This window comes from Myotis myotis, unplaced genomic scaffold (genome assembly GCF_014108235.1).
Source record: "Myotis myotis isolate mMyoMyo1 unplaced genomic scaffold, mMyoMyo1.p scaffold_m19_p_3, whole genome shotgun sequence".
NCBI lineage: Eukaryota > Metazoa > Chordata > Mammalia > Chiroptera > Vespertilionidae > Myotis > Myotis myotis.
Window position 1 is genome coordinate 5,666,767 of NW_023416335.1, and position 259,772 is coordinate 5,926,538.

Sequence of the window (259,772 nt, forward strand, 5' to 3'; positions counted from 1 at the left end):
CTTGGCGTCACTCCCAGCCACGCGGGCTGACACATTGAATCAAGAATTGAATGTCCGTTTCAATTTACATTACATAACACAGGCTACTTTATATTTATACAAATAAACTCAGTCCAATCCAATGTTTTATTCCTGCCGCTGTGATTCCTTTATTGGGAATGTCCTCCAGGTTTCTGTTGATATAAATCGGTTCTTGGGCGTGTACGGCTCCCTCACAGGCCATATTTTGTACCTGTTGGGGCCTGTTGGAAATGTTTTTAAAATTTATTTTTCAATTACAGTTGACATCCAATATTATATTAGTTTCAAATGTGCAGCGTAGTGATTAGACATTATATACCTTATGAAGTGATCACCCCAAAACACCTAGTGCCCATTTAGTACCATGCACAATTATTGTAACATCACTGACTGTACTTGGCATCCCCAGAACTATGTTTACAAATGCCAATTTGAACTTTTCATTCCCTTTCACCTTTTCCACCCATTCCCCCCAACCCCTCTCCCACCTGATGAAAATCAATTTGTTCCCTGCATCTATGAGTTTGTTTCTTTGTTTTTTAGACTCCACATGTAAGTGAAGTCACATGGTGTTTGTCTTTCTCTGTCTGACTTATTTCACTTAGCATAGTCTCCTCTAGGTCCATCCGTGTTGTTACAAATGGCAAGATTCCGTTCTTTTTTCTTGCTGAGTAACATTCCGTCGTATATATGTACCACCGCTTTACTTTTTAACCCTCACCCAAAGAGTGAGGATATTTTTCCATTGATTTTAGAGAGAGTGGAATGGGGGGGGGGACGGGGAGAGAAACATCCATGTGAGAGAGACACATCAATTGGTTGCTTTCCACATGTGCCCCAACTACAGATAGGGGTCAGACCTGTAACCCAGGTAGGTGCCCTTGTCTGGAAATCGAACCAGGGACCCTCTGGTGTGCAGGCTGATGCTCTAACCACTGGTCCATGCTGGCCAGGGCTACACCACAGCTTTTTTATGCATTCATCTATTGGTGGGCGTTTAGGTTGCTTTTATATCTTGGCTATTGTATATAATGCTACAATCAACATAGGAGTGCATCTATCTTTTCAACAGTGTTTTGGATTTTTTCAGATAAATACCCAGACGTGGAATTGCTGGGTCATATGGCAGTTCTATTTTTAGTTAATTTTGGAGGGAACCCCGTACCCCGTACTGTTTTCCACAGTGGCTGCTGGGATTTGAATGGGTTTACCCGTGGAGGCCTTAGAAGAGACCATCCCTGACGCTGGGAAACTGAACAATGAGATGCAGCTGAAAAGGGCTGTGGTGACTGTTAAAGGATGGGTGACTGTCGATGCTGTGATCGCACGAGCTTGTGCCCAGTGGCAGCCAGGAGGAAGGAAAGTGAGGTGTGACATGGGTTCCGTGGGGCAGACTGTGACCATGAGAGCAGACCAGGCTGTCTGTCCCTCACTGCCTCCCGCCAGAGGGCTCCGCCGCGTAGCTGCGCACTCGCACTCGCCTGGCCCCGAACCCAGAGCAGCCGGAGGAGGAGGTTGGCGGGACCTGGAGGGGCAGGCGCCTGGCTGCTGCCCCACGCCAGGGGCACGTGGGCAGATCAGCTGCCACGCGTGGCCACACGCTGCTCAGAGCCCTGTGCTGACCCTCAGGGCGGAAAGACAGGCAAGAAGTCCCTTGTGACTTCCAAGTATCGCGCCCATTTCTCTCGTGGTCAACCCCGACTCGGAAACATGCGGGGAGAGATGCTGGGGACGCGTCCCAGCTCAGCTAAAACATCACGGCGCAGTCACCAGAGAAAGAGAGAATCAAGATTGCCTGTCGCCCTGGCGTTGACATTGTAGTGAGGAAATGGATTAAGGATATATGCATATACATGTCTCAATATGTTGTGTATGTGTGTATTATTGCAGCCTTCTGAGATAAGTACTGATATTGTCTCCATTGCACAGATGAGCCACTGTAGAGCCAGCTTGAGCATTTTGCCCTCGTCCCACAGCCAATGAGGCCCAGATCCCAGCCCTGGATCAAGGCGGTGAGCAACGGAAGCCCATGGCACTGCCTGCTGCTCTCCGGCTTGTTCTGCATAAAGCCTTCCCCAAGCTCTCTCCTTGCAGGTGCAAGCTCCAGCTGTAGCAGCTCGCTGCCTTCACACGGCTCTGTCCTTTAACTGTGCTGTACCTACCGACGATGATCTCTAACTGCATAGAAAATGGGTAGATAACACGCATGTGTCATGCACACGTTCGATGCACACTCACTTCAGGTGCTGACGGTGCCCATGGAGCTGGCCCCGGTGACTTCCTGTTCTGTTGGCTTCATGCCTTGGACAGTCAGAGCAACTGTGTGTATTCCTGGCCTGAATCTTTTCTCAACTGCTTTTGTCACTTCGTTGAAATGCACTGCAGGAAAGGGAGAGCAGCCAGGGCTCCTTGGAGGGTCCCCCGTGTGCCAACTGGTGATCACCCCATAACCCTGACGGGTCAGGGCCAGGATCAGCCGGGGAGAGGGAGGGTCAGTGCGAAGGGGTCAGATGGCGCCGGGCACAGACCTGCTGTGAAGGAGGGTCTCCCCGGAGGGTTATTACGTGAATTCCTGCAGTTCGTTCAGCCACAGGGAGGTCTGAGAGACTTGGAACTTCAGGCCTCAGTCCCATGTTTTCGTGTGCCCCCCGAATGAAAGGGACCTTTGTTGACTTTAAGATTGCTTTAACATTCAGCCGCTGGTTCCTGACGTGGAGGGGAAAGAGGCCCCGCCCACCTGCCATCATCTTGGCATTCGCTGTGTCGGTTCCTGTGGAAACACTGGTCGGGACCTTGTTTTGTGGTTGGTTGGGTTTCCCTTGCATGGCCATTAGGTCTGCAGTATTTCCTCAAATATGTGAGAGGAAGGGAGTGGTGATTTCCTAAAGGAAAGGATTCATATTTTTAGACTGAAATCTGCTTTTACAAAGCTTTTCTTTGAGGACAAAAAAAAAGCATGAAGAGAAAAAGAAAGCTCTGAACAACAGAAAGTACCTCTTAAACCGTAGTTAAGTCAGCAGAGTTTATGCAACATAGTGCAATGTAATGAGAAAGAGATGAGAATTGTGTTTTAAAAGATGACCACACAGTATTTCTGGATTGTAGAACACCCGCCCGAACCCCCGTGTCCTGAACTCTCTTGCTTTAGGCTCGTGAGCGAGCAGAGTCCGGCAGAGCCAGTCCGTGGGGCGAATGACAGCGTCGGCTCGCGCTGTGAGTCGTGGACGGACGGAGGGGGTGTGGGGAAGAAGGCGGAGAAGCTGGGAGAGATGCTGTCCTACGGCGACACCACCCAGCTGTTTGTCATCACTCATGACAGGTTACAGCTCCGGGGAGTCCTGAAGGCCGTCCGGTCCAGTGTTGCTCGTATTGCTGACCTGGAGGTGGGCCCAGGAGCCGCATGCTTAACATGCAGCCCAACGAGTTAGCCCGAGGCCCAGGTGGGACAACGGCCTGTCACAAAGAGCAGTCGGGGATCTGAGAGGTAACGGGACGCACACCGGCTTCTGATTTAAAGCAGAACCTGAGACAGGCGCTGAGAGCTGTGGTTCTCAACCTTCCTAATGCCGCGACCCTTTAATACCGTTCCTCATGTTGTGGTGACCCCCAATTTCATTGTTATAAATTGAACATAATTAAAGCACAGTGATTAATCACAAAAACAATATGTAATTATATATGTGTTTTCCGATGGTCTTAGGCGACCCCTGTGAAAGGGTCGTTCTACCCCCAAAGGGGTCGCGACCCACAGGTTGAGAACCGCTGGCTTAGAGTAACACTGTGCTGTGCACACCTGGTGTCGACAGGTGGACACGGCCTCTATGACGTGTTTTATGGGCTCCGGGAAGACATCCCCATCTCCATCCCTCTCTGCCTTCAGGATGGAATTAAAGAGGACACAAAGCCATCATGTCTCGGTTGTAGATAAGAAGTTAGTATTGAGATCCCAAATGCTAGAGGGATGTGATGATGGGGAATTACCCATTTCCGAGCAGATGTTGATACTGGAGGAAGAGGGGGTGTGACGTTGCACAGGCCGGAAAGGGTGCCCTGGATGGAGGGGGTCACAGGTCATGCGGCGAGACTAGCTGGAGGAGAGGAATTTTCTGATTGTTTTGTTTGTTAATACTCGCCGGGATATTTTTTCCATTGAGTTTTAGAGAGAGTGGAAGGGAGGGAGAGGATGAAACAGAAGGGGGAGGGAGGGAGAGAAACATCGATGTGAGAGAGACACACTGGTTGGTTGCCTCCTGCACATGTCCTGACCAGGGCTAGGGGAGCAAACCCAAGACCCAGGTACGTGCCCTTGACCAGGAATCTAACCTGAGACCCTTCGGTGTGAGGGGCCAAAGCTCTAACCACTGAGCAAGCCAGCCAGGGCTATTTTCTAAATTTTTATCACAAAAGTCTCAAACATTTAGGAAGATTAAAATAGTAGTATATTTACCCTCAGATATCATCTATGTAAAAGAATTTTAACCACACCCCCATTTTTGCATTGTGTGTGTGTGTGTGTGTGTGTGTGTGTGTTGTCGGGGGTGCAGCTCCTCTTGGATTTCAGGGTGTAAGATGGAGAATGCCAAGACGCAGAGAGGTGAGAAGTCACTCCTGCTCATGGGTGGGGAAGGGGGACCAGCCCCAAGGCCCCTGGATCTCAGACTCTGCTTCCCCCTTGGACGTAGCCTGCGATTAGCTGCTGTGACGCACGCCCAGCACTTTGATCACGCTTTTGACATCCGGTGGTTTCACGTAATGCATATGACTTCCATGTCGTCCTCCCTGGGGTCAAGGAAACAGGAAAATAACAGGGCGAGGAGACCACGAGGGCGTGGATCTCCTCAAAGCAGCGTGCGGCCCTGGAGCCAAAGCTCAGAAGATGCGGCTCTGCTCCTCTCCTGTGACCTTAGGCTTCGTTTGAAGTTCTGAACAGGAAAAGCTGGAAAAATTAACTGAGGCTGTCGACTCGCAGGGAGCGCCAGGCACTGCCGGCCACCGTCCTGTCCACACAGGACCCTGCGGAACCCAAGCCTGCCTGTGCCTCTCTGCCCTGGGCTCTGGGACACCTCCTCCCATCTTTACCCCAGGCTGGGTGCCCCTCACCCCCAGCCTCTGCACCCCCACCCCACCAGCCTCTGCACCCCCATACCACCCAGCCTCTGCACCCCCACCCCACCCAGCCTCTGCACCCCCACCCCACCAGCCTCTGCACCCCCATACCACCCAGCCTCTGCACCCCCACCCCACCCAGCCTCTGCACCCCCACCCCACCAGCCTCTGCACTCCCATACCACCCAGCCTCTGCACCCCCACCCCACCCAGCCTCTGCACCCCCATACCACCCAGCCTCTGCACCCCCACCCCACCAGCCTCTGCACCCCCATACCACCCAGCCTCTGCACCCCCACCCCACCAGCCTCTGCACCCCCACCCCCCCAGCCTCTGCACCCCCATACCACCCAGCCTCTGCACCCCCATCCCACCAGCCTCTGCACCCCCACCCCCCAGCCTCTGCACCCCCATACCACCCAGCCTCTGCACCCCCACCCCACCAGCCTCTGCACCCCCATACCACCCAGCCTCTGCACCCCCACCCCACCAGCCTCTGCACCCCCACCCCCCCAGCCTCTGCACCCCCATACCACCCAGCCTCTGCACCCCCATACCATTCAGCCTCTGCACCCCCATACCACCCAGCCTCTGCACCCCCACCCCCCCAGCCTCTGCACCCCCACCCCCCCAGCCTCTGCACCCCCATACCACCCAGCCTCTGCACCCCCATACCACCCAGCCTCTGCACCCCCACCCCCCCAGCCTCTGCAAACCCCCCCCCCCCCCCCCCCCCCCGCACCCAGGACTCCTCCTTGGTGGCACTTTCACTCGGGCTGTCAGTTCCTGTTGATCTTTCTCCCGGGAGCCACGGTCACAGCGAGGAAACCGTTTTCATCGCCTGAGGAGGCAGCACGAGCTCAGCCCGCCACCTGCAGACGCGCAGTCCTGTGTGTGGAACGAGCTCCAGGAGCCAGAAGCTCGCACAGGCCTGGGGTAGCCGGGCTTCATGCACGCGGAACAGTGGGGCGGGTGCGTGGATTTTACTTGGCGGTTTGTTGTTCAGGAGTGAGAGGCGATGGAGGGAGGTCGGCAGGGAGATGGGGGCCAGGGGACACCAGCTTCCGTGCGTGCCGTTAAGACGAGGCCTACGCAGGTTGGAAGGCGCCGAGGGGCTAGCGAAGGAGCTCATGGTGGCTTTTTCCCCAACGACGACTGAATGGAGCTCTGAGTGGAGCTCGGGGCTGTGGTGGCAGGGAAGCAGGGGACAGATGGCGATGGAGAGAGCACAGGGCCAGGGGGGACACGGGCAGGGCCGGGCCAGGGACTAACCAAGGGCAAAGGTGATGAGTTCAAAACAAGCTCAAATTCCATGTTCAGCCTGCGCAGGCCTTTTCCAGTCTCTAAGGAAGAGGTTAAAAAAAACCAAAACAACCCAAAAACCTTTAATGTATTTTTTAACTTAAACATAACATAAAATTTACTATTTTCTTATTTTATTTTTATTGTTGACACTATTACAGATGTCTCCATTCCCCGTCCCTTTGCTCACCTCCACCCAACCCCCAACCCCTAAAATTTATAGTTTAACCATTTGAAAACTGTTTTTAAAATCGCAGTAAATACACGCCACATAAATGTACCATTTTGAGCCTCTTATAAGCGTACAGTTCCGTGGCGTTAAATACATTCACATTGTTGTGCTACCACCACCGCCATCGCCTCCGGAACTTGGCTCATGTTTAAATTGGGTTGTTGTTGCTGCTTAATTGTAGGAGTTCTTTATATTCTGGAGATTAGATTTCCAAGAGTTTTAGCCAGTGTCCTCTTAGGCTTGGCCAAGGGTTGATCTAATTAAGATATACTCATTTCTCCTTTTCGCCCCAGGAACAAGTCCAGGCTCATCCGTGGGACAAACCAAGCCCTCTGCACACACTCCAGGCACACCAGCTACTCACACGTTCCTCAACATGCCTGCACCTTCCTTCTCTAGGGCTCCGGGACAGCCTCTGCTTGGGCCTTCTTCCCCCAGCCATCTCCACCCTGCAGTGTTTGATTACTTTCCTTTTATTTAATATTTACTTTAAAATTTTAATTATTATTTTTTAAAATATATTTGTTATTGATTGCAGAGAGGAAAGGAGAGGGAGAGAGAGATACAAACATCGATGATGAGGGAGAATAATTGATCAACTGCCTCCTGCACGCTGTGGGTTGAGCCCACAACCTGGGCATGTGCCCTTGACTGGAATTGAACCTGGGACCCTTCAGGCCGCAGGCCAACGCTCTATCCACTGAGCCAAATGGGCTAGGCTTGATTAACTTTTCAAAATCCATCTCAAATGCAAGTCTTTCCACTTCCATTCAGAATAATTTCTTTTCATTTCTGGAGTAGTTGGTCTTCAAACTTTTTGGTCCAACAAACCCTCACAAGATTTTGTCTAGGCCCTTGCAGATGATCAAGTTGACACTCCCAATTTTTAAATCATGTTTAAATAGTTGCACAAGATTTCATTGCCAGATTATTATACAACAGGCAGTTTAAAATACAGATTGTATCTCTCTTAAATGGAATCTAAGCGGCATTGCAATTTGATCTTTGCCTTTAGCCATTTAAAAAAAATGCAAGAACAAGCTTTCCTTTAATAGGAACAGAATGAAAGCGATAGAAAGCAGCAAGTGTAGATGTAGGCAGGTTCCAGAAAGAGAGCCGGCCTCTGCTTCTCTGATCGTGGCTTGAGGCAGCAGCAAGGCCACAGACCGTGTGTCAGAGGGCAGAGAGAATGTGTCCCCTGCCCTCCTCGTGCCCCAGGGGGGCCCAGATCCCGGAGAAGAGATGGCTGTGGGATGGGCTGCTAGATAGTGGCAAAACGTTTTCTACCCTCAGCATGTCACAGAACCAGCAGGATGATTCTCGCGTGCCCACGAGGAGCCCAGGATTCAGGGAGAGGACCCCCCAACTGGAAGGAGCGCGTAGATTAAAAGGAAACTTTTTCTGTAATGACCCGTGTAGACCAAAGGACAGGGGCCAGGCAGGCAACGCCTGCCTAAGCAGATGCCTGTGTGGACAGATGACTCCGAGGCCTGGTGACTCTCCTCCCCTCTGGACGCCTTGGAATCACGCATGACCCCTGGTACTCCCACCCAAACCTAGACACAACCTCAGCAAAGGGCTGAATGAGATCAAGCTTCTAATGTAATGGTGATGGTGCAATGGTGGCTTGAAAGATAAAGTACTATGGGTTAAAGAAGAAGAAAGCTAAATTTCTTACACATCTGAGTGTACAAGAATAAAACACACTGAGAGACAGACTCACCACAGATGTATAGAGCATTTTATTCTTGCTCCTCTAATTAGACCTGATTCTTGCTCCTAGAATGGGGGTCGTAACTGCGTTAAATGAAAAATGAAGTGTTTACGCGCTATTGTTTGTGGAATAAGTGTGTGTGTGTGTGTGTGTGTGTGTGAGAGAGAGAGAGAGAGAGAGAGAGAGAGAGAGAGAGAGATGTAAAGAACCATTTTGGTTCTGGACAACTCAACCAATATTTCTACTGTTTGAGCTGATCAATTTATGCCCTTTGTGGTCTTCTTTTGCAATCACATTTAAAATGGCCTCATGAGTGTTGGGAAGAAAGTATGCTCACTGAGGGAGAAAACAACTTAGAAAGCAAAATACGAGGAAAAAATGGAAACTGGAGAAGATACAAAAGTAGTAATGATTATGAAGGGATTCATGAGGGGAATTTCTAGCAGGTGGGAACCAGAAGGCAGTAACAGGTCAGCTCAAGTTCACTGGGCCATCGGGGGCTGCCAGAGAGCAGCCGGACGGGCCTGGAGCCAGCACAGGCCGGGAGCCTCAGGTTCCCAGACTTCAATGCATCTCATAAGTGGGCTTTCAAATCCCTTTAAGTGGGGCCGGCGTTCTACTAGCTTCACGTTAAGCTTCCAGGTGAAATCTGAGGCCTGAAAGTTGACTTATTCCCATGCTCTTGATGAAAGCATTCGATAAAGCGAAAGCAGCAATAAAGCAATTTTCTGTCTCTAGAATTCCTGAGCAGGTGAGCTCGGTGGGCCCGAGGTGGCACTGTTTACATGCAGTACAGCCACCTCCACTGTTTGTTCTCTCGAGTTTTGAGTTTTGAAAGAGCACTGTGCAAAACTGCCGTGTCATGGACTTCAATCAGGTCTTGGGTAAGCTGCCTTGTGTTGGAGAGGTGCCCGGACCATGTAGACATAAGAGGAATGCACACTCACAGGCTCGATGTGAAAATCCCACAGGGGAAGAGATGTCAGTAAGAGTTTTCTGCACCAAGAGGGGTGAGGTGCCACCAAGAACCTTAGTTGTAGAAATCTGTGCTTCTTCAGACGGACTCACAGGGATGAACACGGTTCTGCACGTGGATCGAGGGGGAAGCCTGTCACCAAGAGGTTCCCTAGGTGCCCATCTTCTCTGTAAACGATATAAAGGTTAGGTGATAAGGTGGAAAACATGAAGCGATACAAGTTCTGTGTAATTTGTCAGTATCATAATAGTCACATGAAGGGAAGGTGAATTGATGTACATCTCCCTTATGGTCCATCATGCCACCAACATGATCAGAAAACTGTAGAGCGTGTCTGTAATCAATGAGGAATTTTCCAAGTTAAAGTCATCATTCTTTCCTGTGAGGGGAGACGCATGCCAGGTGGATGTTTTGGTAACTCGCTGAACATGGGCAGCAACTCGTTGCTGATGAGGAAAAGATTGGCTTTGGGGCTGTACCACACGGACGGGAAAGGGTCTGACCATTTGGTTTTGGTGGCTGTGGCCACTGTCTAGCGTGGACTTCTTGCCCTTTCCGTTTGTATGCAATCCAGAGGAGGTCTTCCCAGAACCAGTGCTTTTTATAATGACACGTGCCCGCGACTCTCTCTGTTCCTGGTCCGCCTTGTGACTGACGCTGTGGACTGACTTTCCCCGAGGAGCATGGGAAACATCTGTCCCCAGTTGACAAGACATTTATTTATTAATTTCCTCCAAATCACATCCAAATGTCCTCTTCCTGGCTTCTGTGTTTCTGGTCTTGAGTTACATTTTGGAAAACATTAGCTAAGACCTGCTAATTGCCAGGTGCTGTGGGTGGGTGGGTGGATAGAGATTATAAAAGCGCAGTACAGGTGCGCCGTTCTCCAGCACGTGAGAGTCAGGCTCATGTTCCCACCGATCCATGACAAACATGTTCCTACTTGATCATGTTTCCTTCCCGTGGAGTATTTTGTCCTGTCTACACCACTACCCAGACCCCTCAGGAACTAGCAAATGTTTCTCTTTGTCACGAAACTTTCTCCGGCCACTTTAGTCCTCCCTGATCTTTTGTTCTGAAATTTCCAAGCAACCAGACCCTCCTCCACACAATGAAGCAAGGTCACATCATCATCTTTAACGTTCGCTTTTCTTTCTGGTATGTTGGTCTCATATCTCCAATGTAGATTGTAAAACCCTTTTCCCCACAGTCCTGGACTTCACTAGGCATTTGTTTGGTGAGCGATAACGGAAGACTCCTCTTTAAAATGATCAAACAACAGCACCCCTGCTCCCCTGTCTAATACAACAGCATTTATTCCTCTTCTTTACTGTAGTTCCAGTGGGATTTGGGGAAGGTGTGTTCAGTCAACCACCTTTATCCCTAAGTGCTGGGGTCCAACCCCAGCGGGTCCAGGGGTCCCCAAAGGTGTGGATGGAGTCGGTGAAGAAGGAATGACACAGAGACAGTGTTCAGTTGATCAGCAGCCTAGCCAGGATCTCCAGCCAGGATCTCCAGCCAGGTTCTGGTCTGGATCTCCAGAGAGGTTCTGCTTAGGATCTCCAGCCAGGTTCTGTGTCTACGTTCTCTTGCTAGGTTCTCCAGGTTCTCCAGCCAGGTTCTGTAGCCAAGTTCCCTCACTAGGTTCTCCAGCCAGGTTCTGTCCAGGTTCTCCAGCCAGGTTCAGTCACCAGGTTCTAGTCAGGTTCTCTTGCCAATTTCTGTAGTCAGGTTCAGTCCAGGATCTTTTGCCATGTTCTCTCCAGCGAAGTTCTTCTGTCTGTAGGTTCTGTGTAGGTTCTGTCTTCTTAGTTCTGTGTTCTAAGCTCTGTCTTCTAAGTTCTGAGTCTTGCTGTCTTGTTACATCTGTATTTATACCAGTTGATTCAATCCTATCAATCTCTATTACAAAGGTTAGGGCGTTTCTTATCTCCATTCCAGGGAGTAAAGATTATGTAGCTTAAGCATGATTGTTCATAGTTAAAGTGATTAATTACCCGCCTGGCACTTAGTTAAGAGGTTTTATTCCCTCCCTAACTTCAGGGGAAAATCCCTACCTGGGGAAACAACCTTTCTCAGAGACCTTAGTTAAAACACATAGTGCCAAGAAGGTGAGCAAACATATTAAGAACAGTATGCCATATATGCCAGGTCCTTTGAAACAGCAAGCATGGACCGGCTCCTGGCAAATTCCCCCTTTTTTATTTTTTAAAAGCCAGGCATTAAAAAGAAAAACCTGAAATGCTCTCTTGTATCCATTTTAAGAGTAGGATTGGCGCTTTCTGCTATTACCTGAGTCCTGATCTATCACCCCAGGGAGAGCTTGCCAATCCTGCACTTTCCCGGGGTAGAAAGGCTGCAGTGGGGTTAAGGATAAGGCTCCTTGGGCCTACCTTCTCCCATGCCATTACATTTACCTTTCCTTCCTCAGAAAAGCATGGACATATTTCTTGTATAAAACGTTCTGTCTGACTGGGAGTAACCTTAATTCCTCTGCTAGCAAGCATATGTGTTAAAATATCAATACAGAGTCTTTTTTCTTTAGACTCAGTATGGCACATCTTCTTAATCTAAAGATCAATACAGTCTTCTTTCTTTGGACTCAGTATGGCACACCTTCTCAATCTAAGTTCTGTACTATTCACCTTCTTACCCTACTTATCTTCTATAGGGGGGTCTGTAGCACCCTGGTGGAGTCCTATCCGTCCCGAGTGTGGGGTTCTCAATGGAGGGGGCTTACCTAGGGGAATCCTGTTCCAGGGGTTCCCAAAGGTGTGGACGGAGTCGGCGAAGACTATCCACCCTCTTCCTACGGTGGAGTCCGATCCATCCCGAGTGCGGGGCGCTTACCTAGGGGTCCCTGTTCGGGCGCCAGATGCTGGGGTCCAACCCCAGCAGGTCCAGGGGTCCCCAAAGGTGTGGACGGAGTCGGCGAAGAAGGAATGACACGGAGACAGTGTTCAGTTGATCAGCAGCCTAGCCAGGATCTCTAGCCAGGATCTCCAGCCAAGTTCTGGTCTGGATCTCCAGAGAGGTTCTGGTCTGGATCTCCAGCGAAGTTCTGGTTCGGATCTCCAGCCAGGTTCTGTGTCCATGTTCTCTTGCTAGGTTCTCCAGGTTCTCCAGCCAGGTTCTGTAGCCATGTTCCCTCGCTAGGTTCTCCAGCCAGGTTCTGTCCAGGTTCTCCAGCCAGGTTCAGTCACCAGGTTCTAGTCAGGTTCTCTTGCCAATTTCTGTAGTCAGGTTCAGTCCAGGATCTTTTGCCATGTTCTCTCCAGCGAAGTTCTTCTGTCTGTAGGTTCTGTGTAGGTTCTGTCTTCTAAGTTCTGTGTCCTAAGTTCTGTGTCTTGCTGTCTTGTTACATCTGTATTTATACCAGTTGATTCAATCCTATCAATCTCTATTACAAAGGTTAGGGCGTTTCTTATCTCCATTCCAGGGAGTAAAGATTATGTAGCTTAAGCATGATTGTTCGTAGTTAAAGTGATTAATTACCCGCCTGGCACTTAGTTAAGAGGTTTTATTCCCTCCCTAACTTCAGGGGAAAATCCCTACCTGGGGAAACAACCTTTCTCAGAGACCTTGGTTAAAACACATAGTGCCAAGAAGGTGAGCAAACATATTAAAAACAGTATGCCATATATGCCAGGTCCCTTGAAACAGCAAGCATGGACCGGCTCCCGGCACCTAAGTCTAGGTCACTTCTCCCACATCACCAGCTCTGGGGTGCTGGAGCCAGGAACCAACCTGATATTCTGACTCTAAGTCCAGGGTTATTTCCAACACAGCGCACCCGTTTAGTAACAGGATAGAAATCCAGGTTTTCATAGTCTCTGATAGTCAGGAAGGACATAGATGGAATTCTAGAATGGATGGCCTTACTTCTGCCGCAGTGTAGGAGTTTTCCAGCTGTCCAAGTTCTGTTCTCAAAAGTCCGAAGACATTTGAATATCTACCGCGGAAGCTGTGTGGCTGGATAAGGGAGGAACGTGACCGATGGCTTGCGGGCAGATGTCTGGAGATGGGGAGTAGAGCTGTGAGCTACCTAGAGCAGCCTTTTTTTGCCAGGCATTGTCTAATCCCGGAGCCAACATCTGGCTTCTCCAGAACCATGGGAGGCAGTGCAGTTAGCAGCTCAGACTGTGGAGTCTGACCACCGTGACGCGGATCGAAGGGCCTCCCTCTCCCAGCTGTGTGACCTTGTGGATGGAGCCTCACCTTTCCGGGCCCAGTGTGCCCCTCCGCAGGAAATCTGGCAGCTGCTCTGGAAAAGAAGTGAGTTGCTCTTTGTCAAGTGTGTAGAGGAACGCTTGGCTCCTAATAGATACGAAGTAGGTCTTTGTTTAAAAATAAAATAAAGCAAAAAACATAGTGTTGTTTGTGGGTTTTGTTTTTCATACATGGCACAGTATTCAGTATGGAATTTTCTTTTTTTCCCATTCAACATGGTTTTGAGATGTGTTCACTATGGTACACATGGGTCTAGCTTTTTCCTTTTAACTGCCTATAGTATTCCATTGTCTGAATATATTTTACTCGGCCATTTGATTACTAATGGTTGTACCTAAATAGGTGTTTCTAATTTTTTGTTAGAGAGTATTTAATAATACTCTCATATATTAAGTGAACGTTGTATTGAACATATGCATCCCTAGGTTTTTTTTTTTTAAAAGCATAGCGATATAACATCAGAGTTAATATTATATTTAATCATAACTAAGTGCTTTGAATTATGAATGAGAAAGAACATTAACTTGGGAAAACGTTGCCATGTCACTTTCAAAATAAGCATCTATTTTGAACAGAAATGGTTTTTGGGAGAATCTCTAATTTAGCTACACCTGAGTGTTGATGCTTCCCTAAATCTTTAGCAAATGCATCATTTTTGAAATAATGTTTTTAGAGTAAATAGTATAATACTACATAATTTAATTTCTTGCTCCTCAACAAATTAAAGTTTTCTTTTGGCTCACAAATCTATCCTTGGTGATGAATTAATTCCATTTTAGGGACTTAAAATGTATTTTTTGTCAATGTAAAAAGCACATACACTCACATGCAAATCTTTATGTCCTATAGAACGAACCTACTATAGCTTTTTGCGAACTTCTTCCCCTAAGTGACAAGAAACAGGTAAATGTCCTACATGTATTCTATTATGAATAATATTATTTACTTACTTTTAGCTTAGTTTTGTTTTTGTTTTTTTGTTTTTTTTTGGAGTGTGTGTGTATTTAATTACCAAAGTAATACCTACTCATTTAAAAATATAAAACCCAATAAAGAACAGAAAGTGGCAAACTATCATTCCGACTCAATCCCACTCACCCATGGTAACTCCTATTAATGGCTGGCATCTTGGCAGAAAACGGGGGCGATGAAGAACGCTTTATGAAGGGACTGTTTACAAGGAGCGTGCAGAGTTCAGAGTCTCTCACGGGGATAGGGACCCGTCCTGGGGCTGTGGTGGCAGGGACTTCCTTACATCTGTCCTAGACCTCCAGGAGCAAGGTCACAGGGAGGCCGCCCACCCAGCGAGACTGGCCATCGGGAAGAAGGGCCTGGAGAGGAAACATGGCCTTGGGTAGAGGAACACAACACTGCCCATCCCGGGACTTGACCAGGAAGGGCTGAGGGGTAAGTGCCCATTCTCTCTCCTCCTGGCCTCCATGTCTTGCCAATGTCAGCCATTGACCAGATCCAACTGGGAGAGGGCAGGAGAGCCCGTTGGCCAGTAGATGGTGGTGGCTCCTGGGTAGACAGCAGGGTGAGGAGGATGGAGGAGGATGGAGGAAGGTGGAGCAGAAAAGGATGAAGTCCACTCCGTGCATCTGCAGATTCCCTCCTAGTGCAGAGGCAGCCTCTGTGGAGGGCGACCCCTGGAAGGGGAGGGCGGCAGGGCGGGTAAGGCCTGGGGATCTGAGCCTCCCAGAGTCGCTGCCCGCAGAGGGCAGATCTGAGCAGCGGATGTTGCCTGCGGCGATGCTTTAACATTTAGAGTCTGACTCATCAAATCCAGGAGGCAATCTCGGGGCACCAAGCAAAGATTTATGAAGAAGCACCTAGCTCTTAATTAAGGCGTGAGGAACAGGGCAGCACTCCCCTTTCGGGGTTCACAGTGCTGGGGCCGGCCTGGCCATGTTCAGAGCCACGGCACTGCCTTGTTTAGCTGCAACACCTTCCCCAGCTTCTCCGTGTTGTAACCATAGTAGATACTAGACAGTTCTGTGTAGCTGCTGGGTTCTACCCACATTTTGATCAAGTAAGCTTGTTTTACTCCCAATCTATTGTTATTTTTTTTTAGTTTTACCCATGGACTTGATTAGGATAGACTTATAGACTTACAGGGGTTGGTGATTTATAAAAGGGCCCATGGATCTCTATGGCTGAGCTCCAGGGGCCAGGGGGCAGCAGTGCACCCTCAGAGAAGCCGTACCTTCACAGAACGCACCCTCCCAGCTGTGGTTTGTCTGTGGTCTTCAAGAGAAAGGTGAGTCAAGCCTGGGCTGGGGAGGGATCCAGGTGAGTGGAGCATTGGGAGGAAGCAGGAAGGAAATTATTGTCCGTGCTCTCAGCTTGGGGCCTGCACGCAGCTGTGCAGTGACTTCCACACCCCTGAGTAACGGATACTTCAGCCCTTAGCAGCTGTACTCGCAGCACATGCGGCCTCGTCTTCGAGATTGGAACTTTTCTAAACCCGTGCGTTGCCCCCACTGTCTTGGCATGGTCCTCACACCCGCCCCAACCTCTCCCTGCTGGTTCCTGTGGGAGGTCCCACTGTGACCATGACAGACAGGCTGCCCCAGCGCAGACGGAGACCTGCACACCACACGGTTAGTGTTCCACAGCTTTAAATCAGGCCAACAAACTATTAAAACATGTTCTCAGGACACACTTTATCTCATTATTTTTATTTTGTTTTATCGTTGCTTTTGACTGCATTATTGAGATATACTAGTAGTTCACATAGCATGACCTTTGCCTTTTACATATATAATTCAAAGAATTTCAGTATGTTGGCAGAGCTGTACCATCCACACCACAACCGGATTTAAGACATTTTCATGACCCTAAGAGGAAGCCACTTGACCATTAGAGGTCAACTCCCCATTTCCACCCCAGCCCTCGGCAACCTCCCGCCCACTGTTTGTCTCTATAAATTTGCTTTTTCTGGATATTTTATATAAATAAGAAGGAATAATATGCAGGGAAACGTGGCTGCGTCACGGAGCCCCCTCTGAAGGTTTATTGCTCTTTTCCCTTATTGCTTCAGCAACTATGTGATGTCTTTGCACAAACGTTATTTATATTTTATCTAGCTTTTCTAGTAGTTCCTGGCAGCATCGCTGGTCTGACAAACACGGCTCCATCCTACCTAGAAGCACAAGGTCAGGGCTACAGGTGGCCATTTTTACTTATATCTTTTTAAGTGCTTGTACTGAGAGATTTTTAGGATATCCAGCGTGCTCTATTGCTAGAAATGGCAGGCCCAAGTGCACTTTTTCTTGATAATAAATATGTTTTCTATTAAAACATGTCCTCTTTACAGTATGTATATATTTAGTCATGGTATGAAATACAATATTTAGATGAGTGCTTATCTCATTACTTTTTCAAATTAGGTTTACACCTTCAAAAGTATTTAAATAAGATCAATAGGATACATGAAAAATGGTGAGCTGAAAAGATACCAAGGTTTGTAGTAACTGTCACAGAAAGCAAAGACGTCTTGTTGATGTGCCACTATCTTGCGCTTCTAAATCAGCAGCACAGCCCCCCTGACAGTACAACGGAAAGGTGAGCCCTGGGCAAATGAAGCTACCTAACTTTTTCAAAAAAGAGGACATCTATAGTTTTCATCTGAAACAAATAGATGTTTAGAAGTTAATTCATCTTGAATTACCAAGAATAACCAACTGCATGTAACATTTTTCTAAACTCTTTGGTCAGTCTCATTTCTAAAGCAATTATGTGTAAAGCAGCATAAGCATCTAATTCTGTGTATAACTGAGTGCCCAATACAGATGCTTTTGAGAGTCCACGTTTTACAAACACAACATGAATCAGATCGCTAAGCTTTCTCTTGTGAATGGCTGTTTCTGCCTTTCAAAGTTGTTTGGGTATCTGCATGATTCAGATAGCAGCAATCTGATTATCCAGAGCATTTTCCTAAAACCGTCTATTTTTAGCTGGCCTTTCCCTTGCCTTTGGAGGCCTGCTATCTGAGTGATTGTGTGTGTGCGGGGGGTGGGAGTGGGGTGGGGGGGGTGGGGAAGTGGGGGGGTGGGGGGTGTGTGTGTACTTGAGAATACTTGCTTTGGGCAAGGTGGCAGGGTCCAGTTATAATTTCCACTTGGGGACCATGGACACTGAGCATCCACTGCCTCCTGTGGAGGAGACATAATCTAGAGGAGAACTTGGCAATTAGATGAAAACCAACAACAGATAATGAGCTGATTCCATTCCAGTGAGTAGGAGAAAATAGATATACATTGTGTTGCTCATGCTGCTTTGTTATTCACGGCAGCTCTTGTTATTTCATGTGAACTGGCAGCAGGTGTCATATATGTTTATGAAATTAATGACAGTGTGGTATGCATTGCAGCAGCGGTTTGCTTAGCTCAGGCTCCCTTCTGAAGGGGATACAATACACAGCATCGGATTTCTGTGACGTTAACAGGGCGATCCTGGCAGTCTGGGCAAGCTGGGCTCCTTCCCACTCTTTGCTGCTCTGGGAGGCCTCCCTCAGGCTCCCAGCTCCTGGGGGTCCTCCCCCCTTCTCTCTGTCACCGCACCTGCTCGACACCTTCGAAGCATTAGCCTCCTGCTGCAGTGATGCTAGGACTGTTTCCTGGGTTAGTGCTTCCCCTGCATCTATTTATTTTTCTCTGACTGGCTTTTTGTCTTCATAACAGCATTTGAAGGAATTCACTTCTGTGCCAGCTCCCTGCTGTGGCAGCAGCTTCGGATCCTGGGCTGCAAGGGGAGAGAGACTGGGAATAGGGGAGGGGAAGAGAGGCAAACATCGAGGAAGAAAAGATAGCTCTGTGTTCATGGGCGAAGTCTGACGGCCTGACGCGGAGCAGAGACGATTGAGCCTGTGGATGGAGGGTGCTGTGGGGCCGCTGCGAACCGAGGGCTGATGAAAATGAAAATAGGTTGGGTTGCACGTCTCAAAAAGTGTACTGCCATTTTATCTATCTTCTGGAAAAAATTAGAGAAATAGCACCTCCTATAAAACACTCTTCACACACTGCCTGGCCTTTAGTGAGTAGTCATTAAAGGGTGATGACATGTTAATGAGGTTGATATGCAGATGATAGAGGCAGGACTCCCTAAAGTAACTCCTTAATTCCATTGAGTTCTCATTGTACAGGCCCTAGGATGGCCCTTCAATACTTTTTCTCGTTTGTGTGTGTGTGTGTGTGTGTGTGTGTGTGTGAAGAACTTGCTATCTGTATGTGAGAGCATTTGTATTAAAAGTTGCTCTTTTAATTTTATACTTTATTGCAAACATCTTAATGGAACATTTGCATGGTTCCTTATAAATACTAAGGTATGTACATTTTAAAAATAGACATAATGCTAAGCATTGAATATGCTACAGTGTAGTGTAATATCGCTTTTATATGCACAGGGAAACCAAACAACTCGTGTGCCTTTATTGCGGTGGTCGGGGACCTGCCCCACAATGTCTCCCGGGTATGCCTGTATAGTCCTTCTCCATGAAAAACAAGCAAAACAGAACTTTGTACAGAAACAAGCTTAATGAAGTCTTCTTTTTTTAAAGCACAATCGTACCTTTCCTGGTGAATTTCCGCACCCCCTGTGAACTGGGGGTTGTGCGGAGGGCACTGGCGATTACTGGGTTTCCTCCAAGAAGCCCGCAGGAGGTGGCAGATGGGCGAGGAGAGGAAGCACCACCGAGCGTGGGATTAGGAACTGCTGGCAACTTTGCCTGTTTGAGTAAGTTTTTAAAAAAGCCACTTCCAAGGGCACATCAACCAGCAAGTGAATCCACTTGTTCCAGCAGGAGGTGGGAGGTGGGAGGTGGAAGGTGGGGGCGGGGGTGGGGCGTGGGGAGGAGCGACTACTGCAGCTCCGGGAACCCTCGTCTGCCCAGGGTCGCGGGGTGCCCCTGGGGCCTCCCGGTCTCCCCTGAGCGCCGCCACCTAAGCGCCCCCCTCCCCCGGCCATCCGTGCCGCCCCGACCACCTCCCACGTCGGACCGTGCGGATTCCTCGGGCGAGTCCAGCCAAGAGGGATCCCGGACTCGGCGCCAGCTGCCCGCCTCCTCCCGCGTCTCCGCCCCCAGCCGGGCCGCCGGGCGCCGAGGGAGCCGCCGCAGGAACGCGAGCGGCGCCCGGAGGGTGGCCCGGAGCCGCGGGGACCGCGCCAGACCCCGGCGGGAGCGGGCCGCGCGGGGCGACCTGGCGGGCGAGGCCGGCCGGCCCGGGGCGCGGACGCTCCCGGCTGGGCGCGCAGCGGCGTCCCCTCGGCGGCCCCCGCTCCCCGGTCCCCGGTGGCCGCGCTGAGCGGGGTCCCGCGGCGGCGCCGATGCCCCTGAAGATGGAGAAGTTTCTGCAGATCGCGCCGCACTCGCTGGCCATCGTCCTGGGCCCGGCCGAGGGTCCGCCGGGGGAGAGGTCCTGGGCCGCCCCGCCCGCGCCCCCGGCCCAGCCGCGGCAGCTCGCCCGGCACCACATCGGCTACGAGATCTTCGCCGACTTCAAAGCCGAGAACATGCAGCACTTCTGGAACAAGAAGGTCACGGCCGCCGTGGCGGAGACCTTCTTCCTGGGCTGGATCGACGAGCAGGTCCTGCTGGTGCAGGGCAAGGAGGAGCACCTGGAGGCGCTGCGCGAGGGCTGGGCGCGCCGGGCGCTGCGGCCGCCCTCCGGCTTCCACATCCGCTGCCTCGGTGAGTCCGGCCGCGGGGCCCCTGCCCCCGCCGTCGGAGCCCGCAGCGCGCACCCGGGAAGCCCCGCCGCTCCCGGGCCCGGCGCCCCCCCGCGCACGGTCTGGGGAGGGGCCGGCGGCCTCTGCGCGCGCGGGGTTGGGGAGCGCCTGGCACCTGAACCGGGATGTGTGCTTTCCCGCCCCCTCCCGGCGGCCCGAGGAGCCTCCGCGGCGGCGGGGCGGTGCCGGGGCCCGGTGGGGGCTGGCCCGGCGGGGGCTGGCCCGGTGGGGACGGCCAGGTAGGCGGCGGCGGCGGCGCGGGAGGCTCGGCGGGTCCGCGGCCGCTCCGGGGCCGGCGAGCCGCACCTCTGATCGGGCCGGGGAGTGAGTGCGAGCGGAGCGAAGTCGGGAGAGGACGCAGGTAGCATCGGGTGCGCGCGCTCCAGGGCGGGCGGCGGCGGGCGGCTCAGGTGCGCGGCCGCCCCGGCGCGTCCTTTCCGGGGATGCCCGGCCGCGCTGGCGCTGGTGGCCTCTCCTCGCCGCTTTTCTGCGCGAGGCCGAGTTGTAGATCTCGTGCTCCGTGTCCCGCCTCCACTGCGTCTTCTCCAGGTCGTTTGTGTGTTGCCGGAAGGAAGGGACACGAGGGGGACCGGAGAGTCCGATCTTCCGCAGAAGAGGACACAGCGTCTCTCGGAAGAGCGCCCGGTGGGTGACACTCGCCGCCACGTGGTCTGTGAGGAGCTGGTGTTCACTGCCCCGCCTTATATATTCCTCCCCACCCCGTTTGCATCTCCTTTAGAACCCCCTTTTTAGTGTTAACCGTGGGCACGGCGGCTGCACGCGTATGTAGTCAAGAGTCGTGTTTCTGAACCTTCTAGTCCCAAGGTTGAGAAATTCTTTCATGACATTTTGGGAGGAGGTCAAAAGTTCAGAAGCTACTTTGGTCCACTGGCTGCGCTGCCTTCCAACGAAGGACCCGCTTTTACTCGCCACTGTCTCCCTCCAGGCATCTGGCGAAGTTACAGCATTTAGCATGTAGTTGTTGTTGTTGTTGTGCTTGGTCTGTGTTCACGTAGCAATCGAATAGACAAAAACATGGTAAGGCTTGCATCTTGTTTGTTTTGTAACCTGTGCCGGATTTCAAAAGGTGCCTTAATTTCCTCCTTTATTGACTTTAGCGAAAACCTCCGTGGCGTCCCTGTAATTAAGCTGCTTTAGGAAAGGGGCCGAGATGAAAGCCTCTGAGGCCCGATCTGCTCTTGTGCTGTAGGGCGGCGACACCGAGGAAGTAAGAACACATGTGGTCATTGCCATTTTAACAGTTTTCTTTTAAACTTGATGTTACGTGTAATCTTTGACTTTTTGTTTTTGGCAAATTTCAAACACATACAAAAATAGTATAATCCAACAATATCAGTCCTTAGCTCGGGTCGGAAGCAAAGGCACTACCTGGGAAGATGGAGGCATCCGGAGGCATCCGGGAACCAGCAGGGATGGTGGCAGCTGGGATCCAAGTGGTAACTTCCTTTTGAACTTGTGGGGGCTCAGCATCTCTCCCGGAATTCTGCTCTAGATGTGAGGGTAAAAGGCTGAATTGTTTGAGGGAGTCTATCCACTGTAAAAATTCTCTAAGGAAACCGCAGTGTCTGCTGCAAAGGTTTCCTAATTTTTTATTGAAATATATATACATATATATATTTAATTGAGCTTTGAAATTCCAAAGTCTGGGAGTCACTGGTGACTGGCTCACAGCCTTTTATTTTGAGCCACAGTAGCCGTGTTGACAAGTTCATAGGCTCAAAAACAAACAAACAAACAAAAACTACAACTCTTCCCTCATCCCCAAAACCAAAGAACAAAAAGCCACCCCAGAATATCCTCAGAGGGAGCCTGGCTATGGCTGTACTCTGAAGAGTGAGTGACATTATATGGGAAGACCCTTGAATCTGACCAGTTTCTACTCACAAGCAGGAATCGCTAGCTTTGATATTTTGTCAGTAACACGTTTCTTGCAGCATAACTTTCAACTGACCCCCAGACTGTGCCAGCTACACTGCTCTCAGGGACACTGGTGTGGTTTTGTGAACTTGGCTAATTATTCCGTCAGCGTGGAACAGCCAGAAAACCAGAACGCAGATGAGCACTACTGAAGGCATAGTCCCACTCCTCCCACTGGCATAAATTAATTAGTCTCCAGTCGTCCTCTTAAATAACTGGTCGGCAAATGCCTGTTTAAATTTATTGTTCGTGTGGCAAATTATTATTGACACAATCTGATTGTTTCCACGTGGCCTCTTAGAGAATGGTAATAAAATTGCTCCGTTAGAGTTTCTCAGTGAGGAAGGAGAGGAATGGCTTGGAGCTCCCCCCCAGCTCCCCCCGACCCTGGGGTGTGCACACCAGCACCCTCGAGTGGAGAAGAGGGAGAAGAGCGAGTGGAGAGAGGTGTGTGAGGCGCCCTTCTGGGCCCAGCTGCAGGGCCGTGAGGAGAGCCCACCGCCCACCCCACCGCAGGACGGAGGGCGAGCTAGCATTTTGTTGGGTACCTGGAAACATTTGCACTGAAGTGGCAAGCATTTCTGCGCCTGTAATCCCAGAAGTAGGAGGTTCCAAGCAACTGTACACTTCCAGGTGGGGTCGGACTAGGAGGAGATGATTGCGGGGTTCAGTAGGAAGCAGGGAGTGAAGCATTGGGAATATCCAATTCACGACTTAGCAGTGACCCCCTCAGCACGTGCGGAAAAGTTCAGACTTGATTTCCAGGACCGACAAGGGATGTGTGTGCGCAGGGAACGAGTAACGTTTTAAAGTTGTGCTGGACATTTTCAGTGAATTACATTCAGTTAAACCCCACGCGTGTTTATGGAGTGCCTACGAGTGCCATCCTGAGATTCCAGAGGCCGGTGAGGGGGCGGGTGAGGCAGGCGGGCTGCTTTGGGACACTGGCAAGAGCTAAGCGTGTGGTGAGTGCTTAGAGGACAGTGAGCAAGGAGCAGTCACTCCTGCCCCCTGAGCTGGTGGAGAGCTTGCCCAGCGGGGAGGCCCTGAGCTGGGCCTGGTGCGGATGCGGGGTGCGTGCGAGGGGTTCACTCAGAGCAGGAGAGCTCTCCTCCCCGGCAAGAGCATGAGCCGAGTCTCGGGTTTGGGGGCTGGTCATGACATGTTTGGGAACTGGCTGGTTTTGGGGGGCTGGTGTGAGAGAACGGTGGGATAAGACAATGGAAAGGGTGGCTAGGGCTTGGGGTGAGGATTTAGAAGCCGCTGGTGGCTTTTAATCAGGGAGAGAGTGACATGATCTGATCTTTTGTATAATGAGAGTCTGGGGCCAGTGAGGGTGATGGATGGGGCGGGAGAGGATTGGACACAGGCGCGCGCACCAGCTAACATCTGTGGAAACAGCTTGGGGAGGGATGACGAGCGCTGTATGGGAGGATGTGCTCTCTGACTGTGGGACCATTCCCATTGCCGAGGGAGATGCCACTGTCGCCGGGGTGAACCCCTAGGCCTTTGTGTGAGTCCGGGTGCTCCCCCCTCCTGCGGCTCATGAAACTTTGGGTCCCTCCACGGTTCTTTACGCTTTCCCAGTTTATCCTTTCATAGTTAAATAGTTAGGACCCAATACACTTTTTCAACTTTAAATGAGAACTTATGTCTTACATTATCAAATTGCCTAGATCAGTGGTCGGCAAACCGCGGTTCGGCAAACCGTGGCTCGCGAGCCACATGCTGCTCTTTGGCCCCTTGAGTGTGGCTCTTCCACAAAATACCAACTTCTGCACATGGGCCACGAAGTTTCAATCTCACTGTACGTGCGCGCCCGCACGTGGTATTTTGTGGAAGAGCCACACTCAAGGGGCCAAAGAGCCACATGTGGCTCGCGAGCCGCGGTTTGCCGACCACAGGCCCCTAGATCATACGAGCATCAAGGTTTTATTTCAATATTCCATTCCAATGTCTGTTGGTTTTCTCAGAAAGAGTTGCTCTCTTAAAGTGGTTTCTCCAAGTACTAAAATTTTGAGACCGAATTATTAATATTTTTAAGAATGTATACTCCAAAATATTTTGCATGCATGCCCCCAAAAGTTGGTTTTAGTGACATCAACTTCAAATTGAGTGGCTTTCCTGGATGACGGCTGGGATTGCTTATCGAGTGTTACAGAGCTTTTTGAATTAGAGATAGTGATTCACTCAACAACTGGGGCATTTGTTCTGGGAACCAACATGGAGAACAAGTCCTTGTACATTTGGAGGTTTGTTCTATGGGGCAGCAGACATTTCAAAAATTAAACCAAGAAATAAGAATTGCAGATAGTTATGTTGCTGTAAAAATTAAGCAGATGACAGAATAGAGTGGTGGGGAGAAACGAGGTCAGAGTCCACCTTTGTTGACCATTCACTGTTTTCTAAGTGCTTTGTTTTTATCAACTCATCTTTAAGCACCTACACTGTTTAGTATCATTATTTTACCCAAAGGAAAAAATTGGGGAACAGAAAGACAAGTACTTCTTCAAGGACACCCAGTTGGTAAGCGACAGGGCCAGGGGTGGACCCAGGAAGCGAGATGGGAGAGGCAGGGCTTTGTGCCTGCTCTGCAATGCTGCATCTCACGGAGCACTCGGTGTATGAAGGAGGGGCAGGTGGAAATCAGCTGGACTCCTTGGGGCAGCGGTTCTCAACCTGTGGGTCGCGACCCCTTTGGGGGTCGAACGACCCTTTCACAGGGGTCGCTTAAGACCATCGGAAAACACATATATAATTACATATTGTTTTTGTGATTAATCACTATGCTTCAATTATGTTCAATGTGTAACAATGAAATTGGGGGTCACCACAACATGAGGAACTGTACTAAAGGGTCGTGGTGTCAGGAAGGTTGAGCACCACTGCCTTGGGGGAACAGGAAAGAAAGCCAGGGGCCTGGGGCTGGAGAGCCACAATGGAATGGAAGGGGTGACAGGAGCTGAGCTGAGAGGGGCTGGCCGACTCCAGGTCATGTGGGGCCTCATTGATTCATTCTGTGGCGGCAAGGCAGCGAGCATCCAGTGCACATAGCCCGTGGGGTTGGGTCTGTAGAACGTCCAGAACAGTTTCAGACGTGGACCCCACTCTTAAGGAAGCCTCCCTCCCATGTTAAAATCTCAGGGCAGCCCCAGCCGGCTTGGCTCAGTGGATAGAGCGTTGGCCTGGGGATCTGGTCCGGGCTCGTGCAAGAAGCAACCAATGGGTGTGTTTCTCTCACATTGATGTTTCTCTCTGTCTCTCCCTCTCTCTTCCACTCTCTCTAAAATTCAATGGAAACCTATGCTCGGGTGAGATTAACAAAACAAAACAAGCAAACAAGCAAACAAATAAACAGTTAAAAAGATACATTTATCAAAATCTCAGCGGTAAGTCTAAACAGTGAACAATGATGCATTTCAAGTTTTATTAATCTCCAGGTAGCCATAAAAATATTTTTATGAATGACCTCACCCCGGCTCAAAGCTCTTTCCGGGAGAGGCGTGTCGGTTTCATCGCAGTGAAGCATTTAGAATGAACTTCTGGGCCTGAGGCCTCCTGGGGTAGCTCCGAGGCTTTGCAGGGATTTGTCCCTGTCGCCTCTGACGCCTCAATCCCGATGCTGCGCACATGCTTGTCTCCCTCCCGCATCCATCCGGAGGTGAAATTGCCGGGTGTCACCAGGTTCTTCTTAAGGGGGCGCCACACCGGAAGGGCGTCTGCCTGCGTGAAAACACTCGGGTGCTTTCGTCCCGAGGTTGAGCCCATGTTTCGGGGTAGAAAACTCAGAGGGGTTTGTTATGTACACACTACTTGCTACAGATAATCTGAAACATTTCATTCTGCATAAAATATCTCCCACCGGGATGGGTGGCCGCTTTTAGAAATAGGATTGTCAGCGTATGTCGGGGCGTGGGCGTCGTCACTCCGAGTTTGGAGATTGTGCTTGTGTTATTGTTCTACTCGCCTGATGCGTTGGTAAAACAAGCGTTCAGCCCTTCCGTTCTGTAAATAGCTGAACACATAACGTAACCGCAGACGCTTCCTAATTTGGGGAACTAATTATCTGGCTTATAGTTTATCTCAGTGAGGAGGTTAAGTAGATGTACTGGTCAAGTACATGCTGTAAATACAGTCTGTTCATATATAACATGTGTACAATATAGTATAATGTAAGTTTATCTTTCAGAGGGTCATGCGCCAAGAGCTTTTTCAGAAACTGAAACCAGGGACATCAGAGGATGCTTAAAGCCACTCCTGATATTTGGGTAGCGATCCATCTCTCTTATGGAGGACAGTGAGTTTGGACACCGCCAGGGCCAGGGCCAGCACCAGAGGCCTCTCTTTGAAGAACTGGAGAAATGACCGAGATAAAGAGGCGAAAGGATTCACCAGAGTGTTGGGGTGTGGAGATGAGGGCAGACCCTCCTGGGGGGGCAGACCCAGCGAAGGAGAAAGTTCACCGGGTGGTGTGGATGCCATGCGGGGCAGACGCCAGGTCCTCCCAGTCTGAGCGCTCACCTCTGTGCCCTCGGTTTTACTCTAAATGACAGCCCATCTGTCAATGTCGAATGACTTGTCTCCAAAACCAGGATGTCACTTCTCCCTCCCAAATGCTGAGCACGTGCGGAGTGTAGCCAGTCCCTCGGTCTGTGAGGATGCCGGCTGATTAGTGGCACGTCCAAAACACCCCCCTTCTCATAAATCCAGGGCACCTTAAAGGCTCTCCAGTGTCTTCAGCGGGTGGAACCCAGTCTGGTGGTTCCGTCTTCCTACCCCGGACACTGCAGCCTCTGTCTTCACAGTGAATCGGGTGCTGGGGGATGCTGGGAGGCTGCTGGAGGCTGCTGGGAGGATGCTGGAGGCTGCTGGGAGGCTGCTGGGAGGCTGCTGGGAGGCTGTTGGAGGATGCTGGAGGCTGCTGGAGGCTGCTGGGAGGCTGCTGGAGGCTGCTGGGAAGGATGCTGGAGGCTGCTGGGAGGATGCTGGAGGCTGCTGGGAGGCTGCTGGGAGGCTGCTGGAGGATGCTGGAGGCTGCTGGAGGATGCTGGGAGGCTGCTGGGAGGATGCTGGAGGCTGCTGAGAGGCTGCTGGGAGGATGCTGGAGGCTGCTGGAGGCTGCTGAGAGGCTGCTGGGAGGATGCTGGAGGCTGCTGGAGGCTGCTGAGAGGCTGCTGGGAGGCTGCTGGAGGCTGCTGAGAGGCTGCTGGAGGCTGCTGGGGGCTGCTGGGAGGCTGCTGGAGGCTGCTGGAGGCTGCTGGGAGGATGCTGGAGGCTGCTGGAGGCTGCTGGGAGGATGCTGGGAGGATGCTGGAGGCTGCTGGGAGGCTGCTGGAGGCTGCTGGAGGCTGCTGGGAGGATGCTGGAGGCTGCTGGAGGCTGCTGGGAGGCTGCTGGGAGGCTGCTGGAGGCTGCTGGGAGGATGCTGGAGGCTGCTGGGAGGATGCTGGAGGCTGCTGAGAGGCTGCTGGGAGGATGCTGGAGGCTGCTGGGAGGCTGCTGGGAGGATGCTGGAGGCTGCTGGGAGGCTGCTGGGAGGATGCTGGAGACTGCTGAGAGGCTGCTGGGAGGCTGCTGAGAGGATGCTGAGAGGATGCTGGGAGGCTGCTGGAGGCTGCTGGGAGGCTGCTGGGAGGATGCTGGAGACTGCTGAGAGGCTGCTGAGAGGATGCTGAGAGGATGCTGGGAGGCTGCTGGAGGCTGCTGGGAGGATGCTGGGAGGATGCTGGAGACTGCTGAGAGGCTGCTGGGAGGCTGCTGAGAGGATGCTGAGAGGATGCTGGGAGGCTGCTGGAGGCTGCTGGGAGGATGCTGGCTCCCAGGAGGCTGGGATGCAGGGGTCCTCCACTTCCTTCCTGAGGAAGTTGCTGCATCTTCGCACCTTCCTCCCTCCCTCCCTCCCTCCCTCCCTCCCTCCCTCCCTCCCTCCCTCCCTCCCTCCCCCCCTTTCCCTCCAGGATTTGGGCAATTTTTCCTTTAAACCTTTGCAACAAAAGATTAGGGTTACATCTCTGACTTTCTGCTTCTAAGCTACCTTCCCCCCGCCCCCCCCTCCAAATTTTCTGGAAACTAGAGGTCTCCTCATGTGTCAGGACCATAGAGCTCACTCAGCACCTGCGCTTCGAGGGAAGGTTATCTTCAGAGATTCCAGGATGCTCCCCCCAACATCACCCTTCCACCCTTGGAAGTGACCTTCACCCTTGGGAGAGTCCAGGATAGTTTCCTCACATCTTCAGTACGAAGACGACGAAGACGAGGGCAGAACCTTCTTCTTATCTAATTCCCAGAGGGGACACCACCCAGAAATGGTGTTGACAACAGAATGGCATTTACAGATGTCCCTGCACCTTTGGCTGCTGCCCATTCAGGCCGCTTTCTTCTCTGGGGCCATCCTGCAGTTGGAAGCCACCTGTTGGCCCCGCTGCCCACAGGCCTGCCCCCGAGAGCCGGCAGCGTCTGCAGCTGCGGGGCATGGTCCCCTGTCCTGCCCTCTGCATTCCTCTTCACGCGACACCTCAAGGTGGCACCTGTGCTTTACACAGTCACGGCCCCACCAACCTTCCAGCTCAGTTTCTTTTCTTTCTGTTAATATATTTTATTGATTTTAGAGAGGAAAGGAGCGGGGGGAAGAGAGACATCAGTGATGAGAGAGAATCACTGATCGGCTGCCTCCTGCACGCCCCCCACTGGGGATCAGGCCCGCAACCCAGGCCTGTGCCCTTGGCCGGAATTGAACTTGGGATCCCTCAGTCCGCAGGCCGACGCTCTATCCATTGAGCCAAACCAGCCAGGGCAGCTCAGTTTCTTTCTTTTCTTTTTTTTCTTTAAATATATTTTTTATTGATTAAGATATTACATATGTGTCCTTATCCCCACGTTACCCCCCCCCCCCTCATCCCTCCCTACCCCCCCCCCCCCCCCCCCCCCGTTGTCCGTGTCCATTGGTTAGGCCTATATGCTTGCATATAAGCCCTTTGGTTGATCTTTCCCCCTTACCCCCACCCTCCCCTACCTTCCCTCCAAGGCCCGACAGTCCAATCAATGCCTCTCCGTCTCTGGATCAGTCCTTGTTCATCAGCTTATGTTGTTCATTATATTCCACAAATGAGTGAGATCATGTGGTATTTATCCGCTCTCCAGTTCCATCCATGCTGTGGCAAATGGTAAGAGTTCCTTTTTCTTCTTCCTCTTCTTAAAGAATACCTTTCAGCATTTCATATAATGCTGGTTTGGTGGTAATGAACTCCTTTAGCTTTTTCTTATCTGTGAAGCTCTTTATCTGACCTTCTATTCTGAATGATAGCTTTGCTGGATAAAGTAATCTTGGTTGTAGGTTCTTGCTATTCATCACTTTGAATATTTCTTGCCACTCTCTTCTGGCCTGCATGGTTTCTGTTGAGAAATCAGGCAGCTCAGTTTCTTAATCCTTCCTGCTCATTGTAAAGCCCTGGTGGGTGGGCGGGGCTGGGAGAGGCCGAGCTGGGCAGTGGGATGGGCCAGGTGTGAAACAGACCTTGAGTGAGGGGAGAAGATGGGAGGTGGGGGAGGACGCTACTGACACAGGATAACTGGCAAGGGGGCAGGAGACGAGAAGTCATGGGTGCGGGGATCACACGGAAGCATTGGAAACTGAAGTACACGAGGTGGGGGTGACTTCAGGTTGGAAGGTCTTTCTGGGAATCTGGGCCTCTCCTTGGACATCTTATCTACCTGTCTGACGGTTGGGGTGGGGGTGCGGGGGTCGGGGCTGAGCTCTGAGTTCTCTCTGCCAATTTCGCCAGGGCTGGGAGGGGGGCTACAGCTCTAATTTGTGGTCCTGCAGTACGGTCCCCCCTCCACCCTCCCCTGATTCCCCCCCCCCCGCCCCCACCCATGGGAAAGGAGCTGTCCAGTCTGGACCATTCGCCTTGTCTTCCTTTCTCTCTGCTTCTGGACACTTTGGGACTCCCGCTGAGGAAGCCAGAGGATGCTGTGGCTCAGGGACACCACCATCCCTCCGGAAGGAAATTCCAGTTCTTCATCTCATCGATGACAGTCACGGTGATCCCTGGCCTCAATGTCACAATGACACAACTGTCTCACAAAGAAATATGGCCAGCGTTCACCCAGTTCCTCACCCCCCCGCCCCCAAGTGCCCGCTTGCCGGCTGGAGGTTCACCCTCCCCCTAGGTTTGTTCTGTTTGGGCCTTGATAAGGTTGGGAGGACTTGGAGAGCTTGCTGACTTCGGAGTTAATATAGAATCCAGGAGACAGGAATGATCCTTTTTTTCGTTTATGGGGGACTCTGTGGCCGGCTTAATCTGTCCAGGTTGGTCCCTTCCCTTTGATCAGAGTCTGGTTGTTGATTTATTAGAAAGGGCTGAGGGAGTGGACTGTGAAGCTCTGAGGTAGGAAGCTGAGAGCAGTATTCACACCCCACGTCTCCGAATGCTCCCAGCGGAGGGGCCGCCCCAGCATCTTCCCTCCACGCCTTCCGATCAGAACAGAACACTTCCTGTTTCCCGAGGAAGGAGCATCCCGGAGGCGGGCTGTGTGCCCCGCGCACCTTCCCTGTGTTCAGTGTTTCCCGGCTCCACTTCAGCTTGGAGAAGCGGGGAGTGGAGAAGGAGCAGAAGCGTTCATGAATGTTGCTATAGGTCAGGCATGTTCTGAGCGCGTGAACGTGTCGCCTCATGGAATCCTTACGGAGGGGAAGCTAATGGACAGCAGGCCCTCAGGTGCCTCGCGCCATAGGGTGGAACTTGTTTCCATCAGTTGCCTGCGGTAACATTGGCTTCGTTATGCACTGTTTCACTTACAGTCACAGGACCTAGTGACGACCTTGTGAGGACGTACTGTTTTCTGTTTGATAGAAGAGGAATGGGGGGTGGGGCTGGTCAGGGAGGACCCTGGTCTGAGCAAGAAGAGATCCCCGATTTCGCCCCGCTCTCTCTGACCCAGAGGCCGAGCTGCCGCCTTTGTGTTTTGAGATTCTGTGAGGAAGCCGACCATCAACTCTGTTCCACCCCGTCTAAGGAGGGCATCGCGCCTCCTTGTCAGGGGTTTTACTAGTATTTTCCTAGTCGGGTATTTTCGTTTTCTGCATAAACAGTTACACGAAGAGTCTGAGGTCTGAAGGAATGACTTCTCTTGGATGGTCCTCACGTGACATTCACCTCGGTGTGGTGAAGTGTGCTTTAATTACTCGGGTTATGGTGCAGGGAAGTTTTTCTTGTTTTGAACATTAACAACGTGAGATACAGCTTCTGTGAATGGATATGTGGGTAGTAGGGTGCATACAGCACATGTGTGACCGTTCATGAATAGAGTGTTGAAGTGTGAAGTTGGCGGGCTGTGTGGCCCCACCTGCGAGAGAATGCCAGCCTAGCCTACCCGGCGAGACGGCACCTGAGGCACCTGGTGACCTCGGACAGGACACATAGCCCCTCCGAGCTCAGCACTGACCTTTTCCAGCCCTGTCTTTGAGCCCAGACACACGCGCACAGGGGTTATAGTGCTTCCTGCTGCGACTTCAAATTCAGTTTCCTTTCACCCTCCCTCCCTCCCCCTAGAGCAGCGGTTCTCAACCTGTGGGTTGTGACTCCTTTGGGGGTCGAACGACCCTTTCACAGGGATCGCCTAAGACCATCGGAAAACACATATATAATTACATATTGTTTACAGTAGCAAAATTACAGTTATGACGTAGCAACGAAAATAATTTTATGGTTGGGGGTCACCACAACATGAGGAACTGTATTAAAGGGTCGCGGCATTAGGAAGGTTGAGAACCACTGCCCTAGAGGCTCTTAGATGTTGGCAGCCTATGAATCAGGGGGCAGGGGGATGGGGGAGGCTTATTGAAAACACAGGTATCCTGCCTGTCTGGTGTGGCTCAGTGGTTGAGCGTCCACCTATGAACCAGGAGGTCATGGTTCGATTCCCGTCAGAGCACATATAGGGGTTGCTGGCTCGGTCCCCAGTGGGGGGCGTGCAGGAGGCAGCTGATCGATGATTCTTTGTCACCATTGATGGTTCCATCACTCTCTCCCTCTCTCTCTCTCTCTGAAATCAATAAAACAAATTTAAAACAACAGCAGCGCAGATATCCTGCCACCAGCCCAGGAGATTTCCATGGAGGCATCTGGGCTTTTAGCCACCAAGCCAGGCGCTTCTGAAGCAGGAGGCATGGGACCTGCCTCGGGACCGGCGGCCTTGCTGAGGGAAGCCTCCTTGCAGACGGGCATTGGGGCTTGTCCTGGGGTGACTCCAGTCGGAGAGCCCTGGCTGGGAATATGGGTGGGAAGGGGCATTGCAATATATATTTTCCTTTAAATGATAAGGGTCTGTGCCTAAGAGTGCAGGGTAGTGAGCACAGAAACTTTTGAGAACATCCATTCAAACATTGGGGCCGCACTGTGGCCAGCCCTGTGGCTGGGCCCTGAGAGGGGGTGACAGTGGGTGCTGCCAGCTGGGCACGGCCCCAGAGGCACAGACAGCTGCGTCCTGAGGGACTTGTCATGGAGCTGGGAGCGAGGAGAATGCAGAGACTGAAAGGAGCTGGTTGGTCGTTAGTGCTTCAGAGGAGCAGGGGCAGGTGCAGGGATGGGGGTGCAGGTAAGTGCTGTCCCCAGTCTGCAGTGAGTGAGCGCCCTCAGCCTGGGCTCTGCGGCTGCTCGGCCCCGGAAGGCCCCGAAAGCAGAGTCTTCTGCCTGCTGCCGTGGGGACTGTCCCTCAGGCTCTCCATCCCTGGAGGCTTTGTGTTTGCACCTGCCCCCACCCGTGTCCTCCAGGACCTGCAGGCATGGGAGCCCCGTCAGTCTGACGGGACCATGGCTTCTCGGGCTCATCCAGGAGCTACTTGGCTTCAGTTGTCAATGTCTGCGCCTGCCTTTTACACTTAATAGCAAAGCGATCGTTAACTATGTTCTGCCGCCTTAAAGAGGATGGCTCTTCTGCATGTCCACTTGCTCACAGGAGCAGGTGGCTGTGTGGTTTGGGACTGCCCCCCCCCCCCCCAATAGACAGTGCTGTGGAATGGGACTGGGGTTCTTTCTCATGGGAAAGAGAGGGTGAGGATGACGCTTTAGAAACATTACAATCGATGTGCAAAGCACGAAATGCCCCAGACTGTGGAGAAACGCAAGAAAGGCTGGTTTTCTAATCTGGAGCTCAGGGTTTCACAAAAGACGTCCGGTAGGCAGCGGTGACATTGGGAGGCCGGGCGCCCATGGCTCTGAATCGTTTTTTTCGTGGTGGTGGTGAGCGTGCCAATTCGCCACCGCAACCCCCTGTAAACAACAGGACACACTCGGATTCTGTGGACTTTGGCTACTCAGTGCACCTTAGGGCTGATTTTTATTTATTTGAAGCAAACCGGTTCTGGAGACATTTGTGGAAGAGACTGATTTATGTTGGAAACTGCTCATGCCAAACCAAGACGTAAAGACAGAAAAGGAGAATAGAAACTTGTCGAAACAGAGGCAAACCTGCAGTGGGAAGAAGTCCATGGAGGCGACGTCGGATGGAAACGGCGGGTGGTGTTAATGCAGCAGTGTCTGGTCAATTAATTATCAAAGGTTTTCTGGGGGAGGAAACTTTAATTTGATGAATTTTGGCTTCTCTTCTTTTAAAAATGAACGCCTTCTCTATCTTTTTGACCCAATGGAAGAAACAAGCTCAGAACCCTCCCCCTCGCCCCCAGTTTCTTTGTTCTCTGAAAATAATATCAGTTTCTTTTGATCTCAATTCAACAAGATGCCACCCCTTACAAAGTGGCCGGAAGTAAGAAAGCCCAGCCGTATATGGTGATGTTTGTAGAAAAATGTAAAGGCAAATTTAGCCAGCAAATGGACGTGCAATTTGGATAAACTGTATTTTATATGGATATGTACTCAAAGTGATGATTAGTTGATAAAATCACATTGTGCATGATACCTTTTAATTTGCCTCAACTATTTAAATGACTTGAGATCTGTAGAAACATGCTGTGCTGAAATAAGTATTCCTTTTTTAAAAAGTTTTCTTTCTCTCTTCCTCTCATTAAAAGTTCTGGAAATTAGCAGACGAGAGAGGGCTCAGTCACACGCTAGCAGAATGTAAATTGAGCAGTTTGACTTGCATTTGTGGGTCACCATACTTTCAATGACTATTTGTAAGACTGACTCCTCTTTAGTAGGTAAATCTGAACTGGCCAATGTGAAGGTCAAGAGTGTAAGCTGTTTGCCTGGCCGGTGTGGCTCAGTGGTTGAGCGTGGACCCATGAACCAGGAGGTCACTGGTTCGATTCCCGGTCAGGGCACATGCCCGGGTTGCAGGCTCGATCCTCAGTAGGTGGTGTACAGGACGCAGCCTATCGATGATTCTCTCTCATTGATGTTTCTCTCTCTCTATGCCTTTCCCTTCCTCTCTCTGTAAAATCAATAAAAACATGTTAAAAAAAATAAATAAAAGGTCTCACCTATAAAAAAACGAGTATGAGCTGTTCAAAAACCACTTTTACTTTCAAGGAGAGGGAGTTAGAGCTTGTGCAGGTGTGGCGAGAGGGAGAAGGTGATCTGTTTTCCCTAAGCCCCGGCCCTCTGGACTCAAACGTTCTGACCATGAAGCGTGTGGACTCAGAGTGAGTGAATGTGGTCCTTTGTGAATGGCTGACATATTTAATTTTCCAAGCAGGGAGGTCGTCACGCTGCCTTTGTCCTCCTGCCAATAAGTTGGCCGGGCATTTCAGTTAAAGATACTGCCTCCTCAAGTCCCAGGAGACTGACGACCAGGCTGAGGGTGCTAAGTGCCGGAGTTGGAACGACATCCAGCAGAGGCACAAACTTGGCAAAAAAATTACAAACTGTATCAGCCTAGTGATGACGGCAGCTAATAGCACAGATTACGTTTCTCGGAGTTACAACACTGCCTTAGAAAACAAGGCTTGGACTAAAGAAAAACAAGTGAGCTGGTACGTTAATTACATCTCAGTGGGAAATGAAATAAATGAATTGGGCGATGAAGAAAGACCACAGAGAAACTGGTCCGTTGTGCCTCCTGACGGGCGCGAGGGAAGACCGATCACAGACTACTTTCGTTGTCAGGGGAGGGAAAGAGTCCTCTTTCTCATACTTGAGGGGAAAGGGTGTGAAGTGAGACCATAATTCCAGGAAATAATGGGCTTCACTGTTCATGCTCCACCACGTGACACCCGTGGAGGGAGGGGAACACAGGGCCTTTTAACCAGGTCTCTGCAGCCGTGCGAGCGGCCATGCTGGGCCACCCCGAGGCAGGAAGAGCAATGTGGTGCCTTAGATAAAGTGAAAGCAATGCTGAAAAGTTTCTGTTTTTTTCTTTTTTTTTTTTAGGAGGGCAGATGCCAAAATTACACTAGTTAACCTGGCTGGTGTGGCTCAGTGGTTGAGCATTGACCTATGAACCAGGAGGCCACGGTTTGATTGCTGGTCAGGGCAGGTGCCTGGGTTGTGGGCTCAATCCCCAGTAGGGGGCATGCAGGAGGCAGCCGATCAATGATCTTCTCTCATCATTGATGTTTCTATCTCTCCCTCCCTCTGAAATTAATAAAAATATATTTTTAAAAGATGTAGACAAGTTATTTGTGCAGATCCTGAGAAGAAAATGTTAAAAAAATGTACACTTTGTTTTTGTGTAAGTTGGGATAGATGAAATGATCAAAAAGTCTGCTTCCATGACTGGGTGCTGGAGTGGCCCCAGCCTCCAAGGCCAGCGGCAGCATCTTCTTCAGGCCTGGCCAGCAAGCTCCAGAGTTCCCGGACCAGTGCGGGAGGATAAGTGATTTTATGATGCACGCGTCATGTATGAATTCACAAATGTATGTTGTAAAGAGTAAGATACATATTGAGTGCATTATAAAGAGCTGAGTAATGACATCATTTAGCAAGGACTCATGCAAACCTTACTTAAAAAAATGGTGAAGTTTCAATTTTTTCTCTGAACAATGTTACTTTTCTTCTGCACATGAGATCGGATGGAACTGGAACACATTACCAGAAATCCACAAAAGCTGTGAACGTTTTATATTAATGTGTTAACTGAGACGAAAAAAGTCCTGACTAGGGGTATTCTCATAAAACCAGCATTATTTAAAAAATATTTTTATTGATTTATTGAGAGGGAGAGAGAGATAGAAACATCAGTGATGAGAGAGAATCATTGATCAGCTGCCTCCTGCACACCTCCCACTAGGGATCGAGTGCACAACCCAGGCATGTGCGCTGACCAGCAATCGAACCATGACCTCCTAGTTCCTAGGTCGACACTCAACCTCTGAGCGTCACCAGCAAAACCAGCATTTTTACATCTGTCAAAACGTCTTTGGAGAGGAAGTGGAGAAGAAATTCCAGTCGCTGACTTTGTCCAACTCTAAGGCAAGTGCTGAATTCCTGAGTTGACTGAGTTAAAGCTGTTGAGTTTCCCGTGCAGCCATAGAGCAGACATAGCGTTGGCTGTTGGCTGTGATGATGAACTTGTGTTCACCTGGTCTGGTTGCGGTCTATACCTGAAGTCCTGGTAGAAGGAAAACGGATGCACTGTTTTCTCACGGGAGACCGCTAAAGCTTTGAAATGTTGGCATTCTTACAAGCTAGTGGATGAATCAAACAAAGGGAAAAGAAACCCTCTAACTATTTTGGGGCTGAATTAGAAAACACTGGTTTCCAAATCTGCTCAGTAATCTAGGAGAAGACCTCGATCCTTAAATGAGATGGCCTGTGGCTTCCAAAGGGTGTGCCCAGCACCTGGGGATGCTCCTTGCTCTGTCAGCCACTGAGTGCGGGTTACAGGGCTCATCCCTGTGTGGGCCATCGGAGGTGACTGAGCGCGCAGATCTGCGAGTAAAGGGACAGAGCAGCCCGGTTTGGGGAGCGCCAGGGAAAAGACCACCTTCTTTGCACTTAGGAACAGTGTTTAGTTGGAGCATGGCATATTTGCTAGTAAAATCTGAAACCCTGAATACACTGAAATGGATGCGTCAAGGGATTAAAAACCACCAGCATAGTCCATACATTGATAGCCAATTTAAAACATGTTAAAATTTATTGTTTGACTTGATGGCCCTCTCAAGGCGCCCTGTAAGTGATTTTTTCGGAAGTTCCGTCACATCAGCCTGTCGGATGAAGTCAGGCATCTACGCTGGGCGCTGGTGGAGAGTCGCACCTGTGAGCTTCTGAGGAGAGACCCTTCTCACCCATGTTCGAGGAAAGAGAACTCCAGGAGGAGTTGGGAGAAGGGACTTGATTCAGGTGCCAGGCGTCCTGTACAGGTCACTGTGGTGATCTTATTGGCATTGTAACAGACAGACATGCTCTTCCAGGTATTCTCTTATTTCTTCCCGTGACTTACAGTAGCCAGCCGGTTTCCCCTTCACTTTACCTATGAGAACAAGCAGCGGAGCCCTAGCCGGTTTGGCTCCGTGGTTAGAGCATCGGCCTGCCGACCAAAGGGTCCCGGGTTCGATTCCGGTCAAGGGCACGTACCTCGGTTGCAGGCTCCTCCCCAGCCCAGGCCCTGGTCAGGGCTCGTGCAGGAGGCAACCCATTGATGTGTTTCTCTCACACTGATGTTTCTCTCTGTCTTTCCCTCTCTCTTCCACTCTTCTTAAAAACCAGTGGAAAAATACCCTCGGGCGAGGATGAAAAACACACACCAAAAACCAAAAAACCGAACAGAGAATCCTCGATTTCACAGGGTCTCTCACTGTACTTGTGGTGAGCGAGCATTCTCAGCCTTCTTCAAATACGTTGTGTGAGGAAGAAAAAATATGTATGTTTCAAGGTTCCTAGAAATAAAGATTTTTGAAAATATCATTGTGTTGATAGAGACTTCCGTGTTTACCGGAAGGAAGCGTGAGTTGGGAAGGCTTGAAAAATACTGCCAGCGTAAATCGCAAGTAGGAAAATGAAGTTCCTCCATTCGACTTGCCCACTGCAGGCCTGTGGCTTCATTTCTTCCCAGTGGAACTGCCCCCGGAAGAGAAGGTGGCAGGGTGATGCCCTGAAACAGGGTCATCGAATGTTCTAGAAAATGGTGTTGCCATACAGTTGAGATCTGAAGCGCTCAGAATGGGAAGAGAGAATGGATGAGAATGGAAGTAAAGCCCACCAATACCGATCAGTGGGTAGGCACGGGTTTGCATAGTCTCCTCGTTTCTGTGTTTCGAGGCGTGTTCCAGGTGCACAGTTAATAAAACCTGAAAACTCCAGGTTATTTTGCTCTCATGACTAAGACGATGTTCTCTGCCTGTGGGGCTGATAATCCGTCTCGCTTTGTGTTTTGCTGCTCATCCCTCCTGTACGGGTCTTACCTGGTGCGGAGGTCGGTCCCCGTCCCTGGCTCAGCGGCCTTTTCTGTGCTCTGAGGCAGGGCTTGGGCACCAGGGCAGTCGCTGGGCTCCCTGGCCGGCAGGTTCACGCCTGTCAGATGATGAGCCGGGGCCCTGTCAGAGCCCCCGGCGGATTCGGTGCCCACCTGTGCTTGGATTTCCAGCTGTGGGCCTGACACGTGGCTTGTTCTGTTGGGGGAGTAAGTGAAGTGAAAAATACAAATGTACCCATTTATCCCTTACCTTTGGGTTTGCTTATTCACCCTGCTGGTACATGACAGTATATTATTAGCTTAGTATGTATCTTGCAAAGGACTGAATTTTCCCTACTTGCCTTGGAGGTCTGCTGGCTGAGTAACAGGCTGTGGGTAGAGTAAAAGTTGGCTCAGTCCAGGGGTGGTTTTTGAGATTCTCCAAGGAACCCTGAAACTGGAAGATAAAAGACATTACGCTGCAGCATTGTTTTCTGCTCCGGCCCCCTTGGCGTCCCGGCCCCCCATCCTGAGGCTAATCTGATACAGTGTAAGGACTTTATTTTGCCCTAGAATGGTGCCCAGGGGCTGGGCGAGGGCCCCGGCTGGCTGGGAGCCCGTGAGTAACCCTATGGGACTGGAATGCAGATAATGGCTTCATTTTCCGTAGGGTTAGTAGGTGGAGACCTGTAGCGGCAGGCAGGATGAAGTGCGCCCGGAAGCCTTCCCCGGAGCACCCAGCTGGAGCAGAGCGGCTGCCCCGCTGCAGAGCGCTGCCATTCTCTCCCTCCCACCTTCTGGAGAGTTCCACCCCTGACCCTGAACTGAATCGAAGGTGATGCTCCCTAGCTTTAAAGGTCAGGGGTCACAGCTTCACGCATTTTGGTGTCCTTTGCTTTGATGTTACAGGTGATGGGCCTGGGGCCCCTTAGGGAGGCTGGGAGGCTCGAAGGCTAGATGGTGAGGTTTGGCAGTGCCTACCCCCAGCGGCAAGGGGCCAGTTCCCCAGCCCCCACGCCTTCTCAGGCCCCACTCAGCCCTGTCCCTGTCAGGCTGACCCCACAGGCCTCGGGGGTCTGTGAGCGAGTCAGTGGCGGGGTGGGGTGGGTGGGGTTCTAGATCATAGAGTGGGAACCAAGGCTATTCCGTCCAGACAGGACCTTGGGCTCAGAGTCTTACCCCTTCCTGCCCCCACCCTTCACCCACAGGACCTGAGGTGTGGATTTGAGGGGTCCCACAGCCTGCGGGTCCTGGAACCCAGGCTAGGGGCAGGGCAGCGGGGACTCGCGGCTCTGCCCTCCAGGGTGCCATGGTCCTCAAACCCCCTTCCCTGCCTGTCTGGTGGCCGTGCAGGCTCTGCACTGGGGTGACTGTCACCTCATGCTAGGGGTGAAATGGCTTTTTCAGCAAAGGCCCGGGCGGGCCAGCCCCACACTTCGAGTCACCAGGGACCCAGTGCCCTTCCGGAGGCGGCAGGCCCAGACCGCTTAAGGACGAGCTTGGGAAAAGCCACTATTAACCGGACACTCGCCTTGCGTTAGATTCAGAAGTAGCCCATTTGTAGACATGATTGTAGTTAATCTTCACAGAAACTCTGTGAGTTCTTCTTTCCATGTTACAAGAAATTCAGAGCTTGAGTGTCTTGCCCGCCGTCAGGTTGAGTGTCTTGCCCGACGTCAGGTAAAGCGTGGGGTGCTGACATCAGGCCCGTGGCCCATCGCCATGGCCCAGCTCTCCCGCACGCCCCGCCCCCCGCCTACCGGCCTGTTTCCTCACCCTCCTCCCTGCTCTGTCCACTGCCCTCTGGTTCTGCTGGGACCTCCCGGTGCTCCTCCAGGTTTATCTCACCCATTTCTTCCTTCAATAGAAACTTCGCTGCAGCCATCTAATCAAGGCCCTCGCTCCTTTTACACCTGAGGCCAGGGCTGTGCAGAAGGCCATTGTCCAAGGCAAGCCGTGCATTCAGGCCTTCCTTCCGCCAGCCCCTGCTCTTCCGTAGTCTCCGGGGCCCGGGACAGGGGCGGATGTGGGATGTGCTGCCCCGGCCTTTCCTTCCCAATCACGTCGCCAGCCACTTGTCCACGAGAGGCGACAACAGAGCCTGCACTCAGTTCTCCAGCCAGAGCCAGCAGCGCCTGGGCAGGAGTGGCCTGTCCCCAAGGCCATCCAGCGGACAGCTTCAGCTGCTGGGAGCCCGCCCACAGGCCGGCCTTTCAGTCCCAGCGACTGCCCCCATGTTCCCGGGTTCCCTTGGCCCCCGCCAGCCGTGCCTCTGGACTGGAAATGCTCGGAGCAAAGATTTTGTTCCCGGGCGCGCCCTAACTGTTGTAAGGGGTGCGCACACCGCACATTACAAAGGGGATGCCAACAGCATGGCCTTGTCCTTCCACGCAGCCTCGGTCTCGCTCTCCCGCCCAGACCCGCAGACGCCCAGGCCACGCGCCTTGTAAAGTCGCCCCGCGGCCACGAGGAGCGGTTGGAACAGATACATCTTTCTGTGTCCTCCCAAACCCGAGGCGGCAGCGCTGAGGGAGGTGGCAATTTGACAGGTTTATGTTACGGTTTTGTTGAGCTTCATCCCATAAACTGACACCTATTTAGACATTATTTGGGATTAAAATAATCACACAATAAAGTCAAACTGGCTTGAATAGGAAACGTAAGCAGGGATACTCTCGTATAAAACTTTCCTTTTTTTTTTTTCTGGGTCATAAAGCAAACAAAATAAGCTTACCACCTCCTATTGTTCCCCATATCTATACTAATAAAAAGATAATATGCTAATTAGACTGGACATCCTTCCAGACAAAGCCACGGTGAGGGGGCGGGGCGAGACAGAGGTGAGTCGGGGCGATCAGGCCGGCAGAGGAGGGCAGTTAGGGGCAACCAGGCAGGCAGGCAGAGTGGTTAGGGGCGATGAGGCAGGCAGGTGAGCGGTTAGGAGCCAGTGGTCCCAGATTGCGAGGGGTCCTGGATTGGAGAGGGTGCAGGCTGGGCTGAGGGACCCCTACCCCCCACCCCTCCGTGCATGAATTTTGTGCACCGGGCCTCTAGTTTTAATATAAAATCTTTCTCACCTTGTAATTTCATTTAAGCCTATTTTATTTTCCTGGGCCTTGGGCCTTGGGTAATTTCCTTAGGTAAATTTCAGTTACATGTGGTAGGAAAGCATTCTATAGAGAGTTAAATGAACAGCCTAACGTCTTGATTAACTTCCACAGCTTCGCCAATGCACAACCACAAAAATCAGATCGTGCGATTGTAAAAATAATTTCCTACTTCTTGACAAACTGGTTAACAGAAACTCCACTTCTCTGCCTTGTGAGATAAACTTCAGAGGGAAGCAAAGAGAGAAAAATGTGCCTTCTATGGAAACAATGATTTTAGCCACGTGAGCGCTGATTCCGCGCGCACACGCAGTGGGAGAAGCTCGGCCCCGTGCCAGGAACACGGGTGTCATGTGTTTGGACCCAGCTCCCGGGGGCTCGTGGCTTCCCCAGGGGCCGTGGAACGACCGGCTGGGTGCAGAGCCGGAGCCATGTGCTGGGCGAGCCCTGTGGGTCCTGGGAGGGGACAGATCGGTACAGCGTGACCAGGGTTCTTAGCCTGGCTGCTCAATGCAGGGTCCCCAGTGGGCTTTCTTCCCGGCCTGCACACCCAGACGCCCGCCGCGTCCTTTATCCTCACACGGCTGTGGCCTTAGGACCGGGGAGACATGTGGCAGACAAGCCTTGGTCCTTAGAGACCACGGAGGCTGCACAGGAAAGGGACTTCCTAAAGAGAGGTGGGGGTTGGACTGAGGGTCCAGGATCATCTCTCTACAGTAGTGGTTCTCAACCTTCCTGATGCCGCGACCCTTTAATACAGTTCCTCCTGTGTGGCAACCCCCAACCATAAAATTATTTTCGTTGCTACTTCATAACTGTAATGTTGCTCCTGTTATGAATCGTCATGTAAATATCTGATATGCAGGATGTATTTAGGCGACCCCTGTGAAAGGGTCGTTCGACCCCCAAAGGGGTCGCGACCCACAGGTTGAGAACGCTGCTCTGTGGGGTCAGGGGTCAGGGGTCAGGGGGTGGGAAACCCCCCTCCCTTCATCGCTGGGACATTCTTTGCCACCTGATTATGCGTTGACGATCTTGAGCTGATTATTCGTGGAGGAGGCGCTGTGGGTGAGGAAGCGGGGCATTCATTCTCGGGAGGGCAGCGGCTTGCAGAAGCCAGGCTGGCCCAGGGATGGCAGAGGTCACTCTGGCACCTGCTGGCATCCCGTCTCCTGACCTAGGCTTGCACCAGGCGCCGAGAAGGCAGACGGGAGAGGAGGCCTCGCCCCTGGGCTGTGTGCCACCCGAGGGGGTTATGGGGCCAGGGAGCCACCTTCATTTTGCAGGTGTGGGTATTCGAACGAAGGCTCTGCCTGCTAACGTGGTTGGAGGATGCCACCCCTTCCTCCTGCCCCCTCCATGCCCAGACCTCCTGAAGCCCCGGATGCCTGCCTCCAGTGCTTGTCTCTGAGGAGGGCTTGAGCCTAAACCCAGCTGCACCCTGAGGGCTGGGAAACTGGGGGGATGTGGGGCCTTGCTTCATGGAGAGGAAAGGGCAGGGGAGCGGGGTTTGACGCCATGGCACTGAGCAGAGGTGGGGGAGAGCAGTCTGCCAACAACAGGGTGACAGATGGTGGCCAGAGGGCAGGAGGAGTGGCTCATCAATTGGGTGTGAGCTCGATTAAGTTACTGAACCTCTGGGTACATTTGACGTCTCCTCTCTTCCCTGTTTATCTGACCTGGAAGGTCTAAGTCAGTGGCCGGCAAACTGCAGCTCGCGAGCCACATGCGGCTCTTTGGCCCCTTGAGTGTGGCTCTTCCACAAAATACCACGTGTGGGCGCGCACATACAGTGCGATTGAAACTTCGTGACCCATGCGCAGAAGTCGGTATTTTGTGGAAGATCCACACTCAACAGGCCAAAGAGCCGCATGTGGCTCGCGAGCCGCAGTCTGCCGGCCACTGGTCTAAGTTTTCGGCAACGTCCACCCACAGGGATTGCAGTGAGAACATATTCCTGGGTGCTGTTCGGGGGACTCTGATTCAGCCGGCGGGGTAGGGCCTAGGGGTGGGCTAGGGAAAGGGCTGGGGTGGGGCCAGGGATCTGCATTTTTCATTTGCAGGTAATTTAGAAAACTGACCAGTTCCTGGCTGCAGGTTTGATCAGTTCTTGTTCTTTTTGTCTCTAATCACTGCCACCAGTTGTCCTGATCTCAGCTGTGCCCCTCATGATCCCGTGCCCCCGAGAATGGCTTGCTCCTTCACCCCAGGGCACAGCACGGGCGTCCATCCCGTTCCTCTGGCCCGGATGCCTCCCTGCCCCTGTTGCTGGTCTTGGAGGTGCAGCCCTGTTGCCCTTTGTGAAAAGCAATGGTTCTCAACCTTCTGGCCCTTTAATACAGCTCCTCATGTTGTGACCCAACCATAACATTATTTTCGTGGCTACTTCATAACTGTAATGTTGCTCCTGTTATGAATCGTCATGTAAATATCTGATATGCAGGATGGTCTTAGGCGACCCCTGTGAAAGGGTTGTTCGACCGCCAAAGGGGTCGCGACCCACAGGTTGAGAACCGCTGGTGAAAAGCCTTCGGCCTCCCCAGCTGTCCTCCCTTCCATTCTGTGGCTTCCGTTCCCTACAGGACTTCCTTATGATGCAGCATTGGCTCAGGCAGCCCCTTACCCTGGGCAGGTCACCCCACCCCCCCAAGTCCATCCTACAGGGCTGCTGAGGCGGGAGTGAGAGAATACACGGGAGGGGACTTCGTGCCTGGGACATAGGATGTGTTTAGGTAAATGTACTTTCTCGTTTTCCTCTGTGTCCTAAATCCCCAGCTGGACCAAAAGGCCCTCGAAAGAGAAAGACTGTGCTTTCTGTTCCTCTCTGTTCTCAGCGTGGAGCTTACAGCTCAGTAAGCAATAATAACACAGAGCATTGGCGGTAGGAGTGGAAGGGGCAGTACAGAAATAGCCAATTTATAAAGCACGCGCCTGGGCCAGCCCTGCCCGGGGCATCGCTCATTTCACCATCTGCACCGAGCTTGGAGGGAGCGGGGCTGTGACTAGCTCAGAGGGGGACCTGAGGCTCAGGTGGCTGAGTCACCCGCCCAGGGTCACCCAGCGGCCGGCCTGCGGCAGAGCCAGGGTGTGAACTCGGAAAGCCTGGCTGCCACCTTTGAACTCCGTTAGCCCTGAAATAAGACAAAAGCCCGTGTTTGAACAGTGCGGCCCGTGCACTGAGACAGAGAGAATGATGTCAAGAGCTCCTGTTTGGGCAGCTTCGCTGACGACCAGCACATGGTCTGGCCCGTTTCATCTGCGCCACCTCCCGTGCCTTCACCTCCACTTTGGGCGATTTCGAAGCAAGTCCCAGGCATCATGTACTTTCAGTGTGAATTGTTATCTTCTGTCTGTACCCCTAAGTGATGGCTTTTAAAAAATATATGATCGCAACGCCCTTATCCCATTTAAAAATACTGTCGGTTGTTTCTTGACACCGACTCTCCAGGTTGTGTTTAAATTTCTCTGATGGCTGCACAGACATTTCTTACCGTTCCTTTGTGCAGAGCAGGACCCAGACAAAAGATAGCCTGTATTTAATAGTGACTTTTAAAGCAAAGGACCTGAACACGTGCGCTTACTGAACTTCCCTCAGTAAACATTTGTCACACCCCTGCGTTTTGCAAGGCGCAGCGTGGGGGCGATGAAAGGTATTTCCAAGGAGATGCCAGCCGGCCGTGGGGACTGGCCGGGTTTAGACAACAGTCGAGGGTAGTGGCCCATTTTGCCTCCAAGGCTGGAACCTGGTCTGAGTGGCACAGGGGTAGAGCTCTTGACGGAGACAGGGAAGGTGGAAGGAAGAAACAGCCCAGAAGAAGAGACGGGCACGGCTTGGGCGTGTTCTGCATTCCATTCTTCATCTCTCCCTTTCCACTTGATTCTTCATCAATGGCAAGTGGAACGTCCTGATGTCAGCTCCCCCCACCCCTGCCCTTAAAAATGGATAGGAATTTGGATGTTCTTAGTGATGAGTCTTTGAGTAAAGAAAATAAGCGTGTGGGGGTAAATGCGTGCATGTTAGCGGCATAATCCCCGTGCTGACAGATGGGAGTTGTAGGATACAAGCTTTTCTTGTTCAGCCTTGGCTCTCATGTCCTGGAAAATGTCTTCTCAAGCGAGTCAGCGTTCAGGGGCCTGGGCACGTGCACGTCTGTGAAATAGCTCTGTTGGCTTTGAAGGTATTCACCCCTTTGTTTGGGGGACCTTGCTCACTTCAAAGGAAAGTGTCTTGACTTGCCTTGTGTTTGATGGACTTTTTTTTTCTGTATTTAACCAAGATGGCCCTTTAAGACAAGACGGGTAATCGTGTGGACACTAAAAATCACTGCTGAGACCTGCTGCCTCAGACAGGAGTCCCATCAGGTCGGCCGGCGTTGGGACAGGTACCAGGAAGCAAGCATTGGGCCTGGGTGCCAGCCGGGAGGTTAGAGCAGCAATTTGCTCATTTCGGCTGTTTTATGAGCAGCCTTTATAAGGCTGACTAATGTCTTCCGCAGACATTTTGCCAACTCACATTAAGAAAGAGATCTTAGAAATAAACATTAAATAGGTTTCCCTATTCCAAGGGGGTAGTTTTCAAGGTGTTAAAAATCTGTCATCTTTGTCTTGGTCTGTAGAATGATGTTTGATTTATGTCTGAATCGTTTTTTTATACTCGTGAAAAGGTATTTTCAAAACTGAATTGTGGAACGACGAGGTTTTCTTCGGTGAGACATTTAATTAATCTGCTGTGCTTTGAGTTTAACTGTAGCACACACGTTCTTGTTTGAAATATTAAAAATATTAATCTCTGTATTCCATGTTCTTTAAGACTGCCTTGGCCTTAAAGACCGCAGATGGCTCCTAGACTTACTGGTGTGATCACTACATAAACGTCGAATTGCTATGCTGTACACCTGAAACTCATGCATGTCAATTATAATTAAAAATAAATTAATAAAGATAGACTGCTGCGGGATTGTGAGTTACAGCAGCAGCAGAGAGAAAAGAGGAAACATGGCAAAAGCCTGTTTGCATTGCATTTCTGTTCAGACTTTTAGTCCATTGTCCTGCTGGGTCTTTCCAACCCCTAGAACTGGATCTAACGAGAAACTTATATAGAACTTGACAGTTTTTGTAAAGAAGAAGATTATTGCTTCTCATTTCCTTGTGCTTTTGTATTAAACTGTAAATCACTAGGGTGAGTAGCAGCACACATTTTAAGATGCATGTGGAAATGAGTCTCTGGTCACATGGTCTGAGCCGCTGGCCACGCCTATCCTGACTCCAGCCCACCTCTAAGTGGCTGGAACAGCCCGCTTGACACGGGGTTTCGGTTACTTGCCATCAAAAGCACCTAACTAGTCCTAGCAACAACGAACTGTGTTAACCCATCTCCTTGTGTTTCTTACTGGAACGGAGCAATTCTCCTCTCTGGGCCAAGGGCTTCATACTCCCGAAGAGACAGGAAGAAAAGTGCACAATTGCTAAGCACCTACTGTGTGCCAAGCACGATGCCTGTGCAGTTGATGTGCATTTGTTCCCGCGCTAATGAGTGCTGGGTGGGGTTGCAGCTTTCCCCAATGCTTCTGGGTTAAGCTGCCTGTGGCTATTTCTGGGCTGTCGCTGGATTTTTAGTGGGCTCTGGGCACAAGGCCTTGTGGGGGAGGGGACAGGGCTGTGTCCAGTGTCTGTGTGAGAACCAGTCTCACTTCTGTCCCTAATAGAGTAGGGAGGACCACCTGGTACATTCTTATTTGCTTTTATGCCAACTCCCCCCCCCCCCCGCCCCCGCACATGGTAGAAAATTGGGCCAAATATAACAATGTTCTGACTAAAAGGAAAACAGTTTCCTCCCATTGGCCAAATGCAAGCAGATGTGGTTTATTAAATTCTCAATCGGCCGGGGTACATTCTAGGTGCACTGAGAGGTTTCCACTTCGGTGGCGATGCTGTTTCTGAATCCCACAGGCAGGTAAATGTAGCTCCCGGTGCGTCCTCCTTCCCTGGGAGAAGGGAGGGAGTCAAGCGGAGGCCAGGGGTGGGGGACACGGTGACGATGGTGCCTGCACTCTGACCTTGGAGCTGGCTTTGCCTTGGACCCTGTGCAGGGCTCGTCTGGCCTGGCCGCTGGTCATTCCTCATGCGGAGGTGAGATGCGGGCATTTGGGGAGACGCGGGGTTCATCTGTTGGAAATTAGCCAGCAGCTCATTGAAAAGAAATGAGTCACGTGCTTCACTCACGACTGAGGAGCAATACTTGAGGGTCCTCTTGCAAGAATAGGAGATTCGTTATGGTTTTGGTGTCATCTGATCCCCCGTCAGCACGCCTGGGAAAGTCACGATAATAGGGGTATTGGCCGACGCTTTGCAAAACGTTTTTAATAGGTTGTCGTAACAGGTGGGGCTGCGCTTTTAGGAAATAATTTATTGTTGTTGTTAGCTGCATGGAATGAATTTGTCTTTGCTCTGAAGTTGTGCCCTCTGGTGGTTAAGCCATTCCTAGGCCGGCCTGAGGAGCCTCAGGGGCCCTGGGCCAGGCCCTCTCCTGGATGTCCAAGGACTTTGGCTGACCTTCAGGCCTGAGCAGCCGGGGGGGGGGGGGGGGGGGTGGTGGTGGGGGGGTGGTGGTGGCTTTCTTTCTGGTGGGGGTGGGGTGTGGGTGGGTAGTGGGACGGCGGATTTCAGTGGGAGCTGTTAGCTGCTGGAGGTCCACAGGGCAGGAGCATGTGAGAGGCAGGATGCAGGGGGTTAAAAGGTTGTCCTGTTCAGACCACGCCCACAGAACTCCAGGGAAAAGTTTGGCAGGAAAGACGCTGGGCTCTCTGGCCCTGGTTCTGCCTTGAACTCGGAATCTTTCTGTACGGTCCTTGCCATTTGTCCCCCTTCTCAGGAAACAGGTGGCTGGACAGTTCCTGAAAACGCAGATAACCGTGTGGCTTGTGAAAATTAGGTTTTAATGACCCTGATGGAAAATTTAGACATGTTTAGTAATGCTTTATAAAAATCAGATTTAAATTATGGGCAAAAGGATGGTCTGGAAATGTTTTGTTAGGTGTTGGAGTTTTGTGGCGCAGTGAGCAATTAGTCTGCCATCACATGGGTTGTACTGAAAAAGATGTTGTTAATCCCGTTCTTTGGCACTTTCTCTCTCTGTGGAACGTGTTTCTAGAATGACGAAGCAGGTTCACTAAAGCTTTGAAGGAGCTGCCCTTTCTGCCTCTCAGAGAATCATTTCTGGAACATGCTTCCTTGAGCACCTACTGTGCGCCAGGTGCTCTGCTGTGTCCTGGAGACGTGGGGATTAGTTAAAGCTCATCCCGGGCTGTTAGGACTCATAGAAAAAATGTGGAGGCAAACATACAGACAAGTAGGAATGCCGCTGAGTGGTGGTGTGTGTGTGCGTTAGCGGCAGGAGGAATGCCCCTGAGAACAGGGAGGAAGGAGTCCCCCAGGGAGCTCACTTCATTTTTATTGTGATAAAATATACATAACATCGTATTTATCATTTTAATACTTTGACAGTATTATTTAACCATCACTGCTCTGTACACCTACAACTTTTCATAATCCCCTGCTGAAATTCGTACTTGTTATTAAACACTAACTCATCACTGCCCCTCCCTCAGCCCCTGGGAAGCCCTATTCTACTTTTTGTCTATGAATTCACCTCTTCCGGGTACCTCACATGAGGGGATCATACGATATTTATCCTTCTGTGTTTGCATTATTTCACTGAGCAGTGTGTTTAAGCAAGTGTTGTATTGTAGCAAGTGTTAGAACGCCTTTCTTTTTATTGACTGAATAGTATTCCATTTTATGTCTACACTGGATTTTTTCCATTCATCCGTTGAGGGATACTGGTTGTTCCTACTTTTTGGCTGTTGTGACTAATGCTGCTGTGAATATGGGTGTGCAAATATCTGTTTGAGTGGCATTCACTTTTTTAAAAAAATTGTTTTTAAAATTTTTTAAAAAGATGTTCTACATCTCGCACTCTAAGTAGGTCAGGTCCTTATGCCGTACACCTTCAGCGGGTACAGTGTGGCCTGTTGACTACATCTCCATGAAACTGAAAATAAGTAAATAAACAAATAAACCCTGTCTACCACGCCGGGCCCTCTCCAGTCTCCTATTGGCCAAGCAGCTTCACGTTGGAAAGAGGTTGTTTTGGAAGTTGCCTCGCTCACTAGTTTAGGACATTTGGAGCAACTTTGTTTATTTGTTTGTTTATTTACTTATTTGCAGTTTCATGGAGATGTAGTCGACAGGCCACACTGGACACGTTTATTTGAGCAGGAAGCGACCTTCCCTTCCAGGCCAGCACAGTGGCACTCTCGCTCAAAACTGTGCCAACAGCTGCAGAAGCTGGGCCTCTATTGCGTGCTGCCCCCACTTGGGACCGCCTGTGGTTGACAGGTGGAGACTGGCAGGGAAGGGAGGGGACAGGCTTCACGTGAGTCACCCCCATCATCCCCGTCTCGTGGCGGAAGCTTCCGTTTGGAGACTGAGGGACGTGAGTTTTTCTGGGAAGCACTTGGGAGTCACTGGTTGTATTAGTCAGGGTTCTCCAGAGTCAGAACCAATAGGATGTGTGGGTATGTATATGTATGTATAGGTGCATGCATACACACATGCACACACAGGTATACATATGTACGCATGTGCACATGTATGTATACATGTATGAAAAATATACTTAATGTTAGAAATTGGCTCGCACTGCTGCGGGGGCCGCAGGTTGGAATTTGCAGGGCAAGCCAGCGGGCTGGAAACCCAGGGAAGAGTTGAGTTGCAGCCTTGAGTCCGAAGGCAGTAAGTGTGGAGGCAGAATTCTTTCTTCTTGTGGGACCTCAATCATTTTCTCCGAAGACCTTCAACTGATAGGATCAGGCCACCCACATTATGGAGGGTAATGTACTTTACTCAAAGTCACTGACTAAACGTTAATCTAAAAAATACTTTCTCAGCGACACATAGGCCGGTATTTGACCAAGTATCTGGGTACCGTGGCTTAGCCAAGAAGACACAGAACATAAACCATCGCACTGACAGGAAAAGTTTGGGTGCCACTGAGTTTAACATTCTCCTACATGCAGGCAAAAATAAAATTCAAGTTACTTAGTTTTCCCGGGAGCCACGAGAGGGCACTGTGAACAAGGAAGATGGAAGACGCGGCTCCTCTGCTGTTCTGGCTGGGAACCACCAGCATCAGCACCACAGGGGCCCCTGGGTTCCCCCTGCCAGTCCTGAGGTTTGCAGCTGAGAGTTACCATCACGCTGAGCAGGTCTGCAGGCAAGGTGACAGCCCAGAGTCCTGGCGGAGGCTAGAGGCAGGACTGTGGCTTTTTGACTGTGCATGGCACCTTCTTTCCATTTTAGGGCATTCTAGTAATTTTTGTTAATTATATAATAATAATATTTTAATTAATACTCATGACAGCTATATTACTTACATAGTAATGAATATAAATTAAATATTAAGGATTTGAAATATATATGGATTACTTTGGTTCTTATAAAATGTATATGCTAATGTGGCATCTATACGTTATTCTGATTGCATGAGTACAGAATACGTACCTTTGACGTATGAATATGAAATGGTAAACTTTCAGAATGCCCGCCTTGTGTTTGTGGTGGCTCCACACTAGTCTTGACGGACACCGTAAGGGCACTGCGTTTTGTTTTGTGAACTGTGGCCTTCGAGGGACACACAGGAGGTTGAGGGCGTGGAGACAGCAGGCAGAGATTCCTTCCTTCCGTGGGGGGCGGGTGTTCGGGTGGTTGAGGAAAGGGGCACGCCAAAAAACAATTGTCCCTCTTGGAATCAAGTCTTTTGTACCTAGATTGGGATGTTGTAATAATACCTCATTAGAAGCAGGCAAAGTATACGTCAGGCTGAATGTTTTGAGGATGGATAGGTGACTTAAAATAATGATTCATAACCTATTCGGAAAATCCTCTGTTTTATTTTAAACATCGTTGTCTTTGTGTGGCTTACAGCCAACTCCTGTCATCTGAAGAATGACTGCTATCGGCTGCTTCTGTCCCCCTCTGGCTGGTTGGCTCAGGGTCAGTCTCCCCACCAGGGGGCACGCGAAGGGCTGCAGCATCCCCGTGACGCGAGGCGTGACGTCCCTGCCAGCGCAATGCAGTGAGGCTTTCCCCGCACATCTGCAACCGGAGGCTCCATGTGTGAGTGTGAGTGGCAGAGGACAGCAGGGGGTGCTATTTGCTGCATTTTGATTGTGTAAAACTCAGCCTCTTAGAATTTCTTTAAAAAAGGTGATAACACAGATAGCGGTTTTGATGGAAATCCTATTACCATGGGCTTGTCTCATGTGCATATTTCAGACTTGCCAGAGCCCCTCTTCCGCGCCCTGAGATTTGGTCTCAATCTGTTTATCTGGCCACCAAGATGCACAGGAGTGTGATGACAGCATGTTCCCAGACACACTGCATCCCGGCGACCTGTGGAGAATTTCCAGCACAATCCTGTGACATCATCAGAGCCTGTCTACCACGCTGGGCCCTCTTCGGTCTCTTATTGGCCAAGCAGCTTCACGCTGGAAAGCGAGGGTTTTTTGGAAGTTGCCTCGCTCACTAGTTTAGGACATTTGGAGCAACTTCGTTTTCTTGTTTGTTTGTTTACATATTTTTAGTTTCATGGAGATGTCGTCGACAGGCCACACTGGACACGTTTAAGGTGTGCGGCATAAGGACCTGACCTACTTAGAGTGCGATGTGTAGAATGTCTTTTTAGAACAGGTAAGGAGTTTAGACAGTAGGGGCAGGAAAAAATAAACAATGAATTTAAGCAAGGCGTTCCAAAATATCCACCAGATGATTGCAGAGTACGACCCTATTTTCAGAATTGATTACCGGGTGACTGATGAAAATAAACAGAGTTGACTTTGCATTAATCAAGATGTTGAACAATCACGGATAAGAGACATACTAGTACTTTTATTGGGACTTTTATTTTCCCGCGGAGTCCTACAGCTTCGGAGTCATTCACACGGAAAAAAATGGACGGTGGAATTGTGAATACTGGCATTGCTCTCATTCTCACCCATGGGTGTGCGGCTTAGGCAATCAGTTTTCAGATCTACTCCCTGTACAGAAATTAGGTGGATAACGAAGCCACTTGGTCTTTCATGCTCATTGCCACGTATATCCATTAAGATACAGCACCCAGGTCACTCCCTAGCTCCTTAGTCGCTCTCACAGCCTTTACTGACGCACGGATTTAAGAAGCCAGCCTTGCTCTTGCCTGCCCCCGGCACCCTGCAGACCCTGTCTCCTTACGAATCTATGAAAGCCGCCTTTTTAGGTGGAACCTGGCCCATATCAGTTTACCAGTTCCACACCACACGACTAAACTAATTTTTCAGATGCTTTGAATGGAGTTTAGAAGACGATGGCTTTCCTTAAAAAAGCAAACACGAGCATTCCCAGCCTTCCAGTCGGCTCCTATCAATTTCCCTTTAATTACCTCCCGAAGTACCTGTTAATGACTTATTACTTATAAAAATAAATTATAGGTACCCGGCAACCCTGTTTGTAGTTCCCTTCGAGTTTTTGATTGGGCTACCAATGGCTGTGTGGCCGTAATACGGGCATGTGAATCAAATTGCTTTGTAATTTTATATATTTAGTACAGTGTCCTGCAGGGCTGTGTGCAGATGGGGGAAGCAGCGTGTTTCGTACGGGAATCACTCTCCTTAGACCAGGCCGGCCTCCGCGCTGCTGCACGCCTGCTCAGCGGGCAGGGCTGCCGGTGTTCAGTCCTGGTGTGTAGGTTTCAGGTACACTTAGCGGTTCTTTCCTTTCACGGCCTTGGACCCGGGCTGGAGTTTGCAGTCGTCTCGCATAGATGGCACAGGGCGCCATGAGTTTCAAACTCCTCTCACTTTTTTGTTTTTAAACAAACAAACAAAAAAACAACGCTTTTTCAAATAATTTTACACACAGTATCCCAACAGGTTAGGATGAAAGCCAAACTGTTTTTGAGAGGAGGGGTGAGACTCTCAGAGCCTGGCCCGGATGTCTCCCAAAGGGACGTCACCTGGCCGGTGGGACTCCTCAGGATGCAGTGTGAAAACACTGAAGTGGAAGATGAAGTTGCTTTTATATTTAAGTGCTGTCTGGTTTTTTTTTCTGTGTGTGTGTGTGTGTGTGTGTGTGTGTGTGTGAGAATCCTCACCCAAGGATATTTCTCCATTGATTTTACTTTTTAGGGGGAGGGGAAGGGAGGGGGAGACACAGAGAGAAACACATCGAAGTGAGAGACACGTCGATTGGTTACCTCCCGCACACACCTCGACCAGGGCCTGCGGTTGAGCCTGTAACCGAGGTACGTGGAATCGAACCCAGGGCCCTTCGGTCTGCAAGCTGACGCTCTGTCCACTGAGCCGGGTGGCGCGGGCTGAGTGTTGTATGTTTTCCACCCACTTTCATGCTTGTCCAGCCGCACACATGTACAGCAGCACCGTGAGCCTCCACGGGGACTGAGCTTTAGACCGGATTGGCCGACTTTCTCTACGAAAGGGCAAGAGAGCAAATATTTTCTGCTTTATGGGTCCGAGGGTCTCTGTCTTAGCTGCTCAGCTCTGCCTAGACGCGTGCAGATGCAGGAGCGTGGCTGGGTTCCCAAAAAATGTATTGATGGGCACCAAAACTTGACTGTCACATAATTTTCACATGGGATGTAATATTATTGTTTTGATTTTTTTTCAACTGTTTAAAAATGGACAAACAGTTCATAGCTCGTGGGCCACAATGAGGTGGATTTGGACTGGGCCAGGCCTTGCTGATTCCTGCTTTATGTTTATGTTGTACAGCTATTATGTTTTCCGAAAAAAAGAAAGAAAGAAAGAAAGAAAAAAGATGAGCGTGGAGCTGAAGTTCCGATTGGGCGTTTGTCGTTTATTTCCACTTCTCTGCAACCTCCTCTCCTCAGGGACTGTGCCTGTCTGCTTTGTGTCAGAGGCTGCTAATTCTGTAACAGTTTTCTCTTGCGCGCGCTGTGCTAAGAGACAGTTAAATATAGACGGGGCGACAGACCTGGGTTCCCGGCTGGCTGAGCCGCTATGTGCAGAGTTAAAAAGCCACCCCTTTAGGGGAAATACTTGATTTCTCCCCAGCGCCTCACGGTTCCTTCCGAGTGGGCTTTTTCTCAGGAATAGATGGCAAAACCCAGATGAGAGAACCGTGGGTGTTAGTCTGGTAGGTTTCTCTCCCGGGCCGCGCCCACTCCTGTCAAGACCAGAGTAAGAGATGAAGTGTGAGAAAGAAGGAGATATACAGGGTGTCTCCCCCCGCCCCCCCCAAATGTATCCACACTTTGAACAATTATAAAGACAGAGTTTATTAGAATCTATTTCATTTTCATTTAACAGCTGTCAGCGGTGAAAGTGTATGTACATTTTTGGGGGACACCCTGCAGTTAACAGCGAAGTGCCTGAGAAGGAAATACAGCAATAAGTCGGGCAGCGTGTCAGTGTGTCCCCCGAGGGAGCTGTGTCAGGCCTCCCCCGCCTGTCCCTCCCGCCCCCACCATCCTGGAGCCCTGCCCTGGCTGAGGCTGTGAGGCAGGCGGCCCAGGCCTCAGAGCAGACGAGCTGATCCATGGATGATCAAGCTCCTGAATCTCCCTCCCCCCCACCCCGTTCAAGGTCTTCCTCTGGGAAGAGCCGTGTGGAGAGCACGCAGTGTAGACAGAGGAGGACTCGGGGACCCCAGTGGCCTCCAGATGAGACACAGGTTGTTGCCAGCAGAGCCTGGACAGATGGACAGTGTCAGGCTAAGGCAGCGGTTCTCAACCTGTATGTTGCGGCCCCTTTGGGGGTCGAACGACCCTTTCACAGGGGTCGCCTAAGACCATCAGAAAACACATATATAATTACATCTTGTTTTTGTGATTAATCACTGTGCTTTAATTATGTTCAATTTGTAACAATGAAATTGGGGGTCACCACAACATGAGGAACTGTATTAAAGGGTCGCGGCATTAGGAAGGTTGAGAACCACTGGGCTAAAGGGACAAGGATGGGGGTCGGCAGCCTTGGACTTGGACATGGGAGTGATGGACACATGGGATCCCTGGCAGCTTTTGAGCATGGCAGTGACCTGAGGGAGTAGATCATTCAGGAAGCGGATTCTATTGCTCTTAGAAGATGGGTTTCACACCCAGGAGGCTGGGAAGTGAGGCGGCGGGTCCGTCACCCAGGCCTGCATTAGGAAGGGGCAGTGGGTAGGGGGAGGGAGTGACTGGGTGAGAGGACTTGGAGAGAGACGGGAGGATCGGGCGACAGGTGACTGTGAAGAGGGAGGAAGAGGAGCTGGTCTGCAGGTGCATGGCCGCCTCTTCTCCAGGTGAAGGCAGCTTGGCCTTGGGAGGGAACGTTGCCCTGGAAGCCGGAGGTTCTGAGGTCACATGCTGCCCTGCCACTGACCAGCTCTGACTGTGAAGTGGATGCAGAGCAGGGACCCACCCGCTGAGCTTCGTGAGGTTTGCAATGACGCCAGCCTGGGCTGGACATTTCACCCTGCCCTCCCCCGGGCAGAGGGGGGCTCCGTCTCCTATCCTGACGCTGGCAGGACTCTGACCTCTCCCCTGAACCCAGCTCCCCCGGCCCCCTCCCCCCGCCCCGTTTCTCCCACTGTCCAGTGGAGAAAATCATGCTACTTCGTAGAAGAGCTGTGAGGGCCAAATGGGATGGCCTTTGCCATGCCCTTGGTAAGTGCTCACCGATTGGTGGATGGAGGGCAGGAAAAGCACACATGTGTCGTGGGCTGCTGGCAAATGCCACACTCCTCCCCTCTGAGTCTTCCCTGTTAATGACGGCCACTGCGACGCCTGAAAAAAAATCATTCTTGTCACTATTTTCTGCGTCATCTCTGTGTTGGTCTGCGCAGGCTGCCATGTAGCACAGTGCTGTAGACTTGTTGGCTTCCACAACAGACGTTCTCACAGTTCTGGAGGCTAGAAGCCCAAGGCCAAATGCTGGCCCTTCCATTCCTAGCGAGGCCTCTCTGCCTGCTTGCGACCTCCAGCATCTCGCTGTGGCCTCACCTGGCCCAAAGGAGTGAGCCTGGTCTTTCCTCCTCTTCCTAGGAGGGCACTAATCCCATCATGGGGCCCCACCCTTGTGGCCACATCTGAACCTAATTACTTTCCAAAGTCTCTATCACTAAATACCATCATACGAAGGGGTAGGGCTTCCACATATGCATTTTTTGGGGTGTGTGTATGAAACAGACATTCAGTCCACAACACTCCCTGACCTCCGTACTGCTGTTTTCATAAGAAGAGTGAAATTGAAATGAATGCTCCCAGAGGGCCAGTGAGTTCCTGTAATCGCTCTCGCCAACACGCCACATCATGTCACCACATGTCAGATCCCAGGCATCCGTGCTCTGAGCTGAGCAGTGGGTTTATAGGCTGAAAGAGGGTTGAGAAGGAGACACAGCACAGAGAGAGCTCAGCTGCTGATGTGCGGGATGAAATTTACTCGGGCCAGTGGGTGCCCAGCAGAATTCTGCATCTTATGACCTGCCTTGTACTCCACCTACCCGACCACGCAGACACAATGCTGTATAATGGTAATGACTTTGGCAGTTATAGAGCGTGTGTGTGTGCACGCGTGTGTGTGTGTGTGTGTGTGTGAGAGAGAGAGAGAGAGAGAGAGAGAGAGAGAGAGAGAGAGAGAGAGAGAGAGAATGAGAATTGCTATGTTACCTGCTATTCACAGCAACCCTGTCAAGTCACTTAGCCAGGTCCTGTAGAGGTCAGGACCAGAAGTTGGGGGTTGGGCAGACTTGCCGGAGATCCCATCACAAGTTCATGGCAGGCAGAGATTGGACTGAGGCCTGTGTGACCGTCACACCCAGCTCCTTCCTACTCCCTTCCAGGCAGCTGGAAGCACTGGCCTGAACCTTATCTCTGAGGCTGGACAACAGTTTCCTGTTTCAGCTCCCGCGTCCTGCCAGCTGCGTCATATTTGATCTTCTTGCTATTTTGTGGCTCAGTTTGAGTGTTGGGGAAGTTTGGGGGAGTAAATCCTTTTTCCTCTTCCCAGGGAAGTGTCACCATCCTGTCGCAGTCATTTAACGCTAGGTTGTCCAGGGCGTTAGGGACAAGCTCATATTGGGTAGGACGTGAAGAGGATTCTTTGGTACCCTGGACCGCCGTGTTTAAAATGAACGAGTTTCACATGTAAATTTTGCTTTCTTGAAATGCGGCATGAGACGGAAACTTGTGTAGGAGAGTAACACACCAAGATGGCTGGTAGAAAAACAATCTGAAAAAGCAGGGAGTGAGCAAGTCATTTTCTAAGGATAGTAAGCAGTCAGGACAAGCATGCAGTGCTCTTTGACGGCTCGTGTCTCAAGAGCACAGCCATGTTTGTGAAGCAGGATCACTTTACTAGGCGTGGCTTCTTACAGGGTCTGGGGTTTGGGAATTGCACCTGAGAGCTACTTCCGAGGGGCTGAGTGTGTTTAGCTCATCAAAGCTTGGGATTCAGGTGTGGGAACCCTGGTGGCCGGCCGGCTCCTGCAGCGGGGGTCGCTGCGGAGTAAGACAGGGGCGGATGTGGGGTCCTGGGTCTCCATCAGCTGGGAAGCTGTCTGGTTGTCCGTTCTTCTAGGGGTGTAGGTCCATCAAAAGGGTTGACATGGGTCCCCAAGAGTTGCTTTACCTTCCTGAAGGAGGGACTCCTGGGGCAGCTGCAGGCCTGGCCCTCTCCTGGGTTTCATCTCAGTCCTGTCACTCACAGCCCCTGAGCCTCTGTAATCTTAAGTTTCCTTGTGAGTGAAACAAGGATTGTTGGAAACAAGGATGTTGGAAGCTGACAAAAGTCTGAGGATTGAGGAGAACAGTTTACACATTTCTAACCCGTCACCACGGGCAGCGACTGGCACACAGCAGCTGTTCAATGAAAGGCAGCTCACTTTCTCCTTCCTTCTCACCACCTCCTTCCATGCGGTACCAGGATGAGTGACCTTTGGGGACGAAGGAGGCCCAAAGGCTCAGAACTGACCATTGAGCCAGGAGTGTGGGGTCAAGGGACCAGGGCAGCCGAGTCCTACGTCTCTGTCCTGCCTTCTGAGGAGCTGCTGGATTTGTGCTGGACCCGGACGGAGTCACCCCCTGGGCAGGACACCTGCCACAGAAGGACATGTCCCCTGTGTGTGAGTCGGCATTTCCAGCTGTTTGCCTTTGGATGGTCAGACCAGCCCTGGGAAATACTTTGAGGAAAAGGAAGGTGAGTGACGTCGGTGGCCCACTGGGGTGAAGGGGAGGGCTATACCAGGTGGTGCCATTCCTTAGGCCACCTGGAGACCTTAGGACTCCACACACATGTGTCAGGACTGTTTGAAATGGGAGTTCAAGGAACAAGTGCAGAGACGGAGAAGAAAGACAGGGAGATGCATTTCTATTGATATAATCTAATGACCCTGTGATGGTGTGAATACTGCGGGTCATCTTAATTTTAATTATAAACTAGAGGCCTGGTGCACGAATTCATGCATGGGTGGAGTCCCTTGGCCTGGCCAGCGATCCAGGCCTATTGGGGGGCTGGCTGGCCAGGGGAAGGAAACTGGGAGGTTGGCCAGCTAGCCCCCCACCCCCTTCAGTCAGGGCCTTTGGGGGGTGGGGGGGGCTGGCTGGCCGGGGGGAGGGGCTGCAGGAGGTTGGTGGGCCGCGGGAGGTTGGCTGTTGGAGTGCACTGACCACCAGGGGGCAGCTCCTGTGTTGAGCACCTGCGCCCTGGTGGTCAGTGTGCGTCATAGTGACTGGTTGACCGGTCGTTCCGGTCATTCAGTCATAATGGTTGCTTAGGCTTTTATATATATAGATAGATAGGAAGGCTGTTAAAAGGCTCAAATGGCCTGTCCGGCATGGCTTAGTGGTTGAACGTTGACCTATGAACCAGGTGGTCACAGTTCGATTACCAGTCAGGGCACATGCCTGGGTTGTGGGCTCGGTCCCAGTGTGGGACACGCAGGAAGCAGCCGATCAATGATTCTCTCTCATCATTGATGTTTCTATCTCTCTCTCCCATGCCCTTCTTCTCTGAAATCGATAAAATATATACTTAAAAAATGTACTGAGACTATTTCTACCCGCCATAGAGAGCTATGTTCACCTCTTGGAGAGGCACCTGTGCCCACGGGTGACAGGTGGTCATTGGGTGTAGTTAAATGACAAGTTACTGGACGGATCCTACCACCTACAAGAGTTGTCCTGTGTACTGACCGCTGGCCAGCCACGCAAACTAGTCCACACGATCAATGATGCTCCTTTTGGCTCTTTATAGAAGGCCTCAGTGTTTAAGAGGTTCAACTTTAGAAAGGAATCATGAGAAATAATTTCTTTGTTGTTGACAGCAAAATTGATAACATTTCTATTTGCAGTTCTTTAGTAAATCTTTATGTGATTCAATTCCACAAATTCAACAAACGTGACAAACATTGAGTGCCAACTGTATGCTAAGCTCTATCCTGTGAGGTGGGGATGCAGCAGGGAGCGGGATTGCAAAAGTTCTTGCCCTCGTGGAACATAGATTATTGTGTAATCCTCCCAGTGTTGTTCCACAGTCTTAAAATGCATAATCCACTCGTTTGGCTGAAGTCTGAGTGAATTTTTAAAAATTTGAATTGGGGGAATGTAAAGATTTTTTTTAAAAAAGGGTAGATATAAAGTGAATTCCAGCTCAACATATTAATACCCACAGCTGCACACTATTTAGTGGCATCATAGAACTTTCTCTGTCTTAATATTCCAGGAGAGTTCTTTCAGAATTATTAACAGATTTTTAAACAATCCCATTCCATGTGGAAAATAAATAGAATTTGACAGCGAACAGTCAAAGCCAAGTATTTAAGTGAAAAAAGTATATAAATATCAATGATGAGAAGTATATCATTCATAGACTAGGAAGGACTTGGATGGCTTTCAGATTTAAAAAATAGTATCTGTGAGTATTATTTTAGCCATTTTTTTAATGTTTAGCTATTCAAGTAAGGATGTATCTGAAACCACTAAACGTAAGTGACACAGAAATATTGCAGAACGTTAATGTGGTCCAGTGACTAAATATACATACTTTTCTGACTTCTAGAGGGTAGTGAGGGAGCACATAGAAAATGAGAGGAAAGCTGTTTAGTGAGCGTTGCGTCAGGATTGCTGACCTGGAACTCAAGTAAACGTGTGAAAATAATCAGCACACATGTTTCTCTCTTATTTATAAAAAGGAAAGGCTGCTTAGAGCGGGTTATTTAAAAAGAACAAATTTGTAACCATTTCCTTAAAAAGGAAAGCGTCAGTATTAGAGGGAAAAGGAAAGATTAATTACCCAGTGTTTTTTTTGGAGTTTTACTTCAAACCCAAGAATTCTTGGTTGTTTCCAAACTTGGGGCTAAGGAATTTTTCTGTTCCAAATTAAAAAATACAGAACATGATCTGTCAATTCTTTTCATGTCTTAAATGGAAATTGTAGAAACAATGTACAGAAGAAGAGTGCAAAAAAAGGTCAGAACTGTTAGTAATGTTAGCAGAGTAAAAGTAATTTTCTTGCAAATATTATTTGTATTCAAAAGTGAGGACAGAAGGCACTACATTGAGTGCTTAAAGTTTTTTTGTTTTCTTCTGGTTTTAACAAAACAAAAACCCCTAGATTTTCTTATCTCCTTTGAGTTTTTATTACTATAATGATAATAATATGAGAGAAAAATGTCAAAAAGGAAAAATACTCACCCATAATTCCATAATCCATGGATTCCACATTCTTTCTTCATATGCCATGCATTTGAGGTAATTGTAATTATAGTTGACCCATAGTTCTGTACTTTTGTTTTTGCTCAATTAATGCCTTTGTATATAATCAACTTTAAATAGCATAGGTATAACATTTTGAGAATTGTTTAGTGCTTTCATCTCATCTATACTCAGTTCCAATTTCTAATCTAAAAATTCTACATGATTCCATTTGGTAAACTTGTATTTGTTGATATCCTGAAATACAAATCTCTGAAAAAGAAACACACACACCATCACAAGTAGGTGTTAGGATGACACTCATTTTTTTTGCTCAGGCTCTCAGCCCTGTCATGGAGAGTTCCCACGGTTTAGTTGAATATTTTCATGCTGAGAAATGTCCTCAGGAAAGCAAGAACTGATTTCCAGAAGAACAAATCTGTGAGCTCACTTCCCTCTTTAGGTTGCCTGACATTTGTAGGTGAGTGAAACCAAGGTGAGCAATTGCTTCATTCTATTATTAAATCAGCAGTTTTCTTCAAACAATTTTTTTGTATTGAAAAATATATATTTTTAAAAAACTGGGAGAACCAAGATGGCGGCATAGGTTAACGCCGGAGTTTGCTGCTTTGAACAACTACTTCAAAAGTGAAACTAAAAGACGGAACGGACATCACCCAGAACCACAGGAACGCTGGCTGAGTGGAAGTCCTACAACTAGGAGGAAAGAGAAACGCATACGGACACTCAGAGGAGGCACAGTGCTGAAGTCAAATTCTGAGGTGCGGAGTGCGCGGAGCGGGCTGGCGGCGGAGGGCGCGGTTGGCGTTTTCAATCGGGAGGGAGTCGCAGACTCTGAGCTCCAGATACGGGCGAGTCTTTAGCGACCCAGACTCAAACGGGAGAAGCGGGACTGTCTGGCTTCGGTCAGAGCGAGTGCAGCTTTCTCTCTGAGCTTTGCAGCGGGTGCTGGGACTCAGAGAGGCAGAGCCCCTGGGGACAGGACTGAGAGCCGCCATAACTGCTCTCTCCGGCCCACCCTGTTGATCCTGTGCGACCCGCCCCGCCCAAGCCCTGCACACAGGCATTTGCCGGATAGCCTCAGGCAAAGGCTAGATTAGCACCTCCCTAGAGGACAGAAGTTCTCTCACTGCTGACACAGCTGATTCTCATAGCCACCTGGCCTGGAGGTCAAACCCTCCCTGGTATTAGCTACAACAATCAAGGTTTAACTATAAGACTGCGCACAAAGACCACTAGGGGGTGCACCAAGGAAGCATAACAAAATGCGGAGACAAAGAAACAGGAAAAAATTGTCAATGGAAGATATAGAGTTCAGAACCACACTTTTAAGGTCTCTCAAGAACTGTTTAGAAGCCGCCGATAAACTTAATGAGATCTACAAGAAAACTAATGAGACCCTCGATGTTATATTGGGGAACCAACTAGAAATTAAGCATACACGGACTGAAATAACGAATATTATACAGACTCCCGACAGCAGACCAGAGGAGCGCAAGAATCAAGTCAATGATTTGAAATGCGAGGAAGCAAAAAACACCCAACTGGAAAAGCAAAATGAAAAAAGAATCCAAAAATGCGAGGATAGTGTAAGGAGCCTCTGGGACAGCTTCAAGCGTACCAACATCAGAATTATAGGGGTGCCAGAGGATGAGAGAGAGCAAGATATTGAAAACCTATTTGAAGAAATAATGACAGAAAACTTCCCCCACCTGGTGAAAGAAATGGACTTACAGGTCCAAGAAGCACGGAGAACCCCAAACAAAAGGAATCCAAAGAGGACCACACCAAGACACATCATAATTAAAATGCCAAGAGCAAAAGACAAAGAGAGAATCTTAAAAGCAGCAAGAGAAAGAAACTCAGTTACCTACAAGGGAATACCCATACGACTGTCAGCTGATTTCTCAACAGAAACTTTGCAGGCCAGAAGGGAGTGGCAAGAAATATTCAAAGTGATGAATGCCAAGAACCTACAACCAAGATTACTTTATCCAGCAAAGCTATCATTCAGAATTGAAGGTCAGATAAAGAGCTTCACAGATAAGGAAAAGCTAAAGGAGTTCATCACCACCAAACCAGGATTATATGAAATGCTGAAAGGTATCCTTTAAGAAGAGGAAGAGGAAGAAAAAGGTAAAGATACAAATTATCAACAACAAATATGCATCTATCAACAAGTGAATCTAAGAATCAAGTGAATAAATAATCTGATGAACAGAATGAACTGTTGATTATAATAGAATCAGGGACATAGAAAGGGAATGGACTGACTATTCTTGGGGGGGAAAGGGGTGTGGGAGATTCGGGAAGAGACTGGACAAAAATCGTGCACCTATGGATGAGGACAGTGGGTGGGGAGTGAGGGCGGAGGGTGGGGCGGGAACTGCGAGGAGGGGAGTTATGGGGGGGAAAAAGAGGAACAAATGTAATAATCTGAACAATAAAGATTTAATTAAAAAAAAACACAAAAACTGGATATACTTTCGCTCTCCACGACACAATCCATTTTCCTTGTCTCATTTCTGTTAGACAGTTTGATTATGGAATTGTGAAAAAATAGCCCCAAGTTCAGAGAATTTTTACATTGAGGGACACCAAAAAAGATGCAAGTAGTAAAATAAGCCATTGCTTGTGTTAAAACTATCAGTGAGTCATTTAATTGCATCCATTAAAAAAATTCTTGTATTGCCTACTCTGGTAGAAATTGTGGATAAGATGCTATGATCCTTAATAAAAAATGCTTGTAAATTGTTTTAAATTATTCAACTTCATCTCACCACAGAGTTAGCATGTCAATTCCATTTCACAAAAATTTATTGGGCTCCCCACCTACTATGTGTTGAGAGTTTTGTGAGACACATAAATGTGACTAAAAAACGGACTCTAACCCCAGGCTAACGTGTTACTTCACAGTGCATAGCATCTTACAGATTACAAATAACACCATTCAGTTATCACCAGAATTTCATGAAGCAGATAGAAATGTCCACCCCAGCTAAATACAAAATGGAAAGTGATACACACAATCAGAGCAGTACAGCTAAAGTGGTCCAGGAGTCCAGAGAGGGAGCGAGGGCCCCTGGGAGGGGGATGGATAAAGGATGGTCCTGCAATGGGCTGGAGGGATTTCACGTGCACAGAACTGAGAAGGTCCTTCCCGCCGGACCTGGGAGAGCTTCAGTAAAGCCCCATCAGGTGGGAAGTGGGCGTGGGAAATTGGAGATAGGAATCATTAATCACTTATCTTGAGTGTGGAACATTCCACACGGAATTGTTAGAGATGAGCCCCAAAAGATGGAAAAGGGGCACGTTACCTTGTCTTTGACGCCAGACCAAGAAGCCTGAATATTATTTGCTAGGAAATCAAGAACCATCTGAGGTTCCTAAGCAGAGGTGTGATCAATTTGGCAGCAGTTTTTAACACAGGGGTTGAAAAGCCAAATGCCTGCAAAGACCAAGCAGGTAAGAGTGAAGTGGGGAGCACGTGGCAAAGAGAGAGGGTGTCTTCTCTAGGGGATGATTGCCATTCAGTGCTGTGGGAATGCGACCTCTCGCCCTACTGCACACGTGCTTTATTGTCACAAATTATACATCTTTCTACCATGGGTGCCCATCGACACAGAGTTATAATTATTGTTCTATGTAGTTGTCTTTTAAATTCTATAGAAAAAGAAATAACTATGCATTAATACGGACTTTTATATTCACTGTGTAGTTACCTTTGCCAGTGTGTTTACTTCTTCGTGTGGATCAAGTTATTGCTAGTGCCCTTTATTTTAGCATGAAGGACTCCTTGTAGCGTTTCTCCTAGGGCAGGTTACAAGCCACAGACATTCCCAGTGTTTGTTTGTCTGTGAGTTTCTCTTTCATTTTTGAAAGATAATTTTTGCTGAATGTAAAGGTCTTACTTGGTTTTTTTTCTTTTAGCACTTAGAATGAAACCCACTGCCTTCTGGCCTCCCTGGTTTCTGATGAGAAGTCGGCTGTTAATCTTATGGTTAAGCTGACAGTATGTGACAAGTCTCTTCTCTCTCGCTGGTTTCATGACTCTCCCTTTGTTTCTCAATACTCTGATTACTGTGACCCAGCGTGGACCTCTTTGAGTTTATCATACTTGAATTTTATTGAGCTTCTTGGATATGTAGGTCAGTGTTGCAGCTCTTATTTCTTCACAGGTTCTTTCTGCCCCTTTCTCACTTCTCTCTCTGGGACACCTGTTAAGCATATGTGGGTATGCTCAGTGGTGTCCCATAGTTGTCTTAGGTTCTGCTCATTTTTCTTCATTCTTTTTTCTTTCTTCTGCTAAGATTGCAGTGTTTCAATTGACCTATCTTTAAGTTCACTGATTCTTTCTTCTGTCTGCTTAAACCTGCTGTGGAATTGCTCAGTTCAGTTATTATACTCCAGAGGTGTGTTTTCTGGGGGTGGTTCTTTCTATAGTTTTTGTTTATTGATATTATTTATTTGGTGAGGTATTATTTTGATGGTTTTCTTTAGTTCTTTGTACATGGTTTCCTCCAGGTTTTGAGCATATTTCAAGTAGTTGGCTTAAAGTCTTTGCCTAGTAAGTACAGTACCTTGGCTTTCTCAGAGACAGTTTCTATTAGCTTTTTATTCCAGTGTTTGGGCCATATTTTCTTGTATCTTCGCATGTCTTAAAAATTTTTGTTGGAAACTGAATGTGTTGAGTACTGCAATGTGGCTACTCTGAAAGTCAGATTTTCCCTCTTTTCCAGGGCTTGTTGTTCCTGCTTTTTGTGGCTGCTCTTGCTAGTCTGTTTAATGAGTTTTCTGATTTAATTTTGTGAAGTCGGCATTCCTTGTCATATATCGCCACTGAAGTCTTTGTTTTGGTTAGCTTAGTGATTGGCAGATATTTCTTTAAACATCTTGAGAAAAAGGAGGAGGAGGAGGAGGGGGGGGAGGAGATGATGGGGAAGATGAAGGAAAAAATAAAAATAAAACCAGAGACCCAGTTGGCTGTGTGGAGCATGCCTTCCACAATTAGCTGTGCAGTTTACAATTCTGCCTTACTCTTTACTTCCCGCTTGTGCAGAGCCTGCAAGTCAGCTGGGAGGGAGAGATTAGGGCCTTCTCAGGTCTTTTCTGTGCATATGTCCTGCTCTGGGCATGCGTATGAGCTTCTAGATTCCCAGGAATATGAGGGAACTGTTCAAAGTCCTTATTTCCCAGAGGATCCCACTGCTAACCTTTCCCCCCAGGCTTTTTGGTGTGTCTGTTGTTTGCCCCAAACAGTATCCCTTGCCCTAAGTGACAGCAGATAATCCATTAGCCTTTAAACGTTTTTGACAAATGCCTCTTGAGTACTCACCTCTTCACCCAGGGAGAGATCTGAATTAGGTGATAGGAAGACAAGCCCTTTGCTCCTGGCCTTCAGGGAGCCACCAGGAAGGTCAAAACAAACAGCCACACTTATTTGAAATGAAGGTCTGCTCTGTTTCTTGCAGTACCAGGAACCCGCACAGGGAAGCCGGTTGCCATCGTCACCACCACTGCTGAGCTGGGCAGAGGGGGTGGGGACGTGGGGCCAGAGAAAGAGAAAATGCTGCAAGTCCTCCTGTTGATATTTAATAGCCTTTTTCAGGATTATGTGTTCACCTGGTTGCTGTAAACCTTTAACAAGTTGCCAGATTTCAGATAGAGTTGATTCTGACAGTTTTTTGCAGTTTATTGGTTGTTTGGTGGAGGAACTGGCCCATGGAATTCCCTCTTCCACTATTTTTACGGAGACCACTCTGTGCACACGTGCTTTAAAGAAATTGTATATGTAAAAGAAAACATGTGTGAGCTCCATGCAACGTGCTACCTTACTACCTTCAGCATAAGGCAGTCAGACAAGAGAGAGACTGACTATGAAGGTGGTAGGAAATGGAGGGATAGCGATCTACGCAACTTGAGGCACCAAAACACAGCACAGCCTTCCTCGAAAGTAATGTTGTTCATGGGTCTTTCCCCTCAGGGGAACAGGGCTTGGTTGCCTGTAACATAAAACGACTAACACTAGGAATTTATTTGACTCAACGAGAAACCCGCGACGGACTGGCAAGGGCGAGGGAAGTGGCCCAATGAGGATGTCAGGAGCTCAGGCCCTGTCTGTCTTTTCCTTTCACTGTCTTTACAGTCGTGGCTCCCACATCCTCTGTTGTTGCCTTTGGATCTCAAGGTGGCTGCTGCAGCTCCAGGCATTGCCTGTGCATTCCAGGCAAAGAATTGGCGCAAGGCATTTTCATACTGTTGTTTAAGTTGGGACAGAAAACGCTGTCAGAAGACTTCTTACATTATAGAGCCATGAAGAGGTCACATGCCCATTTATATCAGTCACTGACCAAGAGAAAATGAGATGACTGTGACACGTTGTGATTCCTGTCTTTGGGCCTGTCCTTCAAGAGGTCAAAGGATCAGGGTTCTGTAAGCCAAGAAAATAGGAGGAGGATAGCTCTTAGGTAGGCAATGGGCAGTGGCGGCCATAGGCAGAAACCAGGAGAGATGGCAGGTAAAGGTGGAGGTGGCTGCTGGGAAGGGTGGCAGCCTGCGGCTGTGGCCCAAACCACATCCAAATTGGAGCGAGCTGTCAATGTTATTGGAGAAGAGGGGGTTAAAAATGAGGGTTAGGCCCTTGCTGGTTTGCTCAGTGGATAGAGCATCGTCCTGCGACTGAAGGGTCTTGGGTTCGATTCAGGTAAAGGGCACATGCCCAGGTTTCGAGCCCGATCCTCAGTAGGGGGCGTGCAGGAGGCAGCCGATCAATGATTCTCTCATCATTGATGTTTCTATCTCTCTCTCCCTCTCTGAAAGCAATGAAAATATAATTTTTAAAAATGAGGATCAGAAATACAGACTGTCTATTCCTATAACAGGGGGGAACCCAGAAGTGTCATCTCAGAGCTACAGTCGGCCGAAGCCTGTAGTGTGTCCACAGCTGGCCCAGGAGCCCAGCGCCCATGCCAGGGCCTGAAGGGAGCAGGTAGAATTCTGCTGAGGGCTCGGTTTCCGGCCCTGTGCTTGCCTGAGGGGAGTTCTCGCTGCTGGTTTCTGAGAGGTGTGGCCGCCTCCAGTCCCTGACACCCAGTTAGCGGTGGGTCTGACCCAGTGTGTGTGTGTGTGTGTGGTGGGGGGGCGGGGAGCTAGCAGGTTGTAAGCATTTTTCAGGCCAAGCTGGGAAGCTGGCAAGCATCGCAGGCCTAGGAGGAGCCTGATTTCCTGGGCTGTTACAAGGCAGGTGCTTGGGAACCAGGCACAGAGGTGAAGCCCTGTTATTTGAGGTGGTGGTGGTGGGAGGGGTGGCGGGCAGGGATCAGGGAACTGGGAGCTCTTGGATGGAAATCGGGACTTTAGAGAAGGGCCGGCCGTCAGCGCTGCCTGAGGTCAGACCCCAGCGTGGAGCTGGCTTGGGTTAAATGAAAGGTCTCCCTCTCGGGGTGGGATGGGCCAGGGGAACTGAGGCTGAGGCTGAGCCCACTACCATGGGATTGGGTGGTCCTGGCTGGGGAGGGAGAGGAAGGGATGCAGCCTCCGAGGGCATGGACACAAGCACTGTTTTGGAGAGAGCAAGACAGGACTCGGCAAGAGGAAAACGAGGCTGGGTTGGAGCCGAGGTGGCTGCCTTATCAAACACATGGAGGCCCAAACAGCCCTCCTGTGCGAGCTAAAATCCCTAGAGTCTGAGCGGTCCCCTGGACGTGTAGATGTTAGTGACTGGCGATGCGACTGGGCTTGGGGGAGAGAGCGCAGCTCGAAATCCAGGCTGGGCATGGGCATCGGGCAAGGACGGGCTGAGGCTGGGTGCGGGGAGGCCTGGGGAGGGAGCGCAGCACGGGGTTCTCTGCCAGGAGCGGAGCCCTTCCCACAGCGGGTGTGTCTGTTTCCTATTCGCTTCATCCCCCAGGAACCCTTTCTCAGGTCCCTCACCTCCTGGTTGATTCTTCTCCCCCAAGGCCTTCCCTTATACCCACTGCCCCCCAATCCTGCATTTTCTTATGCCTGAGAGGTCTATTTAGATCAGCGGTTCTCAACCTGTGGGTCGCGACCCCTTTGGCGGTCGAACGACCCTTTCACAGGGGTCGCCTAAGACCATCCTGCATATCAGATATTTATATGACGATTCATAACAGCAGCAACATTACAGTTATGAACTAGCAACGAAATAATGTTATGGTTGGGTCACAACATGAGGAACTGTCTTTAAAGGGCCAGAAGGTTGAGAACCACTGATTTAGATTATTCAAGGACAAAGCCAAGCAAAAACCAAACAAAATGAAGAGCTCCATCTCGCCCAAGCCCCAGCTGTGGCTTCCTATTTCTTGTTCTATATGATTTCCATCGACAGTGATTGCTGTTTATGGATAATCCACAATAATTTTTTAGTGAGGTTTTTTTTTTTAATGCCGAAAGAAGATGTTGCAATTTTCTCCTTTGTAATCCGGCAGCAAACGAGATAAGGCCTATGCTGCCTTATCACACCCACCTCGAAATCGTTCTGGGTTGAACCATCTGACCACACCCTTAGCCTTCAAAGGAGCTCCCTTTACACCAGGAAGGATTCTTTTTTCTGTATGAAATTAGAGATGGGTTTCAAAAAAATTTATACTAAGGAAAAAGAAAACTCATTAAAATCTCTCTCTTGCCTAGCCCAGGGGTGGGCAAACTTTTTGACTCGAGGGCCACAATGGGCTCTTAAACTGGACCGGAGGGCCGGAACAAAAGCATGGATGGAGTGTTTGTGTGAACTAATATAAATTCAAAGTAAACATCATTACATAAAACGGTACGGTCTTTTTTTTCAATAGTTTTATTCATTTCAAATGGGCCGGATCCGGCCCGCGGGCCATAGTTTGCCCACGGCTGCCCTAGCCGGTTTGGCTCAGCGGATAGAGCGTCGGCCTGCAGAAGAAGGGTCCCCGATTCGATTCTGGTCAAGGGCATGTCCCTCGGTTGCAGGCTCCTCCCCGACCCAGGCCCTGGTCAGGGGCTCATGCAGGAGGCAACCAATCGATGTGTTTCTCTCACATGAATGTTTCTCTCTTTCCCTCTCACTTCAATGGAAAAACATCCTCGGGTGAGGATTGAACAAACCAACAAAACCCTCTCTCATAAAATTTATAATTTCATGAGTCGGTGTAAGAGTAAGTAGCACTTAGGTGTTCAGTTCTTAACAGAATGGGGAAATGGTTATTGGAACCCGTGATTTGGGCGGTAGAAGTGCCACCTAGTGTTTGGAACACACATGGCGCATGTAAAGAAGTTTCCAGAACTGAGGTCAGATCTGTCGATAAAGCAGCCAAGTATTGGAGAAACCAGGACCCTTCTGAGAGTAGAAGGCTGGGTTGGGAATAATTACACGCTGGGCTGATGTTGCCCGCATGCTGGGTCCCGGTAGGGCTCTCGGTTCCCACCGTCCAGGGGAGAGGCAACGAGAGGAAGGCAATTCCGCAGGGCGCTGGCCCCTCGGCTGCCATGCTGCTTTGTTCTAGAAAATACGAGTGGTTCCAAGGACCAGTGAGCTGGTCCTCGGCACTAGGCTCTTCTGGTGGCTTTTCAAGTTCAAGCGAAGGTGTTGGGAGACGGGGCTGAATGGAGTCGGGGCGGCCCTGCAGGTACTTAATGACTTCAGTGTGGGTTTTAATGTCTCCCCAGTGTTATCTCACCTGCCCAGACAAGCCCTTCCCATTCCCGGGGAGCGTGGGAAAGTGAGCAGGGCTGAGCGGCGGGGGCGGGAGGAAGGAGCACCTGCAGCAGGAAGAGCTGCGGGAGTGCTTCTTTCAAGGCAGTCAGGACTCGTCCGACTGTCCCAGCGCCCGCCATGGCGGGAAACCAGAAACAGAAGGTGGGATCGCACACCCCACGTGGCTGCCTTTAATGCTGGGTGAGTTCTCAGGAACCCTGCGGTGCCAAATGCAGTAAGACCCCGAGGGCAGTTTCGCTCACGGGGCGGCCACGGTGGGAGGGAGCCGCATGTCTTTGGCTCCGAGGGGACGAGGGGACGCGGGAGAGAGGTGGCCCTTTGCGTGGTGAGCCACGGACTGTCCGGGCGGCGCACTTTGCAGGCCTCTTGCAGAACCAGGAAGCCGGGCCCGGGCTGGAGAGTAAGTCACTGAACTCTGGGGTGTGCTGTTAGACAGAAGAAACTGGTCTGAAGTTTTCAATGCGATACTTCATGAAACCTGACAGCTTTTTTTTTTCTTTTTCCTGGCGACTGAAAAAATAGTTCATTTGTCTAAAATCTGGAACGTCCGGAGGAGGTGTTTGTGTGCCTCGTGTGGGAAATACCTTCCCCATAAACCTTCCCTAGTCCAGGCTTTCCTGCTTTCTTGAGATCTCCGTAAATGTAGAATTATTTGGAAATTGCTCTCCAATTCCCGAGTGTTCTTAGCCTGTTTCTGTGTTCTCTCAGGAAACTTGTGGAAGGGCCATCCTAGCACACGTGTAGGTGTTTTGAATAATGAATTGGTTCTTCGCTGTCATCGATGACTTAGTTTCTCTCTAGTGTCTAAAACAAGGTACTTTCCGATGAGCCCACATGAAATGTCTTTGTGTTTTTGGTTTTTTTTTAAGTTTTAGGTTGTATGTGCACACATGTGTGTACTTGAATCAGGACATATATTTGTTCGGGGATCTTGCACCTGAAATGATTAATTCTGGCCCTTGAAAACCCTAAATTGCCTGGGGACCTAGAGAGTGGGTGGAAAGGGGGTAGATGACAGGTTTTTAAAGGTAAAAAGCGAATGCATGCTTTGAAATAGCATAAGTCAGTGATGACGAACCTTTTGAGCTCGGCGTGTCAGCATTTTGAAAAACCCTAACTTAACTCTGGTGCCGTGTCACATATAGAAATTTTTTGATATTTGCAACCATAGTAAAACAAAGATTTATATTTTTGATATTTATTTTATATATTTAAATGCCATTTAGCAAAGAAAAATCAACCAAAAAAATGAGTTTGTGTGTCACCTCTGACACGCGTGTCATAGGTTCGCCATCACTGGCATAAGTGAAGGAGAGGCCCATGTAGCTAAAATGTTTACCTAGAAAGTAAATGGGACGATGAGGGACAGTATTTGAATTCTCATTGAGAAATAAAAGCTTTCTCATAAGTGGGTCTGGTCTGGGCACAGACAAGAAAACGAATGGGATGATTTTAACTTGAAATTAGCAATTGATGGCGGCCAGTGAACTGTCACTTACTGCTTTTCTACCCAGCGCTGACGGGAGATGGTTGATAAGCAGGAGTATTGGCTAAATGTGCATATGCACACAGTACCAACCTTGGCAAATCTTGGCTAGTTGGGCAACATTAAAATCCTAGATCTTTGACTCTTAGACCGGTCTCCTGGACATGGAATGTTTCATGGGTAGATTTGTTCTTTCCTTGCAAGCCCTACAATCTTAGTGTTTAACAAGAAACTCTTTGCCCCATTTTTCTTTTTTTTGTGTGTGTGTGTGTGTAACCTAAAATTCCAATATGGAGCATTTGTCCGTTTTAAAATGAGGGTGAGTGGAAACAACCGGATGAATTCCCATACCTGTAGAGCATCAGGTTAGCAAGGAAGTTGAATCACACACATTAGTTTAAGGGTTTAATTCTGGAAACCACGCACCCAACTGTTCCCTTTGTAATTAGACCTGAACTGGGTCTCTCCTACGGCAGGGGGCGCTCTCTCACACTCATAGCCCCTTCACTCCTCTCAACGCTGCTGCGGAGTCTGGGTTCTCAGACCAGCCTTAGGGGAGTGACTTACATAGGCGAAGGGGCCATGAGGCTTTCTGGACACTGGAGTCCTATTGGATAGGTTATTCCTTCAGAATGTTAAATGGGCCCCAGTGCCCTAAAAATGTTCCTATAATCGCCACATGTTCCCTTCTTTCTTGCTGGAAGTGTGACTTATGGCAGGAGTAGCTGGAAATCGGAGCTCATTACTGAAGGAAAACGAATGGTCACATGGTTCGCTTACGTTTGGAAAAAATCTCCGCGTGGGAAAATCCTTGGTAAAGTTTACTATGAATGTGTTTCTAATACACTTTTTAAAAATGTTTACACAAGTATCTTAAAGCGTAAGAAAAAAGGGCTCAGTGGAAGTTGATTCTCCTATTGCAAGGTCCCCGTGAGCCAGCGACCGGCCTTATTCCGCAGAAGGCCTGGGGGAATGGCGTGCTGAGGAAGTGTGCGCGGAGGGGGAGGCGGGCCCTTCGCCGCCCTCCCGCCTGCTCTTCGAAGAGACACCTGGCATTGTAGCTGCCTGGGGGTGCCCACTCGCTAGGGGTCTCGAGTCCACCACCCAGCCTGGGGATTCCCGGATCGCAGCTGCCAGTGTGGGTCGGGTGCCCGGCATCTTCGCCCAGGTCTGCAGCTGCCTGGGCAGGTCTGTTCTGAGTCAGCTTCCCATCTAGGGTTTCGTTCCGGCTGGGGGCTCCCTGAGAATTTGGGGGTAGTCCTGCTGCAGGGAGGTGCTGCCCACAGAAACGCCCTGAGTGTGCACCCCAGGATCCCGGCCAGGCCAATCACAGGCCTGTCTCCATCCAAACCGAAGGGCAGCCCGGGGACCTGCCTGCACAGGCCTTGACTCACAGCTGATGGCGGGCGGGGTGTGGGGGGGGTCCCCACAACCGTGACCTTGCAATGTGCTGGCATGGACCCTGGGGGGGTGAGACCCCCTTGCCAAGTAGAATGGGGTGTTTTGCTGCTGGGGAAAGAGAGGAGGAAGAGGTCGAGGTGCTACTTTACAAATAGTCTTGGCCGCAGTTTCTGTTTAAAGTTACTGCATATGCACTCGTGTCCGCAGCTGCCTTCTCTGTGGCACGTATCCCGTGGGGATAGACAACTGGCAGCTCGTGTGGAGAATGTACTAGGGAAGGTCCCGAAGGCTCGGTCGGTGGCATCTAATGAGGGGAGAAGACGAAGCAGCAGGGAATGAGTGAGCGTGTAATTGGAGCGGAAAGGGGAGTGTGGGCTGGGCGTGCTGCAGGGTCAGGGGACAGGGAGGTCCCACAGGCCTCCCTCTGCCTTCGCACGGGAGATCCTCCAATCCCACGCTGCCCCCTCCCAGCCTTCCCCTCCCAGCCTGCCACCTCTGAGCATGTGAGCCTGCCCCTCCCAGCCTGCCCCCTCCAGCCTGCCCCCTCCAGCCTGCCCCCTCCAAGCCTGCCCCCTCCCAGCCTTCCCCTCCCAGCCTGCCACCTCTGAGCATGTGAGCCTGCCCCCTCCCAGCCTGCCCCCTCCCAGCCTGCCCCCTCCCAGCCTGCCACCTCTGAGCATGTGAGCCTGCCCCTCCCAGCCTGCCCCTCCCAGCCTGCCCCCTCCCAGCCTGCCCCTCCAGCCTGCCCCCTCCCAGCCTGCCCCCTCCCAGCCTGCCCCCTCCCAGCCTGCCCCCTCCAGCCTGCCCCTCCCAGCTTGCCCCCTCCAGCCTGCCCCCTCCCAGCCTGCCCCTCCCAGCCTGCCCCCTCCCAGCCTGCCCCCTCCAGCCTGCCCCCTCCCAGCCTGCCCCCTCCCAGCCTGCCCCCTCCCAGCCTGCCCCCTCCCAGCCTGCCACCTCTGAGCATGTGAGCCTGCCCCTCCCAGCCTGCCCCCTCCCGGCCTGCCCCCTCCAGCCTGCCCGCTGCCTCTCTGATTCCGAAGTCGTGCCTGGCTCAGCCCCTCCGGAGCTATGATTTCGCCGTCTGCTTTCATTCATGTTTGCCGCCTGCAGTTGTGCTCCCTGAGTCACGGTGTCCTTGTCATGAGGACCTTTTCCAGCCCCGCCTCGTCCTGCTCCTGGCCTCGCTCCTTGGTTTCTGGGAAGTTGCACGGCCCTGCTTCGCATCGCTTCCTGCCTGGACTGCTCCCTCCGGCCTCTGAGTGCCCCGTGTCAGTCACCCCCCTCCCCCTTACTGTCCCTCTTCCCCTGTCAGCCGGCCCTCAGGGGACTCAGCCACCCCCTTCCAGGTGGTCACTGAGCACCTACCACGCACCAGGCACCCATCCAGGTGTGGAGGGCAGGTGACAACAGGCAGGTGGGCCCCTGCCTCCCTGGGACTGTGGTGAGCGGGTCACCTCTGCACAGGCTGAAAGCCACCCCACAGGGGGGAACACGGCTCTGTGGGAACCCCTGGAGGGCACCCGGTCAGGGTGACTCCTAAACCCACACCACCCCCGCCTTCCCCTCTCTGAACTTGGGTCTCTCTTCAATGACCCTTCAGCACCTCGGACCGACCATGGCTAAGGGGAAATGACCTTTTCCTCCAAGCCCGCTGCCCTCCGAACGGCCCTCTCTGTCGGAGATGAAATCTGGGAATGGCCCGGATTTCTGATTTCCCGGACATTCCTCGCCCCGGCAGCCACCCGCTCTGACAGCTCTGGCTCCTTAATTGCTCCCAGCGCCGCCTCCTGCTCTCTATTCCCATTGCCACTGCCCGCGGCCAAATCCTCACCACCTCGGCTGTGCTCGTTAATATTTATAAAGGGGCTATTTACTTATTCAGGGGAGATGTTTAAAAATTACCCAAGTGGTTCATGTGCGTGGTAGAAAAAAATTAGAAAATACAGTTAAAGAGAAAGAAGGAAAAAAAAATCACATATTTCAACTCTAGGATAGCATCCCTGTTCATGCGCTGATATTTATCCTCCTAAACTTTCCTCTACATGGCTACATATCTACATAGCTAAACAGTCTCATACAGAAGAATAGCTTACAAATTGTGATTTCATTCTCTCCATTGTTTTGTAGCCACTTTTTTGGTACCTAACCTATCTGATTACTTTTCCACATCTATAAATATAATTATTTGCAATAGTAATTGGGTAACTGCACTCTTCAGACCATTTCAGGGTATTTATATGCTACTGCTAAGTAGTCTTCTGGGGGGGGGGAGGGAGGAAATACATAATTCTGCGGTGAAATATCTGTGTCCCTTTCAAGTCACATCCCTTTTGCTAGCGTCTATACCTTTTTTTGTGTTTAGTTCACTCTGAATGTTTAAATCAAAGAACATAACTGGCTCCTGTCTTGTGTGTGTGTGTGTGTGAAGGAGAAAAGAAATTATCCAAGCTGCACAAAATTTGCCTAAAGTGACACAGCTGATCAGCAGCTCCGCCAAAACCAAATCCAGGACTTCTGGCCGCCAGTCCCGTGACCTCTGTGCCCTCCTTGCCTCTGTCCTAGTTAACAAAGAAAAGAGGCATAACCCATGGACACGGACAATAGCATGGTGAAGGCCGGGGCGGGGGCGGGGGCAGGCTAGAAGGGGCCAATGGGGGGGAAAAGGGGACAGATGCAATAGTTTCAACAATAAAGCTTTAAAAAAAAAAGAGAAAAAAAAAATTGGAGCATCCAGCCGACACGTTGCTTTAATTCTCCTGTCTCCTCGTAGAGTGCGGAAATCCTGATGTACTTTAAGAGAAACATTTAAAAATGTATTCGGACGGACGTGCAGAGAAGATGGGGCGTCTGTGATATGCTAATTAGAGAGGCTCCCATTATGCGAGAGGCAGGAAGGTTGGCAGAGGAAGATGGTTAGCGGAACTTAAGGAAACTTCTAAGAGGGGCTAAGGAAGGGTTCTCTTTGTTTATTTGATAATGTGTGGCTGCCATCAGATTTCTGATAGAGTCTGACACCTTGGTAATGAGCCCCGTGGAAACCGGGGGAGCCTCAGACACATGGGAAGAAAAGCAAACGATGCCATCTCCACGCGAGGCTCCTCTGGGCGTCGGGCCTCTCCGGCAGTCCTCCTGCCAAACTTCGTCCTGCTGGTGCCACCGTTAGTGGTTGGCAAGGGGATTGGTGTTGGCAGCCACGCTGATCGCTGCGAGGCGACCTGCTATTTGCAGAAACAGACCCCTTTCCGTTGTCGCACACGAATCCAGCGATGCGCGCCGCTATTCGGGGGAAGGGAATCAAAGCCTGTTTCCTCGCCACCCCGGCTTCTTCCCCCCGACCTCTCCTAACCAGAAGTGCTATTTCTGCCAAAGTCCCACGTGACGGGGGGAGATACCAGAACGTGGGCAGATTTCACGTGCAGGAGCAGACAGGAGGCACCAGATCAGAGAAGAAGCCACCCATTGGTGAGAGCGGCCACCCCATGACCTTGGCCGGTCCCCGGCTGCTGCTCAGGGGCAGTCGGCATCCTTTCTGCCTGCTGACTGCCTTTGTACCTGCCTAGACCCGTGGTCGGCAAACCGCGGCCCGCGAGCCACACGCGGCTCTTTGGTCCCTGGAGTGTGGCTCTTCCACAAAATACCACGTGCGAGCGCGCACGTACAGTGCGATTGAAACTTCGTGGCCATGCGCAGAAGTCGGTATTTTGTGGCAGAGCCACACTCAAGGGGCCAAAGAGCCGCATGTGGCTCGCGGGCCGCGGTTTGCCGAGCCGCAGTTTGCCAACCACTGGCCTAGACCATTTCTGCTGTGTTTGATGCAAAGGTGAAGCTTGTCCATCTGTGGTGTCCGTAGGTACCTGGGAAGGTCTGAGTGAGGGGAGGCGTCAGCCACTCTTGGTCTGTGACAGCCTGAGGCAGAACAGGTCCTGGGGAGAGATCAGGACAGGCCTGAGTTTAGACGTTACTATTAAGGACTGTTTACACGTGTGCATTTTAGAATTACATTAGCCTGGTTGGGATCCCAGCGTTTTGCTTACTAGCTGTGTGACCACACGAGTTACTTGTTCTCTGTGCACCTCAGTTTCTTCGTCTGTAAAATGGGCTGTGCTGGTTGGTTACATACAGGGCAGTTTTGAGGATTCCATGCAATGGCATTGATGCAGTGCCCAGCAGAGGGTAAGGGACCTCAGAAATGGGAACAGTGATCGTCATTCCTGTGTTCATGATTATATAAACACTAGCGGCCCAGTGCATGGATTCGTTCAACGGTGGGGTCCCTCGGCCTGGCCTATGCCTTCTTGCAATCCGGGACCCTTGGGGGATGTCGGACTGCCCATTTTGGCCCGATCCCCGCAGGCCAGGCCGAAGGACCCCACTGGTGCACGAATCCATGCACTGGGCCTCTAGTATGCATATAAGATCTTTGGTTAATCTCTTCCTGCCCTCCCCACTCCCCCCTTCCCTCTGAGATTCATTAGTCTGTTCCATGTTTCTATGCCTGTGCGTTGAGCGTCTGCCCCCTGGTGGTCAGTGTGCATCATAGCTACCGGTCAAACGGTCAAACAAACAGTCCTTAAGCTTTTATATATATAGACTAGCCCAACAAAAACCATGTTAGGTTGACTTGAGACCCCCAAGAGAGCTGAAATACAGATTCACAGCTTGATAAATTATCACTACGTGAACACAGCCTGTGACCAGGTGGAGACGAGAACGTTAGCAGCACCATGGAGGCCTCCTCACCAACCCCCAGCCGTATGCCTCCCCTCCCTCCTTCCCCAACCTCCCTGCTCGGCAGACACTCAGTGAGGGCAGGGGCCCTGGGCTCCGGGCTCTAGAGCAGAGGGCAGAGGGCAGCCAGGTTCCAACCTAGAGGCAGGAGCCGGACAACAAAATATGCATGATATGCAAAATATGCAAAATATGAGTTAATTAACAAGGTGACTGGAGATAACGCTCAGTGTTCCGAAGAGAGGAAGGTAGGTCCATGGGCTGGGCGTGGCCATCAGAGGTCCTTCTTTCTAAAGGGTGTCGGGGAAGGTCCCCTGCAGAGGAGACGCCGGGAAGACCTGGGAGGAGCAGCCGTGCAGAGGGAGAAGCGGGAGGCCTCGCGGTGGCATGAATGGGGATGTGGATGAAGAACAGGCAAAAGGCTGGACGGCATGCGCACGTGGCCCTTGGGTAGGCAGGCCCGCTCCGCGAGGGCCTAGTAAACGACGGGGAAGCGGGCTTTGTTCCCGGTGGAAAGGGCTCTAAGACCAGCGGGGTCCGTGCACCCGGGAAAGCAAGTCCTGCGGAAATGAGGGGGGCAGAGGCCGCGCCTCTTCTTTCTAACAGCGCCTGCCCGTGGAACCCCGCGGGGTGCCACTCCCGGGATGCAGCCCGCTCCCGCGGGTGGTCCCCTGGGTCCCCGCGACCTGTGGGGCCCACGGGGAAGGTGTGATGACTTCTTGTTCGGGGTGAGGCGACTGAAGCTGCGAGGGCTTCGGGCTTCGGGCTTCGGGCTTCGGGCTTCGGGCTTGTTGCAGAACCTTTCCCCACCCCCCAGAGCCCGTTCTCACACTTGGATTATTCACGTCCTGATGGCCCAGCATCTCCTGCCTTAAAACGAATTCACTCCTGCAGGAGTGAATTCACCTCTGTGCTTCCAGAGGGTTCTTTCTGGGACGTCAGTCACGGCCATTCCTCCTGCCAGAGGGTCCCGGCGAGCAGATGTGGAATGGTGCCCAGATGCCCACGGTGAGCTGGGGTACAGGCTCTGGGAGCTCTGCAGAACAGAGTGTGTGACCCTGTCACACCCCACGTCTGGCCGAGAGCCCCCTTCCTGGGCGCCACCCTTTGACACCCCAAGGCGTGCAGATTCTGGACATGCCGCCCAGAGAGCTGCTGTGTCATTTATTAAACGGCCTCTTGGAGGAATTAAATGATCACTGAGCCTGACACCCCCCTCTGTGGAAGGTTTAACGTCCCCATATGCACAGCACTTCCGTGTGCTTCGCACGAAGCGCCTGGGTAAGCGGGGATCCGAGTGCGGAAAACCAGAAAGCCACGCCTGCTCTGAACACGAATGTTAATGACTTTGCCCTTCGATCGTAGCATTCCCATCGCTTCCTGCCACAACTGGCTTATGCCTCTGGGTCCCAGATGCTGAGGCAGGAACCCTCTTACCTGGTTTAAAAGATAAAGTCACTAAAGCACGCAAGGCTTTGATTCTAGATTATCGTCCACAAGGAGATGTAGTTACATAGAAAGGAGTCCATTTATAGATCCTCGCTATCTTCTCTACTTGTGTCCATAAGGCTACTCCTCCCGTCCCCCATCTCCCCTTCCCTCCCTCTCCCCCTCCTTCCCCTCCTCCCCCACATCCCCTTCCCTCCTCCTCCTTCTCTCTCTCCTCCCTCCCTCCTCCTCCTCTTTTTCTCTCCCTCCTCCCTCCCTCCCATTCCCCCTCCTCCTCCTCTTCCTCTGGCAGCGGTTCTCAACCTGTGGGTCGCGACCCCTTTGGCAGTCGAACGACCCTTTCACAGGGGTCGCCTAAGACCACCCTGCATATCAGATATTTACATTATGATTCATAACAGTAGCAACATTACAGTTATGAAGTAGCAACGAAAATAATTTTATGGTTGGGTCACAGCATGAGGAACTGTATTTAAAGGGCCGGAAGGTTGAGAACCACTGTCTTAGGGATTCACCCAACTGTATCTGAACTTTCAGGACTTGTTTCTGATAGTTCACAGACACCCCCCTTGAACTCTGGCAAAGTCTGTGGGAATGTGCCCGATTCCCTTCTAGCCTCAGTTGTGTAATTCCCCACAGATGGTCACATCTCCCTAACAGCTTCGCTTCCCTCCATTTCCCAGCTCCCGCTCCATCCCTGTTGGCTTCTCCGTTTGTTAACTCAGTGCTCTACACTTTCAAACATGTACCTGCATTGCTTGGAGTTTAACATTTCTTACATTAGGTTCTGAAAGTCTTTGCAGTCTGAGGAACCCCAGAGGTAAAACGGGGCCCTTTACTGCAGGACTTCTCAGGGCCTTTATTACCCTAATACGCATTGTCAGTCTCCAGGAGGGAGGAAGAAGAGAGGATTTCCCACACTTACCTACCTACCGAGCGAGCCTGTACCTCCGCCCCTTGAGTAGCCATGTGTGGGAATGTCGTCCTGTGAGCCCCACTTTGGAGAACGCTGCTGTGGATCTGGCCCAAACCTCTCAGCCTGCATTTCCGTAACCACCCTCCAGCGTTATGCCCGTCGCCGCTTTGGTTATCTGTCCTCACAAAACACATTGCTTTATAATCGCCGGCACACTGGCATTTCCCACGTTTGGTCTCTTCCTGAGCTATTCCCGCTGCCTCTGCGTGGACCCCGTGGTGTTTCCTAGCAAACTGGGAGGTGTTGTGTTCCTTCCCCCCACCTGTGCGCGGACTCCCACGTCTGCAGATCCCAGATCCCGTGGGAAGACTCCCGACCAGCACAGCCCACCGAAGTGTGCTCTCTCCCCCCCTCTCTCTCTCCCTCTCTCTCCCTCTCTCAGCGGTGGCCACATGTTCCACGCCTGTGGTTAGTACTGGATTCTGAGTGTTTGCTGCCTGGTCCTCCATCACGTGTCTGCTCTTTGGGTTCCCGAAGGCTAAACCTCTGCGTGGGGCCTATGTGCGTTCAGTCTCTTGTTGAGCTCTACGCACAGCGGCAACTCCATGGAAAGGAAAGGCCAGTTTATATGTCACTAGAGGCCCGATGCACGAAAATTCGTGCAAGAGTAGGCCTTCCTTCCCCTGGCTGCTGGCGCTGGTTTCCCTCCAGCACCCGGGACCCGGGACCCGGGCTTCCCTCTTCCGGCCTGCCTGCAGGCACCTGGGACCCCGGCTTCGACAGAAAGGATGTCTGGATTGATGTCCGGAAGACATTCGGTCTAATTAGCATATTACCCTTTTATTATTATCGATTTTGAAGGCTGATGACTCATGCTCCCTCCCTGGGTCCTCAGAGCGGGGTGGGGTTGCTGGTTTCCTACCTCTTGGTCCACGAGGTGGACAGAGGCCATAGAAAAGGAAGGAACGTTTGCTCTGGAAATTGCAGCAAACGAGCATGTGACGTGCGGAGAGGGTGCGGGCTTTGTGAGGAAAGAGCGCTGTTATTTTCCCTAAGCGAGCGGGCACCCTGCTGGGGGCGATGGACAGTGTAATACCGACGCTAGTCGTACTGAGCTCGTCATAGGAATACAGAACGGAGGGTGGTCATGCGGGTGAGGGGGGCCGAGCAAGGCAGGTACGAGGGATGTAAGGGAGGTAGAGGAAAAGGTTTGCCAGAGAGGAGGTAGTGACTGAGGCGGACACGCTCAGAGGAACTGGACGTGTGGGAGGCAGAGAGGCGGGAAGGGGACCCCAAGCACGGGAGAAACAGCATCGACGAAGACGAGAAGGCGAGTGAGCCTTGCGGCGGGCTGCGTGGGGAAGGAAGCACCGTGGAGGCAAAGGGGGCGTTTCTGGGGGTCAGACGGGAGGTTTTTAACCACCTTGGCAGTGGGGTGGCCGCTAAAGCAAATTTTAAGCCCGTGAGGGATGTGACCCAGGGCACACTGCAGCAATAATACAAGAGGGAGCTAGCCACGGCGAGACACAGGAGGCTCCGCCTGAGATGGCCTGGGCCCGTTGTCTTCCTGCCCCCGGGACCTGAGTGTGAGGACAGAGAACGCCTCCGGCCGGCTTGGGGGAGAGAGGATGCGCTGGCATCCTTTCCGCGGGGGTTTCGGTCCTTCTGAGTGGTCGGTAATGCAGGTGCCTGCGGCTCTGCTGTCCACTGTCAGGGGCCGCACCTTCGCGCGCTCTCTGGCACCATGTGCTCAGCACGGCGGAGACACACCGCCCCGAGCATGCTGTCCCTCGCATGAAGACGTGACTGCTGTTTCCCTCGTGGTCCCTCTCCAGGTCCTAACCACGGGCGGGGAGGGAATGTTCGCGATGGAGAACCTGTCCTGACACTCCTGGTGTGTGAGGAGGACGGTTCAGGCTTCAGGCTTCAGGGCACGAGTCAAGAGCCATCTGTTTGCATCAGCATTTGGTGTGATTTATGGAGAAGAGGGGGCCGAGGAGGAGGGAGGAGGGAGCTGAATATATTATATTCTCCTCATTAGATCAGGACTCTTGTGTAAGTGCCAGGGGCCCAGGCAGAGATGTGTTTGCATTATTTGATGTCGTTGTTGTTTTTCTGTTCATTGCTCTTTAGCTGAAAGTTTCAAAGCCCCTCGTTAGTGTTTCTAAAACAGCAACTATCTGTGTTTTGGGAACTCTCAGACTTTTTTGTTTTGCATGAAATTACTGAGTTTTCCTTGCAGTATTTATTTTATGCAAGTAGCACCTCCCTACGTGATAAAAACATAGTTAACTCTTTTATAGCACCGGACCACGGTCAAGGACACACCCAAACTCACCTAATTCTCCTAGTAACCCACTGATGTAGATGCCTGTGTTATCATCACCATCGTCAGGTCCATGGTCAGGGGCCTGGGAGCGAGGGAGGTCCAGGTCATAGGAGCGGAGCCGCTGGGATCTGGACGCAGGTGCCTGGTCCATGGTCTGGGCTCCACAGGCCGTGCACACGAACTCTGCATCATGTTCCCTTTCGTTGGGTAAGTGTCATACTTGCTGCCGTGTAGAAAGATGCCGCTAACGCTGTTTTTCTAAAAGAAATCCATGTATGTTCACTGCTGTTCCAGATGGGAGCGATGCCTTTCCCACTAAGCTGATCCGTTTCCTTCTCAGAAAGTCACCAGGTGGGCTGCTGTGTAGGATGTGATAGCGTCAGAGGGAAGCCTTGAAAGTCAGAAGATGCGAGTGTCCGTTTTAGCATCGACCTGGATTGGCCGTGGGACCGTGTGCAGGTTACTCAGGTGTTCAGAGCCTGTCCCCTGTGCCAACAGGATTTCAGTGCTAAGGCTCCGGGAAGGCAGGGCAGGGCGCAGGGAGAAAGGCGTGGCGGCCTTTGAGAAAGATGCCGAATCAGGGCTACTTCCTTTCAGGACGACCGGACCGCGCAGACCATGGTTGGAAGGCGTGGAACGAGGCAGAGCAGGACAGGTGTGTGTGTGTGTGTGGGGGGGGGGCGGAGGGGTGTCCCAGAGAAACGTAACCCTTCACTAAGATTCATGGTGCACGAATGTATGATACTGTTCTGGCATGCTGTTTGTCATTTTCAGAGAATTATGTTGTTTTTTAAGATTATGAATCACTGCTGTCTAGAATTTTGTCACTCTTTCCTGTTAGCACAGGCACAGTGATCACTAGCAGAAGGAACAAAGGTTAAAGGAGTTCACATTTCCCCCCGCTGTCGGCTTTGTTTATGAATCAGATTAAACTGGAGCCCCCCCATCTTGTCAACACGTCAGGTTTGACTGGTGACCATTGTGGTCATGGCCACAGTATCAGACTTTTGAGGCACATTGTTGGTGGTTCGCACTCTTAAATTTAATGTCTGATCGGTAAGATTTCTTTCTGGTTTCTCACAGTATTGTTGATGGAAACATGTTCCCATACAAAAACACGAGAATTTGATCTATATCTGCACTAAAAAAGACACATTTCGTTGTATGGCACTTCACACCTTCTTTGGGACCCCTTCTTATTGCTCTAAGTTTAACTTTTCTCTTGTAATATTTCTTGAAAAATCTAGGAATAGAGTAAAATTTAGGCACAGGTAAGCAGGCTAGTGATGCCCGGCCGGCGGGCTCCGTGGTTGAACATTAACTTATGAACCAGGAGGTCCCAGTTCCATTCCTGGTCAGGGCACATGCCCGGGTTGCGGGCTGGATCCCCAGTAGGGGGTGTGCAGGAGGCAGCCGATCAATGATCCGCTCTCATCATTGATGTTTCTATGTCTTTCTGCCTCTCTCTTCCTCTTTGAAATCAGTAAAAATATATTCTTAAAAATGCCATTGTCACTCAGGGCAGTGGCCCAACCAAACCATGACCCTGCTTCTGAGTGGGACCAGCGGCTCTCTCTCCTTTGTCACCCTGAGAAGGGGTTTGCTTTGTTGACTCAGAGAGCGTGTCCCATCCAGGCTCCTGTCCCATGCAGTTCATTCTCGGCCTGTGCAATTACTCGGTGGATGTCCAGTGAGCCGTGGGCCGGTCCAGGCTCTGTGCTGGGCTCAAGAGGTGCGGCAGCCTCCCCTAGTCGCCGTTGGCTGCCCATGGAGGGAGGCAGATGGCAGCGTGGTCCCAGGGCCAAGCTGGAGTGAACCCCGCGGAGCCCGGGGGCGCAGAGGGAGGAGGTACCCTTGGTTGAGTCGGAACTCCCTCAGCTTTTTACTCTCGGAGTTTGGAATCTGTGTGACGCTGAGTTGAATTACTGCGTTGTGTTAGCTGACGTCTTTGGTTCTTTGGAGCGGTCCGAGGTCTGGGATCTGAGCCCTTGTTCCGAGAGTCTGTGTCTCCTCAGTGTTATCACCAGGACCGCAGCCTCTCTGTGGCATCTGAGGTGAAATGTTAGGAAAACATCTGGACGTCAGGCCAATAATCACAGGAACGCTGTTGCTAATAAGGCATCATATTTTTAAAGACGACACTAGAATCCCAGAGAGCCATGGGCGATCGTTTCTTTAAGTCCTTCCTACACCTGCAGGCTGGCTAAGGGAAGGCCTATCTGAGTCTCACGAGGTCGGCTGGGGAGGTGGCAGGACCTCCGAGGTCAGGGTCCTCGCTGAGGGGCAGGCCACCCAGGGGTCCATGAGAAGCTTCGGATGACGCAGGAACTGTCATGAATGAGGGGGGTGGCACAGCAGTGCCCAGATCCCACCTGCCGGCCCAGCTCTTCTCCTGAACGCAACAATCCAATACCCATGGGCTGTAGCAAAACCTAAAGCGAGCCGGGAAAAGGTGCTAGGATTAGCTGAATTTTCTGGTTTATTAAAACCAAAGAACTTATATACCTATAGGCATAGCCCATGGGTGTGGGCAATAGGGTGGTGAAGACCTGGGGGTGGGTGGGTAGGGGCTGGGAGAAGGGGGAGGAGCGGGGGGTGGGGGGGATGGGAGATACCTATAATACTATCAACAATAAAAATATATTTAAAAACGAAAAGAAAAAAAAAAAAGCTTGAGAATCACGAATCTAAGGGCAAAAGAGCAGCATAATAATGATTACGGCCTAGGTACAAAGTAAGCCTGTGCCTTCCATTTTTATGACCTGTTAATTAAACCAGTTTAACCTGTAAAATAAATAAATAAAAGTAAACCCCTTTATTTTAAGAAAGATAAATCCTTATATTAAAAATGAACCTTTCCCCCCGTCTCTGCTCTTGTCCATGAAAATACGTCTTCGTTACAGTGCAGTGAGCGCCCTAATTCTTGTTGGGTGTGTTGGGTGGTGTGCGGATTTCTCCCGGTTCCTCTGACTTTGGTGCCGTGGTCGTGGTCAGACATGAGAATGCGGGTCTTGTCAATCGAGAGTGTCCCCTGCAACTTGGATCGACGAAAGGAACCCCGGCGGTGTGTTCCTGTGCTCCCCGGGGGCTCTGGTTGGTGACATCGGCGTTCACCGGGCCAGCCAGAGGCGGGCTGTTCTCAGGGCACAGGGCAAACCTGAGGCGAGCTCTGTCCTGTGACACCACAGAGTGGCCGCCAGAGGAAAGAAAACAGACAGTGAAGAAAATGGAAACCGCCGCCGAGGCGTCCAAACCGGCCTCCCTTGAAGCTGCGGGGAGGCCAGGCCGGCTGTCAGCGGGCCGTGTGGATGGCTGGCTGGAAACAGATGTTCTCCAGGCTTCTCTGGGCTCCCTTCTGGCCAGAGGAGTTCCATAGAGAGGTTGGAGCCGCTCATGTATCAGCTGGCTTGGTTATATTTTCATCGTTGGAGGTGATGTGTGCTCATCTGTCTATCGGCCACGTGATGACACAGTTTGCAAAGAGGACCTGTGTTCCTTCCCTAGTAAAGGTGGGTTGGGCATCGCTGTCAGATGTTGGGAATAGGCTTCTCTCACACTATTAACATATTGACACAGGGTGTACCTTCTATTCACTTTGGTCTCCCTCATTGTAAATGCGGTGATTATTTGGACGAAAGTCGGACGCGGCTTCCCGTGGCGGGCTGTGCGAACGGCTTGTGGGGTGATGTAACCGTGTGAACAGAAACAATCCGTGACGGTCGGGAGCTGCCGCAGAGCCCTTCTCTGGAAGGTCACCTGCATCGAAACCACTGACACGCTGTTTAAAAGTCATCCCGGCCGGCCCGCCCGAGGCGACCCTGCGAGGGTTTGCGTTTCCCTGCCGCCTTCTGGTGACGTCTTTGTTCCGGGCTCTGTTATGAACAGGCCATTCACCAGGTGGCGCACGGATGTTTCCCGGGATTTGTTCAGGAGTTGCTTTAGATCCGCTCAGAACTGGTATTTCCAAAGGAAAAGAGTCATTTAAAGCCGTGAATGTGTTTTTAGACGACCTGTCGATGCCTGTTTCATTCCGTACGCAGCTGTGATGTTACAGTGCTGATATCTCTGAGCTGGAATCCCGAGACTGCCCGGTGGGACTAGAACCACAGTGTGAATCCAATGGCTTTGAGTAGCGATTCCATCTACAGTAGGGATTGCGTTGGCCTTTTGTACTCTGGACTGTGATGTGAATTACCACTTATAATAATAATAATAATAGAGGCCTGGTGCATGAAATTTGTGCACTGGAGGGGGGGGCATTCCCTGCAGCCTGGCATGCGCCCTCTCACAGTCCAGGAGCCCTCGGGGGATGTCGGACATCCTTAGTGCTACTGTGGAGGTGGGAGAGACTTCCACCACTGCCACTGCACTTGCCAGCCATGAGCCTGGCTCAGGGCTTCTGGCTGAGCTGTGCTCCTTCTGTGGGAGCGCACTGACCACCAGGGGACAGCTCTTGCATTGAGCATCTGCCCCCTGGTGGTCAGGGCACATCAATGCGACCGGTTGTTCCGCCTTTCGGTTGATTTTCATATTAGCCTTTTATTGTATAGGATTGTCTCTTGGGACAATGCGTTCTACAGTGGGTTGTGGTTTATACATTGTTCAAGTCAAGGAGCACCTGTGTGCATGTCCGAATGCTGAGAATGAGAGCACACTCGGTTTAATGATCAGAAGCCCTAGACCAGCGGTTCTCAACCTGTGGGTTGCGAACAATGAAAATACATCCTGCATATCAGATATTTACATGACGATTCATAACAGTAGCAACATTACAGTGATGAAGTAGCAACGCAAATAATTTTATGGTTGGGGGTCACCACAACATGAGGAACTGTATTAAAGGGTCGCGGCATCAGGAAGGTTGAGAACCAGACGAACAGCTCAGTGGTTCCCATGGCGTTTCTACCGCGAGAAGGCCTTGCTCGCCATCATTATACATCTCAGTCTTACACTGAGCAGGGTGCTGAGATGTCCACTGATGACCGTGTTGAAGGGGAAGGTGCTGGTTACTAGAGTCTTGTCTGTGGACAGCACTTCATCCTTAATTTCACAGCTTCTGTGAATTCCAGCTGCCCTTCCCCTAGCAAGCCCACATTCCTGGGGTTTACTAAATGGAAAGGTGTCCTTGCTGGAAATCTTACGTGATTTTGTCCTGAGAAACTTAAGAAGCCTGGGAATCATGCAGATCCTGGTTATGCGTGGCTCACAGATGGTTGCCTCACTGTGTATGAGCTTTTTTGTTCTGCGCTTTCTGTATCTGCTTTAACTACCGTGGGACCGCCTTAGTCCTCCTCTCGGCGAGCGGGCACCATGCCCGGCTGGGTGCAAGAGGGGGCGTTCTTGTGCGGAAAACGCAGCCGTTAAACCTTGGAGTCGGGTCTGCCGCGCCAGCGGTGCCCACGGTTTTGGGGGGCTTGGTTTTTATTTTTCAGCTGTCTTTCTTCCTCTGATGACTGTGCACCCTCCTCGGGGAACGGCAAGACTTTGCTCTCGTCTTGGCTGCCCTTCACAGGGCATGTCTTATTTTAGTGCCTCTGATCTGCGCTTCCTGTTCTGTTTTCAAATCTCACTGTAAACTCGAAGAAGTTTTTGAACCTCCAGAAATATGTGCCCTGATCTGTTTCAGTACTAATGCCAGTGAGTAAAATTACACGGACTGCTTTTAATCTCCGAGTCACTTTAGTTTTGATATGAGAACACTGTGATGCCTGGGAGCAGGCGTTCGTGCCAGAAAAATAATATAAAGCCATCGCTCGGAAAAATAGTGCCATTAGGAACCATCAGCAGCACATAATAATGGCAATTAATGACAATCAGGGGCCAGCGGACCACCTGCCGTCTCTGACGTTTCTTTAAAGGAGCAAAATATACAAAGTTTATTTTATTCTTCTTCTTCTTTTTTTTTTCACCGCGTGCAAGTATTTTTACATCTGCTTGTGATTATCCTGCCTTGTAACTACCACCTCAGGCCCGGCTCTTTTTAGGGGGAAAAAAATGAATTCCTTATGTAATAAGTTATCGTTTGGAAAATTTCTCTGACAGACCGTGAGCTCTTCTTATGAAACATTCAATAGGGGAGAAAGTGCAGCTGTAATTCGCTGCAGAAATATGGGTTTCTAATAGGAAGATAGTGGGTCTTATGGATCCCAGTGAGTTACTTCGGTAAGGATGAAAATTTGTACCTCATATATTAGTGTAATAGTGTATTATGAAGTGTTGCAGGGTAAAAAAACACACACACACACACACACCCACCATCATATGGATAAACTCTAACTTGTACCGAGACCTCATGGCATGAGGGGGTGGGCATTTGGATCTTGTTCAAGGTGACGTATTTATTAGAAATATCTTCAGTTCAGGCTCACACTGAAGCACACTGTGAATGAAGGAAGAGCTAGATAAACATTATAGGTACTTTAAACAAACACAGGTGGGTTCAAAATTTAAATATAAGGGAGAATACAGAGGCTCTGTGTGAGAGACTGGAGACAGCACGCTGCCCGATCACAGCAGGAGGGGGTTCTTGCGGACTGGGCGGCGGTGGCTTTTACAGTGAGAAGCCGGGTCTATTGTAGCCTGAGAATCAGATGGCAGGCAGGCGAGGCACTGCTTCTGCCACGAGCTCCGCAAACCAGCAGGGCAAACCCGCATAGAGAGATGGATGGATGGCTCGGTCCCCAGCACGCATTGGACCCTGTGCCTGCTCCCCCGGCCGGGTCTGTGTGGCTGACACTGGGATTCAGAGCTGCGCCCGAGAGGGGAGTCAGTGCCCCACGGGGCTCTGCTGCCTGCTTCTCAGCGAAGGGCTGAAGGGCCACAGAAACCCCGGCATCGACCACGAGACGTGAAAATGTCCGAAAGTCTCCTTCCGAGACGTGGGGATGCTCCTTCCCAGGTTTTTAAAGTGTTAACTTTTTTTTTTCCAGAAGCTGTCTTTTTGTGTTTAACAGAGAGGGCGGCGTGCGTCTTTTCCCTACATGTTCCGTCCTGTTGGCGCCTTCAGATCTGTCGGGGCATTTTGTGTGCGCGCCCATAGAGGAACTTGGAGGGCTGGTTTATTTCTGGGGGTGCTGTGCTCTGGGTTTCCGGGAGGGCGTCAAAGATGCTTGACAGCCACTGAGCGGCGGGCAGCCTTCCTTCCGAGACGCGTGGTGTGAGGTGGTCTCCACAGAGGCTGCGGGCGCGGGAGCCCCCTTTACCATCCCACAGGCGCCCAAGGCGGGGCGAGACGGTGCGTGCGGACGGGCGTGGGGTTCCTCGGAGGAGAGCTATTTCAGTCAGGCATAGAATTAGCTCCATCACCATTATTATTTGTGCTTCCCCTAAAAGTTGGCCTGGGATGCTCCCCCGAAATCCAGCGACCGCCCTGCCCGGCGTGGACACGGCTGCATTCCCCGCGTTGTCACGCCGGCGGGGTTGGCAACGACATCTGCTCACACTGGAGCGTGCGGGTGAACTCCGCTCTCCAGCCCGCAGTCCCCTGCCACCAAAGCTCCGGCTCTTGCCTTTGGCTGCACAGGTGCCCGCCTGCCTCCCCCGGGGCCGGGCATCTGAGACAGTTTGCTCGTGGCTCCTATTAAGTCAATGGTGAGGGGACGCCCCGTCCATCTTTCTTAGGGAAGCGTGTTCTGATCAGACGCGGTTGTACCAATACCCTCGCCGACGGCTGCAGAGACTTGCAGGGAAAACGAGAGAGGCCTGGCGCGTCCGGCCCATAGGGGCAGCCACAACTCCAGGGGGGTTTCCTCGTAGTGACAATGTGGGGGCGTCTTCATCCCCCGGGCAAGGGGACCTCGGTCAGTTCCCCGAGTGTTCTCCTCTTCTCTCTCTCCCGCCCCGGCATCCCTGCGGTGGGAACCGAATGAGAAAGTCTTTTTGTGTCGACTGTCCTTCGAGCAGGGGAGCCATGCGGCCCTGGCCTCGGTTTCCAGAATTCTCTGTCAGCAGCTGCCATCTCGGGCTGACGCCGGGAAAGCTCTGTTTTAGGAGGACGGGAGATTATTCATCTCCAGAGCCTTTACCACTTGGTGGAGTGTTTCAAAGTGTCCTATTTTAAGCGATTGTACGGCGCTCTTTCGAATGGCATTTTTCTTGATGGGCAGAACCGCGCACACCGGATGCAGCGCCCACACCTCCGTCTGGCAGCCGCACAGCGTCAGGGAACCGGCGTGCTGCGGGCCGTGCTGGGTCCGTGCAGACCCGGGAGCAGGGTCACGGGCACGCCCAGAGCCTCGGCAGCCCCAGCGGCTCTCCGCACCTCGCTGTGCAGCGCCCTGCCCAGCGCCGTCAGCGGAGCCTGCCTGGGGGCTCGAGGTGACCGGGGTTACGGAGAAACTGAGCCCCAAATCTGCTTGTAGTTCCTCCTCTCTTTAAAAACACCAAGTTCCACCCTAGTTGGTTTGGCTCAGTGGATAGAGTGTCGGCCCGCAGATGGAAGGGTCCCGGGTTTGATTCCAGTCAAGGGCATGTACCTTGGTTGTGGGCTTTATCCCCGGCCCTGGTCGGGGCGCATGCGGGAGGCAACCAATCGATGTGTCTCTCTCACATCGATGTTTCTCTCTCTCTGTCTCTCCCTTCCCTTCCACTCTCTCTAAAAATCAATGGAAAAATATCCTCGGGTGAGGATTCACCACAACAAAAAATTATAATAAAATAAAAATATCAAGTTCTTCCTGCCTCTCTCTCTTTTCCCTCCAGTCTCCACGGGTGTGGATCGGAGGTGGAGGGGAGTCCCGAGGTCAGGGTTAGAAGCTGGGGCAGAGGGAGCGGCGTGGTGCTTCTGTTTTCCCCTATGGATGGCACTTCGAGGCTGGGCGGCTTTCTGAGGGAGGCCCTGCGCTTGCCCTGGGCTGGCCTCCTTTGGGGGGGGTGGGGGCAGGGGGAAAGAGCGGGGTCTGTGGGCCATTGGGCTGTGTGGGGAGCTCCCTGCATGTCGCAGCAGCGGTTGGTGCTGCTTTGCAAAGGCCTCTGGGAGCCTCGCCTGGCAGGTGAATTTTGTCTAAAGAGGAATGCTGAGGAGGGTCACCATCAAACCCGGCCCTTGGGACGGAGGGGGTCTTGCTTATTTGCTGGTTGCATCAATCCCCTGGGTTCCACCAGAGACCCCGGGGCGGGTGGCGAGACTGTCGCAGGCACATTGGGCAGGTGCTCACCTTGAGCTCCGAGCCCTGCCCTGGAGGCGGAGACCTCCGGTTGACTGCAGTCTGCTTCTCGGGGACGCCAGAGCCCTGTCCCCGACACACACGTGTCTGACAGAGCCCTTGTCTGTATCTGAACACGGAGGGCAACTCCAGGCAGCCCGAGTCATTACCCCTGACTTGTCTGGGCCCCAAGCTCTTGGCTGCCTCCCAAGCGAGCCTGCAGGGCTGCACAAGGGGCCCTCCCCCCCCCTTCCCCCGTCCCCTCCCCCAAGGCGTGGCGGCTGGAAGTGTGAGCTTCGCTTCCTTTGGCTCAGCAGCCGGCCTGGTGGCTCTGACCAGCGAGGAGGTGACATGCAGGCTTCTTGGTAGCCCTTGTTTATGGTATTAAGAGCCAGAAATGGGGATCCACCGGAGAGGAGGTTTTTACAAATGAAGGTAGTTAGTCACGTTAAGCCTGGACCAGGGGGAGAGGTTGCCAACTTGGTGATTTGAGAGGTGCCAACAGGCCCTCGGGCGGCTGCCCAGCTGTTAGTAATTGTCAGCATCTCGCAGGCACAGGCACCCGGGACCTCCCCTTCTCTCCGCAGCCAGCTGGGGCCTGAGCCAAGTTGCTTAATTGCTGTGCCCCCCACTTTCTTGTCTTCAGAGTGAGGCGGCGGATCGGGGGTTGCCAGGTGGGTAATGTAAACAAGTGCAGTGGCCAAATGGACATTCTCGTTTATCTCGAAACCTGTGCCCCTCTGAGTTCCGTGGGGACTGGGGGATTGAGAACTAGATCTCTAGCATGGGAGACGCTCACCACAGGGCCTGCACCTCGATACGCAGGCCGTCGCCTTGGCCTTTGTGTTGGGGAGGACCACGGAGCTGTGAGGTCCGGGAGAGCACGTGGTCCATCCACAGTCACACTCAGCCCCCGCGTCCCCTGCTATTTAGGATCAGAGGCCCCGTGCCACAGTGTCTTCAGGTTTTCTTTTCTCGATGCTGTAAATCTGTAAACATTTCCCAATTTCTAAAAACACTGTGAGGATCACAAGCTAAAAACAACACAACTCTGTGTGAGCTGAATTTGACCGCCTTTGTGATAAAAAACAATCTCCATCTGGCCGGTGTGGCTCAGTGATTGAGTGACGACCGATGAACCAAGAGGTCCCCGGTTCTATTTCTGGTCGGGGCACATCCCCTGGTAGCCAGCTTGATTCCCAGTAGGGGGCGTGCAGGAGGCAGCCAATAGAAGTTTCTATCTCTCTGTCCTTCTCCCTTCCTCTCTCTCTCAAGTCAATAAAAACATATATACATATATCCCCCACAATTTCTAAGTTTTCTCTTTTAGCTCCAAGCTCTAAGGGTCTTTGACTTTTGTTGCCCCTAAGCTAGAACCCTGCTACTCAAAGTTCGGTCTGTGGACAAGCACATCAGCCCCGCCTGGGAGCTCGAGAGAAATGGAGACTCTCCGACCGCACCCAGACCTGCGGGCTCTGCATTTTCACAGGACCCAAGCAGTAGTTTGAGAAGCGCTAGACTGCATCCCTTCAGCAGACGTGCTGATCAAGCGTTGGGAAGTACGGAAATGGGAACACTCACTACTGTGTTTGCACGACTCGGTTTCTAGACTAATTCACTGACCCGAAGAAGGACGAGGGCAGAGCGTGTGAAGATTAGCATTGATGAAAGGAGAAAATGAGGCCTATGGTTGTTGTGATTTTAAGAAATGCATATTTGTATTGATTTCAGAGAGGAAGGGAGAGGGAGAGAGAGATGGAAACATCAATGATGAGAGAGAATCATTGACTGGCTGCCTCCTGCACACCCCTACTAGGGACTGAGCCTGCAGCCTGGGCCTGGGCCCTGACCAGGAATTGAACCATGACCTCCTGGTTCAGAGGTTGATGCTCAACCACAGAGCCACACCAGCCAGGCGTCCTGGTTGCAATTTAGTTCTGCCTTCTCTAGTGCCTTAGTCGGCTACATGGAAGCTTGGAGTTTCTGGTGGAAGATAAAGGTGTTTTTTTCAAGCTTTAAAAAATTCTAAGCACCTGGTGTCGCACTGTGGTTAATCCTTTTACACAACTGATCTTATGGAATCCCGACAACAGTATTTTCAGGTAAGAATGATCACTTGAATGTTTGAGATGAGAAAACAGCTGCAGAAGCGTAGGAACCAAGCAAGGCCGCGTGTGGTAGGAGAAAGTGCTGAGATTTGCACCCAGGAGAGCTGGGCCCCCAGGGACTGGTCCAGGTCAAGCTGCTTTTGTGTGACTTTGCTTTGGCCTGGCCTTGCCCGAGACATCTTCGGGTTCAGCGACCTGCCACGCATAGGTAGCACTTCCAGGAATGAGAAGGACCAAGATGCATTGCCGTCTAGTGCTGCTTCAGCTGTATTCATTTTGTTGTAATTTGGGGTTGTTTGGGGGAAAGACTGTTTCTTAGATCTGCATGGGCGTGTTTGCCCAATAAAAAATAAAAAAAAATGAGAGCAGCTCCAAAATGAGAAGTATGTGTCACTTCATAAGGACCAATTATTCCGCTTCCGCAGTTGTGTCCTGCGCCCAATCCAGGAAGTTGGCTCCTGATTTTGATTTGGAATGAGAATTGCAGACAATGGCAAATTGGGAACATACATGCAGCCGTGGTGTTGGGAGAAAACTGACCGCGTGTGAACTTAAAAAGCACGCTCATTGTGCCCCTTCTATGAAAAATCCCCCCCATAACGACCTCTTCAGTTTGTAGTTAACATTTCAAAGGGTTGTGAGGGACTCTGCCTTCTCCAGAGTTGCCAAAGGTTTCAGCGATTGTCATCATTAGACTTCAAAGCCCAGACGGCAGGCTGTTTTCATGCCAGCGCTTCTAATCCGAACCTTTGTGCTGAGATTAAGAGCAGAAAGGATAGCTCATCAGGGGTAAGCCGAAGTTTTCTTTTTTGCTTTGTTTTTCTTTTCACCGAAGAATTACAAAGAAAGCTCCATTCTCTGGAATGGTTCTGTACTCATTGATGGATTTTTTTTTCTTTCTCTAAACTAAGATGAACCCTGCACAGTGGTGTTCATTGTGAAAATAATAGCTGGAGCCATCAGAGGGCACGCACCGACCGCCTGTGGTCGCAGGCCTGTGTGTGCACGATGAGGGGCCAGAAAGCCTTCTCAAATCACCGTACACGGGGCATTAGTCCATCCCATTGGTCCCAAATCCATGACCATCCCATCGGTCCCCACTTCCTGACCATCCCATTGGTCCCCAGTCTCTGTCTATCCCATTGGTCCCCAATCTCTGTCTATCCCATTGGTCCCCACTTCCTGACCATCCCATTGGTCCCCACTTCCTGACCATCCCATTGGTCCCCACTTCGTGACCATCCCATTGGTCCCCACTTCGTGACCATCCCATTGGTCCCCACTTCGTGACCATCCCATTGGTCCCCAATCTCTGTCTATCCCATTGGTCCCCACTTCGTGACCATCCCATTGGTTCCCACTTCCTGACCATCCCATTGGTCCCCACTTCGTGACCATCCCATTGGTCCCCACTTCCTGACCATCCCATTGGTCCCCACTCCCTGACCATCTCATCTGTCCCCTCCATGGATCCTGCACACACCACTCACACACTTTTCTACTCAGTCAAGACATCAAACGCGATGTCCCCACAGAATAAAAACGCCCCGAAATGTACTGTGGCGGAAATCACAGACCTCCCTCAGAGCTTGGGTGGATTCACAGGCTCCTGTACAAACTTCGGTGAGTTCGGAATAAGGCGGGACAGCGGATACACTTAGTCGTTTTCTAACGTCACGAATGTCAGCAGGGGTTGTGTAGGCACGAGTCACGGTGTGCGACGTGGCCTCTGCCCCCTTGACCCCTCGTATCCGTGAGGCACTTCCCGCCGTTTCCCACGGACAGCTGCATAGATGGTCTTCTTGGAGAAATCGGCAGTTTTAGGAGTGGCAGGCGGCACTGCTGGTTCGCTGCTGCCGCGCGGATGGAGAGGTCAGCGGGCACCAGTTTAGGTGTATGGCCGGCTTCGCAGGAGGCGCAGGGGATGGGGCAGGCGACAGAGAGCACAGGGACCAGGGGTACGAGAGAAGCATGCGGGGCCACGGGAATGAGGGCTGTGGAAAGTGACAGCACGATAGGGCACAGATGGCACTGACCCAGAAGTCAGACACCTGGCGTCTAGTCCACGGTGTGCTGCCAACCAGCTAGGTGGCCTGGTAAAGTCATGCCGTGCCTGTTTCTTCAGCCGTATAGCGCAGAAGCAGGCAGCTGCACTAGTCTCCCCGTTCAGCCACCAGACTATTAGCTCTAAAGTAATGGATCCAGGCATAATCCAGTCAGCCAGCCAACCAACCAGCCAAGCAGCCAAAAGTCTTAAAGTGGAGGGTAAACACTGTGTTCATTTTGCAAAGGAATTGAAAGATAAATGTGAGCATTTTAAATACGGTTTTTAAGTTGATTTTTTAGAGAGAAGGAGAGAAACATTGGTTGCCTCCTGCACGGCCCCTCCTGGGGATTGAGCCTGTAACCCAGGCAGGTACCCTGACCCGGAATCAAGCCGGCGGGCGACCTCTTGGTGCAGGGGAGGACACTCAACCAGCTGAGCCACACCAGCCAGGGTGGTACTGTGAGAATTTTAAAATGAGAATGTCGTTGCCAGATCAGGAACAAAGATAATTTTGTCACCTACATTAAGTATGACCAGGAAATGTGTGTTTGGAGAACAGGAACATGGGAAAGACGAGACTAAAGTGTGAGGTTAGAATGAACGTGGGGCCCATGCCCGTTCAAGGTGAGAGATGAGGAGAAAAGGATGGGCCCAGGGAAGGTGGCGAGAGAGGCAACAGAAAGAGCTGGCAGTATCTCTGCTCCTTATTTTCCACTCAGTTAAACATTGGAACTGCCAGGGTGTGAACTTTGAGCATCTTGCCTCCAACCAGTGGGGTAAAAATTTTGACTGGTAACATTTTTCTAAATAGGATTTAGTGATTTTTCCCCCCTCCTCTTCCCCCAGTTGTGTACAGACTGTTAGGAAGGAATTTCTCCAAGGAATACATGTTGGATATTCGAAATGTGGACCACTCTATGTCTGAGTTAGCTTTGCCTCATTGGCTGGGTTATTCATGCCTCAGATACCAAGTGAAAGAACGAGGGCGAACACACTCTCCAAACATAACGAACAACACCGTGGAGGGTGCCGGCCCCTTTAAGGGCCTCTCTGCCTTCAGTGGGACGAAAGTAAATTGTCTTCTCTGCGGGCCACGGGCAGCTGAAGTTACCTCTGGGCTCCGAGATGGTCCAGGAAAGAAGTGCAACCTCGGGCATCAAGGGGGAGAGACAATCTTAGGCCCCCGCGTGGAGAACAAGAAAAGATTTGCCCGTGAATGGAAAGACATCACTGTGGCACTGTTTAGGCTAAGTGTTCATTAAAGAACTAAAGAAAGTGGTTGTTGTTTGGAAAACTAGAATTCAACGTGAATTCTACACCCAGGGTGTACAGAAAAACCTCATTAAAATATTGAAATCTCCATGCAAGATGATTTTTAGGCAGAAATGCATAGAAAGAATAATTTTTTATGTTTAACTATATGCTATTCTCATCCCTTCTCAAGCCTACTTCATACAGCAATTTAAAGTTTCCATCCGGCCCTCGCTGGTTGGCTCAGTGGATAGAGTGTTGTCCCACGGACTGAAGGGTCCCGGGTTGGGTTCCAGTCAAGGGCACATACCTCAGTTGCAGGCTCGGTCCCCAGCCCTGCTTGAGGCACGTTCGGGAGACTACCAATGGATGCTACCAATGGATGCTACCAATGGATGCGTCTCTCTCACATCGATGTTTCTCTCTGTCTCTCCTTCTTCCTTCCCCTCTCTCCAAAAGTCAATGGGAATGTATCCTCAGGTGATGAAAATAAAAATAAATAAAGTTTCCACCTGATTTCATTCTCTCTATGGCGTGTGAGCCAATCAGCATGTAGCTTCGTAACACTGACACATACTGACCAGGCTTATAGGTTGAGACAAGTTTGGAATCCTTTATTCTGGAGATGGAACTTCATGTGAACAAAAACTTTCATAAAATAACGAATTTTAACGGGGTTGAACTTGAACTGACCTAGAGCTTAATTAATTACATGTAACGAGGGCTGCAGCTCACGTACCATGCGGTAATATGCTTTATGACCAACAGCGCTACGTGAGACGTCTGGGTAAGTGACAGGTATTAGGACCTCAAGTCTCATGTACATAAACACCCCACTCGCTGTTCTGAGAAACTGCAGTGGGAATGTTGGTTCTAAAACAAACCCCGGCCTGATCTCTCTTTACGAGGACTCCGAAATGGAATTTGGGGAACTGAATCCCGGCGATGAAATGCCATTCTCGCCATCCCCTTCGACCTGTCTTTGTTTTTCTGTGCATAGAGTTTTCTGTTCATTGACCCTTTACGCTGCACACACACTGATCTTTATGGGTTCCTGAGTGTTGGGTTCCCATTTTTTAAAGCAATTATAAAAGAGAAAACAGGGCATTTCCCAGACATGAAACTCTCATTTCCCAGAGGGTCAGTTAATCCCAGGATATAGCGAGTTCTGTGAAACCGATTTCAATTAAATTCTATCCCTTCACTATCCCAGTCTAGAGTCTGCCCCTGGCTGCATAAAGAGGAACAAAGCCAAGACTTTGGTTGATGTCAGAAAAACATCTTTCTCCCGACATTTAGGTCGCATGCTTAGTTTTGGTGGTTGAACAAATGGATGGCAGAGTTTTAGCAGCTGTCGGGGTTCACTGTGCCGGGGGTGCACTTGAAACTGCTCGTCTGACATGTTTGCTGCTAATTGTTAGGTAGGCTTCATATTTCATAGACTCTTACAGCTGGAAGAGACCTTGGGGAACTGCCAGTCAGACCCATTGGTTTTAGAAATGAGGCAACGAGGCCCACGGAGGTCAAGAGACTTGCTTACGGTCACAAAGCCAGCCAGTGACCAAGCCGGGACCTGAACCCTGCTTTCCTACTGACTGCTCCGGTGTTGTTGGTTACTTATTGCTGAATAGCATTTAGTGATATTTTCCATCCCTGTCCAGAGTCAGGAGGAAAATTTCCCAAGGCATGCACATATTGTTGGAGATTTAAAATTCAGTCTATTTTAGCATTAGACTTATGGGGTGGGGGAGATCACTTTGTAAGTTATATAAATGTCTAACCACTATACTGTACACCTGAAAGTAATAAAATATTGAATGTCAACTGTAATTGAAAACTTAAAAAAACACTTAGACAATTTTACATAGCCGTTCCTTTTTTATTTTTTTATGCACAATTTCTAACGTGTACAAAAGGGGAGAGAATAGAAGCATAAAGCCAATAGCCAGCTTCAGCGATGATGAATTTATGGTCCATCTTGTTTCATCTGCCTCCCTACTTCCTCTCCAAGCCCAGATTATTTTGAAGCAAACCCAGGCACCATATTATTTCACCCATAAATATTTCAGTACGTCTCTCCAAAAGATTAAGACACTTTTTAAAAACGTAAGTATGATACTGTTAACCTAAGTAAATTAGCATTAATTCCACAATCTTGCCAAATGTCCTATAGTCTTTTCAAAAATCTATTATAATAAACTAGAGGCCCAGTGCACGAAATTCGTGCACGGGTAGGGTCTCTAGGCCTGGCCGGCAATTAGGACCCATCAGCCCCTCACCCCTCCTCCTTCTCTCACTCCCTCAGTGCGCCTCCCCCACCCCTCCCCGCTGGTCACCTGCCATGTTTTGCGCTTCCCCCTGGTGGTCAGTGCACATCATAGCGAGTGATCGAACTCCCGGTCTCCCGTTCCATCTCCTGAGGGGACACTTTGCCTATTAGCCTTTTATACTGTATATATAGATATTATATGACCATTTTATTTTCAAATATTTTTCCCCCCCAGGGAGAAACAAACTCTGTTAAGAGTGGTGGGTGTTGTGGGTCAATGAAAAGAGAGGGCTGTGAAGGACTGGGAATCGCTGACAAGACGTGCCCGACGTACAGCCGCTGAGGCATTGACTAGATACTCACTCGTTTTGGAGTGTTTTCGTTCTCCTTTCTACCTAAACGAGTGCATTTTTGCACGATGTTTTCCAAAGACGTTGCAGCTGTTCTATTTTGTGTCCCCTTAAGCATCAGTGTCACCACAGAGAAGGAGAGAGTCGTGGTTATTTTTGGTGGCGGGTCTGGAACTGATTTTTCCTTCGTGTCAGCAGATGTGAATACCCTGAGCTCCCAGTGCTCTAGTTTCCAGCACGGGATATGAGGTATTTTATGGTTGGAGACATGTTCTGTTCACCATCGGTCATATTCCAGGAAAAGCATTTTAGGGGAGATGGGTTGATCCTTTTGGGGGACAGGGTTGATAATGCATATATTTCTTTAGCTTCTCATTTTCAATTTCTTTTTTTTTTAAAGGAAAAGAGAGGGAGGGAGAGAGAGAAACATCAATGATGAGAGAGAATCATTGATGGGCTGTTTCTGGCACTGGGGATGAGCCCGCAACCCGGGCATGTGCCTGGGAATTGAACCGGTGACCTCCTGGTTCATAGGTCGATACTCAACCACTGAGCAATGCCTCTGGACTCATCTTCAATTTATTTAATGATAGAAGCCACTAAAGCAGGTTTTCAATGACTATTACATCTCAATACGTCAGATTAGCATGGAACTTCATGTCGCAGGACACAGAGGACAAAACAAAAATTCCCTCCTTGCTTGTCTGCTGTGATGAGATGCTGTGAATTTTGTCAAGCTGGCTAAACCCAGAAGTGTTCCCTGGAGACATACTCTTCCTTAGAGAAAAGTTAGGGAGAGTTGGGTCCTGTGAGTAAGAAGCAGGAAGCAGGATTTTCCTGGAAGCAGCAGTCATTGGAGTAAACCCCCGAGGGCATAAGCCAGCGGTTAGAAAAGGAATATCCCGCCTTGTGCGTGGGTACCGAGTCCTGGTCGTCACATCTGGAACCTGCAGTGGAGAGAAGTGTGGTCTGGAACTAGCTTAAGGCTTGCTCTAGCTGGATCAGACTGGCTTCCGGGACATCACAGAGCCAGTGTCAGGTGGCCTCGGCGACAGGCATGCCTTGGGATTTGCTTAAGATTTTTTCTCCCACTCCCCCATCCAAGGTATTGGTCATCTCCCCACAACCTGTCCGAACTGGGAAAAAGTCCTTCTTCCTCACCTTTCAATTCGTTGTTGTATGTTGGTTTTTGTTGTATGTTGGTTGTACTTGTTATATGTTGGCTGTTGTTGTATGTAGTTTGATATATATAGGTTGTTGTATGTTGGTTGTTACTGCATGTTGTTGGGGGTTATATGTTGGTTATAGCTGTTATATGTTGGTTGTTGTATGCTGATTGCTGTTGTGTGTTGGGTGTTGTAGTTGTATCTTGGTTGTTGTGGTTATTGTTGTATGTTGGTTGTTGTGTGTTGTTTGTTGTTGTGTGTTGGTTGTTGTGTTGGTTGTATGCTGATTGCTGTTGTGTGTTGGGTGTTGTAGTTATATCTTGGTTGTTGTAGATATTGTTGTGTGTTGGTTGTTGTGCCTTGGTTGTTGTTGGTTATTGTATGTTGATTGCTGTTATTGTTGTGTTTGTTTTACCTTTACTCTCTGCTGTTGGTCTTGGCTGGTTTAAGACGCACACGTGTTTCAAAAAGAAAGAGAAGAGGGAGGAATGATGAAGCTGCTGAATCCGACGGTCAGAACAGCTGTGCTGTGACGAGGGTTGGCCCTGGGCTCCCCAAAGGCCAGCTTCTGTGACCGTGGCCTCCTGTCTGTGGCCTCCTTGCCGAGCGTGAGTTATGGCGCCCCTAGTTCCCCTGTGAGGGGACACATGAGGCTTCCCCGCTGTGGGACCTCCTCTGCTGCCAGTGGTGCTGGGGAGGAAGAGGAAACACCTCCGCTCTGGAAGCTGAACAATGCGGACACCGCTGATGGATGGGGAGAGCCTGTGGTCCTCTCTGACCGGCCGCTAGCCACGGTCCTGCCCTTTAAGCCTGCTGGTGGCTAACTCCCTGCCATGGGATTTGTAGGAAGCCCTCCTTTAAAGTAGTATCTTTCTTGAAAGTGCATTTATTACAATTGGCCAACACCCAACGGCCAGACCAATTGAGTTCCCAGCAAAGGGGATCCACAGCCCCTTCATCACAGTGCTCACCTGGAGATGTCCTTTACGATTCCAGTGTCCGTGTCTCAGGCCGAGACTGCTGGCCAGGGGCGCGAACTTCCTGGCCCCAAAGACGGGGGCCCAGATGACAGAGTGGACCTAGAAGATTCTGGAAGGGAATAGGGTAACCCTATGTCCCCATTTGCCCAGGAGAGTACTGCTTAAAGCATTATGTGCTACTATAATATATTTTATTGATTTTTTACAGAGAGGAAGGGAGAGGGATAGAGAGTTAGAAACATCGGTGAGAGAGAAACATCGATCAGCTGCCTCCTGCACACTCCCTCCTGGGGATGTGCCCACATCCAAGGTACATGCCCTTGACTGGAATCGAACCCGGTACCCTTCAGTCCGCAGGCCGATGCTCTATCCACTGAGCCAAACCGGTTAGGGCTTAAAGCATTATGTGCTACTATAATCAACAGCATCTTTTTAAACTTTAAAATGTGTCCTACTTGAATAATAAATAATACAGTAACCCTAATAAAAGCTACTGGAATGACGGATAGGTTATAGCTAATCTCTCTGTGTTTGAAATAAAAATTCACAGCACCTTTACTATACCAAACTAATAGGAAGATTGAAGATTATTACCTATTAGCCTAATTACTCCTAAATGTTGAAAGTTTAAAAAAAACCTCTCAGGTGGACTTAGCAGAAATTATTAAATAATTACATCTGCGTGTTTTGCATTCTACTTTAGAGCTAAAAATGCTGTTAGTGATTATTAAATGACATCACAGAGATGTCCTCTCACTCACGGGGACTCAAAGTAGTTATTTTTAAATAGTCTGGAATTTAAATATTATAAAGTGATGGAATAGGAAACTAGCAAAAAACTTGCTTCTTTTTTAACACACGATTTTAATTGTTCATGTATGGCATCTCCTTACATGGCAGGAAGCCACGTGTTGAGAGAAAGACCCACCGTCGCATATCTGTCTGTGTCACAGGGTGGTTTTCACTACCAGGGAAGCCCTTCGAGGGTGACCTGCAGGCAGAACTGAGACAGGAAACCTTCATGTTGATGAGTCTGAAGGGCTTAACTCCAGTCTCAGGTGCCGTCCGTAGAAACCCACTGAGGGAGTCAGCTGAGTCATGGGGAGAAATGTGTCTTCTATTTTACACAAACCTATTCAGGGGTGGGGAACGTCTGGCCAGGGGGCCGTATAAGGTGTGTGAAATCGTTTGGTCTGGCCCTGCCAAGGCATTAAGGGTGAGTTCATTAAATGTTTGACCAATAATAGCAGGCTGATTTTTAAGTTGATAATTTTGTATGGCCTGCAAATGATGTGATAAATGTCCAAATGGCCCTTGGCAGAAAAAAGCCCCCCTCCCCCCATGCCTAAAAAACCCTCATAAGATAACTTAGAAATTTGGGGGGTGAATCTAGCAATATAAAGATTTAGATAAATATTCACTCTACTCAAAAGCACTGAACAAATAACCCTAAATCTGCTGACATCAGTCATTACAGAGGCAGAGAGGTGGGGCAGAAAAACACCCTGGACTGTGACCCTGGGCAAATCACTTACAGCCTTTGAGCCTTCATTTGTTTCATCTTTTTTAAAATTTTAATCCTCACCCAAGGATATTTTTTCCATTGATTTTTTTTTAGAGAGCATGGAAAGGAGGTAGGTAGGAGGGAGGGAGGGAAGGAGAGAGAGAGATCAAGAAATATCAATGTGAAAGAGACACAGCAACTGGTTGCCTCCCGTATGTGTCCTGACCGGGCTGGGAAATTAACCTGAAACCCAGATATGTTCCCTTGGCTGGAATCGAATCCACGACCCTTCGGTCCACAGGCTGGTGCTCTAACCACTGAGCAACGCTGACCAGGGCCATTTTTTCCATCTTTAATTAGGATAACCCTTACCTTGCTGGCCTCGGACCTTATGAGACTCAATAAATAATCATGCCCTAGGCAAACGTAAGGCATTATTTATTATTTCTTAGCTGCAAGCAGATCAGAGGGAAAAGGAAGTAGGTATAATATTAGTTCCTTTACGATCCCAAACCCACTTTATAAATTCAGGGTCATTTGTTGCGTTTCTGCAGGAAACACAGCAGGGAGGGGCCTAACATGAGCGTGCACACAGGGTGCTGAGAACCTCTCTTTGGAAAGGCTCGGGCATCAGGTGATTAATAAGGTGAAGTCTTCCCTGGCCGCCCCATTGATTGATTTACTATTTTATTTTATTTTTCAATTACAGTTGACATTCAATCTATTTTTATTAGTTTCAGGTGCACAGCGTAGTGTGTAGGCATTTATATCATTTAATACTCGACCCTCCTGAGGCCTCTAGTACCCCCCGGGCAAACTGGCCCAGCCACTATGGAACACAACAGGGATGTTCCTCGAAACAATAAAAACAGAACTACCTTCCAACCCAGCAACTCCACATCTGGGTGTATAGCCGAAGAAATCCAAAGCACGGATTTGAAGAGATCTACGCATTCCTGTGTTTATTGCAGCGCTATTTACAATAGCCAAGATATGAAAGCAATCCAGGTGCCCATCACCAGGTTTGGATAAAGAAAACCTGGAACATACACACAACGGAATATCGCCTGGCCACCCCATTTTAAATCGCAAACCTCCAGCCGCGGTCTTCCTCCCCGGAGTTCTTTTCTCCCATCATGCTTATCCTTAGCTCCTCTTCTGCACAATGTCCTGATTTATGTGGGTTGCTGTTTTCTCCCGTTCATTGGCCTGTACACGCTCCGTGACAGCAGGCTCTGTTCTTATTGCTGTGATTTGGTTTTGGTTTTAAACGTTTGTATCCCTGAACCCGTAGCCGTGACTAGCTCATAGCAAGTGCTCGGTGGACATTTGGTCTCAAGGAGCACAGACCGGGGAAGCGTTGGCTGACTCTGCACAGTTATAATGTGCTCCAGTGTGTGAGCCCTGCAGGCGAGAGGCACCTCTTGTTACACAGACAGAGCGAGGGTTTTGGACGCTGCACGAGGATGGGAGCAGAGGCTGGGGGAGAAGGTGGGAAGCTGGTTGGGGACTGACGGCCATTTGCACTTGAAGGATGAGTGAGAGTTTCCCAGGAGGATGGGAGATGACAGGCATCGGGCGAACCGGGCAGCTTCCCGGAGCCCTGGAGATGGACATGACGTGGTTGAGAAGCGGACGGAGTCCGGTGTGTTGCGCATATTGCAGCGAGAGCCCCAGGTGACTCCCTGGGCCGCCGGGAGAAACCGTGGGGACTTACAGACACGCACTGTGGGTGTGGCCGGGCCCCGTGTCACCTGGGGAGAGCTGCGAGCCCACCGGGTGGAGGCCGCTTCTGGGTGGCCCTGTGCGGTGTGTGACTTAGGGTGTGACTCCCTATTGCGTGTATCTGTGCTCAGTAGGTGGATTTTCAGCTCACGTGACCTTCATGGTTTTGTCATGTGATGAGTAACCATGAAAACACTTTTTACCGCATAAACGTCCACTGGTTATCTTGCAGCAAAATGCTTTCGGGATTGCTCGATGTTAAGTTCAGGTATGCGTTTTTCTTTATAGAGCGATGAAAGTTACAATTTTGCTGACCTTTTTGGAATACAATGAGGTTGATAGGCTGCCCCGCCGTCGGAGGGACCCACTGGGATTTCAGCTGGGCCTTTGTGGTTAGTCAGTTCTGAGTGGAACAAAGGAGTTCCCTGGACATGGCGTTAAGTTGTGGCTAAAGTCTTGGGTGGTCCAGCAGAGCTACTCAGAGGAGCTCGCAGTCCAAGCGAGAGTTACTCACTGTTGTGTACGCAGGCTAAGCCTGAGATGCACCCAATAAACTGGAAGAATGACTCAATGAACTGCTAACACTGTCACCTCATGTAAACCAGGCCATTACATCTCTGTCTTTTCTCCCTCAGCTTGTGAAGGACAGCGACTCGAAGCAACTATAGTTAATCTGAACCTTAATGGATTTCATGTGAGAAAACCTATTATTCATTTATTTGGGTTTCAGAGAAATATTAGGTCTTTATAAAGGATGCCTGTTCTCTGTGAGAGCGTGCCTGGTGGCTCCTGGCTGTGCAAATGACCAGATTTAAATATATCTATATATATTGATTGATTTTAGAAAGAGGAAGAGGGAGGGAGAGAGAGAGAGAGAGAGAGAGAGAGAGAGAGAGAGATTGATTTGTTGTTCCACTTATGTATGCATTCACTGGCTGCTGCTTGTATGTGCCCTGACCAGGGATCGAACCTGCAACCTTAGCATATTGGGATGATGCTCCAACCAACTGAGCCCCCAGCCAGGGCCCAAACGGAGTGTTTGTTCATATCAATTTTCAAGAGCAAAAACTTCAGAGTCTATAAACAAAAACAAATATTTTTTTTCCCCTCTAGATCTTTACAAATTCAAATACATTCTTGTAAGATCCATTTCCCAGTAATAATTGGGTGGGGCCTGACCCTTTCAGTTTACTTTGGAGCTTGTTTTGTGTTTACCTGATGGAGTCTTTGTTTTCGGAGAGAATGAAGGGAGGACGCGTGCCCCCAGCGTGAGCAGGTAGGACCAGTTCACAGGCGTCGGTCCTCCACGCTACACACACAAGGCCACCTCTCGACTGGGACTTTGTTCCTTGCTCTCTATTCTTCCAAATTTTCTAAATTTTGATTATATATTTATAGCATTTTCCATTTTTATTATTTCTGAGTGCACAGTTCAGTGGCATTAAGTACATTCCCATTGTTGAACAGCCATCACCACCGGCATCTCCAGAACTTTTTCATCTTCCCAAACTGAGACTCTGTGCCCACTGACCACTAACTCCTCCTTCCCCTCCCCTGTAGGCCCCGACAACCTTGGTTCTCCTTCTGATTCTATGCATTTTACTATGCTAGTACCTCACGTAGGTGGGGTCTTCCGTGTCTGTCCTTCTGTGTGTCTGGCTTTTATCACTTGGCTTCATGTCTTCAAGGTTCATCCATGTGATAGCACTTTCAGAATGCTCTTCCTTTTAAAGGCTGACTAATATCCCGCCATATGTACAGACCACATTTTGTGTATCCATTTGTTGATGGACACGTAGATTGTTTCCATCCTCTCGGGTTCTGTTCTTGCTTGCGGTGACCTCTCCACCTGGGCCCAGGTGTGCTGGGCACTGCTGAGTGCCATAGCCTCCGTGTACACGCTCGCTGGGCTGGGTGTCGCTGCCTTTCTGCCGTCTAAGCCCAGTTTGTGTACTTTACCCAATTCAACAGCCCCTACGGTGTCGCTGTTACCGCCTGTAGCAGTGATGGCGAAACTTCTGAGCTCGGCGTGTCGGCATTTTGAAAAACCCTAACTTAACTCTGGTGCCGTGTCACATACAGAAATTTTTTGATATTTGCAACCATAGTAAAACAAAGATTTATATTTTTGATATTTATTTTATATATTTAAATGCCATTTAACAAAGAAAATCAACCAAAAAAATGAGTTCCCGTGTCACCTCTGACACGTGTGTCATAGGTTCGCCATCTCTGGCCTATAGCATCCTGGGCCCCATTCAGCCTGTCTTGTTATTTGATGCAAATCAGAGTTCATAGAACAAAAGGATTCAGCACGGATTCCGGTTTTTGAAATAGTTTCCCTCCATAGTGATCAATAGTAATACTAGGATTGGCTATTTTTTTATTGGTGCTTCTACTTGCCAGCAGTGAACTGGGACACTTATATTTATCTCAGATGTACACTGCAGCTCTTTAAGAGAGAGATTATTACCATCACAATTGAAAAAAAAAAGGCGCTCAAAAACTTTTCCCAGGCCCCCAACAAAGTAATGAAATGGCAGTCTCCTTGGCATCACCCGCCTCTGTGCCCTCTGCTGCTCTGACTGCGATCAGTCTGGCCTGGAGATGGCCTGGGACTGTGCCCACTTACCCCATCAACAGGCCTCCAAGGGACCCAGGCCCCTCTTGAGTTACTTCTCCTTGTTAAGCCCCTCCATCCCCAAACATTGCTTTCTTTGGGAGTAGAATGCACTGACGGCCACTACTCAGTCCAGCCCTGTCAGGAGTGGACTATAGGTGACCACATACCTAAATGAAGAGACTAAGAAGAATCCAATTCAGATTTTGTACGCATGCACCAGCTCTGCATTCCCCGCATTCTTAGCGGTTCTCTCAAACCTGTGTTACCCTTAGGATGGCTCCCTTCCCGGGGTGTTTCCAACACCACCTGTCTCGCTCTGTCTCCCAAAATGTGCTCCAGCAACAACTGGTCCTATGATTAGTGCTTCCTGAGAACTTTCTGGTGATTGACAAGGGGCATTGGCACATTCAAGGCTCTAAGGGGCCCAGCGGGCCTGTTTTAACGATAACACATTTTCTGAACTCACTTCACAGTGGAACCCTCTTCTCCGGTCACGTTTGTTCAGATAGCCTCATCAGGAGTTGCAGATCCAAATGCTGGCCATGTGACCACCGCCAAGGCACACACAGTGGGGCTGCACAAGGACGGAGCATCTTCTCAGGAAGATCCTCAGTGCTGGCGCTTTTGGATAAAATTGTAACTGACAGTTTGGAGTGTGAGTGAAGGAAGACAAAATGTATTTCCCAAAGTGCCCTAGGGACAAAGCGTTGATCAGCTGACTACCTCAGCTGCTTTTGGAGGCTGAAATATCCTAGGCCACTTGGGTGTGCATGTATGTATATGTATATGTATATGTATATGTATATGTATATGTATTGTATACATATACATATCTATACTAATAAAAGGGTAATATGCTAATTAGACCAGATGTCTTCCGGATGTCCTTCCAGACAAAGCCACGGTGGCAGGGGCTGAGGCAGAGGCGGTTAGGGGTGATCAGGCCGGGAGGGGAGAGGAGTTAGGAGCAATCAAGCAGGCAGGCAGGCAAGTGGTTAGACGCCAGCGGTCCCAGATTGCGAGAGGGATGTCTGGCAGTCGGATATCCCCCAAGGGGTCCTGGATTGGAGAGGGTACAGGCTGGGCTGAGGGACCCCCCCCCCCATGCACAAATTTCGTGCACCAGGCTATATATATATATATATATATATATATATATATATATATATATATATATGAACATAGGGATATAGATATGTGACACATAGGAACCTGCCCCAATTCTCCACCTTACAGGCCTCTGAAAGCCCTCCTCCTCCGGGAAGCAGTCTCTTCCAGATTCCATGGCGCTCTATAACTGGGGCCACACAGCCCCCCAATTTCAAGGTGTGCAGATATGTGTGTATTTTTCATTTGACTAAACAACACATTTAGTAGAAGTAAACTATTAATATATTTTGCAAATCCTATTTCAGGAAGAAGCAGAAAGATACATTCCTGTCAGACTTAGAATTCCGATTTTTATTTAGAAATATTTTAATCACAAAGTTTGCTGTATATATCCACCCATCCATCCATCCAGAGACACCTGTTTCTTTTCTGTGTATTTAGGTCTTTGGCTGCACCAAAGTCGCACTTTGGCAGACAAAAGGAGGCTGTGGGCACTGTGGCCGTGGTTCAGTAGACTGCTCCTGAGTTTGAAGAGTCTGGTATAGGACTGGAGTAGCCAGTATCATATCAGTGGGTGTCCCTGTACCCCAGAGCACTGTGGGCCTAGGAGGCCCTGGATTGAAATTCCTCTTCTCTAGGCTACAAGGTCAAGACTCAGGCCCGTTACCTCTTACAGTTACTTTCCACTCGTATCAGTCTTCCCTCTTCTCACTTCAGTGGTTCAGTTTCTCTGGACTACTTTATAGCCTTCAGTCCATACAGTCGGTATGGGCTTCTCAATGTCCCAGGGGGGCTTTCTGGGCACAGCAAAGACCAGTTACAGATATGGAGGCCTTTAATTAAGGTTCAGTGTTCTAAGGGTAAAAATTTAAAAAATCAAAATTTCCTTTACTAGAGATAACCATCCAAAGTCAAATTGTCCATAAGTCTTGAATTCGATTCGTTCTCTTTGTAGATTTGGAAATGTTTAATCAACTACGCACTGTAGCTTGCAGGGGAAGCCTTCAAAAACACCTGTCAACTCAAACTGAAGACTCATTTAGAAATACAATGAAGTGCATTTCCTTAAAAACCTACCTTGCATTTATAAACTTACGATATTTAAAATTTAAAAAGCACTTAGTATGTGTGGTTGGGCAGGTTCCGAACCAAGTGTCCCAGAGCACTCAGTCAGGTTCATTAGTTAGCAAATACACGGCGGCATCGCTGGCCACCGGAGACACAGCTCCGAACAAAGGAGAACAACGAATGACAATGCGGAAAACTCCTGACCTCACGGAGTTTGCCTTCTTACAGCTCTTTAATCCATTCAGCTCTTGCAAATCTAATAACCTGAAGTTTTAAATGAGGAGAATTTCAAAGTCAAAGTTCTCATACTTTTCAACCCAAAACGACTAGTCTAAAATCAATTATACATTCGAACTAGAATCACAACGCAAATGTGTCTGATTAGTGTCTCTTGTTATCTGATATGGCAATACCAAATGTACAAATTATTCTTAAGCCTGAATTTTAAAAATCCTAATACTATAAAATTGACTTGCTTTGTCATCTCTCTATTTAATTCTAAACTTTCCTAGTAGGTCCTGGGCCTATGCACTTGAGCTTACTTGACAGACAGATCATAACCCACATTGTCTCTGGTAGGTCCACCGCTTTGAACCCAGGACTAGGGACATAGGGCTTGCATGGGACCAGGGAGTCTCCCCATGGGACAGGTGCACACATGGAGTCTGATTTGCACAGTGGCTACAACAACTGGAACTTCACACCCACTGTCTTCAGATAGGATTGGTCTCACAGTAGGCTGTTTGCTAGATTCAAGCCTTACCTTCATGACCTCGGTTGATGTTGTGCCGTAATCTGAATGGATACATTGCTTATCGGCCCATCCTCTCCTACTTTGCTCTCAGCTCGGATTCAGCCACCTCAGCCTGTTTACTGCCTGCATCCTCTGTGCCCAGCTTTGTGGCGTTGGCTGCAAGGGCATCTGCTGATAGTATGGACACTCGATGATGTCACTCCCCTGCTAGGCCCGCATTTAGAGGTGCCTGAGTGGAGGTGTAGATCTCTTTCCATAATCTCTCTCACGCTACCCCTCCCCGTTCTTCCATAGGAACAATGAATATTTCTGGTTTAAGTTAACTGCAATTCAAACTTACTTTCCAGAAAATTCTGGGCTGACCCCTCCCTTCAAACAGATTGTCTCCTCAAGCCCTTCTTCATAGAAATCCTAAAACATTGCTTTTTTTCTTTTCTTTTCCGTACAGCCCTTCAGTGGCTCACACTGCACTTGGAATAGAATACAAAACCCCTCACATGGTCTGCAAGTCACTGTATGATCTGGCTCTCGCCTTCCTCCATGACCTCATTACACACCTTTCTCTCATGCTCCAACTCCAGTCACACTGGCCTTCTTTCTCTTCTCCCAACAGAAGCCAAGATTCCTTCCCACCCCAGGGCCTTTGTATGTGCTGTGCCCACTTTCTGTAACATCATTTCCCCACTCTTTGCTGGGATGACTCCTCACCCTGTAGGTTTCCGGTGAACTGTCATTTTCCCAGAGAGGTTGTTCTTCTTTGTAGAATGCACTCAATCTGTGCACTTATTTGCTTACTCCTTAGACCGGAAGCTGCATGGGACCATGTGGTACTCTGTTTGCCCAACACCCACCCCAGTGCAGGCCTGTACTAGACAGTCCATAATTATGTGCGGAATGAATAAATAGCACCGTTGCCACAGCAATCACCATTAGCCTTCAGTCATTACTACTGTAATCAGTCATATAACCGCTTTCGGCTCATGGGAGGTCCTGAGTAATTGTTTTTGAATTGAATAAGATACGTAAATGCTGATATCTTCTGCATTCATCAATGCAATATTGTTTATTACCTTTCTGTTTCTTTACACATTTAGTCTTCTGTAGCTTCTATAGCTGTAGTCTTTCTGTTCTGAGTAGTCCTCTTACAATAAAGAAGACATTTTTGGCAAAATGTGTCTTTGGTGGGGGGAGGGACTATCCTTTTCTAACTTTTAAAAAATGTCACTGAACATTAGTTAATTGGTTTACAGTTAGTCATAAGCTTAGATTAGTGTAAATATAAGTTCCATGAAACTTAATGATTTTTATTTGTTTGTTTTATACCGTGGGTATCCCAAGAGAGAGAGATTAGTTACATTAGCCTCAGGTTACAGAGGGCAGCCTTGAGATATTGAATGGGGGCTCTAGTTCTGGATTCTGTAATGCTTGTGGCTGAAACCCCGTCCTGCTCTGCACGGTTCTCCAAAACCTTGCTGCCTCCCTCCCCCCCCCCCCCCAAAAGAATTCAAGCTTTGGAATAGCACTGAATTATGCTAGAACTGAATCTTAACCATTTAGAGCCCGCTGGCTTTTTTTTTTTTTTTTTTTTCCCCCGGTATCAGCTTAAGATCATAGCCCCATACGTTTTAGAACCCCGTCTCTCCACCAAGGCACCTGTGGTTATGAAACCGCAACATAAGGAAAATGATCTTGAACGGGGCATCGTCACAAATGGGAAACCCGCTCAAAGAGGCGACATAAAACACGATGTGGAAAAAGAAAACGGAGGCTTGTTTTTGTTGTGCATAACACCGGAGCGCCGTTGGAAACCCAAGCAGGGAGCCGAGTGCTGGCGGAGCGCCGGTAGCAGCAGCGTCGCGGGGACTCACGGCCATGCGGCGGCTCGCCCGGACCTCCGCTGGCCCCGCGGCCCCGCGCCTCCGGCCGGCGCCTGGGCTGGGGCGCCGCGCCCCCGCCTCCCGCCGCGCCTCCCCGCGCCCGCTGTCCTCTAGCGATTGGTGGTTGGAGCGGCCACAGCTGAGCCGGGCGGGCTGGGAGCCGGCGCCGGGGAGCTGCAGGCGGTTAGCGGCTGGCTGTGGCTCCCGCCGGGGCTCCGGGAGAGAGGGAGAGCCGAGCCCCGCCACTGCGTCCTCCCGGCGGCGGGGACCGGGCGCCCGGCGTCTGCGGCTGTTGGAGGAGCTCGCGGGGGGCCCCTCCCCGGCTCCGGCTGACGTAGGGGCTGGCGCAGGTGGGCTGAGCTGGGCCCCGCAGACCCCGGTCCCCGCCGCGCGGTCTCTCTCCCTGCCTGCGAGGGGGAGGGCCCCTCCGCAAAATCTGTAAATACCCCAGCTCGGCCTGCAACCCGGGCGCCAGCCCAGGCCCCAGCGCCTCCGCGGGGCGTTTCACCGGGAAACCAGAAGCCTGGCCGGATCCGCGCGCGGACTGGAGGCAGCTGGGCGATCAGCGTGAGACCGGGCGTCCGCCCCGCTTCCTGCCCTTCGGGAGCCGCTTTGCGCGCTCGAACCCGAGCCGCGGTGCCACCGTGCGGGTGTCGGGCGGCGCGCTCCGCATCCTCGGCAGCCATGGCTCCGTCGCCGCCCTGGCCAGTGAGTCGGAGCATGCATGTGTAGGGGGCACATGCGTGTCGGGGCCCACGCGTGCGCGCGCGCACACACACGCGCACAGGCACGCACACCACCCCGAGCCCGGGAAGGAGCCAGGTTGACGAGACGCTGCAGCCGCGAGGACGCCTCCTGCTCTTCCTGGATCCGGCGGAGCCCCCGGCCGCAGCTGCCGCCCGCAGAGCTCGCCCGGAGCCCGATGCACACGCGCCGCGCGCCCCAGCCTCTGGGATGAAGACGGCCCCCCGAGGACTGCAGGGGAGGCAGCGCCCGCCCGCACCCGGGACTGCGGGCCGCGCGGCGGGTAGGCCCAGGGGGACCGGGCTGGGACACTGTCATCCCCACGCCTCGCGCTGAGCCGCCCCTCTGGCTGCCCGGGAGCCCGATCCCGGGGCGGCCCCGGAGGCTGGGGCTTCCTTGTTTGTTTGGGTCTTTTGTGCCGGGCTCCCGGTTGGCTCAGCACTCCTGCGCTGAATCGGGCCATTGTCTGCGCTCCCATCGCTTCCACGCTGCAAGTCTCGGCGCCCCCACCCCGCCCGCCCCCTCCCCGCCTCCTCCCGGCCGGGGAGCCTCCTAACGTGCCTTTCCCCCTGGAATCTGGAAGCTATAAGCCGGGCGGATTGCAAATGAAGTGTAATGCATTGTGGGACGTGTGTAAAATCGGAGCCTTCGCCGTGCGGGGGTGTGGGGGCGTGGGGAGGGCCGGACCCGCTGCTGGCGGTGTAGACACCGACGAGGAGGGGCTGGGAAAATGCGCGCCGTGTGCGCCCGGGTCGTGCCCGCCGTAGACGGATGAAGCCGCACGCTGCGCCCCGGCACTGAGGCCCCAGGATCGGGGCAGCAGGTCGCCCTCCGCACCATGAAGAAGACCCGCAGCACAACCTTGCGGCGAGCCTGGCCTAGCGCGGATTTCTCCGACCGGGCCTCGGACCGAATGAGGTCCCGCAGCGAGAAGGACTACCGCCTGCACAAGCGCTTCCCCGCGGCCTTCGCGCCCCAGGCTTCGCGGGGCTACATGACATCAGGTTGGTAACCGCGTGGCTGCCCCCGGACCTGGGCCGCGGGGCGGGCTCCCCACGCCGCTCCCGGGGTGCTGGCAGGGGAGGCCGGGCGCTGATGGATGCGATAAGTTATGGGGAAAGCAGGAAAAAAATTAGCTCACATCCACCATTTTGTACCTCCGCAAGATCCACAGCAGGCCCTCTCAATATGGGGTTGGAGAGCCATTAGTTAGGTAAAATAGGGAGGGGGCCGCGCCGGGCATTGGGGCTGCGGGGGATGAATGCCCGCCAGCTGCGAGCAGCAGCCTCCGGGAGCTCGGTGGGGGAGCCTGCGCCCAGGGTCGCCCGCAGCCCGGGGCTGGCTGGCGCCTGCATGGTGGCCAGTTATCCCCGTGGGCATTTAAACAGCCCCCCTTCCGGGAAAGGGAGCAGGTTCCATGCACAGGTCTGAATGGTTTGAGTCAGGGAAGAGCCCGCATACATTCCCGACTCGGCCGTGTGCACGCAGCCAACTCTGTTGGAGCTCATTGAATGCGTTCTGTGGGGTATTGGCGTGTATGCGGATTGAGCGCTCACATGATTCTGTGTGCATTTAACATATGTTGCTTTGGGTTCGGTTGTGTGGAAAGAAGGGAGGCTGTATTGTGTCTTTGCATGTCAGACGGGAAGGGCAAACAAAACGGTGAATGGAACCGAAGGCTTCGAAAAGGGCTGCATCTTAAAAGGCAGAGCCGGCCTAGGCGTTTCCGAAGGAGGCAGGTTCCCTGGGAAACACCACGGAAGGGCTTTGGTGTGTGACTCGGGAACCCAGGGATAAAAACCCCGAGGAAAGGCTGAAGGGAGGAAATGCTGGCGCTCTTTCCTGGTTTTCTCCTGACTTAACGGTTGACCATGTGTATGCAGTCATGTGCAAGACATCAGTTTTTGTTTGTTTTTCATCCCAGAAGAGTTAATTTTCTTCTAAACACCGCGTAATGAAAGTACATCTAACCCCAGTCATTGCCAGTCCGGTCTTCACTGGGAAGATTGCTTTAAGCTTGTGGTTGGTACTTAAGAGTCTAACCCACTGTCTTCCTCCGAAAACAGCAAGTTTTAAAACACTGGGGCAGTATCTCATGCTGTAAAAATGTCTTGTGACCGCATTTCCCTGAATATAAGACCTAAATAAAATAACCATCGTTTTTTATTGCCAAACCTAGCGACATAAGGATGTTGGCACTAAGGCTCCCTGGGCTTTCTTTCACGAACAGCCAAATCTGCAAAGGAAGTGACAACTGCAGTTTGTACTTCAGTAATTTAAGTCCATTGCAGCTGTGGTTGCTGTAGGAGTCAATTTTGAAGCACACCTAAATCCAACCTCAAAACACATGTGTACGTAAACCCGTATCTGCACGGAGTGTTCAGGTGATCCAGGTTTTGTGTGCGTAAGGGTTCGAATGGCTTCATTCCACATTGAACAGGCCAGTGCTCAGACCAAGTGTGAAGCTACAGGAGGCAGGTGGCCATAATTCCTTCAGCAGACCTGCAGGGCTCTTGTTGAATGATCTCGGGCACGTTTGTTCGGAGCCTGTTTTTGTTTGTCTTGGCCTAGCTTCATTAGGATCACATTTTCATTCTTCCCCAAAGAACTTCTCCGCTGTGGCCAGTTCTGCCAGGCATTTTCACTTGATTCTCTTTCCTCGTTTCATTTCTTGACCTGCAAAGGGTAAGCAGGCGTAGGGTGATGTCGAAGGATACGCTGCCTCAGGCCGGTTGGTGGTTCTCTGTGCAGCTTCAATGTTAGGTTGCCTCTGAGAAAAGGAACCCAAAAGGCGGGGTAAGAAGAGCCCTGCCATTCATTCAGCGTTTTCTGGAAGTGCCCCCCCCCCCCCCCCCCCCCCCCCAGAGCCTTGCTAGATTCTTCTGGGGCTCCCAGATGGCTTATCACCTGGCTTTGTCCAGGGAGGAAAGGCTGCCATTTATTCTTTATCTTAAATGTTAGCTGATGCGCATAAGAAAAGGTGTTATCGCCAGTGGCGGGGAATTGTGAATGTTCAGACACCTACAGTGAACCCTGGGAGGGTAGATGAAGCCGTGCGCATATGCATCTTTATTTTTAGTTGGGGGCGGGGAGGATCTTATCAATTTCCTTTTCAAATATGGCTCCTTTCCAAATAGGAGCGTTGGCAGGAATAGATGGGGCATGGGAACACTTTGAGATCATGTACCGGTAGGTCTCTTTCTCTTAGGAAATGCAGAGGAAGTCCACTTGGGTCAGGTTAGCGGCTCTAGATACAAACAGAACCTTTGTCACAGGAAATGGAGAACGGGGCAGCTTGGGAACACAGGAGGCTTTCCCTACTTCTTTCTGTTGGTCCAGTCACTTAGCATGATGACTGCTGGTATCATCAGACTTCACTGTGAGTATAAAGAACTTTCTCTTGTTGGGTTCAGAGGATAAGGCAAGCCTCTTCAGAGATATACTAAATTAAATCACTTCACTGAGGCTTTTTAGAAATCCCCCCCAACAAATATTCCTAAAAAAACTCTGGGGAAACATGTATTGCTGTTGTTTTTTTTAACTTTAGATAAAGAGAGAGATCCTTGGAAATTTTATTAATAGTTGTTCTTGTGGTCTGGTGTCCCTATCACAGAGTAGGTACTTCAAGTTTTACTCCGTTTATTAAGGCAAAATTGCAGGCATTCCATAATAGCTTTCCAATGAGACAGCACCCTTTCAAGCAGTCTTTTCTCCACTAATAAGTAATTACCAGTTTGAAATGTGATTTACAGCAATACCCTTGACATTTAGCCTGTTTTTTGTTGTTGTGGTTGTACACCTTCAGGATAAACTACACTTAAGCTCTAGAGGTTGGAGTAGACGCCTTTAAAACTTAAAAATATCCTGCGAAGGGCAGTTAGAGGATTCCGAAACTTTAAATCTTGCTGGCCATGCCTTATATGACGGTGAAAGCCCCCGATTGGTGCTGCCAAATCAAAAATAATCCTAAGCATTCACAGGCCTCCTGGCAACCAGCAAGTTCACAAGCCACGCGATGAGTTCATTGTTCATCTTGAAGATTAATTTCCCAGTGTGAGTTTCTGGGTAGAAGGGGGTGGGGGTGGGGGGGCGGGTGGGAAGTCTTGCCTTTTGTTCAGATCAAGATGAATAATCGAAGAAGAGAAGGGGGTAGAGCAGATGGGTGTGGGATCATTCTTCCTCATTTGCTAAAACGAGAGGTGAAAGTACAACTCCCCACGCAGAGGGCGCTCTCTGTGGTCCGCAGTGCTGTACAGAGGAAAGCATGCTCATGTGCCTCCCTGGGATGGTGTTCATGGCCCCGAGCCTTTTGCTGATCCTGTTAGAACTGTGTGAACTTTGACCCCTTGGCACAAATGATGCTGTTAACTTTGCACTGTACTCTCGGTCCCCTTCCCTAGCCCTGAGGCTGGGTGCCCCTTTACATCCCACATGTAATGTCACCGGGTTTGGGCATTCTATTGGTCAAGATTGGAAAGCGGTTTTCCACTATAAAGTTCTATGGAGCCTGTTCATAAAAAGTGTTGCTTATGAAGGAGACCCCCCCCCCCCCCCATCATGGCACTTTTAGTTTGATGTTTGCCACTTTCAAGAGCAATGAAGCACTTTTCACACTATCGTTTTAAAGGATTTGAAAAGATGAAACAAAGGCCCCCAAACTGACATATTAAGACAGGGTAAATCCGGTTTTTTTGGTCCCCCCCCCCCCCCCCCCCCGTTGATCTATTATAAACAGAGGGAGGACTGGGCAGCACACCACCTTCATTCGTTTATTAGTTTTCATTTTATAGAAATGAGTTCTGGGGCACCGTTGGTAGTGTCCCAGTTCCTCGTGTCCTGTTATTTTAAGAGATGGGGGTGGGGGGGATTTTCTGAGAGCGGAGAATGGACAGCGAGGTTCTGATCTGGGCCTGCCACAAACCAGCTGTGCTCCTGGCGAGTCACATAACCCCCTCCTGTCTGGACAGGTCCCCCAGGTCCACGCTCCCGTTACAGAACCGCCTGGGCAGGGGGTCTGTAATGAGCCGGCGCAGGGTTTCCGAGCGCTTACACAGAAAACGTTAGGCATGACCTCTGCCCTTTCTGCTTATTGGAGTCACGTGCCTCCGTATGTGGGGGCATGTGGGGGAAGTGCTCATTTTGCAAAGGAATCCTATTTCCTGTCCCCCCCAAGCGTTGCAGTAACTGTCTGCACCTTAGGGCCTGTCCTGGTGGCCAGGGGACTGGTGTGGGGACGTGATGGATAAACACCTGGCAAGTTGCAATCATATACACGTTTCCATAAACAGCATCCTGTTGCCTTCGCTTCCCTCTTTGCTCTCAGAGATCCGTTTTCAGCCTCGCTGCCCTGGCCGGGTTTTAATTTGAAACTACCCGTGTTGACTGCTTTCACCAGGCAAGTGGACGTGAGGGATATTGCACGCGGTGGTGAATGGCTTTATTCTTTATTTCCCAGGGGAACACTGTGCTTACCAAAGGTCACCTCCCTGGGTGTTTCAATGCCTTTTACACTCTGGTGAGCTTTTTTATTCGAAAAAAGGAATATGAGCATATTGTATGAAACCCTGAGCATTTTTACACCTCCGGAGCAATTCTGGCTTCAACTCCCTATATATATTATACCCTGAGAGTCAGGACAGTTCAGACAATGCTATGTTCTTTGGTACAGGATCGCGTATGCTCAGTGCAGGTATAACCCAGAAGCAACATCTGGTGAGATCTTCGCGGCTGGGACGATTTGCTGACGCGGGAATTTGGGACAGGTTTTCGTAGATCCGTCCTGGACACCTGTGTGTGCCTAATCTATACGGTATAAAGTAGAGGTTCTTGTAGTTTGTAAGGATATAGACTTTAGTCAACTCTTGATTAACCTTAGTCACGGCCACGCAAGAAGGAGATGACATGGGTAATTTTGTAAGTTGATAATGAACTCTCCCTTAAGTAGTTCATCCCTAGGCTATTTTTATTTGACAGTGGAATGCATAACCCGTTGGTCAGAAACGCCTAATGATGTCTACCTCCTAGATGTTTCTACAATCTGCCCCCCCCCCCCCCCATCTCTGTTGTTTAAACCTTCGCTTCCGTTATAATATCTTCCAGACTGGCCTTGCTTCCAGTCCAGTTCCTCCTCCACGTGTGCCCAGAGGCGGTTTTATTTTTTTAAACCTCTCCTGAAGCAAAGCTGGTCATGTTCCATCTCCTTTTACTGCCTCTCCGGCCTGGGGATGAGGATCTGGACCAAGGCTCTTCATGGCATGACCAGGCCACCTTTCCAAGCACTTCTTCTCTCCCCCCCCCCCCCCACCCTGTGCTCCAGACTCCAGAAATTCTCCCCCTTCCAGAGCCACCCACTCTCCCCTTCCCTCTAAGTCTTCCTCCAATCCTTTCCAGAGGAACCCCTCCTGGCATTTGTTAGGTACTAGTGCTATGGCGACTTGGTCACATCGCGTGGCATTGGGAGTTTACGTGTGTGTCTCCTGCGCTAGCTGGCAAGTCCCTCAGTGGCCATACGTGTTTTATTCACGTCTCTGTTTTGCCAGCAACCACAGAGCTTGGCACACAGCAGGCACTCAGTCAATGTTTATTGGATGAATGAATAAAACATGGCTTCTCTTAAAAAGTTGGATGAAGAGATGGTTTGAACTCCTAATGTGAGTCATCCTCTCATAACTATGGAATAAATATATATTCACGTACATAAATGTCTGCAAAGATATAAGATTCTACTCTCCAAGGACCTCTTATTGTAGTGGTAGACCAGGGGCCTCCTCCTGCAGTGGTAGACAGGACCACAGCTCTCAACGAGCCGACCATTAGAAAACAGTAACTAATAGCATATAATCAAGAGCCCAGCGGGGCGGTGGGTACGGCTGGCATAAGTGGAATAGCAGGTCAGAGAGTAGAAGAATGTCAATTCGAAAAGGCTGCCTGGAGGGAGGACTTGCTTGTGTCGTGAAGGACTGGGTAGGATTCCAAGAGACAGAGAAGGAGAAAGATGAGGGGGAGGTTGTGGAGGCAGCAGGAACCCCGGCATGAAGCTGGGAGTGAAAATGTCTACGTGAGGTTGGTCATGCTGTCACTTCGGGGAGTAACTGGAGATAATGTGGAGCGAGCCGGTGGGATCTGAAACGTAGGTGGAGTTCAGAGTGTATGGGGTGAGCTGGGGAGAGAAGCGATGAGAGGAGTGGTTTTGGAAGAGGGGACCAGCTGTGGTTTGCAGGGCACGTGAAGAGTCTAGAGGCCAGGAGGCCGGCAGGTGGTGGAGGGGCGATGGGGTCAAGTAGTAGGTGATGGGGGACCCCCACACAGCAGTGGTTTCCAGCGCTTAGGCATCAGCACTCCCCCCTCAAGGTTCTCCTACCCATGTCTGTATACCACCTGTTATTTATGTCATATTTCCCATTAACTTGACCCACTTCTTTATTTAAATGAATTGAAAAGAGGTTATATTTTATGTGAAAGTAAAAGTTTCATTTGATAATTACAGTTTCTAATCCCCATTAGAATTAATGCGTTACTCTTTCAGTGAAAAATACTCAACTGAAGGGACCTCCCGTCACCTGCCAAGTGGTCCTCATGCCTCGTGGTGGAAAGCCTGCAGCAGCCACGGAAGGAGGGATGGGCAGTGGAGAGGGAAGGGAGAATCGGGAGAACAAGGAACTGACTCTTCACCGTAACTGACTCGATTTAAGAGGTGGGAGAAAATCAAAGGTGAATCAGAGATTTTGGCTGGAAGAAAGCAATGGCTGACCAGGAAGCTGGGGGAGTAGAGCAGGCGATGAGCTCCATTTGGGGCCTATGTGTTGATCGTCCAAGCAGAGAGGTCCTTTAGGCACACAGGTGAACAGTTAGGGTTCGGGGTGTATCTGGAGGTCACCCACTTAGCCACGTTAGTTGGGAACATGAGAATAGCTTAGCTTTTTATTTTTAAACTAGAGGCCCGATGCATGAAATTCGTGCAAGAGTAGGCATTCCTTCTCCCGGCTGCTGGCACCAGCTTCCCTCTGGCACCCGGGACCTGGGCTTCCCTCCCAGCCCCGGCTTCGTCTGGAAGGACGTCTGGTCTAATTAGCATATTACACTTTTATTATTATAGATACAGTTTTATTGATTTTAGAGAGGAAGGGAGAGGGAGAGAGAAATAGAAACATCAATGATGAGAGAGAGTCATTGGTTGGCTGCCTCCTGCACACTCCCTGCTGGGGATCGAGCCCGCAACCTGGGCATGTGCCCTGACCAGGATTTAAACCATGACCTCCTGGTTTATAGGTTGACGCTCAACCACTGAGCCACACCAGCCAGGCTAGCTTAGCTTTTTGTACTTCATGCTCCGTATCTTAAAGGGGACCGATGACTGATTTACTTTCCAGCAGGTGGAGGATTGGTTGGATTCCCGTAACTTTGAGTCCTACTTGGGTTTCTGAAAGCCTGGGCCGTTGAGGTTAGGATTTCTTGGAGACCGACTGCTCTCCTGTCTGTAAAAACAAAGTGCCTTTTAATTCTAGGACTTGTTTTATTAGTGTTTGCATTCATTCAGAAGCTATTGGATTGTTGATGAAAGGGATATGCTTTTGATATTTATAGTCAGGGTTTGGAAAAAGTTAGAGCAATACAAGTAGCAGCACAAAAGACCAGACCAGCTCTGTAAATAACGTATATTTTAAACATCTGTCTTATACCTATTCAGTTGAAAAATTATGGCTTAGGTAACTCATATTCACAGTTAAAATCTCCATTTATCTTTCTGCTTACATCCATGATGGCCCCTCCAGGCCAAGTCTTCTCTTTCTGAAGATAAAAGAGAGCTGTCTGGCAGATGCCTGCCAGGCTTGCAGGGAGAAGGCCTGTCTTTCTGATGGGTGCGGTTCGAGAGGGAGGCCCCACCCAGCTCCCAGTTCACCCCCAGTGCAACCCGACTCCAATTCCTAGCTAGCTGGTTCCCTTAAGACTGCTCTTAGACCTTTTCTTGCTTTGGGCATATCCAGCTTTTGCTTTGAAATCATTTCATTGTGAGATGAAATGAAGGCCCCCATAGCGATTGAGGTACCTTGGATACCTGTCATTTTTTTGGCTGCCCGTCATCTGAACCCCCTTCCTCTGTCATTTCCTACGGTTATGAGCTGAGTCTATCCTCCCAAAGGATATGTTCAAGTCTAACTTCGGGTACCTGTGGCTATGACCGTACTTGGAAATAGGGTCTTTGCAGGGGAAATTAAGATGCAGTCATACCAGAGTGGGATGGGCCCTGAATCCAGTATGACTGGTGTCCTTATAGGAAGAAAAGAGACACAGCTGCAGGGGGAAGGCCAGGTGAGGAAGGAGGCAGAGACAGCGACGTGTCCACCGGCCTAGGTGGGCCAGCGATTGCTGGTCACCAGCAGAAGCCAGGAGAGGGGCCTGGGGCGGATTCTCCCTCAGGACCTCGGAGGGAAACGCGCCTGCTTCTGTCCTCAGCCTCCAGATGTGAGAGGATGCATTTGGCTTGTTTCCAGCCACCCAGCCGTGGTGTTTTGTTTCAGCAGAGCAGCGACCTCATGCACCACCTGTGGCCCGTGGTGGGAGGCAGGACCTCGTTCCTCTCTGCAGATGCTGACCTTGCCCTGGGATTGCTTTCTTGGACTGCCTGAGATCGAGGGCATGGGCATGACCTTGGCCTCACCAATGACACTCTGCCCTCCGTGGTGTTGCAGGAAGATGGCACTCCATGGCAGTGGGGCAGCCGCAGGGGGCGTCCCGTGTGCTGCCGGCCACAGTGTCTGTGCTTGGTCACGGCTGCCCGAGAGTCCTCACCGATCCACGCCTCCCTGTGGCCCTCTGCGTGACCCAGCGCATTTCTGTAAACAAAAGGCCAGGATTCAGAGCAGAAATACGACCCCGCCTCTCCGTTTCTGACTGGATGGCCTCGGACAGGGACCTATTTCCTCAGGGCCTCCGTTTCCTTGCCTGCGAAGTGGGAATAGTAACGGTGCATACCATTAGGTTTTGGTGGATTCATGTAGGTAAAGCACTTAGAAATAAGCTTGGCGCATAGGAAACATCCTATCTGTGTTATTGGTCATTAGTATTGTTAAAAGAGGCAGCATTGGTTCCCTCACAGATAACTAAGAACCCAGAGGACACGGAGAACCTTGGTAGTTGTCCCTTCCAAGCCTGACACGGAGCAGAAACTGCGTGTAGGCGATGGATGTCAGGAAGTATGGTCGGGTTTTACTTTGCAACCACGACCCCTTCATTCTGTAACAAGCTCCCAGGGCCCTTCGTCCCAGGCCCTCCCCACGAATGCCAGTTCCCCTGCCCTTGGCATCCGGCCACCTCGTGTTTCAAACTCAGCTCACCTGTTCCCGCTGGAGGCAGCGCCGCGGGCTGGGGTGACGAGCCACGCCTGCGTACCTCTGAGCTATTTGCAAGGCAGTTGTCATTTTCTTGTCGGGCCCTCCCTCTAGACATAAACTCTGAGGACATGGCTCATGTCTTGCTTGGTTGTGTTGTAGCAGGCGCCAGGTATGGAGCCGGTAGGTCGCAGGGGACCCATGGCCCTGCTAGCATTCCCGGCGGTGGCAGTGACGTCGGGACCTCTGTGTTGCACTTCTTTCTTTCACCGCAGCCTGAGTCGGTGCCCGGAGGTTGATGCTAAGAGCGAGGCCTCCAGGGTAACTGGGGGCTGATCGGTAGTCTTGGTCCATTCACGTGGGCCGGAGGAGTGAGCTGGCAGGTTAGCTATCCACCCGGTGGTACGTATACAGGCGTCTGTCCTGGGATTTTAAAAATGCCACATGAGTCTTTGGTGGAATTATGAAACAATATAGCTTTCGTGAATGCACTAAACTTCTAAGATAAAACCTCACTTTAGATTAGGTGCTGAAGCTTACGTTATAATGGGACAAGAAACCTAGGAAACGCATTTGAAGTTTCGTCTGCGTGGTTTTAAATTGAAAAGAGTATTTAGACTTTTTTTTCCCTCCACACTGGCCCACTGGTTATTTATAACAAACAATGAGTAGCTGTTGATACACTTTTTTATATATATTATTGATTTTTTACAGAAGGGAAGGGAGAGGAATAGAGAGTTAGAAACATTGATGAGAGAGAAACATCCATCAGCTGCCTCCTGCACACTCCCTACTGGGGATGTGCCCGCAACCAAGGTACATGCCCTTGACCGGAATCGAACCTGGGACCCTTCAGTCCACAGGCCGACGCTCTACCCACTGAGCCAAACTGGTTACGACTGTTGGTACACTTTTTAAAAATGCTTTTAAGAGGTGCGCTTAGCCAGGGAGAGAGCAAGCCCAGAAGAGTCGAACGATGAGTGCGGGCGTGGGGCCAGGGGGCTTGCTGCCTTTGCGATGCTGGCTGCCGCCGGAGGTCCGTGAATGACTTCAGATAGCAGAGCGTGTGACTTAGGTTTGCAGCCAGAGGCTCTGGGGCCCGGCCCCCACTCGCTGCCTGTGCAGTCTCGGCATCTCAGATGACCAGCTTATCCTGCTTCTTGTCTGTAAAATGAGGATAAAATTATTCCTGATTTATGGTTGTTGTATGGATTATAAGTGAGCAAATATATGCAAAATAATTAGCATGGTGCCCAACACAGGAAGAACCTAGTACAGTTTTGCTACTATATCATTCTTTCTTTAGGGACATAACTCTGCAGGATCGACTCGTTTCTAAATGTTTTACACCCGAGGGTGCAGAAGAAGGGCACGAGCCCAGACGAGCCCAGCTGGCATGGCTCAGTGGTTGAGTGTCAACCTGTGAACTGGGAGGTCACGGTTAGGCTCCCCGTCAGAGCACATGCCCAGGTTGTGGGCTTGATCCCCAGTGTGGGGCGTGCATGAGGTAGCTGATTGATGATTCTCTCTCATCATTGATGTTTCTATCTCGTCCTCCCTCTTCCTTCCTCTCTGAAATCAATAAAAATATTGTGGTTTTTTTTTTAAAAGGAAGATGGATGACAGGCAACTTGTCCAGGGTCAGGAGAGCTGAAAACTAAAGTAGAGGTCAATCCGATTCTTCGGTTTGGTGCTCATTTCATCGGAAACCAACTGTTCCCTTCCTTCCTGATTTGAGTATGGGGTCTCCTAAGAAATCTCCAGAATTATTCGTTTACCTAAGTGGGCTTGCTTGTCCTTGGATTTCCTTCTTAGGAAAAATGGTAGAGAATCGTCGTGTATTTAATATTCCTATGCGATATGAATCCCAGCGAACTTGGCTTCACCTAAAATAGGAGAAAGATGCTCCGCGTGTGTGATCGGACACGGTTAATTCAAGGCTTTCCTGTTGACGTTTCAGTGAAGGTAAAGGAGAAATAGCCCGGGGGAGCCGAGGGCGGAGCCGTGTGTGCGTGGGCCTGTGTGGGCAATAAGACGATGTCCCCGGGACTCAGTGTGCGGAACACGGGCTGGGAGAGTAGGTCCCCGTTTCAAGGCCCGTTTGGAAAGTGGAGCTCAGTGGTCTCTCCCCAAACCGAGGGCGTTGTCCTCCTTTGCAGTGCCGGCCCCGCCCCTCCGGCCAAGGTGCCCCCTTACAGACAGCTAGGGATCGAGGGGTCCGGTTTCCAGTAGGACTGCATGAGCAGCTGGTGAGAAGGGCCTGGGGGTCTGGGGACAGAGCTCCACCATCTCCCTCTCCACCGCCCCTCGCTTTCCAGGCGGTCGTGGGCCCGATCCCGATCGGGGAACTGGGAGCTTCCCCGCTTCCCACTCCCCCTGTACCCACTCCTGAGGCTCCTCTTCCCCTGTTCATTTTCACCTCTCCGCTCTCCCCACCCCTGCCCCAGTGTCGCTTCCTCAAAGCCCGAGGGGAAGCACCTAGAGGAGAAGGAAAGGGTGCTGAGCAGCTGCTTCATTCGCATGGCTCTCGCCAACTCCTGGAACTTCACAGGCCTCCTCTCATTAGGATTCCAAAGTGCAGTCCAGGCTCTGGCTTTGGCTGGCTGAAGCCTAGATTCGGAGGCTCCAGACCTTGTGTTCCTGCGTGTTGTGCCCTGCGCGGCGCGGGTGATTGACACGTGTGGAGCATGTCAGGGGACATGCGTTTGGGAGGCAGAAGGCCTCGTAGGTGGTGGTATCATCCCATCGTCCTGATCTTCAGGGCCAGAAGGGGAGGTTTCCGTCGTCAAGTGCAGACGGAGGTGAGAAAGCACGTTCTCTCTCTCCAGTGCAGCCAGGCAGCGTCTGAAGCCAAGACTGAGGCTGGGGCTCCCAGGAGGCGTGGGTCACGGCTACTCAGCGTCTGTCTGTCTGTCGTGGACTCAGGTCCTGCCAGGCTTCTGCTCAGTGTGGTGGTGGGAAGCCAGAGGTTGGAGGGCCTGGGGCTGAGGCACAGGCTTCCTAACACAGCAGCAGAGCTCCCAAGGGCTCCTGAAATGTCGATATCCAGAGGGAGCCTTTGACCCCCCTCGCCTTCCCCCATGGAAGGGAACCCGTTTACTGAGCATGTACTTGGTACCGGCCCGCGCACGTGTAAGAATGACCTCATTTAGTCAGAACAGTCCCAGAGGCAGCCGCTAATTCGTATTTGAAGCAGCACAGATGACAAAACGGAGATCTTATTCACACACACACACACACACACACACACACACTTTCAATCATGTATGTATCCAACGCCTATATGTTAGCTGTTAGTAAAATTAACTCCTGATTTTTAAGCAATTATGAAATATTTTCTCTCACTCCCCCCGGGGTTCACCTGGCGCTTTCCCTCTGTTGTGCGGAGAGGAAAGATGTTCGAGTTCCTGCTTATTCAAAGGCTCGGACCTCCAGTATTTGTGTAGGTACGTTCCATGAAAACAGTCCCTACTCTGCCAGCTGGAATTCTGAGGCTTCCCGGGCCTTGCCCCCTCCCAAAGCTGGCAGAGGGTGGGGATGGGGGTCAGGTGACGGCTGAATCTTTCCCGGCCGCTGGTTCTTACCTTCTCTTCGGAGTGGGTTTCTCCTTCCATCGTGAGCCCCTCTGCTGTCTCCACTGGCTGTCAGTCATGCCGTGGGCAGCCCTGCTCCTGGCCGGGTTGACATCGTTAGGGTTTGCCCAATTCCTAGGAACCAACTTGTTTGGCACAAAGATAGCTGACAACAAATTCGAAGCTTCAGATGGAAAGAAGCCCCTCCCTCTCCCCCAAATATAATTTCATTCACTTGTAAACCGTTTTCTCCTGCTGACTCATGTTCTCTTGTACTCTTCTTAACTTGCGAAAAATTGCTGAAGAAACCCTGGATTCAGTGCAGTCTATCTTTTACCATCTGTTGTTGTAAGAGTTTAGACGGAACATTATTCCAAGTATAACAATAGGCCAGCATCCAAATAACTGACTGTAACAGTACCCAGCCCCGTGATTTAAAATAACGGTACCACGGGGCAAAGAGGGAGGAGTTTTACGGGTCTGAGTGATGTAAAATAGGATTCAGTCCAAGGGAATCAAGAAATTAATAAGCTAGGCATTTTGATGAATATGATGAAAATGTAGATGGTTAGAAGTGGGTAAATGGATTGTATCTTTGCTAAGAATCAGTATGGTTCAGAGTACGTCAGAGGGATATGATAAAGTCTTCAGTTTGGCGGAGAAAGAAAAGAGTGTCCTTGCAATTCCCCGTAGGAGGGTCACGGAGACGATTCTTAGCAGTTTCTCCCAGTTTTTCGGCGGTCAAGGAGGATGAGTTCTGTAACCCATGGCAACGTGGTGAGTGTGACTCACAGGAAAGCGTGGTCTCCATGTACTGCTCCTGCCAGTGGGAGGGGAGGCTGACGCCATGCGTTTGTGGTGGCATTTCCTTTTAAATTTAATTTGATGGGGTGATTTCATAACTGATTCACTTGAGTCTGAAATGCAGAGGTAGGAAAACCAGACATTCGCATTTTTCTAGGATTGGCAGTTAGCCAAGCAGGATCAGAGCAGACCCCCCCCCCCCCCCCCCCCCCCCCGTGTCACCTGGGGGTGGAGCCAGCGCTGGTCACCTCCCCGGGGGCTGTGGTCTTGCAGAAGCGCTGGTGCCGGTGTATGAGGTGATCGTGGATTCCGCCAGATCTTCTGGCTGGTTCCCTGGTGATGGTGTTCCGGATACCGAAACGGCGAATCTAAATGGGAAAGAAATGCCATAGGCGAAAATCTGAATCTTTTTCTCAGCGTTATCCAAAACTCGCTGTTGAAGTTGTCTGAAGAGTGATTGCCATCTGAGGACAGTTCGTAAGACTTTTTCCCTGAAGGACCACCCGTGTTCTCCTCTGGCTCCAGTCAAGAAAAATTGGTCCTCTAACAAGGCCGCTGTCAGGGGGACTTGCTACGGGTATAACGTTCCCCTCCCGTGGCCGGCACACTGCGGCTCGCGAGCCACGTGCGGCTCTTTGGCCCCGTGAGTGTGGCTCTTCCTAAGCCTTAGGAGTGCCCTCATTAAGTGAATAACAATGTACCTACCTCTGTAGTTTAAGTTTAAAAAATTTGGCTCTCAAAAGAAACTTCAGTCGTTGTACTGTTGATATTTGGCTCTGTTGACTAATGAGTTTGCCGACCGCTGCCCTAGACAATGTAATAACTCTAACCAGGTCTGGAATTACACTAATTTGGGATAATTAGGAGGAAGATTTCTCTAAATAAGGGAAAGATTTAAATTTTATAGAAGGCTTAATGAAATGGAGTCATTACTTTCATGTCCTTGGGCAATCTGAGGATGGATAAATTATTTATCATTAGCACATCAATTGTTGCCATATCAGAGACCGCTCCGTTAGTATTTGAAAATAGGTTATTTTTTCCTTCTTCAGTTATTGGCGTGGTCCCCGGAAACCTTGTTTATGCCACTTCTGCGTGCTCACAAAAGATGACCTAGTCCTCTCGTGTAATCCCCAAACTCCAAGTTGGTAGATTTCAAATTAAAATGCAATTGTGTTAGATGGGAGGAGGAGCTCATTCTAGTTCCTTAAAGACCTCTCGAGTCTTCTGCTTTCTTTCTAAAAAGAAAGGAATAATGCTGTCATTATGAGAGCAGATGTGTCTTTAAAACTCACAAACAATACATTAAGAAATCATAATGCACAAATACATAAACAGATATTGAAAATAAATTATTCAAGATAGACTTAAAAGGTAAAGTGGAAAAGGATGATGTTCAAGATAAAAATAAATAAATGATAAAAATTAAAAATAAGTGTACCATTCAAGATGAACATTCAAAATGATAAATATCCCAGAAGAGATACATGATAAACACAATGTTTTTCCCAAAGAATATTGTAGAATTTGTGATAATAATGTACATCACTTAATTGAGGGCCTCTAAGATGCCAGTTATAGTCTCTCACTTAATTCAACCACCCATCCTACGAGGGTGGCACTATGAATGTATCAGTTTGCTGATGAGGAATCTGATCTCGGACTTTATCCGGAGTTAAGATTCAAATCCAGGTCTGAGTTTTCTTAGTAAAAACCTGTAGTACTTCACCCTCCACTTTAGAATTACAGTAAAGCAAATGGTGTTTTTAACCAGACCCATAAAAGAATTAGGAGATGGAAACTGGGCAGCAAGCGAAAGATCAACAGACTATGAAACAGCAAGAAAAAAGTGGTGTTAGTACAAAAACGGCAGCATACTCTGAGGATCAGAACAGCCTGTCTTGATGAGTGGCAGTCATGGACCTTGATCTTTTTCCAAGCCAGTTATCAATTCTTTGCACACACAGATGTTTCCAGTGGTTTTCAGCTGAAGAAAAAGTCAATGCCAACTAGTGACTCCAGGCCCAGGGTTGGGAGAGGCAGCCGTGTAGCCTGGCCTCTCTGTGTCCTGGGCGTACATGGGACTAATAATCTCACCTCCTCGTGGGGTTGTTCTGAGGATTACTTAGCAAATGTCAAACCTTGAGAATAGTGCCCGGCGCATAATTTGTGCTCAGTAACAGTTATTAGTTATTATTATCCTAATATCTATAAAGAGCTAGGTGGCGTCACGACCGAACGGGCGATGGTCACCATGAAGTGCATGGAGCACCTCTCAGGCTCCCCCCACGCCCCGGCCCTCGAGCTGCTCACCAGCTCACCATGGAGGGGAGGGGCGGGATGGCCGCAGTGCAGGACTGGGGACTGTTGAGTGGTGGTGGCGGGGTGCTTTGCGGGGTGGCTGTGAGCTTAGGGGAGCAGACACCCAGGTGGCAGCGAGTTTCGCGAAGCAGTCGTGGGGCTGGGGAGTCTCGTGGAGCAGTCGCGGGGGGGTGGGGTGGGGTGGGGAGCCTTGTGGAGCAGTCGAGGGGCCCCAAGCATTGCGGAGCATCCTGGGGCGGGGAGCTTCACGTAGCGTCGCAGGGCGGCAGAGGCCGTGCGACGGAGGCCAGGCTAGGCCTAGGAACCCTAACCGTGCACGATTTTGTGTGCACTGGGCCTCTAGTTATTAATAATAAGCGTGTGGTCTGAGTATGGAAATAAGCAGCTTTGGGTCTCCAAAAAGGGGTCATGCATTTCTTATTATCCCCTCCTTTTTTTAAAAAAAATATATTTTATTGATTTTTTACAGAGAGGAAGGGAGAGGGATAGAGAGTTAGAAACATCAATGAGAGAGAAACATCCATCAGCTGCCTCCTGCACACCCCCTACTGGGGATGTGCCCGCAACCAAGGTACATACCCTTGACCGGAATCAAACCTGGGACCCTTGAGTCCGCAGGCCAAACCGGTTAGGGCTCCCCTCCTTTTTTTTTACAGGTAGGAAAGGCTTAGCTGCCAGTAATTACAACCCCCCTGACCTACAGGGAGCAGTTTCAATAGCATGTGTAGAATAGGTTGGTTTTGCGGAATAGACGTGGTACTTCTTCAGTCCGCGTGCTGCTGATCTGGAAGTAGCAGTTAGGAAGTAACAGTCATCACGTTGCCAGCTGATGTTTCTGATAGGAGGTAGGCGTGTGCGTGTGTGCTGGGGTGACATCCTAATTATGGCCGCATTTGGACGTTTTGGGGGCTTCACCCAGCGCTCCACATCCCGGGGGCTCTGCCCTCAGCCTGCTGGTCCCCTCCCTGAGGAAATACCTCCCTTCTGTCTGCAGGTCAGGGAGCAGACCCTCAGCGGGGCACAGGCTCCCACCTGCGCCCCAGACACGCACTCGGCCCTGCGTCTCTCCCGCTGTTGGCGGCTCGTCTTGCAGAGGATGTGATAGGACCCGCGCGGGGGTCATGGTGCTCCACAGAGTGGACAGGACTGCGCGCTGTTCCCCGCGGGACAGAGGGCCTGGTTCCGTTTGGCATTGCTGGCTTCCCTGGGCAGTGGCAGCCACTTCCTAACACAGCGGTTCTCAACCTGTGGGTCGCGACCCCTTTGGCGGTCGAACGACCCTTTCACAGGGGTCGCCTAAGACCATCCTGCATATCAGATACTTACATGACAATTCATAACAGTAGCAACGTTACAGTGATGAAGTAGCAATGAAAATAATTTTATGGTTGGGTCGCAACATGAGGAACTGTATTTAAAGGGCCAGAAAGTTGAGAACCACGGTAACAGATAGGCCTTCAGCCCAGGCAACTGTCCTCAGTGCCCTTGTGCTGTGGCCTGGGTTAGGAGGGGAGCAGTTTGAACCATGAGATGGTCTTCAATCTGGCATCGCCCTCCTGTTCATCACTGCGTCTTCCCAGTCCATGGGATGCCCACAGCCCCAGTCGCTGTCTTTCTTTGCAAAAGGACAACTCTTGGGATTAACAACAACAAAACGCATGCGCGTAAGGCTGCCTGCCTCAGTGCCTGGAGGAGCTTGGGTTTGGCCCTCTCAAGACTCTGGAGAAGTGTATGTTCCCCTGGAGACAGCGCTGGAGAGAGGGGAGCCCTGGCCTGCAGAGCTCCATGAGAGGTTTCAGTTACCAATGGGTGGTCAGGAAGTGGGTCCAGAACAAACTTGTAATTTTGCGGAGGCACGAATTTTAATCGTGTGTCCTGCCATCGTGGGTGGGGGCCCTCACCCGGTGTGTGGGCCGAGCCTGGCACCAGCGTGCAGGCTGGTGGGGCCCTGTGGGTCTGTCCTCACAGCTCCTGGGACAGGAGGGGGTTACCGACGTGATGCCCTGTAGGAAATGGTCCTACGTTGGGTGCTGGGAATGTAGAGGAAATGGAGATGCCTGACAAAGCCATCTTTCCTCCAGAGAAAAAGAAGTTTGGATAGCGTGTGAAATACAAAATGGGGTGATGTTTGGGCCTGCGATTATAACTCAAGCCCCGAAAAAGTAGCTCCTGGAACCATACTGAGAATGTACTCTGAATACATTTTAGTTGCTCTCTTGGGTTTCATACATACAATCTGTAAAGAGGCAACTTAACATTTTTAGTTATTGGGAAAATTACATGGAATATCATCATATTGGAAAATGCAGAGATTTGTTGAATGGACTTATCCATTACTAATGACTGGTTTCTTTTGTACAGCGTATAGGGCAAGACCAAAAGAATGTAGGGCTGTGTGCCCTGTATACCCAGTGAGCAGCTATAATTAAGTCAAGGGCTTTGTGCTATATTTTGATTCTGTGGTGACATTGGCCTTCCCTGGGATAACACTGTACATAACTTAGATACAAATGTTGCAGGAATTCAAGGAAAAGAGTGGTAGGTGTAGGAGAAGTATGCCTTTTTCCCTTGTACCACATTAAGTGGAAGTACGTTGGGTCATTGCCTCCCCGAGTGCAATATTGAGATACAATCTATGTCAATAATCCATTGCCGGCTGGTATTTCCAGTATTCAGAATGAGACTGAGAAGGTGATGGACTCTCTGGCCATAGATCGCACCAGGTTCTTCTGAGCCTTTTGTAAACATTAGAACTAAATGCACAGAGAGACTCTTGCTAAGGGTTCGTAACTCTCAGTTCCCACTCCACCCCCACACGTGCCCTCAAAGAGACCGTTGAGCAGCACTGAGTGGTGGAGGCCAGGATACTGCTGAGTTGTAGTTAAATGCATGTCTGAGGTGCAGCAGCCAGCCAGGCATATGTTCACTGCCCCCGATCACCTTTGCACATCTATGGACAGCTAGTTATCCCAGCCACATAGCTGTTTTTAAAAAATATATTTTGATTGATTTTTATTGATTTCAGAAAGGAAGGGAGGTGGAGAGAGAGATGGAAACATTGATGATGAGAGAGAATCATTGATCGGCTGCCTCCTGCACACCCCACACTGGGGATAGAGTCTGCAACCTGGGCATGTGCCCTGACAGGGAATGGAACTGTGACCTCCTGGTTCATAGGTTGTCGCTCAACCATTGAGCCACGCTAGCCAGCCATAGCTTTTGTTTTTTTAACAAGGAAATTGGATTTCATAAAGTTTTAAAGCTTAATATAAGATTAGAAAGCTATATTTCTTTCCTATTTTTTTTTTTCTTTGAGGAAGAGCCACCTTTCCTTTTTTGCCATCCCTCGGTAATTTTGAAAACCTGGTTCCATACTGATTCAGATCTCCAAGTGTTCTCTTTTTTTCTTGCATAGTATTCCGGGCGCTGTCTGTAGCTGCTGGAGGTGTCTCAGGTCAGAGAGACCGAGCCTAAACCACAGTAGGTGATTCTATTGGGGATAACGAAAGTGTCTTGATTAGTATCAAAATCGCCCTTAAAAATATTCATCTGGAAACTAGGACTTGTTGAAATGATTGTATTAAATCCAAATTCTAGCTTGCAAGAGTAACTTTTTTTTTTTTTTAAATTGCTCAAAAGATCTTCACTTATCATCTGCCAAATACATTGGTTATGGAGCTGCCATACTCCTGGTGGTCTCTCCTGCTGGCTTCTTCTGTGAGACCGAGTTTCTAGATGCAAGCAAGGTGTTAGTGCCGGAGTCTAGGGACAGAAAAAGCACGGCTCCTGTTCTCATGGAGTTGCAGGCTGTTGGGGAAAGTTAGGAACTGAGAGCAACGCACGACGCCTGGACGGCAGTGTGCAAGGGAAGGAGAAGCCCAACTGAGTTGAGAGTAAGGGGGACCGGGAGGGCCTTTGCAAGCAGGTGACCATGCAGTTTACCACCCAAGCTGGACCACGTGGGCCAGTGAAAGGGGCATGTTGGTAACTACAGCAGAATGGCGGTCATAAACCCCAGCTATGCCAGACGGACTGAGACTCATGGTTACCCTGCTTCCAGGGGTAAGGAACGTGCATGTCATTCAAGAGGCGATACACAAGGAGCCGGGGAAAGTGTTTAATCTAGCAAGCGATGCGATAAAACTCGGCCCTGTGGAAAGCAATAGGGGAGGCACGGAGACCATGTAAGTGCTGCTCCAGGGCCCGGGCCTGAGGAGGACCTGGCCAGGAGGTGTGGCGGTGGACAGGCAGAGTGGGGGCCCCCTGAGCTGTGTGTGGAGACCCACCTGATCCCTCAGATACAGTGGACGAGCAGGAAGGCTTGGGTGGCGTCACTTACTGAGGTGGAAACGCCTGGGGAGGAGAAGGTTGGGAGCGGGGGCAGGAGGCGTTGGTGACTTTTGTTTTGGATATGTTGCGTTGGAGGCATTTATGCAGCTATACACGTAGAGATATTTGAGGGACAGTTTTCCCCTTCGGTGTTAACCTGAAAACCAGCCTGCGTTATATGGTCCTGGCATTGTGACTTACGGCTTCAACTCCCATACGATCTTAAGAGCAGAGATTTGCTTTGTTTCACTCAAGGATCGCGTGGGTCTTGAATAATCTGGTTACTGTTTTGAGCCTTGAGAAAAGTGCTCTTATGGCTGCCCCTCTCGAAGCAACTTGAGCGTGGCTGTGAAATGGGGTCCCCACCTGCCCCTCAGAGCTGTGGGAGGTGCGGCTGTTTCTGCAGCTGTAGGATGAAGGCCTGTCCGGCAGGAGAGCTCCTATTTGAACAGTGTTTTCAGCCGCTTGCAGACTACGGCTCGAGAGACACCTGGTATTTATAAAGTTCTTATTCTCAAGAGCTCGCCTATATCGCCCCATATATTCCCAGGACGTACATATGAAGGTGGCAAGAGGCGAGCCACATTCTAAATGGCCCTGAAAATAATAATAATAATTAATATGACAGTGCTTTCTGAATGCTGTACTGGCTCCTGTTTACATTGCTTTGCTATTTACATTTTTAAGGTGCACCAGTTTAGGTTTCTCCTTAAGCTCCTGGGTGATTTCAGAAGCAGATTATCTGGATTACGTCCAGAAACATTTATTTGAATTTGTGGACAGATACAAGTATCGTAGCTTTCCCCAGTGTGTTTTAAACGACAGTAGTTAATTTTAAATTTGATAGTGTAGGTTTTGCCAAAGACGTAATTGGGAACGGCTTTTCTGAAGTATTGAATCATATTGAGATTAAAGTGATTACATAAAAATCTATACAAAAAACAAGGGAGTTCTGGGTCATAATACAGGGCGCCCAATGTGGGCATTATAATGATTTCCATTTGGGGGAATACTGTGCTTAAAATGGCAGTATCTTATGTTTGGAAAATCATTTCTCATTTATGTATACTGCACCTCATCCTCTCTCCCTCCCAAAGGATTTGAGATATCTTAGGTAGATATTTACATATAATATGCTTTTAAAATTAAATAAATGGAAAAGTGGACAAAGGGAGAATAAAAGAAAGTAAATGGACGGTAGAATTTTTTGAGAATTGTTTAAGAATTCAGAAAAAGAGGATATAATGCTGGAAGCAACAAGAAATTCAAACCACATTGCAACCTATTAAAAGATAAAAATATAAATATGATATTTAATTTAATAACCTCTTCTCCTCTCTCCTGAATGCCCTGCCCACCCCCATTCTCTTTAATGAAGAAAAGACTTAGTCACCTTGATTTACGTATATAGTTATCTTTTATTTTGATTTAACCTGTCTTTTATTTCTGTCTCCTTTATTGACTTACGTGGGTATACAGCACCTAGTGACAGTAAATGAAAACAAATACTGTAGCCAAATTCTTTTATCCCACAATCCCTTGACTTGAGACCCTCCAGGCCTCAACAGACCTTTTTTTGTTTTTGTTTTTTTTTTTGGACAAATACTTTGGTAATGCTTCTTTTTCTATCCAGAAACATAATCTCACCAACACCCCTAAGTTAAAAAGAAAATCAGTGTTTTACCTAATTATACAAGAAGTGGGAGACAAGAAGAATGTAATTCATAAGAAAGAACATGTGTTTTAATATTCGAATGTGAGGCCAGGGCTTCATGAGAAGCTATGAGTGGTCAGCTGCCGGCACCTGTCGGGGCCTCGCCGCCAAGTGCAGACACAGCCGATCCGGGCGAGCTGCCTGGGTGGCCCCTACAGGATCGCCATCCCGCAGGCGACACCGTTCTCTGAAACGAGGACAAACTCAAGGCACCATTCCAGCCCAGCCACGTGTGTTCCCGTCCAGCGGTAATCCTCGAAAATGCAGTGTTCCTAAAGCTGGGCACAGCAGCTCTGTTCCTGTGTCACGTGGAGTTCTGTCCTCAGTAAAAATAATTACAAATAAATATTTCACAAAGTGGATGTTCACTGGGACGGATGTTCACTGGGACGCCGGGAAGCAGGGACACGCATTCTGGGGTCCAGCCCCCCCCCCCCCCCACTTCCCCCGTGCACTGTGGAACTTGCAGCGAGCCCCCGGAAACTTTTAACCCCTGGATACAATGGCACCTTCTCACAGATGTTCCAAACTTCTCTACTTGGTGTCACCCTGCTGACAGAGAAGAAGAGGAACATGAAAAGAAGCGATTTCAAGTTCATCTGCAGCGTTGTCTTTCCCTTAGGCTGGGAATGTAGCATTTGGGGATCAGCTCCTCTGAGCATGGTAAGGGCCAATGGGTCTGTCTCCCTGTTCCAGAAAAAAACAGAAGGAAAACTGAGGCGAGAGGATGAAAAGCAGGGTGAGTGGTCCGAGGCCGGCACAAGGGCAGAGCGTTGGCAGCTCAGGGAAATCAGACCAAACTGAATCCCAGCGCTGGCGCTGGGAGCTGTATGATCCGGAAACATCTTTAAAAATTCCGAGTCTCTTTCTTCACCTGCGGCACAACTACTGAGGCCTCATTTATAAGGTGGTTGTGCGAATGGACGGGGTGATGACATATTAAAGTGACTGGCATTGTGCCTGGAATCCGGGACGTCCTTCCCAACTGCCCTTCAGAGCTGCCGGCTTCCTCTGCCCCCTCTCCTGCAGAGGCTTGTAGCCGTGGTGTTGGCATTGCCAGGAGGGGATGTAAGACTGGCAATTAGGTGACATTTTTTTCTAGGTTCTTCATTAATTTTTAAGGTAGAAAACCTGATATATGCTGCATTATGTGCCCTGCAGCACCCTGCATTTTCATGGAAATGAACTCTCTGCATTCCAGATTTGGATTTTACATTTCAGAACGTTCATGGAAGGGGAAAAAAGTTATTTTTTAGAAGTGACAAAGGAAATACTTTGCTGTAAGAATTTCAGACACCGCACTTGTAAATAAAATTAAACGGGACATCCTTGCCAATCCAACCCAACTTGCTAAGCGTAGCCAACTGCTGATAGATTTTAGACGTCAATACTCCTGCCGCCTCCCCTGGCCTGGGCAGAAGCTGTCTCCATCCGGAGCCTCCGTGCTGTCTCCAGAACCTTCCTCCTGTGTCCGCTGAAGCCCCGGATAACGGGCCTCCCGGACGCTGCGCATGCCGCTCGCCCCAGCACGGCTCCTCTTGGGCCGCAGGGCTGTGACCGACGCGCGTCACTTCATCTTTCTCCTGTGAGGGTTTGGCATGTTTTTTTTCTTGCACAGTGGGTCATGAATTTGTGGAATACAAGATTTTGATTTATTGTAATTAATTTTATTTTAAGGACTTATGCTTTTTATTTATTTATTTATTTTGATATAAGAAAGTTGCTCAAAATCGGGAAATCTGGACCAAAACATTGAAATTGTGATTACACATGATGTCCTGTAGGCAGAACTGTGTCTGAAGACTGTGAGTGGAAAAACCGTTTCATGAGAAACTAAGAACTTTTTTAGACACTTAATCAGAAATAAGTTTACTGAAAAGAAATACAGGTGTGTGGAAGTCTTTAACATTTGGAGTTGCCAGCCTGCTTATATTCCCATACAGTAGGAACACCTGTGGGCTGCGGACAGTTTGTCTTATTCCATAACTTCCTGCAGTGTTCTCTCTCATAACCACTGATAAGTCTTGTAAATGCTGTGTCAGCTATTTCCATCAGTAACTAACAATTGGAAAAGTTTTTCAAGAATGAGCAATTCTTAAAACATTTGGAGATGTAATGTTGTGGCCAAAGGATAGAGGCTTTTATGTATTACTAGTGGCCCAGTGCATGAATTTGTGCACATTGAAAGGAAATTAATTAGTAGAAATATTTTCAATCGGGTCAAGTTTCTAAGCTTTCTAAATCTCCGTTTTCTGGCTAATGAAAAGAAAATAGGATTCCACCGAGTCTCCTATCTACCTACTCCAGGACTTCTGTGAGGATCATATGAGATGAGGCATGGGAAACGCTTCACAAACATTTGGTTGCAGTGTAAATGTTGGGTATAAAGCAAGTAGTGTTCCTGGGCTGAAGAAACTCCAAGGAGGCTAGTCACTAGGGTGAGGAAGCCGGGCGTTGCTATGTGATGTCATTACCCGGCGCCCACAGCGACCGTTTCCAGGCTGGCCTAGGCCGTGGGCTGCATTTTGCGCCATGGGGTCTCTGCAGCGTCAGCTGCGATTTGGTGGGATGTTGCTCCAGGGTGGTGGGGGGCCTGTGTCCCACTTGGGGGAAGCCGAGTGTTGCTTTGTCAGCCAGGCCCATGCTGCTGGTTTTTTGTAAATGGCAAGTGTGCATCATGGCAGCTCCTGCATTGAGTGTCTGCCCCCTGGTGGTCAGTGCGCGTTATAGCAACCGGTCAGACAGTGGGAAGGACACTTAGCATATTAGCCTTTTACATATATAGATGAGTTTTCTTTACAAAGGCATTTTCTTATTAATTTTAACAAACTTACCAGTAGAAATAGGCATTGTAAGTGAGGAGGGAAGGAACCCTGACGGCATCTTGAATGTCCATGTGTACAGATCTCTGTGTACTCAGAGCAGTGCCTGGGTGTCTTTGTTGCAGTTAAAGCATCCTTGGTGGGGACTGTAATGGTCTCCATTCCATTTGATGGACCTTCATTGGCCTTTTTCTTCTCTGAATCACATCCTGTCTAAGAGAGAGGTCAGTACATGCAAGGAAAATCCCAAACACATTGAAACTGTTTAACCTCTGTCATACTTCAGTTGAGATAAAAACCTGTCATTAAAAAAAATTGTTAAATCCGAATCTAGTTAATTTCAATTCTCCATTTAGACATAGCTCGCTTGAAAGGCCGTAATAAATTCTTTATCTGACTTGAAGGAGAGGAAAGAGCCTCCTTGTGTCACTTCCAACACACTCCGCCCCTCCTGTCCGTCCTCCCTCTGATGTGAGGCCAGGCCCTTGCTAGGGAAGTCAGCATTGGGTTGAGACCTACTTAGAGTGGGATTGGTGGACAGGTCCATGAGGACTTACATGAAAAAACTGAGAGTTTGTCAGTTACACTGCAATAAAGCTGAAATAAAATGAAAAGAAATAGCCTTCCCTTGAAGGCAGAGCTAGGAGTTGTGTTAAGGCCATCTGAAACATAATGTAGTCTCTTGCCGTATACATATGTTTTTACTCCTTAGTTTGTGAGTTACATGCCTATAGCCTTGAAATCAAAGTTATAAAAATATAAAAATATCCACCACCTCCTGCCCTCTTTATTTAGTGTGTGTGTGTGTGTGTGTGTGTGTGTGTGTGTGTGTGTTAAGAACACAACATAGGATTTGTCTTCTTGGCAAAATTTTAAGTATACAATACAGTGTTGTTAACTATAGATATTATGCTATTCCATGGGTATATATTTATCGCCCAAGTCATCAAGTTATAGACATTAAATATGTGCAGCTTTTGTACGTCAATCGTGCCTCAGTGAAGTCGTTTGAAATATTTAAAAATTGAAAGTAGGCACCTACAAGCTGATAGCAACTCGACGTTTGATCAGTGTCTAAGCACGTTGTTTGTGGACTGCCCCTCTGGGTCCAGGCGTGGTGTGTGAGCTGAGCTCGCAGGAAGTCATCATGACACGCCCCACCGTACGGTTAGTTTCTGGAGCCCCCCAGGCCACGGGATCCGCAGCCTTTTATTTCATCAGTGGGTGCTTTAAACTCAGCTCCGACTTCACCGGGTGGATTGTTGGCACTGACTACGGATGAACGGTTAAAGGTGCGTTTTGAAAACTCAGTATCCCTGGCTCTGTTTTGAGGAACAGTTAGTTAGAAAAATATTGCCAGCTCGCTGAAATGGCTTTAAACTCTTCCCCCGCCGCCATCAACATTCCTCGTGTGAGACCGTTTCCCAAGTATGACTTATTAAAACAAGACACCGCCGCGTTTTAGATACACATTATCCCTGCAAATAGCATCGCCATCCAACCAGGTTAGATCAGTAAATTAGCAAGCAGGAAGCAAGCTCATTTGTCACATTAAAAACTTTATTGATATACTTGGTTTGTTCAGGGTGTGAGCATAGACATTTAATACAGGATTACTACGTCTCTCTAAATTACAGAATGACAAAGAATTATGAGTATAACAACATTTCTCTAGATGAGTTATTTATGGACACACTTTCTAATATTTGTCTTTTTTTCCTGTGTTTTATTTGGAAAAATGAAAAAGTGTAGGTTTGCTTCTTTTGTTTTTTTTTTATTTCATTTCCCCCCAGTAGTTCATTTTTATTGTCTTTTACAAAAGCCTCCTTTGCCACAGGTAGCTTGAGTAGCACTGTTACCACAATCCATCTGCAGTTGAAGAAATAAGGGGCCATTTGGTTTATAAGCACTTAGTTTTTTTTCTGTTTATAGTTGACATTCAATATTATATTAGTTTCAGGTGGACAGCATAGTGGGTACACACTTATATATCTTATGAAATGATCCCCCCGTAAGAGTAGTTCCCAACTGACACCATGCATAGTCATTACAGTAGGAGAGGCCCAATGCGCGAAAATCGTGCAAGGGTAGGCCTCCCTTCCCCCGGCTGCCGGCACCAGCTTCCCTCTGGCACCCGGGACCCGGGCTTCCCTCTTAGCCCTGCGCTTTATCTGGAAGGACGTCCAGTCTAATTAGCATGTTACGCTTTCATTATTATAGATTATTGGCTATATCTCATTTTGCAAATGTTCCTTTTTCTATGAGTTTTTAGTGACTGCCTGTGCCTTATAGGGTCTTCACCATCTTTTCTCTTCTTTTCCAATGATAGTTTTTTCCAAGTTATTTTTCCATCAGTTTGTTTACAGTAAGAATCTATTTTATTCACAGAGTATGTTCTTTCAAATGCCATGGCTTCCGTAGGGTGACTTTGATTTCCATAACTCACCGTCACCTTGGAGACAACATCCTGCCTAATTTCAGGATGTTTGTTTTGAAATGCATTTTAGATTTTCAAGCCTTCAACTTGTAATATCACTCATTATATTATATCAGCTCTGATTAAAAGTGCTGGTCTAATAGACTACTGATTATAAATATCATGACTTCCTGGTTCCTAGGTCGAGGCTCAACCATTGAGCCACACCGGCTGGGCATAAATGAATTATTTTTAAAATGAGAGCTATATGATGAAATTGATGAAAAGAGCCAGGTCCTTGGTATAGACTGGGTAGAAGTCTGTCTTCAGATGTTGGACTTGTAAAATCGATCGGTAGTTCATCAGGTGATATGGATTTTTACGTGATTTATAACAAACTTAACTGCGTGGTGGCCTGGACCTAAGGATGGGTATTAGTAACTGGGTAATAGGGATTTTTACGTGGTTTAACAAACTTAACTGCTTGGTGACCTGGACCTTAGCGTGGTGTATTAGTGTCCTAGGGCTGCTGTGAGAAAGTACCATAACCCTGGCGGCTTACAACAGAAGTCTGTTCTCGTAGAGTTCTGGAAGTCAGAAATCCGAAATCTAGGTGTCAGCAGGCTCATGCTCCCTCCGAAGGCTGGTGAGTCCTTCCTGCCTCTCTCGGCTCCTGGTGGCCCCGGCATTCCTCGGCTTGTGGCTGCATCACGTCAATCTCCGCCTGTCTCCTCAGGGCACCTCCTCTTGGTGTCTTCTCTTCTCGGTGTCTTCCAGGACACTTGTCACTGGGTGCAGCCTCACACAGCTAATCCAGGACACTTGTCACTGGGTGCAGCCTCACACAGCTAATCCAGGACACTTGTCACTGGGTGCAGCCTCACACAGCTAATCCAGGATGATCTTCTCACCTCAAGATCCTTCATCTACGAAGACCCTTTTCTAAATAAGGTCACAGTCACTGGGCTTATATGGATCCTTTTAGGGGCCACCACAGATGGTAACAGGTCTTTTTGGTCATTGCTGAGCGTCTCCTGACAGTCGTATCTGATGTGGGAGAGTGGCTGCTGGAGGAGTGTGAGCAGTGGGAGGGCAAAGACTGCCGACTTCGGAGTCCACAGTGCTGGCCTGGAGTTCAGGTTCAAGTGTGCTCCTGGGCCACGTCTCTTAATTGCCCTGCACCCCAACTTCCTCATAGGCAAAATGACGTGGCAGAGAGGCATCATCCCCCTAAAAATCCCAAACATGATACGATGCGTCCAGAGAGATCCTCATTACAGCACTCCCTGAATTAAAGACGGACATTGTTTTATCATCTCTGACATCGGTGCTCCTTGCAGTCAACCACTGGTTCCCTGACTTTGTGGGTTCAGGTCTCTTTCATGCCGCAGTAAGTTTTTCATGGCACTTCTAAGGCAATAATAATAATAACAACAACAGCAACAACAAGAACAATCACCAGCACCCCTCCCCCCAAACCTCATGTTGTTCTGTTTACTAGGCAGTTAGGTCCAAATGGCTAAATAAGTATTTAAATGATGGCCTAAAGCCTTAGGAGCAATTTGGAAAGTATGTTATTCTGCAGTAACTTCAGTCCCTAAGGAGACGTGTGCACAGGCTGGGCCCTGCGCCGCTTCTCATTCCGGGAAGGAGGCTGGGACGCCACCCGCTCGCGCTGCACGCTGACTTCCGCCCCCGCCGCTCTTTATCGCAGCGACCACCAAAGGGCCGCCGGCTTCTCCGGACGCTCCCTCACCAGGAATGCAGCGAGACCTAGTCTGACACTGAGATAACCCACGCGGCTGCGGACGTGACGCCTGACGGAGGTCAAGTATTGTTGTCTGATGCGGTTAGACTGAATGGACTCCCTCATCAGCAATACAAAAGCCCGACTTTTCCCCTTACCATTTCCTAGTCCTCGGTGCCCTTCCTGGTGCATGGCTTACAGTTTATCCTACGCTCATTGCTGCTTTTACATTTCCAACCCCATTGATTCTAATGCCCTCGGGTTTGGTTTCATAATCCCCGCATCCGATACTTGTCCCGGGAATGCGTGGTGGCCGAGACCCCGTCACAGAAGAGACGGCGGACAGGGGAAGCACTCGGGTCCATAGAGCCCGCTGCTCTCTTCATGTGCCATGGCTGCCGGCCGCTCGTCATGCCGAAAGCTCTGGCCCAGCTCCTTCACATAGGTCGGAGGGAGGGATGCGGGCTGGTAAAAACGCACTTGGTGATCTTCTCATGAACCAAACCAGTTACTTTCTGAGGTGACTGTACTGAACTATGGTTTCAATGCACTGATAGAGACTTTAGTATATGTGTTTGTTCAGAATATTCATTCTCACCCGTCTTCTGGTTCTCTTCAGTTCTTTTGTGGATTCCAAATATATTTCTTGAGCACCTCAGTGTTTGTGCAGGGGGGCCCTGCGCCTACGGAGTGAGTATCAAGCACATCATGTGATAGGCACAGCGGGTATCACATGATGTGCTTAAAGGACTTAGCACGATGCCTGGCACATAGTAAGTATCAGCAAATGGAATTAATATTAAGTTTATGCTTTGTGCATTAAAAAGTTCCACCAGCCCTGGCCGGTGTGGTTCAGTTGGTTGAGCGTCGTCCCATGCACCGAAAGTTGGTGGGTTCGATCCCTGGTTGGTTGTGTACAGGAGGCAACCAATTGATGTTTCTCTCTCTTTCCCTCTCTCTTCCTCTCTCTCTAAAAATCAATAAACATATATTTTTAAAAATAGCTCCACTAGCAGGATGAACTATAACTCAATAGATGGTGAATATTTTATTGTAAACTTTGGCTAGAGAGAGAAAGCTGGACTTCTCTATGAAGAGACAGTGACTCCCTTGTTGACATTTGTCTGCGCGTCATGCCTGGCAACCTATTGCTCTTCCGTGATTAGGTTGCACATGTGTTGAAGGATCTGCCCTCAACCCATTAAAAAATATGTATAGTCCTGAGGGATAGCTAATATATCAAAAGTGGCAAAACCCCTCAAGGATTAGTAAGTAATTAGCCTTCATGCCTGATGTGTCAACAGCAGAGGACTCTGGTTTTGGCTCCATCAATGTAATTTTGATGTTAACAGATCAGCAGCCAGCAGTTAAATAAACTTTGACACCGGGAGTAGACGTGTCAACAAAGGCACAATCCGATTTACTGTTGATGGATCAACCCGCTAATTTCCTTTTAGTTTAGGCAGCTGTACAACACGTTTCTCACCTATTTGTGATGCACATATGTGCAAGCTTCCTGCTTTCAAAAACAACAGAGAAGATAGGTAGGGGTAGACCACTCAGGACTCACTCCGTCGGACCGGATTCGGGCTGTTAGGTCCTATGACGGATCACTGAGAGGTTCTGGTTCCCTGAGCGCGTGCATACCTGTGAGATAACCCTTCACTCTTCTTTTTTCTAACCTGTACACACGCCTCTCTGGGTCTCTACTCCCTTTTAATTATAATTCTCCTTTTCTTAAAGAAAATCGATGTCGCATAATTTCCATTTGTAAATGGGCTTTTTAGGCACTCCAAAAAAAGGTCTTATTTGTAAAATATGGGCCAACGACTGTTTCAACTTGAGAAAAACAGCAGCCAGGACCTCGCAGAACCGCAGGGCCAGTGCAGTTCCCAATGTTGAGACGTGACATTTACATGGATTTTCCCTATCATGTGGTTGTTTTGTGTTTTTTTTTAAAAAACACAACACTGTTAAATAGTTAACTTTTGAAAGCAGTTCTTATGGACCTGAAATGAGTCATTCTTATTGTCCGTGTTGTATGTTTCCATTTCCTAGAGAAATAGGCCTCTTTCTTTGTATTTTGATAAGCAGCTACTTATCAGCTCATCGCATTTCTGGGGCTTTCAATCCCAGTCCTGGCAGGCGTGAGTTAGAACTTTCAGGAAGAACTTCTAGGAAAACATCTGTGATGCAGTCAGCTTGCAGAATGGCAGAAGGCGAAACTGAGATTTTCCGAATTTAATAGGGCTCGTTATTCCAGAGGAAAGTGTTGGCTGGAAGAGAAGAGTGGCCCTTCGCTATAAAATGTATTTGTTTCCTGAACTAGCATTGATCGTTGGTATGGGACATAGGGCACAAGGGCCCTGTGTTTGCAAAGTCGGTAATCCAGGAACTCTCATCGTGAATAGGACCAGTAGCTAGTTGTTCAACTGATAACTTAGCTAAAGCAGGGAGTCCTTAAAAAAAAAAAAAAAAAAAAAAAGATTTAAAATATTTTATTTTAAATGAAAATCTCTTCTTGGTGTAGGGCCAGGGACTCCTCTTTGCATGTGAGTTTGTGTAGTTTTTCTTGACTAAATCATAGCTGTAATCTATCATCTCTGATCCCAGCGTGGGTTTCTGTAAAGAGGGATGGAATGTGTTCATTAAGCTGGGTGGTAGGTACAGGGGTGTTCCATGTCCTGTTCTTTCAACTCTTGAATATTTGGAATTCTTTATGTTAAAAATGTTTGTAAAATAAGAATGGAGAGAAATACAGCAATCAAGAATTCAAAACATAGGAGGAGAAATGGAAGTGCAGAATCATTCTCGAGTTTTATGAGACTGTAAACATCTAGCCAGGAGATTCGTGCTGCTGTAGCTATTTAGCATTGAGCTAAGGGCTCTGGATTCATAGACACCCATGGTGTGGTGGACAGAAGACGGACATGTATCCCACGCAGCTACATTACAGGGTTATAAATCCTCTAACAGAGGGAGAAGGAGCGAACTCAACCTTCCTTGGAAGTTGGGGAAGACATCGAAGAAGAGTCGATGATACTAAACTAGAGGAAAGCAATAGGCGATGGTTAGTTCACCCCTAGTGCCCAGCCTTGGCCAGGTTGTGCGTAAGGAACACAGGCGCTCCCTACCCCTCCACAAACAGGCCCCCCAGCACCAGGGCGCAGCTGGACTAGTGCACGCGGTACTGACTGGGTCCTCCAAACTCTAGTGAACACGCAACTAAGACGATCTCGTTCCTCCTCAGGTAGTTATTGAAGATGCCTTTATTTTTCTAAATTTTAAATGTATTTATATCGAGGTCTACTGGACATGACCATGATATAAGTTTCAGGTGTACGACATGATTTCATACCGGCCCATGTTGCAAAACGATCACCACAGTGAGTCCAGTTAACATCCATCACCACACATAGTTACACTTCTTTCCTTTTAATGAGAACTTTTAAGATTTACTCTCTTGGTAACTTTCAAATATGCAATACAGTATTGTTAATGATAGTCACCAAGCTGTACATTCATCCCCAGGACTGACTTATTTTATAACTGGAGGTTATATCCATTGTGTCCACTCCTAATCCTTTGCCTCTTTGTGTCTTCCGGCTTGGTTTTGTTCGTTTCGTTTTTCAGCTTTCACATATGAGTGAGATCTTATCGTATTGGTCTTTCTCTGTGACGTATTTCCCTTAGCATAATGTCCTCAAGGTCCGTCCATGTTGTCATCACTGGCAATATTTACTTATTTTTGATGGCCACATAATACATGCATATTCCATTTTCTTCATTCATTCATTCATTCATTCATTCATTCATTGGTGGACCACTTAGGTAGGTTGTTTTCATATCTTGGCTCTTGTAAATAACGCGGCAATAAACATGGGGCACAGACACCTGTTTTTAAGTAGTGTTTTTGTTTCCTTCAGATAAATGCTCAGAAATGGAATTGCCAGATCAAATGGTAGCTCTATTTTTATTTTTTTGAGGAACCTCAACACTGCATTCCATAGTGGCTGCACCAGTTTCCATTCCCAGCAGCAATGCACAGGGCTCCCTTTTCACCACGTCCTTGCCAGCACTTGTTATCTCTTGTCTCCACGGTCTGACAGGTGTGAAGTGATACCTCGTTGTGATTTTGATCTGCATTTCTCTGATGATTAGTGATGTTGAGCATCTTGAGCATGCATTGAAAATGGGCGAAAAAGTCATTTAGGTATAAATTCTCTGTTTGCATTTGAGCACCGACACGTCTGCTCGTAAAGAATGTTTGGAAGATTCTGTGTACTCAACAAACAATGGAGGTGCCCTATTATAAACCCATCTTTCATTCAACAAATATTTATCTGATATCTACCATGTCCGGACCTTCTACTAGATACTGAGCACATCGACAGAGAAGATGGACACAGCTGCCGAACAATATACAACATGATAACAGTGCACTTTAATTTTTTATTTTGCGCCTGAAAACCCCGCACACATCACTCATGCATTCATTCACTTGCTATGTAAAAGTGTTGTAAATGTATGGAAGATTGACATCAAGCCATGAGTATGATTCCCTCTGGGTCTGGAGACAGTGAATGCATTACCTTTACCTAAAAGTTTCCATTCCTTCCTTAGAAAAGATTATGACAAAATTTCCAACGATTGCCAATTTGGAGCAGTGACTATCCAGATATTTGCTATTTTAAAAAATTTTCTCTTGTATTTTTATTTTTTCTTATGTAAAAAACAACAACAACAATGACTTAATTTTGTATTTCCAAAAGGGGAAAATGCAGGAGAATCTTATTTGCAGAATCTGGGGGATGGAGAGCAGGAGAGAGAATTCGCTTTAGCTGAGGAGAGAGCTGTGACGGCACAGCCATTCACTGGTGAGAAAACAAAAGCAGCGTGACTATAACTCGATTGGCTTTAACTGTTCGTTTATTTAGAACAATAAGTAATTTTATCTTTAGATTTGATAAGTCATGTCCAGGTTTCATCCGTGTTTTGAGCAAAGGTGAGCTGTGCTCAAGTGACTTCGAATGGACACGAGGTTCTATGTGTGCCACTGGGCCTGCATTTCAAATGGAACCCGTTGCGTTTCTCGGGAGCAGACGTTTTGTGAAAGCAAAGAAGGTTTGATTTGCTCGGGGGTTATGCGTGTTGCAGAGGACCGAGGGAAACCATGTGACACGGGACAGCGAAGTTGTCTTACATCCCTGAGTCAAAGCACACCGCTTTAGTGGGGACGAACAGACACTGGACTCTGGGTCCTAAGACTTGGGTCTGACCCTCACCCAGAAGTATATTCTTTTGTCTCCAGTTTGTTTTGCGGGGACACGTCAGCCCCGCTCCCCTGGCCGAGAACCGCAGCCACCTTGTCCTCTCATTGAACGTTTCTTTAGGCTCTTTAAAAACTTCAGCCATGAAGTGCTTCAGGCTCTCAATCTGAAGAATACATTTTGAATGTAACTGCATAGCTCCTTTAGGACTACAGTCTTTTCTTAAAATGGAACTATCTACAGTATTTTCTGTGTAAACGGGCAGGCCAGGCAAATGGTTTTGGTACGAAAGCAGTCATGTTTCCTAGGTGTAGCTGGTCCTTTTCTAAAACAAATACGAGTCTAGGCTGAATCCGAGGTAACGAACCCTTTTTAATTGTATGCAATGCCCTCTCAGTGTTTCATGAGATAGCAGGGTAACCTAGTGGTTAAAATTCTGGCTTGCTAGTCAGATTGACTTGATCTCAGTCTGGCTGAATCCCTCATTTATTTGCTGCGTGACTTCAGGCAAATGTCACGCCTTCAATTCGTCATCTATATATATACTAGAGGCCCGGTGCATGACATCTGTGCACTTGGGGGTGGGGGTGGGGGATTACTCAGCCTGGCCTGTGCCCTCTTGCAGCTGGGACCCCTTGGGGGATGTCCGCCAAGGGGTCCTTAGCGCTACCGCAGGGGTGGGAGAGGTTCCCGCCACCGCTGCTGCACTCGCCAGCCGTGAGCCCAGCTTCTGGCTGAGTGGCGCTCCCCCTGTGGGAGTGTACTGACCACCATGGGGCAACTCCTGCGTTGTCTGCCGCCTGGCGGTCAGTGCACGTCATAGTGACCGGTTGTTCCACAGTTCAGTTGATTTGCATAGTAGCCTTTTATTATATAGGATAAAAGCGTAATATGCAAAGTGTCCCCTCTGGAGTTCGATCGCTCGCTGTGATGTGTGCTGACCACCAGGGGGCAGTGCGGAACGAAGGAAGGCCGCAGCTGGCAGCCGCTAGGGACCCTACCCATGCACGAATTTCGTGCTCTGGGCCTCTAGTTATAAAACAACTGTCGTCAGAATAGCTCCTCCAGAGATGATCGTGGTTGTGCGGATTAAGTGGGATTGCGTGAAAAGCGCCAAGCACAGGGAAAGCCCATGATGAGTCAGACTTCCCTGTCGGTCTCAGCATTCAGCGCTGTTACTTACCCAATTAGTGTGCGGGCCTGTCTTTTGCGTCTCATAAAATACACATCCCAGAATATGCCCTCTTGTCTCAACCCTTTGGTGATGCACAGAACTCCGATGTCCACGTGCCGTCTGATTTATGTAATTTCTTTGTGCTTCTATTTCCCCACTCTGTAAAAAGTGAATAAATAACAGTACCACCTCTCCGGCTCGTCCTGCCGATGAAATCAAGGGACAGTTGCCTCGCTCCGTGTCTGTGTCTCACACACTCGTCGCTTGAAATGCCTTTTCCTTTGACTCCTTCCCGAAGAAGCCTCGGCTGGGACCTGCTCAGTGGTGTGTTAAGGGTTCTTTGGTGCAGAGTTCAATGTTCCCTCCTGCGTGTCTCAGTCCCCTACTAGTGGTACATACTAGTACATACTAACTCTATAGCAGCTGGCCCGTTGTTGCATCATTAGTTGGCTCTTGACTTGATTCCGTGCTGCCCTGAGTTGTATAACAAGGCACTGCTGTAACAAGCTCACATTTCAGGGTGTGTAGGGAGTGAGGGTGAGCCATCTTGGGGGGCCTATTTCCTTTCAAAACTAGAAGGCGATTCATAGACTGTTCTTAGGTTGCATAGGTATTATTTGTCCTTAAACTCATGGGAAGCATTTCAGAATGGCCAGGGTGTGTGTTTCCCAGTTGAGAGCTACGTTTGTTAGGAGTGGATTCAGCACACAGTCTGGGGAGTGGTCACTGGGCAGGGACCCAGGTGCTCTGGGCTGTTGCTCTAGGGACCTCATGGCTCTGGACAAGCTGTGAACGCTCTAGTGCTTTCTTCTGAAAACGGAGATCAGCGGGTGCTGCTGAGGTGAAAGGAGAGGACGTAAGGTATGTAGGAAGCTGTGGATCAATAACTCTCTCTCGTCATTGATGTTTCTCTCTCTCTCCCTCTCCCTTCCTCTCTGACATCAATATATATGTTCGGTGTTGGCTGTTTTCACTGTCCAGGGCTTCTTTCAGAACTCTTTCTTTGACACATTAAGCAGTTTGTTTCCTGGGAGGTAAATCACACAGGATCTCTGGCTGCTCTTTCCCAGAAAACTTCAGGACTGAGTGCCTTCAAAAGACATGAGAAGCACATGCATGTGAACTAACCCAAGCCACGCATATTTCAGAACGGGAAGATTGCTGCAGAAGCCATGTGCTGCTTTCTTTTCTTAAGGCTGTTTTAATGGAGGTCTTATGATACAGAATCTATAATAATAAAAGCATAATATGCTAATTAGACCAGACGTCCTTCTGGACGACCCTCTGGACGAAGTTGGGGCTGCGAGGGAAGCCCGGATCCTGGGTGCCAGAGGGAAGCCGGTGCCGGCAGTCAGGGGAAGGAAGGCCTACTCTTGCACAAATTTCATGCATCGGGCCTCTAGTCATTACATGTACTTGAAAAGCCACACCACGTCCCAGTTCACAAATTACCCACAACTCATACTGTTCTTCTAAACATGAGGGTAAAGCATTGAGTACTGATGTTACCTTTGTTTTAGAAACTTCTTTGGAGCTTTTCCTTGGTTCTGAATGATTTGAAATCAACCGTATGATCATTTTCAAAAGTCTGTCAACAGATCTCATCAACACGTTAGATTCCTTTTCACAAAAGTAATTTAGTTAGGGGAGTTTCTATTATACAACCTCTTTGCTGCTTTAAAAATATGGAAACTTTTCAGATGGTCAAAATAACTGGGGTGGATGACAAGGGAATTGGAAAGGCTGAGAAGTCGGCAGTTTTACGACCTATGGCCATGGTTCCCAGAACGTGGTAGTGGAGGACTCGCTTTGTGGCACTGGGGGCTCTGGAGTGACAGAAGGGCTCTGTGGTCACATTAGTTAGGGAAAGACTGGATTAAACAAAGTTAAACCATTTTTCTGGACTGTAGGAAGCTTGGAGCTATAAATATGGCAATACGACGAGTGCTCACTCTCCCAAAGGAGGCGTAACTAATAGTTTCCCAGGCTGATTTGACCACAAAACTTCTTTCTAAGAAATGTTTACTGGGACTAGTGTTTTCCAAAGTTTACTTTGGAAATGCGGATCTTTCCTGCCAGGGTGCGGAGCGGAAGTGGGGTCTGTGAATGTATCTCCCAGCCCCATGGGCCTTTACCCCTTTATGGCCTTGTGTTGTGATTGCTTCTTTATTGCCACCTCCCCCGGGCATGCTGGAGGGCAGGGGCTGTCTCTTGTTCATGTTGTTCCACAGTGGCCAGCCCAGGGCCCTACTTGTCATGGTTTGAATACTCTGCTGCTGGATTGAGCGTTTGTTCTGTGCCACCTGCTATTAATGTGGCATGTGCTATTATCATACCCCTTTTACAGAGGAGAAAACTAAGGCAGTAGGAGGTTAAAAACTTCCCCAAAGTCACAAGCTCGTCAGCGGTGGCCCATAGGAGGTGCGCCATGAAGGTATGGCTAATGGACTAATTTCTGCCCTACCCACGCCTGTGCTAGTCATCATAGTTTTGTTTTTATAAGTTAATTTTTACTTTGCAAAGGTAATTATGTATATACTTTATGAAGTCAAATAATATAAATATTGTAGTAAGTACACACACACACACACACACACACACACACACTCTTTCTCCTCCTATCTAGTACAGTGAAAAATAACAATCACCTGTCACCTCCATCTCCCACCATTTCTGATTCCCACTTCCCAGGGGCAATGCTCTAAGACGCTTTTATTTATTTCTTTAGTATTTATTTAGTTTCTAAATAATGTGCTTGTGATGCTGTATCTTGATTTATTAATTTTGGATTTTACCTTTTGTCTTTCTGGTAAGGTACATGAAAATTTCGCTTTCCTCATATACTCACTTCCCCTTCCCGTATTCTCTCAATGTAATTATATACGAATTTAAAAATAAATCCATAATCAGTGTTCGTATCATGATGTGCATATAACTTTTATTTTTCAAAAGACCAAGTATTGTACTGTGAGAACATTTACAGCCATTTGCTTCACCTGGAGTTAATGATTGCCTCTTTTTACTTGCATAGATTTTTCTGTGTCCGTCTTTAACATTTTTCTCCGAATGCTCCATCCGATGGGCCCTATGCCCACCAGTGTTTATTGTGTTTAGTGGTCTAGGATTTCAGAGAGTTGGCCCATTGTCCCGCTTTCTTGGAGAATTTCCTTTGGGAGTACCCTGTCCTCCTCTGATCTGGGCTGATTGCTTCCTGGGCTGGCGGGTAGCTGTTCTCTGGGGCCTTCTTCTCACCGCTCCTCTGTTGGACCCGCTGTTCCCTAGGCGCCACGTCTTCCCGTTCCCAGCTTACGTCCCTGTTTTGCTGGGTCGCATCTCCCATAGTTTCCGGGGAATATTAATGCTAAGGTTGTGGGGAGGGTTCTCCTGCTCTGTGCCTTGTCTCTGTTTCTGTAAATCCCTTCCCTCGTCTTTGTTTTGCTTTGGTCTCTGGAGGCGCTGAGACGCAGGTGGGAGTTCTGTGTGGGGCAGAGCTGGTCCTCTGGTGGGCCTCCTGCAGGGAGGTCTGAGCGGCGGCAGCGGGCCTTTCTCTTCCGCCGGTCAGATTCCCCAGAGCGAGTGGCACACTCTGGACTGGCTGCAAGCGTTCGCGAAGCGGAGGAGCAGTATGGCCCATGACCCCATTTTATCCAGAATCTGATCAGCTCCCGTAGCTCTGCTTGGGCCCCTAAGTTAAAAAGCTGTCTGGTTTAACCTCTCCAGGAAGTAACATTTCTGCTGTCTGCCTCGGGTGAGAGGCAGCTGCCTTAGATTGAGGAGTGGGACCGAGTGCTGAAGTCTCCTCATAACGTTCTTCAAACAATAGTTCTCTTTCCGTCTGTCCCATCCCTCATCTCGAGCAATAACTGCATTCCAGAGACTTTCCAGAGTTCTCTCCCCTCTCCAGCTTTTATTTCGTGTAATGTAAAAGTTATATAAAATGAATGAAATGGATACCAGTGTACCCTTCCCTAACATTTTGCTACATTTGTTCCTTCTGTCCGTCCGTCCGTACGTCCATCCATCCATCCACTGTGTGTCTATCTTCTGTACCATTTGAAAGTAGGTGCAAATCATGACACTTCACCTTTAAGGGTACATTCCCCAGGAACAGGATGTTGTTTGACATAATGAGACGAGAATCACCAAATTCAGGAAGTTGAATGTTGATATACTGCTGTTACCTAGTGGACAGTTCATATTTACGTTTTTCGGTTATCCCAATAATGCCCCATATAAATATCCCACAAATGCCCCTTTTTCTTACTTTTAACTCTTATTTTCCAATCCCAGGCTCTAATCAGCATCACGAGTTGTGTGTCTTCTGTCTCCTTTAAGGCAGAATGGTTCTCAGCTCCCTCCTGTCCTCTGTGCGGTTAACCTTGAACATTACAGACCCGGTGTTTTGCAGAAGATTCCTCAACTGCAAGTGGGGCTGTTTACTTCTTCAGGATCAGGGTTAGGTGAAGCCCTTGGCAGGGGATGCTCACGGGTGATGTTGCGTTCTTTTCAGTGCAGGGCATTAAGAGGCACAGACGAGCTCTTGGCTCACTGGTGAGGCTCAGTTTGGTCATTGGGTTATGGTGGTGTGCCCCTGTCTTTTCCCCTTTGTAATTAAACTAGAGGCCCGGTGCATGAAATTTGTGCACAGGTAGGGTCCCTAGGCCTGGCCAGCAATCAGGGCCAATTGGGGCCTTCCAGCTGCCGGCTGGGGCCTCCCTTTCCCGGCTGCTGGCTGCCAGCTGAGACCTGCCTTCCCTGGCTGCCAGGGCCTTCCTTCATTTCACGCCACCCCCTAGTGGTCAGCACATGTCATAACGCGGGATCTAACTCCCGGTCTCCTGGTCGAACTCCCGAGGGGACACTTTGCATATTAGCTTTTTATATATATAGATAGTAACGTACTTGTTGCTGTTCTGAGACTGTATGAATAGCTTGTTCTCCAACAATCTTTTACCCTAAGTTTTATCATACGTCAATAATTCTTGCTTGAATCACTTTTATTGCGGTGGTGGTTACAAGTGTAAATTCTAGTTCTGTAATTTCTTTTGAAGTTAGAAATTGGCGTTCGTTTGTGTGAAATAAGAGCCCCACCCTTTCCTGCATCCCCTGGATTTCTGTCTGTTTTTGTGTCACAGTGGACTCGTGGGCTCATTAGTCCGTGTCTTACGGTATTTGGCACACACGCCAGTCAACGGTCGACTTTCTTCTGACTTGGCCCTGGGAGCCCGTCAGTCTGGTTCCTGAGACTTTTGAGGCGTCCCATCAGGTTTTGAGCGTTTTCTTGCTTCCTGGCACAAAACGATGTCCCTGGTTCACGTATGCTCTTCCCGCATTGGGACTGGAATCGGTGACTTCTTAAGTAACCCTCTGCTTTCCGTGGGGACTAGTATTTAGAACCCAACACCATGCCCGCCGTGTGGGCTCATTGCACCGCGTGGCTTGGCTTGCAGAGTGTCACGTGGTCAGAGCCGGGCAGTCAGGAGGCTGTGGATCCCAGGCCTCGCTCCTTTCCCGGCCGCGACTCGTGCGTCCCTTCTCCCGCAGTGTGTGTACTCACTTCCTCAGACCCACTGTACACACCAGTGCTTCAGCCTCACTCCACCCACACCACCCTCTCCTCCCGTGTGTCTATTTACACTTTCCTCCCTCTCCTCACTCGGCTCCCTCCCTCCATCTGTTGTTCCAGCTCCCAGAAGTGTTGGATGGTTCAGCTGCTCTCGTCTTTTCTCTCCTTCTCTTCCTCTTACTGTCATTGCAGTGGGAGTTGGGAGGTGCTGTCTACAACCTGCCCTGTCTCACCGGGAGCCTCGCCATGGGTGCTCCACCTGTGGGTGACTTGACTTGACGTGAGAAGACAGCGAGAGGGTAACACTGTTTACCTTCAACACCCCAACTCGCTCTGCCTGTGCTCTCCCCTTGACCTGCGCAGGCCGCAGGCCTCTCCTCAGCCTCCCAGGCAAATCAGAATTCCTTCCACTTCCTGGCATTTCTGCTTCTAACCACCTCAGGGGGTGGGACTTCTTCTCGGGGGCATTTGGTGACAGACCTGACAGTTTGGAGATGTGGGCAATAGTGGGGACGATGGCCCATCCGCCTCGTGATAGACTTGGCCTCGCGCCGGCCGTGACTTCAGGTGGGAGAAGTGGGGGACCTTGCCTGGAGGAGGCAGAGGCCACGCCTCCCCCATCTGGTTTTGACATCTTGGTTTTCCCACTTAATTGAAATTAGTACAGACTTTTCCCAGAAACTGTTCCCCTTGGATGTTCAGAACCACGTTGATGCCTGTTATCTCTGCTTATTCACAATGAATATAGCTTTAAATTTTAATTTTCATCCTGCTCTATGAAATAGGTTGCGTGGGAAGCTGAAAAGAAGAAGAAAAACAAGAGAAAATTTTACCTTAGAGCCCTAAGAATGAATGCCTTTGGTACGCACTCAGGTTCTAGGTATAATGAGGGATACAAGGGTGTGTGTGTGTGTGTTTTAAAGGTGACATATGTGAGGCAGCACCTCTGAAACAGGTGGGGAGGCTGTCATGGATTTCTCTGAGCTTGGGTAAACAAAAGCTGGCGTTTTCTTCGCGTGGGTTTTCCACTGCGGAGCTGCCCGAGCAGGGGTCCCTGTTGGTGGTCAAATCTAAAACATATGCCGGGTCCACAGACATGCTTTTTGCTGGAACCTCTTTTAGCGCTTGCCATCCTGGCGGATTTTATGGGATCCTACCCCCCCCCCCCCCGTGCTTTATTTATTTATTTACTCTGCTGGCACTGTGGAATTGTGGGTAAAGCTGCTTTAAATCAGAATCGTGTTAAATAAAAATATTTAAAGGACATTTTGACCGGGAAGAATGCGAATATGTCAACATAAATCATCTCTGCTGATTGGCTTAGATTTTTCAAACCAGGAAGGACACCTTCGGCGACGTTCCTGGTTCGGTTTTGCTTTGCTGCAGATTAGGTTTAGCGACAAATTCCATCCGGCTGGAGCTACATGCAGTCTCTCTATTGATTGGTTATATTGGGACTTCATGGGAGTGTCCTTCACATCTCTTTTCTCAGCGTTTTTTTTTTCTTTTTTAAAGCTCCATTGGGGAAAGGAGGGGGGAAAAAAAAAAAAGACAAGAGAAAAGGGACCCTGCATTTTTCGGTTGTTTCAGTTTGCGTCCAACATGCAAAACATGGCCCTAAATTTTTAATTAGCTAAGTGAGTGGTGAAAAGGAAAAGTAATATAACAAGCCTGGGTGAGCAGCTGGGATGTGTTGCCATGACGACAAGTTCAGCAGGCTGCCAGCGAGCATGTCAATGGGTAATGCTGGGAGAGGGCTTTGAAACAGTGCCTGCTAGCCACAATGTGATTGGTCACGCCTCTGTTGTCTTTGTGTGAACCGGAGGATGCTGGGTAAGACCTAGAGTGAATGCTCAGCTTGTCTCAAGGCTGCAATGAGGTAATGCTTCTGAGTCTTTGGGGATTAGGAGCTCCTGCCTCCAAAAGACTGCAGTCTAGAGTGTTTTCATTCCTGTTTGCATTCATTGCTGGCTGTAACGTGGGGAGAAGTTTTACAGCTGCTTTTCTTCGCTCTTCCATACGTGCAGGTGTATGTGATGGAGAACTTAGCACGTGTGTATGTTGCATATAGAGTGTCGAGCGTATTCTAAAAAAAGCGATCACCCTCCATATTAGTCGTCCTGCTTAGCGTCAACATTTCTTTTGATTGCTGGCGTCAGTGACAATAGCTGTTGATGGATAAATGCTATGTTAGAGGGCGTTTTTGTTGGGTAAGCAAACTTGTTCATTTTGGGGGAGGATGCTCGGGCATTGATTACTCTCTGAAGTCTTTTATTTTATGGTGTCTTCTAATAGACACGGAGGCGGCTGTGCAGCGTGTCGGATTTGCTTGGTCAGGAGGTTGGGTTCATTTTCGATTCCTTGAAGTTGGCCGGTTTATAGCCTAATATTGATCATCTGTGGTTTATCATTAATTGAATAGAATAGTCGACTGCTCCAAAATTATCTACTAAATCATGGGTTTGACAGTGGAAACGGAAAGCACTAAAGGGGCGCTGTACCTACAGAGGCAGAGACCTGGGAATGTGGACGGGCTGTTTGTGAATCAAATACATCAAAATGCCAGTGTGACGGAGACACGAGCTCAACCCCGAGCCCTCGCTCCGCTCTGAGGCGGTGACGTGGCTTCTCTCCGGGGCCTTGGCGGGTGGTGAGAGAACGTCTCATCACATTCATAAGCAGGAGCTGGTGCCCGGGGAAGACGAGGGCAGCAGCTCCCGGTGCCGTTTGGATCACTAAGGGGGAAGCGTGTGGATGGCCTGGGTCGTCGTGTGAGAAATGGGAGGCATGGGAGCCAGGTTTTGGCTGGAGCTGGTCGAGCCGTCATCTTGCCACCCTGTTGTCTTTACCTCGCAGAGAGCTCATAACAGTTTACAAGCCTGTAAATGGATAAACAAAGAATAAAAACGCCCCGAACAATAACGAACGGTTTCGGCGGTGGTGGCGGCGTGGTCCGGCCAGCTCCCTTGCTTTACGGGAGGTCAGGCCACGGGCGTGTGGTTGGAACCATCACAGCTCACGAAATACCAGACCAGGAGTCAGGACCCGGTCCTGCTGCAAACCACGTTGCATTGATTCTCTTAAAGAATGTAAAGCCTGCTTTCGCCTGACCCATCTGTGTGCTTTCTCTGCATCCGTCTTTGTAAAGGGAGGCTTTGTCAGGGATGAATAGACGTGGCAGTATGTCCAGGTTGTAAATGCTGTCATCGGTTCTGAATCCTTGTGGCACAAATAGGACCTCGGGTTGTGACTTTTCTCCACCACGTTGAGCCTGTCTCGTGGCGTAAACGACAGAGCCGGCCGCCTGCACTTACTCCCTGAATGGGGAGGCCCCGGGAGGAAGCCGGAGGGAGAGTCCTTTGTCTAAAACAAAGCAGGGCGCAGCGACCCCGTGACCAAGGCAGGAAGAAATCCACCTGTTGATAAGATAGGCACTTTTTCTCCATGGAAAATGGGATGTTCTGTTACCTCCATTGCTCTGGGGAGAAATTAATGGTGTGGTTTCCCGTCTTAGGCATGCTATGTTCATTTACACGGTTTTCAGGCTCATTAATGAGTTCGTTCTCCCAAGATCGGATGCTCTGTAGAACAGTCCACTGGTGGCCGGCAGGACCCGCTGCCTTTGTTATCTTGCAAGCTGTGAGAGATCCTTCCTTTAACATTTAGAAATCATACCTGTTCTGTACTCTGTGTACCTATAAGCTAACTTGTTTCCTTTAATCAAGTAACAAAGTTCTAATCTTGTATGGAGGTGATTTACTGTGTCTCCGTGGATCAGATTATCTCCCCAAATCTTCATTATTAAGTCATTTCAGAGCATTTTACACATTCCACATTAACATGTTGAAGATTAAGTAAAATGAAAAGTACAGAGAGTTTCTGTTGCATTTACTGTTTCATAAGCTTTTTATTAGTTCAAAAGCCCTCTCGACGAGGAGAATTGCAAGCCCCAGCTAGCATGAGTCATTATGTGCTGTGACAGGCTCCACGGTGAATGACTTCTGGTTGATGCGCTCGGAGATTAATGGCAGATACGGTATTGCATTGCCTCGCTTTCATCGCTGATATGATCAAGTGAAGCTAGTAGCTTATCAAAGGGCTTTGCCCAATAAGAACGTGCAATTGATAATACTTGATGGCTTGTCAAGTTTTCAAAAATTTGACCCTTTGGAGAAGTCTAGAGGGGGAAAATATGCTTCTAGATTGAGGGATTAAAGCAACTTAAAAATATATACTTTCTTTAAAAATTCACGCATTACAAGCAAGTCACAAGCCCACCACACTTATAACATGGGTTTATTGAGCAGCCGGGGCAAGGGTTTTTGCAGGAAAAGCAACACTTTAGAAGGAGAATCAAATGAGGGGCTGTGAAAGGTAGAATATCCTAGGCGTTAAGGCTTTGGGATAAGACAAAGCCCTGATTGTTCCACGTTCCTTCCATGTAACTTTTGGTCACTGACCCTCTCTAAGGTGAGCCTTCTCTCCTATTCACCAGTCACAAAAGTCACCGCCTCTCGGGTGGGAGTGAGGGGACTTGTGTACACAGCTCGGTCTTCATTCAAGGGAAGTTCCTTTGAAGGGAAGTTTCCCCAACAGCCCGTCAGCTTTTCCAGATCTTTGCATCTGTAAATACCGCATCCCTTTAAGGCTTTAGGTTTCAAATGTCAACCCTTTTGGAATAGGGAACTCAATGCCGCATGTTGATTTTATCCATTTAAAAATGTAATGTTGCACTAGCTGATTTGGCTCGGTGGTTAGAGTGTCGCCCGGGCACTGGAAGGTCTGGGGTTTGATTCCAGTCAAGGGCACGTACCTTAGTTGCAGACACGATCCCTTGCCCCCATTATGGCTGGTGCGGGAGGCAACCAATCGTAGCGTGAAAAGTCTTCTCCCTTCCTCTCTGTAAAAAAATCAATAAAGTATATTTTTTAAAAAAGGAAGGTAACCTACATAAAGTACCCAGCATATAGTACCTGCCAGGTAGTAGATGCTCAATAAATGTTAGTACTTTTAATCTCCTGTTTGCATTTAATTGCTACAATGACCCTATTCTCTTAGCCTTAATGGGATATCTTTCCTGCTGGGATAGGAGAAAAATGATTTGTTTCTTCTACTTGGGTAAGTTATTCTACAGAAACATCTTTCTAATATGACAATAACATTTTAATCACTTGTTTTTATGTAATAGTAGAGGCCCAGTGCATGAAATTCGTGCACGGGTACGGTCCCTAGGCCTGGCCTGCGATCAGGGCCATCTTCCCCAGCTGCCCGCAGCTGGCCCCGCCCCCCGCCGCCACCCACCCCCAGTTCCTCGTTCGCCATCGGGTGATCGGTGCTTGGCAGCCAAGGGAAGGGACCGAGAGTTTGGCTGTTCCCACCCCCTCGCTGGCCCCAGACCCCCAGCAGGCAGCCATCAGGCAATCGGAGCCTGCCGGCTGTGGAAAGGGACCAAGAGGTGGTCAGTGCGCCTCATAGTGACTGGTCCAGCGGTTGTTCTGGTCATTCTGCCGTTAGGGCCAATTGCATATTGCCCTTTTATTATATAGGATTCTTGGTTTTATCTGCTTGAAGATAGGGATGCCATTGATAGCACATACCTAGAGCATTTGATATGGATTACACCCCTGTTTTCAAGCGGATGAAACAGAGGACATGACATCAGTATAGGAGCAGACAGGAGGCATGTTCTGGCTCTCACGCTCAGGGTGCTGGGTGGAAGGAACCAGCAGGTTTTCTGGTGGTTCAGGTGGGACCCAGAGGCAAGATCTGGCCAACAGAACATTAGACATTGAGTAGACTGGCTTTGTTGACTCTTTGGATTATGGGCTAGAGGGATGGGCCAAAGACAGGAATCTGGCATTCACTGGTCACATGGCTGCATAGTTGGTGGGGTGGAATCTAAGCTCAGGGATACAGGAGGCGGCAGGCTTTGTGACAAAGCTAACAAATTCTGTCTGGACACGCTGAGTTCGAGGCACGGGGACAGCCAGACGGGGTTGTCTGTAAGGAGAGAGCAGTGGGTCTGGAAGTCAGGGGAGAATTTTAGGACCAGAGGGGGTAGTTGGTGCCCATCAGCTGTGCAGAAGGGTGGGAGTGCCTGCGCTGGGGGTGGGCTGGAGGAGAGCGGTGAGCTGAGGGCCGAGCCCTGGCCAGCACTCCTTTCTGGAAGCCCGCACAGGAAACGCAGACCCTCCATGTGCATTTAGAACCCAGGCTTCCTTTTAATGGTTTCCACGTGGCTGGTTTCCCCCGAAGACATTGAGAGGTTTACTGTTTGGAACTGGAAAGCCAGAGCTGGAAAACCCGCACAGCCATCTCCTCCCGCCCACCTGCATTTGATTGACAGCCATCTAGTCCCGCCCACCTGTATTTGATTGACAGGCTGGTGGTTCTCGGAGACACCCACCCTCCCAGTGACAGAAAACACGCTTTCCACAGAGGCTGTGCTGGGGCCCTGCACTCAGGCCAAACCACACAGTCAGTCTCCCTCTCGCGAGAGCACTGCAGGTGGCCGTGGGAAACAGAAGATGCTAAACTCTCAAACAGAAATGTAGCATGAAAAGTCTTTATCCATCTTCAGAGTGACACGCTTTTAACGACAGGGACTGGCCTAGGTAGGACTCCTGGCAATTGCGAGTAGTCCTCTAACTACCTTTGAGAGCTGTCAAATCAAGCACATTGTTCTTTACTTGGTTGAATGTTGCTTCAAAACTTTCCCCCTCCATATAACTCCGGGGGTATCATCATTACTTATGATTCTTTGTCATTAAAGCCATTTATTAACTGTGACCTTCGGCAAGTCACCTAACCCTCCTGGGTCCACCCATACAGTAGAGACAGCAGCATCTATTTCAAAAGGCAAATGAGCAACATGGCAAGTCTAAGGACTCCTGATACTGCTCTATCCCCATGGGCACGCCAGGAGGTGCAGGCGTTGTTATTAACAGGAAGGAGGAGGGGAGAGATTTCTGAGGTCCTGGGTAGACAGTGGGAGAGGAGAGTCGTTAAGATAACGGGAGGGGTGCACACAGGGAAATGCTTACGGTGGCTTTATCAGAAAAGTTAAAGGGCTGGGGGGGGGGGTGCCCCTGACTTTGGATGTTGGGACCCAAGTGTTCCTAACCTAGATCATGTTTCCCTGTGCTCTGATTGGTTTGTGTCCTTTTAGTTGACTGGAGTCAGACAGCGTTGGATTGTAGGATATGGTGAAATGGAGATACGAAGAAGGCAGGTAGTTAGATCCCTGTTTTGAATTAAAAAGATCATCAACTTTGGATTGTATAGCATCCATTGCTAAAAAAGTATGGAACACTGAAACGTATTAAACAGTGACTTAGTCACGTTAATCTTGGAAATTAAAATATGAAAATCCATTTTATTTTAAAGCAGAGAAGCCAAAATAAAGAAGATACAGCTTAAGGAAAAATAATGAGGCGATCCAGTTAAAAAGTAAATTGACTAGCACCCCCGAATGAAGTAGCTGAAAACAATGCCTTTCATTAATCAGGAAGATATCGGGGTCGGTAACCCTTGGTTTTCAAAACCCTGGACGACACGAGGGTGTGGGGGTGCTTGCAGGGTGCCTGTCGGGACTTCCCGTACCTCTGCCCTCCCCGCTGTCGCCCATCTGAAATCCACCCCGAGGCTTCTCAGACGCTGGGTCTGCGCAAACTGAAACATTTCAGTACAACGTGTGGGACCAACATAAGATCCCCAGCTTTTATTTCCGGCAAGTAAAGCCTTTAAAAAACGTTATGCCCTGGCTCGTGTGGCTCAGCTGGTTGGGCGTCATCCCGTGCCCTGCAAGGTTGTGGGTTCTATTCCTTTTCAAGGCACCTGCCCAGGCTGTGGGCTTGATCCCAGGTAGGGGGTGTGCAGGGCAGTCAGTCGATCTGCTCTCACATCGGTGTTTCTCTCTCCCCTCTCCTTTTCTTTCTCTCTAAAAACCAATTAAAAAGTCTTTTAAAAAATAATACCTGTTAGCATAAAAGAGGGGACTGATAACATTAACAGCAAGGTCATTTTAAACACACACATGCACACACGCATACATGCGCGCACGCACACGCCCACACACACACACAAAAGGAAAGAACATAAGTAAAAAAACCAGTTCTTTAATCAAGTGAAGTTACCTTTATGAAAAATTTTCTCGGCGTCCCTTTATGCCAGAATCAATCAGTCTAGCGTGGCCGGGGGACATCCTTGTCTACAGAAGATGTAGGACCAGACTTTGGAAAGGACTGGTCCAGCCGTCATCTTTCTGGCTCCCAGGTGACCAGCCCAGGAGAGCGCGGGAGACAGGAATCCTGCCTCCTGTGCTAAGACTCGGAGCTGAAGAGACTAACCCTTTCCTGGACCCCGTGAGCCCCACCGACTTAGCACAAGGGTCTTTGTTGCCAGGGAATGCTTTTCTTTCTGGAGACCAGGTTGGGTTGGGTTGGGGAGGGGGAGGGTAGGAGGGGTAAAAGGTGAATCGTACATGGGACTCTCAGCTCCTTGGGCAAGAATGTTAGACTCTGGCATAAAGTGACAGTGTACCGTATCACAATGGGTAGAATGTCTTCCTTCATCAGTCGTTTGGTCTTAAAATAAGCGTTTTACGGGGAGTGGGATTTTAAAGGGGACAGTTTTGCTGTTCTTCTGAGAACGACTTCATTATTTAAAATATGAGCATAGTACACATACTGATTTTTTTTTAAGTTAACAGAAAAAATTACTAATCTGAACAGATCATTAAGGATACAGTCTCCTTTATCGATGTATGTGTTACTTAAAAAAATACAGTAGCAAAAAAAAAAAAAGATGGTGAAGTTTAAAAACTGGGCAGTGATTTGTCAGTAAGGACAAGGAGAAAAGTTAAAAGGTGGAAGAAAAAAATACACCATGATATTTTCATTATAACGGAGCTTACAAATAACTGGTTGGTAAATTTTATAAACTTAGAACTATTTTACATTGACAGTTTAATATTCAGAAACGTTTACATTTTAAGATTAGTTTTATCTGAACTCATTCCTAGTATATTAACTCTGGTTTTATAACTTGCAGGGCCTGCAGATTTATTTATTTACTTATTTACCTATTTATTTTCTCACCCAGGGACATGCTTATATTGATTCTAGAAAGAGGGGAAGAGAGAGAGAGAAAAACATGGATGTGAGAGTGAACCATCGATGGGCTGCCTCCCACAGGTGCCCCAACCAGGAATGGAACCCACAACTTGGGTTTGTGCCTTGACCCAGGAATCGAACCCGTGACCTTTATCGTCCGGGATGAAGTTCCAAACAGCTCAGCCACGCGAGCCGGGGCAGGGCTTCAGGGATAAGTTTCTGTGTCTGGCGTTGTGGAAACTGTTGGTCTAGGACTACAGATCCAAGCAAAACAAAGTGTAGAGGGGCTGATCGGTCACCACCCGCCGTGTAGCCTGTGCCGCTGTGGGACAGTGTCGCTGTTCTCTGCTCAGGCAGGAGGACACTTTACACCCCCTTGTCGGCTCTCTCGTTCTCCCTGTATAACTGTGTGTGTGTGTGGGGGGGGGGGGGGGGTCATTTGAATTCCCTGTCCTGAACTTGAGTGAGAAATCAGATTTCCTTCATTTCATACTTTCTCATTGTTTTAACAAACAGTGGTGTTGCGTGTGATATTTCAGACATCTCCTGTGCCCTTGCCCTCTGAACACCCATCCGAGATGTCCACACCGTGACTCGGTGTAATGGGCCCCCCAGCGGCAGGGTGGGCCGTGAGAGCGGTGCTGCCTCGCTGGGTGGGGAGCTCCTCTGGGTGGCCCACTGCACAGAGCAGACCGAGCACAGCTTGTCACTCTGTGAGGGGAAGCCCCGGGGCCCCATTCCCTGGCCAGGCCACGCCACTGTCCCCACCAGATCCTGGCCTCAGTGTACCCTTCAAGTGTCATGGGGTGTCATGCAGAAGGAAGGGTGGTCACTCCCTGTGCTCCCGGAACCTGTTTGGGTGACTCCCCACTAACACAGGGGGGCATCCCCCCGAATCAGTTTGAGCTGAGCGGCCTTCCTCTCGCCCGGCTCCCCGAGGTGCTGCTGCCAGGAGCCAGAGTTTACATCCTCATTTGGACTCAATGAAAGTTGTTTTGTTTTTTATGTATAATGTGCTTTTAAATTTTTATTTGTTGTTTTTGTGTTTTATTGTTGACTCTATTACAGATGTTCCCCATCCCCCCTTTGCCTCCCTCCACCCTGCCCTGCCCCTCATGCCGCAGCTGTGACTTCCAGGTTTTACTTTGTAATAGGGTAGGTAGCGCTATACATTCTCCCTGCCTGCCCCTCATGCCGCAGCTGTGACTTCCAGGTTTTACTTTGTAATAGGGTAGGTAGCGTTATACATTCTCCCTGCCTGCCCCTCATGCCGCAGCTGTGACTTCCAGGTTTTACTTTGTAATAGGGTAGGTAGCGCTATACATTCTCCCTGCCTGCCCCTCATGCCGCAGCTGTGACTTCCAGGTTTTACTTTGTAATAGGGTAGGTAGCGTTATACATTCTCCCTGCCTGCCCCTCATGCCGCAGCTGTGACTTCCAGGTTTTACTTTGTAATAGGGTAGGTAGCGCTATACATTCTCCCTGCCTGCCCATCGTGCTGACCGCTAACGACTCTGCTCACTGGGCCGGCGCTGTCCTATGACTAACCCGCCCTTGCTCCGTCGTGCTGAATGACGCGTGTGATACAGACATTGTCTTCGTAGAGCTCTTTATGATGTAACCAGTGGGTCGGAGGAATTTTGGGGTCAAGTTATGTATGGCTGTGAGCACACTAGTAGTTGCTGAGATGTAATGTTTGAGAGTTTTGCGTTGGGCGGCCTTGCTTGAGTTGATAGAGTACAGAAGCTAGTCACGCCCCAATACTGAACGGATTTGGGTGACACACCTCTGGGGACCACAGTGCCAGCGGTGTGAAGGAGAAGTAGGAGGAGTGAACACTGAGTCTCGGGCCACCCTTGTTTCTCCGGCCTCCGCCAGGCCTCAGGAGGGGCCCTCAGCGCATGGCACTCCTCCACGTGGAGTGTGGATAAAGGAGAGAGGGTCAAAAAAGGAAGCACTGAGCGCAGTAATTACACTTGGTGCCTGGGATCTGGTGTGTGGGTACTGGGGGTGCCCCCTCTCTCCTGGCTCATCTGATACTGATGAGAAAACTCATTAGTGCTTGTGCCAGAGGGTAGGCTGGGGGAATGAGATAGCAGCCCGTGTCAATCACTTTAGCTTCTCATTAGCAATTCCCAAGAATACATTGTGCCGAAGAGGCCAGGACCACAGAAAAGGAAGTAAATTCTAGTTAACTGTGTCTAACCACCATCATCACCGAGCTGTAAAGCGGGAGGGGTTTGGTATGTGGGAAATGGATGAACTGAAATGACATCCTTTTGAGACTAAAATTAAAAAAAAATTTAATCTCAATTAACTGCTCCCTAAAATAAAAGTAAGTCTTTATAAAGACTTTAACAATGAACAAAGCTAACATATTTGCTTCTATTATCAAAAGTACTTAAGTATGAATTATTATGAAGGTTTTTTAAACAGTAAAAAGTAACTATAATAAATAGAAGCCTCCACTCCTGAGCGGGACGGAGTGAGCACAGTCCGCCCTGCTCTCCCCCTGAACAGAGCTTGAACCCTGGACAGAAAGCACGGAGCCGCTGCCCAAAGGCCCTGAAAGGGAGATGGCAGCAGGCAGATTGGGGAAGGAGACGAGAAATCAAACTACCGTGACTCTGGTTGTGAGTTTCCTGTTTCTCCCCCCTCTAGTATCACCTGGCATAGGCCCAGAACCCAACAGGGCATGCTGGTATGGATAGAAAGATCTTTTTTTTTAAAAGATATATTTTTTTAAATTGATTTCAGAGAGGAAGGGAGATGGAGAGAGAAATAGAAACATCACTGATGAGAGAGAATCATTGATCGGCTGCCTCCTGCACACCCCACACTGGGGATTGAACCCGCAACCTGGGCTTGTGCCCTGACCTGGCATCGAACCTTGACCTCCTGATTCATAGGTCGATGCTCAACCACTGAGCCATGCCAGCTCGGCGTCAGAGAGATCTCTAAGATAATTTCTCACTTTCTCGCCCGAGGAGCAGGAAAAGGGACTCTGGCCTTCACAGTGCGTGGGGAAATCACTGTTCTTTTTCTTCTTTTTTCATTCTTTCCCGTCCAGCCCGCACTCAGTGCCACACAGGCACAGTAGCAGTGGGGTCTGGCAGCCACCTCACTGAAGGTGGGGAATCCTCCCTCTCTGATGAGAGTAGCTGCGCTCCCAAGAATATCGTGTGAATTCCCTCTCTCCTCCCACCACTTGGCACCAGACCGCGACACGGTTGCTGGGAGTACATGGCTGAGCAAGGAAACTAAAGCCTCGACCTTTTGGCCGAAGGACCATGGAAGAGGGGCCCCAGGGAACTGCAGGGTGTTGAGATCACAGAGAGGAGGGAGCTCAAGAGAGAGACCACACTTCTGAGCTGTGCACACATGTCTGACCCGAAGGAGCATTTTCAGACGATGAACGAGGCCACCACAGGGACCATCAAATGGCACACAAGCGGGACAGCTCTAGGGAGCATTGCAAAGGCTTTGAGCACCGTGACACTCACATCACACCTGCTGGGAGGCGATTTGGCAACTGCAGCCTGAACGTAACCAAATTGATTGCCTCCTTCAAAAGAAAAAAGGAAAACCAACATTTTCCTTAGGATCGAAAACCTCAGATTTTCATAACATCATCATCAACATTATGCAGAATTACTCAGCATATGCTCGTGAAGACCCAGGATAATCTCAATTTGTATAGGAAGGGACAACCAACAGTTAACAGCGCTGAGGTGTCACGTGTTAGAATTATTAGACAAACCCTTTAAATCAGCTATTAGAATAGGGCTCAAGAAGTGTGCTCAAACACTAGTGGAAAGAGTGGGAAAGTAGAGTGGAAAGGAATAGAAGATACTATAATGTAGAACCACGTGGGGATTTTAGAACTGAAATATATAAAAATATATAGATGTGCTCAATAACAGAAGGGAGAGAAATGAAGAGTCTGTGGACTTGAAGACAGATTAATAGAAATTATCCAGTCTCAACAATAGAGAATAAAAGATTGAGAAAAACTAAACAGAGCCTCAGGGTATATGGGCCAATACCAAAGATATCTAACATTTGTGTCATCAAAACTCTGGTGTGATTTGAAAAAGTATGAAGAAATAATGCCTAAAACTTCCTAAATGTAGTAAAAGATGTAAACTTCCAGATCCAAGAAGCCCAACAAATCCTAAACAAGATAATAAAGACATCCATACTCAGACACATCATAAACTGCTGAAAACTAAAAGGAGAGAAATCCTGAAAGCAGCCAGAGAAGCATGACATATAACGTACAGTAGAAGAGCAAGTTGAATGACTGAAGAGTTTTAATTAAAAACCACGAAAACCAGTAGGAAGTGGAACAATATTTTGAAAGTATCTAGTGAACATATCTTTCAGATAAGAAGGTGAAATAATGTCATTTTCAGATAAAGTAAAACAAAAATTGTTGACTGCCAGAAGTTCTACTCTAAAATAAATGCTGATAGACAGAAAACAACCAGAGAAAAAGAAAAGCAAGAGTGGTAAATATTTAGATAAACATTTAGATAAATATAGATTATACATGATCCTTGTATAATGATGGAAAACAAATATAACATATTGGAGTTTCAGTGTATATAGATGTAATACATGTGACTACTATAAGATAGAGGATGGTAAAGGGGCCAGTATTGTGTAATGTTTATCACTTGAGGTAGTAAAATGTTAATTCTAAGTAGACTGAAAATTTTAAGTATGAATACCAAAATGCTTAAAACAACATCTAAAACCACTATACAAAGAAATATGTTAAAAGCTCAATGGATCAATAAAAATTGAATACTAAAAAAAAATCCAGTTAATCCAAGTGAAAGTAGGAAAAGGAAAACAGGAACAAAATGATGGTAGAAACATTAAAAAAATAATAAAATGGTAGATTTAAAGCCCAACATTAAAAACTATATTGACTATAAGTTATCTAAACATACCAAAAAACAATTATCAGAATGGATTTTTTTAAATGACTAAAGGATATGTTGTCTACAAAGAATACATTTTAAATACGGTGAAATAAATAGGCTATAGGTATAAAAGGTAAAAAGATATACCACACCAACACTAATTAAAAGAAAGCTTGAGGAGCCATGTCAATGTCAGAAAAGGTAGTCTTCAGAGGAAGAAAAACTACCAGGGACAAAGAGGATCATTAATAAAATAAATGGATAAGTTCACTAAGATGACATTAAAAAAATATATATACCTCTTACACTGTATACAAAAATCAACTCCAAATGGAATTAAAGATGTAAACCTAAGACCCAAAACTATAAAACTCCTAGAAGAAAATGTAGACAAAAAGCTTCATGATGCTGGTCTTGGCAATGATTTCAATGGTTGTCACTGGGTATGACACCAAAAGTACAGGCAACAATAGCAAAATTAAGCAGGACTACATCAAACTAAAAAGCTTTTGCACAGCAAAGGAAACAACATATAGAATGGGAGCGGATATATGTAAACCATATATCTGGTAAAAGGTTAATTTCTAAAACATACAAGAAATTCCTATAACTCAATAGCAAAAATACAATAAAACAAAACCCCCCAAAACTAATAACCTGATTAAAAAATGGGCTGGTGTGAATAGAGATTTCTCCAAAGAAGATAGACAAATGGCCAATAGGTATATGCAAAGATGCTCAACATCTCTAATCATCAAGGAAATGCAAATAAAAATCACAATGAGATAGCGCCTCATACCTGTTAGGATAGCTATTACCAATAAATAAATAAATAAGAAAGGAAAAGATGACAAGTGTTGGCAAGGATGTGGAGAATTGGAAACTGTAGTGCACTGTTGGTGGGAATGCAAAATGGCACAGCTGCTATGGGAAACAGTATAAAGATTTCTCAAAATATTAAAAATAGAGCCACTATATGGCAGAAATCCCACTTCTGAGAATTTTCCAAACGAATTGGAAGCAGGATCTTGAAGAGATATCAGCACTCCCATGTTCCTTGCAGTGCTGTTCACAATAGTCCCTGATGTATGAATGGATAAAGAAAATACGGTATATACAGACAATGAAGTATATTGAGCCTTATAAAAGAAAGAAATCTTGCAATATGCAACAATGTGAATGAGTCTTGAGGATATTCTGCTAAGTAAAATAAGCCAGTGACACAGGGAGGAATACTGCAGGATTCCACCTATGAGATATGTAAAAGGTCAGACCATAGAGGCAAAGAAGATGGTGGTTGCCAAGGGCTGTGGGGAGGGGAAATCAGTTGCTAATCAACAAGCATAAACTTTCAGTCGTACAAGATGAGTAAGTGCTCGAGCTCTGATATACAACATTGTACCTGTAGATAACAATACTGTATTAATTCTAGACTTAAAAGTCTGTTAAGAGGATAGACCTCATGTTAAGTGTTCTTATAAAAATAACTAGAGGCCCGATGCATGAAATTCGTGCAAGAGTAGACCCTCCTTCCGCTGCTACCGGCACCGGCTTCCCTCTGGCACCTGGGACCTGGGCTTTCCTCGAAACCCCGGCTTCGTCCAGAGGACATCCAGTCTAATTAGCATATTATGCTTTTATTATTATAGATTATTTTCAAAAAAGAGTATATTAGTATTAAAAGTGTATGTGCTTAACAGCAAAGCTTCAAAGTATGAGGCAAAATAGAACTGAAAGGAGAAATGGGTGATTATAGTTGGGGACTTCAACAAGTCTTAGAAAGTGATCAAACAAATAGGTAGAAAACCATAAAAATATGGAAAAACTGAACAACATTCTCAACCAACTAGATCCAATTGACCTTTTATTTTTAAAGTTTTAAACAATGTATTATTTAAATTTATTGGGGTGATATTGGTCACCAAGATCATATAGTATACATTGACCTTTATAAAATATTCATCCTCAAAACAGCAGAATATACAGTTCTTTTAAGTCCTCAGAGAACATTCACAAAGATAGATGAGCTATTGAGACATAACAAATCTAAAACCAGTTATAAGAATTGAGATAATTCAAAGTATGTTATCTTACCACAATGGAATTTAACTGGAAGTCAACAACAGAAAGATAACAGATAAATCCCCAAACGCTAGGAAATTACACAACATGCTTCTGAGTAATCCATGGATCAACGAGGAAGTCTCAGGGAAAGTAGAAAGTATTTTGAGATGAACAGAAATGAAAATAGAACATACTACAATTCATATGAAGCAGACAAAGCCGCTTAAAGAGAAATATATAGGTTAAATGCTTATGTTAGGGAAGGAGAAAGAGATCTGTGGTGAACAGTCTAAGCCTTCACCCAAAGAAACTAAAAAAAAGAAGAGCAAAATCAATCCAAAGCAAGCAGAAGGAAAGAAATAACGATACATAGCAATGAATTTGAAAACAAAATTAATGGAGAAAACCAATGAAGTTAAAAGCTGATCCTTTAAAAAGAGCAAGAAAATTCATACAAGGGAATAAGAAATAAAAATTAGGAATATTAGGTGTGAAAGAGGGCATATCACTACAGACTCCACAAACATTGAAAATGTAATAAGCGGATGCCACAAACAGCTCTATGCACATAAATTCAACAATTTAGATGAAATGGACCAAATCCTAGAACAGCCGTGGGCAAACTACGGCCCGCGGGCCGGATCCGGCCCGTTTGAAATGAATAAAACTAAAAAAAAAAGACCGTACCCTTTTATGTAATGATGTTTACTTTGAATTTATATTAGTTCACACAAACACTCCATCCATGCTTTTGTTCCGTCCCTCCGGTCCAGTTGAAGAACCCATTGTGGCCCTCGAGTCAAAAAGTTTGCCTACCCCTGTCCTAGAAAGAACATCCTATCAAAACCCCTCAAGAAGCAATAGATTACCTGAAGAGTCCTATATCCTTTAAATACATTTAACTTATAGTTAAAATTTTTTACCCCAAGAAACCCAAACCCCCAAATTCCATGTTTAGATAGTTTGACTGAATAATTCTACCAGATGTTTAGAAAGAAATACCACCAATTCGACATGATCTTTTCTAGAAACTAGAAGAGGAGGCAACACTTCCCAACTCATTTTATGAAACGAGCATTATTCTTATGTCCAAACAAGACAGATAGTACAATAAAAACAAGACAAACTACAGACCAAAGTTCCTCATAAACATAGATGCAAAAATCTCCCCCAAAATATTAGCAAATTGAATTCAGCAATATATAAAAAAAATAATAAACCATGATCAAGTGGGGATTAGGCCTGGAATGCAAAGCTAATTCAGCATTTGAAAATCAATTGATGTAATCCACCGTATTAACACACTACAGAAGAAAAATCAGAGGATAATATCAGTTGATTCAGAAAAAGTAATTGATAAAATTCAACATACATTTATAATAATAATAATAATAAACCTCTTTATCCAAGAATAGAAGACCACTCCCTTGTAGGGTAAAGAACATCTACAAAACTCTGCAGCTAGCATCACACTTAATAAGACTGAATACGCTCTCCTTGATTAGGAACAAGGCGAGAACGTCCACTTCTACCATTCCTATTCAACCTCATATTGAAATTACCTAAAAAAGAACTAAAAGACTTACAAATTGGAATAAGCTGTCCCTATTTGTAGACAACATGGTTGACTACATAGAGAATCCCAAGAAATAAACCAAAAAAGCTCCCAGAACTACATTGGTGGTTGAATTGCAAAATCGTACAGCCAATCTGGACAGGGGTTTGGTGGTCTCTTATAAACGTAAACCCACCCTGGCCATACGACCCCGAAATCCTGCTCAAAGAGTGTGCCCCACGATGCATTTCAGTAGCATTGTGCTCAGTGGAAGCAGCTAGTCTCCAAAGGTTAAATACTGTCTGATTCTATTTCTATGACATTCTGGAGAAGACAGAACAATAGGGACAAGGAACACATTAGTTTCCAGGGATTAGGGGCAAGTAAGGAGCACCATAGGGTTTGGGGGGCAATGGAACTGTCCTATCTGACTCCATCCTGATTGGATGGCAGTCGCACAAATCCACATATGTGTTAAAACTCATGGAACTTGTACATCAAGAAAGGCCTTTGCTTACTGATTAACTAGGTTGGTTCTGTCCAGTAGAACTTTCGGAGGGGATGGAAATGTCCTATACAGGGTGGGGCAAAAGTAGGTTTACAGTCGTAAGTGAAACAGTTTATTCTTGTATGATTATATGTTAATTATTGTATTATTTTCCACATGAGCAACTGCAAACCTACTTTTGCCCCACCTTGTAAATGCTGTGCCCAATATGGTGAATACTAGCCCATGTAGCTGTTGGCAAGTACTATATGTAGCTATTGTTGAGTATGTATATGTGCTGTGCCCAATATGGTAAACACCCAGGTAGCCACTGAGCACTTAAAATAGAGGAACTGAATTTTTAATTTGGTTTAGTGATTCAGGTTAAGTAGCCGTGCGTGGCTAATAGCTAGTGTATTGGACAGAGCAAACACAGGTGGTTGCATAGTCCTTGTGATCCTACAGAGCAAAGAAAGTTCATTTTTCATCCATTCATAATAGACAAAAGAGAATACGACTGGTTTGTATGTTTTAACATCAGGATATTATGCTCCCCACCCCCTAGTTTTAGAAACACTTTATTAGTAAGATGATCTAACTTCCATGAGATGATGTGTGGCCATGACGCTGAGGATTGGCCTAACGTCAGCTGAAGAAGTTAGTGGATGAGTAGAAGTTGGTGATAAGGAATGTGTAGAGGAAATTAAAGCCCAAAATACTGAAAATACAGCCTGAATCCTGTTCACTTGCTTGTCAGTGGAAATGGAAACAGAGTAGACACGAGGAGTCCGTCTAGGGCAGTGGTCGGCAAACAGCGGCTCGCGAGCCACATGCAGCTCTTTGGCCCCTTCAGTGTGGCTCTTCCACAAAATACCACGTGCAGGCGCACACATACAGTGCGATTGAAACTTCGTGGCCCATGCACAGAAGTCGTTTTTCGGCCTGGGCGAAACAAGTATACAAGACGAGTGTGGATGGGAGAGTTGGAAGGGCTCCACCTCAGCGAACGTACCTCAATCAGATTGAGGACATTTTTAGCAAAGGCTAGCTTAGGAGTACCCTAATTAAGTTAATAACAATGTACCTACCTATATAGTTTAAGTTTAAAAAATTTGGCTCTCAAAAGAAATTTCAGTCATTGTACTGTTGATATTTGGCTCTGTTGACTAATGAGTTTGCGAACCACTGGTCTAGGGCAAGCATGTCAAACTCATGGGCTACCATGGGCCAAATAAACGAGGCCTGTGGCCCATGGGCCTCGAGTTTGACATGCTTGGTCTACTAGGCCCTAGACCAGGGGTGGGCACACTTTTTGACTCGAGGGCCACAATGGGTTCTTAAATTGGACCAGAGGGCCGGAACAAAAGCATGGATGGAGTGTTTGTGTGAACTAATATAAATTCAAAGTAAACATCATTACATAAAAGGGTACGGTCTTTTTTTTTAGTTTTATTCATTTCAAACAGGCCGAATCCGGCCTGCGGGCCGTAGTTTGTCCACGGCTGCCCTAGGCTCTAGAGCAGTGTTCTCAACCTTGGCTGCACATTAGAATCACCTGGGAATCTTTTTAAAATCCTGATATCTGGGCCTCATCCTCCAGAAATTCTGTTTCTTTGTTATGGGGTGGGGCCACAACATTTTCCCGTGCTTTCCCATAGTTTCCTTACAGTTTAATAGCAAAACTTCACATTTAAAAATCTGTCTTTTTAGCTGAAAACTCACCGGTTCTCAAGTTTTACTCACTTTACTTTCATTGTTTTGTCCCTTGTCTTCTGTGGACATTGATTAGAAGAACGAAGGGTAGGAAAATGGTTTATACCGTAGTGAATGCCATGTAGAAGAGTGGACATCGGCCTGCCAAGTTAATAATATCTGACCCGAAGTGCATCCAGAGAAGCGTTAGAGTTTAATTTTCTTCTAGTAAGTTCTACAAGGTCTGGTGGAGCAATAGAACCATGTCTTCCCTGAGAATCAGGACACCTGGGTGCTGGTTCTGGCTCTAGGACCAGCTCTTGCAACCTTGGGCAAGTCAGCTTCCCCATTGGACCCTAGGCTTACCCTCAGTCAAATCATGATATACTAGACTAGAGGGCTGATGCACGAAATTCGTGCATGGGGCTGGGTCCTCGAAGCCCAGCTGCCTTGCAGCCCCACCCACTGGTTGTTCCGCCATCCAGTCTAATTAGCATATTAGCTTTTTATTATATAGGATGACTTTCAGTATCTGCTTCGGCTCTAAAATGTCATTATTCTGTGTTCCCAGTCCTCTGAGGATTGATCTGATCTGGAGACGTTTGAGGATTTCAGTGAGTAGCCCAGAACCGCCTGTTCTTCACTCTGTGTTCATCCAGGTGCTCTCTGATACTTGTAGGGAAACCAAGTGTAGTTGGTCTTTACCTGTTTAGTTTCCTGGTCTGTACCTGTTGCATCTAATTCAACTTTAATTGCAATGATTTCTTCCTCCGTAACAGAAATGCACTTAACTGAGTAAACCCTGGCCTATAAAGGCCTTGGAAACTTTAGAACTTTCTGTTTTTTCTAAAACCACTTTCGTTGATTTTTTAATGTGTGCCTTTTTATCAGCTTGCATGCAACCAGGGAAGTCTGATCTGTTATTGGTGCCCAGGGTTCTGTTCAGAGGATTTCTCCTCCTCCCTTGATTCCTCACCTTGAACGACTCTTCTACCCCGGGCACGACTCTGAATGCCAGACGCTCCCCACGGCACGGACAGTCTTGGGGTAGATGATGGGCAAGTACTTCTGGGAGTGAATTTCTGCTAGCATCCTAATATTTCATGCTGGGAACTTTGGACAGTTCCTCTGTGAAACAGAAATGCGCTTCCTTCCTCTGCTCCTCTCTGCTCCTGGTTGAAGCGTTCTCCGCATCTTGTTTAGGGCCTCGCAACAGGCTCTTTCCTTGTCCCAATAACTATCTTCTCTCTTTGGATGCATCCTGTACCCTGTTGCCAGAGTAACCCAAGCTTTCCGCCTCAGTAGCATCACCTCCTGTAAAAACCCTGAATGCCTTTCTCCTGCAATCTCACCTTCAACATCTTAAGTCAGCCTGACCGACACTTGACCTGTCTCCTTCATATGTCCTGCCATGCTAGCCAAGCTCGGTGGCCACCGGCCATTCTCCAGGACGCCTGAACTCTGTAACCCGCGTGGTCTCTGTGCACACTGCCTCGCTGCCTGGACAGACAGCCCTGACTTTTCTCTCCCTCCCCTTTACTCATTCACCTTTGGAGCCCACTGCTGCTGCCATGTCCTTCCTGAAGCGCTGGCCATTCCTCACCACGTTTCCTCACCATCTCTCTCTTCTATGAGAAATCACCACCTTTGTTGTTGTTGTTCTGATGGAACTGCTTCCCTGAATGAGTCAGAGTGACTCAGATAGTGATGCAAAACTGGGGCTAAATGCTGTAACTGCCTCGTCTTTATCCTCACCTCAGCAACAAGCAGAGTGTCTTATACGTTGTCTTTAGTACGTGTTTGTTGACTTGAACTACATTGAATTAGGGTAGTTTAGTTTATAATACTGCAACAGATTAGGATTTTTTTCCTCTGGTATTGGTACATTTTTTGCAAAGGGGAGAGAGTCTTGGCATCGCAGACTTCGGCCTGGTGATGGGGGTAGGCAGAGAAGTCCCTGGGGAAGCAACATCTGAGCATACAGTCAACATGAGCTGCCCTAAGCTTAGAAATGCTTGTTTGTTGAGAACTCGGGGTTCATGTAGGGGTAATGCTTCTTAGGGAGGAACCTCACTAATGGCTATAACTAATGCCAACTGAAGTTCATGGTAAATATAAGGTGGGTAATTTTCTTACCCATTAAAGACTGTTCTTCATCTGCTGTTAGGCCACCCTTCTTGCCTCCTCTCCCTCAACTTCCCAGTAGGAACCTCAGCCCCAGGCAGACCTCATGTTTCCTCACCTCCTTCCCATCAGTATCCTCATACCTTGGTTCATTGGTTTCTTTGTCCAGGTCATTCATCCATCCATTCATTCATTCGGTACATATTTATTTAGTACCTCCCGGTGACGAGGCACTTTTCAGGAATACATCTGTTAACACAAAGCACACAGAAATCCCTCTCTTCGTGGAGCGCACATGCTAACCAGCGGTGCCCGTTCTCTTTTCTCTCACCTCTCCAGGTCCTAGGTCATTGTTTCAGCCCAGGTTCATATATATACACATTGATTGATTGATTTCAGAGAGGAAGGGAAAGGGAGAGAGATGGAAACATCAATGATGAGAGAGAATCATTGATTGGCTGCCTCCTGTATGCTCCCTACTGGGGATCGAGCCCGCAACTGGGGCATGTGCCCTTGACTGGAATCGAACCCGGGATCCTTCAGTCCGCAGGCCAACGCAAACCAGCTAGGGCTCAGTCCAGGTTCTTTCTCCCGAGTTCTTAGGTGTGCCTGTTACCTGTTCTCCCTTTTGACAAACACTGTCTTGTATTCTTTGCACTTTTTATGTGTGAGTATCTTATCTCCTCAGTTGCATTGTCAGCTTCATGAAAGGAGAGACCATGTCATCGGTTCATGAAAAAGTTTGCATGTACCAGTGGACATGCTCCTCATTGTCTAAACTGTCTCACACATTTGCAGTTAAGCACCCAGCGAATATTTTTAATTGATTCAGGGGTATCCGTTGCTCCCTCCTTTATCAGGTACAGAAGCTCTAAGATTAGTGCTACAGCATTAGTCCTCAAAACAGGTTTTAAGAGCCTGGATGGCGGTGTCAGTGTGTGGCGCTACTATTTGATCTTCTGCCCAGGGACCAGCCCAGTGCCAAGCACAGCCTCTGCCCACACCTCCCCGACGGAGCACAGCACCTCTGCGATGTGCTGTATGAGGTCTGTCAATCTTTACTGCAACTCTGACGCTGTTATTAAAAGGAGCATGAGGCGCCAGGGCGAGGAGGAGGGCTGCTGATTGTGTCTGTAGTTGATTCTCGAGCTTGTCTCTCCGTCACAGGCTGCGATCTAAAACATCGGAGTGTCTTTCCTGCCTTTATTTCGGTGTGGAGGCTAATAGGTGTCCATTCATAAAACCCATCTTGCTGTTGGGAGGACCGCACCATGAGCTTATAGTTATGGTTTTGCCCAATCAGTTGCACTCATTTGACTGGTCATGTAGTAGGAGTCTGTGGATTGAGGCTGGAGGTCAGTCCGTCGGGCGTTGTAGACTCGGGCAAACACGGCCACAAAGGAAACAGAGCCCGTGAACCTGACCTCATTGGCCTCACGTGCTAACAAGGCGAATGGGCTTCCATTTAAATTTAAAAATTGAGCTATGGGTTTCTTAAAAAGTGTTTCTCCTGGTTATTTTATTATAGGAGTCGAGAGGCAGTATGTGTGGTGGTTAAAATCACAGACTCTGGGCCTCCTGCCCCAGATTCAAATCCTGCCTCAGCCACCTGCCAGCTGTGGGAGCTGAGGAAGGCGGTTCATCTCTTTTTAAAATGGGGAGAATAATGGTTCTTAGCGTATTGGTTCCTTGTAAAATTTAGATGACTTTCTGCATATGGGCATAGTAGGCCTATAAGTAGATGGAAGCATACATGTTTGGATATTAGAAAGTTTGGATACACTTTTCTTTGTATTTTTCCATCCCTTTTATTTGAGTATTTGGTGTTTTGTTTTTTTTCCTTTATCCACTTGTTTAATCTTTCCTATATCATAGAGGAAACTTGAGTTGTTGGCGACCAAGAAGTGCTCCCCCACAGGCTCTTACATTGCCAGACCAAAGATACCTGTTTAGATGTTCATTTTGATCCGCCTGTTATATAGCAGCATCACTGCATTCTTCAGGTGTGTGTTAGGCATGCTTTCTGACCCGATGGCCATCACACTATGCCTGACAGGAATGGGCCCAGTGAGGTGGATTTAGTGGGTTTATAACTAACGACACACCCAACTCACAGACAGTTGAGTAAAGCTGAGATGCCCGGGTAGGAGGCCCAGGTGCTGGGCCACTGGCTCCGTCTACGGAACAGATGGGGACCCAGGTGACAGAGCAAGTGAGAGACAATCATACATTGGAAGGGAACATCAAGAACAAACCATCTATATAATAAAAATGCAGTGGTCATAACACTATAACGACCAAAGACCGGTCACAAGGAGGCTGCGCGCGGGTGGGCGGGGCTGCGTGCGGGTGGGCGGGGCTTCGCGATTTTGCGATTTCCCGATTTCGAGCACTGGGCTTCTAGTTTCTGATAAAACATACAAGGCATCATGGAGGACGTTTTTCTTCTTAAGTGCCTAAGTAGGACCTGAGTTAATAGTTCATGTGAAGAAATCTGTCACAACAGCCAATAACCTGCTGGCGTCCTAGACCACATGGCTGTAGAGTCCAGAACCAGGGAGGGAATAGGGCCATGGGTGGGACTCAGCTGGAGTATACCCGCTTCTTCCTACAAACGTTGGAAGAGGGAAATTGATAACACCAGAGGGGGAGCCGTCCATGGAGACGATGGGGGCAGAGGGTCTGAACGTGTCAGAGGGCTGCAGGAGCTGACGAAGCTTTATTGAATAATGCTGGGACCAAACGTACCACTTGATCGACGAGTGAACCTAGAGAGTGCATGCTTTGTTCTACATGTCCCAGAGTGTGCGCAACTAGAAGAGGTGACTTGGGACATAGGGACTGAGCTGTTATTTGTAGATATGGGGTGAGTTATCAGGCAGAGGGGGTTACACATTTTCTCAGCTTCCCGGGGGGTGGGGGGGCTCACTGGGTAGGGTTACACAAGAGGTGTGCACTGGCTCCGGGGAGACCAGGGCTCGTGGGAGGAGGTGCCGGGAGACAGGCTACGTCCCAGGAGTTCAGAGAGGATCTGATCGTGGTAGGGTTTTAGCCTGGGGGAGGTTTGGGAGAGTCTTCCCGAGGAGTCTGTTATACTTTTGCTCTTCCCAGCTCGGATTCCACCCCGCACTTTGTTTTCATCGTAACTTAGCTCTGTGTCCGTGAGGCTGTGGGAGAACTGGCTGTACGAATATCATCTGCTCCCCAAATCTGTTTGGTTTCTGGGGGTGGCTTAATTTGCCGGCATCTCCCTGGTTCCTGAATGGAGACCGTGAGAGGGGCCTGCTTCGGTGTTGTTTCGCTTGGGGGAGTGTGGGCAGCGTGATTGCTGATACAACAGAACTCATTTCTGTCGGGATTACTCTCTTCCTCTCGGACTCCCCTTTTCTCTGGTTTTGATGTGATTGCTACCATCTCTATCGCTCTCCCCTCTCCCCCCTCCCCCCTCCTCCCGAGATGTTTGTGTTATTTCTTGTCCTCTGAGTGGAGGCAGATCGTGTTCTCTCTGGCTCTGCCGAAATAAGTTCCTCCGCGTGTCTGTGTCTCAGTGTGTGTGTGTAAATACAATACGTACACGTGCATCTGCGGGGGTTGCTCAGCGTGGAGCGAGTAGTGGGTGGGGTACAAGCAGTGCAGCCAAGTGACGTTTTTTTCAGATGTGTGAAGGATTTTATTATTTTATTTTTTTGCCTTACTGATCTCAGACGTAGACTTTTTTTAAGGCAGATGAAGCAGCGATGTAAAAAAATCCTATGAATCACACCACCGTGGATTTCAGTTGTGCTGTGAGCTCAGGAGAGCCGCACGCTGAGAGCGAGTCCCTGACACAGTGACCTCATTCCCAGCGCTGCCTTCCCGGCGGCTGCTGCGGCCTCTGCTGCGAGGCTGCCGGCTGGGCCGCCCGCCGCCTGAGACCCAGCCTTGCAAGGACTTGCACGCAACTGGAATTTATGGCAAAGGGCTCGCTGCAGCTAAACTTTGATCCAGGCCACAGTAGAATGGCCTGGCACACACAGGAGGGAGATCCGTCCGTCATGACAATGAAAAGCCAGCCGAGAGAGAGAGAGAGAGAGAGAGAGAGAGAGAGAGAGAGAGAGAGAGAGAGAGAATGAGAATGAGAATGAATGTGCCAGGTTTATAATTACAGACTGGTGAGTCTATGACGCTAGATCAATTTTAATGTGTGTGTTTTTCTTTAAGCATCCAGAGGTATGTGCCCTTTTTCCTGTTTTAATGATTTAAAAAAAAAAAAAAGAGTTGGTGCTGATGCATGCGAGGCGTCCGGGGCCCCTCGGAGAGGAGGACGTGCCCCCGCAGCCTGGCCGGGTCCTTCCCCAGCCCGCGTCCCCGCAGCGCACAGACAAAGGAGCCTGCACACACCAGGGCTGGAGCTTTTCGCGGAGCGATGACTCATTCAGCTCACAAAGGATTCTGGGCAGGGTAGCGAGGAGTCAGGTTGGCTGATCCATCCCTATGACTTCACTTTGCAGAGAGCGAGGCGGAAGAGGAGTGACACTGCAGATTCCCGAGGCCCTGCAGGGGGATGCTGGCTCGGTGCCCGTGGCTGTGGCCCGTGGCTGTGGCCCGTGGCACAGGCTGGGGCAGCCTCCCGCCGTGCCAGGCAAATAGGATAAAAGGACAGAGGATCCCCCCCTAACATTGTCACCAGCCACGTCCACGGGCAAGGCCTTGGTCAGGTGCTTCTGAACTGAACTGGTGCCCGTATCTCGAGCCCTGACTTTTGAGAAGAGCCGCGAGTTGTAAAGTAGACCCGCGCAGGTAAAGTACACCCGCGCCGTGCCCTCGGCTGCCCGGCTGAAATGCTCATTTCGGAGGTTGTGACTTGCAAGTTCACTCTTTCTTCTTATTCCAGATTCTATCTAGGACGTCGGTTTCTGTCACTGGCTCCTCCTTGCGCCTGGACGCAAACCCCTAGCATGCGCCAGGCTTTAGCGCCAACGCTGCCGGGGGATGGAGCCAGTCCAGAAAGGGCCAGGTAGGTGGCCCCCGCTTTGCTTTCCCGAGTGGTGTGTGCATAGAAATACGGTCAAATGCCTGCCGCCCCTACGCTGAGGGTGCACTGTCCTTTGGGAAGCGATCTCGGTCTCCGCAGCCGCGGTCTCGAGCCATCCCGATGCCCGATGCCCTGTGCCCCCGGAGGCTGCCCTCCAGGGCCGACCTCGCCGGCGTGGTGTTTCCAGGGCATCAGCTCAGAACTGGGAAGTCAGGCAGCACCGGGATATTCACACGGGAAATAATTAAACTGCTTCAGATTCCCATCGGCCGAAATATCTCTTCGCTCCTCTGATGGAGGCCTTCAGGAAATATTATTTGAAATGTTTTCTTCTCCATTAATCCGGCCTCTGAAATGGGAGGCGTGAGTTGGCCTGTTAACCTGCTCACATACTGAGGTATGATACTGAGATCCAAGAGAGCCTGGTTTACCTGCTCGAGATGGTTTGGACCTCACTCGCATCTCACGGAGGCTGCTGCTACCCAGTAGGGGAGGAGGCGAACTTCATCCGATTACGGCAGCGCTGTTTTCTTACAACATCCGTGGGCTTTTCACACAAAGGCTTTTTTATTTAAAAAATTGTTTTTCAAATAGTGAGACGCTGAAGTTGGGTCCTCAAAAGCAGAGGACAGGCCCCGCCGCCAGAGTGAAACTCGGCACATCTAGAAGCGTGGTTTACCACCCCCTCAAGTTTATAGCTTGGGCACTTTTTTTATTAAAGACGTTTCTGAGAGTGTTAAATCCCTTCTGTAATTGGTAATAATAATGAGAACGTTGGAAAATAAGGCAAGCTGTGTATTGGCTGGGCTCCGTGAACATCGCTCTCCTCTTCGCTCTCATGTCCATCCCATAACTCACCCTCTCCCGGGAGGCAGGGAAGCACCGTCCTCCCTCATGGTCCATGACGGCTCTTCTTTGGGTAGCACTTGTGTGCATCTTCAAAGCATGCTGAGGATGTTGGATGTTTCAAAGGATGTTTGGTCAGGAAAATTACAAGCATAATATGTTGAGAGTATCCTATATAATAAAAGGCTAATATGCACATCAACTGAATGGCAGAATGACTGGTCACTATGATGCACACTGACCACCAGGGGGCAGACACTCAACGCAGGAGCTGCCCCCTGGTGGTCAGTGTGCTCCCACAGGGGGAGTGCCACTCAGCCAGAAGTCTGGGGCTCCTGGACTGCAAGAGGGCACAGGCCAGGCTGAGGGACCCTCACCCCCGCCCGCCCCCCCCCCCCCCCCGCGAGTGCCCATATTTTGTGCTCTGGGCCTCTAGTGATTATATAATGACCCTACACTCATCAATTCTACTCATAATCGTATGCTCTGCCCCCGAAAGGGCCTTGCCGCCTGCGAGAGGCATGGGAAGGGAAAGTATGTTTTCTTTAGAAGAACTTTTAAAAAATTATAATAATAGACCATCTCTTTCACACAGAGCTCTCCTTGGTTACTCTAACTGGAGGTCTTTTTTCAGTCTTCTCATGGCATTCATTTCTCTCTCTCTTTGTGTGTGTGTGTGTGTGTGTGTGTGTGTGTACATATATATTTATTTCCCCAAAAATGTATATACACTGTAACAGCTGATAGCTCAATTTTGAAAATTAAATGTATTTTAATAAACACTGCCTTTATAGTTATTCAAAGTGTGTGTATACATTTTGGGGACCATATATGTGTAGTTAAATATTAATAACTTTATATGACAATTGATTTACTGGCCATTCATGCCTGTTCTTGTTATATGTCTTCTAAGGGTGTTTTAAGCAGTCACTGGAACACGTTACAATTGCTTGTATTCTCACACATCTATATCCTGTTTCCCCACCTCAGTGGTAAGCTCATTGAAGGCAGGGATCAAGATTTATGCTTTTGTCTACAATTCACATCTCCTGGAGTTCCCTACACATGGAAACCACTCGGTAACTAGTTGATTACGTTTGAAACGTGCTAATTTGTCACAGAGGGTGGGAATGATCTGTTTTGTGCACGTGGAGAGTCTTGGAGGGGTAGAGTCGTGCTGAGCCCGGCCTCAGGGTCTCTGCATGTGACTGTAGGAAGGGGGCTTGTTCTTCCTGAGATGGGGCTGCGGACAGTGCCTCACCCTGCTCATTGAGGATTGTTATTTTAAGAAAAATGTACAGGTGAGCCCTTACCTGTGGACATTGATTCTGGTTTCCTTAATTAGGAAGAATAATATCACTGGACAAGCCACCCTGAAGTAAGGAGTATGCAGAAAGCTTGTGTGGGAGATTTTTTTTTTTTAATCCTACAAGACGTTTTGCTTAGAAGAGAGAACCAAAATGACTATTAGCATCTCAGGTGGCTTCCAAAATTACTTGATTCCTAGTGCATTGATCTTTAGTACTTACTTAAATGCTGAGTTTCCTTTTTCATTTTTAAGTAAAAGATGGGCCCAGCCAAAATTTTGAAAGAGACCAACTTTCTTTGATAATTTTTTATATTCTTATAACTCTTTATTCATGTTTTTCCCCACCCCATAGTGCTCTTCTCTCTCTGAAGTTTCTATGCAATGAATGTTTCTCATTTGCTTTAAGACCATTTTCTCCCAAACCAGTAATACATCCCAAATGCTGTATGTTTATATCTATTATAAATATTAACTTTCCTGCCTCCCAGTCAAAATATTCTATTCACTCGGTGCACATGCTCGCAGATAAGAATCAAGAGGTGAGCAATCTGACTAAACGAATTAATTCTAGTGTAAGAAAGACCACTGCCCCTTAGCCTTCCCACAGATGTCTCTGGTGTGTGTGTGTGTGTGTTTTAAAAAAACAGGGTGTTGTTTTTTTTAGGACCAGATGATTTCCCTCTTGGTAGAAATTCAAACACCATATAAGAGTATATTGAATAAATTCAGATGGGCTTGGGGAAGACAGTTTTAATACTAACTACCACTTACGAAATATTTATTAGGTCTCAGGTACCATGTAGGCACTCACAGCCATTATGTCATTGAATCCCCTCAATGACTCTATGAAGTAAACATCACTGTGTTTACTTTATAACAGAAGAAAAAGAAGAAATCAAGACTCAAAAAATTCATTTGCCATCACTCACACAGCTACTGAGGAGCAGAAGTGGGCTCTGAACCTAAGGTTTCGATGACAAAGTTCCTGGCCTCTGCCGCGGTCCCGAGATGCCGAATTTTGGAGAGAAAAGTTACTTCTTGGCGGGAGTTTTCCCTGTACTTGTTCATCCCTGTACGCACTATGTAGTTCTTTCATAAAACCCCCATGGCCGTCGGAAGGGCTGGCCGGGTGTTCAACTGTTGGGGAGTCGGCAGCAGCCGTTCAGTATAATTATGTTGTAATTTGTGAACCATCAACATACACATATTCAAACTGTATTTAATTAGGCCTTCTTGTTCTATTCCAATTGTATTTTACAGAAATCAGTCACAGTAATATTGTGATTCCTAAACTGATGAGGCAAAGGGCACAGTTCTGAGAAGCAGGCATGGCGATTCTAACTTATAGAGAGGGGACAAGGATGACCCTGGCTTCGAGACGGATTTGTTCATAGCGTTGAGAAATCCCATCCGTGGGAGTCGGAGCATCTAATATGTCGCTGGTGTTAGGCTGGGTTCTGCTATACAGCGGAGGTGGAGGAGAAGTAAGATAGGAACCGAGGTCCCATTCTCCATGGTGCCCTTTTAATAAAGTAAAGGAAGACACTGTCTTCCACAGGAGCTCGTTAGCCAGTGCCTTACAGAATGGCATGAACATCTTGTTCAGTGTTGTCCGCGAGGACTGGCATTTCATCATGACTTCATCCTTGGTGGCAAATGGGTTTAACTTAGTCCTGGATGCAGGACCAGAGAGCGAGGTGGAAGCTGGTGATGGGAAACATCTTGGTAATTAGCAAGGTCTTACCTTGCCTTGTCTATATATGTAGTACCTGTTTATTCAACAAACCTGAGTGCCTGCTCTGTGTCTAGTGCTCTGCTGGGTTTTATTCCATGGTGCCAGGCACACGCCACACCCAGGTTGTAATGTGGAGCCTTAGCAAAAGTTTGAAACATGTAACCTTTTTTTTTTTTTTAAATCCTCAGCCGAGGATATGCTTTTATTGAATTTAGAGAGGATGGGAGAGAGGGAGAGAGAGAGAGAGAGAAGAAAATTGATGTGAGAGGGAAACATCAATCAGTTGCCACCCATATGTGTCCTGACCAGGGATCGAACCTCAACCTAGGTATGTGCCCTGACTGGGAATCCACCTTGCAACCTTTTGGTGCATGGGACGATGCTTCAGCCAACGGAGCCACCTGGCAAGGGCTGAAGCATGTCGCCTTTAAACTACGAATCTATCGCAATAGCAGAATGGTCCCAAAGTGTTAGCTGTTCATTAGAGAGGATGTCAGTTATCATCCTCGTGAGTTGGCTACGAGGCCTCACCCACCACTGTCCACTGACTGCCCCTCTCTCCCCGATCCTCCACTTCTTCTGGCTTGTCTGTCTCTGCTTATTAATGAAAACTTGTAGACTGGGGAAGATGAGGGTCTGTCTTGTAAACCATTGACTTGTCATTTCACCTGGCTGCATTAGACACCTCTCCGCATTAGACAGAAAGGTTCAGGCGATGTGGTAGACATAACCTATTTGCATATGTGCGTGCATGTGTGTGTGTGGGGGGATGCGTACACACACGCATGCATACCACCTTGCTGGCTCTTGTTTAACCCTACTGTTATTAGAAGTTTCTTAGTATGTCAGAGCTAACAGTGGCCACCATTGGCTTATTATTAACAAGAGCTTCGTATGTACATTGTCCTTTGAATTAAAATAATTTATTCAGATAATAGCTTAGGAATGGGACCTTCTTTAAGAAACCCATCAAATGTTGAAATACAACATTCACAAACTTCAGAGAAGCTCTTACAGAATTTCTAAATGTTCTGAAATTCCTTTTCACGTCAACTTTCCCTCCATTGACTGTTGCAATGAGGGCTCAGCCTTAGATTTCTGAAATCGGTGGCCTTTAAACCAAACGTACCATAAATTGATACAAAGTGCCTTCTTTCAATGGCGGTTTTCTTTGAAATTTCAAATACAAACATTTGAAAGTCAAGCACAGTCATTCGGTTTCACAGGAGAGGTGGCAGCCTTGGGCTCCTGGGCGCCGTTCACTCTGCCCCCCGAAAGGGCCTTGCCGCCTGCGAGAGGCCTGGGAGGGGAAAGTGTGTTTTCTTTAGAACAACTTTTAAAAATTATCGTAGTAGACCGTCTGTTAAAAGAAACCGAACGACATTTTATCCATAAAACCGGGGTTAATAAATTGAACTAAATTGTAAAACACAAGACTTGTCTGATGCCTTGCGTCAGAGAAGTTGTTTGCTTAACCCCGGCGAGCTCACGGTTTCCCCAGGCCCACGGGTATTTAAGGTAAAACTTGGCCCATTAGTAGGTCTATGACTGGTTTGTGGAAAGGAATAGAGTTGTATTGTCGCTGTGCGCCTGTACATTTTACAAGCAAGTTGGACCGTTTTTATGGGTCGCAGTATCTGCTCCATGTGGTAATTTTATGGGCATCTATAATTGTAACTTTAGTGTTAATTTTGGCAGCTCAGAGAACAAACACAGGCTCACGTTGGTCCGAGGAACAAAGCAGAGCAAGGCTTTGCACTAGAAAGAGTACATGATGGAGCCTTTATCAAAAGGGGGAAATTAACAGCCCCAGGTCTTGCGATTCTCTTTAAAATCCAAGCCTACCCTCTCAGATTGGATGGGCATGAAAACAGCGTCTCCTGCAAGATGGCGACACAGCTAGACGGGAGTTCTGCGCTGCGTTTTTATGCCTTGATGTGGAATCCGAGCACTTGAGAGCCCGAAGGAATGAGTGTTTGAAATCATTTCCTCGAAACTGTCATCTCCCGGATGAGGAGCCGGACCCAGAGTGGTCGCTGTGTTTGGTTGTAAGAGACTGGGCTTTCACAGTGTCCCCCGAACCTCCCAGTTACAAAGCAGGTCAGTTTCAGAGCTGCACTGGGAAGCATGAGCTTCATTAGGATCACAGGTAACTGTTCGATCCGGCGGGCAGAATACATCGGCTTTTATGATGGAAAATAGTCCGTAGCAATAAGGAGGGGAACGGGAATGCTGGTGCTTGGAAAACCAGATTACTTGCCGACGGCTGACAGGGAAGATGGACTTTGGAGTACTTTAAGGTTGCCGTTTATTATGTCGCCGTTCCTTATTCATTAGTATGAAGATGGTCACTTTAGGTCAGTGGTTCTCAACCTTCTGGCCCTTTAAATACAGTTCCTCATGTTGTGACCCGACCATAAAATTATTTTCATTGCTACTTCATAACAGTAATGTTGAGAATTGTAATGTGAATATCTGATATGCAGGATGGTCTTAGGCGACCCCTGTGGAAGGGTCGTTCAACCGCCAAAGGGGTCGCGACCCACAGGTTGAGAACCGCTGCTTTAGATGGAAGAAAATCGAGTTATGTGTGCTCTTTCACTAAGTGTCTTTTGGAAAGCTGTGGGCATGTCTTGGGAGGCGATGAATGAGAGTTGGAAGTCACATCTTCTTAGGAGTCGTGTTGTCCTCCCTCATATGCAGAATTCCGGTACAGAGGACCCCAATTAATGACCGAAAGAGAAAATGGGGTTCATAAAGACGGAGCTTTATCACAGGATGGTTGGTAGAGTCCCCCCTCCCCAAATAGAACCAAGATTGGAACGGTTTGGGAACTTGAGTACCTCAAGGTATTGGGTCGGTGATAAGCACTCAGTTATATTTCTTCAGAGGATGACTTATGTGAGAGAGAATTTTCTGAAAGAATTCCAGCTAAAGGAACTGGCCGAAAGTTGAATGGGAGAACGCATAGAGGGGTTTAAATAATAAAAATGTATGCATGTGAAGAAGCTATTTCTGAGACGGTAACTAGCTGCACAGAGTAAAAGGCAGAGAAAGTCAGCATGTGCCCGATTCTTGCCAGTCATCTGGACCCTCCTTGTCAGTTGCCTGGGTGACTCTAATAGTCACCGGTTTGTCCTCCACCGTCGCACAAGAGTGGTTTTCTATCACAGCCACGTCGTGAAATTCCTCTGTGTGAATGCATGCAGTGGTTCCTCGTTAGCATCAAGAATAAGATCAAAGCCTTCTGCTCAACCAGGATCTGGCTTCTGTTTCCTCTCACCTCGCCACCAGCCTTCCCCTGCGGCGCCAGCGTTCGCCTGGCAGCCCGGGCTGTGCACGCTGCGCGCTCTGCGCAGCTCTCTCCCACCTCCCGCGTGGTCTCCATCCTCCGCTCCGTCATCACCACCGGGCCGATTGCTCCTGGTCCTCGTGTGTCTCATAGCACCTTAGATGGACGCAATCTCCAAGTGCTCACCGAGGTCTGTTAAATCTGATGTTCAGTGCTCTTACAAGCAAAGACGTCTTCCTGCGATGGTAACATTTTCACGCCTTCTCACATTTTAAATTCACTTACCAGAAATTCATTGAATGCTTGCTCCGTCCAAGGCACCGCGCTTGGCTTTATCTGAATCATCCCGGATTTGACAAGTGTTCCCTGAGGACGGTACCTAAATGGATGTTTGTAAGAAAATAAAGCTGGAATAAAACCTATTTACCCCTTCTTGTTAGAACAATAGGACGGCATTATCGCAGTTTAGAAAGAATTTGTTAGCCTACAAAGTAGCTGTGAGTTTTTAGATGAGTTGTCCTTATGAACGTGTTCGGGACTAATTGTGACAGTGGAAAAATTTATCCTGTCAATTATAGACAAGCAGCAATTCATAGTTTATGTGCAATGTGGTAGTTTCTTTAGATGGTGATGACCAACAATGTCTTAGCTGTGTTTATATTCCCGTGTTTTCTTTGAGTGTAAGTGTGGTCCAGTTGGAAGAATTTTCTAGTAGTATATTTTAACAATGACTAGATGACTCATGAAGAAGGTCTGATCTAAGATCTATGGTAAATTGGAATAATGTGTTATGCTGTTTAAGAGATACCTATGATTTCTTTAGTACAGATCTAAATGCATGCCCTAAACCATCACTTAGTATGTAATTATGTTTCTGTGGTAACTGCTCTGTTGGGGGGGGGGCATTATGTTTCTATGGTAACTGCTCTGTTTGGGGGGATTATTATTAATAGGGGGAGTCTTAGAAATTGCATATAAATTAGGTATATTTGATCTGTTAAATTTTGTTTGATTTTCAGTTATTGAGCAAAATATGTTAAGAAAATCACAATCCTTAAAATACCCTGAGAAAGTCCTTGGATTATAAAGTTATAAATGGATATTCATTCATTCAACAAACATTTATGGGGTGTCTGGTGTAAGCTCTGCATTATTCTAGGCGCTGGGAATGCGGTGGGAACGTGGCTCATGTTTCCTGCTGTCCAGGAGCTTACGTTCTTGTGGGAGAGACAGACAGTACACCAGGACGGACACACACACACACACACACACACACACACATTCACACACACACACACACTCACACACACACACTCACACACACACACACGCTCGGCGTGAAGACAGTCTGGTTCCAGTACCAGTGTGTGTGGTATTTCCACACCACCAAGCAGTTCTCGGGCCCCGGGTGGGGCGCGGTGGGCTGGTCCCAGGGGTCGGCCGGCAGGCTCAGACCCTGCGGCCACTCAGGCCTGGCGAGGAGCTCCGGTCTTCTAGGTGCAGTTGGCAGGCACTGTAGGAATTCGTGCAGGGAAGTGGCGTGTGTTCTATGCTTTTCTAAGAAGGCCTGGTTGTTCTGTGAAGAAGAGAGCGTGGGGGCAGGAGGGAAAGCTGGTCACCAGCCGTTAGGATGGGCCGGGCCAGGGACGAGGCGATGGCGGCGTGGAGCGGGGATGGAGGAGAGGGAAGGGACTCAGCAAGCCTTCGGACTGAGCATAAACAGGATTGGCGGTGGGGCTGGGGGTGGGAGGGAGCGGATAGTAATGTATCTTAGTGCGGTGCACAGAGGAGGTGATGTGGAGATGGTCACTTAGGGCCCCCACATCCCATTTTGTCCAAGTTAAAAGTCATTGCACAGACTCTTTATTAAAGTGGGGCTGAGTTTTTTCAAAGCAAATGCAATCTAGACACTTAAAGCATGCTGCCTCTTCTATTTATTTGGCTGCAATGAGTGAAAAGAAATTTGCGTAGAAGATGGCATTTGAACTAAACAAATAATTTCAGCTAAAAGCATCAGGGCGAATGTGACCTAAACTAGTTAAGTTTGCTAAGAGTTATTTCTTTTCTACAGAGAGACCAAGTTCCCTGTAACTTATACAAAATCAGAAAATAGACCTGCATTTTAAAAATCATATTTAGTAACTTTGTATTTTTGGTCTCCCGAGACGTCCTTCATTGTGAAGGCGCTGCCTTCCAAATGGCACACAGGTCAAAGGTCCCCAGGCGGGCGGGCTCTGAGCTTCCCCTTTGCCAGCCGGCCTCACCTCTCTTTCATCTAGTTTACAAAGTCATCCCAGGTGACGTGGGGTCCACCTGTCCATCCTAGCCCCTCATCAAGGGACCTGGCCTCCGTGCCCTGGTCCTCTTCTGCGGAAGGCGGGGGGAGAGGGGAAGCCCAGAGGAGATCCCTAAGTGGCTGTGTCTGAGCTGCAGGCCCCCGAGGGGAGGGGAGGGGAGAGTAGAACAGGTGTAGCTCCCAACTCCCACCTGTCCTCATCCGCCGCCACCACTAGTTCATCTTCTACACATTAGGCTTTACAGCAGGGGTGGGGAACCTTTTTCCTGCCAAGGGCCATATGAATATTTAAAACATCATTCGCGAGCCATACAGAATTATCAAGTTAAAAATTAGCCTGCTGTATTTGGCCAAACATTTCATTAACTCACCCCTAATGCTTTTGTGGGCCTTAAACGGCCCGGGGGCCCGATGTTCCTCACTCCTGCTTCAGAGTAAGATTTTGCTTAAATTTAATGGTACAACAAGTTTTTAAATATTTAAATTTACTCATCTAGGGACGGACCCCACTGAGGTGGTCCATCCACATAATTCTGTCATTTCTGAATCCCTGATATGAACGGAGGCTCACCAGCCAGTGGGTGAGACTCACACCCACAGCACAGCCTGAAGTTCCATGTTCCAGTTCCTACCCACTGCCACCCCAGCAGACACTTGCAAGACTGCCCCAGGGCCTTCTCTTTGTGACACGTCCCAGAGGCCCCAGCGTTGGTGGGTTCTAAGTTTGGTGGGTTCCTGGCTTCTGCTGGTGCTGACTCTGCTGGCCTCACCCTGTTTTGGATTTGAGTTCTCACTCTCTCTGGTTTGGAGGAAAGTGTCTTACACTCTCCTCATACCCATCTGGCAGAGAATGGCAGCTCAGCAGAGCTGATGGGGGCTTCAAGGGGTGCAAGAGCGAGGGGAGCATTGACATGAGTTGGGGTGTGTGTTGCGGGGAGGGTAGGGTGGGGAGGCGTTCCAGCGGTTCTCAACCTGTGGGTCGCGAACAATGAAAATACATCCTGCATATCAGATATTTACATTACGATTCATAACAGTAGCAACATTACAGTTATGAAGTAGCAACGAAAATAATTTTATGGTTGGGTCACAACATGAAGAACTGTATTAAAGGGTCGCGGCATTAGGAAGGTTGAGAGCCACTGGTTCAGGCCTTTGACACTGGGATCCTGCTGCTGTGTCCGGTGCACCTGTTCGACTTGCCCCTCACCTGGTGGTTTTCATTCCCAGGCTCTGCTGCCTGGTTTCATCCATCACACCATTTCCCACTCAGTCCATCGAAGCAGGGTTCGAGTTGTTTCCCAAAGGGCCTCTGGACTCCATCAAACTCGGGGTTGCGCTGGGCACAGCTCTAAGTGCCTGACAGTGAGCGGGCTGCCCAGACACCTTCCGGGAAGGTGTTGCTTAATGCCACTGGCTGACCTGGGGCTGGGTTCTGGCTGGCCATGCAGCTTATTAAGAGAGACGCATGCTTAGGAAACAGAGAGGAGCAATTATGTAAGTACACGCGGGAAATAAACTTAGCTCACAGACATTCTGCTCTGCCGATGGCTTTCGCCCTCTCTGTAGGGCCTCTTCCAAGTGAAACCTTACAGAGCCCCAAAGTCCGAAACGGGGGGCACCTGGGTGTGGGAGCAGACTTTCCTGCTCTCCCAGCCTCCCCCTCTGTGGGGGGCTAGGAATTCTCGAGCGGAACTCAGAAATCGCCACCCTGTGCCATAGAGAAGAGATGCGGGAGTGAAGGCCTGCATTGCCTGTTGTCACCTCCTCCAGAGCCCAGCCAGGTAGCCCCTGGCCGCCGGGGTCAGCCTCCCCGCCACCGCTCTTAGATGCAAAGCAAACGTGTGCAGAGGCCTCAGCCCCTCCTGGATGTAATCTGCCCTCTCCTGCCCCCCAGCCCAGGCTTTACCGGCCACCAGCCATCTTTCTGATTCACGTCTGACTGTCACTCCTGACGTCCCTCTCTGGCTCACCATCCCCCATAGGATGCAGGCCTTGGTCACACGGCTCTTTCCTCCGCCTGTGCCTGCACCCCTGTGGGCCCTCTACTCACCAGAAACACCTGCTGCTGGGTTCTCCCACCCCCTTCAGCACCCCGCCTCCCAGCCACCGACACACTCCTGCTTCAGTCCTGGATTCAGGTTACAGGTCCCCATAAAACCTCCCATTTCCTGCTTCTCAGCCCCACGCCCACCTCCCCTCCCTGCTCCAGAGTTGGGGTTCAGCTTCCTCTGGTGCACCTTGAACTTTGGTCTACTTACTTGTCTCCTCCACTTGAATGGGAACTCCTTGGGGGCAGAGGTGTTTGGGGGAGAGGCCTTCTTCACGTTCCCACGCCCCCAGCAGATGCCTGACCCGAAAGGCAGTCACCTTTTGAATGAATGAATCCTCGTTACCAATAAATGCATCCGTCCCGATGCAGATGCCAGTTAGTAAATACATCGGCTCCAAGTTAATAAAAGCGGAGATGGTTGCTCAAAGCCTCGAGCCTTTCAGTGCTACGTCTGGCGAAGCCAGTGGCCGGGTTTAAAGGCAGGTTCTGTGTGTCAAGGCCCCTGGAGCTCCCGCTGTTCTGTGGGAGTCTTTCCACCCGAGTGGACGGCCCGCGCTGATGTGGACAGCGCCAGGGTTTGGCGTTGGCCGTGCTCACAACATGGGGGCAGGTGTGGTCATGGGAGGGGCGTGTGTGTGAGGTGTGCGTGTGACAGATGGCTGGCTCTTTGAATGATCTGCTCACTTGTGAACATTGTCTTTCTGCAGGTGATGTGTCACCAATCAGTATGTCTCCCATCAGTCAATCCCAGTTCATTCCACTCGGGGAAATCCTTTGCTTGGCCATCTCAGCAATGAACTCGGCACGAAAACCCGTCACCCAAGAGGCCCTGATGGAGCACCTGACCACGTGCTTCCCAGGTAATGGGAGAAGCAGGGAGCCCTTGCCACGTGGACGTGGGCTCTGGCTGCGCCCGGACTGCGCATGGACGCGTCCTCTCGTGTTTGAATCTAACGGGGGAAAATCGTTGCCAAAAGTGACCAGGAACTTTTCTTAGTTTAGTAATTAAACATTAAGGAACCTGGGTTACTTCCAAAATAATTTGCCTTCTTCAGCTGTAATACTTTTTTAATTGGCACTGAGCAAAAGAAATTAAATTGGGATCCGTGAGGAATTCTGGCAAAAACTCCCGAGATTCCATTCAACCTTTGCCGCACAACCTTCTTTAAATACATGAACATCATGAGTCCTGGGAGCGAGTCAGAAACAACTGAAAATTTTAGTCCTAAGGGATTAAACTACAGAGAGGGAGAGAGAGAGAGAGAGAGAGAGAGAGAGAGAGAGAGAGAGAGAGAGAGAGAGAGAGAGATCACGATAAATGTATCTATCCGGCATGTTTACGTCATGGCCTGATGAGTTTTAAGAACATGGCATTTGGTAAATTAGTTAAGATCTCATTATGACAGAAAAAATGAAATGTTTTCTCTTAACTGTTATAATAAGACAGTGACCCAGCTGCTGTGTGCATGGCCTTGGCTGCCCCCGATGCTGGAAGCTCTTAGGAATGGGGAGGAGCTAAAGACTGTGGGCCCATCTCCAGGAGGCAGCCCACTTCTCGGCCCCACTGTGTTATCCCCTCTCCTCCAAAAAGTAAGGCCCTGTCAGAGTTGCCAAACCTCCTGCTTCTTCAAGAGAATCTGGAAATGCAGTTTTATGGGGCATTTCTACGTCATCCTAAGTGTTGGCAGTCGTGTGCGGGTAGATTTTACCCTGGGTGTGCCGATGACACGCAAGCCAAGGAAAACACATTATTGGGCCATCAGTTTGTCAGCTTGGCTTGGATGCAACCACTACCTCGATGGAAATAGAGCTTACTTACGTTAAGCACAGACGCTTCACATCTTTTTCATTCAACTGACCAGAGACCTTAGTAAATACAGGGTGTCCCCCAAAAACGTATGCGCACTTTGAATGCTCATGAAGTCAGTGTTTATTAACATGCAGTTCGTTTTCAACATTTAAAAGAACCTACAGAAATGAATAATTCTTTTGTCAGTGCCTGTTTTCAAAGTCATGACCGTCTGGTCCAGGCACTGCTGATAACTCGAAGCAATGGAATCGCAAGCATCAGCAATCACTTCGTCGGATACTTGTGTGCCCTCAATTCGTTGACTGTGCTGGTTTTGTACCGTAAACTGTATCTTTTATGTGTCCCCATAAAAAAAAAGTCTAGTGGCACTTTAGGATAAATTTTCTTTGTTCAAAGCTTAGTCTGCCTTCACCCATTATTTCAAATCAGTTACACCGAAAAGGAGTGAAAATTAAGTGAGTTATCAGCTGTTAAAGTGTGTATACATTTTTTGGGACACCCTATATAAGCTGTTGGTTGTATCAGTTAGTGTTTGCTGCAAAAAAGCTGGGTAACAAACAATCACGGAACATCGGTGGCATTCAGCAATAAACATTTATTTAGCTCCAGGAGTCAGCTGATTCAGACGGGTCGCAGCCAGGTGGCTCCTCTCCACCTGCACCCCATCCTCTCAAGCAGAGTCCTGTTCTGTCTATTATTGGGGTGGCAGATGCACAAGAAAGCCCAGCCAGTTGCACAAGGGTTCGTCAGCCCTTTGGTGATGTCACACCCAGTCACACATCTTTGGCCAAACTCACAGTCCAGGTGTGGAAATGCACATCACCATGGGGGAGGGCAGAAAGCCTGCTCCCAAACGAAGCAGGGATTGACCAGATTGAGTCTCCCCACTTTTCCTGGTGATGTGTTCCCCTCTGTCAGTTTCTCAGTTAATGTGTGTGAAATGATGTGTAATGTTTAAAAACTCTAACACAGTGGTTCTCAACCTTCCTAATGCCACGACCCTTTAAAACAGTTCCTCATGTGGTGGTGACCCCCAACCATAAAATTATTTTCGTTGCTACTTCATAACTGTAATTTTGCTACTGTTATGAATCGTCATGTAAATATCTGATATGCAGGATGTATTTTCATTGTTACAAATTGAACATAATTAAAGCATAGTGATTAATCACAAAAACAATATGTAATTATATATGTGTTTTCCGATGGTCTTAGGCGACCCCTGTGAAAGGGTCATTCGACCCCCAAAGGGGTCGCGACCCACAGGTTGAGAACCGCTGCTCTAACAGGATCACACCCTGGGAACCTATGAATTGTCTTAAATTTTATACCATTTTCCCATCTCTGATTGTCTCTCCTTGTTAACTTCCAGACAAACCTGTTTCATTTCAGTAGGAAGGTGAGAGAGGGTTTAGGTTGGGTAGAAAGCTGGTCTTTGTTGTTTAAGCCTCAAAACCCTGATGAACTTGGGAGTAGAATCGGAAAGTGATGGGACAAGCAGGTGTTAACAGTGTCCATCACAAACACACCTCTTTCGGGTGAGAGGTGACCCCCATGGATTTCTAGTGGGACCCTGGCTTTCAAAGACAATTCAGAAGGGCAGTCATTATACTTGGGGGGCTTACAAATAAGATCATCATCATCAGTACCAGTGGCTTTCAGGGAAGTCTTGTGAAATGCACAGGTAGAAGGCTGGGAAATGACTGAACAGGGAATGTTTCCAGGATTGTTGTTTGTTTTTTAATTAAACATTCTTTGATCGATATACTTCCAGATACAAAACATAAACACTTTAGATGTAAAGTCTCTATGGAAACGCTTTCTTATTCCTTCACTTGGGAAGTCAGGGAGCTTATTCCTAATGGTAAGGAATGATTACAGTGTACTCACGATTCTGTATAGTTTTGTAAGGGTTCTGAGATCATCACTGGAAGGCCTACAATCAGCAAATTCTAGAATACAGGTAAATTTTTGTTTTGTAGTAATAGCCACTTTTCTGAATTGGGCCTTTTCCTTTAATATAACAGCATAGTAAACTCAATTGTGAAGCCTTAAAAATGAACCTTACCATTTTTTTTTGGAAAAACTTATTTGTATTTTAATTTTTTGTTTTCATTGATATGAGAGAGAGAGAGAGAGAGAGAGAGAGAGAGAGAGATGGGGGGAGGAGGATTTGTTGTTCCACTTACTTATGAATTCATTGGTTGATGCTGTATGTGTCCTGACCGGTGATTGAACCCACAGCCTTGGAGTATTGGGATGATGCTCTAACCACCTGAGCTACCCAGCCAGGGCTGCTTCTTTCTGTTTTAGTATTGACTGCATGGGTGCTGCTGTGTGAGATACCCTGTTTTACACGTGGGTTTGTCCTCTGGATGACTGTGCTGCAGAGCTCCTGGGGTGTCAATTCATGAGACTGCAGTGTAATGGGGGTCTATTCTCAGGAGCTGAATTCTGCGTGAAGTTGTTCTGACTGTTAATGGGGCGTAGCAGCTCTTTATAAGTTGCTTTCTCTTGTGTACAAGCAGTTTTTGTTTTATACGGGCGCTCAAGAATTGCATAGATAAGGTTTGGGTTCTATCACTAATTCACCTGGAATTTGTTTTTATTTTGTGCAGAAACTCTCATGAAATTTAGGGGAAACATTGCGATTATCCCGGCCTTGGAATCATTTGCTTGAAAACCAGTGTGCGTTTCCCAAGAGTAGAGCCTAGATTGAAAGTAAGCATGCGGGCCCACAATGAGACAGTTCTATGAAATAATACCTTCTTCGTAGGCACTGTTACCTTGTCCACCTGGTCACTAAGGGTGCCTCCTGAGGGCGGTAACGAAACAGGTGTGTGTGCTACATCTCATTCATGGCCTCCCTCCCCTTGAGAACCCCTGGCCGTCCCCTAATGCTTTCGTTCCCCACCTTCACCGTTTGGAAGGATTGGGGGGGCCTACCCTTCTCAGCTTACCCGGCTGTTCTGGGTTGCTATACAGTGTCCTTTGAAGGTAATCTAGGTTTCCATGGGTCTTGACCCAAAGTTGAGACTACTCATAGCTAATATGTATCGAGAACTCACTATATGTCGGGCACTGTTGTACGTACATTACACTCATTTAAACTCACAACTCTGTGAGCATAGGTGCTATTAGGATCCACATTTTGATGGTAATAAATAGAGGCTCAGAGAGGTTAAGTTGCCCAAGAAGATACCGATCGTATTGGTTTTGTGGAGCAGCTACACAGGTGGCTCCAGGTGGTACAGGTGGCTTAAACAACGGAAATGTATTGCCTTACAGTTCTGGAGGCTCGGAGTCCGACACCAGGTGTCGGTAGAGTTGGCTGGTTCCCTCTGAAGCTGAGGGACAGATCTGCTCCACGACCGTGTCCCTGGCTGGCAGACAGCTGTCTTCTTCTGGGGTCTCCTGCCACTGTCTTCTCTATGCGTGTCTCTGTGTCCAAACTTCTCCTCTAAAGATGGCACCTGGCATGTTGGATGAGGGCCCACCTAGTGACCTCATGTTAACTTGATTATCTCTAGAAAGACCCCCATCTGCAAGTAAGGTCGCATTCTGAGGTCCTGGGAGGCAGGACTTCAGCATATGAATGGCAGAGGGTGGGGGGCATGATTCAACCAGTCGCATCAATGAACAGCGATGGATTTCTAGCCAGCAGCTTGGCCCTGGAGCCCAAGTGTTCTGTCTCCACTGAAACTGCCATTTCCGTGGGTCAGACTCGGTTGAATATCGGCAGTATGATCCAACCTGACCTGCTTCCAGATTACCGTCATGCACCTCATAGGATCTTTGGTCAACGACAGACCGTGTATGGGATGGTGGTCCCGTAATGTTACAGTGGAGCTGAATTTCCTGTAGGAAATGGAAGGGCATGTGGTTCAGGAGGAATTTTTCTCTCTGACGGGATCAGTATCTATGGGGCTTGGCAACCGATTCCCTTTCACTGACAGCACCTCAATTCCAAGGGCACAGCTTACATCCCAGACTGACAGCCGCTGACCTGTTTCAGCAAGAGGAGCCCGTCCCTGAGCCCTATGTATCCAGGGGGCTACAGCCCTCCACACCTAGTCAGACGGTCCTCAGAGAACGTTGCTGTGCATCCTTCGTCAAGGACCTGAGGTCCTGTACAGGGACACAGGTCCCCGGGAGCTACCTGAACAGGTGTGAAGTGCCACGGCCCCTTTATAAAAGCTCTCTGTGGTTGTGTGGGGCCAGCCTGTCCCTGAACTATGGAAATATTTCCAGGTTGTAATGATATAAAGCATGGGTAAGTTGTCTTTCTTCCATCAGTTCAATGCCAGAGCGAGCCTTTTATGCCAGATGGGGTCAATGGAACTGAAGACGAATTCCCCAAAGTCCAAATATTGAGTCCTCAGTTCTGCGCCCCCTCCATGTTAAACACCCTCTTTTTTATGAACACGCAAAGTTTCTTAATCTGATCACTACCCTACATGTGCTAGCCAAGCCACCTGGCCACGACAGCCCCGTGTTCCTCTGTCTTTCTATCCTGATTTCTATTCCGACTGATCCTCAGGCCACCTTTCATTCCCTCCTGCCTGTCACTATGGTGACCTATGCCCTACCCAGCCAGCATCTCCTCGATGTTTCCTTTCAGTCCGGCCCACCCCCCTGGGCACGGAGCAGCATCGACAGCCTCGGGGTTCTATTTCTGACCCTGTTGGGAGGAAACAGAGGGAGGGCTCGTGGGACAGTGGTAGAGAGTCCACAGTGGTGTCCAGTCATGTCCTAGGCCTTCACATTCACTCACCACTGACTCACTGACTCACCCAGAGCAACGTCGAGTCCTGCAAGCTCCATGCATGGGAAGTGTCCTGTGCAGGTGCACCATTTTATAAAAAATAGCCTTTTATTTCCCAGTTACAGTTGACATACACTATTTTATTAGTATCAGGTGTATAACCCAGTGATCGGACATTATATAACTTACTACATGGTCACCCCAATCAGTTGCGTACCCACCTGACCCCACACATAGTTCTATTTCAGTGTTATTGACTGTGTTCCCTGGGCTGTGCTTTACATCCCATGACTATTCTGTAACTACCAATTCCTACTTCTCAATCCCTTCACCTTTTTCACCCATTCTCCCAACTTTCACCCAGTCCCCTAACCCCCTCCCCATTTTTTAAAATCTTTTATACCACATTTTACTGTGCCTTCTCTATGTTTAGACAGACAGATACTATCATTATGTTACCGCTGTCCGCAGTAGTCAGTACCGTAACATGCTATACAGGCTTGTAGCCCAGGCGCAATAAGCTACACACACCATACAGCCTGGGTGTGCTGTGGGCTGTAACCTCGGTGTGTGTAAGTGCACTCGGAGATGTTCATGCGATGGCGAACCCGCCTGAGAATCCATTTCTCAGACCGTATCCCTGTAGTCAAGTGACACATGACAGCTTAGCATTAAGGTCAGTCTGGTAAATATCATCACCCTCAGTGTGCCTGGCAATGAGGAGTGGAGAACAGCCAAGAAATAACGCAAATGCACTACAGCCTGGAGAATGTGTACTTTAAGTATGTATCCTCCTCATTCTGCCTCTTAAGGTAGACCTGGACATAAAACGCACACAAAGCCCTTTGAAAACAGTATCAGTTACTGTACAAAGGAGTGTCTATCATTTCCTTCTGAGATCTCTGTTCTAACAAATGTGGCAGCTTGGGATCGGCGACCAGACAGACGTAGAAGGTCTAAGCCTTCATGAGTGGACTTCTTCGGGCTCCCTGGTTACGAAGTAGGAAACCCACCTCCGTCCTGCTGCCTTAGGCCAGGAAGAAGGCTCTGACCTGAATTCCACCCGGGCTCACATCACGTCCCTCATCGAAGGAGGTGATTGGAAAATTGGGAGTGCTACATAATTAACAACGGTCAAGTCCGTGTGCCCTTTTATGTAATTTATAAAATTCAGTTTATTCAGTAAACTTAATCTTGAAAAAAAGTATAGAATACCTCCAAATATATATGGGAGCCTCTATTTTAGATTGGTTTTTCAATACCAAGATGGCTATTTCAACCCTGTCCCCTAGTTGCTTTTATTGAAAAAAAATCTTTTGTTCATTTCTATCAGATCATGTAAAACATTTTTCATGTCTCCCCTCATTTAAAAATATTCTGCCTTTACCGGTTTAGTAAAGCTTTGTAACCACAGTAGCAACCTAACCTCATCTAACGCCCACCCCCCCCCCCCCCAGCTCTTGTATTTTCCCATCCTATCAGTGGTAATACTCATGCGGGTCATCAAAGAAAACCAGGATTCCCACTAAAGTTAATGAACACCTTTGAAATCTCTTTACCTGCTGTAGATAATCCTTGGAAGCTTGGCCAGATTAATAGGGTTTTGTCTTAGTCCGTTTGGGCTGCTGTAACAAAAGGCCATAGACTCTCTGGCTTTGACGACAGACATTAGTTTCTCACAGTTCTGGAGGCTGAGAAGTAGGTCCAAGTTCAAGGCACCCACGCATTTGCTGTCTAGTGAGGATCCTCTTCCTCACATTACAGAGAGAGGGCTCTGCTCTCTTCCTCCCCTAATGTCACATCCTGAGGGCTCCATCCTCATGGTCTCCCCTAAACCGAAGGCCCCACCTCCTAATACCATCATGTTGGGGTTTGGGGCTTGACTCTATGAATCATGGGGGGACACAGCAGACTAAAGCATCAGGAATCACATTTGCAATAGCATGGATGGGCCTGGAGAGGATTATGCTAAGCAAAATAAGCCAGTCAGAGAAAGATGAGTATCACATGATCTCACTCATACGTGGAGTCTAATGAACAAAATAGATCCAGAGACATGGAAGCATGGAGCAGACTGTGGAATCTCAGAGGGAAGGTGGGGAGGGTGGGTGGGAAGAGATCAACCAAAGAACCTGTATGCATGTGTGCATAACCCACGGGCACAGGCGGCAGGGTGGTCAAGGCCTGGGGTAGGGGGTGAGGTCGGGCTAGACGAGGTCCGTGGGGGAAGAAAGGGAACATAAAATAAGTAATAAAAAATCGGGAGTCCACCACATGCTTCCTCCCCCTTCTCACGAGTGTGTTCCCTCGCTCTCAGGTGTCCCCACCCCCAGCCAGGAGATCCTGCGGCACACCCTGAACACGCTGGTGCGGGAGCGGAAGATCTACCCGACCCCCGAGGGCTACTTCATCGTGACCCCGCAGACGTACTTCATCACTCCGTCCCTCATAAGGACTAACAGCAAGTGGTACCACTTGGACGAGCGGATACCCGACCGGTCTCAGTGCACCTCTCCCCAGCCCGGAACCATCACGCCCTCTGCCTCAGGCTGCGTCAGGGAAAGGACCTTGCCCAGAAACCACTGCGACTCTTGCCACTGCTGCCGGGAGGACATGCACAGCATGCACGCGTCCACCCTGCAGCGGAAGCCTGCCAAGGACTGCAAAGACCCGTACTGCCCGCCCTCCCTCTGCCAGGTGCCACCCACCGAGAAGAGCAAAAGCACTGTCAACTTCTCCTACAAGACGGAAACCCTCTCCAAGCCTAAAGACGGGGAAAAGCAGTCCAAGAAGTTTGGGCTCAAGCTCTTCCGGCTGAGTTTTAAAAAAGACAAGACCAAGCAGCTGGCCAATTTCTCCGCCCAGTTCCCTCCCGAGGAGTGGCCGCTGCGAGACGAGGACACGCCCACGACCATCCCCCGGGAGGTGGAGATGGAGATCATCCGCCGCATCAACCCCGACCTGACGGTGGAGAACGTCATGCGGCACACGGCGCTGATGAAGAAGCTGGAGGAGGAGAAGGCGCATCGGAGCAAAGCGGGGTCCTCCGCCCATCACAGCGGGAGGAGTAAAAAGAGCCGGACCCATCGGAAGTCGCACGGCAAGTCGCGCTCACACAGCAAGACGCGCGCGTCTAAAGGGGACCCGTCCGACGGCTCTCACCTGGACGTCCCCGGGGAGCGGGAGTATGACTTCTGCGACCCCCTGACCAGGGTGCCCAGGGAGGGCTGCTTCATCATCGAGCACAAAGGCGAGAACTTCATCATGCACAGCAACCCCAGCGTGCTGGAGCCCCACTTCCCCATGACGCCGGAGTGGGACGTGTCGGGGGAACTGGCCAAAAGGAGGACTGAGATGCCCTTTCCCGAACCTTCCAGGGGCAGCTCCCACTCGAAAGTGCACCGAAGCCACAGCCATACCCAGGACCGACGGTCCAGGAACGAGAGGTCCAGCAAAGCCAAGGAGAGGTCCAGGTCCATGGACAATTCCAAGGGTCCCCTGGGCGCGTCCTCTCTGGGGACGCCTGATGACCTGGCCGAAGGCTGCAGCCAGGAGGACCCAACCCCCATCCAGCCCTACATTGACGACAGCACGCTAAGGCCCGCCCCGACGGCCGCTCATCAAAGGGCTCACCTTCTGTCCCCGAGCTATAAAGAGGTGTGTATTCCGGAAATAGTCGGCGGCAGCAAGGAGCCGTCCAGCGCGTGCAGCCTCCTGGAGCCAGGCAAACCCCCCGAGAGTTTGCCGTCCTTCGGTGACCTCAATTCTTGTCCAACGAAAACAGCCACGGACGACTATTTCCAGTGCAACACGTCCAGCGAGACGGTGCTCACGGCGCCATCGCCTCTGGGAAAGAATAAAGAGGACCAGGATCCTCTGGCCCTGGCCGAAGGGGTGAAGAAGCTGCCTCTGTCGGACAGGCAGACCCCGCTTTCCTCCAGGGAGCCCGGAGGACACAAGGAGGAGTCGCCCACAGGGCCAGGCGGGGGCCCGGCTGCTCCGGGCGCGGCGGCGGAAGGGATGGCCAATGGACGCCTCATCCAGCATCACGGTGCCGAGCCCAGCAGCCTGGACAAGAGGAAAGAGATATTCAGCAAAGACACACTGTTCAAACCTCTGCACAGCACCTTGTCTGTAAACAGCTACCACAAACCCAGCCTGTCCCTCCTCAAAGCGCACCCGAAGGCACCTGCGGACACGCTGGCGGGCCGATGCGAGAAGCTGGAGCCGTCCCTGGGCACCGCGGCCGCGCAGGTCCTGCCGGCCCTCCAGCGCCAGCAGGAGCCGGGGGGCAACCAGGAAGCCTCTTTCGACTATTACAACGTGTCTGATGACGACGACTCCGAGGAGGGGGCCACCAAGACCGCCGAGGAGGAGAAAAACCGAGACGATGTGGGCACCATGCAGTGGCTCCTTGAAAGGGAGAAGGAGCGAGACTTGCAGAGGAAATTCGAGAAGAACCTCACCCTCCTCGCCCCCAAAGACACGGACAGCAGCGGCCACCAGAGGACCACCCACTCGGCACGCCTGGACAGCATGGACAGCAGCAGCATCACGGTGGACAGTGGATTCAACTCCCCACGGTAGGGAGAGGCACTGCGCGCACACACACAGCCACCGGGCCGGGCTGGGTGCAGACACCTGGGAAAGGCGTCCGGTGGCACAGCTCGGCTCTGTGACGAGGGTTCGGGTTGGTGCGCTGTGTGGTTAACTGCCTGTCTCTGGCTTCTTTTGCAGGACTTGACACCAATGTTTCTGCAGCTGTAGAGAGCGCCAATCTGGACGGGTGGGTTGGCTGCCCCCCTCACACTTGCCTCAGTCCAATCTAAGACCAACATTCCCAGTATTTTTTCTTCAATGTTTACATTGCCCCCGTGCTGGTCAAGAAAGGGTGTTTGTTTTTGTTTTTTTAAGTGCTTCAAAGGTTGAGCAGAATGAGTAGTTAGTGGGGGTTGGGAATCAATTGATTGGCTCAAGGACAAGAGTCCCTTTAGTGAGAATATACACTTGACTCTTGAACAACCTGGGTTTGGACTGCCCGGGTCAATTAGGGGCCGCTTTTTTCTTTTTCAAAATATTATTTTATGGATTCCAGAGAGAAAGGGAGAGGGCAAGAGAGGCAGAAACATCAGTGATGAAAGAGAATCATTGATTGGATGCCTTCTGCACGCCCCACACTGGGGATTGAGCCCGCACCCCAGGCATGTGTCCTGACCAGGAATCGAACTGTAGACCTCCTGGTTCACGGGTCGATGCTCAACCACTGAGCCACACCGGCTGGACAAGGGTAGATTTTTTTTCAATAAATACTGTAAATGTATTTTCTCTTCCTTATGACTTTCTTCATGACATTTTCTTTTCTGTAGCTGACTTTATTGTAAGAGTACAGTACATGATACATATAACATACAAATAAGCGTTAACTGGCTGTGTTACCAGTAATGTTTACAGTTAACAGTAGGCTATTAGTAGTTAAGTTTTAGGGGAGTCAAAAGTTACACACATATTTTTGACCGTGCAGGTGGGGGAAGGTCAACACCCCTAACCACTGCATTGTTCAAGGGTCAACTGTAAAAGCAGGTCTCAAAACCTTTCCAGTGGATGTAGAAGCTTGTTGCCATGGTAACCAGCTGCCTGGTGGCCCTCTCCACCTTCCTCATGCAGCTTCCTCTCACCACTCGTGTGCCCACAAGGAAATGGACCTTGTTCCTCCTGCAGAAAGATTGGGGGACTCTGCTCTCTTAGATCAAAGCACGTGCCAGCACTGTCCTTCCTCCTCCTGTAGATCTGACACAACCAATCAGGGCCCTCTAGTCGCAGCCCTTGTTCTTAGGAGGTGCTGGTGACTCGGTGAAGGCTGGGCAGTTGAGAGTATGTAACGCTCAGTGGTCACATCCAGTGCATTGAAGTGGTTCGGGGGTTCAGAAAGCAAGAGAGTCTACGCAACTTCCTTTTTTCCTGCTTAACTCTCCCTTCTCCTCAAAGAGCAACTCGGGACCTCATTCTCCTAAATTCTACTCCAGATTGGTGACTCTGAGATGCAGAAATACGATGAGAGATGGACACTTCTCACTAGCTGTGATTCCCAAGATTTTATAATATTTATCATTTTAACAAGTATCCAGATATGGTTATTTTCATTATTAACAATGATAATTAGTCCTATTGTGATCATTTCACTGTATCTCTGGGTAATTTGGGGACAGACCATCCCAAAATTAGAATTGGGAATCGTTCATCTGTTTGTCACATATTAGGCTGTTGTTTTTTCTTAAAGGACTAGATCTTGATTATTATTATCATCATCATCATCATCATCATCATCATCATCATCATCATCATTATTGTCATGTAACCTTCTTTCCAAGTTAACCCGTGTGGCAGTCCAGTATCTACACAGACCACAGAGCTGGCACTCTGGTTGAAGCGGTGAGAGACCAGGGGTCCCAGGTTTCTGCTGCCGTCCCTTGAAGAGCCCTCAGGGACCTCAAGGAGCTTGGCACTCAGTCTGAAAACGACTGGCCCATTAAGTGACTTTTCTACGTAATAACTTTTGCTCGCTATTTTCCAAATCAAATCTTATTTACCAGTTATTTTGTTTCTATTTCTTTCTTCTACTCTCTTTTCTCCTCTTGAATTTCTAGCAGTGGGTACCATGCAGGCATAATTGAAGGTCTGTAATGGATGGTTGAAGTTCAAGACCATCACTTACGGAAGGTGTGGTTTACTGGCCTGGACCTTACGTTCCACTCTTTCTTAATAAGACTCTACCCACCTGATGCTTTTCACACAGCGGTTCCCAACCTTTCACGTTGCCTCTTGATCCCTGGACCTCCGCTGAGGGAGAGTGTCAGACCTCCAGAGATACTAAAGGAGACGTTGCGAGTAGCTTAATGGTTCTAACTCAAGAATTTATGAATGAGATTATTTCTTGAAATAAGTTCATTTGCATTTCTCTAAGTTCTTTGTCATGGTAGAAGGTAAAGGTTGCTCTGAGGAGAGTTTTCACAAATTAGCTCTGTGTCTGTCCGTTGTTACTGGGTAGAATTCTCTCTGTAGGGATGTGTAGCTCACCCAGAAGTTTCGTGCAGTTAGCACATAGCGGTTCCTTGTATCCCTTTCATATTTAATGCGCATTGGTTACAGGCTAGATGACAAATTGGTTTTCTACACCCATTTTTAAACTGTATTTTCTGTACACCTCGGTAAATTCACTGAGCTGCCTTTCTAACGAATGCGTGAGGATAGTCTACAAAGGAGAATATTTGAGTTATCCGGAGTTTTACTCACTAGCGTGAGGAGTATTTTAGCCAAATAGCATTATCATACTGATACCTTCCCAGTGTTGTGAGATACAGAAATCTTAAGTGGGCCATTTATTTGGGTCTTTCAGTAAATAATCCACTGAGCAACTGAGATTCGACTAAAAAAACAAATTAAAATCCCCACAAACATGGTGATTGCCACATTCAGCTTTCAATCAAGTTCAGCCACATTCCCAGAATTCCTCAGTCCGTTTTCTTAGAAACTCAAAGGGGATTGAGAAGGAAAAAAACATAGAAACTTAAGCTATGCCATAGATCTAATATTGAAAAGGACATTTTTTGACATGAAAAGTTTGCTGTTCTAAATCTGAGCCCCAACCTGGTGGATGAACATAATGTGAAATCAGAGGCTGCCAGGGATGTGACTGTCTAATGTGCCGTGTGCCGTGTGCCGGGGGCTGCACGAAACACATGTTCCAAGAGGGCGGACGACAGCCCAGTGGCTGGGCTCAGGTCTTCTGCCTCTAAACCCGGAGACCTCAAGGCGGCACCACTAATTCTCTTATTCAGAAAGAGCGTTTACTTTTGAGGGATATTTTTACTGATAATGCTCCATCTTCATGAACTTGTTCATCATACCCTGAGCCCTCGATAGGAATGCCACACACAGAATGCCTCGTTCTAACAGCAACAATGAAAGGTCTCCTTTGGGGAAACTGGAGGACGGCATGTATTTATCACGATTAGTCGGTTCACCGTGGCGAAGAGGCATCTTGGAGCACAGACAGCTACCAAGATGGTAGGCAGCCCGTCGCAATGAGGTGTGTTTGCAGTGCCTGGCACTGTGCCTGGCCTACAGCGGGCACATGTTAAGCCCATGCCTTAAAAGCTGGTTTAAAAGTGGGTTTTTTGGAATTTTAAGTGTATTTCCTCATAGAAAAGGACCCCCATGGATTCCCAAACCAACTCACACAGTAGCTACTTTATGCATTACATGCTAGATGCAGAACAGAAATCATTTACACTTATCTAGCTTTGCAGTGTGCAAATTCTTCACCAACGCCTGATTCCTCGTGGTCGCTCTGTGAGGAGGTAAATCACGTAACTCTCCCTGTGTTAAAAGTGAGGACGGTAAATACCTGAGGGAAAATATTATCAGGATTAAGGGTGAAACTGAAGGAACCTGTCACGAAATCTCTGGGCTCTACATGTTTATTGCCTCCCTCCCTTCCTTCTTCCCTTCCTTCCTCCCTCCCTCCCTTCCTTCCTTCTTTCCTTCCTTCCTTCTTTCCTTCCTTCCTTCCTTCTTCCTTTCCTTCCTTCTTTCCTTCCTTCCTTCTTCCCTTCCTTCACTCCTTCACTCCTTCTTCCCTTCTTCCTTCCTTCCTTCCTTCCTTCCTTCCTTCCTTCCTTCCTTCCTTCCTTCCCTCCTTCCTTCCTTCCCTTCTTCCTTCCTTCCCTCCCCTGACTGTGCCTCGGCTGTAGGGGTGGCAAGCCTCCAGTGGGCTTTCTTAGGGAAGGGGCCAGGTAAGTGGAAAGCCCGGCACTTTCCATCCCTGTATTCCTGATGTGCTGAGTATTCTGTAGTCGGCCCAGATTGGCCATAGGCACAATGGAGGAACTTCTATAAATGTCTTAACCGTCTGCCGGTACCCTCTGCAGTCAAGGAATGTCTAGCTGTCTCTTTGGTAGTTGACAAACATAGTTTCTTTTGAACAGTAAACTCTTGGCTCTTTGATGAGAAGCAAACTCAAGGCCACAAGGGGTTAGGATGAAGTAACCTGTTAGTAAGGGCTGCCGAGGTCTAGGGTTCAGACAGAATTGCCCTCAGTTTTGGAGGAGACGGGGAGACAGTAGATGTCCACCATTGCCCTTTGACCTGCAGCTCGCTTCCGTAGGCGTAACTCAGTCCTGGGACCAGCCCTCATCAAATGTTTTCTAAACCTTGACTCTGTCCAGGAGGATGGATGTTTTGAGCATCCTGATGGTTTCTTCTGTCTCTTTATAAGCCGGTAAGTTTCTTATTACCAATGGAGGACCTTGAACATGGACATCCATTCAGTTCCCATCAGTCAGGCCAAAAAACCTTATTCCTGCTATTGCTCCACACATTTGGAATCTTTACATGTTCTAAAGCTCTTGGAGCAATAAACTAGCTTCTGGTATTTCTAACTTAGAACAATGAAGAGAAACCAAGATACTAAAGTCTTTAGGTCACTTCTATTCTCCAAGAATCCTTTAAAGTATAAAATATTTCTACCAAAAGTGCGTGTGTGTGTGTGTTGGGGGTGGGGAGGTACGCGGATAAAAGTGAACTTCACAAATGAGTAACATCTACGATTCCTCCTCTGAAAACATAATGTATTTTCTCTAAAGTGTGAACATTTGACACAGAGGTGTGAAGGTGTCTACAACGAATTTTATTTCCACCAGCGCAGCAGGTTAGCCAATGGCAAGCTTGAGCTCCGCCAGCGTCAGAATCTGCCCGTGGAGAATGCAGACAGAACCATTAGGGTACAGTTACCGAGCTGGTAAAGCAGCGGTTGTATCAATGAGTTCCCAGCCTGAAATGAAATCATTACACGTGTATATTTACGAGTATTGAAAAAAACACTGATGCAATAGCTAGAGATGACACTGAATGCTGAAGGCGTTTCCTCGAATGGGACAGGAGGGGAAGGCATTTAAAGTGCACGTAGCTGTAGAGGACCCTTCATGCCTCGGGCTGCTGGTTTGCACACGTGTGCACCGCCGCTGGGGCTGTGCAGGCGCATGTAAATGATCAGGGGGAGGTGGTCTGTCTGTGACGTTCTGAGCCCACGAAGGAAATCCATTAACGCCATCGTTTGCTCTTCCTCTGGAATCACTATGTAATCATTTATGTTCAGAACCAAACAAAACAAACCCTCTTTACTCTTCTAGCACTCGGGAGAGCCTGGCCTCCAACACGTCGAGCATTGTTGAAAGTAACCGTCGTCAGAACCCTACCTTGAGCCCGGCCCATGGCGGCGCCGGCCCGGCCTTCAACTTCCGAGCAAGCACGGACCCCCCAACAAACGAAGCTGAGAAATTACAGAAACCTTCCAACTGCTTGCAGGCTTCCGTGACGAGTGTGTGACCGTCGTCCGGCCTCCGATCTCTGTCTCGTGCGACACAGCCAAGTTTACGACACTGGGACTGATGTTTACATCTTCGGAAAGACAAGCATCTCAACCACAGTTTTGGTGTTTACTTAAACTGTGCTGCTAAGTAGGCTAGAGCAAAACACAAAAGTCTTTCTTTCAGAGTATTGCTTTTTCCCATGTATGGCTCTGTAGCAACAGAATAGCAGTAGGGGTGATATGTACACTTTTGCTTCACTAACTTGTAACTGAGCACACATAGGAAAGTCTAGACACTGTAAGTGTAATCTGCATTTCCAATGTCATGCCGTTGCCAACGCCATTTTCAAATGCCACAGGTGCGTGTTGCTCCCAGTCTGTGGGCAGATGGTGCCACAGAACTGCTTCTTGACACTTCCAAACAAACAAACAAAAACAACGAAGCCACCACAAAATGTCCAATGCCAGGGCCCGCGGGGAGGGAGATCCATGCCAAACAGCTGAGGAGGGACCCAGCCCCCGGTGTGTGAATCGCTTAGGCACCCATCATTTCCTCACTCTGAGTTTTCGTGGTGCGAGGTTGCAGGAGCCCGTGGAAGTGTGTCCGAAGGGGTCGGGATGGAGATCCTGGGAGTGTGTGTCGTCAGGATTTTGTTTTTCAGTGTCACAGATGCTTGTCTGAGTGTTCACCTTCCACAATCACTAACAGGAATATAGGCCTTTGGATCTGAAGTGGGTAGAAAGGCAGGGGCCCCCAGCCTGGCTGGGCTCAGCGCTCCTGCTGGAAGAGGTAACGCAGACTCTACTCGTAGAAGAGGTGTGAGTCGGGATCTGTGAGGCTGGGAAAGGGATGATGAGCCTATCTTACGATAATAGATACGATAATTAGTTTGTTTAAAAGCAAAATGTTCTTTGTGATACAAATGAAGAGTATGGCCTGGGGATGTTATTCTTTCTAATGGAAGGACATAAATCTATTTTATGTAGTTTTAAATAGAATGCCTAAATTAGGCGGTGGGAGATAATTTTTAGTGGTTCTAGGAAAGAGCAGAGAGTTAGGGAGAGTTGAACTTCAGGCCTTTTATTCCTGGGAAGATATCTATAGAGAGAACTTTAAAAGTAGTTTTTGATCAGAGGTATACATGTGCCCATGTAATGAACAACGGAATGTGCTCATTCTGCAAATGTGGTATAATTCTAACTTGTACTCCCCTTAAAATTGACCAGAATAACCATTATGCATACATGAACTATGCCAGAGTGATGTTTACAGAGACTGTGTAACCGATTTCAGGAGGCACGTTCAGGTGGATGTGCGGCAATCAGCCCAACTTACTTTGAGATGGTTTGTTCACATTTGGCTTTGGTTTACAATGTCACGTTGAATGCAAAGAAGCCAGGCGGCAGCAGAGGGATGACAAATAGTCAAGCTTCAGCCTTCCGGGAAAGAGATTTTCCCAGGGCCCTGCGATTTATTTTATGGGAACAATGGAGTCAAGCTGTAGGTAATGGGAAAGTATTTGCAAAAGGGTTACAGATGACGCAAGTAAATGGTCTGACCAAAAAAAAAAAAAAAAAGTTTATTTAGTTCCATGGCATGTGATGTTTGGAGCCATAAAATACATATCCCAAAATAAATCCCAGATCCAGCCAGCGGCATGGCGTTGGTGAAGCGCCCCTGCCCCGGGTTAGGCTGCATCGGCGGCCCGTTTAGGGAATGCAGGCGCATACGCGGCCGGACTGATTCTTGCAACATGTGGGCGCTCCCTTGCGCTTCTTCAGATATTTGGAGGTTGCGTGGGGAACCGGACGCATCGGGGCAGCGTAGGTTCCTTGTCTGTGCTTAGGGTGAAACCTAAGTACATGCCTCGGTCAGCTCCCACACCACGAAAAGGCTCCCGTCAGTCGGCGTGCCATGTCATGCCTTATTTCCTCCGAGGCATGCCCGGATGGCTCAGCAAGGCACGCTGTCTCCCCGATTAACTATGTCCAGAAGGAAGGATAATGTCTCTGAGACTCCATTCCAAGTCCGTTTCCTTGGGGAGCTGTCTACCATACAGTAACTAAATTCTTCTGTCTAAATTCATCCTCCCCCACCCAAAAACCCTGCTCTCAAGTGTTTACCATACACTCGGTTCATAAATAACATAACCATTGAGACAGCCCACCAGCCTCCGGCTGGTCCTCTGAAAGTCGCCATCATCTGAGTCAAAGGCTGGATGACCCGGAAAAGAAAGCACGACCTTTAGAAGCTTTAAAATAGGAATTTATCACTATTTCGCAAGAAATCGGTTTACAGAAGTCATTGTTCCAATAAAATGTGTACACTTTCTGCCTGATGCTATGGGGTAATTAAAAAAACAAAAAACAGCTCCCTTAGACCAGCAACCATGAACATAGGAACGAGGGGCTTTAAAGGTGATATGATGTCCCAGGTAGAAGCAGCCCCGTCTGATCTCTCCGGGCTTCCCGAAGGGGGGAGGGAGGGGCAGGAAGCACATTGCAGATGTGACCCAGGATGGTCCACAGCGAGGCTCTCGGGGTCCAAGCTTCGAGGACACCCTTGTCCTCCGGGGAAATGCTAGCTTTGTGTCCATGGCTGCGTATAGAGGCTTCACTTAAGAGCTTGTCATCTGAAAGGTTTACAGAATCGAATCCGGTTGAATCTCTGTGTAGCATTCAACGTTAAAGGGTCAGCCCATCTGTTGGCATTTTGCACACTTATGTATTATTATGATGCAGCATATTACTTTATGGTAATTTTTATTTTTGCATATAACTACCTCCATAAATTTGATGAAGCGGCAGCCGTGCGTTGGTGTGTATCGGTCAGAAAAGCGGGGTCCAGGCCACGGCGTGGTGTGTGTGTGCGTGTGCGCGTGCGTGTGTGTGTGTGTGTGTGTGTGTGTGTGTGTGTGTGTGTGTCGGCGATCGCCTCTGTGGACTCATGACTTTCTCATCACCATGGTTTCCTTTCACGGCATTATTTCACTTTCAGATGTAAGCCTGTCTCCTCCCCTCCCCACCACAGCGCACTTGGTTTTGTGATGAATGGGAGGAAGTTTAAATTTCTTGTCCCCCCCCCCCCCCATTCTTGCTAAAAGTTCCCCCTGGCAAAGAGCCAATTGGTAAACATAACGTAGCGATTTACTCCTATGAAACTCTGATGTGAATTCTAGGTGTTCAGTAACCGAAGACACACAAGAAATGCAGACCTTGACTAGGGAGCACTTTGGTCCTCTCTGCCTTCACCACATGCTGGCGTGTCGCGCCCAAACGTCCCTCCCATGAGGAGAGCTGTGCCGTGTGCCCACAACTCCTGCTCCATAGGTTGTATTCCATTTTATATATTTGTACATCTCAGGGGACCTAATTAAGGGCGGGCGCCAAATACGGAAAGCGGATTGGAGAGCTGAAAGGCAACTAGCTGGGTAAAGATGACAAAAAAAAAAGACCACTTCTCTGACTTCGGGAAGCAGACATTTTTTTAAAGAGGGAATCTGGGGTAACAATGAGCCAGACACCAGCTGTTCCCAAGTCTCCCTTTCCCACAAGCCGGCCAGCATTTCTAAAATGCAAATCTCAATTCTGTTGCAGTCACCTCGGGGAGAAAAAAAAAAAAAACCCTCTTCGATGACAACGAAAGCATCGTTCCTTTTTTAGGCTGGCACGGCTTTCTCAAATTCCACCCAGGAAAACCACTTCTCACCACAAAGTGTACTTGAAAATAAGTTTCCAGTCCAAATCGTAGGCCTGTTGCCCACCCTGCAATCGTGGTGAGGTTCTGGAACGGCTCCGTGTAGGCCGTGGGCAGTATTGTGGAGCTTGATTAGAATCCAGCCCCGACCTGTAATGACTTTGCACATTCATGTCGGGTCTCTCAGTGCTTCCAGAGCGTGCGGGTTCACAGACAGCTCCCCGCGCGGGTCCTCTGTGCCGTGCCCATACTCGAAGCCAACACACAGAAGGAGTGACAGACGAGATGACCCAGGACACAGTGGCAGCTAGCGATGATCTCTGTTCTATCTGTTGGATAGACCATCCCGAGCAATCACGCAACACAATGCGATTTTTTTTTTTCTGATGTGTGCTAATAAAGTCAAAGAGAAACGAATACAACTCTCCACCGTTGTCCGCTTTCATTCAAAAAGTTCAGGGCGCTGGGAATGGGACGCCTCCGTACACCTTCCCGGCAGCGATTTCTGAAGGGGGACGTCCATTCGGCCCATTCCGGTGCCACTGCGGTCAGCGGTCGGTAGACACACGCCCGTGTTGGCAGCTGCCTATCGGCTGTGCGATTCCTGTGCTAAAATGCCGTCTTTCAAGGAACGCGGCTGCTCCGGGCTGGGGAGGTGCCGAGGCAGAAATTTCGGTGAAGAAGTGTCTCAAGTTCTCAGGCTTCGTGGGTGACAGCAAGTCAGCCCTTATCAGGCCCGGCTCCGAAGAATCTGGATTCCCCAGGGAGCTGGTCTGGTTGGCAGTGCCCTCACGTTAGGAGGGCACAGGATGAGGGCCTTCTCTGTTGCCACAGGCCGGTCACAGGACCCGCTGACCGCGGTCTAGCGGTGCCAGTGGACCCCGCAGAAGTGGCCCTTCCCTTCCCTCTCCCCAGCCCCCGCTTCCCCCGGCCTGTCCTGCCCATTGTCTGGGGGGTCTCTCTATTCCTGAGTGACTCCCCCACACACCTTTAGGGCTCGGGGAAGCCAGAACCCAGGAAACATGAATGCAAAAGCCATGGAAACATTGTTTTGCTCTGGGTCAGTAAAATAGGGGCAGGAAAGAGATTACCATCGGTCTGATCTTTGCCAAGTCAGATAACCGAATCAGCTGCCACTCCGTCACTCTCCCTTAAGGGTTGACAGTATTAAGGCTACATCCAATATTTCCCCATTTCATAGATTATACACACACACACACAAAACTCATTATTAAACGTCCTGGTGTGTCTGAAACAGACATTGGCATCTCCCTGGTTGAGTTCCTCGCGGTGTCTCTGGCAGCAGCAGCCCAGAGATTCCCCGGCGATGGCTCCCCTAACACACACTCCTGTGTGTTCACAGTTGTGGTTTCTGTGACTTAGAGTTGCTGGTTTGCAAGGTTCAGCATTCTACAAGGCTCAAGGGGACTAAACCTCCTTCTTATGATTGTATTATTATCTGTTTTCGGGCTTTAAATCGCTCCTGTTGGCTTCAAATGTGAACACACACACACACACACCCTGCCAACGAGGGAAGGGGCTGTCTGCCACGCGAGGCAGTGATCCCTGGAAGCCCATGGAAGGCTAGAAGCTTGGCTGGCCCACGTACAGCTGCCTACCTCCCTGTCCAAAGGTTGACCTTGGCACCCCATCCCCTTGCTCCCACCAAAAAGAGGTACCAAATCTGAGATCTGAGAGCTCCAGTTTCAGTCCTCTGCCGTTCTAGGAAATTTATCATGAACTACACAGTCAGCAGCTCCTCGCCTTCCTGTCCTCCATGGTCCTCCCTGCCTCCTCCCTACCGCCTCCCCCCACCACCACCACCACCTAGATACCCATACACCGCCTCGGTTTCCACATTGGAAGGGCGAAGTCGTGTGTGGTATTGTGCGCACATGATGGTTAGCACCAGAGCTAACCCCGGGTCACCTTCCTGTAAGTATTGACAGCTACAAATTAAGGTCCTTAGAGTAGTTGACATAGATACGACTTTCTAGCAGAGAATCAAATTTCAACGTTCAGTTTAAAGGGATCATAATTCTGCAGGTATCCTTCTCTGAGTGACTGAATGTGACTATTGCATTAGGGGTAAATGAATTAAGAAGTGCAAGTGGGATTTACTGTATGTTAGAAAGAAGTTTTGCAGCCAAGACTGCCTTGAATAAAATGTGTTTGCACTGAAAAAAAAAAATTTTAAATTACTTGGTCTCTGGTTGCTGTAAAGGTCATCCAAGATGGATGTTCTGTTTATATTGTATAGTATTTCATATGAAATAATTACAGTTCATGAAATGTCTTCCCTAATGTTACTGATTTATAACAGCACATTTGTAACATGGTTTTTATCGTGTCAGTGTGCCATATTGTAAATGATGATTACTTGTCATGCTTAGTATAATAACTTAAAAGGAAAAAAAAGCACAGGGATTTTTGTAAGTCTATATTTGAAAGTCCCTCCATATGGTAATATTGTGTTCATGTTGTTTATGTAGTGTTGTGTGAAATATCCATTTTGGATTGTGTTACTTTTTAAGATATTAAATAACATTTGGTTATACGTCGAAGTGGATTTCTTTTTGGTGCCCGAGAAAGAATAGGTGAGATCAATTTATTTTTCTGCTCCGTTAATATGATTTCATAACAGATTTTTATGACACAATCATGATGAGAGCTTTTGAAGTAAAACAGCTAAAAATGGAAATTTCTGTTCAAAACTTTTTTCCAGGAATGTTGAAAAACATCACATTTTTGACTATTCAAATGTAAAAGACTGAGATTTAGAGATGCATATAATTAAGTTTTCTATAGGAAATTATAAAGAAATGTGGATGTTGGTTTGTTAGCACTCAATTCCTATCCCCAAATAAACGTGACACCCCCCCCCCCCCCCCCCCCCCCCCCCCGTCCTGTAAGCATTCGCAGATACTCGCATCCTGCGACGAGGTGCTGGCACAAGTTCGGAAAGCCTCCGGGCTTGACTGCCTTCAGAATCTGCTGTGCTCCTTTCTCTCTCCTCAGTGGGGGCTAATCTTTGTCCTGGGAGAATGGACTCCATTTTCTCAAACCAAAAGTGACCTGTTCAAACAAGCTAAGACATAGCAATTTTTTTTTTAGCATTCTTTTCTTTAATGTTTTTATTGATATTTAGGGAGAGAGGCAGGGAGAGGGATAATAGAAACATCCATAAGAGAGACACATCATCCATCAGCTACCCACAACCTAGGCATGGGCCCTGACCAGGAATCGAACTGGTGACTTCTTGGTTCCTGGTCGACACTCAACCTCTGAGCCACACCAGCCGAGGGAACCAGCATCTACACTAATAAAAGAGAAACATGCAAATTAACCACCACTCCGCTACACCCAGCGGCCAATCAGAGCAATTATGCAAATTAACCAACAAAGATGGCGGTTAATTTGCATATGCAGGCATGGAGCAAAGACTGAAGATGGTGGCGGCCACGGAGCTGGACTCCACTCAAGGAGTGGCTGGGGGCCTGGGCTCCGCTTGAGGAGCTGGGGGGGAAAAAAAAGGAGGGGCTGGGAGCCACCGGAGTGGAAAAGTCAAGCCTCACTGCTGTGGCCGGACCAAAGGCCTGGGTCCGGGTGCTGGAGGAAAACCAGTGCCAGCAGCCAGTGGAAGGAAGGCCTATTGTGCGAATTTTTGTGCAACGGGCCACTAGTTCTTAATAAAACACAATATGGCGCTGCAGAGTGGAGCCTGACTTTCTTGTCAAGGCAATGCCCAAGCAGGCTTACTGCTTTGGACAATGGCAGTTGTTGGGTTACGTGGGGAGACCCCAAAGCCACAACTTTGAAGGACAAGCCTTATTTTAGTTGAAAGCATTTGTCTCTATATTTCAAACTGCCCCAGGACAGACACTCCATTTTTCAAGAGTGAAGTTAGGAAGAGCAAGAATACTGAGAGTGCATTGTGAGTTTTACGCCGGGACCAGAAGCTGTGGTGCTGAGGGAGGGGCTGGGTGTGCCTCTCCGCTCATCCAGTCAGCCTGACGTGGAGGCAATGTGGCGGCTCAATGAGGAGAAGGAAGGCGGGACTCGGGCCCCTTTGGGAGAATGGTCACAGTTCATAAGAATCTTTTCTTTCCAAAGGAAATGGTATGGTTTTGACCTATGTTTAAGCATGCAGAGGGGTGGGATTTTTCTCTCCTTCCATAAAGACACTCCAAGCAGAGCTCTCCATGTTTGCCCCAGCCCTGTTCCAGCTATGAAATCAAGAGCCACTGAATAATAAAAAGAAGTTATTCACTTGACTTTAATAATTCATTTCACGGTGAAAGCTTATCCCTACTGTGGGAAAACTTGGATTCAGTGACATTCCACCCCTTTGGGCTCAGTAGCTCCAGACTTTTCCTGTAAAGTGAATAGTTAACCATGGGATGCATGGGTCACGTGTGTGATGAATATTCACAGAACGCATTGCATGCATCACACAGGAGTTTCAAGAAAAATCAAGGCACCTGCTCTCGAGATAGGCTGGGGAGGGTTTCTGGTGAATCGTTAAAGAGTTGCATTAGAAGTAGGATGTTAGGCGTGAGAGGGAGGTGTGGGTCTGGGGTGCAAGGGGTGAAATGGAACAGATGCTCAGTGAAGGGGCCAGTCTCCCTCCTCAGTCAGAGCGAGGACTTGGGGGCTAGTGCCTGTGGCTCAAATGGAGGGAACGTCCTGCACCTGAGCCAGCATGGGCTTGTCTGGGTGACCACTTACATGGGTGACCCCAAATCCCATCGAACACACTCCTTCCAGGTCACCTTCCTTCATGTCTTCCTTTCCTCTCTTTGTTGTAAAGTTCCATGCTTATTTTTTCTTTTCTATTACCTAGGTTGTATTTTACTTTACTCTTTTCTTACGTAAAACCAATAATTTGTGTTTGTTGTTATGCTATCTTGTCTATTAAGTATTTGGACTCATTCCCGGCCTCCATTATATATATATATATATATATATATATATATATATATAATTTATTAATATAGTAATGTATTAATAATATAGGGATATATAATTTATATATATATCTATATACCACTGATTGCTAGTGTTTTAAATTTCATATTTATATTACCTTTCCTTCTTTATAGCCACAGGCCACTCTTTTCCCCCAATCTCCTTTTCTCTCATCTTTTGCTAAGAGCCTTCATGCCTTCCTTTGGCCCTTGGGCTGGGCTACAGAGAGACAGTCTCCATGGGAGAGGGGTGCAAGGAGGTGCCAGAAGCCAGAGAATTCAGCAGGAGAAGCTGTGGGCTGTGGGGGCAGCTGGAGGGCGGAGTGCAGAGTTCATTTGCAGGGAAGTGAGGGCTGCGAGCGGCGGGCGTGCTAGTACACCCGGCCATGACCACAGTCTGTGTCCTTGTAACCATATCTGAAATCTAAAGACAGCTGACCATTATTTATGCAAACTGTCCACAAAAGTGGAACAGAACTTTCACTCTCTCTCTCCCTCTGATTGCAGTTTCCCCCGCATCGTAGCCACATGTTTTGCTTTCTGTTTCTTGTCATTTCTTCCCCACCCTCCTGCTCCTTCTCCTTTTGCATCTGTGAGATTTACGCCACAGCTAATTTTTCATTTAAATGTTCTCATTCCCCTCCTCCTCGCCCCCCTCCCGCCCCCCGCCCCCCCCCCCACCCCCGTCCCAAGCTTTTAAAACAAGTTCTTGGTTTTGATTTCTTGTAATCTTTCTGTATATCTTCCTACAACAATGTCCCCAGTGGTAGCTAACTCATTTTGTAGCTGTAATGTGACCAGAGAGTTCTAACTAACTACTTGCTATGATTCCCAAATAGCCAGGTTAGCTAAAAATAATAAAGTAAAATAAAATAAAATGTAAAGCCTTGCTCTGGGTTGTCATGGACGTCAGACCCCAGGTTCCCCTCCAAGCTCTGGCTTACCGGTGGTGTTGGCACTGGGGATTCAGCTATGGCGCTAGAATGAAGCTACTGTCCGAGGCACAGGGTGCAGAAACCATGCCTGGGCTCCCGCCCTGGGTGTGACGGGGGTCAGGGTGCACTGCGTGACCGCAAGGTCAAGTTCCCAAAGGGAGACGCTGGCCAGAGGCTTCTGGTTCCCGCCTCTTCAAAGCCTTGCCTCTACGAAAAGACTCCTCTAATCTTAGCTTTCTGCAGGTGCCCATCTTGTATCACCATAAGCACATGTTATTCTACACTCAGAACACCGTTCATAAAGAAAGCTTATGACCACCATAAACCGAGGAAAGGCCACACGTTATGACTTGGTGTGTCCTCTGATTTAATCCTCTCTGGTTAGCTAAGCCCTTCCTTTTTCTTCGCACCTTCTGGCCACCCGCCTCTGAGGGGGGCTGAACCCCAAAGCTCGTTGATTTCTCTTGAGCATGAAAAGCCTTATTAATGTGTTAAAGTTGCAGACCGCTGTGCTCCCTGCTTTCCAGAGCAAAGCCGTCCGCCTGGGCTCAGTGACGCGCAATCCGATTTGTCATCCGAGGTAGGACTCATGGGGGAAGGTAAGGATGGTCTCTTTCTTTAGGCACCGAGAAAATGCCGTCATGTAGGGAGACAAATGCAGCACTCGTGGCCAGGAGAAGTGGGTGCTTAACCATTCTCCCCAAACCATTCGTCACAACCATCCCCTCTCCCCTCAGAGTCTAATGGAGAGTCTCCAGATACTTCCTATTGTGCCCTGAACCCATGCTTGTCAGTTCATGTTGTGGTTAATTAATCCTTATCGTCGTTTGTAATCAATGTATCTAAATCCTAGACTTGAAAAAACATCACCCCCAAAAGGTAGTCCATTAAAGGGGATGGGTTTTTTAAATCCAGGACCTTGTTACTGTAGATTGGGGTTTGGCAAAGCTAGGCAAATAAATGAAGTTTAAATTTGATAGTACCCTGAATACTGCTTTTCTAAATTCAGAAATAAATAAAACGCCGTTTGCAAAAGGAACCAAAGTCAATAGGAAGATTGTACACAAATATACGCGCATGTTTTGTCATAGCATTTGAATATTCATTTGATACGATGGGTATTTTAAGCAGTGAGTGTTCAGTGCTTCCCTTCTGGCTGCTAGGCACCCCGGTCGGTTCCAGGGACACAAAGTAAACGTCATGATCGTTGTCTTCTAAGGGCTTCGGAAGGGAACACCACCCCTATGCCTGGACAAGCAGCCCTGCGACCAGGGTGCGAAACGCTGAGGAGAGCGTGGGAAAGCCACCTGCCTGGAGCTGACAGCCAGCCCACTCATCCGACCTCTGAGGCTCCGCATGCTGGCCTGTTACAAAAATGGGGCTGGATCCTGCCACCCCGACTTCACAGGGACGTCTGTGAGGGCTCCCTGAGCTCCCTCAGGTAAGCGACAGAACAGCGCGTGCTGTTGTGGCGTCAGAGGGCGGTGCGCCATCATGGCACTGTGGTGGCAGAGACATTCTCACAGGCCACTGGGCTTTCGGCTGGACCCTCAAAGGCGGGAAGGACCGAGGGGCCCCAAGAGTATACCAGGCATTGATGACAAAGACTTAAAGGCAGGAGAAAGACACACTGGGAAGACAGAGACTGGACGTAATTCACCTTTTCCAGGTAATGTTTACCTTCGTGGATGCTGTGAGTGCGTCTGCGGGACAAGGGCAGCTAACATTACAGACACATTTTCTAACGCAGTTTTGGTACAGAACATCAGAGCTGGTCATCGGATAGTGACACACGGGAAGACTGTCACGTGTCATGCCTTATGCCCGTGTCTGGGGATGGAGCCATCAAATCCCCCCCCCCCCCATACACACTTGCTTTACTGTCTTCAGCCTGATATTCAGCAGGAAGTCCTTTGTGGTAGCCCATCCCCCTCCAGGAATTTTAGCCCTGGGGTGTCTTTGCTGTTCTTCCTGTCCCCAGGTACAGACCGTGGACCCCAGTGGATTCTGAAGCCCTTGACGTTGGGAAGGCTTCCCCACCGTCACCTCCCAAGGCCAGGCAGGTGCTGGTGAGCGGTTCTCCCTGCTTCATGTTAACACGCCCCGAATTCTGACAGTCACATCCACTTGGGGTCCATTGGGGGTGTCAAGGCATCATTCGCAAAGCAATACACTTGCACCTGGCGACAGAAAAAGCCTTTAAGACTCCGGAAACATCTATGACTTTGTGCTGAGTTACCACACCGCCCGTAGTCATCAATGTGAGTTTGCCGTGGTCTTGCTCTGTTTTACTTTTGATTTGAAATGCTTCGATACCAAATCTGACTCTGAACTCAAAATGCAACTCCACATGTGACTCTCCTGCTTAACTCCTTTCAATGGCCAAATTATGTAAATTAGATCCAACTCTTTTTTAAAAAAATATTTTTTTTTATTGATTTTAGAGAAGAAGGGAGAGGGAGAGAGAGATAGAAACACTAATGATGAGAGAGAATTGTTGATTGGCTGCCTCCTGCACGCCCTACCCTGGGGATTGAGCCTGCAACCTGGGCATGAGCCCTGACTGGGAACCGAACCGTGACCTCCTGGTTCATAGGTTGACATTCAACCACTAAGACCCTATTCACGCAGATTCTGATTCAGTGAGTCTGGTGGTACCCAGGCTTAGCTATTTTGGGGGAAAAAAAATCCTTAAGATTGAGCCTGTTTCCTTCACTACCTCCCTCCTCCTCCTCCAAAAGTAGTAGTGTGAAGTGTGGTGGTGGTTTCTTCAAATGGCTTTCAGGAATCAGAAATTTTTCACCTTTTTTTTCTGTCCCCTCAGACGTAGGTCTAAAAAGCCAAACGCAAAGTTATGTCACTGTCAAGCCGAGATGCTGTATACAACCACTCACATTTTCCAAAGACAAGACATCCTTAAAAAATTCCTTCCTGCCATTATAGAATCCTATGTATACCGGAGACCTCATCCTTAGGTATTCTCATGACTACATGGAGATGCTATGGTTCTGCTACATATGAACAGCATGCTGACCCCAGGCATACCCTCTCCACCAACACCGGCCCCCACAGCCATTGCTTCTCAACTCAATGACACCCTCACCCTTTAGATACACGTCTACGGAGGAGCGAGCCCCGCCCAAGGCTGCCTGCCCCCTGGCAAACACGGGAAGCTAAGTTTGTCTTTGAGCCATTTTTCCTCCTCAGTCCTTCAGCTCTTTCCTATAGCCAGTCTCTCATGTGCAGGAGGAAAGCCAGCCACGACCTCCCAGAGTTTCCTTTTCCAAAGGGGTTGGTCTCATAGAAGAGCCTGCAAAGGGTGGATGCCCGTGAACATGACCGTCTGCGTAATTTCAGAAGAGTCTGTTTCAGCGTCTTTCGGTCCCCGTGGTCTGTAACGAGGCTGTTGAGGGGAGGGGCTGTGTCATCTTTGTGCTTTCTGCTCTGACACAGGCATCAGCGTTCAGTGACTGACGGAACAAATGCATGAAGAAATGTGTGTGTGAGGGTGGCAGGGGGGATGTAGGCACTGGGGTGGGGTGACCTTCAGCAAAGTCACCGATCAGTCATAGTCACCGGGCATTCCTTTGATTCTGTTTTGTTTTGTTGTTGTTGAGCCTCACCTGAGGATATTTTTCCCATTAATTTTTAGAGCGAGTGGAAGGGAGAGAGAGAGAAACGTCATTGTGAGAGAGATACATCGATTGGTTGCCTGCCGCAGATGCCCCAACCAGAGCTGGGGACAGAATCTGCAACCCAGGTATGTGTTCTTGACCGAAAATCGAATCAGCGATCCTTTGGTGTGCAGGCCGGTGCTCTACCACTGAGCCACACTGGCCAGGCTGATTCTGTTTTGTTGTAAAGTTTGAATAGCCAAATGAAGAGCCCATGTAATGGAGGGCCACTCTTTCAAGAAGCTTCTCAGTGGAGTCTGTGGCCGAGGAACTCGTATATTCTCGGGGTGTTTTTATCAGTATTCCCAGGGAGGCATCAGTAGCAATATTTTTTAAACTAAACAACTGATATTTGAAAAGTATTTGACATAGAATATATTTGTGGATTTGGAAATAACGAGTAAAGTTAGAATAAGCTTATAATACAAACCTGTCCTGAACAAATCTCTCGCCGGGTCTGTGAATTACTGAGCCATGTACCATCGTGTGGCCACAGCCTGAGAGAGTCCAACACACACATATGTGTTCACACGTGCAAACAAGACAGGTGTTACTTTGACATATGTATTTCCTTTGAATGTTTTTGTGAGTTTTCAAACAAAACTGGGACCAGACAGTCCCAACTCTTTTGCGACCTGCCTTTTCCCACAGTCTCATGAGCATTTGTCACATCTTTAAATAGTCTTCTGCAACGTGCCTCTGAGTGGCTGCACAGCCAGTCTCTCCTCAAATCATTTGCCTTCCGGTCCTCATCGTCGGTCATTTCTTTAAACGTTTTCCTCATGTTGACGTTCTGGGCTGCAGCGAACACCCCTAAAGAATCGGAATGTTTCCTGGCATTAGAATTCTTTTTTTTTTCTTTTTTCTTTTTTTTTTATGTTTTTTTTTAATTAAATCTTTATTGTTCAGATTATTACTTTTGTTCCTCTTTTCCCCCCCATAACTCCCCTCCTCCTAGTTCCCGCCCCACCCTCCGCCCTCACTCCCCACCCACTCTCCTCATCCATAGGTGCACGATTTTTGTCCAGTCTCTTCCCGCATCTCCCACACCCCTTTCCCCCCCAAGAATAGTCAGTCCATTCCCTTTCTATGTCACTGATTCTATTATAATCAACAGTTCATTCTGTTCATCAGATTATTTATTCACTTGATTCTTAGATTCACTTGTTGATAGATGCATGTTTGTTGTTCATAATTTGTATCTTTACCTTTTTCTTCCTCTTCCTCTTCTTAAAGGATACCTTTCAGCATTTCATATAATCCTGGTTTGGTGGTGATGAACTCCTTTAGCTTTTCCTTATCTGTGAAGCTCTTTATCTGACCTTCAATTCTGAATGATAGCTTTGCTGGATAAAGTAATCTTGGTTGTAGGTTCTTGGTATTCATCACTTTGAATATTTCTTGCCATTCCCTTCTGGCCTGCAAAGTTTCTGTTGAGAAATCAGCTGACAGTCGTATGGGTATTCCCTTGTAGGTAACTGGGTTTCTTTCTCTTGCTGCTTTTAAGATTCTCTCTTTGTCTTTTGCTCTTGGCATTTTAATTATGATGTGTCTTGGTGTGGTCCTCTTTGGATTCCTTTTGTTTGGGGTTCTCCGCGCTTCTTGGACCTGTAAGTCTATTTCTTTCACCAGGTGGGGGAAGTTTTCTCTCATTATTTCTTCAAATAGGTTTTCAATATCTTGCTCTCTCTCATCTTCTGGCACCCCTATAATTCTGATGTTGGTACGCTTGAAGCTGTCCCAGAGGCTCCTTACACTATGCTCGCATTTTTGGATTCTTTTTTCATTTTGCTTTTCCGGTTGGGTGTTTTTTGCTTCCTCGCATTTCAAATCATTGACTTGATTCTTGCGCTCCTCTGGTCTGCTGTCGGGAGTCTGTATAATATTTGTTATTTCAGTCCGTGTATGCTTAATTTCTAGTTGGTTCCCCAATATAACATCGAGGGTCTCATTAGTTTTCTTGTAGATCTCATTAAGTTTATCGGCGGCTTCTAAACAGTTCTTGAGAGACCTTAAAAGTGTGGTTCTGAACTCTATATCTTCCATTGACAATTTTGTCCTGTTTCTTTGTCTCCGCATTTTGTTATGCTTCCTTGGTGCACCCCCTAGTGGTCTTTGTGTGCAGTCTTATAGTTAAATCTTGATTGTTGTAGCTAATACCAGGGAGGGTTTGACCTCCAGGCCAGGTGGCTATGAGAATCAGCTGTGTCAGCAGTGAGAGAACTTCTGTCCTCTAGGGAGGTGCTAATCTAGCCTTTGCCTGAGGCTATCCGGCAAATGCCTGTGTGCAGGGCTTGGGCAGGGCGGGTCGCACAGGATCAACAGGGTGGGCCGGAGAGAGCAGTTATGGCGGCTCTCAGTCCTGTCCCCAGGGGCTCTGCCTCTCTGAGTCCCAGCACCCGCTGCAAAGCTCAGAGAGAAAGCTGCACTCGCTCTGACCGAAGCCAGATAGTCCCGCTTCTCCCGTTTGAGTCTGGGTCGCTAAAGACTCGCCTGTATCTGGAGCTCAGAGTCTGCGACTCCCTCCCAATTGAAAACGCCAGCCGCGCCCTCCGCCGCCAGCCCGCTCCGCGCACTCCGCACCTCAGAATTTGACTTCAGCACTGCGCCTCCTCTGAGTGTCCGTATGCGTTTCTCTTTCCTCCTAGTTGTAGGACTTCCACTCAGCCAGCGTTCCTGTGGTTCTGGGTGATGTCCCTTCCGTTTTTTGGTTTCACTTTTGAAGTAGTTGTTCAAAGCAGCAAACTCTGGCGTTAGCCTATGCCGCCATCTTGGTTCTCCCCTGGCATTAGAATTCTTAGGTCAAAAGCTATTTGCGTGTTCAAGGCTTTTCGAATAGATGGTCAACTTGCCCTTCCCAATGCTCGTGTCCACTGACACTCCGCCTGCAGTTATTATAAAGTTTATTTCTTCACGCATTTAGGGGTCCCGTTCACTTTCGTGCTTCTGCAACTGTGGCCAGTCCTCGACTCTGCATCCAAGGGGTGGATTCTGGTGTGTAGTCTATGAAGTTCTTTAGCAGATGAGGTTCCACACATTTCCTCACTCGGTTTTGGCAAAACAGATCTAGGCTCAAGGGTCCCTTGCCTTTGGCACCTCTAGAATTAAACCATGGGGAACTGAACTGGTCATTTCTAACCATAAATATTTCCAGAGAAAGTAATTATTTTGTTCTTATGTCATTTTCCTCTGCCTGGCCAGGAGCAGCATATTCAGATTTTACGCAGACGATGGTCTGTTGACTTGTACACTGGAAACCCGTGTCCCAGTAAATTCGGTAAAACACTTATTTCCACTTTCTCGTTCCCCAAGCAGAACGCAAGGCCGATGTGGTCTTCAGCTCGGCAGGGACACATTCATAAAGCAAGCTGCGTGGTTTCCTCCTGTGTGCCTGGGTCGAATAACAGCATCTCTAACTCGCTTGAGGATGCAACCTCTCGCCTAAGATGTTCTTCATGGCAGCCCCCAGGGGCAGCTGCCTCGAAACTGCTGGACAGTGTTCCCCTCTGTTGGTGACACTAGACTCCCAAGATGCGACAGGCTTTCCGACCTCTTATGCTCCTTTAGTGAAGAAACTCCAGGATACTTATCGCTGGGGGAGCTTTGTACCTGACATCTCTCTCTCAAGGCAGCGGCTCTGTGTCGTTTGTCTGGCGTGCACCCCTTATTCGTGGGAGCTTTCTGTGCAAATGGGCCGATCAAGAAAGAATGATCTACGGGGAAGAGCAGCTGCTCCAAGTCACAGACTACTCACGAATGCCCCCCTCCCCCCAAGGGAGGCCCCCTATTCTCAAGTTATAACAGTCAGCAGAAGATCAAAACCCCATCGGGAGATAAAGAGTTTAAAAACTCATTCTCCCTGGTGTTTTGAAGGCCTTGTAATGCGGGACACTATCCCGGAACCAGAAATTGTCTGCGATAAAACACTATTGGGGGAAATGTTTAGGTTCTCATTGAATTCTAGAACTTAGAAGGAATGGTCTCATTTCACTATGAAAGGTTAATAGCTGAGCATATGTCATAAGCTTCAATAAAATGAGGGGTTTTGGTCCCATGCCCCCAATAAACAGTTACAATTTTTAACACATAAAAGCTGGAGACCTTTTTGTCCTAATTTAAAATAACAGGCAAATAAATTTCTTGGCAAGCAAATGATTGCTTTTTTAAAAGCCCTATAAATATGTCATGTGTTTAGGTCATCAAAAAAGGAATGCCCGCTACTTTCAGCCACCTTTTGACTGAAACCCATCGTTTCCACGTACACAGGGAACAGATACTATTCTTCCTGCTAATCATGCGGATGTCTTTCCTGGTTCCTAGCCATCTGCTCACACAGGCCCAGAGTCCCGGAGGCAGCCTGAACCTGACGCTTCCTCCCGTAGAAAAGGAAATCAAGGCATCACAGAAATAATTTCAGGATTTCCCCAAGACCTGTTGCGACTGAAGTGGACTCTGAACGAGCAACCACAAGAGCAGTCAAGTCCCTGTCGGTTCCTGCCTGTGGTGTTTCAGCTGAACCTGGATCTCCACGAGAGGTGACCCGATCGCCTGCCTTCCCTGGAGGCGACTCTTTGCAAACTGTCAGCAATCCTCAAGGTGTACAGAGGAGAGTCCCAGTGGCAAAGACACTGTGTCCTATGCTGGCTGACCAGTGTCTCAGAAGGCCTTGAACTTGTGGCTGTTGGAGTGCACGCACAGAGAGAGCAAGGAGCTTGGTTTCCGTCGGCGTCTCCCTGCAACAGCTGGGGCTTGTGCCTATCTAGAGGGGGAGCGCCCTGAGGACTCCCACCTGGACACTGCCATGCAAACGCTCCCTCAACCCCGGAATCCTCTCATCTGGCGCAATAAAGCAGGAGAGCCTGCTGTTCCCTTTGGGGGGCTTATCGCTGCCCCGTGTTAGATTCATATCCAGAACTCAGCTCCTCCCTGGTGCGGCAGAAGGCAGGTGATGCGTCCCAGATGTTTCTGCAAGGCTGTCCGTCCCAGACGTAATAGATCACTCGGGAAGTCCAGAATAAAGAGCTGTGCACTTTCTTCCCTCTTTCTCCCCTCTTCTCTGTTCTCCCTCCCTTCCTTCCCTTTCCTCTTCTCCCTTTTCTTTCCCCTCCTCCTCCTGCTCTTCCCCTCCTCCCCTCTTCCTCCTCCCTTATCTCCTCCTCCTCCTCCTCCTCCTCCTTCTCTCTCTCTCTCTCTCTCTCTCTCTCTCTCTCTCTCACACACACACACACACACACACACACACACACACATGCACCTTTTTCTTTCTTTTCTGATACATTCAAAAGGTTTGAAGGTTGACTAATAACCTCATGTTATGGAATAACCTGCCCACACTTCAGTCACTGCCACTGGTGCACTTGGCTGGTTGGGGATATTTCAGATGTGACAAACGTGGACATCACACCGGAGGTGGAGGGCACTGTGGGATGAGTAGCACTTCGGGGCATTGGCCCACTGGCCATTTCTAGCCTTCCTCACGGCTGAGCCCCTTGCAATTCTATTTAGGAGATAAGAGCTGTGGTTGATTCCTTCCTACATACTTTATCCCTTGTTGCCTTAAAATCATAGGGAAAGCTAACGAGCTCCCTAGAAAATTCCAGAAAGTGTTCAGCTGCTTTAGGGAATGTGAACTTAATCCTATATAATGAAAGTGTATTATTCTAAGTGTCCAGTCACCCAGTTGTCCGTTCAACCAATCAAAGGGTAATATGCTAATGATATGCTAAGACTGCTCAACTGCTCACTATGACATGCACTGACCACCAGGGGGCAGATGCTCCAACCGGTAGGTTAGCTAGCTGCTGGGGTCTGACCTATCAGGACAGATGGGCTGGACATGACCTGGAGCCCTCCCACGGTCCATCCCCAGCTGGCCAACCTCCCATGTCCCTCCCTGGCCTGATCATGCACTGGTGGGGTCCCTCCACCTGGCCTGTGCCCTTTTGCAATCAGGGACCCCTCGGGGGATGTCGGAGAGCCAGTTTCGGCCCAATCCTGTAGGCCAGGCTGAGGGACCCCACTGGTTACGAATTTGTGCACCGGGGCTCTAGTAAAATAATAATTGAGCCTCCCTTATTTCTCCACTACTATGTTAGGCACTTTAATAGGTTAGAGGTGGTGACCTTAAGATGAATTCATCACCCTGGTTTCAGAGACAAAGGGTCTAAGATTCATGAGAGCACATGGTCCTTACTCATGGTACAAAGCTAATAAGATTGGGAACCGAGGCTGCAAATCCAAACCTGTCTAACTCCAAACCACGTGTGTGGGTGCTGTTGGTAAGGAGTTCTCCCAGCACGACTGATTCCAGGCTGTCAGCACACGTCACAGGACCCGAAGGGTTGGGAAGAGATGTTCCCAATGGCTCTTGGGGGCTGTAGTGCCTGTGTCCCTGTGGCACCGGGTCCCACAGCCTCCTCGTGATGTTGGGGAGGGACAGGGACAGGGACAGAGATGAGTGCAGGCCTTTCTATGGCATGGAGTTCAGAAAATGCTTTCCTACCCACAGGGCTCTTTCTTTTCTTGCTCTCAAATTCATCCAATTGGGATGTGCTAGAATTTATTTTTCTCAAGTCAAGGCATTTCCCAAACTAACGTGGAGAACAGAGGAAAGCCAGGGTTATGCTAGAGTGCTTGTCTGTTGCCTTCACTAGAGTAGACTTGCTCTGTGATCTTACAAACCTGTAAACACTGCTTTCCATTCTGTGGTTTCCCATCGGACTAAGGGAGTATGGATGGTGACTGGAGATCCATTCACACCCATAGTTGGGTAACCTGCTGAGGAATCAGGGCTCCAAGGGAGAAGGGAGGTGCTTACCAAGCTTCTCCTCCCCCCTCTTTCAGCTAGCCAACCAGCGCTCATGACTCAGTCAGTCAGACTCTGTTGGGCAGGAGGTAAATTGAGACTTCTGACTCCCTTCCTGTTGGTAGACGTCAGCAGTATTTCAGGGCTTGGAAAGGTTGAGCAGCCCCTTGTTCCAGCCCCACCATCCACTCTGCCTCCCCGTGGGTGTGCGTTGAATGGATGCAGAGGTCCTGCCCTGTGCTCAGCACCGGTCAGTAGGTATCTTACCTGACTCCCTGCTTTGAGATATGGCGAACACACTGTAAGGATGGGAGGAGGTGGTTGGCAGCCTCTACTTTTCAAGAAGAGGAAATCTGGACTTGGAGGTCAGTTGTGTTGTTCAAAGTCTGGTAAACAGCAGAGTCAGGAATCAAACATCAGCCAATCCCACCCGAAGCCTAGACCACTCAGTCACGCCACGCTGCCTTGGGGAGTTGGGACAGACAAAAGGCCTCTCATTTTGCATTGTATTTATATACTGAGTTAGTTGTAATGATCATGAATCCACTGTCTTCAGTATGGACTCTGCCAAACCAGGCTCACAGAAGGTCATGGTGGATGTGTCCACAGGCTCACCAACCACAAGATTGCTTACAGAAGACAGACTTCAGAGGAAAATGAACTCCACACAGCATGCCGAATGCGTTTCTGTGCTGCGGAGACATAAGGAGGTTCCTTTCTAAAACAATAGTAAACTCTTTTCCTGTTTATAAAAGTAATACGCAGTGGGAAAATCTAAGAAAATAGAAAGAAAATAAGACCACTTATAATATTACCATTATGGCATACATAGTTTTTATTTTACAATTATGTACATATATAATACTAGAGGCCCAGTGCACGAAATTTGCGCACAGTGGGGAAGTGGGGGGGTCCCCTTAGCCTGGCTCGCACCCTCTCCAAACCAGGACCCCTCAGCGGATTGGGCCTAAACCAGCAGTTGGACATCCCTCTTGCTTTCCAGGACTGCTAGCTCCTGACTGCTCACCTGCCTGCCAGCCTGATTCCCCTAACTGCTCTCCCCTGCCAGCCTGATTGCCCTTGGCTTTGTCTGGAAGGATGTCTGGAAGGTTGTCCAGAAGATGTCCGGTCTAATTAGCATATTACCCTTTTATTAGAATAGATATCTACATATGTATATAACTATATATAACTATATATTACTATATATATATACATACATACATACATACATACAGTGAGGCCTTGACTTACGAGTGTCCCGACTAACGAGTTTTTGAGATACCAGCTGTCTCTCGGCTGATTTTTTGCATTGAGTTGATAGAGTAATTTGAGTTAATGAGTTCCTTAACGAGCTCGGTCTCAGAACGAATTAAATTAGTAAATCAAGGCCCCACTGTGTGTGTGTGTGTGTGTATATATATTAAATAGAGTCAGACTAACATACATACAGAGTTGTGGGTTTTTAACCATGACATTGTCTCTGACAATATGACCAAGTGTTAACCACTCCATGGATGAATGCAGGGCCTTACCCCAGGCCACCTCTTCTTTCAGGCTAAGTGCTGCCCAATGGGAAGACTTCCTTTCCCCCAGTGTTCAGGGCTACCCTAAGTTGGCCCATAATGACTGACCGCAGTCGTCCACTTTGGGCTGGGCTGGCATATGGCATAGAGCCATCCTAACCCTCTGGAATGGTTTTCCTTACAGTCAGTGGGTTATTGAGAATTTGCCATGAGGCCATGGCTATGGGCAAGGCTGCCAGTGTGGCCACGGGAAGCTGGGGGGGTGGGCATGTGTGCTACATGCTTGTGGGCCTTCCATGACCTTCAGGACGTGTCAGGCATTGACCTATATGGATTATCTTTCCATAATGGTTGAACACCTCTTGAGATTTCCAGTTTAATGGCCAAGTGGGTCAGACGACACCCAGTTCATGAATGGCAAGTGTCCAGTGTCTGGTCACCTGGTGGCCATGGTCAGTGGTCTCCTCTGGGATCCAGTGGCAAGCCAGGAGCTGTTACCCACAGGAGAAGAGTCATTTGTTGGAGGCCTCGCTTCTCTCATAGACCTTACAATCCTTCACTTTTGATGCTCCCTTCAAGCTTCTTCAGGCTCCAAACAGCTCCTGGACGTGCCCGGTCCTCTCAGCACCTGAGTCATGAGCTTCTAGCAACAGCACTGACAGCTCCGGACCCTGGTCAGCAGGAGAGCTTTTCCTGGCTCCAAATCTCACTCAAGGCAGCGACTATCCATCTCACCAGGTAAGTTCTCTTTTCATTTCGCTCACCTTTAAGTTTTTCTATGTTTTCCAACTATTTTTCACAAATTAGCAAAGTTGAGATTATGCATGATCTTCTGATTTCCTCAATATAAAGTGAGGAAATTGGCTTTTATTTCCTGCTCTACCATTTCCTTCGTCATCATCTTTCCAGACAGTGTTAATAAAAATCCTCCCAGGGTCTGCGGTGGCCTCCCAGGCACCCTGGTGAGTATCACACAGGGATTGTGGGTCTCTCCAGAGCGTGCGGGTGTGTGCTTGTCTGGCCCCTCCCTGCTCCCCACATCCTGCTCCCGCTGCCCCAGGTCAGGCTGTTCCCCACTGTGTCCTGCCCGCCCCGGGGGCCAGGGCCTTCTCCTGAGTGGGACTTTAAGGAGTAGGCTTGAGGATGACGCTTTTAAATTTTATAACCATTCCCTCACTTCCAGCCCCCCAGGGTCCATCCCTCCCAGCATCTTTTCTTCTGCCGTGGTTCTGACCTTGCTCTCTGGCAATGGGGCATTGTGTTTCCACAGAGACTTACAGGACTGTTCAGTGTATAGTTTCTGCATAGAAGCATAACCAGTGGACATAAGACATTGGGGGATAGGGGAGGCTAGGGGACTGTCTAGGGCGGGGGGATAAAATGGACACATATGTAATACCCTTTGTAATACTTTAAGCAATAAAAAAAAAATAAAATAAAATAAAATAAAATCATTTAAAGTGAAAAAAATAAAATAAAATAAAATAAAATGCCATGATTGAAAAAAAATAAATAAATAAATAAATAAATATTTTCTAATGAAAACAAAACCCAGTTTGTCGTTTCTTATGTTGTTTTACATTATGTGTCTTCTGCAGCTACGAGAAATCTAAATTTCATTTGCACTTACTTATTGACAAGGATTGTTTGAGATGTAACACTGTTAACTGGCTTTAATGACAAGTGGCCAGTCCTTTTATCCAACAACTTACTGGTGCTGGGCTGGAATTATAATTTCCTTTCAGTCCATTGTTACGCATCTGTGGATACATTTTTAAGACGGACACATAGAGATGTGGCATTGAAATTTTCTGAGTCCTTGAATGTACAAGATAGTTTTTCTGAGCTCCCCAACCAGGGCTAAATGCCACTTTTTGATACACTGTTGAAAGTGTTGAAAAGAATTCTGTACTTTCGTTTACTCATCTACCCATTCATTTAACAACAGCTATTGAGGGCCCACCCTGTGGCGGGCTTCGGTTCAGGTGAAGGGGGCGCCTTGATGAAGAAGACCCTGAGCTCCCCTGGAGCGGGGAGCGGCAGGTGGGGCAGCGAGAACACTAAGCAACACCAGGGAAGGGAGGGCTAGAAGAGCAGGGGTAGGGAGGTTTGGAATACCCTGGCCCAGGGGAGGGCGAGAAACAGTGTCCAATGTGGAGGCTGGGCAAGCCTTTTAGAGAAGGTTCGATGTGAGCTGAGACTTGCAGGAGGTTAGGGAGTTAGACTTGTCTCATCTGGAGGAAGTCTGTTCTGTGCAGAGGGAATTACTAAGACAAGAGCAGGAGGCCCGTGTAGCTGGGCAGGGAGAGTGGGCGGGCGGGAGCTCTGAGAGGGAACAGGGAGCAGCTCCCACGGGTTTTGAAGGTCAGTTTGGGGCCTTGACTTTCACTCCGAGTGGAATGGAAAATTACAGGGTTGGACATGGTCTGACAGGTTTACCAGAATGGCTCTGGCCGCAGGGTTGAGAGTAGGCTGTGGCGGGACCAGCGCGGGAGCAATCAGGTGAGATAAGGGTGACAGAGGTGGTGAGAAGTGCGCAGATATGAACGTCTTTGAAGCTGGAGCCGCCAGGGTTTGTTTACATGTCAGATTTGGGCTGAGGGAAAACTCAGGATCCAGAATGGGATTCGTGGTTTTTGACCGGAGTACTGATGGCGCCGCCACCAGGACGATGCGGGAACTGCAGGTGAAGCAGGTCTGGGGTTTGTTCCTTCCATCACTTCCATACCCAGTGCCAAACGGGCAGTTAGATTCCACAGGGCAGACAAGTGGGGCCAGAACTAGAGACTGCTTCTGTGAATACCTGTCTACAAGCAATTTACCTCATTTACGATTGGGAATGACCTTTGAAGTAATCATTGGGAACGGCCTGGAATTCTTATACAGTGAGAACTTTGAACCTACAAACGATTTCAGGTAAACATCTGTGAATTCTAAATGTGATCACATGGACATAATATATTTTATAGATATCATGAACTAACTTGTGCCTCCCCAAACTCACTGTTGAAGTGCTAACTCCCAGTATCTTGAATGTGACCATTTGGAGATAGAACGTGTAAGGAGGTAGTTACGGTAGAATGGGGGTGTATGGGAGGCCTTAATTCAGTACAACCGCTGTCCTTCTGAGATGAGATTAGGACACAGACACACACGCAGGAAAGACACAGGGAGAAGATGGCCGTCCACAAGCAGGGAGGTCTCAGAAGAAACCACCCCTGCCGACACCTTGATCTTGCACTTCCAGCCTCCAGAACTGTAAGAACATGCATTTCTATTGTTTAAGTTCCTCCCTCCCCCGAGCTGTGTTAGCAACTAGTACAATCTATAGTAATAAAAGCATAATATGCTTATTAGACCCAATGTCCTTCTGGACGAAGCTGGGTCTGCGAGGGAAGCCTGGGTCCCGGGGGCCGGCGGGAAGCAGGTGCTGGCAGCGGGGGAAGGAAGGCCTACTCTTGCACGCATTTTGTTCATCGGGCCACTAGGAGATATATCACTGAAGCTGAATGTATTTCAAGCTGAATTGTGTATTAGTGTTTTTGTGTTTCTAAGGCAGTTCATTTTTCTTTGAATTTTTCAGTGTTAGAAGTACTGAAATATAGCTAGCGCCTGGGCGCTGAGCCTCAGGCTGAAGTGGAGGTGTGATACAGGTAGAGGCACCTCAACAGAAGGCTGTGGAAGTCTAGACTCTCCTCACCGGAGGATGGGACATCCTGGTCTTTGAAGTGCACCTACAGTGATGACACCTTCGTGTTTTCTTTCTTTTCAAGTTCTGCCTCTTTGTGCTCTTCCTGTCTGGGTGTTGCCTTTCCCAGGGGCGGGGGCGGGGGGGGGGGGGAGGCGGGGTGGACAATTCCTTTTGAACTTCACTCCTTTCAGAAAAGGGCTTGATTAGCATATTTCTCTTACCGAAGGCTAGGAAAGTCCTGGTCACTGGACAAAGTTTATTACCCTGAGTCTGTTGTCGGGGTACCCTGAGTCCATTTACACCTGTGAGTGGACAAGATATTGTTAAAACAGTTGTTAGGAAACTTGACTTAGTGCAGTTACAAATCTGGCGGCGGGGGCACAGCGAGTTTCTGCCTGTTAATTACACAGGCAGGCAGATCGAGTCACTTGGTGAGGTGCGAACCACCATGAATAAGGAGAGAGAACACGGTCAGCTGGGACCTGCGCCCAGACTTGGCCTGGCAAGGCTAGGAGGGTCCAGGACACTGGCCCCAACTGCTGGTGACATCAGATAGTCCCGCAACGGAGGGTGAAACGTTCCCATTCGCAACCAGAGATGAGCTGGGCTGGGGGGGCAGGTGGCACTGAGGCTCAGGAGGCCTGGGGGGGAGGGGGGGGTGGCGCACCCCGTGTTGCGGCATCCGGAGCTCGGTGCGCAGTGAGCCTTGGATACATTTGCTGATTAAGTAGGTCTGACTTCTTTTCCTTGGGAGCAAGGAGCCTGAGGTGTAACATCCAGATAGAACAAAATCCAGAACCAAGAATCAGAATCCAGCCTCCACGCTTAGGCCCAGAGGGAGAACCTCCAGGCAGACTGGGCTCCACCTTCCGTGGGGGGGTGCTCTTACCCCTGGGAGCTCTGCATCTGTCCCTAGCCCTCGCGGGGGAGGGGTGGGGGGAGACATCCTTGGAAGTGCTTGCCCGAGCCTAGACGCCCTTGCCTTCTCCGTGCTCCCTTAACACAGCGGGGCCCTTCCAACACGGCTCCAAACAGCAAAGCGGATGGAAAACAGGGCAGAGCCCACGTGAGCACGGCAGCCCTGCCTCCAAGGCTGAGCACCCCGCTTTCCAGCTCCCAGACTGGTCCCCTGGCCCGGTTCTCAAGTCCCAGCTCTTTTTTTTTTTTTTTTTTTTTTAATATATTTTTATTGATTTCACAGAGGAAGGGAGAGGGAGAGAGAGAGAGAAATATCAATGATAAAAGAGAATCATTGATTGGCTGCCTCCTGCACGCCCCCCACTGGGGAACTGTGCCCACAACCCAGGCATGTGCCCTTGACCGGAATTGAACCCGGGACCCTTCAGTCCGCAGGCTGACACTCTATCCACTGAGCAAAACCATCCAGGGCTTGAGTCCCAGCTCTTGACCGTCTTCAGAGAGCAGACTCAGGCCTCAAATGAACCCAGAGAGCCGGTGCCCCTCTCCTGTCCTCTCGGAGGCTCTCCTTACAAATCCCGGGCTCAGATTTGGGAGGTGGGCTGCCTCCGGGATGGCCGGGCCCTCCACCCTTCATGCAGGCGGGGACCCTGGGCTAGGACAGGTGTAACATCAACACCACGTGAGCAGAGCAGCATCAGCGACCACCCACCACCACTGCGGGGGTCCCGTGCAGACCCAGCACATTTGGCGGGGAGCAGGAAAGACACATCATGGAAACAGCTCAGATGGAGACAGCTGGGGCCACCCAAGAACGGGCCGCCTGCCTGATGATTCTGCCCCAGGGCACCCGGCGTCGATGATATTCGAGCTGGTAATCTGAGGACTGAAACTGAGAGATCGTGTCTCTAAAGTGGTCGCAGGAATGTCGAAAACAAGTAGCAACTCCGTTTTACTGTGTGTGGTGGGTTTTTTTTTTTTTTTTTTTCAGGAGGAAGCAGCTTGGCTCCCAGGACCCCACCCTGGTGTGTCCCTGTGTCCGGAGTCAGGGCCCCCTCTTCTGAAGGGAACGCTTCTCTGGAGAACAGGCGGGTCCCGTCTTTCTCTCATGGTGGGATTTTGTGCGTGAAACTCCAGGAAACAAGGCTGCCTCTCGCACCTGTCCCTCGCCTCCTGGCCTGTTTGCCTGCTCCCCTGAGTCTTTATGGAGCTGTCATTAGCTGACAGATGCCAAGTGGTTTCACGTTCTAATCCCCTCTCTGCCAGCGTTTCCTTCAACACCACGTCCACCTTCCTCATGGGCCTGAACTTGCCCTCGTCCCAACAGGAGCTACTGAACCGAAAGCTCACCTTTGTGGTTTAATGCGCAGGGTTTGTTTTACGTTTTTTCCCCCTAAGGATATGTATCTGATCTCAGCCAGGGTTCAGTTTGTCATTTCGCTGCACGTCATATTCTCATGTTAGTCTCCCTTCTCACTCCCTAGTTCTGCCTCGCTCAAAAATACTTTCCCTGGTTCTATTCTGAGTGCTAACATCTGAAAAAGACTCGGACGATGTTTTGAAAACAGTCACAGGTTTCTCTTGTGGCCAGGTAAGGTATTGAGGAGAAAATGTCTCCCCATAATTTGTAAGATACAGAAAGTGCTCCTCTGAATTTTTTTTCTTTGTTCTTTTTGTGTGTGTGTTTTTAAGGGTAACTTGGGATGTACTTGAGGCTACTGGAGAGTCTGAGTGTGTCTCAGGCTAGATCTTGGTTTCTCAGGGTCGGACACACTTGTCTTCTACAACTTCCCTCTCAATTTTACTGTCTGGGGAGCGGGGGATGTCAACATGAGTGCCAAGCAAAAAGTCGACTTGAACACAAAACTCGAGTCAGAGGTGAATTCTTTGTTCTTTAGAAAAACGTAGGCGAGAAGGGATGTCCGGTATTTAGATTTTCCTCCTTTTCCTTCCTTGAAATTTCATCTCTCCTCTGGAAAGAGCTCACAGCCACAGGCTCTTCTCAACCCCACGTCTTTTAATAACCTCTGTGACTTTTAGTCTAAATACAGCGAATGCCTTTGACTCTCAGTTTAGTTTCTAAGTGGGGAAACCATGTACTATATATAGTCCCTGTATGGGGCTTTTTGCTATTTTGAACTTTTTTCCCCTCCCAAATTATGCCTGTCCCTCCGTGAATCTTGACAATCATGTCTACATTCGCCCTGTCTGAACTTGCGTTTAGTCATCTTAGGCCTTGGATTGTGAGCGCTGTGGATTCCAAGCGTTTCCAGGGCAGGTGTCGGATTAAAAAGGCAGTTTGACATCCCCGGTGTGCAGGTCCTTGTAGTGGTTTTCCGTGCCAGGAGCAGGCAGTTAACATTCTCTCTTGTTGCAGGGCCAGAGCAGTGACTTGCTAAATGTCACCCTTCGCCCTCAGGGACCCTCTATTTGTCCGGCGTGGTCCCACGAAGGGTACGCTGGCTAGTCGGCCGCACTGTGGGAGGCAATGGAGCAATTCTATCAAGAAGCCGGGAAGCCAAAGCGAATACACAGCCCCCTCTGCAGAAATGGTTATTTCACACAGCTCTTGGGATGGGAATGGAAACCACACTTTCAAACTGGATGAAGAGAGATTGTGTTATGGGGGCATCAGATGCGCAAAGGACAAGGTGTTTGGAACGTGGAGTCAGATTTTGAGGGGTTGCTCGTCGTCCTACAAATTGCTACCCAAAGCTCAGAGCTGGTTTCGGACTCAATAGCGGATCTGGATGGAGTATGGAAAGAAGCAGCAATAGGGAGACAGAGATCTCTGGGTCCTGAACCTGGCATTGTTTCACAGTTAATATTTCCCAAATGTGGGTCCCTTTCCAGGGGTCAGAATGGGCATGACCCCATCCCTTTCCCATCTGGAATTTAGATTGATCCTTTTCCATGAATTGTTGAATTTAGTTTGCAAATATTTTTTGAGGATTTTTGCATCTGTGTTTATCAGGGATATTAGCCTATAATTTTCTTTTTTTTCATAGTGTCCTTATCCGGTTTTTATATCAGGGTAAGACAGTGAAGTGGGTTTGCAAATATTCCCTCCTTTAAAATATTTTGGGAGGTTTTAAGAAGGATTGATATTATTTTTTAAAAGGTTGGGTGAAATTCACCAGTGAAGCAATCTGGTCCTGGGCTTTTGTTTGTTGGGAGATTTTTGATGACTTATTCAGTCTCCTCACTAGGAATTGGTCTGTTCAGTTTTTCTTTATGATTCAGTCTTGTATGTTTTTAGGAATTCCTTTTTTTTTTTTTCTAGGCTGGCCACTTTTTTGCCATGTAATTGTTCATAGTGGTCTCTTACAATCCTTTGCACGTCTGCGGTACAGGTCTGAATATTTCTGCCTTTAATCAACAGTAGCTTCAGAAACATTCTTGCTGGAGGGGCCAGAGTGGGGTGGAGGGGGTCAGTGGGGAAAAAACAAAACACACAAAAAACAATGGGGGCATCTGTAATACTTTCAATGATAAAGATAAACTTAAGGGGAAAAAGAAACATTCTCTCCAAGCCCCTGCACCACCACCAGCAAACAAAGAGACCTGTGGTTGCAATTCTCAGGTAACGAGTTGCTTCAGACACAGAGGCGAGGCCTGGGGCGGCCACCCCTGCAGCCCCTCTGGGAGTTCAGAGAAGCAAAGGCAGAGACGGAGCCTCCAGGTGGAGGCCTTGGGTGAGTAGAGGCGGGAGGAGGCGTTTGGTTATCTGGCTGTGGCCTTGGAATGGCTGGTTCTCTAGAATGACAGAGCCCTAGTCCAGGGAGCAGTGGCCAAACCCACCATCTCATCTATAATGTAGCTTTCTGTGGAAGGTGCTCACCTGCGGGGGGTCCCTGAGTTTGAGGCATAGCGCTTCCCACGCGTATCTCTTTCAGTCGCTGCAGCAGCCCTGGGCGGTGGAGGCCATTGCCGGCATGTCACAGGCGAGGCAGCAGAGGCACAGGGAGCTCAGTGACTTGCCCAGGGGGACAGAGCCAGGGTCTGCATCCGCTCTGATTAAATCCAAAGCCAGGGTTTCTATCACTTGGCTGGGCTATTCTGTGGTCTTTTTCTATCATGCATGTTGTGTGTGTGTGTGTGTGTGTGTGTGTGTGTATAAGTTCTCTTTATTGTCGAAAGTACTACAGATGTCTCCTTCTATCACTTACGTATATCCGGGTGTTGATACAGAGACTACTAAAGTCACCCATGGATTGAGAATGTCCAACATGAAGGCAAAACTCTGTCTTTAATCAGGTGTTATCCTTCATGTATGAAGACAAGTCCCTTAACTCTGCCAGTCTAATGGCACTAGGCCAGTGATGGTGAACCTTTTGAGCTCGGCGTGTCAGCATTTTGAAAAACCCTCACTTAACTCTGGTGCCGTGTCACATATAGAAATGTTTCGATATTTGCAACCATAGTAAAACAAAGACTTATATTTTTGATATTTATTTTATATATTTAAATGCCATTTAACAAAGAAAAATCAACCAAAAAAAAAAAAGAGTTCGCGTGCCACCTCTGACACGCATGCCATAGGTTCGCCATCACTGCCCTAGGAGAATTGTGCTTATTCATCTATGTTCTGAATGAGTTACACTTGTCTTGTGCCCAACAGCTCACATTTTGCAATACTTGGCATTGAAAGAGTAGCTTTATTAAATAAAGATGGGTGGTGGGCGGCCTGAGGGGAGAGTTTGGAAAGACTAGAAAGGGAAAATTTCTCATACTGTCGAATGACTGTGATATTTTCTATTCATCCACTTACGAGTCACAGAATGATTTGACAAAGACTGGCAGAGAATGGTAAGGGGAGGAAACTGGACCTTTGGTGGTGACCACACAATTGAGCACCAGGTATAAGAGTCTAATGTTGTACACTGAAATCGATATACTGTTACTAACCAAAGTTACCTCAGTAAATCCAATTTAAAAGACTGACAGAGAATCACTGAGTTGCCGGGAACAGTGCTGTGTGTGTTGTCTGTGCGTATGTGCTATGTCATCCATACAGAACCATCACACCCAGTTCCTATGGGGATTGGCTTCCTAGGAAATGTGTGTCAGGACAGGAGTCGGAGGACTAAAATGCACACAAGAATTGGGAAGAATTGTTGGTTTTAGAGCTGGTGGAGAAGGGAACTTACCTTTAATTTGACATTACTCTTTTCTTCTTTTTTTAAACTAAGAACATTATAATCTTACTAGAGGTTCAGTGCACAAATTCATGCATGGGTGTGGTCCCTCCACCTGGTCGGCAATTGGGGCCAATGGGGGCTGAGGGAGGTTGGGCGGGGGGAGGGGCTGTGGGAGGTTCTGATTGGGGTCATTAGGGCTGGCTGGCCAGGGGGAGGGGCCGGGGGAGGGACTGCAGGAGGTTGGCTTTGGGAGCGCACTGACCACCAGGGGGAAGCTTCTGCATTGAATGTCTGCCCCCTGGTGGTCAGTGCACATCATAGCAATCTGTCAACCAGTTGTTCGGTAGGTCAGGCTTTTATAGAGAGAGAGAGACTAGAGGCTTGATGCACGAAATTTATACAAGAGTAGGTCTTCCTTCCCCTGGCTGCTGGCACCAGCTTCCCTCTGGCACCCTGGACCCGGGCTTCCCTTGCGGCCCCAGCTTCATCCGGAAGGATGTCTGGAAGGACATCCAGTCTAATTAGCATATTGTGCTTTTATTATTATAGACTAGAGGCCCAGTGCACGAAATTCATGCACTGTGGGGGGGGGGTGTTCCTCAGCCCAGCCTCCACCCTCTTGCAGTCCAGGAGCCCTCAGGGGATGTTCGACTGATGGCTTAGGCCTGCTCCCCATTTAAGCCGGCAGTTGGACATCCTTAGCGCTGCTGTGGAGGTGGGCGAGGCTCCCGTCACCACCGCTGCGCTCACCAGCCGTGAGCCCGGCTTATGGCTGAGCTGCACTCCCCCTGTGGGAGCACACTGACCACCAGGTGGCTGCTCCTGCATTGAGCACCTGCCGCCTGGTGGTCGGTGCGCGTCATAGCAACCGGTCATTCTGCCGTTCGATCGATCTGCATATTAGCCTTTTATTATATAGGATTAGAAAGGAAACACATCTTCCTATTAGATAAATTAGGAAATACAGAAAGTCCCAAACTGATACAGAAAGAAAAAATCTTTACCTTTCATTCGCAGTCCTTTTATTTTCCATCCTAAGATCACTGATTCTTGCTCTCTGTCACCCTCTCTGGCCAAGGGGCCGCAGAGCTCTGGGTGGACCTCCCTTCCCTCTCCCTTGGTAGGCTCTCACAGTTTCAAATATCTCCTCTTGACTCCAAAATCAGGATTTCCAACCCCAACTTTGCATGCCATCAATCTTCTACAGAAAATGTAGTGTCCATCTCTACTCTTCACTCTCCTCTGTCACACTAAGGCCACTCTTCTTGCCAAATGCCAAGACTGTTACAACTTCTTCTTAACCGGTCTCCCTGGCTCTAGTGCCTTCTCCTTCTGACCCAGCCTTCATACGGGGATTGGTTTAAATTTTCTAAAGCAACACACCTGTCTGACGCCTCTGGGTAGTCTGCTAACACTTTCCCCTGGACGTGAAATGCTTTGCCATCTGCCCTTATGTTCCTGATCGACATTATGGCCCAGGTAGGGCAGAAACATTCAGTTTTCCTGAAAATCCATTGCTCCCCTGTGCTTCCCAGCCTTCCTCGCTGTCAGACTGAGCCTAGATGGCTGAGTTCTGACTAAAGAGATGTGGGTAGAAATAAGGTTTGTCACTTCTAGGCTTGGCCATAAGAGCATTTATGTGGCTCTCCAGTTTTCTCCTCCTAATTCATGACAGTGCAGCTACAATATGGTAGAGCCTCCATCAGCCTAGGCAGTGAGGAGACCCACTACCCCCCTAACCTGAACATCTGAAACCTTTGACACATGTTTGTTGAATGAATGAATGAATGAATGAACAAATGTCTGCGCAGTCACATCTAAAAGATGCCACCCTATAATACTGTCTTGCATTAGAAGAAAGGTATACTAAGTGTTTGAGTTTTTCTTTTTAATGGTGGATTTAAAGGGATGACATTTTGTTGTTCCCATTATATCTGATTACTAGAAGCCTGGTATATAAAAATTGTGCACTGGAGGGGGGTCCCTCAGCTCGGCCTGCACCCTCTCGCAGTCTGGAACCCCTTGGGGGATGTCTGCCTGCCAGCTTAGGCCCAATCCCTCTGGAGATCGGGCTTAAGCCAGCAGTCGGACATCTCTCCTGCAGTCCGGGATCCCTCTCACAGTCTGGGACCCCTCACTCCTTACCTCCTGCCTGCTCGCTGCTCCTTAGCACTTCCTTGAGCCTGGCTTCTGGTTGAGCAGTGCTTCTCCTGTGGGAGCGCACTGACCACCAGGGTGCGGCTCCTGCATTGAGTGTCTGCCCCTGGTGGTCAGTGCGCATCATAGCGATCAGTCATTCCGCTGTTTGGTCAATTTGCATATTAGGACATATTATGATATAAGATAACTTACTGTCATTTTAAGCCTGAAATAGCATCCAGCAGTGTTTCATTTAGCCCTATTTTTGGAGCCTTCTGATGGCACATTTCAGAAGCTGAATTATGAATACCTTTTGCTTGGTTTTGGAAATACGTACCTGGTTTCTGCCATGATTTCTGTGATGTTGAGTTGTTGTGGAAGGCAGTAAAGATTTTCTTTTCTTTTTTTTTTTTTTAATTAAATCTTTATTGTTCAGATTATTACAGTTGTTCCTCTTTTTTTTTTTCTCCCCATAACTCCCCTCCTCCCAGTTCCCGCCCCACCCTCTGCCCTCACTCCCCACCCACTGTCCTCATCCATAGGTGCACGATTTTTGTCCAGTCTCTTCCCGCATCTCCCACACCCCTTTCCCCCCCAGGAATAGTCAGTCCATTCCCTTTCTATGTCCCTGATTCTCAGATAAAGAGCTTCACAGATAAGGAAAAGCTAAAGGCAGTAAAGATTTTCAATGTCAACTTCTTGACCTGAGCCAGAACATGCTGGCTTTCTCGCCCCAATTCCACATCTGGTACTTAGATGGGGTGAGAGAAGAGGGAGCTCTGAGTTAGGGAACAGCCAGCCCGTAGTGGGGAAGCTCGGCCTCACTTTAAACCCTAAGGAGAGATGAGCGAGAAACCGGGAGGGAGTAGGTACCAGTACTTGGCTGCTGCCCCTGGCGTGGCCCTGTGTGTGGTGAAAAGGCCTTACCGGCACCCCAGAGCTCCTTCCGGCCAGCACTCCACATCTAACACCCCAGCGCTAAGCCACCTTCTGAGGAGAAGTGGAGCCATGGCCATTCAGCATCCCCTCCCAGAAAAGGGCATGAGACGCGGAGAGAGGTGAAGTGGCGTCTCTGAGCGTCCAGCGCCTCGCCCTACACCTTTCGCACACTGGCCTTCAGGTGCGCGGAGGCAGGAGGAGTGGGCCAGGCCAGAGCGGGGGCCCGGCCCCAGGGCACACGCGCTCATCTCTGCCTGTGTCTGGAGAGGCTGCGGGAAAGGGAAGGCAGCCCCCAAACCAGGCACGAGATGAGATCTGCTCCCAGCTCGCCCTTTTGAAATCTGCCACATCCCCGGGCCCTGTTGTCATGGCCCGAGTGCCTCAAGGAATTGGTGAAACAGCTCCAGGCTCACGCATTGCCGCCCGGCTCCCCTGCTGGGTTTACAGGAGGCCTAAGCCACCAGTCGGTCGGCTTCGTCAAGGCAATCAACACTACCATCAATGATCTGGCTGTGGGCGCAAGACCGTTCTCGCCCTCACCCCTGCTCACACACACAGTGTGTCTGAAAACCCTGGGCTGTTTCTCCCTGGCAGCGTCTTTCATGTTGACACTGGCCCCCTCCTCTCGATTTATGCACAGAGACAGTGAGGACCACAGAGTTCAAGTTGAAAGCCCTACATCAGGGAACTCTGGCCCAACTGACTCCCCACTGCGCCCACCTTTAGGCCCACACCGTCCACCCGCATAAATGCTGTCCTGTGGTCTGTCCTATTGACTTATAACTGCTTCCTGACTTTTTTTTTTTCCAAATGAAAATGACTTTTATTTTATATGGTCATTCACAGTGTTACAATAACGCTACATTGACATTCCGAGTCTGACAAGGAAAAAATGGCAGATGAAAGCATGATATTTATAGTATGGCTTATTTCTATTATCACTATTTTATTATCATTATTTTATTTTTAAATTATTTTAATATCATTAATTCTTTTCGATGGAGGTAAAATTTGCTTAACGCAAAATGAGCCATTTTTAAAGGGAACAAGTCAGTGCCACTTAGTACATTCACATGTTGTGCAATCATCACCTCTGTCTAGTTCCGAAGTCTTCCCATCGCCCCAAGGAAACCCCTTCCCCACTGCCACTCACCCCCCTTGCTCCCTCCCTCCAGCCCCTGGCAGCCACTGACCTGCTTTCTGTGTCTATAGATTTCCCCACTTTGGGTATTTCATATGACTGGAATCACATAATATGTGAGCTTTGTGTCTGATTTCTTCATTAACTGTTTTCAAAGCATGTTTTGTACATTAAGAAGCAGATACAGTAGAAAACTTGAAGCTTAGTAAGATGATGATGTGTTCTCTCCTTAGCTGACTTCCACGTTCAAGGGTGTGGTGAAATTTTATTTCTTCTTCTTAAAAGACAACAACAACAAAAACCCAGAACTCATGCATCATTTTATAACTGAACGTTTGTACCTTTTGACCCCCTCCCCCCATTTTGCCCACCCCCCTAACCCCTGCCTCTGGCACCCACCAAACTCTTCTCTGGACCTATGAGTTTGTGTGTGACTTTAGTTTCCACATATAAATGAGACCATATAGCATTTGTCTTTCTCTGTCTGACTTATTTCTCTTAGCATCTTGCCCTGAAGGTCCAATGTGGTTCAATATATTTAAAAATAAACATTTTATTTATTCTTTTTTTTTTTAAAAAAAAATCCTACCTTGAGGATATTTCTTCCATTGATTTTTTTAGAGAGAGTAGAAGGGAGGGGGTGGGAGAGAGAAAAACATCGGTGTGAGAGAGACTCAGCCAGTGGTTGCCTCTGATTCCCACCAGGACTGGAGCCAGGCATCGAGCCTGCCATCGAGGTACGTGCAGTTGACCGGGAATGGAACCCACAACCCTTCAGTCCGTGGGTCGGCACTCTAACCACTGAGAAAAACGTCAAGGCCAGGGCAACATGTTATTTATCCTTGACACATCCCTTCACCTCGGCAACCTAGTAAGTACCATTGCCTTGTATGTGTTTTATTATTATAATTAAAAGACTTTACTTGTAGAACAGTTTTAGATTTACTGGAAAATTAAGCAGATAGTACAGAGACTAGGAGAGGGAGTATATAGGGATATACTACTCCCATGCCCTTCACACATTTTTCTCTATTATTGACTTCTTACATTAGGATGGTACCTTTGTCGCAACTAAGGAGCCCATGTTGATACATGCTTATTAACCAAAGTCTGTAGTTTATTCAGATTCCTTGGTTTTCCCTCATGTCCTATTTCTGTCCCAGGGTCCCATCCAGGGTCCACGTTACCTTCAGATGCCTGTCTCCTTGGGCTCCCCTGGGCTGGGACTGAGTTTCAGACGGTCCTTGTCTTTGACGACCTTGACGTTGTGAGGAGAACTGGCTGGGTTTTGCAGGAGGGAGTCTGTCTGATGTTTTCCTCAAGGTCCGACGGGGGGTTCTGGGCATTTGAAAGGAAGGTCTCTGATGGAAGGTGCCATTTCATCACATCATCTCAAGGGCACGTTTCAACATAATGCATGATTGTTGATCGTGACCTTGGTCACCCCACTTAAGCAGCATTTGTCAGGGTTCTCCACTGCCGAGTTACTCTTTTGTCCTTCCTGGCTTTTGTACATTTCAAAAAAAAAATCTTGTTCCCATGACTAACTTGCACCGCTTATGTAAGCAAGTGGATGCTTTGTGCAGACACAGCCAGCCTTAAAGGTTTGAATGGCCTTGCTGTTTGTTCCGAAGTGCGGCACCCAAACAGAGGCGAACACATTCAGGGGCTGTGTGTACTCAGAAAAGGCCACGCATCCCCCCTCCCCCGCCCCCAATAGAAGAAGCAAAGTTCTGCTGGAACGACAGATGCGTTCCCGGGAATAGTCACCAGTTCTTCTCTGCTTGAATTCTTACCTAAAAATGCCCAGATTTAGCCGCCATGAAGTGACAGCCAGCATGAACATGACCTCGAATGCAGGAGCAGGTGGCAGAATCCAGCCTTCATGCAGTCATTCAACAGACATCCCTACACCAGGCAGACGTTCCTCAGGGGCACTTCAACTGGATCATGAAGCGCCTGTGGCACACAGGCGTGGCTCCTCTGCCCGGTCGCACACGGCCCTCAACAAAGGGCGGGAGCCTCTGTAATACACGGCAGGTAACGGAAGCCCAGAAGGAACAGCTGCAAAACCTATGAAAATAGTTGCACTGTGACCTCCATGAAAATCCAGGTCAGTGAGGAGTTAACTCTGGGCTCCTGACACTGAGACTTAGGAATAAATTTTTGCTTAGATGTTTTCAATTTAAGATAAAGGGTAACGAGAACGACTCGGGTGATGGAGAGATGGTGCCCAGCCGCCTTCACCACGCTCAGTCGTTCTTCCAGAATCTTCAGTGGTAACTCCTTGAACATAGTACTTGCCATTGATACAAACGTCTGAAAAGAGAGGAACATGGGCACACCTCCTTATCAAATGAGACTGGGAGGGAATTGGGTCAAGTTAGCTGCCCAATTGGAGACTTCATACAATTCTATGGGAAATACCGTTCTGCGCTGGGGACTTCGAATGTGCAGGACAGAGCATCCGGAAGTCTTGCCAGGTAGCAGCAGGGAAGTGTGGTCATGACTTTGGACCACAGAGTGTTGCCTTTTCTCTCTCCGTTGACCCATGCTTCTGGGTAAAGCACCAGATGGGGGAGGGAGGTCAGCGTAGGCTGGGGGAGAGGAAGAGGGTGTCTGTGGCAATGGGTCGGGGGGAGGCAGTTCCAGGGCTCATCTGAAGGCACCAATGACAAGCAGCAGACAAAAGCCATTGAACAGTTACTACACTCAGAAAGGTGGGCAAGAAGAAATGGGTGTTTTCAATCAAAGACAGAGAACACCATCCAGATGGCCAATCGTCACCCTGGTCATCACAGTACAATCAACTCATATAGGGCGTTCTGGTCTACCAACGGCTGCCATGTCCATGTTCTCAATGGATCTTTACAAATGGGGATTTAAAACTGGTCAGTTACGATGGAGTGACATAACTGTTATGGACTGAACGTTTATGTCTCCCCCAAATTCCTGTGTTCCCTAAGGTGGCTGTATTTGGAGATGTGATCTCTAAGGAAGTAAAGTCAAGCAAGGTCATATGGGTGGGGCCCGGAATCGATAGGATTAGTGCCCTTATAATAAGAGACACAGAGAGCTTCCTTTATCTCTCTCTCTCCTGGTCCCTACACACCAAGGAAAAGCCCTTTGAGGACACAATGAGAAGGTGACTGTCTGCAAGCCAGGAAGAGAGCTCTCACCAGAAACAGAATTAACTGGGACCTGGGTCTTGGGCTTTCAGCCTCCAGAACTGTGAGAAAATAAATGTCTTGGTTAAGCCGCCCAGCCTGGTATTTTCTTATGGCAGCTGAGCAGACTGAGACAATAACTCCCATCACTGATGGAGCAGATGGAGCCTCCGGCTGGAGCTTCATGCTGTGCTGTACCTGTCACTGAAGGCGAGGAAGTAGGCTCTTCAACTTCAATCAAAACCTTCCTGTATCAGGCACTTTCGGTCACTGCCTAGGAAATGTTGCCATCTCTTAGGGAAGGGCGACATGAGCACTGTGCTGGGGTTCAATTACTGTCTCTGGTTCACCCAGCGCCTCTAGCTTTGTCTGGTTCTAGCACTGGACGTCCACCTCAGTCCCTGTCAAACCAGACGGTCAGTCACCCCACCACCCAGCTATGGGCCCTGAACGGCTTCATTTAATATAGCTTATGCATAAATCATCTGGATTACTTTTCGTCTGGGATTACTAACTGACTTTAAAAGGGTGTTTATTTCCCTGCTCTTGTAGGGCACCAGCTCCGCCCAGGCAAGGGTCAGAGTTCCTCAGGGACCAGGTGAAACCTTGAAGGCCATTGCTGACTCCTATGGCTCCAGTGACGCCATGGTCCTGATTGGCTGGCCAGTCTCAGTCTGGAGAAAGCAAAATGCTGGGCAAGCTGGGACTTGGGACCTGAGTGATGATGGTAGAAACACTGGAAAACTCCTGGGCTTATGGCTGAGCTGGGAAATTCCCGACGCGGAGTTCCTGAGAGAAACTCGGCCCCATCAGGCACCTCCTGCCTGGCGCTGAAGCTCAGAAAAGGAGGGAACGCCCTCAGAGGAGGGTGGGGGGAGGGGGGTCTGTTCCCATTTCTCCTGGCGTCTCCTTTGGGACTGTCCCTGCTCCCGTGCCTCCTGACAGCTTTCATCTCCCAGACGGGCCAAATGAACCCTTCGATTTTCTTGAAATTGTAGTATTTATTTATGTTTCTATCATATCTGCAGACATATATTACGTGGGTTTCCTCGACTGTGTTTCCTCAGCTGCACTCTCATAATTTATTCTGCCAGGCCTGGCCTGTCCTTGACATGCCAAGCCATTAACTGAAAATCAGGAAAGTTCTGTGAGGTCTCGACGAAATTCTTTCCTCTGATTAGCAGGCCCCGCGCTAGCCGAAAACCGAGTCACGGGGCTGGGAGAGGAGAAATAATTGGCCTCCATGGTCATGGAAAAGTCTAAACAGAAGATTTTCTTTCTCTTTCCACTTGCAATGATTTATTTTCATGGTTTTATGAGACTTTAATGAGGAAACCTTATCTGTACGCCTGGTAATTATCAACCAAATTCCCATTTCCTGCCAGAAAATCCACAGCCAAACACAAACGGTGGAGTTGGGAGAGCCTTCGGCCTCTGACCCCTTTGGCTGAAGCGGAACTCATTGCCACAGGGGCCTGTGGCCAGCAAGCATGCCTGTGACTGCTCTTGTGCACTGCTGCTTACACGAGGTTGCCACCTTCAATCTAGGAAAACGCGGGCAAGCAGGCTACGACGCCCAGGGCCCTCCTGCGCGCCAGCCCGCATGTGGCTGCCGTGAGGCAGGAAAGGTACCATCTCCCTCTCTGCGATTTAACATAATTTCTAGTCTGGTTCAGCTCTCTCTGCTGGGCCAATGAGATCCCACCTGACTCCAAGGCCTGGCAAGATGCTATCAGCTTTGCGTTTTGGAAACATTGGCTTTTTGTGTGGTTTTGTGGTTGTGCTTTCCCTCATGAATTGCAGCTCTTGCCCGTCAATCAAGAAGCTACAGTTTGGGTGACTCCGCAAAGCAGCGGTGGCCCCTGACTCCAGACTCAGGGATGAAGGGCCACACCACCATGGGACTCAAGTGGAGAGATGGCCAGGCCATGGCGGGCGCCTCCCAAGTCTCAGGATAGGAGGCACAAGTAAGAGGGACTCCAGAAAGGCGGAGGCTGGGGGAGGGTGAGGCTTTTAGCATGTGGGGGTGCCTCAGCCCCCAGAGCAGCCAGGAGCCAGAGCACATCTAGCTTACACTTTCCTCTGCGTGTAAAATTGGTCATGCTCCCAAGTAACCTACAAACGCACCTCTGCTTGTTCTGTCATTTGCAGAGCGTTTTGCTGGTGCTTGAATCGTATCTTCCTTGGCATCTGGGCCAGTGATCGAGGGGCCTGGACAAGAGCGCAATGGCTTGCTTTGAATTAAAGAAATGCTCTTCAAACATATATTTGAAAGTCACTGCAGAGAAGACTGGCCAGGCGTTTACAAGGTCTACTCCTGGCGAATGGGACGTGGTCCATGTTCGCTCTTGCCCTCTCTGGAGCTGGGGACCCAGTTCCCTCATCCCAGTCCCCCCTTCCCCATGGCAGCAGGTAGGCCCCGGCCACCAGGAGACAGAGTTACTCTAGAGCACTCAAGTGGTCACCAGCATTGGACACTGCTGGGGTTTTTAATTATCTTTTAAATTATTAATCTATGGAAACCCTTTGACTCTCTGTATTGTGCGGGCATTGATGTCTGCCAGGCTTTGGGGACTAACAAATGAGCTGGGTCAGGCCCCTCTTCTCTCTCTTGAGGGGCCAGTACAGCGTGGTCAGCCCTGCTCATGGGGAAATGGAGAAGGGGCTCTGGGCACGCCAGTGTTATCCAGAAGGAGATACTCCAAGCTCAGGGAATCCTGTGAATGAAGACCCAGACAGGGAATCGTTCTAGAGCAGTGATGGCGAACCTTTTGAGCTCGGCGTGTCAGCATTTTGAAAAACCCTAACTTAACTCTGGTGCCGTGTCACATAGAGAAATTTTTTGACCTTTGCAACCATAGTAAAACAAAGGCTTATATGTTTGATATTTATTTTATATATTTAAATGCCATTTAACAAAGAAAAATCAACCAAAAAAATGAGTTCGCGTGTCACCTCTGACATGCGTGTCATAGGTTCGCCATCACTGTTCTAGAACAACACTGTCCAATACAAATATATTGTGAGTGACATAAGCAATTAAGATTTTCCAGTAACTTCATTTATAAGAGGAAAAAGAAGCCAGTGAAATTAATTTTCATAATATACTTTATTTAACACACTATGTCTATAATGTCACTTCAACATGTCATCACTATAAAAGTATGAATTAAATATGTTATGTTCTTTTCGTACTAAGTCTTTGGGATCTGATATCTGTGTCGCACTTACATTAAATCTCAGTTTCTACTGGCCACATTTTAAGTGTTCAGTCGCTGTGTGTGGCTAACGGGTTACGTATCAGACAGCACAATACAGGCTAGTCGCCCATCCCAGCTACCTCCCCAGCCCGGCAGTCAGCACCTGCTGCTCTGGGCACTCGAGTGACTGTATCAGTAACAGTGCGGACTCTGTCCCAGAAAATGTCGCTTCCCCTGCCCTCCCCACTGTCATTCTGAAGCAAGTTGAGAACTAGGGTTGGACTGCGGATATGCCAACCCACGTCTGCCTTCGGAGAGCGACGAGTCAGTTCAGATTGTAAAGTTTAGAACTCGGATTCTCAAAGCTCGGGACACATAACAATCAGTTTATTAAAATGCAGATTTCCAGTCAGAGCTCCAGCTGAGCCGATGGTAATTTCTGGAGGTGAGGCCAGAAAACCAGCCTTTTATCAGTATCACCCGGGATTCTCACCACCCTTAGCCTGAGAACACGCCACAGGCCTCAGGCAGCGCACAGAGGTCTCTCTAGGGCCCTGGGTTCACTCCCTTGGGCCTTTGTTCGGCTTCCTGTGACAATAGACCTCATGCCTGGAGACTCGCATGCACCTCGCCCAGGGCGCATGGAGCGGGCGCAGAGGTGTATGTGTAAGACTCACCCTCCCCTTTGGGACTTCGTCCTCTCCTTTGGTGGGTGCTGAGATCGCCCTGCATGTGGGGCACCTTCTGCCTATCCAAGCACTTTCCCCAGCGGCCTGTCGGGCCTTGACCAACAGCCTCTCACTCATCTTCCCCGCACCCTGCAAAGTGCATGCCACCTGAGGTTGCCCTTGTTTGCAGGACGGAAATCGAGGCGTTCGGTACTTGGTTTGTGAAGACAGTCGGGTCTACCATAAACCCCCCATTAAATCCCTCCTCCTCTGGCCGCCGTCTTCGGGCCTCCACCCTCTGGCCGCTGAAATGGGAACCCACCCGGACATACTCCTGTAGAACATTTTACCGAAGATGCTGTGTGCCCACGCCCTGCCCTGCCCAGCTGAAGAGATGGGGCATTTGTACCTCTTCTGGGAGCGTCAGGTGGGCGTACATCCTTCCATTCCATGTTTATCTGGAACACTATGTCTCTGGAAAGACGTTCTCTAGGGACCCCATTCCCGGGAACCAACCGATAAGCATTTGAAATGAAAGCTGATGGCCTGCCCTGTCCACACTCTCCTGCTCCCCAGTACAGATATGCCCAGCCCATGTCTGCCTTCGGAGAGTGACAGCGTTATTGATTCAGGGTGCAGCACCTGGGAGAGCCTTGAGACTCACACAGGCAGCTCTGGGCTGCACGTGTCATAACTGCTCCCAAGGCCCTTCTTGCCCATAGACTTGAACCTTTCTGTCAAGAAAGACCAATGTGTGTGAAGGACCTCAGAGAAGGGCTCCTTTAAAAACGATTTTGAATTCCTACCTTCTGGCTGGCTGGTAATCCTCTTTCCAAAAGATATACTTTAATATATTTATTTTAGCCCAGATGGTGTGGCTCAGTAGTTGAGCATGGACCTATGAACTAGGAGGTCACTGCTCCCGGTCAGGGCACAAGCCTGGGTTGCAGGTTCAATTCCCAGTGTGGGGCTTACAGGAGGCAGCCCATCAGTGATTCTCCCTCATCATTGGTGATTCTATCTCTCCCTCTCCCTTTCTCTCTGAAATCAATAACATTTTTTAAAAATATATTTAGTTTATAGGTGTGTTTTCATAACATAATTTGTTTGCTGTTTTTTATTTTAAAGGTCAATTTTTGTATGTATAGATTCATTAGAGAAAATTTATAAAATACTGAAAGCATAAAGAAGAAAATGAAAATCATCTACATTTCCCAGAAACACCTGCTAATATTTTGGTGTATTTTCTTTAAGTTTTTTCTTGCCTTTTTATTTTTTTGTACATATTGGAGATGACATGAAATCAACATTTTCTTTAAGAAGCACTGGTTTCATTCAGTGGGAACTGCTGTTCTAAAAACCACAACCTAGACACTAGAAATGCCACTGGGAATGTGATGTTTCTAAGTCTTTTTTAGTGGACAGAGCTAGGAAGTATATATCTATTCTATATATATAAAAGCCTAAGCAACCGTTCGGACCAGTCAACTGAATGACTGGTTGTCTGGTCGCTGTGACATGCACTGGCCACCAGGGGGCAGACACTCAACACAGGAGCTGCCCCCTGGTATTCAGTGCGCTCCCACGGCCAACCTCCTGTGGTCCCTCCCCCCAGGATCCGCATGATCAGGACTGGATGAGACCATCCCAATGGCCCCAATTGCTGGCCAGGCCGAGGGCCCCACCCATGCACGAATTCGTATACCCGGCCTCTAGTTTAAAGATAAAATCCCTAGGAGTTTTTACTTTTACTTGTAATTCAAATCCAGGACCCTGAGGTTTTATTGAACCTCTTCTAGTCTATATCCTTTCTTCCACACTGGAAACCCTGGCTCTCAATAGCACAGGGATCATATAATTAAAATAGCTCACATCGGCTCATCTGCTTTCTTCCACATTAGTTATGTGACAGCATCACAAATATTCCCACCGCTGATCAGACTGCTCACAGCAGTTAATTTTTTGGCACATTCCCTCCCCACCTCCCTGCCCCCCATTTAAAACCAGCTACGTCAGGTGTTTGCTGTCAACGCGTACGGCCCCTGCGTGCTGCGCTCTCTCCTGGCTCTGCCGAAGCTGTTTACTTCACGTTCATCGCCAGGCCCTGTGCCAGTGTTTCCCTGGTCACTTTGGTTGTCTGAAGCTTGTTCTCTAATAGATTCATCAGAAAAGAGGAATATTTTCTGGGCACAATATTTCCCAAATTCTTTCATGTCGATGACAGTTTGGACTGTTCATACTTGAAAATCCGTTTTGCTGGATATTAAATCCTTGGCTCACATTTTCTTTCCATTAGTACCTTAAATATGTTAGTACATTTTCCTCTGCCATAAAGTGCTGTGTTTGAAAAGTCTTTTTCATGATAAATCACTTCTTTTTGCTTATGCCCGAAGGACGTTTTCTTTGTCATGAAACCCAATAAATTTTCGTTTTGATGTTAGCGGTTCTGGATTGCGTTCCCAGGTATGTGAGGCGTCCCTTCGGCCCGTCGGGTCAGCTTTTTTCCTTTCCATCTCAGCAAAGTGCCTTTGCATTCTAGTTTTCACATGTGTCCTCTTTCTTCGCTTTGGTTTTCTTCTTCTTGGATTCCTGTTACTTCATGTTCGATGTTCTCTGCCTCTCTTCACTATTTGTCACTTTCTCTTCATTTAGTTTTGATTTTTACTTTCTGTTTCCCCTAAAGCAGTGGTTCTCAACCTTCTGGCCCTTTAAATACAGTTTCGCATGTTGTGACCCAACCATAAAATTATTTTCGTTGCTACTTCATAACTGTCATGTTGCTACAGTTATGAATCGTCATGTAAGTATCTGATATGCAGGATGGTCTTAGGCGACCCCTGTGAAAGGGTCGTTCGACTACCAAAGGGGTCACGACCCACAGGTTGAGAACCGCTGCCCTAAAGCATTATCTGTTGGGATTAATAGCTCTTTATCCCATCGAGTTTAGATCTCATTTCTGGAATTGTTTCTTCATTTCTAATTCTTTCTTGAGTTTAACCCTTTCTGAGTTTTTATAATTTGATTCATGTTTTTCCCCCCCAGTCTTATGTTGTTTCTGATGTAATTGAGCTCATCTTGACACAGTTGTGGTTTTGACTAGTTCCATGACTGCTTTCCCGGCAGGTTTTCATCGGTTGTCCGACTGTTATTCTGCTCCTTATTTCCACTTTAAAATAGTATCTCAGTGGAGGATTTGACTTCAGTACTTTTCACATTTCTCTTTGAAAGTAGTTTTTCTAGCCCGTAGGAGAGGGGGTTCAGGCAGCCTCCCTCATCTACTCAGAGTCCCTCCTGTTGTGGAGTTACAGAGTCATTTCACCTGCCCGTTAAGTATTTGTACAGCATATAGTGACCTGTGCCTTTTATCCCCTTGCTGATTGGAGTCTAAATGATTGTGTCATTGAGTCCTGTGGGTTTTTTAAACGTTGAGGCTACTCGCCATTTATCATATTTGCTGTCATTCTTTTCAGTGTGTTCTTTTGTTGATTGGGGAGGAGCTTGGTTTGGCTTCGTTTCTGACACAGACGTTTAAATACTGTATGCTTCCTTGGTAGTTGTCGTCATTGTTCTTAACAGTGGTTCTCAACCTTGGCTGCACATTAGAATCACCTGGGAATCTTTTTAAAATCCTGATTTCTGGGCCTCATCCTCCGGAAATTCTGTTCCTTGGTTATGGGGTGGGGCCACAACATTAGTAACAAAGAAACGGAATTTCCGGAAGATGAGGCCCAGGAATCAGGATTTTTAAAAAAGATTCCCAGGTGATTCTAATGTGCAGCCAAGGTTGAGAACCGCTGCGTTAAAAGTTCACCTTTCCCCTCCCAACACCCGCATCAGAGTCGAGGATTTAATGACGCAGGTTTCATTATTGCACTCACCTGGATAGCAGCCGGGGGCTGAGACAGTGCAGCCGGTGTTCACAGGGAAAGAAATCGCGATGCTTTCATCCCATCGGGCAGGCACGCAGGTGAGGTGAGCCTCTGAAGTGAATGGATCGGGGAAGAATCTCCTCAATCTGACGCCTCTGGCCTCCGCTCCGCTGGCCTCCCCATCCCCTCGGGTCCCCGCGGGCAGCTCCCCTCTGCGTGTGGTGCTGAACCTGTGGGACCTGAGGACCGCTCCCCAGATGAAAGCCCTCTACTGGGCATTTGCTCAGCGGCTTATTGACCCTCAGTGGCTCCCCCGGTGGGACGTTGCTGGTCCCTGCCGGACGTAACCTCGTCCGTGTTCATCTCGTTGCTAGACTGGTTTTCTCAGTTCAAACTGACGTTAACCCAGGTGAGACCATTTCCCACGAAGACGATTTAAATGTCACCCTCCACGAACGCTCCTATCTGAGGCCCAGGGCCAGGTCTGCTGCGGTTCTGACTGTATCTCCAAAGCTTGCTCCGGCCATTGGCGGAGTTGCTCCTGTTTGGCGTAGATGGTTCTGAGCAGGATTCCTTGCGAAGTTGCTGTGACTCACTGCGGTGAGTGTGTCTCCAACGCGGTCCATTTCGAACAGAAACCGTTTTCCGGCTGGTTTTTTATTACTTTGCTGTTTATTATAAAGCACTAAAGGCCTTCCCGCATCCTGACAGATGTATTGTCCACAACAGGGCGGAATACAACGAAGTTCCTAACCTGGGCAATGCTCACATTAAAATCATGCAAGCCGTGCGTGCCCCTCAGCGTTCTTCAAAGGGTTTCTACTCATATTGTTCTTCTCTTACTAATTTTTTTCTTCCTTTTGGGTGTGTTTCATTCCTGGTTGTACATTAGGATAACCTGGGAGGATTTCTTTTAAATACAGACACCTGGGCCCCCTCCAGACCATTAGAATCAGAATCTCCAGGGTTGGAGCCTGGGCATCAATACGATGAATTTCCTCACTCAGTTCGGGGCAGCCAGGATTGGAACCCAGTGCCCCAAACTAAAACGGAATTTGTTGAGATTATGACATGATGTGCATAGATACACTGTTTCCCCTCGTTAGGGGCTGACAGAGGTCATATGATGGGGCTTTGGGATCACCATTGGCAGTTCCAGAAATAGCGTGAGTGACAGGTTGGGAGGGTGGTGCTGAGAGAATGTCTGAAGCAAGATCCTGCTTTGACTTCACTCGCTTGTTTTGGGAGTGGGGGCTTGAGGGAGGGCTGATGGACATTGGTGGGTTCGGCAGGTTGAGCCAGGGCTGTGAGGCCTGTCTTCACACCCAGGGTCACACTCACCGTTCCTAGCTGTGTGAACTTGGGCAAGTCATTTAACTTATTGGCAGCTCAGTTGCCCGAGACAAACAAGAGACGCTTGGAGTCAAACGCATTTCCTGATACCAGGCACAGGCAGGTGCTAATTTTAGGCCTCAGGTGCAGAGAGCAGCTTGGATCCGGGATGCCAAAGCCCCCACAAGCCACCTACCCTTCATGTAGCTTCCCAGAGGTGCCCAGGGAAATAATGTTTATGGCTCATTGGCCCCCAAGCCCCTCTTAGCTGTGTTGAGCTGAACTATGGTCTGGACA

The 259,772-nt window shown here is 48.8% G+C and overlaps 1 protein-coding gene across 5 annotated transcripts; it reads left to right on the forward strand.

The window, feature by feature from the left end:
- The first annotated feature begins 19,449 nt into the window (after window positions 1-19,449).
- STOX2 (storkhead box 2) lies at window positions 19,450-215,300 on the forward strand. 5 transcript variants are annotated; one of them, XM_036298316.1, is made up of 5 exons: window positions 19,450-20,272; window positions 195,433-195,585; window positions 203,618-205,883; window positions 206,038-206,086; window positions 211,488-211,621. In XM_036298316.1, exons 1-4 carry the CDS (start codon window positions 19,909-19,911, stop codon window positions 206,042-206,044), a joined length of 2,790 nt encoding a protein of 929 aa, XP_036154209.1. In that variant the 5' UTR covers window positions 19,450-19,908; the 3' UTR covers window positions 206,045-206,086; window positions 211,488-211,621. The 5 variants fall into 5 exon arrangements, with proteins under 5 accessions (XP_036154209.1, XP_036154208.1, XP_036154207.1 ...); XM_036298315.1 differs by lacking the exon at window positions 211,488-211,621 and having other exon boundaries at window positions 206,038-206,457; XM_036298314.1 differs by lacking the exon at window positions 206,038-206,086 and having other exon boundaries at window positions 19,452-20,272; window positions 211,488-215,300.
- The last annotated feature ends 44,472 nt before the right edge of the window (window positions 215,301-259,772 follow it).

Coding starts and splice junctions, on each gene's coding strand:
- STOX2 (XM_036298314.1), top strand. CDS start 19,909: ATGCCCCTGAAGATGGAGAAGTTTCTGCAGATCGCGCCGCACTCGCTG. Junction 20,273..195,432: donor CTTCCACATCCGCTGCCTCG/GTGAGTCCGGCC, acceptor GTCTTTCTGCAG/GTGATGTGTCACCAATCAGT. Junction 205,884..211,487: donor AGTGGATTCAACTCCCCACG/GTAGGGAGAGGC, acceptor TTACTCTTCTAG/CACTCGGGAGAGCCTGGCCT.